The sequence below is a fragment of the Euleptes europaea genome, chromosome 13 (genome assembly GCF_029931775.1).
Source record: "Euleptes europaea isolate rEulEur1 chromosome 13, rEulEur1.hap1, whole genome shotgun sequence".
In the NCBI taxonomy this organism is placed as follows: Eukaryota; Metazoa; Chordata; class Lepidosauria; order Squamata; family Sphaerodactylidae; genus Euleptes; species Euleptes europaea.
This window is the reverse complement of record NC_079324.1, coordinates 64,152,946-64,423,548: the sequence shown is the minus strand read 5'-3', so window position 1 is coordinate 64,423,548 and position 270,603 is coordinate 64,152,946. Positions and strand designations below refer to the sequence as shown.

The following is a 270,603-nucleotide window of genomic DNA, read 5'->3' as shown; positions in this document are numbered from 1 at the left end:
CCTCTGCTTCTGCAGCTTCCAGGATAGCAATGCTAGACCTCAACTGGTGGGAGAAGAGAGCTTCTGGCCTCGTCTGCTGTATTATCCCCCTCCCCCCCAAAAAAATTATCTCTCCCTCACACACATATCACATCCCTTCTCCAACAGTCTTGCATTCCCCCATCCCATGACAGCTCTATCAGGTGCTGGGGGGGGGGGGACAACAGTCCCTGCATGCCCTCCCTGTGAACACCCCTGAGGCAACCACTTTCGGTTGTCAGGATGCTCACTGAATGGAAACACTCACCTACTTATGAGGGGTTCCTGTTTCTGGCACCTTTTCCCAATTGTCGGTGGCATGAGCCCTGAAGCAAATACCGACGCGCCCGCTTCAGTGTGCCACCTCTCAACCAGAGGTACCAGCTCCTTCTGCTCCTTTCTGCATGATGCCCCCTCATCTCCATGCCCAGGTGGACCCACCCAGCACACGTGTACCAGAGTAGCCCAAGGCAGCCGGCCTGCCCCTGATGCTGGAGCCACCCGGAAGCACCCATTCCACACAGACAGCCATGTGCCCTTCTTCATACGATCCCCTCGCTTCATTCTGAACGAGAAGCGGCTGTCAGTTCAGTTCCAGGACATTCTTTATGACATGACCTCTCCCAGAAAGCAACCGGGGCTCTCTTTCTGTGGACAGGTGACGTCAATGCAACAGGGCTACAAGGAAGCAATCATCAGCACACGGGGTTGCTGTGCTCCCCTTGACCGGGTTCAAGTCGAACCGAGGTTCTGCTTGGAACATGTTTTTACTCCTGGATGGTGGACTGTTTGCACTAGAGCAGAGTTTCCCAAACTTTTTGAGTCATGGAGCACTTTTCAGGAGAGAAATTTACCAGGGAGCACTAATTTTCACCTAGCACCTATATACTAAGCCAAATGACAGTAGTATTTTTCTTTCCGATCTCTTCATGAAGCACTAGATGTTTTGTGGAGCACCAAGTGCTCCTTGGAGCACAGTTTGGGAACCTCTGCACTAGAGGAATGCGGCTGTTTCTGTTCAATGGAAGCATTAACAGATGAAGCCACTCAGCCCATGGAATCTGGTATTGTCTACACTGAGACCCAAACCACGCAGGAACTTGAAAGTGCTTCAGTGCTCACTTAGGAATCTTTCCTTGTTTTGCATAAAGAGCATGGTGACAATTACTCAATTATACTGCTCTTGCTTTACTTGTCACCTCATCCCCTCCAGCTAGTGAGGGAGAAGACCCTCTCCGGGCACTTGCCTGTCTCAGCTCTTCTACAACAGGCCCTGGAAGCAGCCCTGCAGGCAGGTCTCTGTCCCACCCCACAGCCATTTCCTTCACTCTCTCCAGCGAAACTGACCGGGTTGGGATAAAAGCATTGTCTGCTAGGGAGGGGGAAGGGAGGAACTAAGCACTGGTGAAACTGACCAGGCTTTTCCCTCCCAACCAGGTCAGTTTCAGCAGAGAGCAGGGTGGTGGGGTGTTGGCAGGTGTTTTCTTACAGAGAGGAGAGTTGAAAATGAGAAAGGACTGCTCCCAAATGTGTACAGCTCTATGGGGAAAACTGATGGGCGGATACCTGGAAATGCCCTGCAGATCAACAACATTTATTCACAAAGATACAGAAAGGTTGGGAGAGGATTGCAAAGCCTCCGCCCTGCATTTCTGCTAAAAGTGATTCAAGGTAGCTGACAATTATTATGAAAAACCACAAAAAGAAAACCACTAAAATAATATACACCAAACCAACACTAAAATTGGGAGTTAAGGTAATAACATTAAAACCCAAAAAGGTCAACCATCCACCCAGTCCAAAAAAATAAAATGGCCTCTGCCAGGTGCCTAAATGCCAACAAGGGCTGCAGCATTTGAGTAGCTCTGCGGAGGTATTCTACAACCAGCAACAGCACCAAGAAGGCCCTGGCCGCAGTCGCCACTCCTGGAGGTGGGGGGTGGCCCCCACCCAGATCTGGGCCTCAGCTTCACATTGCAAAAATAGGGCTACCGATCAGTTCAAAAATCTAGTGAAAGCATTTTTAAAAGAGCATTCTTGCCTTTTGCACATGGACACCAACAGCAGGAGAAGGTTGGAGTCAGAAGCGCTTCCCATTCACCAAGGTCTTTCCTTTCCCAGCCCTCCGCCCTTTGGGGAGACCAAGCTGGAAGGGGTGGGGAATTCCGCATGCAAAGCACAAGCTCTACTACTTCGGGATTGGTGCCCCATCCCAAATAAGGAAAATAAAATATAACCTAGAGGTAGGGTTACCAACCTCCAGGTGGTGGTATGAACTACTCACTCAAACTGTACAGTTAAGAAATATTGTCGAAGGCTTTCACGGTCAGAGTTCATTGGTTCTTGTAGGTTATCCGGGCTGTGTGACCGTGTTCTTGATATTTTCTTTCCTGACGTTTCGCCAGCAGCTGTGGCAGGCATCTTCAGAGGAGTAACATCTTCAGAGGAGAGACACTGTCCTTCAGTGTTACTCCTCTGAAGATGCCTGCCACAGCTGCTGGCGAAACGTCAGGAAAGAAAATACCAAGAACACGGTCACACAGCCCGGATAACCTACAGGAACCAATGTATAGTTAAGCTACAAAAATAAACAGTAGTTGGCTCTGCAAACTGTGATATGTTGTAATAAAACATCAAACAATCATTTAAACGATGTAACAGAACACAGTGAAAGTGAAAAAGTGACAATGACAATGTTGTATACAAAAATGGGCCAAAACAAGCAACAAGTAGAAGACAAGTGAAGATGGCGCAAGCAAACAAATGCAACAGCGAAGAGTCACAATAATTTCAAAATGCTCACGATAAGGAACAATGTCCAATAAAGTCAGCTTGGCTCTTGGCGAAGTCACTTTTTCACTCTTTCACTGTGTTCTGTTACATCGTTTAAATGATTGTTTGATGTTTTATTACAATGTATCACAGTTTGCAGAGCCAAATACTGTTTATTTTTGCAACCTCCAGGTGGTGGCAGGAGATCTCCTGCTATCACAACTGATCTCCAGCTGATAGAGATCAGTTCACGTGGAGAAAATGGCTGCTTTGGCAATTGGGCTCTATGGCATCAAAGTCCCTCCCCTCCCCAAACCCCGTCCTCCTTCGGCTCCGCCCCAAAAACCTCTCGCCGGTTGTGAGGAGGGACCTGGCAACCCTACCTAGAGGTCTGGTGGGTTAATCCTCACTAGGCACACTGGTTTCTGCTGCACAGGAGCAGGCAAGCAGGCAGTGGCTGAAATCAAGCTGCAGGGTGCGTAGGCCTCTGCCCCGAGAAAACCAGACCAAACCCCAAGCACACAGAAATGCTCTGCCCGTAATCCAGGGCACCACCCTTCCACCCCTGCTGCCAGTCTTCCTGGCAGAGTTTCGGAGCATTTCCTCCATCACTGCATCTCCCTGGCAGGATGAACTCTGCTTTTGAGGAGGTTAAGACACAGGTAGGTGAGGAACGAGGGGGCACCCACATTTCCAGGCTCTCTGTTAAAAAATAAGGACTAGAAACATGACTTTAAAATCAAATATTCAGATTCTCAGTATGCCGGATCACACATTTTGTGCATTCCAGAGAATGCTCATGGCCACACCAATTCATAAGAAAAAGGGATATATTATGCTCAGGGTGGGTCTCAGGGTATAAACAGGACCAGTAGTTCAAAGGATTCTCAGCCGCTCTGACCCTGTACACCAAAATCTGGCACTCATCTAACCCCAGGGGTTTTACAAAGCTCTTTCACTGGTGGGGTCAGACTAAAGGATCTCAAGTGAACTCTTCTGATCTTATGAGTGGCATGCAAGGTTGCTGAAAAAAATCCAGCTGGCACAAGGAGGACTTTGTTTTCTTTTTGCCTCTGTGGCCTGGTGACAAAAGCATGGGAATTTACAGGGGGGAGGGGTGCCTCTCAAACACCAAGGGGCAAAACTGAACAAGACATTGGAACACAAAAATTGCACAGCTCTGAATAACTACTTGCCCTAATAGATTAGTTCTCCAGAAATATTTCTCCAGAATAAAGTTCTCCAGAATAGATTAGTTCTCCAGAAAGTTGATACAAATTATGAGTTCAAAGGATCTGTTTGCATTGATTTTTTCATTTCTGAAACTATGTTATGTCCCGCTTTCCACACAAAACGCTCAAGGCAGCAATCGCCAATCGTACCTGACATCAAGTGAATGCTAAACAGAATTCCCTTCTGCCCTCCCCCCACACACCAAGTTTTTAAATAAATGTAGTTAAAGGAAACCCACCTCCCCTTTGGGGAGCCGTCCTGCTGCTTTCCATCTCTCTCCCCTCCCCCGGCCCTGGCCCTGCTCTGTGTGAATTCCCTGGAAGAGGCCAAAGGCAACCCACCCCCCACCCCACCAAGGAGTCAGGAAAGACACGCTCATGTTCCCTTCCAGGAGTCTGGCCCCATCTTCTTTCCATGCCAGAAGGGGCCAAAGACACTTCTGGGGAGCGGAGACCCAGGGAGCCAGTCTGGGAAGCTCCCTGCTGGCCCCCGTGGGGTTCTTCAGCAGCCCCCCCAGACACAGAGGGCAAAGGAGCCACTCCCGGCCCTGGAGCCCTCGTGCCTAAAAATAGCCCCGCCTGCCAGCAACCAGCACACCCAAAGCAGGGCATTTAGGATCCCAGAGAAGCCCCCTCCCCAATTCCCCTCCAAATCACTCCCCAGGAAGCCCCCAGACCCCCCCCCCCCCAAGCCCCAGGCTTCTCTACCTTCTCTATGAGTGGTGCTGCAGCAACAAGATGGGGGCCTTTCTCCACTGACACCCCCGCTCCAGGAGCAGCTGCGGGTTCCTAGCAGGGAAAGCCAGGAGAGGACGAGGAGGCAGCCCGGAGGCCCTCTCCCCCCCCCCCCGCCCCCAGGAGGGCAGCAGCTGAGCCCAGAAGGCGTCAGAGCTAAAAATACCTGCCTGCCTCAGGGCTGGAATGGAGCTGCCAGCAGGGAGGGCAGCTGGGCCAGGGGAGGGAGGGCAGGAGGAGGGGGAGCCCAGCAGCCCCCTTCGGGCACAGCACGCACCGCACATCCCTAGCCGTGTGCTCACACAGGCCGGACACCTCCCTTGCAGGAGCAACAGGTGCACGGAGCAGTTTCGAAGAACTCCCGGCAGAGTCAGCTGTCTGGCTCAGCAGCCGCTTGGCCCGAGAATGTCACCCTCCAAACCAGGGATGGCTGATCCAGGGAGGAGCGCATTTCCTCCCAGGGAAAGCTGGGCCAAGGTTTTGCTCATCTTTTTCCCAATGCCTCAGATCACCTCTCTCGCTTTACCTCCACCTTAGCCCCTGTTCATAGAATCATAGAGTTGGAAGGGACCTCCAGTGTCATCTAGTCCAACCCCCTGCTCAATGCAGGAAATTCACAACTGCCTCCCCCCCCCTCCACACACACACACACACACAGGGACCTCTACTCCATGCCCAGAAGATGGGGGGGGGGGAACCCCTCCAGGATCCCTGGCCAATCTAGCCTGGAGGAAAATTGCTTCCTGACCCCAAAGTGGCCATCAGCATTACCCAGGGCATTAAAGAAAGGGCCAGGAGAGCCCAGCACCGACTCAACCCTCTCTGCCCTCCCTCTCATGACCTGCCCAAGTTCACAGAATCAGACTTGCTGTCAGATGGCTTCTCTCAAGAAGGAGAGCCCAACGAAGAGGAGTTCTGGTGCAGCCATCCTGCCCCCACCCCAGCCCTTTCACTCCTGAAAGGTGGGGAACCAGTTCAGTGGCAAGAAAACTCAGTGGAAGGCGGAGTTGAGCTCAGAAGCACCTTAGAGATCAACAAGGTTTTTGGGGTCAAAGAGCCTCCCAGAGTCACAGCTCCTCTTTGTCAGAAACAAGTCGTTTCCTCCTTTGCCACCCTCTGAAACCGCCAGTGAACGACACGCACAGTTAAAGGCACCCATTGCTGAGCCTTAAGAAACTCAAGTCAAGGAGATAGAAGGTTGGTGGGTGAGCCCCTTCCCAGAGCCTCATCCCACATCCAAGCCTGACACGGATGGCAACTGGGTGCTCGCTTGTCTGGTGTCCCCCCCATTCATTACACACTTTCTTTCTCAGTCTCCCTCTCTTACCTTACCCCAAATAGGAAGGTAAGAGAATATTGCGTTCCACTCAAAGGTGGCGTTTAAAGAAATAAAACACCACTTGGCACGTCACCATCACTCAGCCTACAAGTTCAATGCAGTTATCATACATGACTTCAGAAATCCTCCCAACACCCCTGGAAGGTAGGCCCACATTACAACTGTATCGATTAAATTTCCCCCCCTGCTAAGGACACAAACTGGTTCACAATAAGAAACCCAAAAATAAAATGTGTTGGTCTAAAGAAAAAAAATCCAGCTCCTGGGCAGGTGGGCTCACCCAGGAGGACCAGGGGCTTCCAACTCAGGGCCCACGGCCAAGAATCCTTTGGCACTGGACCTCTGCACCCAATGAATGGACTCTTGATCAGCTGGCAGATATGGGCTCCCAAGGGTTCCTCCCCCCTGCTATTTAGAGGGTGGGGTTGAGATTTAGGGCCTTGCCCACGACCACCACATGTCATCATGGCTGGCATTACATGAGGATCCCAGACCTCCACGCTCATGCCTGTTATGACACCCCTGTGGATATTTTGTCCAGACATTGCCTGTGTGTGTGTGTGTGTAAAGTGCCGTCAAGTCGCAGCCGACTTATGGCGACCCCCTTTTTGGGGTTTTCATGGCAAGAGACTAACAGAGGTGGTTTGCCAGTGCCTTCCTCTGCACAGCAACCCTGGACTTCCTTGGTGGTCTCCCATCCAAATACTAACCAGGGCTGACCCTGCTTAGCTTCTGAGATCTGACGAGATCAGGCTAGCCTGGGCCATCCAGGTCAGGGCCCAGGCTAGCCTAATGTCACAAATGGCTCCATGGTCTATTGGGACAACCCATGCGGAAAAGTTTGTTTTTTGAAGAAGGTAGCTGCCCCCCCAGGCCCTTGATGCACCCACACACACACACACACACACACACACACACACACACCCAGTCCCGCTCTTCTCTCCCTCTTCTGCTTTTCTGCCTGAGCAGCAGAACCACCAAGAGCCTGAGGTGGGGGGGGGGGGAACAGAGCACAGCTGCTCCTGCCAGTCCCTCCTCGCTGGTGGCTTTTGCAACCCGGCCGGTCACACTCAGCCAGCGCTTCTCGTTGAACAAACCTGGCCAGGCTGCCGAAGCTCTGCCCCGCCCCGTTCCTGTGCCTTCAATGGCAGTTTGACCCACATGTGGGCGAAACTACTGTGTATAGCTTGCTGAAACTGGGATCCTACTGTAGAATTTTGCATCATTTAATGTGTCGTGTTAATACTTATGCTTTGCTTCAGTTCTTATTTTAGACTTCTGTGTGGCTCTACAACCCTAATCCTACCACAAAGTTCATTGACTGTCCCATCCTGGTGATGGCATCACCTGCCTCTGCCCACTGTGAGTCACCTTCACCTGCTGCGGCCTGTGCGTCAGGATACTGTTCAGTGCCCGAGAAGAGGGGGGCATGCCTGGGGCTTCCACTGGGCAGCTGGCAACCCTCAAAGCCATGCGATACACACACACACAAGCGTCCAATCCCTGATGGCTAGTTTGGGCTGGAGACCTGGACCCCTGGAGGGCAAGGGGCCTAAGCCAGCGGGCCATTCCTACTGGGCCCCCATATTACATCCCAGCCCGAACTTCCAGTTCTCTAGCAAGTGTAAAATGCTCAGTGCAAAAAGAGAGTCCTGAAGCTCCCAGGACCTCCAGGCAATTTGAATCAGGGCTCTGAAAGGAGGGTGTGTATATTAATCCTTTCCTTACAGATTGTTTTCCAGACTTCAAAAGCCCCCAGATGCCAATGGTACCAAAAGCAGCTGGAGAAGGGGGGCTTGAAGTTGGGAAAATAGTGTGTGGGGACAGTGCCGCAGCCTCATTATAATTCCTTCCCTCCACCCCAAGCAAGCCCTCATGACCAGTGAAAAATGCTCAGGCTGCCCATTCCTGCATCTTCCATCTCATATGACTTGGTCTTTAGGGAGCCAAACATGTGGGTAAAAGCGCGACAGAACATGAAGCACAGACCAAATACACTAGGAGTGCATGGAAAATCACTGCAGGCAAATCTGATGAAAACCATCCCTGGCACTCCCCACATCAGAGTGTTTTATCTAGTGGAGCCCAAGTGGGTATTGTGTTTTACACCTGGGGCTGCCAGGGCCCATTAGGATCAGGCCCCGGCAATAAAAGGGTTACATTGGGGGTCTGTGATGGATCTCCTGGACACCTCTTTTAAAGGTCAAAAGCAGTGGTGGGGGAGGGGGAGAAGGGAGCCTGGCACGGGGTCCCTGCACTCTTCAGTTGTGTTAGAAGATGATGCCAGAACATTGTGTTGGCAGCCATGGAGGGCAACCATGGCCACTCGCCCTTTGCTGGGACCACCTTTTCCCAAAACGGCCTTCCTGAGGGCGCTTGTGGGACCCACGGAAACGGGACCATCCCCCCCTGCGGCCAGCCGCAGCTCCGACCCCCTACCTGTGACTCCTCCACCCCTCCTTCCACCACAGAAGTCTCTGACGCAGCACTACTGGCGCCAGGTTCGGAGTTCTGTGTGGTCTGTCGTTTTTACCGCAGCTTCTTGGAACACAAAGGCGGCGGCTTCCCAACTGGCGCTTTCGAGGCAGCGTCACTTGAACAATGTAAGGCTGGAAAAAGAGAAACCGTGTGGGAAACCCGAGAGAGGCTTAGGCAGTTGCCCAGGAACCCGTCTGCCCATTGCCACCATCACAGCAGTCAGGATTTGGGGGGGGGGGGCATCACAGAAACCCACCTCTTGGGCTTTTTGAGAATGTGACGGGGAGGCTGCTGGTCTCCACACAGCCCCAGGGCGCCACTTCGCCGCGTGGTTGTCTCTCACCCATTCAGCCATGGCCAGCCATCCTGCCCAGCTCTGCCATTCATATCTTGAGATCATCACCTCAGATAGGCAAATGACCCCACGGCCTTAAAAATAGCACAGCATCATCATCTCTCTACAGAGGGCAGGAAGCTCCCACAACCCAGAAGCGCCAGAGCATCCCGCTAGAATGAGGTCCCTACCAGAACATGGAAAAACCGGGGGTCCAAACCCTCCTGCCTTCCTCATGGCAAGACGAAGCTTTCAATATTCTGGGGTCTCTCCTCCCCCCCACCGTGCAGTTCCTTTTTCCTAATTTTCCACGGAAGGATCTTTCCAGGATGCCGCTACTCAACATTCGCAGTTACTGGATAGCCTGAAAAACTGAGACGTTGTTTGCTTCGGGAGGAGTGACTGTCAAGGAAAACTTGCTGGAGACCATCTGAACTGGCAGTTGTCCACCCCTGCAGCATGCCTCAAGACCAAAAAAAAACCGCTTTGGAATTTCAGGCTCTATCTTGGCTTGCATTTGGGGGCCCAGTATGATGCCCCCACATTACCCTCTTCTGCCAGCAGCATTTGGGCTTCAGGGACTGAACCCCTGAGGCTGCCTCGTCCTGAGGTGGAACACTGGTCTTGTAAGGGGGCTTTAGACCACTCTGGCTGGCATTGGCTCTCCAGGGCCTCGAATGGTGGAGGGTTTCCCACAGCTCCTCCTCCCTGATCCTTTCAATTGGAGATGCCAGGGGCTGCGCCTTGGACTCTGAAAAGGCCGCGGAGAAATATGCTGAACAAACAAGAAGAGTTGATAGATTTTCTCTACCACTTAAGGAGGAGGAGGAGGAAGAAGAGTTGGTTTTTATATGCCGACTTTTCTCTACCACTTAAGTGAGACTCAAACCGGCTTACAATCACCTTCCCCTTCCCCTCCCCACAACAGACACCCTGTGAGGTAGGTGGGGCTGAGAGAGAGTGACTAGCCCAAGGTCACCCAGCTGGCTTCATGTGGAGGAGTGAGGAAACAAACCCAGTTCACCAGACTAGCCTCCGCTGCTCATGTGGAGGAGTGGGGAATCCAACCCGGTTCTCCAGATTAAAGTCCCCCACTCCAAACCACGGCTCTTAACCACCACACCACTCTGGCTCTCTCAAGCCAGCTGGTGGCCGTCTGCAGACCAGGCTGGCGCTCTGCCACTCAGCCATAGGGGACCCCCTCCCTGCTCAAAAAGCACCGTGCTTAATGCAAGCTGAGCAGAGTTTTGGACTAACCCCCCCCCCCCCAGAAGTCCCCAGCTATCTCTCACGGAGTTCTCCGAGTCCACTGATGAGGCCCCTTCTCCGCCAGCTGCCTCCCTTCATACTGGGTATCATTGTAAGGATGTTGTCCCAGGAAGGCCACTTGGGGTACTGACAGAAGCAAAGAGGTACGGGGGGATGCTGCTAGGGCAGGGGACCGGGAAGGAACAAGGGCAGTCAAGCCCTGGCCTCCCAAAGCCAACACTGGAACCCTCCCTTCTGGGTGGGGTGGGAGTTGTAGAATCTTGAATGGTGGCCCATTAAGGGCCACCATTCAAGATTATACAACCCCCACCCCCACCTAGAAAAGCCTTGTCTATAGGTAAGCTTTAGAAACCCAAACTCATCTTAACCAGGGAGGGAGAAGATACAGTAAAGACATTTGCCGTTTTGCTAGCTGAGAGCCTTCTCTCGGCAGACAGCAGAGTCTCCGGCGGGAGATGTTCCTTCGCTTTCTCCGAGGTCCCCAGAAGATGGCACCAGAAGCTGCCTCCTGATTTCAATGCAAAGCGGTGCTTCTGGAGTCACTGAAAAGGAGGGCAACGGCTCCTACTGGCCAGTTTGCGGTTCCTTCCCCTCACGCCCTCTGCAACGCAGGCAAGGGCCGAGAACCAAAACACCAAGAACACAATCCACACAATACCTTCTTCTATTAGGACCAACCCAAAGGCATACGACTGTGTGCCGGCTTTCGAGTTCTCCAGCATCCTTCATCAGGCCATATTTTACAAAGTAAAAAAGAGGGTGGGGGGGAAGCTGGATTTTAAGTCATTGTGGTCGTAACAGTTTCAGAGGGCAGCTGTGTTGGTCTGCAGTAGAACAGCTAGATTCTAAGTCCAGGAGCACCTCAGACAGCAAGATTTCCGAGGTAGAAGCTTTCAAGAGTCAACGCTCCCTTCATCAGGTATCTGACAAAGGCAGCTTTGCCTCTCAGAAGCTCATACCCTGAAACTCTGGTTGGTTTCTATGATCTCGACACCCTCTCGTGCCAGGATATGGTGGGACTTTCATCAGACACAGAAGATTAAGGTCTCAGGATGCTGCTGGCGAGGGTCCGTAAAGCCAGAGGCAATAAAACAATTCTACTCCGTAGCAACAATTCCTTCCAATTTTCCCAGAGGGCCAGAAAGGAAAGACAGGCCAGCAGGGTCAGATGCAGATTGATGGCATTTATTTTGATGGTGCTTTTCAGCCAAAGGTTCATGCCCTCGGGAGCGCTCACGTAAGTGAAAGTCTAATACAAAAGATTTGTAAAGCTCCATTCAGGGGATTCTCAGCTGAGCTGCTGCCTGGCATGAGGGCACGCCCCCAGGAAAGCCGTCACGCCGGGCCCCATTTCTTGTGATGGAGGGGGCCTGGCTGACCCTTCCCCTCCCGCTCTGATCCCCCACCCACTCACAGCGATGGCAGCCGGAGAGCAAGGGATATCGCCTGCCCCGTTCTCGCCTATGAGCACCAGGCAGACCCTCTGGCTGATCCCCCTCGGCCAGAAATGGGAGGTGGGCTGGAGTCCCAAGAGCAAATCTCCAGCACACAACGGACTCCTTCCTGACAGTGCAAATTAGTGCTGGAAAAGAAGTCTGGTCATGCTGCTGGGGAAAGTGCCCCCGCAGCAAGGAAACTGTCCTTTGTGGTCGGTGTTCTCATTTTCATAGCATCTTCTTGGCACACACAGCAGGTCCCCTTTAAACACCCCTCCATTCCTTAACAAGGCAAAGAAGAACAAGAGAGACTCTCTCAGTTTCTTTTATTAGAGACAGGACAGTAAGCTCGTTACTGGAATTAATTTATGAAAACCAGAATAAAGCTCTTGGTTCCAACCTGAAAAGGACTTGTTGTCACTTAAATAACACAGATGCAAGAAAAGGAGTCATATGGGACATTAAATAAATGGAAAAAATGCATGGATTTAAAATAAATAACATAAATCTCTTTTCTGTTAAAATAGAATTCTTGGGGCTCTGGACTTCTGTAGATTAAAGTAACCTGACGCAATGACAAAAATAAAGCTGTGATTATTACTTTAAAACAGTTTTTAAAAAATTCAACGTAACAAATGTATTAACACACCCAAATATTCAGTAGTGCCTAACTATATAATATTTACATCATGGAATATCAGCAGGCAACCAACCATAGAAAGAAAACCCTTATGAATTGCAGCAGACATTTTGGATATATATTTCTCAATATATTTAGATATATTTTCCCCATCTTTGTACAATACTAAAAATTTAGTAATGAATACACTTCAAGATTTTTAAAAATGTATCTGACCGTCAACTTCTTCCTCTTATCGACATCAAAAAGAATTCCATACTGTCTACAGCACAGTTCAAAATATTTTCTCTCTTAAGAATAAGAAGTATGCCATAGCTCCCAATGGTTGCTATTCCGAATGTTGCTCCGTCTAGATTGGGTTGTGTGAAGGAAATATAATTTCCAGACTGCAGTTCACACACCTATAGATTCGGGAGACACATTCATCCCCAGGTGCTAAAGGGCAGCTTTGGAAAAGCTAAAGCTCTCACAGCTTCACTTTTTCCTAAACTGGTTTGTTAACACAGGGCCCCACCCCTAATTTAAGTGCTGAAGACTTTACAGGCTGTGGACCAAACCACAATTTCCCTGTTTCTAGCACCAGATTAAAAACTAAAAACAATATGCTCACAGACGGGACGCTGCACATGTAGCCAATTTGAAATCTGATGCTGCCAATTTTAAACCAAAAACCTTGGCAGCTGCAGGGCCGGAGACGGGCAAAGATAGGCAGAACTTTTCTCTGAAATGGCTTTGCACATGCATGGCATGGTGCTTTTGTGACACTCGTCTTAAATTTATGAAAGCTTTGCGCATGCACAGTAGAAGTTAAAAGATAGAGGAAACGGGCCTGTCCACATGCACAGCTGCCGGGGTGGGTGGGGCCAGAGGCCGGGCTTGTGGGCACTTTTTCGGTTTCCCCCCCCCCCCATCATCACCTTTGTGTCAGTGTGGGAAGGGGCACCTGCCATCCTTTTTTCATCAGTGCACAGACAGGGGTTCTTGGGCAGAGGGGAGAATGCCAGGCACGCAATCCATGCTGCCCCCCTCGCCCTTCACACCAGGCCAAGGCCCCCGTCTCACGAGTGGCAGCTTCCCATTTTGTGCCATTCAGCCCTGCTGGAAGGATCCTTCACAGGCCAACCAGCAACAACCGCGACAGTTCCTTCCTCCAGTGATAAGCCACCGCAGGCAGTGAACGCATTAACAAAACAGATAAAAATATTAAAACACTCTTCATTATTATTGCAACATACTTTCAAAACCACCCGAAGATCTTGCAATGTTGTGCTTTTAGGTACATGAAGGAAACGGTATGCGCTCTCTGTTGGTTTCAGACTCCTGACTTAGAAATATTGCAGGTTAGTAATCTTCCTGAATAAGAAACTTATTTCACCCGGTGGTTGGTGCCATTTTTGGGTCTCTTCTTAAAATGCTGCTGCACAACGAGGCAGTTGGACAGCACCTTAGAGGGCATTGCAGTGTGGACAAAACTACCCGGCATGGCCTTCTCTCGCTTCTGCCCAGGCCATCCCTATCTGTATAATTCCCTGCCCCCCTCCTCCACAATTTTCTGTGGCCCCAAGGAGATTTTAAACAACCCAGAACCCACTGCAGCAACACTACTAAAATATTTCTGTGTGTCTTCCTTTGTTTGCACAAGTTATCTTTTTCTCATCTTTTAACAATCATTCCTCTTCCTCCCTGACATTTACACACAACCTGCTCTAGAGAAAAGTTAGCAGCACTCAAACCCCATTGAAATCAACAGAGTCCACATTCAAGCACAGGTCACAGGGATTTACAGATTGCAAAGGGACAAACATCCTTCGCATCGGAGCAGGAGAAGATTATTTTTCTTCGATAAACACACAGCACTTGAACCAAGACACAGATAAAAGATTCAGCACAAGCCCCAGATAAATTGTGATCGCATCCTAGAGGGTTAGCAAATTTGAAATTAAATATAATAAACATTCATATTAATTTTTATTCCTATTGACAATTCACCCAAAGTGGAAACAAGAAACATTTCTATACTGCCATGTATTTTAGCTGCCTCTGAAACAAAACATAAATCTAAATCCAGGCTATTTTAAATAATAGCTTACTCCAATGTTTACAAAAAATGAGGTCGCTGCGGACAGAAAGCGCCGTCCGTTCAAGTGTCATCCCAGTCTCTTTTTCAAATGAACACATTCTTCATAAAAGTTCACCCACTAAAGAAAGCCACGCTTGGCTTCTTCTAACTGCAGATGAAACTCCCTCTTCAGTAGAACAGAAGCCAACATTACCAAAAAGTCAGGATTTTCAGACTTTCAGAAATGTGGCTGTTAAACCAGGATGCTTATAAAACAACGCTAAGCTAAAATCAACACAAACTTTGGGGAAACACACAGAAAAGATACACAACCACAACTCTCAGGTGCCAGGGACAAGGGCACACCAGAAGGGCAGCTCCCCTTGTGCCAAGAGGGGGTGAAGAGAGCAGCCCAAGGCCAGAATGTGTTGCCTTGAGGGACTCCTGTACTGGTGGCAGGAAACCAGCCCCTGCCCACGCGGACGAGGCCGTTTTCAGTGAGGATGCGAGGACGAGAAAAGGCCCGGCACAGGCTGGAGGGTTTTGGGTACCCTCGCCCATCGGATCCTCCTAGAAGAGGCTCCAGGAAGAGGGGCTGGATCTCGAGGGGAGTTAGAGTGTTTTTAAAGGGCCATCTTAGGGTTTTGTTATTAATCATATATCAGATCCAAGCAGTTCAGCCGGCACCCCAATCCGAGGGCAGCAGGCAGAAAACCAGAGGCCTTTCCTCGTCCTGATGGATGCTTGTTGGACAGCGCTCAGGTGTGCCCGAATTCATTTCTACAGGCCCAGCAGCCCTGTGCAAGGACTGGAGAAGGCAGGGGGGGGGGATCTGGTCCTTGACACCAACATGCCAGGAGAACTCCATAAAAGCAGGGGAGCTTCACCCGTGCAAAGAACAAAGAGTTCTGCCCAACAGCAACCAAAAGTGGACTGTTCTTAAAAACATTACATTTTCACACAGACATCTCTAAGTGCCGTTTGCCAATCCTAGGCGATCAATACAAAATTAAAGTTTTGGCCTACGCAAAGGAGGGTTGGGACGGAAGTCCCCATGCCTACGCTGCTCCAGCTCCTCCCAGTCTGACCTATGAACAGCTACCCACCCTCTCCTGAGACCAGCCAAGCCAGAGAGAGACATTCTAATGGCACCCCTGGGCCTGGAGGGCTTCTGCTTGCTTAGCTTGGAAGGGCACCATTTTCAAACTCTCAGGGCCACAGAAGCAGGGATAGAAATGACTGGGAGGGAAATGAGCCACGCTCAGACTTCACAGATGCACAACATGTAATCCCCAGGCTCAGAGAGAGAGAGAGAGCTGACTCGGAATTACATCCTACAGAAAAGAGATCCCCTCTCAACATCCACTTGGTGAAAAGGGACTGAAAGATTTCTGCACAAAAGGGAAGGGGAGAGCCCAGGGCCGGGCTTTGCAACCCTTCTCGCCTGATCCCACAAACGGCTGGTGGCATTCTGCTTCCCTCTTCCAGTTGCCTCCACAGGAAGGCTCAATACAGATAACCGTGGGGGAGGGGGGAGAGACAGGGACCTAAAGGAGATGTCCTTTGAGGCTGCCAACTAGTTGAGCCAAGTCACCCAACACTGGCAGTTTTCAAAGGGGTGCAAGACCAGAAAGGAGAAAAGCTTGCTAGGAATTCACCGTCAGCCTCTCCAGCACGGGCCACGTCTTTTACAAAAAGGGGAAACTCACACAAACACAGACAGGCCTGAATGCAAAGACCAAGCCCCAGCCTTTCCAGTCCTTCCTCTGTTGTGTCAGGGACAGCTCCGCACGTGTGGGAGAGAAGCAAACACAAGGGCCGAGAACAGCAGCAAAGTGCGACAAACTACTTGAAATTCAACATTTTCTCCATGAAGCAGCAGCAGCAGCGATGATTTCAAACCAGAGACGCCGAGAGTTCATCAGAAGAGTGGGGCAGCATGAAGAGGCGAGGGGAGGGCACGCTGCCGAGGGCCAGCAGGATGGGACAAGGGTTGAGAGAAGACCCCCGAGTTCGGTGGACACAGCATCCTCGAACAGCTCCTGTCCCTCCACAGGTGCAAGGGCCCACCTGCCTTCTAGACACAGCGACGCAATCTGAGAATGGGTGCTCATTGTTTCCACAGGCAGGTCAGAAAGCACGCACCTCGACAGGTTTACTACGAAGAAACAACCCCACCAGACAGGAGTTTTAGCCCACTGAGTAACACGGCCGGGTAGCACACAAAATTCCCCTCACCCATCCTCCTTCTGGCTGCCGCATCAGTCTCCCCTGACTCCAGGGAGTGGGGGTTCCCAGCAATGCCCAACGCACTACAGCACCAACACTTCTGCCTGCTGTAAGGCCCCCTCCGTCGGAGACTGCAGAGGGAACTGGGAGAGACGCGTGACATCCGGACCGACACCCCCTGGGCTGTCTTCCTGTCTGCCTGGATCCTAAATCCCATTGCTATTCCTGTGGCTCAGGGGCGGCTTAGAGAGCTCCACCACCGTGGAACGAGATTTGTTCAGGAACTTTGGCGCTCGCCGCAGCAGCCTCTGGGCTTCCGTGAAGGCGTCGGTCAGCTCTTTCTTCCACTGTACAAGCTCAGGGTCGCTCTAGAAGAAAGCACACAGGAAGACGACTCTGCACGGATGAAGACCCCGGGGTTGGCCTTATTGCTTACTGATCTCACAAGAGCAGAGAATGGAGCTACCCCAAGAATCTTATCTATCAACCACCTTTCCAAAACTTTTTGTTGGGCAGAGTACAATAACATGTCTTTTTAAAAACTTGGTGCTGGGAGACTTGGAAATACCCCAGGAGACAGACGCCCGGGTTGAATCTGGGCCTCAATGAAAGGGAAGGGGGCTACAGGCTGACCACATTTTCCAAAGGCTGGAGGAATCTCTGCAAGAGTGGCAGCTACCCCCAAACAGACAAGGCAGCACCCAGGCCTTGCCTGATTGACAGCAAGCCTGCAACTGACGGCACCCAGGTTCAGACTCTCTGGCCTTAAGAAGTCACCCAGGCAGGATGATGCCCGGCTGAGGTGGGAGGAAATGACCTCTTGGAAGGGACCCCTCCCTTAGATGACAAGCTGACACCCCCTGGTACCAAGGATCCCCCTCTGGGGTTTGGAAAGGTGGGTTTTTGGCAGTGGGAAATTCAATCGTTAGGAATATAGAGAGCAGGGACTGTGATGGGTATTTTATTTATGAAGAAATAAATAATGGTGTATGTTGGCATCAGTGACTGGGAAACGTAGATGACCCTGGTGGTCCCTTCCTCTCCCCACCTGTGAGACTCCTGCCCCCCACCAGCGCCGGTTACCTCACACTGGAGCACAAACTGCTTCCCTCCTTTAATCCTGAGCAAGATGCACTTCTTGTCCTTGACGTGGGCCTCCTCCACCGAGACAATCTGCTCCATTGTCAGCAGGTTTTGCTACGGGAGGGAAGCAGACCCAGCCTGAGTCCTGGCTCCAGGCAAGCACAGCCCACCAGTGGGGCTGGCCATGGCCTCATCCTGGCTCAGCTGAGAGAGGGGGAAGAAGAGGCGCAAGGAGACGCTGTAGAACGCCACTCTTAATGTCACGCCACAGCACCACGGGATACCCACTGCTACAGGAAAAGAGCATGTTTTGCAAACTGGAATGCTGCAGCAGGCTCCGCTCAACAGATGCTGTGTGTGGGAGGCACACCCATTCTTGCTTTTACAATTTTCTAGAATTTGTTCATGCACACTAAGTCCGTCTCCCCCCCCCCCCCATCACCATTATGGGTGGAGCATAAGCAAGAAGAGGAGAAGCAGAGCTTAAGGCTCGGGAGGGAGGAGGCTGGAAGAGAAGGTAGAGGGAGCCCCATGTCTGCTGGGGAGCCTGAAGGCTGGGCATTTCCCCCCCCCCACACACACACACACACTCTACGATTTCCCCTTGAGCTGCTCATAGTCCAGTTTGCTGCTTGGTGGTCTGCTTCTGGTCCTAAAAGCAATGATCGCCAAACACCTACTGCTCATTTCTTTCCTAGGATGGACTGGGGGATTTCTTTGCTACACACAACAGAATCACAAAGGCTGCATAATATTAAGGGATTGGGGAGGTAAGGGGGGTAAGAGGGGTGTTTCTTATGAGGTAACCTGTGTGAAGGTGAGCCGCACAGAACAAAAGGGAAAGAGCAGCTCCTTCCCAAACTGCCACGAGGAACACCACCCTGAGCGGCGGAGCTGGGATCTCTCACAAGCAACCACGTGGCCCTGATCCACAGCTGCTGTTTGGCAGTCTCAGAGGGTTACCTTAGAGAGCACCATGTCCCCAAGTCCTGGCGAAAGCAAAAACGGAGCCCCCCCCCCTTTGCTCTTCTAGACAGAGATGTGTTTTGTGGGAAGGAGAAAGAATAAGAATGGTCTGTCTGGCAAAGGAGCTCTCACCCGCTGGTTCCCTGCGCCAATCAGGCTGTGACTTTGACTACAGCGGCTCATGAGGAGACACCAAGGGCAGCTACTTTTGAGGGCTGTAACTACCGTATTGGGAGCAAAGGAATTATTCTGTCGCACCCCCCGTGTCGAGTGGGGGCAGCAGGATTCCCCCCAGCTCCCTGGACAGCAGCACTGTTGGTCTGCAGCAGAAGAGTGAGGGTCAAGTCCAGGAGCACGTGAGAGACCAGCGAGACCTTTGGGGTATCTGACCAAAGGGGGCTTCGATTCCCAAAAGCTAATTCCCTGAACAGCTTGTGGGTCTCTAGAGTGCTACTGGACTAAAATTGAGCTCTTCTGCTCCCAAGAGAGGCTGCCAGAGACACAACAGGCAGACTCCTCTGTTAATGGAGTCTCGGGGGCCTCTGTTCTTTTATTCTTTGTGGCAAATCGACCCTTCTCGTGTGGCACGCAGTTTGGGAACGACTGTGAGAGACCTTCTGCCGCCTTACCCGTCTGTGCTTTTTTGCATAAGGGCGCCAGGAATGCTAAACGGGGAAAACGAAACCGTTACAGAACCCCCAACGCTCCGCCGTGGCCTCAGGCCTTCTGCCCCTACTCCAAAAGCGAACTTCCTCATTCGCAGGGCCCAGCGGAGGCAGGGAGAGGGGGCCAGGACCCTACCCCCCCAAAATCCCGAGCGAGGATCCGCTCCCAAGGTAAGCCCCTCCCCCTGCGCGGGCATGCGGCGCCACTTACCCGCGACTCTCCTTCTCCTCGCCACTCCAGCCGGTTTGGGAAGAGGTAAAAATAGCGCCGTTGCCACTGCGTCAAGAAGGGGTTCCCCAGCTTCAGCATGTAGCCGTGCATGATGCAGTCCTTCCCCAGGGCGTAATCTGTGGCAACGTTGGGGTGTGGGTGTGGGAGGGGGGATTAAAAAGAGTGGCGGTGAGCTAAACAGCTCGGCAGACTTCACAGCAGAACCCAAGCAAAAGAAGGGCCCCACAAGGGGATCGCGCCCCACCTCTCGACAGCTGGGCACGACAGAGGGGCAAGGGAAGATTAACAAGAGGGGAGGGGAACAAGGTAGCAAGGGAGCCAAGGCCTGCATGGGGATCAAAGGTGGGGGCGGGGTTAAAGGTGGAAGGAGGAGGAGGAGTTATATCCCACCTTTCTCTACTGAAAGGAGTCTCAAAGCCTTCCCTCTCCCTCCCCACAACAGGCACCTCGTGAGGCAGGAGGGACTGAAACAGGTCAGAGAGAACTGTGACTGGCCCAAGATCACCCAGCAGGCTTCATGTGGAGGAGTGAAGAATCGAACGTGGTTCTCCAGATTAGATTCCACCACTCTTAACCACTACGCCATGCTCCACACAAGCGAGCAATGCCCGGACAAGGGACCATGTGAACAACTGTCTGGGAACCCCAGCAAACTTTCACACATCTGGAGCCAGGCAAGGAATGCTCCCAGGCAGCTCACTTCTGAGGAATGAAGCAGCAGCAACGCGAAGGCTTAAAGCGACAACCACCAACACTCAAAAGGGTACCTCCCGCTGGGACCTTCCTCTCTTTCCCCAGAGCACACCCTCCCCCCAGGTGGACCTCCCAATCCGCCCCAAAACGCAGCCGTGGAAAGGGGCCTGATCCTGTCCGCTACCTTCCTCGTGCCCCAGCTGCTTGTTCTTGGCTCGCTTCCGGGCTTCGATCTTGTCCATGTCGGCGTTCACGGCGTCGAAAACCGTCTCCGCCACTTCCTGCTGCCAGCGCTCCGAGATGACCAGGGGGAAGTTCTTGTACAGTTCTTGGTCACTATCCAGCAACTGGCAAGGGGAAGGGGGGGAAGGAGTCACGGGCTGGCTGGGCGGAGGAGGAACCAGGCCCTGGCACATCGGCTTCAGGAGCATCGGCCTACTCAGTGGTGGCAGCACACCGGGCGAGCAAGCAAGGAAAGGCCTCCTGCGCTGGATGGTGTTAGGCCCAGCCTCAGCTGAAGGCTCGCCCAGTCCTGCCCGACTGCCCGCACGAGCATGGCAGGCTTCAAGGGCTCCCAGTGGGGTGGCCGGCAGGGTCTCAGCAACCTCGGCAGCACCCCTGCATGGTGGGCCACTGCTGCTGCTGGCTTGGAGGGCCTTGGAGGGGAGCAAGAGCACACAGCTGGCCAAAGGCCATGCAGGAAGTCCAGGACAGATCCCAGCTGGGGCCTTTCCAGGCCTCCCCTTGCACTCTTGGCTCTCCCCTCCAAGAGGCCAGTCTCACCACAGCAGCTCCCGTCCACCCCCCTCTCCTCCCCGACAAGCCCTTCTGGGCTGTGGATCCAGCATGGCCAGGCAGCCTAGTAGGGAGGGGGCCAGCTGAGCTTTGCCCCCTCTATCAAAGAGCCGAGCCCGTGGGATGTTGCTTCTGGCTAAGGCAAGGCTGAAGGAAAACATCCCCCACCCACCTTGATGCCTTTCGTGTCTTCTTCGTCGAAGGAGCCAATGTCAAAAGCGTCGGCAGCGTTCACTTCTCCTCGGGGAGGAATCAAGGGCGGCGTGTACTGTCAAATGAAGGGGCAGAGAGAGTCACTCGCTGGCAGGCCACGGAGACAGCTGCCACGCGCACCCAGTTTCTCCAGCAATCAAGCCATTAATTGGCCATGACCAATCCCAGGAAATGACCAACCACCTTCGAACACACCTGCTTTCTCTGGAGGCCCTCTGAATCATATCTCAGGGGTTGGCCAGAAACAGCACCGTTTTCCTCCCAGAGACAAATTTTTTCCCATGCAGGGCCATGGAAGAAGGCGGAGGAGATGCTGCCCACTAGGTGGGAAGGGAGGCTGAGCAGCTCTGAAGAGGTGAAGTGCCCTTTTGCTGAATCGGCGCCAAAATCGCCCTCTCTGACCAGCACAGGAAGGGCCTTTCCCAGCACCTACAACCTGAGACCCGTTAGCCGAGACCTTCTGCATCCAAATATTGGTCTCTGCCCCTGGATTACAGACCACCCTTTTGGGCAGGTCACACACACCCCAGCCACATAGCCCAGGACTGCCTGCTCTCTGGTGGTGGCTCTCCTAGTTCCCAGGTCTCCCCCACAGTTGCCACCTGGAGGTGCCAGGGACAGACCCCACACCTCCTACATGCACACTCAGAGATGGCCCCTTTGAGCTGGGACAGGGGAAACCTGCACCCTGAGTCAGGCTGAAGCAGAGAGGATGGATACGGGAGCTGTGGGCCCACAGACTAAAGAGGCAATGCAAAGCAACCAGACGTCACATGTATGTGTGAACGCAGGGCTCTCAGGTCTACAGAAGCCTCATTCTAAAAGGCGACCCAGGATGCATCAGGCCCGCCCACCCCACACTTTCAGGCCCCTCAACGGACCAAGGAGCTGATTAGCTACTGCGGCTGCCACGTCTCACCTTTTGCAGGTAGACATGCTGCCAGTCAATCCCTTTGTAGAAAAGGTGCTGCTTCACTTCTTGTGCACTAAGGTAGAAATAAGAATTGAAGTTGGGTTAGATTACGTCATAAAACTGTAATTAAACACTACCTGGACTCAGTTCATAGCGAGAGAGAGAAAAATAGAAACACAATGTTAATAAACCTCTCCAAAGGCTTCCTCTGCAAAAGTGCCCACTCCTTCCGGAGCAGGAGGTTGAAGAGAAGGGACATATCCAAGAAAAGCCCCCCTCCTCCCACTGCGGGACTCACCTGCCCCCCTGGCAGCCCAGCCTCTTGCCGACGTCTCGCTGCAGGAGTCCTTCCAGAAGGGATTTCAGCTCAGGGGAAAACGAGTCCGGCAGTTCCACATTCTGGGGGGGGGGGGGAACCAGGACCAAAAGGCGGCACACAGTTAAGGAAAATTCTGCCAATTCCTCTTTACCCAGTTTCATCCTGATAGCCAACAAAACAATTCTCTTCCTGTTTGGGGAAATTTGGAGTCTGTTTCAAATAGGTAGGTGAGGCTGATAGTGTGTGACTGACCCAAGGACACCCAGCAAAGCTCCCATGGCAGGGTAGGGATTCGAACACAGGCCTCCCAGATTCTAGTCCAACACTCTAACCACTACAGCACATGGTCTCTTCTGTGTGAGGCCAAATTCCCACTCAGCAGCCCCCACCCCAGCAGTTCTTCTGCCATCCAGGTTGATGCAAGGACTGGTACAATCCTACCTCATATAGCACTCGTAGGAATTCAGTGAGACAAAGTGTTTTTACACACTGAACATGGAGGAGAGACAAGGAATCCCCCCACGTTCCATGCATAATTTGCCAAAAAGCACCAACAGGGAAGGAAGGGGACTCTGAAGAGGCACCCAAGGGAGAGACAAACCGGGGTGGGGGGGTCCACAGCCTTACCACGGTCAGCGTCATGCGGTCGATCTCATGCTTGTCTTTGGTTTTGTGCTGTCTGAAAGGGCTGTGCCTGAAGAGAAGGCAAGGAAACGTTCACGCAACTGGTGGGGGCTGAGGGTGTTTCTGATCCTGTTCATACAGGAGCTAGATTTGAGTCCCGTACCACTTTAGGGACCAGCAAGAGCTTCAGGGTATCAGCTTTTCAGAGTCAGAGGGGCTGTGACTCAGTGGCAGAGCATCTGCTTGGCATGTAGAAGGTCCCAGGTTCAATCCCCGGCATCTCCAGTTAAAGGGACTAGGAAAGAAGGTGATGTGAAAGACTTCTGCCTGAGACCCTGGAGAGCCGCTGCCGGTCTAAGTAGACAATACTGACTTCGGTGGACCAAAGGTCTGGTTCAGTACAAGGCAGCTTCATGTGTTTATGTGTGTTCTTCGTCAGATGTTTTGAGGACTTTGACTCTTAACAGCCGATAGCCTGAAAATCTTGTTGGCCTCTAAGGTGCTCCTGGACTTGAAGCTGCCTCTTCTGCTGCAAACCATCAGCATGGCTACCCTCAGAAACAGTTAGTATAGGATGTCTCAAAGAGAGAAAGAACGGGGAGAAAGACATCGGCCGCATCATGGGGAATGAAGTGACTCAGGCCCTCCCTGATGCCCAGCAAAATGGCCTGCTCCAGGAGGAAGCTGCCTGTGAGGTTTCTTCCCGAGTCGCTGGGTCTGTGCTAGCATCCCTCCCATCTAGAGGCACGTCTAACATGTCGACCCCTGTGAAACACGGGGCTGAGCTCCCCTCAGGGCAGGCTTACTCATTCTAAAAATAAAGCTTTGGGGGTGCAAGAAGAAGAGGAAGAGGAGGAGGAGGAGTTGGTTTTTATATGCCAACTTTCTCTACCACTTAAGGCATAAAACCATAGAGTTGGAAGGGACCACCAGGGTCATCTAGTCCAACCCCCCGCACAATGCAGGAAATTCACAACTATCTCCCCCCCACCCCCAGTTACCCCTACTCCATGCCCAGAAGATGGCCAAGGTGCCCTCCCTCTCATCATCTGCTTAAGGCAGAATCAAACCGGCTTACAATCACCTTCCTTTCCCCTCTCCACAACAGACACCCTGTGAGGGAAGTGGGGCTGAGAGAGCTGTAAGAGAGCTGTGACTAGCCCAAGGTCACCCAGCTGGCTTCGTGTGTAGGAGTGGGGAAACAAATCCAGTTCACCAGATTAGCCTTCGCCGCTCATGTGGAAGACTGGGGAATCAAACCCGGTTCTCCAGATCAGAGTCCACCGTTCAAAACTACCGCTCTTAGCCACTACACCACACAGAATGAAGTGTGTCTCCAATTTTCATCTGGGGTAAGGGGAGGTGCCCTCATTATCTGGAGTCTGTGAAATGTAGAAAATGCACAGCCGGAAAGAGCCCCTTGCTCGTCCTCCCCTGGCGACCCACTCCCTGGCGGGACTCACCCTCGGAGGAGCTTGAACAGCATGCAGCCCAAGGAGAACCAGTCGGCACTGCTGTCGTACGCCGTCCCCTTCTGTAGCACCTCGGGGGCCATGTACCCGTGGGTACCCCTAAGCAAAGGGAGACACAGCAAGGCGCACGTGAGCGCCCGCAAGCACCAGGGGCCAAGGCCAGATCCCAGAGCACCACATCGACCCCCAGGAAGGGCGTGCGGACGTACCGGGGGTGGAGGTTAGCACAGGACCCTGGAGGTCAACACTCTGTACAAGAAGCTGTACACAGGAGTCAATTACCAAAGCAACAATTCCAGACTTTGGGCTCAGCCCAAACCCAAATCCTCAAACATAGAACACAGTGTTTAAGTAGTAGGGAGAAGGTTGCTTTGATGAGAAAGCTTCCACAGTTTTTTAGTGCCATATCTAAAAAGAGCTGAGAATCTGGAAAAATCCCAAGAGGAGGCAGTTTCCTAGAAAGGAGCTGTCACATGCCTGGGCACCCTAACCTGAGGGGAGAAAGGGCGGAGCAGGTCGAGTCCCTAAACCTGAAGATGAAAGGGAGGAGAAGGAGGAGGAGGAGGAGAAGAAGAATAAGAATTGGTTTTTATATACTGACTTTCTCTACCACTTAAGGAAGAATCAAAGCGGCTTACAATCGCCTTCCCTTCTCCTCCCCACAACAGACACCCTGTGATGCAGGTGGGGCTGAGAGAGCTCTGAGAGAACTGTGACTAGCCCAAGGTCACCCAGCTGGCTTCATGCAGAGGACTGAGGAAACCAACCCGGTTCTCCCGATTAGAGTCCTCCGCTCTTAACCACTACACCACGCTGGAGGAAAGAGAACCAGCATAATGCAGTCAAGGTCTCCTCCTCAGGTGTAAAGGCGCAATACTCACACACTGGCATGAGGCTTTTTCTTGGAGAAATCACAAGCCAGGCCCAGGTCCGATATCCTTACATGGCCATGTTCATCCAGGAGGATATTTGCTGGCTAGAAGCACACCAAGAAGCACCGGTTACTTTGCAACTGAAACAAAGAAACGTTTGACCAACAGGGTAAGTCTGTGACCCGCATCTCGCCTACGGCTGCCCTCGATACTCCGGAGGCAGCCTGCTCAGGTGGGCCCCCAGCAGTACCTTCAAGTCTCTGTAGACCACAAAGCGGTTGTGCATGTGCTCCAGGCCCAGGATGATCTCAGCGGCATAAAAGCGCATCTCCTGCTCCGAAAACACCCCATGCTGGGAGAGGTGGTAGTGCAGATCCCCACCTTGGAGCAAAGAGGAAGAGGCTGAAACTCAGCAGCGGAGCACACGCCCTTTGCACGCGGGAAGGCCCCGGGCCCAATCCCCAGCAAAGAAGCACAACGGCAGCAACAGGAAAGAGCCCTTGTAGAGCGACTCCTGGGTCAGGCAACACTGTGCCACATGGGCCACATGGGTTTGACTCTTCACATGCTCAAGAGCCAAAAAAGGAGAGCAACCCTTCTGCAACACACAGATCAACTTCCCTCCTGCCTGGGTCCTTGTTCCCAGAGCCCCACTGGATCCTTCAAGCACACGACTTGCTGCATGCACACTGCACACCTCCAGACAACAACAACCACCACAGTCAGCTCAAGAGGCTTTCCCTTCATCATCGCAGCCCTGAAAGGTAGGGCAGTACAATAATTTCTCTGTTGCTGAGACAGAGTGCGAGGCTAGCCCACGGCCACCAAGGTCATTTGGGGTCAGCCTCCCGGTCAGCACAGCTCATGTCCTGAGCCACTGAGCACTAGAGCAGCTACCTCTGCTGCTTCCAAGATGTTTCGCTCAGCAAAAACTGGCCAGCTACTCAAAACTGTGACCCAGCCAGGTTTGTCGCTTCCAGCCCTTGGAACTCCTGGTCACCAGAAGCTCCTTTGGCCCCTTCCTTCCTGTCCTTCCATGCCTACTTGTTTGGGAGGGGGGGCTTTTGATGTGGAGGTGAATTGCTCTTTTGCATTTGCCGCTATTTTGATTTTTGCTCTATGGCCTTTTGACATTTAATTTACAGGATGGTTTGCTGTCAATGTGGGCAGCCCAGCAGGATCCATCCAGCCGCTTCTCGGTCAGGGAGCTGTTCTGGGTGCTGAGCCCCTGCACCCCCCCTCTAAAAAAAATCACACTGAGCCTTCCCCCCGCCCCCCGTCTTGCTTCTCAGGGGCCCCCCAGACGCTGCAGAGCCAGAAGTCTATTCTGTGTTGCTTCAATTAGTTAAAAAAAGAAAACAACACCATCTAATTGTTCCTCAACGCTAGAATGAGCAATTAGATCACAGCTGCTGAATAACCACAGGCAGGCAGCTCAGATCCAGAGGCCCCGCCTGCCAACGTTCACCAGCCACCAGGCATTTCCTGCTGCCTGGCTGCAGACCCCAGGTTTTGGATCAGGAACCTCATGGCCCGAGGTCAGGATCCTGCCTGGCAGTGAGCACGCTCAGGCTCCACGGCCTCTTCAGGCAACATCAGCTCCTGTCGTTGGCCAAGCCTGGGGCCAATGATCAGAGCCTGGCCTCTTGCCTGCTGGGCCGGAGGAGGCCTCCCTCTGGCCTGCCAGCTCCAGCAATTAAACTCCAACATGGAGAATTGGCTACGATCCGCCCACTGTCATCCTGGCTCACTCCCATCATTTGCATCCTAATGCTTTCTCTCAGAGCATGGGTGGTAGTGGTGGTGGATTGTGAAGCAAATCACATTAACACATTAACACATGAAGCTGCTTTCTACTGAATCAGACCCTTGGTCCATCAAAGTCAGTATTGCCTACTCAGACCGGCAGCGGCTCTCCAGGGTCTCAGGCAGAAAAGGGTCAATCACAGCACCTACTTGCCTGGTTCCTTTAACTGGAGATGCCACTGGGGACTGAACCTGGGACCTTCTGCATGTCAAGCAGGTGCTCTGCCACTGAGCCACGGCCCCTCCCCAATCAATCAAGCCATGCTTTTGGAAGCTCCACAACCCAGGGCAGTTTCCTGTCCACCTTGTGCCCCTTCCTTCTTTCCCTGCTCTCCCCTCCACCCCGGTAAACAACTCCTGCCTCTGCAACAGATCCCACAGCTTCCAAGGGGGGTCCCACTGGGGCAATGTCAACTCCAGCCTGTGCCTTTCCCAGCATAACCTGTCTGGAGCACCAAAGGGCGGGGGGGGGGGTGTATGTCACTGCCTCAGCAAGAGGTCACCCAGCAGTCACCAGCTGCTCTTTACAACCCCGCCCTCTCCTTCCCAAGCCCTCTCTCACCATTCATCAAGTCCAGAATGAAGCACAGCTTGTCGGGGGTGTGGAAAGCGTAAGTCATGCACACGATGAAAGGACAGTCCTGGGGGGGGGGGAAAGACAAAGGCAAGTAGTTCTCTTGACACAAGAGCCAGAGAAGGCCGACCCAGCCCCACCTGCACTCCCACCCCCTCCTCCATGCCAAGGCCCTTGCTGGGACTCGCCACTTGTCGGGCAGAAAATGGATGCAGCGGGCAAGTTTGCTCACGAGACCAAAAACACCAGACAGTCCCACTTGGGAGAACAACTGAGTCATGGAGCAGGTCAGGACTCTGTGCTTTGCCTGTGGGGGTCTTGTGCAGTTCAGCTGCTGCCCCCCACCCAACGCGGCCAGCTCTGAACAGGATGGCCCAGGCCAGCCCCATCTTGTCAGATCTCGGAAACTAAGCAGGGAAACTAAGCCCTGATTAGTATTTGGATGGGAGGCCACTGAGCAAGTCGAGGGTCTCAGCCTGGAGGCAGGCAATGGCAAACCCCCTTGGCTCACCTCCTGCCTTGAAATCTCTACAGGTGCGCCAGAAGTTGACTGTGACTTGATGGCAAAAAGAAAAGGCCCAGCCACCACATCCCCTGACCCCCCTCCCATGCACACCTAGAATAATAGAATCATAGAGTTGGAAGGGACCAGCAGGGTCATCTAGTCCAACCCCCTGCACAATGCAGGATATTCACAACTACCTCCCCCACACACCGTCAGTGACCCCTACTCCATGCCCAGAAGATGGCCAAGATGCCCTCCCTCTCTTCATCTGCCTAAGGTCATAGAATCAGCATTGCTGACTAATGGCCATCTAGCCTCTGCTTCAGGGAAGGAGAGCTCACCACCTCCCGAGGAAGCCTGTTGCACTGAGGAACCGCTCTGTTAGAAAATTCTTCCCAGTGTCTAGACGGAAACTCTTTTGATTTAATTTCAAACAGTTGGTTCTGGTCCAACTTTTTGGGGCAACAGAAAACAACTTGGCACCCTCCTCCATGTGACAGCCCTTCAAGTACTTCAACATGGTTATCATATCCCCTCTCAGTTTTCTCCTTTCCAGGCTAAACATACCCAGCTCCTTCAACCTCTCCTCACCATCTTTGTTACCCTCCTCTGGACCCGTTCCAACTTGTCTACATCTTTCTTAAATTGTGGTGCCCAAAACTGAACACAATACTCTACGTGAGGTCTAACCAGAGCAGAGTAAAGCGATACCATCACTTCACCTGATCTGGACACTATACTTCTGTTGATACAGCCCAAGATCACATTTGCCTTTTTAGCTGCTGCATCACGCTGCTGACTCATGTTCAGTGTTTGGTCTACTAAGACCCCAAGATCCTTTTCGCACACACTACTGCAGAGACAAGTCTCCCCCATCCTGTAATTATGCATTAGTTGGCAATAGTGATCACAATGGCATCAAATTTAATTTAGATGTAAGTGGGAAAGTGACTGGGAAATCTCATACAATTACCTTTGACTTTAAAAGAGGAAACTTCTCTAAAATGAGAAAACTGGTAAAGAGGCAGTTGAAAGGAACAGTTAAGAGGGTTAAATCTCTTGAAAAGGCTTGGGGGTTACTCAAGTCCACATTACTAGAGGCTCAGCTAGCTTGTATACCGCAGGTCAGGAAAGGTAGTAATAAGTCCAAGAGGTCACCACCATGGCTAACGGGTAAGGTGAAGGAAGCAATTAGAGAGAAAAAGTCTTCCTTCAGAGACTGGAAGGTTTGCCCAAACGAGGCGAACAGAAGCAAACACAAACTTGCACAAATGAAATGCAAGCAGATAATTAGAGATGCAAAAAAAGATTCTGAGGGGCTTATTGCTAAACACATCAAAACAAACAATAAGAAATTCTTTAAGTCTATTAGGAGTAGGAAACCAGCTAGGGAAGCGGTTGGACCATTGGATGACAATGGGAGTAAAGGAATTCTAAGGGAGGATAAAGCGATTGCTGAAAAACTAAATGAATTCTTCTCATCCATCTTCACTGTTGAAGATACAGGGCAGATTCCTTCTCCTGAACAGAGATTTTGGAGAGGGGAAAATGAGGAACTGAGGCAAATAGTGGTAACAAGGCAGGAAGTCCTAGAATGTCTAGACAAACTGCAAACTAACAAGTCACAGGGACCAGACGGTATTCATCCTAGAGTTCTTCAAGAACTCAAATGGGAAATTGCTGAACTTCTAACAAAAATATGTAATATGTCCCTTCGATCAGCCTCTGTACCAGAGGACTGGAGAATGGCCAATGTAACACCCATTTATAAAAAAGGTTCCGGGGGGATCCAGGAAATTACAGGCCAGTTAGCTTAACGTCTGTTCCGGGTAAATTAGTGGAAAGAATTATTAAAGATAGAATTGTCAAGCATATAGAAGGGCAAGGTCTGTTGGGAAAAACCCAACATGGCTTCTGTAAGGGTAGGTCCTGTCTCACTAACCTATTAGAGTTTTTTGAAAGCTATCCGGGCTGTGTAACCGTGGTCTTGGAGTTACACAGCCCGGATAACCTACAAGAACCAATGAACTCTGACCGTGAAAGCCTTCGACAATATTTTTTGAAAGCATCAATAAGCATGTGGACAGGAGTGAGTCTGTGGATATTGTGTATTTGGATTTCCAAAAAGCTTTTGACAAAGTCCCCCACCAAAGACTGCTAAGAAACTTCATAGTCACGGGATAAGACAACAAGTCCTCTTATGGATTGAGAGCTGGCTGAAAAATAGGAAGCAGAGAGTAGGAATCAATGGTCAGTTCTCACAATGGCGGGATGTGAGCAGTGGGGTGCCTCAGGGATCTGTGTTGGGACCGGTGCTTTTCAACCTGTTCATCAATGACCTGGAGTTGGGGTTAAACAGTGAAGTAGCCAAGTTTGCAGAAGACACCAAATTATTTAGGGTGGTTAAAACAAAATAACACTGTGAAGAGCTCCAGAAGGATCTCTGCGTACTGGAAGAATGGGCATTAAAATGGCAAATGAGATTCAATGTGAGCAAGTGTAAAGTGATGCATATTGGGGCAAAAAATCCCAACTTCACATATACACTGATGAGATCTGTGAAGGCAGTGACAGACCAAGAAAGGGATCTTGGGGTGGTAGTGGATAGCTCAATGAAGATGTCAACCCAATGTGCGGCTGCTGTAAAAAAGGCAAATTCCATGCTGGCCATAATTAGACGAGGAATAGAGAATAAAACTGCTGATATCATACTGCCCTTGTACAAATCTATGGTGAGACCACACTTGGAATACTGTGTACAGTTCTGGTCACCACACCTAAAAAAGGATATTACAGAGCTTGAGAAGGTGCAGAAAAGAGCAACCAAAATGATTAGGGGACTAGAGCAACTGTCTTATGGGGAGCTGTTAAGACGCTTAGGGCTGTTTAGCTTGGAAAGAAGGCAGCTGAGGGGAGACATGATAGAGGTCTATAAAATTATGCATGGTTTGGAGAGAGTGGACAGGAAGAAGTTTTTCTCCCTCTCCCAAACTAGAACACGGTTTTATCTGCTAAAGCTGGAGAGCAAGAGATTGAAAACAGATAAAAGGAAGTATTTTTTCACACAACGCATAGTTACATTGTGGAACTCCCTGCCCCAGGATGTGGTGATGGCTGCCGGCTTGGAGGGCTTTAAGAGGGGAGTGGACATATTCATGGACGAGAGGGGTATTCATGGCTATTAGTTTGAATGGATACTAGTCATGCTGCATACCTATTCTCTCTAGTATCGGAGGAGCATGCCTATTATTTTGGGTGCGGTGGAACACAGGCAGGATGGTGCTGCTGCAGTCGTCTTACTTGTGGGCTTCCTAGAGGCCCCTGGTCGGCCACTGTGTGAACAGACTGCTGGACTTGATGGGCCTTGGTCTGATCCAGCAGGGCCTTTCTTATATTCTTATTTGATTTTTCCTACCTAAATGCAGAACTTTACATTTATCTTTGTTGAAGTGTGTTTTATTAGTTTTAGCCCACTACTCCAGCCCCTATTCAACACCTAATTCCAGGAAGAGGAGGGGGAGGCCCGGGTGCCGGCACCCTGCAGGCAAGCAGCATCCCCCACCAGGCACTCCCTCCTTGGCCTCTCAGTTGCCACCAGGGAGGATCCATGACAGCCTTCTGGGAGCCAGACCCACAGAGGCGCCTTCCGCGGGCCTGACTGGGCCGGCTCAGGAAAGAACAAGCACCGGGGAGAACAGAACTCACATCCCAGCTGGCATTAGGATGGATGAGACGCTGGCTCTTTCCCAGCCCATCGGAGGGGAGTTGGGCAGGCTCAAGCCCCCTGCCCTGCCCCATTCATTTATTCGCCAGGAAGGTCGGGAGAGGTGGGGCACATTGAGATACCACTTCCCACCCTAAATGACACCACCCCCCCGAGCAGCAAGGTTATTGTGAACACAAAGTCAGGTGCAGAGAGAGACGGCCTGCCCAATCTGAACCCTGGCGATAGGATGGAAACCGAAGGTAAAGACACCACCCCATGTTTCTCCTCATACTCACAGGCAGCTGCAGACATGGAAGTGGGCTGGCTGGGTTGGCACCCCGGAGGCACAGAGCATCTTGTGGGGAGGGGCAGAGGGGACTTGGATGTGTTGCTAATAACATGGTTTCATCTCCCTCCCAAGCATGTATAACGTTTGCAGCATCAAAGTCTCTCTTGTGGATTTACAGTCCTCTTGCTCCCAAGTCTGACACGGGGCTCAGCTCCCGGCTAAGGCAACCTCTTGATTTCCTCAAAGAATGCACCCCATTTGGCAGTGACCCCTTGATACCCTCGTGCTGAGCAGTTGTGAGACTTGTCCCCTGTGTAGCCCTGAGACCCCTGAGCACAAGGAGCCCCCCCCCATATAATCTCATCCTCTACTCTGGTATGCCCCTTCTATCATAGAGGGGGCTTGGAAATCCTGATTTTGTGGGGTGCCCATAAAGGCCAGCTGGGAAATCCAGGGCTGAAATGGCCTGTGAAGTCTGCCTTGGCTGGAGAGACCCAAACAGGGCAAGCCTGCTTCTCGGGCTGCTGGCTGGAGCCACCCGCACTGGACTCGGTTCCCTTTGCCCCCTCAGGAGCCAAAAACCCCTTCCAGTCCCCTCTGGATTCCAACAGGACCCAAGTGTCTGCAGAACAGGGACTGAGAATCGCCTTCAGGAGCACAAACACCCCTTCGTGCCCCAGCATCCTACGTCTCCATGGCAATAACAGCGGCTTTTGGATTTACGTAACAAGGCTGTTCTAGTGATTCTGCCACTTCAATGTCTCTTCCCTAATCTGCCCAGGTAGATGCGCTGGGCCAAAGAAGGGGGCAGGACTCTCAACATACATAACTCTTGCAGTTTGTCACATGTCAGCCTTCTGCAGGCTCCCGGTTGTGGAACAGGAAGAGGCTGGGGGCCCAGCACAGGCAGGAAAGCTTCCAGCAGCAACTGGAACAACTCTGGCCCTCAGCACCCATAATTTCCGGTGTGCTTTTCACCGAGGCTATTAGTAAAAGCTGCTATGGAGGCCTCAGCCAGCCAGCCAATTCTTATATGTAGAAATCGCACCTAGTTAATGCACTACACTGACTCTCAGGGGGAGCCCAGAGATTACATGCAAATATCAGCGGTGGGTTGGAAATGCTTTATCATGAGTGTTGACTGCAACACACAAACACACGCACACAGAAGGGCAAGGAGTTGAAATCCATTGCTAAAATGCTTGTAAAGCACAGCTGACTTCAATGGTATAACGAAATAATGAACTTAATAGAACATCATTCTCATATATAAATGTACAATACAATTCATGCATTGCTGCAGGTTTCATTTATTTATTTAAATTACTATCTTCTGCTTTTCTCCCCACTGGCGACCAATGCAGCTTATCGAAAAAACATAATGAGACAGAGAAAACACCCAGCAACATAAAAAGAGACATGCAAAGTTCTACATATTTCTCCATTTTTCTCCCCCCCCCCACTTCCTCCAGGGATGCAGGGTGGCAATACGAGGCCCCCCTACCTCCATTTTATTTTTACAACAGCATTCCAAGGTAGGTGAGGGTGGGGGGGGGGACCCACACTCCTCACTACATCACACTGCAAATTATTGGCTTTAGGGGCGTATGAACGTTTTGGGGTAATATTTTAAATGAATGCCTAATGGAGGATTTGCACAAAATGGGGCTTTCTACAGAAACCCAAAGTCAGCTGCCCTTTGCAAGTATTTTTGGTTCTGTTAACTGCCATCCCCACACAGGTGAGCATTCACACAACCACAGCAAAGCCAAGCGGATTTCTCACCTCGAGGTACGAGGCCCCTGCTTGTTCTAAAAAGCATCGGTTTACATGCCAGAAGCCAAACAGGAGAACCGTGTTCCCCAAAGGTGTGGGTGAGGCCACAGGACACTTACGCCAGTGCTGACGAGGGATAGCATGATTCTTTCGTTCAGGGCCAACGTTTCTCCTTGCTTCATCTTTATCCTCTTCTTGTCTAAACACTTCATCGCATACCTGGAAAAATGGGTTGACTGAGGAAGGTGCTTCAACAGAGATTCCCTGAAAACCTAGCCCAAGTTTGTATCGTTGCATCAGGGCTGCAGGCCAGAAAGGGGGCAAAGCGGGCAGCTCCCTTGGGGTCCAGGCAGGGCTTCCAGGCTCTGGAGCACTCTGGAGCAGCCTGCAATGGGCAATGCACAGCTCAGAAGTGAGTGCCAGACCTGGCCTCCCCTGGGCACTGAGGATGGTTACCAACTAGTACTGGCAGAGCACGCAGGTAAAAGGCAAGGGAGGGGCACGAGCATGGAAACGTGATGTGCGCCGAAAGGTGATCCCCTGATGGCCGTGGGCCTCAGGGCAGGTTTGTTTTCTCATTGTGCCAACAAGCAGGGCCCTTTCCGCCACTGAAGCGCACCCCCCTTGGAGGGAAGAGAAACACTGGGAGGTATAAGGTTGTGGAGTAGAGCCAGAACAGAGATGGTCAGGTTCTCGGGGGGGGGAGGGGAGGAGGCACGACTTCTGTTCCCTAGACAGGGGCTCTGGAGCTGCAGCACCTCCCACAACACAACCTCCAAGCAAGACAGGCTGTGCCCCCCCCCCAGCCCCAAGGGGGCTGGAGCCTGTGCTCAGGCACAGAAGGACACGAGCTGAGACATCCCAGTCCCCTCAGCAGGGAATGAGCCTGCCTTCTGGAAACAGGGTGCTTCTGCTTCGGACCACAAGCTGTGGGGGCAGCAACTGTGCCTTGATTTGAAGGTAAGGAGGTCCCTGGGGACCAGGGTCGCCCTGGCAATGCAGCCCCGCTCTGGGCTTCTCGCGACTGGCCAGAGGGCACCATGCAGAAAGGGGGTTCTCCTTCCCACTGGAGAGTCCCTTCCAACCCCTGGGGAACTGGGACTGTTGAACAGAGCACAACACTCTCCTCCTCCCCCTCCTCGGGCTGATTGCTCTGCTTCTCTGGGATTTGGCTCAGACACATTAAAGCCCCCTCTCGTTAAAAACGTAAACGAAGTACTTGCATTTTTCCCGTGTCTGCTTTTCGGCAGCCATAAACTTCCCCAAAGCCTCCCCGGCCGATGATCCGATGCACACTGAAGTCATTCATGGTCAGCTGCGACGGGAAAGAAAAGCGTGGAAACAGCATCAGCTGATGACCGACACCCCCTCCCCCCTTCAAATCCATCTCCCTGTTCACAGAATGCCGTCAACGGGCATTGCACTTCACGGCACACAGTGCTGTGTGTATGTGTGGGGAGAAGAGCAGCCCACCTGGTCCCAGGTGCTGAGCACAGTAATGGGGACGTGGGGCTGCGCCAATGTCGGTGGAATGCACCGGAACTAAAACTTGGTGTGAACTGATGGAAGAAGGGGGCTCTGACCCCTTGCAACTCAGAAAGGCATTCTGGAAATCAGCAGAAGCTGCTGGAAACAGAACAGCCATGTGCAAACCATGTCAGGAGAATTAGGACAAAGGCAGAACTCCTGTGGTGCAAATCCCTGTAACGTCTGGATGCATCCCCAGGGCCCAGAACAGGGCTTAATTCAAACTCGGCCCAGTCCCAGAATTTCCCATGACGGCCGCGGATCTCACCCTGGAAGACGTGAGGCAACCGAGTGCCCCTGAGCATATGCCCCTGCCCTCCCCACTGAGGAGAATCACAACCTTCGGTGGGTGGGGTAAGGCCCCTAGAAAAGAAGGTTCCGGCCCCAGCACCTCTGATGCTCAGAAAGTGCCCCTCCTTGACATGGGAGAGACCACGGGGAAAAGAACTCGCCCCTGTGAACAGGGGTGTGCCGACTACAGACTTGCATGGGTCCCCCCACTCCACCCCCACCCCAAGCACTGTGGTTCAGCGACTGGTCTCAAATTCACAAAGCGAAAGCACAGGTTCCAGATCTCTTAACAGCGACGGCACCACTGGTCTGGGACAAATGGCCCTGCGATGGCACTCTTGCTGAGGGACAGGAGGCCCCATCCCAGCCAGCCCCGGTAGACCCCAGGGTGCCCCCCCCCAGGGAAGACCCTGCAAAGTTCTTCTCTGCCCACCCCCACCCCGCTTTCAGGGTTGTGCACCACCCCCTGCTATTACTCACGTGAATATTCAGTTCTACGTTCTTCCACTGACAAAACCGAGTAAACTTATCACTGCAAAACAAGAGTAAGGGGGGGGGCACAGACTGTAGAGTGCATCGTGGTAATGAGAATAAAAACTGTGATTTATGAGACGGCAAAGCTCCATTTTTAATGCATAAAGCTCTGTTGAACAGCAAATCTTCAGCAAGCAGGTGTTAATTAAAGACCGTTCTTCAGCATGATTTCTGGATGGTGGCAATTAGAAAAGGCACCAGGAAACGTTCCCGTAAACATGACTTAATATTTCTTATTTCTGTAAGACTCTTGTGTGTAGCATATTGGAAAAAAAACTCCAAGTACTTCTGAGGAAAAATAATTAAACTCTACATTTCATGGAACTCTCTGAAATAATTAAGGAACAGAATCAGCGCTAATGTATGTAACAGGGGAACCGGCTTTTAGTGCAGCAGCTATGATTAACTGCTGCTCCCCAAGGGACGGGGAGGCGGCCCGGGAAGGAGCTCTTTTTTATTATGATCTCGGTTCTCCTGTGTAGCGACTCAAAGGTTCTCATGTTTTGTGCGGCATCAGGAAACAAGCAGGATCAGGATTCAACCCCAGGAGCACCTTAAGAGACCAATAAGATTTCTGAGTAGGAAAGAGCCAGAGTTCAGTAGCACCTTAAAGACTAACAACGTTCCTGGCAGGGCAGGAGCTTTCGTGAGCCACAGCTCACATCTTCAGATTTTTGAGGTGACTCTCGAAAGTTCATACCCTGAAAATCTTGTTCCGTCTCTAAGGTGCGACTGGACTCAGGTCGAGCTGTTCCGCTGCAGACCAACACAGCTGCCCTCTGGAAATAGCAGCAGCTCAGGTTCAGCAAAGGTACCTCCCGTGGGGAGCAAGGTGCTGTTCTGGAACAATGAGGGCCAAATAAAAAGTAGTTTTTGTGAATGGCCTCTGAGTTCTGCCCTGGGCCTGCACCCGATTCAGGTTCTCTGCAGCCAGACGGCAGCTGCAGCTTTTAAAAAGTAAAGGAGAGTGAATTTGAGCTCGGGATTCTGCCATAGGGAGTGGAAGGGCTCCTGCCTCCACCCCCAAGCCATTTTCCTGTGCCAAAACAGCACGGGGTGGGGGAGTTATTTCTCCATTTCTGCTGCTCCACGTGGACTATTCTGTGCACTCTTTGAAAACAAGCACGTCCGAGTTCGACCCTGGGCCTGCCCGGCTCTGGCGCTGCCTTCTGGAATCCTTTCTGGGGAGAGCTCTGCCAAGCTTCCTCTGCTGCTGTCCTTGTGCTTACTCAATCCAATCATATTTCAGCCAAAGCACTTTTAGATCCCTCTTAGCTGTATTAACTGTGCTGGTGGTTTTATCACTGTTCTGCATATTTCTTTTCCAAAAGAAGAGCGATTTCATGAGCTACACCGAATCAGCAGGGCTGCTTCTTCTGACCAGCAGATGCTCTCCCGGGTCTCCGGCACCAGGGAAAGTTCTTTGCCAGCACCCGAAAGCCTTTGGCAGGAGATCCTGCTGGGGGCTGAACCCGCGACTTCCTACCTGCAAAGCAGATGCTCTGCTGCCAGGAGGCCACAGGCCCTTCCCGGAACTCCAGCGCCAAAGGAAAAGAGAAGCCACGGAGGGGCTTCAAACACGCACAGACCTTTGCTGTGAGAAGCGCTCCGACCTGCTCCCAGGAAAGCCACAGCAAACCTGGGTGGAGGAGAAGCTCTTCAGGACAAAAGGAGATCGGCTCAGGAGGGGGAGGAGTCCAAGTCAGCTGCCCCCAAAACAGACAGGGAGAGCAGGCAGACCCAGGCACGCCGCTTGGACTCTTTCAGGACAGCTCCTGGAGTCACACCTCATGGCCAATCTGCAAGGACCAGCAGGTTCCAAGCCCCCTGGACACATCCTGATCCTGCCCAGCAATTCAGATCACAGAGAAAGGCCCTCCTGATTGTTTGACCAACCAAAGAAGCTTGTTTGGTGGGTACACAAGAGAGGGCCTTTTTGATGGTAGTTCCATGATTATGGAAGAACCTCCCCAAGGAGGCACACCTGGACCCCTCATTATCGATCTTTAGGAGGCAGCTGGTTTTTATTTAGGTCTGCATCTGGTTAAGTCTATTAGCAGTCCTGGATTGTGATTTTAAATCTTGTTTTTTAATGTATTTTATTTTATGTTTTTTCCCTATGCTGGAAGTCACTTTGAGCTCCATAAGGAAAAAAGGTGGCTAATAAATGTTCTTAAAAATTAAATAAAACTTGTGTGTGGGTCAGGCTGCTTCTGATCCCTCCTACCACCCATTCCAAGGAAGAATCTGCAGAAGCTGGCAAGCCCCCCTCCCCGCCCGCCCCCACACAACTGCCAGATATAAGGCCCCCCCTCCCCCCGTACCTCTCCAGAAATTCCTGGAAAGTTTTTCCTCGGAGGCTGTCACAGATTTCTTCTATGTAGGGCTGGGGAGGGGAGAATAGAAGGAAACAGACAGATCAGCACAGGCACCTCTGAACTAAGTCTGACTAAGGCTTATCATGAGACCCCTAGAATGCTACTTCCCATGTCTGAAGGGACACACTGGATTACTCCCCGCCCAGCCCCTCACAGTTACATCCTCTAAAACCCAGGCAAACTCCTCAGCTGCACTTGGAATTCTGCAAAGCGTCCTTTACCTAGAAAGGCACATCGATTTTCAGCTAGCTGGAAAGACACTTTGCACAAGTTATGACCTTAGGCAGCTCATGAGAGGGAGGGCACCTTGGCCAACTTCTGGGCATGGAGTAGGGGTCACTGGGGGTGTGGGGGGGTAGTTGTGAATTTCCTGCATTGAGCAGAGGGTTGGACTAGATGACCCTGGTGGTCCCTTCCAACTTTATGATTCTAAGTTCAGAAAAGTCTGATCCACATTCAGGCATTAATATTTTAAAATCACGATTTTAGCACAAGTAGCGGGGTTGACACAGCTGGTAAAACACGGAAGTGCCTAAAGGGAACAATCGTGCTACACACCAGTGGTGTGAATGGGGAATGCCAGAAGGCCCCCGACTGGCCCATGGCCCACTCCCAAATGGGGCAGCACCTGCTCGTCAAAGGCAGCGGACCCTGCCCCTCCAGAACACCCCACTACTCACGCAGAGCAGAGAGGGTCTGGGTGCTCGGAGGGATTTCCCTCCCCAAGCCAACCTCTCTGGTGACCCCTTTTCTCCCCTTCCCAGGAGAACCTCTTCCAGCTTCCCTTGCTGGATTTAACCCAGCCCTGGATCCACGCTGTTCTGTAAAAGCAGGCCTCTCCTAGCCATTCCACAGGGGAAGCCACTTTAAGCTACAGATAGACATTTTTCACATCCTCCCGCCTTTGATAGCAGACATGTCCAGCTCAACAGCAGCATGAATTCTGCTCCTTCTCCCTCCTCAATGCAAAAGACTTCTGACTTTTAATAAACATTTCTTTCTGGACACTTAAACGACACTTATTATTTTAACAGCTTATTTGGTGTCAGGCCTTTGCCTTTTAGCGGGAGCAAAGGCTCTTGACATGAGCTAGGCCAGGTTCTGGCTGCGAGACATGTCCTTGGTTCTCATGCCTCTGAACGTCTGTGTACAGTTTCGCTCATCCTGTTTTTTGCAGCTGAGATAATGTTTCATCTGCCTTTCTTGGGAACTGCTTATCTCGGGGTTGCTTAGCGATGTTTACTTTTCCAGTCCGTAGTGTCTTAAGCATGTAACCTGTCTGTGTTCCCCATTACTGGCCTCACCTGCGTGGTAGGCAGTCAGTTCTTTAATCTGTCTTTTTGCTCCTAATAAAGTATTACTGCTTCAGAGCTACCTGCCTGGATGACTTTGCTTTTGGGATGCTAGGGACAGACGCCTGATCCTGACATTTGGGATCTTTTTTTTTATAGCCAGTTCAGTTCTTCAGACTTTTTAAAAAAATAATGCTGTGCCCAAGGTGGGGAGGAGGCAGTTTCCGGCAACCACGGACAGCCAATCAGCACCCTGCACAGCCAGGTGAGGAGGTGACAAAGGGCTTTTGGATTGGCTGGCCTTTGTGACACTCTCCAGAGCCATCTTCTCCTGAAAACAGCCAGCCGTTCCCAACTCACTCAGAAAGCTGTCTGCACTCCTCTCTAGGAATGAGAGACTGTCAGCCCACTGCAGAGTTATCCCTGAAGGGTTTTGGTCTCTGAACTCTGACTCTCACCTGGAAAAGGTTTGGCGGGACTTGCTTCTTGGCAAGGTGGGACTGCACGTGATCAACGGTTTGCTTCGAGAAGGGCTGCAGGGAAAAAGGGCATTTTTCAACAATGGCTCGAAGACTCTTCCAGAGGGACAGGAGGAGCCATGGCTTGGTGGTAGAGCCTCTGTTTGGCATGCAGAAGAGCCTAGGTTCAGTCCCCGGCATCTCCTGCTAAAAGGATCCGGAAGCAGGTGATGTGAAAGACCTCTAGCTGAGACCCTGGAAAGCATCTGCCAGTCAGAGCAGACAATACTGACCTCAATGGACCAAGGGTCTGATTCCGTAGAAGGCAGCTCCATGCGCTTATAGGTTAGTTGTGGCTGCCTTGCCTTTGAAAGAGCTGGGAGGCTGCCAAGCTGGCATTTCCTGCCCAAGCTCCCTCCTCTGCAGGCCAAAAGCAAACATTTGTTTCCAGGGCTCCACGTGAGCACAAGGAGGTATTAATCTCCCGGACAAGAAACCCACAGTGAATCAACAGGATGTTTTTCTCTGGCGTTAAAGGCTATTTGAAACAGGGTTCCTCCAGGCCAGAGAATTTCCGGAGTAGGGGTAAAGCAGAACCAGGGGGGCTGTGGCACTGGCCCCCCATCAGCCCCCTGGCTTTGGAGCACAACTCTGGGGCTGGGGCGCAGCATCCCAGGCACGTACGTACGTACATGTGAGCAAGACAGCAGCTCCTTCATGACGAAGGTGTCGTAGATCTGCCGGCTCCGGCGGACACGATCCTCTTCGGAGTCCAGCTTCTCGTACTCTTTGATCTGCAAGGCACAAACGTCCTTTCTCACCGCTGCTCCCTCGTTACAGATTTCTGACCAAGTGGCCGGAGCAAGGGAATGCCGGCGACGGGGAGACACGGGGCACAGTGTGGCGCTGAATCCTGATCTGCGTTCTGCCCAGTCCAGAGGCCCAACGGCCCCCAGGTGTCCCAGTGAATATCACGCTCAGGTGAGCGGCACCTACTGCTGGAGAAAAAGACTTTTAGCAGGAGGTCTGGGGCTCAGAATTTGCCTGCGTGGGGGCCTGGAAAAAACTGGGAACAACCGCGCCCCATGTGCTCAGATTGTTAAGAGGCAGGAGAAGCTGAACAATTCCCCAGCATCCCCGGAGGCACAGCTTGGGTTCTGCCAGCAGACATTCCTGGCTGCCCTACAAATCCTCCCCCACCCGAGACTGTGAAAATGCAACAGAAGAATGGGGGGGGGGAGCAAACACACCTTGGTCTGCTATGTGCAAGGCTGACTTCTCCTCAGTGGCTAACATCTTGCCCTGAATGTCCCCTTGTCAGACTTTCCTAGAAATCAGTCTGTGTGGGGGGGGACCCCATCCTCTAGGCCAGAAGCCCCCAAATACCAACACAAACACACAGAATTCACACGTGCTGGTTCTCGGCCCCAGCACAGAAGCCGGATTTTGAGGCTGATCTTGGCAGCTACAAATGTCTGCAGACACCAGGCATCTGGCCAGACAATATGCCAGAGCATGTGTCTCTCTCTCTCTCTCTCTCTCTCTCACACACACACACACACACACACAGAGTCTTTGGCTTTCCTTAAGACAGCAGCCTGGCCAGGGGGTTCTGGGTGCTTCCCAGGCCTGCTGGCTGAATTTTCATTCTCACTGTTCCAAAGAACAGTCTGGTTCCACGTGCTCAACCTCTCCTGTGACAAAAGTCTGTACGAAATCTTGCATTTCAGAACTGACCAGCTGCACATTGAGACATGCTGTCCCACACATCTCCCCGCTTGCTACGGCACTCTCCCAGAGGCAAGGAGGCCAACCGGGATTTCTCCAAGTGACCACCCTCCAAGTCCTTCCTACCATCCAAGGCTGGCCCCTGGCCCCTTCACACCCCTGCCTAGCAGATTCTGGGCTACTATGGGAACAGCCTCAGATGGTGCTGCTGCAGTCGTCTTGTTTGTGGGCTTCCTGGAGGCACCTGGCTGGCTGCTGTGTGAACAGACTGCTGGACCTGATGGGCCTGGGTCTGATCCAGTAGGGCTTTTCTTATGCTCTTAAACCTTCCTTAATGCTGGAGAGTACAGTGGGTGGGGTGGGGCCACAACACGTCTTCTTCACTTGACCGACTCAGCTTCAACCACCAGTTCCTCTCACCGGTTACCCTGGGAAAGAGGCGCCTGCCTGTCCCCAGGTCCACAGCAGTGCTGACCCCAGAAAGGAAGAGGCTGCAGAGGAGAGGAGTCCTGCCACAGAGACACAGGCCAGCCCTGCTGATCATTGATGGCCGGAACCATCAGACTCCGCTGGCATCGACGCCCCCACTGCATCTCTTAACTCAGCAATACCACCAGAAATAAATAAGATCTGAAGCGTCTGCAAATCCAAAGCTCCTATGTTCGTGGAAGAGACTGCCCGCTGCATCTCTGCATGATTCACGAGTCTGGGCTTGACTCTTTCCAATCTGCCACCGCTGAGGGAAGATAATTCTGCCCGAATTGCCCTGCATCTGATGCAACTGGATTAGTCAGGCATCCTGGATCATTTGTTCACTCCCAGTGCAGAATCATCTCCTCCCCCTCGTCCCACCATAAGGAGGCTGCCTGTTGTATCTGTGCATAAGTTGCTGCTCCGGCCTCATCCCTTTCACTCTCACAGAAATGCTGGGGGTGGGCTCCTTAGAGAGTGAAACATTCTTACTCCAACACACTCTAAACATAAGCTGTTTGGGAGCCAAGAGTGACGTGCCCTCCAATTTTAATTTGGCTTATCAGAGGGTTTTTTGGGGGGGAATTAAGAGTTTCCATTTGCCCCTTCATGCCCCAGCGCTGCCATCAGGTTGCTCCCCGCACATTACTGCTTCCTTCTCTTGGGACTCTGGGCCAGCAAGAACTGTTTCAGGCCAGGGATATTCACCCCCATTACACACTTCCCTCTCAACATGTCATGCAGCATGCCTCTCTCTTTGGCACACAATGCACAGGGTGGCAGCTGCTGTTCCCTGGGAGGGCAAGAGGAGTCACGGGCTTGACACCAGTCCTCCAGTGAGCATGCGCCGCTCCAGAGCAGGGCTGCTGCAGCCACTGGGGCCACGTGGACCTGGCGAGCCTCAGAGTCCAAAGAGGCTCTTTGCTCTCTTTCCTACACAAGGCAAAGCATTTTCTTAAACGCCAAAATTAGAAAGTGCAAGTTACCTAAGAGCAAAAAACCACACATTTGACAGCTGCAGCTGAATCATTCCCAATAAGTGTTTGATCGTGACTCACGAAGCAACAAATGAGATTCCTCGAGTGTGGAGGCTTGCCACATCTGACAGTCTGTTAATCCGATCCCATTTCTTCACTGCTTTCACTCTGTGCTTATTTCCAGCAGGGAAACGCGCCAGGAAGTTTCAACAGGATTCTTGCATTTCTCAGCACAGACCACCCATTCTGCCCCTTCCAGCAATGCTCTCCCCCCACCCCATCCTCCGGTCACCCACCCCGCCCCCATAGCCTCACCTAGAGGTGCCTGCCTACCCTCCTGCACCTAACAATTTTTAAAAGATGACTAGAGGGGAGGAGGGAGCGGCAGCGTCACTCCTTCGTGGAACTGCGGCACGCTCGATTCCTTATTTATTGCAAGGCGGGCAGAAGAAACTGATCAGAGTTGCACAGAATTGCAACGGATTAGACTGGGGCAGGGAATGAGTGTTCTTTTTGTCATCCATATCACTTGATAAACCCAATTCCTTTGCCTGAGAGCCAGCGTGGTATAGTGGTTAAGAGCGGTGGTTTGGAGCGGTGGACTCTGATCTGGAGAACTGGGTTTGATTCCCCACTCCTCCTTCGCATGAGCGGCGGAGGCTAATCTGGTGAACCAGGTTGGTTTCCCCCCTCTTCCGCATGAAGCCAGCTGGGTGACCTTGGGCTAGTCACAGACCTTTCTCAGCCCCACCTACCTCCCAGGGTGTCTGTTGTGGGGAGGGCAAGGGATGGTGATTGTAAGCCGGTTTGAGTCTCCCTTAAGTGGTAGAGAAAGTCGGCACATAAAAACCAACTCCTCTTCTTCTTCTTTCCCCTCCTTGGATCTACTGCCATTTCCACAGCAGTCAGAACTAAGGATAATGTCCCTTCCCAGACATTTAAGAGGTTGATCTGCAAAGGGTGGAACAAGCGAACGCCAAATGCCTCCCCCCCCCATCGCCCCTTCAAACCACTGGACTCCCCGTACTGAACAAGGATCCGGCCATCACTAACCCACTAACCACTAACCCCTTACCTCTTCATAAAACTTCAGCTGTGGGACCCCTTCTTCCACGTCATTCAGGCAAAAGTCTTTGAACAGCAGAAAACCTGGAAAGTAAATTGGAAGCATACAGTCAACTGAAATGGCCCCAGCAAATGAACACTCAAGTAATAATGATCCATCCCAGATAAAAACCAGGGATGCTGTGGAATCTTGCTGGCATGAGTCAAAAATCCCTACTTCAATTTTTCCTTCTTCCTGGTGAAAACCAAATCTCTCGTCTTTTTGCTGAACCCTCTGTTGTTCCTCATGCTGAATCCTCCCCCCACCCCATGCAGATTTTTAAACACTGGGTTGCATTCCACGGATCTGTTCTGCTAACAGTGGCACATACACACACACACAGCATGGGCTGCCTTCCCCGGCCTCTTGCAACAAGGGGAAATGGCCACCAGTAGAGGAACAGATCCATAAGAGTCAGCGTGGTGTAGTGGTTTGGAGTGGTGGAGTCTGATCTGGAGAGCCGGGTTTGATTTCCCACTCCTCCACATGAGCGGCGGAGGCTAATCTGGTGAACTGGATTTGTTTCCCCACTCCTCTGCATGAAGCCAGCTGGGTGACCTTGGGCAAGTCACATTCTCTCAGCCCCACCTACCTCACAGGGTGTCTGTTGTGGGAAGGGGAAGGGAAGGCGATTGTAAGCCAGTTTGAGTCTCCCTTAAGTGGTAGAGAAAGTCAGCAGATACAAACCAACTCTTTTTCTTCTTCTTCATAAGATCCAGCACATTACTTCTAGGTCAATCGATTAGCATTATACATGACAGTTATAAATGATGAATGGTATTTAAGCATGTATAAAACAAACCATTAAAAGACTGATTTCAAATAGATGGATTTCACATCAAAATGGTCAATGAAATGAAAATCTGTGTGTCCGTCCCTAACAAAATCCCACAGTTTGAGCAAAGAAGGGGGGTTTTTTTGTCTGTCCTGAACCTGTTGCCCATCAAGTTCTGCGGGTGCCCTTCAGTTCCAGGTCCCTCCATCCTCTCATGAGTAATTTTATAAGCCTCTACCACATCTCCCCGTAGTTGTCTTTTTTCTAGACTGAGAAGTCCCGGCCTCTCCAGTCTCTCCTCACAAGGAAAGGGGCTCTAACCCCAAAATCTCCTTCAGTGCAACACTGCAAGGTAAGGCAGGGACCCTCTACCACAGACGCCATGCAAAAGTTGATGTGACCGGCTTTGCCATAATGAAAAAATAATGTGCAAATTAGACTTGAAGTTGAAGATGAGGAACATCCAGGGATCCAGTGCCTACTTTATCTCAGTTCCCACAATGCCTCGTTTTTTAATAAAAGCTTGACCACTGAGGATGGCTGGTTTTGCTCAGAGCCTTATGGCTATTTGTTGTGGCAGAATCGTTGGTGGACGAGGGATAAAATGGGTGAAAATCCAAAAACTGCCCAAGAGGCAGTAAGTCTGTTCATGTCTTTTTCATTTTGTTTTCCCCTGTATTGTAATAACATCACTACCCACCTGGAAGTCATAACTGAATCTGTGCTGTCCTGGATTCAAATCCTCACTTAAATCTTCTGTGGCTAGGAAACTTAGATGACAGCAATATAACATTCTACAATGTTTCTGGCAGGAAGTCTGAAGATGCACCCATGTGATTTTCTAGCATTTGTTCTGCAGCGAATGTTATTAACAAACCTAAGATGCTGAGTAAACAAAATGCACAGCAGATTTCTTGGTCTGCTAAAACGTTTGTGACAGAAAAAGTCCAGCACAGTGACAAGAAGCCATCAATCAATGAACGGCGTTAAAAAGGGCTAAAATGTGATGCTAATGAGTAAACGGGCTCTCATAATTAGGTCAAGGATGTGGAAAACTGTGAGACGCTTTGAGGGATTGAGGGAGAAAAACTATACGTTACTAACATCTAAATAAACCTCAGGAAAACACACTCTTGCCCCTGTCTCTGTTAAAGAGAACTTGTCCTTTTCAACGTCAACAGAAGGTTTTGAAGATACACACAACTCAACACACGAACAATATACTTGACTAGTACACAGTGCATTTCCAAACAGAGTTATGGCCTTCCAAGTCCACTGAAGCCAATACGCTTAGAAGAAATTATACTAGTAAATGTAAAAATTATACTAATAACAAAGTAAAACTATACACTGCACATTTTTAAATACTTTATACATGTCAGGAGCCCCATGGTGCAGAGTACTGCAGTCAAAAAGTTCTGCTCACGACCTGAGTTCGATCCCGACGGAAGTCAGTTTCAGGTAGCCGGCTCAAGGTCGGCTCAGCCTTCCATCCTTCCGAGGTCAGTAAAATGAGGACCCGGCTTGCTGGGGGTTAAGGGAAGATGACTGGGGAAGGCACTGGCAAACCACCCCGTAAACACAGTCTGCCTAATAAATGTCATAATGCGACGTCACCCCATGGGTAAGAACTGACCCGGTGCTTGCACAGGGGACTACCTTTACCTATTAAACAATAGGTAGCCCCCGACTACTTTTACCAATACACGTCTTTGTATATATTAACAAAATGTAGAATTTTTTTTAATTGCATGGTGAACATGTTGGCCAAACGAACCCCATTCCTCACTCCAAGTTCCATGTACCTCAAGTATTCATTTAAAAATAGATTTGCCACACAAGGCTGGTGTTGCAAAACCGATCTCCCCCCCCCCCGCAAATGTCCTGTAAACGGAGGGCGGGGGGGTGACAGGCAAGGCCCCACCCGCAGCAGCCGGACAGAGCACGGACGGGCCGTTATTCGCTGTTATTCACTATTCGACCTCCATGCCCAGCCGCTGGGAGAAACTGCTTGTGGTTTAGGAGTGGGATGTCATTAACATGCTGACGACACCCAGCCCTTTTTTTTCACCCTCCAAATTGCCAGATAATACGTTAAAAGCCTCGAGCCGCTGCCTGACTGCTGCGGTTAAACAAACTGAAACCGAACCCTGACAAGGTGGAGACAAGGCTGGTTGGGGAGTCTGGACGGACAGTACGCTTCTCACGTTCACTGGAGTTCAGCTGGCCCTTGCTTGACTCCTGGGAGTTATACTCGGGCCCCATGTTGTTGCTGAAGAAGCAAGTGAGTGCAGCTGGAAAAACCACTTTTGGGAGGGGCCGTGGCTCAGTGGTAGAGCCTCTGCTTGGCATGCCGAAGGTCCCAGGCTCAATCCCCGGCATCTCCAGTTAAAGGGACCAGGCAAGTGGGTGATGTGAACGACCCCTGATGGAGACTCTGGAGAGCTGCTGCCGGTCTGAGTAGACAATGCTGGCTTTGATGGGCCAAGGGTCTGGTTCAGTTTAAGGCAGCTTCATGTGTTCATGTGCTCTCCACCTTGACTAAGTATTGAATATATTTCTATTTTCCCCCAATATTTCCAATTTTTTCCCAGGGAAAAAAACAAGGAAAAAACAGGGTTGGGCTTCACAATTTCCAGAGATTTTACATTTCTAGTTATGAGGCAGGGGGTCTGATCACAACTAACCCACAAGGTGTGCATGAAGCCATCTCCTGATGCTGGGCCTAAGACAGCAGAAAATTAGGAAAGACTGCGCTAAGGTCTCCCCCAACATGGATTTGCTGTTCCTGGCCCCATTTCTCAGACTTCCTGGTGTGCAGTGAACGGCCCCACCAGGAGAGCAAAAACTCTCCTGCTGACAGAGGGCTCTTTCCCAGCAAGAGAGGCAGCCGGTCTGGATGTACCATGACACAGGCAGCAGTGCGGTAAATTTGTTTCTGCAGAATGCAGCTCCCCGCAAGGGCAGCTTCAAACCCAGTGGAGAGGAATGTGAACCTAAAGCAAACATGTACAATCACAGAGCTGGTTAACAAGGCTGAGAATGAGAACGCCACCAGCTAATCCCCTTGGGAAGCAGAGACAGACCGTTTACCCAAGAGAAGCTGAACTGCCGGCTGCGACCTCTGCCCTCAGCTGAGCCCCTCACGGGAAAGGGAAGGGTGGCCAGGCCTCCCAGCATATCTTTAGAATATCTTTAAAGATCTTTCAGGCGCTACTGGCCTCCAGTCTTGCTCTTCTACTGCAGGCCAACACAGCTACCCACCTGAAACGGGAGAATAACGAAGGCCCTCCGAGGGAGCACATTCCCCAGAGAGCAGGGCTCCCCAGTGAAGTCCGACCACCCACCGACTGAGAATGTGATGGAGGAAGCCCCATGCAACAGGTTGTCACTTGGGCACAGATTCCACCACAGGTTGAGTCCAGCACCAGATCTCAGATCTGGGCCTATCCCATGCAGAGGCTTCAAAACAGAGATGCGCGTCCAGCATTTCATGCCAGGCAGATGCCACTTCCATGGATGCTGAACAGCTTGTGTTGGAGGGTATGTTGAGAAAACAGCTGCCATCTCTGCAAATTCAACAAGACCTTCACGGAGACCCACCCACGGAGAGACACTTTTACTGGGTCATCAGGTGGTGGCAAACCAGCTCTGGGAGGGCATCTGTCATATCCACTGACCGCTGACCCAAAAGCCACATCACAGCGGCAACATCTTTAAAATCAGAGACCTGCTCTCACAGGTTGTCTACAAGGTGCGATCATCTCCCCGATGTTATTTAACAACCCTTGCCCAGATTGTCCAGAGTTTCGGGCTGGGATGTCATCAGTACATCATCTGTTAGGAAAGCAAGTGTCAACAAACTCTTGGGCAGGTATCTTACCCAACACAAGAGGATCTCCCCCCTTACCATGAGAGGCTGCTGGCTACCTTCCGGAGTACAGGGCTTGTGAGTCCATTATTCAGAATTACGAACCCGCTGGAGTTTTCAGCAGCTCCAACAAGGAACCGCGTACACTCGGCTGGATGTGATCCATCTCCCCCCCATTTCAGAAATCGCTTCTGAATCTTTTCGCCCCTGAAATCCAATGGCAGAACCCTCATTCCAGCATTTTTCTATTACACACTCTCCAAAGGCCTAGTTTCTAAGCCCCCAAGTCTCTCTTAATCAGTTACTCAGGTGAGACCACCTAATCAGTAACACACTGTTAGTACGTGTCAATTAAAAAGGCAGACACAAAACCTGAGAACACAAGAATTTAAGATTATTTTGGGAAGGCCCAGAAGGCTGTCAGCCTGACCTGAGGAAATGCTTGGCATTTGCTGACGGATTGACAGACAGCCCTTGTGGCTCTCACTGCACAAGAAAGACAAATATTTGCTAGAAGATTATTGTCATTTTCCATGCAGGTCTTATCAAGGCAGGCCCATATTGGTTCCCAGGGTATCATAATAGGAAACACGGACCTGGACTGTACAGATGGGGTGAGGTGCCTTCCCCCCATGCTACTCTGCACATTTATCATAAGCCAACACCACCTTCTCTTCGCATCGCAACAGCCAGCAGGGACCAGAACTCGGTCACACCCAGGCACCGATCCACACAAGAACCTTGACTACAGCACTGTGCCATGTCTCTCCTTCACCTCTCTATTTTCAAGCAGCATGGCCTAATGTACCTCTGCACCACCTAAGCTTTAACCCTCTCGACTGCCCCCCACTCCAAGAAACTCTGTGAGGGGCCGGGGTCCCACAGACCATTCCCAAGCCCCCCAGCAAGATGTAGATTCCCCAGGCCATGCAGTGTGCTGGAAGGAAGCCAAAGGAATCCAGCTGAAGTCTGAAGTTTGTAGGAGAGACATCCTAGACGATGCTTGGTTGAGAAAGGCATGGGGGCCCAATCCTCCACGGGTCACCCAGCTCCACTTGGCGCTTCCTTCCCCCCTGCGATCACCACCCTCCGTGGCTTTCTCTGGGTTTCACAGTGGTGGCCTCCTGCACCTTGGAACTCAACAATCTCTCGAAGGCACAGGTCAAATCAGAAACCAATTTCAACTTGCCCAGTATGTGCAATTAATGCAGGTAGATACGCTGCCTTTGCAAAAACAAAGCATGCAGCTCACAGAAAACTCCCGATAGCAGAGCACCTCATCCCATCTGCTGCCCTAATGAAGGCTAAGCCATTTCCAGGAAACCCCAAAGCCTTTGAAAGCGCCGCATGTGACATCTTGTTGACTCTCTCTAGCAACATGGGATGCGGAGATCCAGTAGTAAACTCCTTAAATCCCAGTATGACTGTACTGGAACAAAATCAAAAAGTTGCAGAGATTAATTGTCCTTTGTAAAAAGCACAAGAGGCTGGAGGATTAATGCAGACAACACACACACCGCACACAGCAATTGGGAAGGATTATTTTTCACAGGCCCCATTCATAGACAGGGCTTTGCAGACAAATGTCCATCCTTCAGCTTGCAAAGGCAACCCTTGACTCAGACTTCACACATGCCACCGCTGCACCCACGGGACAAATGCAACCAGACCCGGCAGGGGGAGGCTCTACCCTGCTGCTGTCCCCCACCAGTCTGAAGACAGCCCCCCTCCCTGCCCATCCATCAGGAGCTCCATAAACCTCCTCCTTTAACTCCCCTTCCTAGAAATACCAACCTGGGGAGGAGGGAGAGAGGCTGTGAAGGACTTGCCAGGCCCCAGGACACTGCTGGGGGGGGGGGGCTTTGTTTGGCATGGCCAAGCGCCAGCTGGGTAGACCAACTGTGTCCCAAGGGAGGCAGCAGCGACTACGCCAGCCCAGGAACCACCTGGTGCCAACCTTATTCGCAGCACACACAGATCCCACTCCAGAAAGCCTCCTTGTACACATGGGGAGTTCTGCCAGGGCTGGAGGGAAACGCCCCGGCTTCTCATGCACACCCCCAATTTGACGTTCAGCCCAAACAGTAATTTTGACTTCCTTTCCCAAAGAGCAAGTCAGGCCATGAAATGTCGCCCGCTGACCCTCGCTGCCTTGGACTGGGCTTTTCTTTTCTTTTTTAAAGCACAGAATATTTATTCTACATGGTCAGCCAGTTAAACACACAGTTTGTCCTGGGGGGACGGCAAGGGGGGGGAGGCCTTGGCCACGCTGCCATAGAGCTCAGTACAGTCTACTCTGACTGGCAGCTGAGCCCTCCAGGGTCTCAAGAGTGAGACCTTCTCTCTAATTGGAGATGGCAGGAGTTGAACTCAAGGCTTCCCCTGGTCAAAACACAGGCTCTCCCTAAACTTGACACTCGAGTACAAGGACCATCGGCCAGGTCCAGTACAGCTGCTCTTCTGTTCTGATGCCCCGGAAGTCATGGCAGTTTAAGGGAGGACGTTCCTTGTGCCCAACAAGCCCATCCTGCAGGTGGCATAACATTCTGCTGCCAGGGCCTCCCCCGCCCTTGCGAGATGGAGAGCTCTGATGCTCACGGGGCTCTCTTTGGTTCCTGAAGGACAATTTCGTGACTTCAAAGAGTCACGAGGGCACTGATCTCACATGGAGACTAAACCACGGCTTTAGCAAGGCTTGTAGGAAGCAGGGCTTGACCAGCGAGCACAGAGTACGGCTGACCAGGCCAGCCCTTCTTGGACGTGCGTCACCCCACCCGTGAGCTCAGCCCAGGGAGGTGGCCTTCGGAAGGGCCTCGGCTTGCGCAGCAGCCGGCAGCTCTCCCCTTCTGCTGTGTGCAGTCCCAAAGGCCCCCACCTCCATCTGCCCAGACTCTCCATTCACACAACTGGTTGTGCAAGAGCCCTGGTCCGAGGGCACCCTCAGCGGGCACAGGGGCTTGGCTGCAGCAGAAACCGGAGTTACTGCTGGGGGAGGCGGAGGAACAGTCCTCCCCCTTTACTGAAGGCCAGACAACACACGCTCCAATTCGTGGGGGTGGGATTCAGCCCCACACTGCAGAACCCCCCTGTAGCTTGGAAGCAGACTCTCCCATGGAGAAGCTTCAGCGCAGCAGGAGAAGTCTCTGTGCAAAAGACAAAAGAGCAAGAGAAGGCACCCACCAGAAAGACGACGACGACAACTTGGTTTTTATATGCTGACTTTCTCCACCACTTAAGGAAGACTCAAACTGGCTTGCAATCACCTTCCCTTCCCCTCCCCACAACAGACACCCTGTGGGGTAGGTGGGGCTGAGAGAGTGTGACTAGCCCAATATCACCCAGCTGACTTCATGTGGAGGAGAGGTGAAACAAGCCCTGTTTTCCAGATTAGAGCCCACCGCTCATGTGTAGGAGTGGGGAAACCAACCTAGTTCTCCAGATCAGAGTCCACCGTTCCAAACCACCGTTCTTAACCACTACGCCACCCTGGCCCGGGATCTACAGAACAAGTGCAAACCCACACAAGGCCAGATTAGGCATCCAGAACCCGAGTCCCTGGAAAGGTGCCAACATGATAAGGCTCTGCCAAAAGTGAGCCTGTAGGAGGTCTGTGCTGAATCAGCTGCTGGAGATGGGCCAGCTGGGGAAGGCACAGCCAGTGGGAAGGCCGACTTCCCCTTCCTTGCTTTGCATTTCTCCCTCAGGGCCCCTGGTGTCCATGAAGCCCCACACAAGCCCCAGAAACTTGGCAAACTCCTTGTCAAGCAGAAAAAACCCCACCTACCCCCCCACCCCGCCAACCTGCCCCAGTGACATTCTGGCTCTCAGAGCCTCCTTTGTTTTGGTGATGGCGACCGTGCCAACAGCAGCCTGGTATTTTCACTGTCTGCCAGGAAGACCGACATGGCCAAGCGGCTGCTATGGGGCATGGGGGGACCCAGAGACTCCGGACCTGCTGAGACAAATATCCAGAGTGTGGCATTATTTCTACCGCCGCTACAAGAGGCAGAGGCACCTCTGTTCGGATGGTGTAGCTGTGTAACTTGAGTATTTCTTTTTTACTTATGACTTCTTAAAGGTTTGAACAGTATTAAATTGTTTCAAGCCACCTTAAAAGACCTGTCTGAAATCCGAAAGTTGGCAAAGAAAATTTTTAATGCGATGTTTTTGGCTATGTGCTTTTTAAAAAAGGCCAACTTCTGTACTAAAATGAAGTCAGTTTCTTTGACTTTCTGAAACGGACACACTCGCTGTGCCTATACTCTGCATGATTTATTCAAGTGGAGGAGCCAAGAGCAAAGTGCCCCCCCCCCACGCTTGGGCAGGTGGACCAACCCGGGGGAGACCAACCCAGGAGGTCTCGTCTACTTTTTGTTGTTGTTGTGTTTTTTAATGCCATGTCTTATGTAAATTTGTTTAAAAGTGTGCTTTTTGTAAGCAGCTTTGAGGAGGAAAGCAGGATAAAAATACAATAAATAAGGGGTGGCCTTGCTTGGACAACATGAAGATTCAAGATGGGGGTGGGGGAGGGGGGAGCACACTCCACGCAGAGTCCTCCAGCGCCAGGCTCATTCAAATGCACACCAGCTGCACGTGAGCTCCCACGGCTCGGTTCAGTGAGGCATGTTCAGGAGAGCTCCCTGGCAGACCGGTGCCCCGTTTCCGTTCTCCTCCCCCACTCCTTTGGCCTTGAGGACAAGTCGAGGCCCCGGTGGGCCGGGCGTCCCCTTCCTCAGGCTCCAGGCAGCCCTCCCCTTTCCCTGCGGCGTGCACAAGGCATTCACAAGGCCGTCAGTCCTCCCAGCCGCACTCATGCCCAGATGGGGAACGGTGGCATCCCGCTCTCTCCTGGCAGGAGGCGTTGCCTTCAGAGCAAGAAATGCCGCGTGCCTTTTGGGCACCCCCAGGAGAGCGGCTTCAAGAGGCGACGCTTCAGCACAGGCAGTGAACGTCAACAGAGGACTGCAGCAACCTGGAACTACAGATCTGGGCTGCAGGAACTCGTGGGTCGTATTTCCTTTCCACAAAGCTGCTTCCGGGGCAAACGCTTTAATCGACTCTTTACTCCCGAATCCAAGCCAAGGCGCCGCCTCGCCTCCGGCCTCCGCTCTGGAATAAGATCCCGGCAGACAAAAGACTCTGAAGAGCTCAAGGTCGCCGGGGACAACCTGAGAGCAGCTTCCTTGACAGGCCAAGGACTCGGCAGCCGAAGCAGCTCTTTATTTGGTGTCAGGGCTGGACGCCGCACTGGTGTGTATTTGAGCAATGCTAGGCAACAGCGCATTGATTATGCAGGGGGTGCGTTGCAGCAGGGAGACCGTCGCACCAACGTGCATTCCACATCGACAGGACTCTTTCTCCAACACAATATGCCTGGCAAGCAGTTCAAGCAATCCATCAGAGAATGGGGGGGATGCTTTATTGGGGCGGGGAGACTAATTGCAACGTTCTGTGGGCAAGCGCAACCTGCTTTATTAATGCCGCCATTTGCTTTTTGGATATTCCAAATGACGCCACCAAAATATTTGCAAGCAGCAACCGTGACTCAAAGCTGGCATGCGACCCTTTCAGGGGACATGCAAGATGGGCCGGGTGGGCATCCCTGGACATGGCCCCCTCAGCTGCTGCTGCTTCGCTGCCCTGACACACGTTGGTGCTCAGCAACCCCCTCCCCTCCTGAGCACTCCCTTGCAAAGCACCCCTTTGCTACGTACAAACTGAATTGTGAGTGCTCTTTAAAGTTTATACAATTTTTCCACCCCAAAAGGTATTCCAGCCAACTTCCAAAATAGCAAAACAACATAAAGCCACACCAAAGAGCAGCAGCAAGAATAAAAGAAAAGCTGCTGCGTTAAAATATGAACAATAAAAACGAGAAAAAGATGGAGGGCGCCCCCCCACACAACCGCCCCCCCCATTACCCCCACAAGAGGTTGGGCTAAACAGCACAGGGTTTTTCCAGGTCCCTCAAGGTGGCAGAAGGTGGGAGAAACGCTGGTTTTTGACATGCGGTTCTGATCAGCAGTGAGGCAACTCACCAATCTTCTGATTGAAGATCTTGTCAAAAGTTAATTCTCCTCTTTCCTCCAGATATTTTTGCATTACGCTGCGGATACTGAAAGAGAAAAACACAGCAAAGGGCTTATACTTCTTGCTGCCCGTAGCTCAAGACGAAAAGACACGCGAGTCTGAGAGCTCCCGGTCAGAGCCTGGGCAATAGCCTGGGCCTCTTTGTGCCCACTTCAGAGGTGCAACAGCCACCCTCCTTCAGCCTGGCCTGCCTCTTAGGGCTGTTGTGAAGGCAGAATGGGAAAGGAGAGCCCTCTTCACTGCCTTGAGTTCCTTGCAGGATGAAAGTGAATGCATTAACAGAGTGTTGCAAAATTCCACCCCCCTTGCGAGCCTCTGTCCAAGGAACAGAATCCAGGCTGGGGTCACCAAGGACAGGAAGCGGCTAACACACACACACACACCCTTCAGGTTCCTCCCCAGGGTCAGAAGCCCCGGCAGTCACTCCTATGGGGAGATACAAAGCACTGCCGGGAGAGGGGCACGTAAAGAAGCCAATGAGTGTCAGGGGGCTGCCCCCCCACCCCTAACTGGCAGATTCAGACTGGGGGTGTCACCTCGCAATGCTCATACCCCACCTGCCACAGTAAAGGGCTTTCTTTCACTCGCCTGAAGTTCACCAACGGAGAGGGTTGGCTAGAGGGATGGCTCCATTCATAGCGTCAGAGTTGGAAGGTACCCATAGAGGCCATCTAGTCCAACCCCCTGCTCAATGCAGGATCAGACTAGAGCATCCCTGTCAAGTGTTTTTCCAGCCTCTGCTTAAAGACTGCCAGAGAGGGGAAGCTCACCCACCTCCCTATGTAGCCGATTCCACTGTGAACTACTTTCACTGTAAAAGAAAAGAAAAAATCCAAATACCCAGCCAGTAACTTTCTACCCGCAATTTAAACCCATAATGAATCACAAAGTGCTTGTTTGCTCAATTCAGAACACACAGGGCCCACAATTCCCCCTTCCTGCCATTAAAGGGGTCCCACTGTTTTTCAATTATAAGAAGCAAGCACCACTAAGCACCAGCTCACAAAGGATCCATCTTCGGCCTCCCAAAAGAAAGCAGGAGATCCAATGAGAATGGGAGCTGGGCTACCCATGCTTTTGCAACTGTGGCAGGCCCGGAAGAAAGAACAGGCTCTGAAGGGAGGCTACCAAGAGGGGCGTCTGGACGGACCCTTCCTCAGCCACAATGATTATAACCTGCTCTCCACTGTTGTGCCCAAGCCATGCGACTGCCTGACCAATTGTGCTAGCCACACGTGCAAAGAGTTGAAATCAGTGCTACGAATGCACAGCGCAGATGCAAAAAAAAAACATCTTTTCCAAAGATCAGCGTAGACCTGGAGAAAACCATAGGCTCAGCTGAGCACTCACAGGCAGGCTACTGGAAAACCCTGCATGCTTGTGAGACTCAGACACTGTGGGAATAACCCTCAAATCCTAAAGATGCCACAGGATTCATTTTATTTTCCACCAATGCCAAAGGATGATCTGCACCTTCCCCACGAAATGAGGGCTGCTGGAATAAACCAGGGTGGGGAAGATCAGGCAGACAGTGCAGAGACCCAGGGTGGTGCCGTGGTTGGGAGTGACAGACTAGTATCCAGGAAACCCAGGTTCAGATCCCCATTCATGCCATGGAAACTCGCTTGGTGACCTTGGGCCAGTCACACTTTCTCAGCCTAGCCTTCCACACAGGGTTGTTGTAAGGATAAAATGGAGGAGAGGAGAATGATGGAAGCCACTTTGGGTCCCCACAGGGGAGAAAGACGGGATATAAATGAAGCAAATTAAACAAAATAAATATTAAAGTAACAAGGCTATGTTCCTGCTCCATAGAGCATCCAGTCAGCCCAGATTGGCCAGCGACCCAGGAGGCGAAGCAAAGCAAGGGTGTGCACTCTTATTGCATTTTTAAGAAAATAAAATAGTTACATGACCCCTCCAGTAATAGTGTTACTGGAGCATTACTATTCAACGACATAAAAAAATATAAAAGCAACTGATTCCAGAATAAGAATCAACCAGCAACGGGAAAACAATAAAACAAAACGGCAGATGAAAAAAATCCAGGTAACCATAAGACCACAAAGCAAGGGGTGAAAGGCAACCAAACAGGGATGCAGACAAACGACAAGCCTTTTGAAACAGGAAAGTCTTCGCCTGGTGCCAAAACATATCCAGAGAAGGCCCCCAGGGAAAGGGGTGGTCATTCCGAAGGCCCTCTCCCTCGCCACTCAAGGGAGGGGCCCCCAGCAGGGCCCCTGTGGGAACAAGCGGCCCTTCTGGGGCCCTGACCCCAAGTAGCTTAGGGCTTTACAGCTTAAAATCAGCATCGTGAATTGCTGCTGAAACTGAAGAGACGGCCAAGGCAGATCTTGATGTACGACTGCAGCAAACAGCCTTCCAGCTCCGTTCAGAACTACCGTAACTGAAGTTTGTGAACTGTTTTCAAGGGCAGCCCCACAGACAGCTCATTGCAGTAATCTAACCTAGAGGTAACCACCAGAGCATGGATGACCATGGTTAGGTCATATTAATGTTCTTGCCTTAATGGTGAGAACAATGTGCAGGAAGTCCCATGGTTAGTCCCTGGAATCTCCAGTTATAGGACCTCAAGTAGCAGATAGTGGTCTGTTGAAGAGGTGCTGCCTCTAGAGAAGATGATCCTCAGCTGGAGGGCAGATCAGGGGGCTTCGTGTGCTATTTCAAAGGCTTTCCCTGCAGTGCGCGGCTCAGCCTGGCTATGCAAGAACGTTCCCACCCATCTGTCATCTGGGGCAGCAGCAGCTGCTTCAGCTGGTGAGTGCAAGAGTTGACCTGAGTTGTCCACAGGCATCCAGGCCCCTTGCCCAATGTGCACCAAACCCTCCCCTGCCCATCCAAAGGGCTTTAGTGCATGGCTGGGAAAGGCAAAGAGAAGATGGGAACACACGGAGGCCAGATCAGGAGACCGACAGCGACGCCTTCCAAGGGGCAGGATATTTATTGCAAAGAAGGCCCGTGCTCTTCCAGGTCACAGGTGCAGACTATGTCATTTGGCTTCCTGATTTGGAAGGTGTGGGATCAGGCTCCTACAGTGAGGGTCACTAAAGGGCACATGAGCCCAAATTAACAGTGATGCATAACGTGCACACAGCACAGGAGGCGAGGAGCCACACTGTGCATCCGCTGCAGTCCAAGCTGCATGAGGACAGAGGGAAGGGGCCCTTCCTGGACACCCCCCCCCTACCAGGCAGACAGGTCAGCTGCGGTTCCACTGAGACACTTTCTGTCATGCACAGCTCACCTCCGCCCCCAGGGGCCCATCGGAGACTCAGGCTTCTCCCACCATTTTCCTACCAGGGGAAACAGCAGCAGCAGCTCAGCCCCCAAAGAGGGGGAGATTCCCAAGGACTCCCCTGCCCTACAGACGCCCCTGCCCTCTGGCTCAGCTGAACCCAGCTCCTGCCAACAAGGCTACATGACGTGGCCCCACCTAGCCTTGCAAATAACCCTCCCCCCACACACACACTCAAATGTATTAGCCTTTAAACAGACTCTGCTACTGACCCACCTGCCCCAGCATTGGGCCATCCAGAGAACACTGATGCCCCTCACCCAACTAGCGCTCTTACACGTCACTGTGGTCCCACCCCTCGGCACTGCCTGCTGATGGAGGGCAGATGCATAAGAACACCCCCCCCCTGCAGAGAGATTGCACGGACGAGTTGGAGCCCCTGACCAAACACGGCCCCACCCAGGTCAACCAACATGTGACTCCGCAAAGTGCAACTGCTACCGTCCACACACACCCCATCAGCACAGCAAGGGCGTGATTTGAATGTGGCTCTCCCCCACTCAGACTCTGAGCTCAGCCATGGGGCCACACCGGCTGATGGAGCATCCCAGAAAGGAGCTGGTTTTTAAGGAACGGAAGGAGAAAGACGGGCAGAAGCCTTCAATTGTTCGCCTTCAATTAACACGTCCCGCGGGAAAGTCTTCCGACGCTCTCATTCCGGCTAATTAGTCCCATAAAGTCCACTCAATATTATGAGGGGGAGGGGAATAAACAGGGCTGGCAACGGCTTCCCAGCAATGCTGTTAAAAACAGAGGGAGGGGAATTAATGGCAATTTTGCCTCTGAGAATTCAATTCTAGACTCCTTTCCAACCTCACCATTTGCCTCCAGAGCAAAACCACCAGCGGTTCCCCACCCAATCTACAGCAAGCCTGCGAGGGAGGCAGCCCCGGCTTCAGAACCGCTCCGGCCCACAAAGCGCTGTTTTGGCCAGGTGTGCGTGCGGGGGGGGGGGTTGAAGTCAGACATGCATGAAAAGCTGGTGTGCACACAAGGTCAACAACTGATGCCTCCCCCCCCCCCATGAGTGAATTCAGCCTCTTAAGGGGGGCTGTCAAGACACTGAGCTCGAGGTGAAAAAGAGATGAGTCTGTAGTCTGACTTTCTCACTTCGAATTTTAGGTCAAAAAAAGAAAACTCACCACAGCCCCCCCTTTTCTTCTCTCAACATCAAAAGTGTCAGCCTCACATGTGTGTGTGGGGGGTACGCATAAACCTCAACAGCCAAACCCATAAGCCCAGGGGTTCGTTTACTCACATGAATGGTTTTCCCCATCCAATACCTGTGCAATTCTCTCAACAAAGCGGGTATTTATTTTATTTACTGTATTTACAGTCCACCTTTGTCACAGAGGCTCCGGCAAATTACGCCGTTTAACTGGGTGCAGTCATGAGGAGGAGACAGCTCACAAGCCAAGCCCTGGGACGAGGAACAGAACAGTCCGAAACAAGAGGATACCTGACCTGCAGAACCACAAGACAAACGCAAGCAAAGAATTCCTCCTGGGCCCCATCTGTTAGCTTCCAAGTTAAGCAAACCCTTTTCAATCACCTCTCCGTCTACAGAGGATTTCTTGCAATTCCCCCAAATGCCTGCATTTCTCATTCACCAGAAGGGATGCTTTGGATGCCAGCCTGATTGTTCTTCCGTGTGTGTGTGTGTAAAGTGCCGTCAAGTTGCAGCCGACTTATGGCGACCCCCTTTTGGGGGTTTTCATGGCAAGAGACTAACAGAGGTGGTTTGCCAGTGCCTTCCTCTGCACAGCAACCCTGGTCTTCCTTGGTGGTCTCCCATCCAAATACTAACCAGGGCTGACCCTGCTTAGCTTCTGAGATCTGACGAGATCAGGCTAGCCTGGGCCATCCAGGTCAGGGTTCAATTAATTATTTAACTCTGCATAGCCTTCTTAAGCTCTCGTCCATGGAAACCTCAGTGCTTCCTCTGGGCTCCAGTGGACGGGTGCCCTTTGGCTTTAATTCCCACTCCCTTGACAAAAGTTGCAGAAGTTCTTTCAGCCACTAAGAGCTCATCTCTTCCTGTCAAGATTCATGGGGGGAAATGACACAAATAAACTTCCTGCCTGACAGGGAATGGAATTAAAATATGATGCTCCAGCCCATTCCTTTCCTCCTCTTCAGTGCCCGGCCCCCTCTTCCTTTCGCTAGAAAGATTATCAAATCTTGCTTAGATGTCGCGGTGAGAGGGCAGTACTTCCCTCTTGTACATCCTTATGCCTCATGGGTATCAAGGGAAAGACTAGCAGGCTCCTCAGTGGAAACTGGGGCCTGCTCCCCAGAGAAAACATTGCCCAGTGATTCAGGATGAAGAGAACAGATGGCCCTTCAAGCACCTCTCTGGTTTTAGATATTCGTTCAACGGCAACAGGAGGGGGGATACACCAGTGTTGGCCTCCGAACCTGCCATGACCTCGGCCATAGGAGGACTTCCCAAGGCACTCTCCTGGCTTCCACACCTGCAACGTCTGATGCCTCCTTAGAACAAGGAGGATGCCCCGCATCTGAGCATTACACCTCCATGGTGGGGGCTTCGTTGAGGTATGGATAAACAGGTAGCAGTGGTGGCCAGGGGTTCCTTTCACCAGCTTTGTCGCCTGGTGAGCTAGCTGCAGCCCTCCCTGGGCAGACAGGATCTTGCCCCTGTGGTGCATGCCCTGGTAACGTCGAGATTAGATTACTGCAACACACTCTGTGTTGGGCTGCCCTTGAATACTGTCCAGAAGCTATAGTTGGTACAGAATGCTGCGGCCAGAGTGTTGACTGGAGTGGGCTGTAGAGGCCACATCCCTCCATCTACATGGGCTTCCAGTTTGCTTCTAGGCTCAATTCAAGGTGCTGGTACTGACCTTCAAAGCCCTATACTGCCTCGGACCAACATACCATAAGGACTGCCTTCTCCCATATGAACCTACCCATACGCTCCAGGCATCTTCTGGAGGCCCTGCTTCGGTTGCCCCCACCTTCCCAAGATAGACTGGCAGCAACCCAAGAAAGGGCATTCTCCATCGTGGCACCAAAACATTGGAACTCCCTCATAAGAACATAAGAAAACCCCTGCTGGATCAGACCCAGGCCCATCAAGCCCACCAGTCTGTTCACGCAGTGGCCAACCAGGTGCCTCTAGGAAGCCCCCAAACAAGACGGCTGCAGCAGCATTGACCTGCCTGTGTTCCACAGCACCCAAGATAATAGGCATGCTCCTCTGATCATGGAGAGAACAGATATGCATCATGACTAGTATCCATTTTGACTAGTAGCCCTTTTCCTCCAAGAACATGTCCATTCCCCTCTTAAAGCCTTCCAAGTTGGCAGCCATCACCACATTTTGGGGCAGGGAGTTCCATAATTTAACTATGTGTTGTGTGAATCTTCCTCCCCGGGGAGATTCACCCATCTTCCTCTAATGGTGTCTTTCACCAGTTTCATCTGGCAAACCCCCAATAACAGCTACTGGCCCTCCTTCTAGTGCTGTTTATGTGTTTTAAATTGAATTATTTTATAATTTTAATGGTGTTTTAAATTGCTTAATTTTTTTAAATGTTTGCCGCCTTCATGGACCCTGATTGGGTGGAAAGGTGGCATAAATATGGTCTAAATAAACAAGTCAGCCTTGGAGTGCTCGCTGCAATGTTTCTTTGCAAGAGAGAATGTCAGTGGAAGACATTGTGGTCACAAGGCCAGGGGTGGGGGGGAATGGCTCCAGACATCTTCACCACCCCTTCATTCTCACACACCCCAGACTGGCTGCTGCCCCTCACCAAACAGCCAGTGCAAGAGGTAATGATCCCAAGACAATGTCAAAGGCTCTTCTTTGTTATCTCCCCCCCCACACACACACACCATTTCTTAGACCGCCTCTGAAAGATTCAGAACACCTGAGCCCTCTGGGGGCATTTCCCAGGACAAGAGATAATTATCTGTAATCTGATTAGGAGAGCCTGGCCTCGTCTCAGGGCATCAGCAGCACCTACACACATGAAACCCACAGGGATTCTGTCTCCAAGCACCGACATAAAAGTCTCAGCGCACAAGTGTGTGTAGGGGGGAGAGATCCGGGGGGGGGGGGGCTGCAGTCTGCCCCTGCTGACTCAGTGCTTGCTTCCCTCTTGAGCATGCACAGTTTCCCGCTTCTCCCCATGCTTCCCTCCCTTGGCCCTATGGCTGACTGCAACGCCTGGCGCACCAATCCGTCCATGTGCGCCAACACGACTCCCTCACGACTTTTGCAGGCCGCAACAGAAATACTGATACCAGGGAGGTTGACAGGAAAAAATTATGCTCTTGGGAAATGAGTTTGGAGGAAGGGAGAGAGCGCCTGATCCCCTCTGCCTTTGACCATCTCCAAGAGAACTGTTCTACTGGAGGGGGAAGGGGAAGCTGCAGCCGCCACTACAGACAGAAGCTGTTTCGCCCTTTGCTTTTCACCCCTTTAAGCTAAAAGAGACGCATTGGGGGGTGGGGGGTGGCTGGGGACACAAAATCGAACGCGGGTCCCCAGGGAAGAAAAGAGGCAGGAAGCTCAAGGCCAGACAGCCTCCAAGGCAGTGACCCCCACGGCCCGGGGGGCTCTGGGAAAGAGGCCCAAAGACTGGCTGGGACCGCTCAGAGCCGCAAGTATCCCGGAGAACTCCCAGAAGAGGACAAGCATCCCATGGGGGCGGGGGGGGGGCAGTGTCCGGCTGTTGCAGCCCAAATGAGCAGGCGCTTCGTGGCACTTTAAAGACCAACTGCCTGGTTTTGAGAGCCAGGCAGAGTTCGCTTTGCCATACGGCCCACAGCTGCTTTTGCCCCCATCACTTATTAGGCCTGAGCCAGCCAGGCAAACCCACTTCCACAAGGGATTTTGGGCCCACACAACAGCCTGTTTAAACTGGGCTGCCACCGCCCCATGCACAACAACTACAAATGCGTTCAGTTAGCATACCAGTGTAACACCATCCCCGGGCTACAAAGTCCTGCCCTGCAAAGCACGCAGGGCTGGTTTGCACTGCCTTGGAAGTGTCATGCTTAAATCTGGCATCTTCAGACCCTTTTCTCTTCTTCCACAAGACCCCCCCTCCCTCCATGCAGAGTGCCTAGAAAAGGCGCCATCCCAACCTCCAAGTTTCTTTTTAGCCCCCCCCCCTTCCACCCCGGATAAGAACAACCAACAGAGAAAAGCCTTTGCACCCAAAGTTGCAGGGAACGGGGTGGCCCTAGAGACCCTTCCACCCAGATCTTCCTCTCTGTCTTTGCTTCGAAACTGGAGCGCAGTGCGGAGGCCTCCAAACCGTCCAGGTTTTCCCCGTCCACAGCACACCCTCTTCTCAGGCTTGGTCTGCTACAATCATTTCCCAGCCCAAGCCCATTCCTGAGTCATCTGGACGTAAAGGTGCGCATTTTCAAAAGTTCCCCCCGAAACCGGTGCCATGCTCTTTCCATACGCCTTTTGCAGCTGCTGTCGTCCCCCCCCCCCCCCCGCACTACCAGAGGGCTTCCTGTGGGCTTCTTAAAAAATAAACGTGGTAATTTCTCTAGCGTTTTAGCAACTCCCTGTGTGGTGGTTGTTTTCCAAAATCCCTCTGGTGGCTCAGAGGGAGAAAAATGCAGTGCAAATATTGCTAGTGGAGGAAAAGATGCAGAAAACTCCTGTGTGGACGTTCCATTGCCCATGTGGAGCAGCAACGAATGCAAAATGGAGAATCCTCCTTGTAGACTAACAGTAAACTCACACTCCCAGGGTGAACAATATGGTGTATTGGGGGGGGGGTGTCAGCTAATGCATGCAAGCTTCAAGGAATCATTTGATCCTTGGGTCTCCCCAGTCCAGAATGTGAGCCAGGCCGAGAGGGCCCAGATATGGGTAAACTGAGCTGTTGCTGTACCCCACCCCCAGAAGAAGAGTAGAAGGATATGCTGGTGACAGGCAAGCTTGGGGGGGGGTGTGCAGATAGAAATGAAAAAGATGCAGCAAGAGGGTTTTAGGAATGCCTCACAAAAGAGAAGCCAAGGAGAGGTGATGTGTTGCCTTGGGGACACAAGGCCCACTATGGGGAGGTGGGCGTGGGGAGGGGGGGGTCCAAATTTTGCCAGGTGACAGGAAGAGTTCAAGGACAGGGAGCAGCAGGTGCAGCCCAAACAGGGACACACAAACACACTCCCCAGCCCCCACCAAACAAATACTATCTCATTATTAAGTAAGGGGTGCAGGACACAGATGCCCCCCCCCCAAGGCAAGGAGACCCAGCAAAGACACATGAGCAATTGTGGGGGGGGGGCACTGTTTTGTACCCAGCTGGGATTGTGCTGCAAGTTGTGTAGCACAAGAGCAAAATGGGAGGGGGGCTGCCAAAACCAGGAGGGACGCTTTCTGTGTGTGTGTGCGGGGGGGGGGGGAAATACTCCAGCTGCGGACATCCTAACAGGGACCTTTTCTTAGTCACCACTCATCCCACCCCATCCTCTTGGGCTGCTGAAGGGATCCAATTTTGATTGGGGGGGGGGGAATGTCACCAGAAGACAGAAAGACTTACAGTTGGGGTGGTGGGTGCTAATATGAAAGCAGTGTGTGTGTGGGGGGGATCTTACACCCTCCTTCTATCTCCTCCTGCAGATCCTCAGCATAAAACAGCTGGCAGGGCTCCAACGGGGGGGGGGGTCTAGATAGAGTGAGGCCCTCCTGCCCAGAAGATGTGGAGAGGGGGGCTTCTTCTCAGGGGGAGGGGGCGGTGAGTCCTGACCCCTGCCTGCCTACCTAGCCAGGGGCCCCGCCTGGAGCTGGGGAGCCGCGCCAGGCCCCCTCCCCGCCTCTCCGCTCACCTGGGCTCGGGCAGGACGATCTTCTTGCTGGCGCGGGCGGCAGGTGAGCTCTTGCTCTTCTCCATGGCCATCAGGTAACTCACGTCGGCCAGAACCGCCTCCAGGTCGGCCATCTTGACCCCGCGGGGGCCCGCCCGCCCCCCCCCCGGACTCGCACCAAGGGGGCAGGGGCGGCAGGGACCCCCCCTCCCCCAGGCACCTGAGCGCGGACCTCCTCGACGCCCCCGGCAGCCTCTAGCCGCCCTCCGTGGAAGGATGCCCTAGAGGGGGGGCCCGCCTCAGCCCATCTCAGCGCCCCCCAGTGTAGAACCCCCCCCCCGAGGCTGGCCTTTAACGCGCCCCCCCCCCGGTCCTGGCTGCTGGAGAGCCCGGCGGGCTGCTAGTCCCGGGGGGCCATCCCCCCGGCCCGGGAGGATGAGGGGACCCCCCCCGCGGCCCCGGGCAGGCCGCCGCCCTAGAGGCGCCCCATGGCTGCCCCCCCCCCGCCGCAGCCCCCTCCCTCCCTGCCTCCCTCGAGCGTCAGCGGCGCGCAGGTAACGGGGGCTGCAGAGCGGCCGGCCGCGGGGGGGGGGGGCAGGATGGCGCAGGAGGGCCCCCGCGCGCAGGTAACGGCCGGGACCCCGCCGGGGGGGGCCGGGGGGGGCGGGCTGGCCGGCCGGCCGGCGCCTCTGCGCTCCTCGCCCGCCCCGCGCCCGCCTCCGACGCGCAGCAGCCAGGAGCCGCGGCGGAGCGGAACGGACGGAACGGCACGGAACGGGAGGCGGAACGGCCCGGGGGGCGGGGAGGGGGGACAGCTGGGCCCCGCCCCGCCCCATCGTCTTCGCCCCCCTCCAGGACCGAGCGCCTCTTCTGCCCCCCGGCCCCCCCCCCGAGGGGGAGAGACTGCTAGCTGATCTGGGAGCCTCAGGTGGGGAAGCCAGCGGGAGAAAGCGCCCGGTTAAAGCGCAGGCTGCTGACCGGCAGGGGGTGGGGGGGGGGTTGGTTTGCAGGCCACACCTAGGCTCTCGATTCGAAGCCTTTGGCACACACGATTTCCAAGTTGGGGGTGGGGGTACAGCGGGGGGGGGGCTGCAATTGGATTTACCAGCTACTCTGTCATAAAAGTTCAGTGTCAGGTAACAGTAAAACATGTGGAGTTTGCATCGTTCCCCAAATATTCTTTCCAACAGCAACAACAAAAGACCCCCCCACACACACACACACCCATTGCCATTGAGGCCATTGAGAAGCTGCCTTTTGTTTTCCATCAGGGCTGGTGAGGGCATCCCCCTCCCTTGGCCTGGGGGACTCTCACTGGTTCCCCATAAATGCACCCGCCAGGAGGAAGCAGCGGTCAACTCTGCAGCCAGTTCTGTGCTCCCCCCACTCTTTAACCATGGGCATTGTGAGTGGGGGGGAGAGGAAAGTCTCCCACAGCTGTTACCATTTGACAGTTGTCTTTGGGGGCAGAATTGTGTCCAGGTGTGGCAGCAAGGCCCAACCAGGTGGCTTCTAAGAGCCAGCAGCAGGTGCTTTTGGCCATGTGCTGATGTTTCAAAGTTCAGACTGCGGATTCACATGAAGCTGCCTGATACCGAATCAGACCACTGGCCCCTCAGACCGGCAGCTGCTCTCCAGGGCCTCAGGCAGAGGTCTGTCCCACCCCCTACTGCCTGGTCTTTTTAACTGGAGATGCCCAGGATTGAACCTGGGACCTTCTGCATGCCAAGCAGAGGCTCTACCACTGAGCCACAGCCCCTCCCTGTTTATGAAATTACCTTACACTAAATCAAACCCTTGGTCCATCAAGGTCAGTATTGTCTACTCAGACTGGCAGAGGCTTTCCAGGGTCTTTCTTATTACCTATTACCTGATCCTTTTAACTGGAGATGCCGGGTATTGAACCGGGGACCTTCTGCATGCCCAGCAGAGGCTCTGCCACTGAGCCACGGCCCCTCACTTCCCTATCAGGGAGCTTAAGCTTACCTGGCTAGAGTAGACTGAGACGGTCCTAACCGAGGTGGCAAGTATATGAAGCTGGCAGGAACCCAGGCCAAGTTGGGAGCCGGAGTGGACTCACCCCTGTTTTGGTAGGACACTTGCTGGGACTGTTTATTAGAAAATAAATAGAAATGTGTGTCCATGTCTAATTACTTTTTTTAAAAGACAGACAGAATGTTGATGAATCCACCTGCAAGGTGAGGTGGGCGGAGCTTCGAGTGTCTCCTTATGTCTCACCACATTGAGTGTTCTCTCCCCTCTGGGCAACAAGGGTCACAACCGTCCCTCGGATCGGCCCGGCCAGACTTCTCTCTGTGTCTCCTAGATGATAATGGAAAATACATTCTTTTTAAAGACAGGTGTGTGTGTGTGGGGGGGGGGGACGGGGACCTGGTTTATTTATTTCCTGCAGAGCATTGTGCTGGGAAGTGCTGAGCCCGCAACATCCTGGCATGCCACACAGCACCAACGGTCCAGCGGAATGCCTCCCAGCACCGAGGGAGCAGCACTGCCCCATGCCCCCCACCCCCGGGCTGTACAGCTGACAAGCAGCTGGCTAAGAAAACTCCTTTTTGGGAGCATCACCAGAATGAAGGCAAGAAGGAAACCCCGAGAGAGCACAGAGGCAGGTGGGGAGGGTTGTCTTTGTGCAGATTCGAGCCTAGCTGCTCCACCCTCTTAACAGCCAGCCCTCTCCCTCTAGAAATCCTTCCTGGGGGGGGGGGGGAGCACAAATGCCTTGCTTCACAGGGGTGACCCCTCCTCCTGGATAAGCATGAAGGATTGGCATGCATTCTCGGGAATTTGCGGCGTGGGAGCTGGGCAGGTGACGGGTGCAGCAGTGGCTCCCTTTTTTATACCCCCCCCTTCCCAGTCACATTTAAGATGCAAAAACAAAGGGCTCTTTTTGTTTTCTGACTGGAAACTCTTTCAAATGAGTTATTGCAAAGCACAAAAATAAACAGACACTCTGAAATGTGCTGCTGGGGTAAACACAGTGGGGTGGGAGCTTTTGGGAGGGGTCTGTCCCCTAGGGTTGCCAACCTCCAGGTGGAGCCTGGAATCTCCTGGAATTGCAACTGGTCTCCAGACAACAGAGATCAGTTCCCCTGGAGGAAACAGCTGCTTTGGAGGGTGAACTCTATGAAATTCTATCCGGCTGAGGTCCAGACCCCTCCCTCCTCAGGCTCCACCCCAAAATCTCCCAACCCAGAGCTGGCCACCCTCCTGCCCCCTCTTGGAAACAGGATACTGGATTGGGGCAATCTGGAGTCTGATCCAGGGGGCCCGTCTTCTATTCATGGATGTCCAATTGAGGATGAATTTCAATCGAGTCAGGAGTGAGCCTCGGGAACAGCCTCGGGACCCCCTCCCCTCCACCAAGTAGCCTGTTCGCCCTCCCTAAATGGCAGCGGGGGGGCTGCTCTAGCTAGGCAGGGACCAGAGCACAAGGGCTGACCCCGTTCAGACACCCCAACAAAGAGCAGGGCTTCTGGAACGTCGCTCTTCCTTCTTACCATTCTTTTGCAGTTGCACCAGTGAAGGAAGCGGGGCCTCCCTCAGCCAAAGAAAACATAAACAAAGAAGAAATTGAATTTGGAGCAAGCCGGCGCCCAAAGGATTTGCCTTCGCCCCCCCCCCCCCCCGGTAATTACAGAGCCAGCCAAGAAACATTTCTTTCCCTCATCCACAAGACCAAAAAAACCAAAATAAGGGTGCAAACCCTTCTGGCACAGAATCAAGACAAGCATCGTAACAGGGAGATGTTATCCCATTAACTTAATTCCAGGTGAATTAAGGACATGTCACTGCAGTAATGCCATGATCAGGGAAGGCATACGGGGTGCCCCAAATGACGCTCTGGGGGTGGCACAGGCTGGGAGCGCTGGAGCAGGGCCCGGATGGCCCAGAGGATTTCCTGCCCTTGCTGAAAAAAGAACCGCCTGTGCCCGCTGGCGAGAATGACGGTGGCTCTTCTCACTTCCTGCAACAGCCCCCCCCCAGCACCATTTACTGACCCTAACCAGATCTGCACACATTACCAGTGACTGTCAATGTTTTCATTTCAACACCTGTATCCCCTTTAGGGTCGCTATGAGTCGGAAGCGTCTTGACGGCACTTAACACACACACATCCCCTCTATGGCTCAGCTGAAGATTTCTAAGACAGCCTCCGCATCCCATTTACCATTATGACCATCCACTAAACAATCCCCAATAAAAACAACAGCAATCCAGAGAAGTCTATTCCTACAACCAGCATCCAGGAGGGAAGAACAAAATCTTTTATTTCAAAGCCTCCTACACACACTCAATCAAAACACACAACCAAGAGCCACTTGGCGCCTGAAAAGAAAGGTTTCGCTGGCTTTAAAAGAACATTTGACAAGTTCATCCATCAGAGGCTATCAACCCAGAACACTAAATGGAGCCTCCATGTTCAGAGGCAGTATTCCTGTGAATGCCAGTTCTGGTGAGAAGGCCTTGGCCTCTGTGCCTTGCCGAAAACCTCTGGTTGGCCGCTGAATGTGAGAGGCCGCAGGCCTCATCCAGCCCAGCTGCCTTTACATAAAAGGGCCCGACCAGAAGGTGTATGGAGGGAGGCACAAACCTTGTCACTGACACACACCCCTCCCTTCTGAACAGTGGGGCTCCCAGGGCAGAGCCCCTGCCTGCTGCTGCAGTCTGAACCCTCAAGCCGGCTTCCTGTGAGACCAGAGATTCCTCGTCTTGTTGGCTGAGGGTGGCCATTGTGGTGGTCAGGATGAGTCCGCTATGCCATGCAGGGGGGGCCAAGAGACCGAAAGGAACACGGTTATCTATTATTAACAGCAGGGATAGCAATAATCCCTGGCCTTGGAGCCTCGCTGCGAATCTCAGAGTCCTCGACATCTGTCGTCTCTGCAGACGCCTGCACGCCGGTCGGGATCTGCTCATCACCTGGATTCTGAGAGGTCTCAGCCAACATCGTGGTCTGCCGCACACTGCCATGCGCACCTTTTCAGGCTCCCTCCCTCCCAGAATTGTACCTCTGTCCAGCAGCCAGAGGAGGGAGCCGTGTGGAATTCAACCCCCACCTGCATAGGAGAGAGTTTTGGGTCTGACCACAAAACGTATTTGCAAGGAACAGACTGAAAGAGCTGACTTCCTGTGTGTGTGTGTGTAAAGTGCCGTCAAGTCGCAGCCGACCCATGGCAACCCCTTTTGGGGGTTTTCATGGCAAGAGACTAACAGAGGTGGTTTGCCAGTGCCTTCCTCTGCCCAGAAACCCTGGTATTCCTTGGTGGTCTCCCATCCAAATACTAACTAGGGCTGACCCTGCTTAGCTTCTGAGATCTGGCGAGATCCAGGTCAGGGCGAATGTAATTATTAGTCTGTAACAAAGTCTGCAGCCAAGAAATCAGAAGGAGACTGAGACTGGGAAGGGCAGCCATGAAGGAGCTAGAAAACCCAGTAGGATTTTCAAGGCAAGAGACTAAAAGAAGTGGTTTGCCATTGCCTGCCTCTGCATAGCGGCCCTGGACTTCTGGTGGTCTCCCATCTAAATACTAACCAGGTCCAGCCCTGCTTAGCTTCCAAAATCTAATGAGGTGGGGCAGGTCTGGGCCATCCAGGTCAGGGCAAAAGGCATACAGAGGTGGTTGGCCGTTGCCTGCCTCTGCATAGCAACCCTGGACTTCCTTGGTGGTCTCCCATCCAAATACTAACCAGGGCTGACTCTGCTTAGCTTCTGAGACCAGACGAGATCAGGCTTGCCTAGGACATCCAGGTCAGGGCGACTTCCTGTTTACTCACCAGATAAAGGGCTCTTGGGTCTGAACCCAACATCTCACCACAAGCCACGAGAAGGGGGAGGGCCAAAGAGTAAAGAGGGGGTGCCTGGTGGCCCTACAAGCCGCTGGCTGTGGGGAAGTCATCTCTGCCGGAGCTTGTACCACTGCCTGAGCTGGAGAAGAGCTTCCAGAGCAAATGTTTCAGATCTAATCAAGTCGGATTGCATCTGAGCTTTGCAAGCTGGACAGTTCTATAGTCAGAATCCGGGGCAACTGGTAACCAAGTATTATCCCCATATTGTAGACAGGGGAGGGCAGATGACAGTCTCGATTTTTCCTCACAACCACCCTGTGAGGTAGATAAGGTTGAGAGAAAGTGATTGGCTCATGGTTACTGGGAGAGCTTCAAAACTGAATAAGGATATGAATCCGGCTCGAGCCGCCACACCACACTGCTTCTCGGTCCCTGGCCTCTCCAGTTAAAAACCTCTGTGGTGTCATGACTGGGAAAGGGTTCTGTCTGCTATTGTGGGGCCACCTCTGAGAAGGCAGTGTCAATTCTTAGAGAAGGGCTGGCATCGGAGCCAGCCCCTTCCTGTGGCTTTCATCCCAGGATGCTCTTGTGACCCCCCCCCCTTCTGCTCTCCCGCCTTGCAGCGCAAGAAGCTCAGATAATGCTCTCTAATCCCATCACCTCTGGGCAGGATTATCACTCACCAGGCCTGTGATGTTCAGGCATTTCGGAGGGGGATACTCAAAGTCAGCTGGTTCAAGGGAATCTGAACACTTTTAATTCTTTGGGGCAGTCAAACAGTGATCTCTCGCCAGCTGCTCCTCTTGGGATTTTGTGGCGAGGATGGAGAAGCCTCTGTTGGGCAGGCCCCCTTTGCTTGGGTGACCAAAATGATCATCTCGCAGTGGCATTCGGTTGTCATGATTTTGGAAGCAAACAAAACTGCAGGGAGATCAAGGGTGGCCATTGGGGAGGTGTGCTCCATTTTCAGCCTCTGTCGAATGCTTTTTCAGTCTGCCCACCAGACTCCCTAGAACTGAACGGAGCAGCCGGCAGAGACTCTGGGCTGTGGCCTCTGCTCACCTCGGCTCAGGGAGCAGCTCTACTTCCTCACAAGAACACCTCTTGTCTTTTAATTTCCTGTGTCAGTAACTCAAATGCAATACCTTGTGTGGCTAGAATGCGGACAGGAGAGTGCTTTTCCAATCGTGTGCCAGGAATCCTGGAGTCCCTCCAAGAGAAGGCGGTCTGGGAGAGCTGACAAGCATCATGCAATGTGCTGCACATGTAGGCACAGCTTGCATGGAGGACCATGCTGACCATAAGGCCCAACGGGCTCAGCCAGCACCCACAGGAACCATGTGCACCCTCAGGCATGCCCCAGCGCAGGCTTCAGGCTTGAGGGTCACTTGGCAGAGGCCCCTGGAGATGCAACATTTGGAGGCAACTAAAGGGACAGTCCTCTCCATACGTGGCCCTGAAGCAGCCATCCCTGCCTGCAGCCCCTGCATGTTTTTGAAACAAATGGGCCATTCAGGCGAGGTCAGCCCCAAAAGGGGAGCCCAGAGCAACAGGGGCTTCCCCCAGCCTTGTACTCAGCAGAGCAGCTTGCCCTCGTCCAGGGGTTGTCCCTCTTCTGCCCTTCAGCAGGGTCGAAAGACTCCTTGGAATGGGGCGGGGATTAGGGGCTGGAGCTGCACATGCTGAAGGACTGGCCCCTCCGGCCTGCACTGCAGAGCTCCATCAGGCCTGGCTGGTCATGGGGCCCAAGAGGCCGCCTTTCTCCCGGAGAATGCCAGCAGCCATTTTTAACATGGAAACCAAAGGGGAATGAACTTTCCTCCGATGGAGAAGACAGATCATCTGGCGTCGGGGCAGGGTGGGGCAGAGTGGGAGCACTTTTTATTTTAAATAAACAACTTTGCACGAAGCGAGTCGGGTGGATTTTCATCCTTCTCTTGTCCGAAAAGAAGAGCTTTTCTTTTGAAATGTCTCTGGGCCCTTTTTTCAAAAGCAGCTTGGACTGGCTGCCCCTGCGAACTGCTCCTCTTGCTAATCCAAACGCTAAGCTTCTTCTACACGTTGCCCTCGTCCCTCTTGGGCTCTGCCTCATTCCCTTCTTTCCCCCAGAGCACCTTTCATGTGCCCTAGCTGGGCAGCAGCCAAGGAGGTTGCGGCTGGCTCCTCCTGGGGTGGGAAGGGGAGCTTCGGTTCCAAGATCTGCTTAGTACGTCTCAGGCTGCTTGGGGGTTTGCAGTGTGGGAGGGAGGTGTGTGTCTTCAAAACCTCGGGATATCTGGTGAAGGAGCCACGGCCTGGCACTTGCTTGCCCACTGCGCACTTGGATACCTGAGGCTGCTCCCTTTCACACCAAGGAAACACTAAGGCAGCTCTGGAAAAGGTGGCTGCTTTGGAAAGGGAAGGCCAGTCCGGGCAGCACTTCTGCCAACATGGAACCTCCCGGGTGGAGAAACAGCCGGAAGGGATTCTGCACCAGAAATTCTCACTGCTTGCCCCTCCTGCTGAAGGCAGGGCCCCCGCTCAGAGCTCAGACCGATGCCCTGTTTCTGGGCCTTTCCCTTAGCAGTGCTTGTTTATTTCTCGCGTAATCCCCTTGAGTCTCAGTGGGAAAGATGGATGATAAACCAAATAACATAACAATCAAACTATATGATTTTTCTGCTCTTGGAGCCTCAGATGAGCTCGGCAAGATTTGGGGAGCCACCCTGGAGCAGAGAACGGCAGCAAAGGAAGTGACGTGCGCCCAGGGAGAAGGACCTTGGAGAGCTCCCAGAAACAGCCAAAGTTGGCACAGCAAAGTCTATAGATCAGGGGTCCGCAATGTGGTGCCTGGGGGTGCTGTGGTGCCCGCCGACGCCTTTCCTGGTGCTCCCAAGGTTTTTTAGGAAGGGGGCCGGGCTGGGCAGGGCTTTTGCCCAGCAAGGCTTCTGATTGACTGTGCAGATTTTAAAAAAATGTGGCTCTGGCAGGAGCTGCCACCACAGCCCCAAAATCTGCACTGCATTACTGAAGTGAAGCTGTAGTGGCCATTTGGGGGCTGGCTCCGCCTCCTGCAGCAGCCCTTTTATGGTAGCCGTTTTGTTGCTGTGCCCATTGTGCCACGTCTGAATTCCGATTGTGCCCGCAGGCTCAAAAAGGTTGGGGGCCCTTGCTAGAGATCAACGGGAAGGGGACATCAGTCTACAGCTGACCATCACTGACCAGGCCTGTTTGTTACAACTGGGGTCTGTCCTAATCATACAGAAAGGTGGAGGAAGGCCTGGCCTCCACAGCAAAATATGTGCATGGAGGGAAACACACACACACACACACAATCTCCTGGGCGCTTCTCTCCCTCTGCTGTTTTTCCCCTATCTAGGCTGATCAATGAGGAGCCCCACCACACACACACACACACACACACACACACACACACAAACACACACACACAGGCACACTCCAGGCCTGCAGTCCTGGAAGATGGAGGGATCTCCCCAGCCAAGACACCTGCCCTGTTGTCAGGGGAGTTGTCAGCAGGCAGGCCTGTGAGTGACGCCAGTAGTCCCAAAATGCTCCCCTTCTTTTGGGAAGGGAGGGCCTGGAGGCAGCTGAGTTCTCTTTCTTCCAGAATAATCCCAGCTGCCGCCTGCTCCCCAATGCTCTCCTTTGCTTTTGAGAGGCCGCATGCATTTTTAATGGAGACGGGAGCACGGCCTCGTTGCACGCAGGCAGAAAGGGACTGAAATCTCTGACTCAGCCTTCCCAAGGAGGCAGGAGGGCTTGGCTCGGCTGCCTCCCTCTTCTGGGCCTCGGTTCCCAGCCCTGCAAAAATGGAGCCTGCTCCTGGCCATGCACTGCCAACAGCTCCCCGGCTCCTCCTGGGGTGGCACAGCGTTGTACAGTTTTGCCAGTCTTAACCCACAAAGCCAAAGTCACCCTCTGGAGTTCACCAGCTGGCAGCATTTAGCTAGAAGTGTTGTGCCTGAGTAATCATACCTGCATCACATTCAGACATACACGCAAGCTACACGCATAAGCTGCTTACAAGCAAAACCGCAGAAGCCGCTTCCCAGTGCCCCCCCTTTCCTTTAGCACCAAGCACATACGCACGTGCCCTGACCTGGATTTCCCAGGCTAGCCTGACCTCGTCAGATCTCAGAAGCTAAGCAAGGTCGGCCCTGGTTAGTATTTGGATGGGAGACCACCAAGGAACACCAGGGTTGCTGTGCAGAGGAAGGCATTGGCAAACCACCTCTGTTAGTCTCTTGCCATGAAAACCCCCCAAAAAGGGGTCGCCATAAGTCGGCTGTGACTTGAAGGCACTTTACACACACACACACACACACACACACACACACACACACACACGTATGCACACACACACATTCCAAAGGCTGGAAACTTTCCCCTCCCGTAAGGGATCACTCCGATAGCCTCCCTCCCACCTATTCCTCCTTTTTGATGCTTTCGCTTCACCCTGCAAGGGAACACTCTGAACTGCTCAATAAGACAGGCTCCATTCGTTAATGTAGCAAGGCGCGTACGCATGAGCTAATGACAAGCTACCACTGGATGTTAAGAAAATGTATTGTTGTTGTATTAGAATGTCAAACGTCTATAAAACCTCTTGCATTTGCCCTGCTTCGGTGTGACAGGATCGCAGAGCTGTTTTGTCTGGATCCTGGCTCACCCGGTTATGACTTCTTGGCCAATAAAGCAAGCTGTAGTTCAACCATCCTCCTTTCCCTCATTGCTCTCATTGGACTCTACGAGAATGGCGGGGGGAGCACAACAGAAGGAGGACCTGCTAGGCCATGAGGGGCTGGAGTCTTAGATAAATGACAGTGGGGGTGCCAAAGGAGCCCTTTTCTTGTCCTGCAAGAGAACAGAAACCCCCACACCACAGAAGAGACGGCCCCAGCCCAAGGACAACCTGCCCTCACCTTTTGCCCGCTCCCTCCACACCCTCTTAATCTGAGGGCTGATCCACCTTTGGGTGTGCCCACATTTAACCCTCTGGGCAACAGGAATCACAGGAAGGGGGAAATGGGAGCCCTCCGTCCTTTCACCTGCCAGGCCTGCCCCTTACCTTCCGGGCCCTGCCAAAAGGCATGGTGGTGCCATCTTCCCACGTTTGACGGCTCACAAGCTTCACTGCATCCACAAGCACCATTTGCCACTCATCAGAGGTCAGGTCATGCCTCTCGCATCCAAATCTTGCTGTACTTTTACCATGACCAGAGCACAGGAGATCCTTCTTGATCCTAAAACATCTTTCAAGAAACAGGAAGGCCCAGGGAATTAGTGTTGCCAGCTTCCAGGTGGGGCCTGGAGATCTCCTGGAATGACAGAGAGGAGTTCCCCTGGAGAAAATGGCTGCTTTGGAGGATGGATTCTATGGCATTATATACCAGTGAGGTCCTTTCCCTCCCCAAATCTCTCCCTCCTTAGGCTCTGCCCCCAATCCTCTTGGCCTGTCCCAGACAAGGAACTGGAACCACTTTTTAAGGCAGCAGCTCAGCAGAAAAACAATAAGAAAAGAGAGCCCTTCAGCACTTGCCAATTGCCCACCCCAGGGCACCCTCCACAGATCTGAGACTATGGTATGCACTTCCAGAGCAAATGGTCCTTTTGGGGGGGGGAGCATAAGGAAAGTTGTGGGATGAGCACAGGAGTGGCTGAGGGTCTCCCAGGAGTTCCATCTGCCCTCCTGACCCCACAAGAAGAAGAAGAAGAGTTGGGTTTTATATGCCGACTTTCCCTACCACTTAAAGGAGACTCAAACTGGCTTACAATCACCTTCCCCTCCCCTCCCTGCAACAGACACCCTGTGAGGTCGGTGGGGCTGAGAGAGTGTGACTAGCCCAAGATCACCCAGCTGGCTTCATGTGAAGGAGTAGGAAAACAAACCCCGTTCACCAGATTAGCCTCCGCCGCTCATGCGAAGGAGGAGTGGGGAATCAAACCCAGTTCTCCAGATCACCACTCCAGATCACCACCACCAGTCCACCACTCCAAACCACCGTTCTTAACCACTATACCACGCTGGCCCCAGGACAGGTGCACACATGTGCACCCATGCACACAGTCTTCAGGGCTGGGTCGGGGAAGAGCTGCCTAGCTGGGCCCTGCTAAGACTGGGGTTACCGACTCGTGACTCACCACCCCCTAAGGCTCTGTGCCACACGCCAGACCGCGAACGTACCACTCCTGGCCGGTCCCAGTGCCCCCCCCCCGGCCCCTCTCCTGGTTCTGAGGAGCGAGATGCTGGGGGGGAGGGGGGAGAGTTTGCCCAGATTTCAGCAGAACATCCAGAGCAGCTGATCTTCACTGCAGTAATATAATATCCTCCGCTAGACCTTAATCCCATTACGTCGCCATGTGGTTACTCGGAGCTCCCCTGCAGGCGGGAGGAACAGATGTTGCTTAATTGGCCTGTCTGCGGCTCCCGGCTCTGCCTCCGTCTGCTTCAGAAAGGAGACAAAAAGTCCAGGGCTGGTTTGGGTGTTTGTGCCATTTCTTGAGAGATTCCAACAGCTTGTTCTTACTGCTAGAAATCCTCTCGGCCAACTGATTTCCCGCCCTGGCCCTGCCAGACCTCTCCGGATTGACCTCTTGGTGCTCTTTCTTGCTTGCTCAGGTGGAGGCATTTCAGGACACCAGGTGGGCAGCTCCAGGCTGGGAAATACCTGGAGATTTTGGGGGTGGAGCCTGAGAAGGGCGGGGTCTGGGGAAGGGAGGGACGTCAGTGGGGTATATAATGCCACAGAGGCTGCCTTCTGAAGCAGCCACTTTCTCCAGGTGAACTGATCACTGTCATCTTGAGATCATTTGTATTTCTAGAAGATCTCCTGGCTCCACCTGGAAGTTGGCAACCCTACTCAATAAGCAGTGAAAGAGGGTTGATCCTGGACAGCTCACATGGGGCCGTTTAGCCAGTCCAGAGTATTGCAGAAGCTCTGGGGTTTCCTTACACAACCACAACCAACACACTTGGCTGTCCCCTGTGATGTGGGTACAGCCCCCCGCTTAGGCGGCTTCCAAGAGAGTGGCCCACATTTAGGCAGGGAAGGTGTATCACCAGCCTGGAGCTATATGGAGCCTCCATGTTCAGAGGCAGTGAGGTGGATCTTGCCCCTTTCCGACTACTCCACTGAGCAAAGTCCATTTATTGACCTGTTAAGATATGTAGATGCCACCTTTCCTTTTGGTTCATCTATGAAGCCTTCCTCCAGTCTAAGAAGTCATCCTCCAAAATAAGTGCTAGGCTGGTTCCCACTGCTGGAGCCCAGCTCTACCTACCCATTCAGTAGAAGAGCCAAGCCCCCCCTTGGAGCCCAGGGCTGCAGAGAAGGAGGAGGAGGAGGAGGAGAAGAAGAGTTGGTGTTTATATGTCGACTTTCTCTACCACTCAAGGAAGGCTTACAATCACCTTCCCCTCCCCACAACAGACACCCTGTGAAGTAGGTGGGGCTGAGAGAGCTCGAAGAGAGCTGTGACTAGCCCAAGGTCACCCAGCTGGCTTCATGTGGAGGAGTGGGGAAACAAATCCATTTCACCAAATTAGAGTCCACCACTCGTCTCAACTATTTAGAGTAGCTTTTTGCCATCTGGGGGGTGGGTGGGCAGGGGACAAAGACCCTGTGCTTCAAACAACTACCTACCTGACAGGCAGGTATTCAACTGGTAAAACTCTCTCCCTCACTGCATGTCTATCGGAGAGATTTTTTATCTACTGAATTTCTTCACATGTGTTCATGTCAGTGCAGCTTATGCAGGAGAAATTCCTCAGAGCAAAAATGGGGAAAGTGCTCTAGGGTTGCCAACCTCCAGGTGGGGCCAGGAGAGCTCCCAGGATTACAACTGATCTCCAGACAGCAGAGGTCAGTTCCCCTGGAGGAAATGGCTGCTTTGGAGGGTGGGGGGGGGCTCTATGGAATTATACCCCGCTGAGTTACCTTCCCAAACCCCACTCTCCCCAGCTTCCACCATCAAATTTCGAGGGATTTCCTAACCTGGAGTTGGCACCCCTAAACCTCACCCCAGTGTTTTTAGCTCAGGCATGAAAATGTTTTGGAGATACCCTGGTAACTCCATGAGGTGACGGGAAACATCTCTCACTCTCTACACACAGATCTCTGGCCAGCACAGTAGTAAGCATTTCCTTGGCTGGAAAGGGCCGCCCCATGTGCCACCGTGGGCTGAAATCAAGTGGCATCTCTGGCTGCCTTGGCAACAAGCCCAGAGGAAGTCAGAGTGCGACCGCGCCCGCATCAAAGGGGTTCGGTGCCCACAGGCTAGTCACGCTTCATTTCCTGCTCAGCTTTAATCTGTGGAATTGGCTGTCTGTGCTCAGACTGTGAAATGGAAAATTATTAGTGGGGGGGGGGGGACGCGTCACATTAAGGGGAAAAACAGGCTCAAAGCTATAAACAAAAGGGGATTACAAAAATAGCCCTTGGCTGGAATGCCAGGGCCCTAAAATGGCATGCCACGGTTTTGCGCAAGAGACAGCGCATATACAGGTACAATCCCAGCAGTGGCACTCCTCGAATGCCAGCCACGCAGGGGCACATGGTCTCCTTCACATGCATGAAAGCTGGGGGGGTGAGGGAAGGGTGCAACCCTTTCCTAAAGGCAGCTCGTGGTAAAAGAGAGCAGGGCACACTCCTCTCCAGCAAGCTCCACCCTGCACCTTCCTTCTCCAAGTGGTAGGAGCTTTTCCAGTCTCTCTTTTCTTGAGTGGAGAGTACCGGACATTTGTGGTGTTTTTGTAGAATCCGACTGGTAATATACATGTTGATGGGTGTGGGGGGGAGACACATGCGGTCAGACTGCGCTAATCTGTCAGACAGCCCCAGAGCATCCAAAATCCAGCCGCATGACCTTGGCACCTTGCCAGCCTGCTGCACAGATCCCCCCCCTCTCCTGCTCCGGTTGCATTCCAGCTCCCACAAGCAGCTTCTTTCTCTGGGCCACATCCAAAGAAACCGGAAGGCCCCCAGTAGCTAGAACCCACCCGCTATCAAAAGCCCATTTAACACCTCTGGAAAGTATCCCTTCCCCTCAGAGAGACATTGCGAGCTACTCACGCTGCAGAAAAGACTCAAGAAAAGCTCCTCTCCTGCCTCACAAAGGGCTGTGGAACTGGCACAGCCCATTGCTTCTGAGGGACATATGGGCTTCCACTTTTGAACCTACATGCGTGCTGGTTAAGGGTGAGGATTTCCTTCCTGCCAAAAGCATCCAGTCTCTCTGCAGCTCTCGGCTCATCTTCTGGAGTTCTTCCCAGACAAGAAGGCGGCTGTTCATGAGACCCTTTCTGCTAAACAGAGAGGGAGATCCTGCAGGCCGACATTTCTGTTAATTAAACTGCCCCCCCACAATCCAGAATTGAGAGAGGGTCTTTTGGCTAGCAAAACCTACCACAGTCCCAAGTATGTCCAGGGGCCGGCGGAAGCACTTGCAAACTTGGAAGAGACTTTAGTTCAGGGGCTTGCTTCATCCTGCCAGAATGGGGAGGAGGGGCTGAGAAGCTGGGCCACTCCCAGGCCCCCTCCCCCTCCTGCTGCATCCCGCTGCTCACCGCCCCCCCCCCAGAGCATCACAGGAGTGGCCCCCAGCCTCTCAAGAGCCAGGCCTGCCGATGCTGCCCAGCAGGAGATCTGGTTCCCTCTTTTCCAACACACATGCAAAGAAGTCCTGGAGTGGCTTGGGGGGGGGGGGAGTGTCAGAGTCTAAACCAAGGGCTTGTTGAGCAGAGATGCATAAGCCCATCTTGGACTGCCAAGATTCAAATATCTTTTTAGTGTGGGTGAGTCCCTCCACCCATATTTAAAATTGGTGCAGATTTTATTCTGCAAAGGCAATAAGTAACGTCTTGGGAGGAATATAAGCAGGGAGGGGGGCATGTAGAGTGCTGTCAAGGCATAGTTGACTTAGGGTGACCCGGAGAGTTTTCAAGGCAAGATGTTTGTCTCTGAGTAGGAACCTTGGACTCTGTTGGTCTCCCAGCCAAGTATTAACCAGGGCTGACCCTGCTTAGCAGCGCAGATTGGGCTCGCCTGGGCTATCCGGGTCAGAACAAGCAGGGACAGCAGTTGCTAAATATTGAACCGGCGACCCATGGTGACATTACAGCCCTGAGAAAATACCGCGTGTGCCGCTTCAGAGCAGGGCTAGAACTGGCGTGCCCCTCCCGCTGCTGCAGTTCTGCTGCTGCCTCTGTGCTGCCAAGGAGGTGTCAGGCTGGGCTCTGTGGCATTTGCCGGGTGCAGCTGCGGAGAGTCTGAGAGGCACCTTGAGAGACTTTCTGCCGAAGCTTCCTGGCGGGTCACTGGTGGCGGTGATGGATGACGGTCCACAATCATTTGCTATTTTCTGTTTCCAGACAGACACGACGGATCCTTCCTGCATACCAATGAAGGCCAGTCTGAGGAGGAGATGGCCAGGCCGGGCCAGGCTGTGGCTCCTCAGGGGCTGGCAATGCCACCCCGCCCAGGGTTTCCCAGCTGCCCACACAGCGCCTTCCTGCTGCCGGGTCACCTCCTGCCTCAGATGGAGGCAAGAAACACACACCGGGCTTTAAGGGAAGGGAAGGGCCGTGCTTAATTTGGCCTCTGACGCTGCAACCTGCTCTAGTTAGAGTTGTACGCCTGGGATTTTTATTTTATTTACTTCCTTTGTATGCCACTTTCCCAGCTCAGAGCCAAGATAGATGGCCGAATATATAGAAATGCAATCAGACTAAGGTTGCAATCTCTAGCTTGGGAAATTCCTGGAAAGGTGGGGGGGGGGCAGGGGAGTTGTGGTTTTTGTTGTTGAGCTGAAGAGATTTTCTCACTGAGGCCCTCACTGAGGCCACTTGCACAGTGGCTCTGAATCCTAACAGCTACATGGAGCCTCCATGTTCAGAGGCAGAGTCTAGAGACCAACTGTGAGAGGATGAACGCCAGGGAGTGGCTCCCCCCCCCCCCCACACACAACCCAACAGAGCTTCCAGGCACTGCAGAGAAGGTGCTGGGCGACACAGACATAGGTGTAGGGTTGCCAGGTCCCTCTTCGCCACCGGTGGGAGGTTTTTGGGGTGGAGCCTGAGGAGGGCAGGGTTTGGGGAGGGGAGGGACCTCAATGCCAAAGTGGCCATTTTCTCCAGGTGAACTGATCTCTATCGGCTGGAGATCAGTTCTAATAGCAGGAGATCTCCAGCTACTACCTGGAGGTTGGCAACCCTACCTGGGCAGCGCGAGCCACTGCAGCCATGTTCCAGAGTGGGCATTATTGCAGCAGAGAATTGGATCTCCCTGCCTGGGAACAGAACCGGGAGCCCCATCCGGGTTATTTCCCACCCGAACAGAAAGAACCACCAAGCGTCTTCGAATAGCAAAGCTTTATTCAGCCAGTTGGCAGCATTAGCAAAGACGAGACTCACACAGCCCTGTGCCAGGCAGCGTGCCCTGGTGGAGGGGGAAGGCAACGGGCCCGGGACGTCTGGTGACCCCCTGGGCCCCCTTCCACCCCCCTTCGATCTGAGGCAGACAGGTGGAGGAGGAGGGCTTAGCTGGAGGGGTGGAAAGCCCCCCGCTGGTGCCACTGCATGTCCCGGATTCGCCGCACAGACTGGATCTGGGGGTGCTGGGCCCCAAAATCGGCACTGTCCTTGTAGTCTCCTTTTTCCAGCAGGTACTGGTAGCCTCGATAGCCGGGATACTGGTACCCTACCCACCTGCAAACGGAGACAGCACAACAGCCTCACAAACCGGCCCCCAAAAGGGGAGCAGAGGCCCGATCTTGAGGCCGAATGGAATGGTGAAACGCAAAGGGAGCTGGGACTCTTGGAAGCTGGTGCTTCCTTTTGAAAGTACAAGGGAGCTTTGACTCTAAAGAGCTTCTACCCTGAAAATCTTGTTGGCCTCTAAGGGGCTCCTGGACTCGAATCGAGCTCTTCTGTTGCAGACCGACATGGCCCCTGCCCTCTGAAACTCCACTGCCCTTTGCTACCTTTTAAAAGGCAACCAACATCTCAACTGGTAAAAAAAAACAATCAAGGGGTAAGAAACTATATATTATGAACGTAAGGCTTCTAAATCCTTGTCTCTGGAGGTTGGCCTGCGATCAGGGCCTCTGAGACGCCGGCTGGCCCACCCAGCAGGTATCACAAAGCTCTTCTTCCAGCAAAAACAGAGTTGCTACCAAAAGCCCCATTCACACATTACATTATTTTTGAACATTTCAGCCCGCTGTCTGGGCGCGCCCTTTCTCCACGTATGGACTCCCACCTTGTGGAATGTCCTGCCCAGGGAGGTCTGGAGACCCCCAAGCTTTTATCTCTCTGCAGAATGTGCAAAACCAAACTATCAGGAGGGTATTTTTATAAAGGCAACAGGGCTGCAATAAAATGGAATTATTCAAGGGGCTGCTTTTGGAAAGGAACTGGCTTGTGACACTGATTATTACAACAGAGTTCTCTAATTTCTGTAACCCGGTCTTATTACACTGTTTATTATTTTTTTTAACACATTTATTATTTTATAATAATACACCTGTATTATTTTAAATTTTGTAAACCGCCTTGAGACAGTAAGAAAGGTGGACTGTAAATAAATAAAATATATTTTCCGTATTTGCACTGAATCAGCTTGTAAGACCTGTTAATGATGGGATATTTTGGAGACCATTAATTCATACGGTCGCCATAAGGCAGAAGCGGCTAGCCATGGTTTGCTTGGCTAGCAATTAAAATCAGGCAGAGTTTGCTTAAGAACCCACAATAGCCAAGGAAATAGAGAATGAATACTGTTTGATCCTACAGATTGAATGCATGTTTTAGCCTCTGTAATTTTAGGATATTATCAAGCATTCTAATTTTATGCACATTTAGTATTTGTTCGGATATTAATTAGTTATGCACCTTGATAATCTTACCATTTTAACCACTTAACCATTTTAACAGCAAATCTTTTTTGTATTTGTTTTTATCCTATACTATTTAACGATGTAAATTTGCTTTATTTGATGGTCTATGACTGCAAATAAATTATTGATTGATTGATTGACTTGACGGCACTTCACACACACTTGTACGGAAGGTGTTCCCAGTGCCACTGCAAGACACAGATGTCCAGAGACCTTCCTTGAGGGACCTCGGCTTGGCTTCTGCGGAATGTGTGAAGTGGCCCTGCGAAACCCAATGAAATGGGAGGTTGGAGTCCAGTGGCTGCAACTCCCAACCCCTCCCAACCTACAGGAGCGGGTTCTGCGGTTCGACAGAGACGCGCCACTCACCGAGACCAAAGAAGGCCAGGCCAAATGCCGGTGGATCGGCCCCCCTGATGAAGCCGTGTGTGAAATTCATGAGGGCTTTCTCAGTTTCCATTCAGTCAATATGGATTGGGGCCGTGTTGCTGTAAGAAGGGGTTTAACTCTCCCCTCGTACCCTTTCGCTAATCAGAAATGTCCCCCTCTAGTCCATCACATGGGAAAAAGTCGGCCCACGCACACACACGCGGCTTCTCTCCAGCTTCCTCTGGAGGCTTCCTCCTGGGCAAGGGGCCAGTTTGGAACTGAAAAACAGACCGTTTGAGGAGCCCCTCTGCCAGCACGGTGGTTCCAATCCAGATTGCTCCTCCTTCCCTAAGACTGCTTGTAGGGCCAAATTATATGCCTGGAGCGGAGTGCAGCACCAGAGGCAATTCGGCCCTCAGAGGACTTAATTCTGGACAGAGGTCTTCTGGGCCAAATGGGGCATTCATTGCACCCTCGTGCCTGTGTGGATGCAACGCACAGACTCACACACACACAGACCTTCTGGAGCGAATAGCAACCATCCCATGTGACTGGCACTGCCAAGCCAGTGCCACTCAGACTGGGAGGCAGCTGAGCCCCAGGCAGCAAAATGGCTCCGTACCCAGCCAGGCCCCGAGAGCACCCGCCCAGGCCCCCCACGGAAGACTCACGTGCCGCTCTGCACCCGCACAGAGGAGACCTTCTCCTGGTAGCCGTGAGCGTGGAAGCTGGGCACGTCATCATCGATTATCTCAATCTTCTTCCCGGTGAAGCTGGGGTTCTCGTAGAGGACGATCTTGTGCTCCTGGCTGTCCTGGGGGGAGCAAACCCAAACTGAGTCCAGCAGCAGCCCTGAGGCCCAATGCCGGGGGAAAACTGTCAGGCTGGAGAAGCCCTGGCCTCTGAAGCGTACTAGGTAGCCGCAGGCAAAGCCATCAGCCCAAGCTACCCCACAAGGCTGTCGTGAAGGCAAAGGAAGGAAGATACATCCCCGAGGTTCCTGAAAGGAAGGCTGAGGGACACAAATGAGAGCAGCAGGCAGGATGGGGGCCAAACCAGTGGAGAGGGAAACCCTATTTGAGGCTGTGCGTAAGATGTAGTCTGCTGGGACAAACCCAGAGTTACGCCCCTCCATCAAGGGAAAACAAACCCGTGCCTCTGATGCGCCAGGTTTGCACTCCGGGACTGTGTAAAAAAAAAAAAAAAAACACCAAACCCTCCACTGGAATGGCCCTAAAATTTTACCCTGGGCAGCAACACTAAAGTCTTGATTGTTTCTAGATCCTGAAGACTTTTGACCAGGAAGTGGTCGATTTTAGCTCCTGCGGAAACAAAGGGGCAACCCGAGAGGGAGATTCTCCATATTTTGCACTTGAGTAGCTGCCCACCTATCAAGACCCTCTTCTATCTACGGCGATAGAGAAAAAGCGTGCCGAGAGGCAGCAGAGAAAACGTGCAAGAGGTAAAATAAATCTCACACGACTGACCCCGTTTGCTCTTCCCTTTCATTCCTGAAAAGGTCCCTGGGTGGACGTTGTGCCGCTGAAGCCACCGGGGAGTCTGCCCTTGCCACCCTTTGCCAAAGCCTCAGCACCCGCTCCGGCCTCTCCCCGTCCCCGCCCTGCTGGCATCCGGCCCTCCTCACCACTTTGATGGGCCTCAGGGCAGAGATGTTGTCGCTCCTCCGGCTGTTGGTCCAGGAATCCCAGCGGGGATATTCCCCTTTCTCAAAGACAAACTGCTCCCCTTTCCAGTTGGGCTGCTCGTAGCCAACCCACCTGGAAAAGACACACGCAGAGAACAACACTGCGGCGGCTGCTTGTGGAAAGGGAGCATGGATTCCCACCCGCACCCCAGCAGGCAACCCTCACGGCTCCCCGGTTCTGCTCTCCGGCGACGTACGGGCCTGAGTGCACCAGGACGGAACCGACTTTCTCCAAACCGGCCTCCTTCAAATTGGTACAGGCAGCAGTCAGTTCATGGCAGCGGCCCTGGAAGTTTTCCTGCTCGAAGATGACAATCTGCAATGCGAAAGAGAGAGACGGCTGAAGAGCAGTGCTGCTTGGGTCTGGGGAGGGGGAGAGAGGAGAAGCCGTTGGTGCCCCCATCTGGCCCCACTGGCACTCCGCTGGGAAAGACAGGGGCTTCGGGACGGGCAGAGGAGCTCTCGCCCTGTCTGCGAGGACTACCCTCCTGAGCTAAGACAGTAGCTGGGCAGTCGTGGCTGTGGTGGATTCGGGCGCCATGGGCAGTGGGAATCTCCTGCCGCATCCTCTCCAAGCTGGCCCAGGGCCCAAAATTATCCCCAGACCAAAGGAGGACACTGGGAATGACCCGCCTTCCTCCAAAGGGATGGGCGTAGAAGCCGACAGGGTCACTCTAGCCCCCAAATTAGGGTTGCCAGCTCTGGGTGCAGAAATGCCAGGAGATTGGGGGTGGAGCCTGGGGAGGGACCTCAGGTCTGTCTTTCAAAGCACCCATTTTCTACATAGGGACTGATCTCGGTCATCTGAAGATCAGTTGTAATTCTGAAAAAAATCTCCAGGCCCCACCTGGAGGCTGGCAACCGGAGCAGTTTCCCCCTGAGCTGAGTGATAGTCACCGGGGAGTCCTCAGCAACAGAGCCCCCAAGTCCTCTTCCTCTGCACCCCTCACTGCTGCTCTCCCCCCACAGAAATGAAGGCCCCCCCCCAAAAAAAAATCAGAGCAATCCCAGCCATTCTGCCCCCCTCCAATCTTTTCCATTGGAAGGGACAGGGCAGGAAAGGTTGGGGGGGGGTCTTCCTTTCCTTCTTAGAGGGAGAAGGGAAGGTTTGGGCTCTTGGCTTTGGCGTGTTTTTGGTGGGACCTCCCCTTCATGACATTCTCAGGGTGGGTGTTTCTGACAGATGGAGACATGGATCCAGATCGCCTCCCGGCCTCCCAAACAAAGCTGGCCTCAGGACTGGCAGCCAGTCTCCTGCCCGGCTCAAGTGACTCCAGAGGAACCCCCTCCAAAGCACCCCCAACACCATTCTGACCCCCTCCACCAACCTTGGAGGCAGCCTGCTGCTGTTTCGAAGCTTGGTGGTCCGAAGCCATGATGGGGCCCCCCCAGCTGTTCCCTGGGGAGAGAAACTCAAATAATTTGATGACGTGCTATTGGGGGGAGGGGGGTGTCACACGCCGCCTTGCATTCAAGCCACCACATAGAGGTTTGGCATTTCTAGCCCCATGGGCAAACAGAGATGAATCAAGGAATGTGAGGCAATCAACCCCCCCCCCACCATGCCTCACGGCCAGCCCCACTCTCTTGGGGTCCCTGCTCTCCACCCTTCCCACTTGGTTATAAGGCACAAACCAACAGTAACTCCGTAGCATCCACCGCCCCAAACACTGATCCTGCATAGATAAAACAATTTCATTCCAGATTTGTGCGTGGATGTGTCAGTAGAACAAAGACCAGAATATCAGAGATGTGCATTTGTTAAAAGGCTGTGGTTTGGAGCAAAATACAAATATCCACACACAGAGAGAGAAAGAAAGGAAACCAAGCCAGCAATAGCTGACTGATCAATAGCACCCAGCCTGCACACCCAGCCCAGACAAATTGTTCAGAGTGGCTCGCATCTATGGGCGCACAAGAGGAATTCAGGCATAGCAGCCCCCCCCCCCGAAAAAAAGAGCCAAACTCCCCACCCAATGGGGGAACAGAAATCTGTGCAGCTCCTGGTCAAGTGCTTGCCAGGCCGGGGCTGCGGGGCTGTTGGCTACTGACCCTGGAGCAGGTGTCCCGCCACGTTTGCGTGGCTCCCTCCCGCCCACCGTCCTGGTTTTGCCTGATCCCCGGCTAGCCTTATTCGACACACCTGCGTTGGAAAGACGAGGGTGACACAAACGTTGTTAAAAGCCAGACAAAGAAAGGGAAGGGTCTTACCGGTTGCACCAAAGCCCTTATGCCACTGAAAAGCACTGTGGCCGAGCGTGAAAATTTATAGCTGGCAGCCGCCTCAATGTGCCGGCGGTGCATCTGGCTCGGGAATGTGTGATCCGTATGGAGAATGCTGGATTAACGCGCAATGAAAACCAAGACCAGCTGACCCCACACTGCCTTTTGTCCTGCTAAAGACCCCGAGGCCAAGCGATTTCATGAGCTGTCACATTTGGGCCGGGCCCCTTTGTCAGGGCCGGGAGATTGGGATTTGCCAGCCTCAGCAGGGTTCGTGCCAAGCCCCGTGGGCATCCTTCGGGAACAATGCTTGTGCCACACTCGCCTGGCTGGAGTCCATCCCTGTGGGACAAGGGGCCAATGTGCCTTGCTCAGCAGTTGTCGTGGGGGGGGGGGCGCACATCCACTCCAGTGCAGAAAGGGCAGGCCCTGCTGGGCAGCACATGATGGCGGCTTCCATGTCAGCGGGCAGATGGAGGGGGAGATGCTGTCTAGAGCCCTCAGGAAGACATGGGGGGGGGGCGGGAATAAGAACTCAGCTCCCCACGCTGGGCTTCAGATTGTGCCCCCCCCCCACAAACGCCATGCTGTTTGCAAGGCACCACCAGCTGGGCCCTTCAGCCCGAGCCTCTCCATGGCTCCTGTCCTGGCCCAGCCCTGCAGGGGTGGCATTCTTGGATCCCAAAGCAGCTATTAGCAGGCTCATCTTTTACAGTACTGATACCTCAATTCTTTATCTGTTGTTTTATTAAAACATGTATATCCTGCTTTTCTCTGGGTGGTTCCAGGAGCCCTCCCAGGGCACGGCCACACTGGACAACCCGGAGTAGGGCTTCACAAGGCTCCCTCAACATCTGGAAGAAGGGTGCCAGTTCCTTGAACTGGTCACACTCTTGGTCCAACTGATCTTGTAGGGCGAGAGGATAAAGTGGTGACTGGGAGAATTGATTGGAACCACCAGTACCCATGTATGAACCAAGAACGGGATAACACTGGGCTGTCACTCAAGAGGAGGGCAGGGAGCTGTTCCTGTTGCCTTTCCTCTTCCACTTTACCATCACAACAACCCTGTGAGGTAGGTTAGACTTAGAGTGTATGCCTGGCCCAAGGTCACCCAGTAGGCTTCCATGGCAGAGTGGAGCTTTGAATCTGAACCTCCGGGGTCCTGGCCCAACACTCTGACCACTAGACCACCTGGGGGAATAAACAAAAGAAGATGCAGCTTGGATTACAATCTGGCCCTTCCTTCACCTTCAGATCAAAATTCAAAAGTAGAGGTCATCAAAATATAGGAAGCCGAATCTCCAAAGAAAAACTGGGAGGCAGCCTTCAGGCTCCATGGAGAAGGACCTGGGGAGGGGGCAGAGACGCAGCCCAGGAAGAGGCTGCAGCTGCAGGACTCCCAACAGAAGAGGGCCAGTCACCAAGGGCAGCTGGTCCAGTCTTTGCAGCCCAAACCTCCCGGGGTCTTCAGCACCAAACAAACCAACAGAGTTCTTGCTTTCGTGAGCCACAGATCGCTCCAGCCGGAGCAAGCTGTCTCCAAACAAAGGGGAGACGTGCTCCAGGTCAAAACTCACTCAGCTGATGCCAAAACAGCCCCAGTTCTCCAACGACCTGCTTTAAGTAGTGGCACCTCAAGAAGACGGAAGATTCCTAAGTTAGCTTTACAAAATGAAGGCACTTTGGTTTTGCGCTCAGGTGGAACTCCAACTGCAGCTCCAAGCTCTGCAGGCCCGCCACTCACGTGTAAACACCCCCACTCACCCGCCCCCCACAACCCCCTACACACACACACACACACACACACACATATTCCATGGCAAGCTTGTAAAAGGGTGAAAGTAACTTGCATTTGTCACAAGAGCTCTCTCTCTCTCTCTTGGGAGGCCTGAAGCCAAAAATGGGAAGTCGCACTTTGGCCACTGGTATTTGGCCCACTTTCAGCCTGCTGGTAAATGCCCAGGAAGGTGCCAAATGACCAGCAGTGGGCAAAGACAGGCGGGCAGAAAGCAGAAACTGTACCAGTGAAAGAGAGGCCTCTGGAAAGGGCCCAGCTTTCTGGAGCTGGAGGTCAGCAATTGCCTCTGCTGTCAAAGAACGATCTGGGGGTGCCCCCCAAGTCTGCTTCCCTCTCATTCGGAGGAGGGCCAGGCAGACTTCAGCCACATCTGCTCTGGTTCCTTTTTATCAAGTCCCCACGGCACAGCAGTTTGTGTTAAATTTATAAAACAAGAATGCATTTGCAGGATCAAAAAGCACAATTAATGTGACTTGAATAATATTGGCCCTGACCTGGATGGCGCAGGCTGGCCTGATCTCCTCAGATATTGGAAGCTAAGCAAGAGTCGGCTCTGGTTAGTAGTTGGATGGGAGACCACCAAGGAAGTCCAGGGTTGCTACGCAGAGGCAGGCAGTGGCAAAACCACCTCTCTTGGTCTCTTGCCCTGAAAATCCTACCGGGATGCCATAAGTCTGCTGTGAATTGATAGCAAACAATAATAATAATAGATCACGATGGGTAGCCATGTTAGTCTGTCACCAGCAGTAGAAAAGAGCAAGAGTTCAGTGCCACCTTAAAGACTAACAAAATTTCTGGCAGGGTAGGAGCTTTCAGGGTATCTGAAGGAGTAAGTTGTGGCTCACGAAAGCTCATACCCTGCCAGAAATTTTGTTAGTCTTTAAGGCGCTCCTGGACTCTGGCTCTTTTCCACTACTAATAACAATAACGATCTTGAGACTATTTCTTGCTGTATGTAGGGATTTTTAGGAGCCTGAAGAGCCTTGACAAGCCCAATCTCATCACAGCTTGGAAGCTTAGCAGAGCTGGCCCTGGCTGGTAGTTGGGTGGGAGACCACCGAAGAAGTCCAGGTTTGCTACACAGAGGCAGGCGATGGCAAACCACCTCTGAATGTCTCTTGCCTTGCAAGCCCTACAGGGTCACCACAAGTCAGCTGCAACTTGGAAGCAAAAAGTAAAATAAAATAAAATACAAAGGTAATTTGAGTCTGCCTGCTGTCTTGGTATCACGACTGGCTGCCCTCTCCTGAGCCCCCAGCCGCGTTGCAAGGTAACTGAGTCAGGCCAGTTAGCTCACACCACCTTTTAAATGTAAAAGGTTTACTAAGAAATAAAAAGTCTAATTAATTAAAATGCAAGTTACAGAATTCTTATAGGCACGCTGGCAAGAAAATAACAAAAGTCTGTCTAATTATACTTACTACTCTATTACATAGCTAATGTTCTTGCTATCAAGCTAAGCTGGTTCAGGCCTTGGTTTCTTGAACATAGGAACATGAACACATGAAGCTGCCTTCTACTGAATCAGACCCTCGGTCTATCAAAGTCAGTATTGTCTACTCAGACCAGCAGCAGCTCCCCAGGATCTCTGGCAGAGGTCTTTCACATCGCCTACTTGCCTAGTCTCTTTAACTAAAGATGCCGGGGATTGAACTTGGGATCTTCTTCATGCCAAGCAGATGCTCTACCACTGAGCCACGGTGCCTCCCCTATTCTTGCACTGAGTCAAGTAGAATAACGTGCAGATCAGTACAGACAATAAGGAAGGTTAACATGCTATTGAGCATGGCTGAACTTATGGCAAAGGGGACCCTAGTCAGATGACCCATGAGTTCCAATCAGTGGTGATGCTACGGAGAAGTCTCCAGATGGTTCAGACCGGTTTAGGCCAGTCTGGGTTCCTAGGAGTGAAGGGTGAGATCATTCCCCCCCTCCCAACCTCCCACAGATGAAACGAGTTCTCCAATTAGGCTGGTATGTTGGCTGGTCCTTGAACAGGTCTTGTCTGCCTGGTAACAGGCTGCAGGTGCACCTTGTTATCCCTGAGCTCTGCTCGGCCTCCACAACCACAAAGCAAAATTCGAGACACCCAAAATGGAGAACAAGTGATGCTAAGCTAAAGCTAATACAAAATCGTTTCTCCGTCTTCACGCTCAGTTAAGAGCAGGCCTGGCAGGATCAAACCAAGGGGCAAAGCAACCCTTGCAAGAATCTCAGCCTGAAACCACTACGCTCCCGGTGGGCCTCAAGCCCCTTTCCATCTGCTCCTGATGTCGAGAGCTTCTGTACCTCATCCTAAAGCCTCCGATGTGCCTCAGCTCCCGTACACAGGATTGGATCCTGCGGCTCAGGCTGCTATTGGTAGCCCGTTTCATCAGCACAAGGAGCTTACCTTTGTCACAAGAGGATCCCGTAATGGAATTAATCCGCAGGATCCAGCCCACAGTCTAGGGCTGGCTATCATCCCAGGGCAGTGGCCCTAAGAAGGGATAGCCATGTGAATGCACGCATGAGCTCTGAGTGGCCCCCCATCCTTCCTCCCCCCTGTGTTTGTTTCTGGGCAATTGGCAAGTGTCCCTCTGGGGAACTGGGAACTCCACTCTTCAGAGATGACCGCATTAAGAAAATGACCGCCCTGGGCCACCTCCACAAGCTCAGCATGGCCCTTTCCCTTGGAGGCCTGGCTTGCAGAGCTAGGAAGGGGAGACAGCTGCTGGCCAGGAGGGCTGGGGGGCACCCTCCAACTGCCTGCCTGCCCCTGAGTGGCCAGAAAGTGGCCTTTGGTGTAGCCTGACTCAAGAGCTGGGGGCACAGATGGAGGACTTCTTTGGCACAGGTGGGGAGGGGGTGGCTCTCCCATGCCCCATGGGCCTGGTTTTATGAGGAGGGGCTGTGGCTCAGTGGTAGAGCATCTGTTAGGTATGCAGAAGGTCCCAGGTTCAACCCCCAGCATCACCAGTTAAAAGGACCATGGAGGAGGTGACGTGAAAGACCCCTACCAGAAACCTTGGAGAGCTGCTGCCAGTCTGAGTTGACAATATGGACTTGGATGGACCGAGGGCCTGAGTCACTGTAAGGCAGCTTCATGAGTGCGCAGACCGAGGCATGTTGATGTGTGTTTATCAGGTTGGCTAATGGGTCAAAACGGTGTTCCTTAACAGGACAGAGGGAAAGGAGGTTGTGACCAAACCACTCATCTTGACAAGACCTCCACCCCCTTTTCAGGCATTGGTAATGGGGCCTCCACCCCTAACATCCATGCCCCCATGGAGTCTCTCTCCACTGTTCTCACTCTTGCTGGGCATTAACAGTTTGTGTGTGGTGGTGGTGGTCCTTTGGCTTAGATGCCGGGTTGCCAGGTGCCCTCTGTGTCCGGAGTGCTGACCCCCGATACTCAGCCCCTCCCGCTGCAGACAGCACACCTGCTCTCCTCAGAGCTTGGACTCATCTCTGCTCCAGAGAGCCAGAAGTTGGTTGTTCTCTGACATACTGTGCAGGTTGGGGGCCCTCCCCCCTCCCCCCACAGCAAAGTACGCTACGACAAAGTCATTCTTCAGAGAGGCAATGGCAGAGCCAGAAACTCCTCTTCCTCCTTTTTTGGCTTTTCACTTTAAATACCAGCCTTGTGTGTGTGTGTGTGTGAATTCAGACCAAGGCCATGGCATTGGGGGGGGTCAGTCTCCCCCACATCCGTACATGCCCTTTTTGCACCCGGGCTGTCCCCAGGGTTCTGTCTGCACAGCCTTGAGGCAAATGTTCTTCCCCACAGGACAGGTAGGGTCAGTGGAGACTGTGAAAAGAGCACTGGGGACAGGTTGACCTCCCATCACCAACCCGGGGGCCCCATCTGAATCCTCTCCCCCGTCCGTGAGTCTGCTTAGAAGGGGGCCAACACCAGCAGGGCTGTGTCCATAGGCATCCCACCAGCAAGGCCTTTTGTCTCTTCCAGCGTCACTCTTCTACAAGGGTAGCATCGGGACGTTCCAACAGCCTCCGCCCTTTCAATCCCATCAGGTTTGGCCAGAGCAGCTCTCCACGGGGGAGTCCATTTTGCAGGAGGGCACAAGGCGAGCTGCGTTTGGAAAGGAGGTGCTGCTTGTGGGTTGGTGGGGCTGAGGCCAGCTTGCACGAGAAGCGTCTACATGCTCTCCTGAGGCCAGCAAGATCTGTGTCTACCTTTGGTGAGCAGCTGCATCCACAGCTCCAAGTGGGGTCTTGCAGGAGAGAAGTGAAGGACAGGGAGACAACTGACAGTGGGGTAGCTGAGATCTTTATTGAGGGTATCACATAACCATTTAGAGCTGGGCAGCGCCTCAGGCCAGGGTCTTCGCACAGCTGAGCTTCTGCCCCTCCATGGCCCAGGCCAAGCCCCGTCCATTTAGCTCCCCTCAAAGCAGCCCCGCTTGTGCCACTGCTGGTCCCGGATTCGCCGCATGGACTGGATCAGGGGCTGGCTGGCATCCCACTCGTTCCAGTGCCGGTACTCGCCCTTCTCGAAGACATACTGCCGGCCACGGTACCCGGGGTATTCATAGCCCACCCATCTGCGCAGCCAGAGAGACAAAGGCAAGATGGGCCCAGGTCAGTCGCAGAGGCCAGAAATCCCCCTGCCCGCCTGGCCAACAGCACGGGGTGGGAGATCCAGGACGTGGCCATCCTTTCCTGGTTCCCTCTGGACTCCACTAGCTACTGCTTGTGTGACATAAGCTGGGAAACCTGTCGTAGATTCTGAGCACTAAAATGTAACCCCCCCACACAAAAATCTTTCTCCATCAACATGCTTGTAGCCCCCGCCCCCCTACCAATTTTACAATTGAATCCTGTGCTGCAGAATCCAACCGCGGCTGCTTCCATCCTTGCTCTAAGCTACCCTGGGATCAGGCAGGTCGCAAACTCTCCTTGGGCCCTGCCCCGCCCCCTTGCCAGCCTCGGGGGAGGCATGGGATTTACGCAGGTGCCCCTGATTCAGAATGTTCCTGTCCTAACCCTCCTTCCACCCCCAACCCCACTTGCCATAGTGGGTTGGTTAAGGGAAAGCTGGGGGCGGGGGTTCAAATTTTGCAGCCCCTCTTGGCTTATGGCCAGCAGGGCAAGCAAGCTCAGGGCTTGGCACCCCAAAGGAAGTGGGGTAGGGGCTGTGGCTCAGTGGGAAAGCCTCTGCTTGGCATGCAGAAGGTCCCAGGTTCAATCCCCAGTATGTCCAGTTAAAAACACCAGGCAGTAGGTGATGTGAAAGACCTCTGCCTGAGACCCTGGAGAGCCGCTGCCAGTCTGAGTAGACAGTACTGACTTTGACAAGGGGAGGGGCCGTGGCTCAGTGGTAGAGCCTCTGCTTGGCATGCAGAAGGTCCCAGGTTCAATCCCTAGCATCTCCAGTTAAAGGGATAGGCAAGTAGGTGATGTCAAAGACTTTCTCTGCCTGAGACCCTGGAGAGCCGCTGCCTGTCTGAGTAGACAATACTGATTTTGATGGACCAAGAGTCTGATTCAGTATAAGGCAGCTTGATGTGATGTGTTCAAGTGGTCATGCCCAGGACCCCCCCTTAGGAAGCCCCCCCTCCTTACATTCCATTCAGGGCCTTGACGCTGGCCACGCGGTCCTGGAAGCCATGCGCCCACAAACTGGGGACGTCGTCCTCCACAATCTCCATCTTCCTCCCTCCATAACTGGAGTTTTCAAAGAGGTGGATCTTATGATCAGCACTATCCTGTGGGAGGGGGAGAGAAGCAGTACAAGGGGGGGGGCAGAGTTGTTTTGAAATGGCCCCACTTCTGCCACAGCACAGGAGATGCCCGTGTGGCAGGTCATGTCGTGCTGGAGAAGGGATCGTAAGGCAGCGATGTTCTGGGCTGGCTGCAGACAGTGTGCTGCTGCCTGTGAGGACGGGGAATAAATGGGGAAGCCGAGCCTTCGCCTCGAGGCAAAGGACTCTGACATTCACTTCACAAGCGCTCCGGCATTCCCCACAAAGGAGCATCTCCCAGATGGGAGCCTCAGGTGGTGAGCGCGCCACTCGCCCGAGGCCACCGAGAATGGTCTGCGCCACGGGCCTTCCTCCGCCTGGGGAGAAGAGGAGAGGGGAGAGCCCCGAGTGACTTACAATTGGCAGGGGCCGGATGGACATCAGGCAGTCGTTGCTGTGGCTGTTGGACCAGGAGTCCCAGCGGGGGTAGTCCCCCCTTTCCAGCACAAATTGCTCCCCGTTGAATGCCTGCCGCTCGAAGCCGAGCCACCTGCAAAAGAGAGGCCGGAGTGAACCAGGGGCAGCTGCGACATGACAGCCCCCCGTCAGCAGGGGCAGGACACCAATTTGGGTCCAGAATCCAGGGTCCTGAGAATCACACCTTTCCTTTAAAACAAAGCAAGACTCTTGCCCCAGCAGCTCCAGTGGAGTGCTTCAAAAGCTATAGGCAATACGCCTGCTGAAATGTGTGGTTGGGGGGCCGGCCTGCAGTGGCCCTGGTCATTTCCTGGATTGCTTTAAAGGGGGGGGGGGTGAGACAATTTCATGGGGGGGGGAGGTCCTAGCCATAGTGACTGAAGGGAATCTCCACATTCAGAAGCTGTCAACCTCTGCATCCCAGTGCCTGGATGCAGCATCCGGGGAAAACCTCAGCCTCTGTGCCTTGTTGCTGGCCCTCCAGGGCAACTGGTCGGCCCCTGAGACACGATGCTGGGCGGGTCTCACCCTGCAGGGCTCCTCTTATGTTCTTATCCTCTTGGGGGGAAAGACTTGCTCGGCCTCAGCCTCTTCAGCACACTGGCCCGCCCTCCCTTCACTCCACAGATCCAGGCTGCAGGTTCCACTCCGGAGTTGCCAGGGCACGGGATTTCCCGGATGCCTGAAGTGTGTACATCCCTGACTGCGGCCAACGTCACTTGGGGGCAAGAGGGGTTTTGTGACTGCATGCCCTTTCCTGGCACCTCCCGTGTCATCCACAGGGTCGTGGACCCATGCACCCCCACCCCCAGACAGAGCAGCCTTTAATAAACACGTTGTCATGAGCCTTGCAAACTCTACCAACCGCTAAACACCACCTGCAATCCTCTTTTCAAGAAGCCTCTCCTTGGGGCTAAAACTCCAGCCAGGGCACCTTTGGCTCACTCTGCTGGTGCTTTCTGCCAGGTGACCTGAGAAAGGTCAGACTGTAAAGGCAAGATTTCTAGTCCTGGGGACAGTAGAAGGCTGCACCCCATTGTCCTTTGCCCCCTCCCCACCAGCAGATCAATACTCACGGGCCAGACTCCACCTGGAGGGACCCCACTTTCTCCAGCTCCTCTGTCAAATTGGGACTCTCAGCTGTCAGTTCATACTTCTTGCCTTGGAAATTCTCCATCTCATAGAGGGTGACCTAGAAGGGCAAAGCAGTTGAAGAGTTTACAGCCACCAATGGGATGCGGAGCCTTGTGAGGAACACTGCCCCCAGACCAAGGGGAGCCACAGTTGCCCAGCTCCTCCATCCAGGGACACGCTGCCAGCCTGGCCAGACCGGGCCACCTTCGGGCCTCTACTGCATGGGGCAAGCTCCAGCAGAGGCCCACCTCCCACGTGCTGGGGCAATCTCCAGCCTCTGCCAGATAATAATCTGCGCTGGCCTCCCTACTCCCCACCCTCAGTTTATGACCTATTTGAGGGTGGATAGCCGAACCGATTATATACTATGGTTGGCCTTACCTGCTACAGTATGCACTTATATACGGCAACCATCTTTTAAATTAACCGGGTTGTTCTGTGGTTTTATGGTTTTATATATTTTATTGTTATTATTCTATTGGAAATTTTGGTGTTGTAACCCGCCCTGAGCCCGGCTTTGCCGGGGGAGGGCGGGCTACAAATACAAAAATAAATAAATAAAATAAATAATAAAGTGCCATAAAGTTGCAGTGGATTAATGGTAACCCCAAGAAGTTCCACTTGTTGGGGTTTTCAAGGCAAGGGACAAACAGAGGTGGTTTGCCATTGCCTGCCTCTGCGTAGCAACCCTGGACTTCCTTGGTGGTCTCTAGAGTTGCCAGCCTCCGGGTGGTGGCTGGAGATCTCCCACTATTACAACTGATCTCCAGGAGACAGAGATCAGTTCCCCTGGAGAAAATGGCCACTTTGGAAGGTGGACTCTAGGGCATTATACCCCACTGAAGTCCCTCCTCTCCCCCAAACTCTGCCTCCTCAGGCTCCACCCCCAAATCTCCAAAATCTTCCAATCTGGAGCTGGCAACTCTAGTGGTCTCCCATCTAAGTACTGACCGAGCCCAACCCTGCTTAGCTCAAAAACTCTCATCAGCTCAAGCTAGTCTGAGCTATTGAGGCTGCTGGACGGAGCTGCAGGCAAATTGTGAAAAGGAGCTTAGTCAGGGAGACCAAATGACAACTGTAGATCCTCAGAGGCTGGGGGCCACTGTTTATAACAGAATCTACATGAGTGGTGCAGCTTGGCTCTTGCAGAGGAGGTGAGCGCAAGCAGAAGCAGTAAATCAGAGATGGAGCACGAGGCCCAGTTTGAAAGCTGACTCAGTGCCAGGGGTCCCTCCTCCTCTTTGCCTCTGGAGCCAGAAATACTTAACACGGCAAAACGTGGCCCCATCAGAGCGGCAAAAGGCACCACACTTCAGCAGTGAGTGCCTTGTGCCAGTGGAGGGGGGAGAAGAGATGCTTTATTAACCAAATTAGTCATTAAGTGCCTTAATTGATTTCAAATGCTGTCCACCCACACACAGCCCTGAGGGGTTAGGTGGTGTTAAGAAGCTAAATGAAAAACCCAGGCATGTTTCACATTGCATCTCACACTGCAAAGGCTGCTGAACTGGAGCCATGGAGTCTTTTAATGGCTGAGATAAAAGAGAGAACAGAGCTCAACAGGAGCTGCCCGGGAGTTGGAGAGGGACCGTGGCTCAGTGGAAGAGCCTCGGCTTTGGTCCCAGGTTCCATCCATTTAAAAGGAGCTGGTAGTGGGTGATGAGAGCCAGCATGGTGAAGTGGGTTAAGAGCGGTGGACTCTAATCTGGAGAACAGGGTTCAATTCCCCACTCCTCCCCAGGAAGCCTGCTGGGTGACCTTGGGCCAGTCACAGTTCTCTTGGAACCCTCTCAGCCCGCGCAGAGGCAGGCAATGGCAAACCACTTCCCAGCCTCTCTTGCCTTGAAAACTCTACAGGGTTGCCATAAGTCAGCTGTGACTTGAAGACACACGCAGACACACTAGGTGATGGGAAAGATCTCTGCATCGAATGCTGGAGAGTTACTGTCAGTCTGAACAGGCAATACTGACCTTGAGGGACCAACAGCCTGATTCAGTGCCAGGCAGCTTCGTGTGCGTTCTCATGTGGGAGCTTCCCAACGTCGAGTGTGCACACAAAAGTAGTGGCCGCAATATGTCCTTAGTGGTGATGTCTGCGGCAATGAAAGTAGCACAGCGATGCCCTTGGAAGACATGGCTAAGACCAAAACTACGGGAAGAGGCGTGGGCACCAGCAGCCACCCCCTTCCTGCTGGCAAGTGTCCCTTCCCCACCTCCGGAGCAGAGGGTCAGCAGGCCATGGAAGGTCAGGGGCTTTTGCAGGAGGCTGCACGCCCGTTAAGGTGTGGCAGCTGGCCTCCATGGCAAGGTTTCCTCTCTGGAGAGGGAGCAAACAGCTGGCTTCACACATCTCCCAGCTCCACCGCCTCTTGGGGGGCTTGTGGCATGGTGCGTGGCACAAGGGTAAAGAAGGGAAGGGGCTGTGGCTCAGTGGTAGAGCATCTGCTTGGCATGCAGAAGGTCCCAGGTTCAATCCCCAGCATCTCCAGTGAAAGGGATTAGGCAGGTAGGTGATGGGAAAGACCTCTACCTGAGACCCGGGAGACCCGCTGCCAGTCTGAGTAGACAATACTGACTTTGATGGACCGAGGGTCTGATTCAGTATCAGGCAGCTTCATGTGTTCATGTGATCAAGAAAGAGAATCCAACCTTTGGTCGTGCCCTACCTTGAAGTTGTGCTCCGTTTCTTCCAGGTTTTCGGCAGCCGCCATCTCCCCTGGTGGGCTCTGCTGTTCTGCCATGGTGCCTGAAAACCCCACCCCCAAATTCCAGGTAGTTAGCGCTTTACCTCAAGGAGGAACACCTACTGTGCAGATTTCTGTACGATCTGCTTTCACCAGAAGGGTGGAGAGAGTAGCTGCCTTTGGCTGCATCCTGAGCCCTTGGATTGCAAGGGGGACCTACGAAGAACTGAGCTGATGGAGAGAAGAGCCGTCCTGGCCCCCGAGCAGCAGAACCCAAAGAGGAGGAGCACCTCTGGCTCACAGCCACTCTGTGACATGTAGGGGGTGGGCCAAGGACCGCAGGAGCTTCCTGGACCAGGAGAATTCAGCACAGCAGAAGCCCTGTTTACAGATGCCTCTTGCAGCGTGGGGAAGGCCTACAGGGGCACGCTCCGCATGCTGGCAGTCATTAATGTATGACTTGCATGTGAGCCTCAAGCCCCCCCCCCACTCTCCTGCAGCACGGCTTCTGGAATTTCTCGGTGTTCTCTCTGCACCCCACAACCTTCCCTCCCCCCACAACTCAGCATGAGGGCCAATCCAGTTTCAGCCGCCTCGGAGACCGTACTTCTGCCTCTCGGCCCCTCGGATGCCCCTTGCCCACCCCTGAAGTGCCAGGCCTCTCACCACTGGGGCAGTGATATGATAACGTAGTTATGGGGAGGGGGTTAGCCTCAACATCTCCCTTTTTATGCTTCGGTGGGGCAAGATGCCGAAAGATGCCACCACCCAGAAGTGCTCCATTCACCTAGCAGAATCATTGCAAAAGCTACTGGCTTGGGGGGAAGGGCTCTTGTTCAGCCCAGGCTGTGGGGGCTTTGGGGTGTGGGGGGCGCGGGGCCCTGCCTACCTCCTGCTCCCGGACAGCACTGAATGCTCCGACAGGCTGGCCAGGCAAACAGGCTGCGCTATTTATTGGGCCCCCTCTGGCTGCAGCAGGGCTTTGGGGGGGGGATGCTGAGGCAGCAGCGGCAGCCGGCCGATTCCACCCGCTGCATTTTGCTCCAATCCCGAGGGCTTGACACCACAATGCCAGCCCATTGTGCCCGGCTCTCCCGGCCGCCCTGGGTGCAGATTAGCAGCAAGCCAGGGGGCCCGTCCGCAGGCTGGCTCCGCTCCTTGCCAGAGCCCCGTGAAACTTCTGGGTCAGCAGCTCTCCCAAGTGTTTGGCCAAAGGCCCGACACCGGCATGCGCCTGCCACATTCTCAGGAGACGCCCAGGGCCTGGCTATGGGAGCAGAAAGCAGCCAGACTCCTGGTTCGGTCTGGTTTGAAGGCAAACTCCTCGGAATTGCCGTCCAGAAACCAATCATCTCCAGAAGTGGAAACTGATAGGAGCCAGAGAGGTCTGCGGATGGGGTGCACCTAGCTCGGTCACCTGTGTCAAGGAAGAATGCAGGTAAGCAAGTGGGAAGCTTTCTAAAGCTGCAACAGAGCTGGGCAGCTCCTCTGTGTCGGGCTGCTGACATGCCAGAGACAGCCGGTGTGGCTACGCACAGGCAAGGAGGCTCCTCAACGTTTCTGCGGCCTAGATCAGGAGCCCCCCAACCTCTTTGCACATGGGGACACTTTTGGCATCCTGACAGGGTTGTGGGAACAAAACGGCTGCTGCAGGAGGCAGAGCCCAGCACAAAATGGCTGCCACTGGGGGTGGAGCCAACTGCAAAATGGCGTGGAGCGAGGTGGTGTATAACTCTAATAGTAACGCTTCAGTATTTCACATATAAGCTCTGTTTAGCCGTACACCTTTTAATCTACACAGCTAACCAGAAGCCCTGTTGGGAAAAAGCCCCATCTAGTTTCGCCCACATTCTAAAAACAATTGGTGGGCAACAGGAAAGCTATTGGGGCAGCCATGTTGGGAACCTCTGGACTAGAAACCTCTCCAGGTTCCACTGGTTAGGCCACGGATACGGTTAGGCTATCCCACCCGTCCATTTCAGAGAAGAACCAGGTCAGATACTAGCAGCTCGTAGTTCACTTGGCCCTGGGAGGTCCCGGGGCCCACGGCTGCCACCCAAGATGCCAAAGAGGTCCCCTCCCACGGGGGGGCTCTGGTTTTTCTCCCTTTCCCCAAAGCCCCAGGCAGGCGTGGAAGGGTGGAGACTTGATGCGGAGGCCGCTGCCGGGTGCTCCTTGCTGCCTCCTCCTGGCAATCGGATGGCGAGAATGCCAGGCCGCAGCTACTCAGCACCCGCCCCTGCCAAGCACCTCCCCTCCTCCCGACAGGAGAGCAATGCTGAATGGGGAGACCCTGGGATGGGAAGGGGGGCTTGGATCCCATGGATCCCTTCTCCTCGCAGCTGTGATTGGTGCAGACAGCCTTCCCACGGCACGGGAGGGGGGAGGGAGGAAAGCCCCTGGTGCCAGGGCTAAAGGGCCACTGTTAGCAAAATGGATCTCAGCCCCGGTCGGTCGTGCGAAGGCGTGAAAATTAAAATGAAGACAGACTCTCCACAGAATCTTTCGGAAGGGTTTGTTTTTAATCATAGTTAAAGGTCAAACATTCCTTCGTAGTAAAACTATAGGATCTCAGTGCCCTGCCCAAGCACAAAGGAGGGGTGACCGGGGGGGGGTACAAACCCAGAGGGGCCTGCCCGAACCCCGCCTCAAGCCCATCAGCTCTCGAGGGAAGTCGAGGTTCAGCTTCCCACGCCCGGCAAATGTCCCATCCTCAGATGGTGAAGAGATGCTGCCAACCTGCCTGAGGCCCCCCGGCTGGGCCGCTGTGAAGGGTGAGGGGGGCTTTGCCTGGGGGGGGGCGGTAGGTGTGTGTGTGTGTGTGTGTGTGTGTACACAAGTGCTCAGTACTGTTGGAGGAGAAATTGCTAACGTGCACTTTACAGGCAAAAGGAAAATCACACAGGAGAATAAAACAAAATGCAATAAAGCAGACACTTAAAAAAACACACACACAACACACACATATACAGACTAATGAAATGCAAGAGGGCCAAACCCTTCAAAAACATCTTGGTGTACACATCAGGGCATACAGCACATGGATAAACATCACACACAAACACACACACGCAGACCCCCAGGGCAAAAGAACGCCAAACAGACCCTACTTATGCAAGCAGACGGCAGCAGGCGTCATGAAGGAAAGGCTGAAGGGGGTGGCCGACAACATCTCTTTTTGCGTCCAGAAGAGCAGCCCCCCCACACACACCAGTGCAGGGGGGGTGCTTAGCAGCAGAGAGGACCCAGCATCACGCAGACTGGGTGTGTGTGTGCGTGCAAGGGTCCCATGGGAAAAGGACAAAGCATTAACGCTTCGCAATACATTCTTGGTTCCAAGATCAAAATATACGAGTTTTGCTGGGGGAAAATACAATATAGGTGGCATCTTTGAGAAAGTTCTGGTACAGCTGAGGGAGCCGGGCGGGGGGGAATCTGTGCAGGATCAAGGAGGCTGCCGCTCTGCTCATGCATGAGCACCGTATGCACCTCAGAGCCCTGTCGAGCTCTGGCTCTGAGGTGCATGCGGTGCTTACACATGAGCAGAGCTGCAGCCTCCTCGATTAAGCCACCTCAAAGTGAGTGAGGAAGACGTTTCCTTGGTGTGAGATCATCCAGACCGGGGTGGGGGAAGGGGGTGTAGGAGCAGAAAGGGCTGAGTGAGAAAGAAGCGTCTTCCTCAACACGGATTGGCACAAGCTTCATGGCGGCTCAGAGCCGGAGGGTGGCAGACCAGTCTGCCCACGTGCCAACAGGCTGCCCTCCGGCACTCTGTGGGACAACTAAGTTCCCTTCCTAAGTTCTGGCGCTGACAAATTCTGCCTTCCCTGCCTCGCCATGAATTCTGGCGGTGCTTGACCAGGGGAGGAGGGCAGGCCAGGCTCAGGGAGGGACCGGGAGCTCCTCACCTTCCTCTGGGCAGAGGCGGGGTGGCGGTAGGGACATCTGTGCCACGGAAGCAACTGCTAACATCTAAACTCTGATATATGAAAATAGAAAATTTCTGAGAAGAGCACTTATGGGGGGGGGGGCAGGAAGGGGAATAAACAATGCAACATTCTGAATGCAGCCCTTCATTCCAGAAAAGGGGGGTGGGGTCTGATATGAGGAAAGGAAACAAAATCGGGGTTGGTTCTCTGGCGCAGGGCGGGAGAGAACCGCAGCAGCTCTTCCTTGGTTACTTGTTCGAATGAAGATGCTCCTGGGGGGGGGGGGAGCCGAGAGCCACAGAAAAAGGACAGGTAGACCTTTGTGCAGCTGCAGTTCACCTTTGCCACTGTGGGGCACAACCTTAAGAACAAGTACACCTGGATCTCTCAAAGAGACCATCACCATACAGAGAGCAGAAACTGTCCCCAGTGATGCCTGGAGGCCATGGAAAGCGGCATCAGCCAGCTGGGAGCTTCTCTGCGCATCCGCCACAAGGTTAGCGCCTGTGCAAACAAAACACGCTTCTGCTCTTGAACTTTTGAAACACAGGAATAAGAATTAAACAAACCACACACAAAAAAACCTGGTTATGTACAGAATAAAAGGCTCCCAGCTAGACAATCCACAGGTTCCTGTGCAGCCCTGACAACTGCTCCAGCACATTTCCTGCTCCTTCCTTTCTGTCGCTGGCCAAGCAGAAAAGAAAACGGATTATTTATAGCTCTCTGACATTATTGCTTTGCCCTCCTAGGCACGGAAACGCATCATCAGAAACAATTATCCCGAGTGCTGACACAATCCACGCCATCGGACAGAAAAGAGCACAAAATCTTCTTAGAGCTTAAAAAAAAGTACAACAAAAAGTACAACAGCAAAAAGAACAGGATCCTGGTCCGGGCAGCACACCCACCAATCACATTTATCCTGACCAAATCCAAAATATACTTAAGAACAGTCAACGGTTAAATTTCCTTTTCAATGTGGCAGTAATCATTACCTGGTTTTCTTCCCAGCCTACCCCCCACCTTTGCCTCCCTCCTGCACAGGGCAGCCCCAAGAAACCACCCGCTCATTCCAGCGCTCTGACACCGGCGCAGGGCCTTTGCGCCTGACCCCAGCCCTTGGAGGCGCACCCCTGGATGCTCCGGGCCCTGGGAGCCGCAGCGCAGCAGCACCCCCTGCAGGCACCCAGCAGTCTTTGGGGCTCCAAGAAGGGCTCCTCTCCGGCTCTTGCTTTCTTCCAGGTCTGGCTGTTGACTTGGGCAGCAGTGGAGGGGCTTCCTGCACCAGAGAGGGGAGGGTCCCCCGCGCAGAGCGGTGGAGGCAGGAAGGGGCAGGCCGAGGGGCTGCGGGCGATTTAAGGCTTCTGTTTCCAAATCAATGTCTTTCCCCCAAGGAAGGCCTCCCAGCTGTCAAGGTGGGAGAGGCAGGGAGGGTGGGGGCAAAGCAAAGTAGACCCTCTGCTGGAGGACACAGAAAACACCGCTGGGCTGCCCTCCCTGGGGTGCAGCCCCCCCCATCAGAAAAGCCCAAGAATCGGGAGAGCTGCGCTTGCGACTCAGCTCCCAGGATCTCCAGCCGACTCATCCCATGTTTCCCATCTGGAGAGGGGTCTCCCTTGGCCTTCCCTCCCGGTGTGGTCTGCTGGCTCATAGCAGAAGAGGGCGAGGACGGCCCCGCTGGATCGTGCGAAGGGCCTGCCGACACCAACGTCCTCCCAACGGAAGCAAGCCAGGGGCCTCCAAAACCCCCGCAAGTGGGACCTTCTTTTCTTCATCCCCTTGGGAGGTAGACTGCCTCCAAACGTGGAGGTTCCATTTAACCACCATGGCTGATCTGCCATGACGGACTCGTCTGGAGTTCTTTGCTCAGCTGCCCCACGTGCGCAGGCTCCCCGCCGCCTCCAGACCTCCTCCTCCTCACACCTGGTTCTCGTACTGGCTCTGCCTCTTCTTGGACTTCAGCTCCTTCAGCCACTGCGGGGAGGGAGGCGCCTCCTCCGGTCTAGAGACACAAAAAGGCTGGCTCAGCTAGGGGGAGGGGAGGGGAGGGAGGGGTTTTCTTCCATGCCCCTTGGCGGTCAGAATTTGCACAGGCCCTTGCAAAAGGGTGAGAAGAGGTATTTGGAAAAGGATTGGGGAGAGACACACACACACACACGCCTGGGTTATAGGGTTGCCAACCTCCTGGTGGGGCCTAGAGTTCTCCCAGAATTACAACTTACCTTCTGACTACACAGATCCGTTCCTCTGGAGAAAACGGCAACTCGAGAGGGCAAACTCTACCGTATACCACAGATTCTAGGTGAAATCCCTCCCTCCACAGGCACCACCTCCAGATCTCCAAGAACTTCCCAGGCCAGAAATGGCAACCCTAACCTAGGTCAGGGTGACTGGGCCAACATGCCCCCCCCCAAAAAAAATGCCATCTTACCCAGCTGGAGCAGAGGGAAGGTGGGAAAACAAACCAAGGCACGTGTCAAGTTGCACTGCAAGCAAATGCCAGAGAGCCGGCTCATCCCCACGGGCTTCTTCCCACAGGACGAGACCTTTCCCTCCAGGCCCAGCCCGCCCTGGGTAGGGGGGCATTTGCAGCACCACATGGGAAGGGAAGGCACTAAAGCCAGCAGCACAGCAAGATGGGGGGCCTCTGTGAACCTGCATTTATTTGCCCCCCCTTGATGTCATAACAAAGACAAATCTCATTGGCTACCTAGCTCCATGACATTATCATGTTTGTTAGGCTTCCCCTGATTGGCTGGGAACATACAGTAAAGCTCCCAAAAGGGACCAGAACAACCAACATACTGAGTCTGCAAAAAAAAAAAAAAAAAAAGGATTGGGGGGGAGCAGTTGCAATAGTGGGGGGGGGGCTCTTTGCACCTTTGAAGCTCACTTTTTGACTCAAAACATTCAAGTGTGAAGATTCTTGCACACAGAAACTTTCCTTCCTTGCAAGGGAACGCGGATCTGTTCTTTTCCCCTCGACTCAAGGAGTTGGGTGGGGGAGGCTCCCGCAACATCACAGAACAGGACCCTGGGGGGTCAGCAGGTTTCAGTTTTTATTTTTAAAAACGCACATCGTCTTAAAAGCGAGTGGGCAAAACCTGCTAGAATCACAGAAGGAGGGCAACAAAGATGGTGAGAGGTCTGGAGACCAAGTCCTATGAGGAAAGGTTGAAGGAGCTGGGTACGCTGAAGGAGCCTGGAGAGGAGAAGACTGAGAGGGGACAGGATAACCATCTTCAAGTTCTTGAAGGGCTGTGAGAGAGAGGAGGGTGCAGAGTTGTTTTCTGCTGCCCCAGGTCGGACCAGAACCAACGGGTTGAAATTAAATCAAAAGAGTTTCCGTCTAGACATTAGGAAGAATTTTCTAACAGAGCAGTTCCTCAGTGGAATAGGCTTCCTCGGGAGGTGGTGAGCGCTCCTTCCCTGGAGGTTTTTGAGAAGAGGCTAGATGGCCATCTATCAGCAATGCTGATTCTATGACCTTAAGCAGATGATTAGAGGGAGGGCATCTTGGCCATCTTCTGGGCGTGGAGTAGGGGTCACTGGGTGTGTGTGTGTGGGGGGGGGGTAGTTGTGAATTTCCTGCATTGTGCAGGGGGTTGGACAAGATGACCCTGGTGGTCCCTTCCAACTCTATGATTCTAAGCCAGAGAGGCACCTGGCCCAGTGGCTGGCTGTCTCGGAGGCACAAAAACAGAACGGAGTAACACTGCAAGGAACACAGATTTAGGCAGATTCGCTCAATTCCGCAGAATCCACCTTTCCTTGGCGCAGAATCTGAACCTCTTTCTGAGCAGCAGCCTCACCATCCTGGGCAAACCCCCCACTCACCTCTCTTCTTTCTCTGTGCCCGCGGGCAGCACTCTGACCCCAGGGCTTCCAGCCGGGAACATAGATTTCGGAGACCTAGACAACTGCACAGGGCTGACTTCCCCCATTCCCTCTGGTTCTTGTCTTCTCCTGAGCTGAGCCTGGAAGGGGGACAGAATGAATTAATCTTTTGGCTGGTCCTCCTGCCTCTGCTGTTTAGACACGACCAAGGGGCCCCCATCCTTAGGGACCAGCAGCCAGGCATTCTCCCCCAGCCCCTCTTCCTCCTGGTCCCCCACTCCAAGGCTTCTTTACCCCATCCTCACTGGCAGGGTTTCTGTTTGAGTCACCTCTGGAACACATGCCCCCACCCCGTCCCCTCAAAGCATGAATGGGCTCCCAGCCGACGAGAACACAAGACACCCCACTCTCTTGACACCAAGCACCACAATTTGCAAACTGATATGCAAACATCATTAACTTGCCCAAGAGTGTGTGCGTGAAAGAAGAGGCAGGTAGGGGAGCAGAGTGCTGCCCCCGGCTCAGCTGCAAAGGACAGGGGGGGGGGCGAATGGCAGTAGTCACCTTGAGGGCCGAGTGGTCCAGCCCAGGGAACACAGGCAGCCGCTGTGGCTGGGAGACAGGCGGCCGCTCCGACGGCGGGGGCAGCTTCCCCTCCGCATCAGAGTCTTCAGGTTTCGCTGACTTTTCTTCATAGCCAAGGAGTGGTGTTTCGGGTTGTTGTTAGAAAGAGAGATGAAGGCCAAAAAAACAGAAGTTGTCAATCAGGACCCGCACGCTAAGCAGCAGCCGCGCCATTTTGAATCAGGCCTCCCGGTGACCTGTGGAAGCTCCAGTCATCAAAACGCCAGCCCTTTATGGGGAAGGCAGTTTTGGCCAACGGGAAACTTTCCTGCTCTCCGCCAACTTTCCCTTCTCCCCAGGCCTCAGAGGCTGCAATCCTCACACCCCTTTCCCCGATTCTTAGACCGGCCCTTCTTCCCCAGTCTGTTGGCAGTGGGGACCTCAAAGCTCCCTGTACCCAACTCTAAATGGCTTAGAATCATAGAGTTGCAAGGGATCACCAGGGTCATCTAGTCCAACCCCCTGCACAACGCAGGAAATTCACAACTACCTTCCTCCCACACACACCCAGTGACCCCTACTCCATGGCCAGAAAATGGCCAAGATGCCCGCCCTCTCATGATCTGCTTAAGGTCATAGAATCAGCCATGTAGCCTCTGCTTAAAACCCTCCAGGGAAGGAGCACTTACCACCTCCCGAGGAAGCCTGTTCCACTGAGGAAACCGCTCTTAGAAAATTCTTCCTAATGTCTAGATGGAAACTCTTATGATTTAATTTCAACCCCTTGGTTCTGGTCCGACCTTCTGGGGCTTCCTCTGCCATGGGCCAATCACACCTTTGGGAATACCCAAATTCAAGTCTTGGAGCACCTTAGAGATCGACATGATGTTAGGGATGTAATATTTTCTTGCTGGTCTCTGAGGTGTTACTGGATTTGAATCTAGCTGTTCCACTGGAGAACAACACGGCTACCCTCTGAAACTCTTTGGAGATGGCTCTCGAGTCCGATTTCCCCACCTGCTCTGGACCTGCTGTTCCAGCAAACAGGCAGGTCCAACACTGCAGGGGAATTTTCACCTCTCTCTGTAGGATGCAGCTTGGCTTGCTTTCTTAGACCCGTTCATTTTGCTGACTAGGCTTTGGGAACCAGGGATAAACTGTCCCACTGCACATCTCACATTAGCTACCTGTGGAATCCTTGGACATCCAGCTGCCGCCCGCCTCCTCCATCCCGGAGAGCTGCTGTATAGCTTCTCCCCCGCTGCTCCTCCTGAGCACGTGGGAGATGGGAGTGCGGTGTTGGCGCCGCCTTTTGCTAAGCTGAACTCGAGTCTTCAGGATGCTGGAGTCCAGCACCGCCGTTTGCTTTGGGAGGAAACAACAACACACGTGATTCACCACGGGACTATGGCATGGCCTGCCAAGGGCCACGAGGAAGCTGCTTGTGAAAACTCACCTCCAGGAAGGAGAAGTCCGGGCAGGCTTCTGCCAGTGCTGGGCCCTCAGCGCCGTCAGCGGAGTCCACGTCCGTGCTGGAACGGTCCAGACTGGCGCTCCTTTGGTCCCTGGAGGAGTCGTTCGGGTCAGTCGTGGAAGCCGGGTCGGTTTGGGAGGAGAACGACGACAGCCGACTGCTGGGGGGTTGTTTCCGGGCGGAGGCCACGTTGCTCTCCGGGGAAGACGATTCCGGCACCAAGCTACAACGACAGCAGCCTTCGCATTGGCGCAAGATACAGACCAAGTGCCAGAGGGCTGTGTGACATGCAAGCACATCCCCTACCCCTGGAGATGGGCTACACAGCTTTACATCAGGCCAGACCTCCCACACTGGCTTGGAACAGTCATACTTATCTGTCCCAAATCCCTCCCATCCCTGGAGCCAAGACAATAATGCCAGCAACCCAGGCAGCTGCCCTGCGTAGCCTCTGCCTCAAGATGTCATGCATCATCCCCAGAGGATGTGGGAGTGCAGCTCTGGGGTTGCATGGCACAGCCAAAAGGGGTGGTGGGGTTTCTTAGGCTGGTCCTGCTCATCTCTGTGGGGCTCACGACAAATTTAACCCCTACCCTGCACATAGAAGAGCCCCAAGGAATTAAAGGAAACAAGGGGGGGGGAGAGAAACGTGCGTACTCCACGAGGCAGGAAGTGACACACATGACACATGAAGCTGCCTCCTACTGAATCAGACCCCCTTTGGTCCATCAAAGTCAGTATTGTCTACTCAGACCGGCAGCAGCTCTCAGGGTCTCAGGCAGAGGTCTTTCACATCACCTGCTGCCTAGTCCCTTTAACTGGAGATGCCGGGGATTGAACCGGAGACCTTCTGCAAGCCAAGCAGGTGCTCTACAAACTGAGCCATACCCCTGGCTCTGAAGCTGGGGACATTTGAAGAAAAGCCCGACTCCATCAGACCAGTATCCCCTGGGCCCAGCATCCAGCCTCCAGCTGTGCCAAATGCCTCCAGGAAGCCCCACGAGCTTCTCCAGACCACCTTCTGCCATGAAGACCAGAGAGCCCTTCTGAATCCACTGCTCTCATCACACCCCACACAAAGGCTCTTTGGGGAACTGCGAGCGAAGAAAGAAAGCCCCTGTTGGCCAGCAGGTGGCACCAGAGCCTCTCCTTCACATGGGGAGGCCTTTGCCGGGAGTTCTCTGGAGGGGCAGGGGGGCTACCCAGGGTAGGGCTTCCCCCAGAGCACCTCCCGTGGTGCTTGCTTGGCAGGCCAGGCCAGGCCCTGCCCTGCCAAGGTCTTCACCATGAGGCGGAAGGTCTCGCCTGGACTGGAGCCAACCACCCATGCGAGCAGAAGTCCCTTCTGGGGGCACTGCTCCAAAGGCCCCTCAGGGGCACGTTCCCTGAGAGAGGGAAGATGCCTGAAGAGAAAAACCTCTCCAGAGGACCGCTTCTCTACAGGACTGCTTCTTCTGCCAAGCGCTGGAGGAAGAATGAAACCGGCTTACAATCGCCTTCCCTTCCCCTCCCCACAACAGGCACCCTGTGAGGTGGGTGGGGCTGAGAGAGTGTGACTAGCCCAAGGTCACCCGGCTGGCTTCATGGATAGGAGTGGGGAATCAAACCCAGTTCTCCAGATCAGAGTCCACCGCTCCAAGCCATCGCTTTTAATTGCTACACCACGCTGGCTTCAGGGAGCAGTTGGGGTGGGCGTTGTCAATCCCACCTCTGGAATGGCGGATTCTGGATTTAAAGCTAGGATAGCCACCTGTCTGGGGGAGGGGGAAGTCAAAGGCTGGCCATGCGATGGGGAGGAATGGAGAGTCAGGGGAACACAGTGTGGGGGGGATAGAGCAGGGCTGGGAAGGCTGGACTTAAAGAAGAGGGAAGGAAGAGCACGGGGCGGCTGCTTCAGCAAGAGGCCACTCTGAGGGCAGCAAACCTCATGGACACTGGATTGGGGAGAGGCAGAGACAGGGGGGCCAGCAAGAGAGGAGCTCATGTGTGGTGGAGAAGAAAGCGAGGGGCAGGGCAGGCAGCTTTAACACAGAGGACTAGAAGCTTGGGGGTGCTGAGCATGAGCGGAAGGCCTGGTGCAGTCTCAGGCCAAGAGGTAATGCAAAGCAGGTGAGTTTTTAGCGGAAGCCCTTCAGCTGGGACACCAGCTTTTGGGTTCCATGCACCAGCCACACAGGCCTGTGATGGGGGGGGGGGGGCTTTGCTGCCTCTGCTTTGCACAAGGGAGACAGGAGCCAAGAGCACCCACGCACAGACTGGGAAAAACTCTGGCCCACCTCCCACTCTTTTCCACAGGCCATGAAGCAAGAGGGGCTGTGAAGAGAGCACGAGGGGAGAGCTCCAGCCACTGGCTGCCTGCCGGCTCCGCAAGGCCTCACCTGTCCCCACTGGGCCGCTGCTCACTCCAGGTGCCATACTGGCTGTCTGCCTCCCGCACCAGCGTATCCGTGTCCTTGGCCTCAGCAGCAGGCCTGCCGAAACACTGCTTCAGCTGATCCTGCAACACAGAGAGAGAAGGACGGCATCAGAGGCCTTTCCAAGCCGTGAAGCAGCCAGCAGAGACCAGAACGGGCACCAGCGACAGGTTCTCCAAAGGGAACGCCTGCTGCCTTCAGCTCCGAGTACCACGGTGGCAGCCTGAGGCCTCCCTTTTTGATTCAAACAATTGCACAGAGCCCCCAAAGCCCTCCCCCTCTCTGTGGCCAGCGCATGTAATGTACATCTCTCCCCCCACCCACCGCCATAGTCCTCTGAATTAATGTGGAAGCCAGTTCAGATGTATACGGCAACTAACTAGGAGGACTGTACAAACATATAATATTACTGAGCAAAAGGCTTTACTGCATGGCCGATTCACACATTACACAGAAGCAAACCCAAATAAGTCACTGAGCCTCCAGACTCTCCTCTCCTGGATCCCCCACCCCAGTCCTCTTCCTCCCTCCTGGCCCCATGAACCACCTCTGAAAGAGCTGTGACCCACTTTTGTGTCTCAAACTGCTGCGCCAGACAGCAAGGGAATAGCCTCGCTAATGTTTACAGGGAAGAGCCAGCATGAAATGAAAGATCTCTGTAACTGGAAGGAAGGTTTTAGCAAGGCAGAACCCATCCAGTGAAGGCACAGAAAAGACACCCCTCAAAGCACAGCTCCAAAGGGGGAATCAAACCAATTTAGTGCTCCTCTAAAGACATCAGGAGCCACAGCCATGTGCGGACGCAATGAAGGTCCTCGACAGAAAACCCCCTTGGCCAAGGGATCCATCCCCAGAGCCCCTGGCCTGGGAGAAGCCAAGGCAGCAGCGGGGAGTCTTGGTCACCCGAGGAGCAGGGCAGTCGGAGGAGAGTCTCCGGGGAGTTGGGCAATGTTTATAACAAGTCACAATCAAAGGAAAAACATCTCCCCCGCCTGAGATTTCCTGGGGGACGGGGCAGGCCAGGGTCATTCACAGCTTCCCTTCTCAAGCTTGGGCGCAACAGGAGGTATGGCGCTGTCTTGCTCCAGTCCCGCCTTGTAAACATGCTAAACATTTCTCTATTTGGCAAAGTCCGCCTCCCCCCCCCCCCGCAACTCCCTGATTTGCACAGAGGAGCCCCATCCCCTCCCCTCCCTGTCTTTTGGCAACTGAGCTACGATGAGGTCACTCTGAACAAGAGCAACTGGGGGGGGGAACGGGATGCGTTAATTGAGGGCAACAGGAAAGAGGCGCAGGGAGCTGGGTCAGCACAAGGAAAGGGCCCCTGTTGCCAGGCAAACTCTCCCCCCCCCGCCAACCCCGTCTCTCTATGGTTCTGTCCCCTTCATCTTGCTCTGTGTAGCAAAACACTTTTCATAAACCAGGACTCCATTTTCTTGATGGCACTCCTTTTAAACTCCAAAGATCCGTTTGATTTGCTAGCCTCCCGCCGGAAGGAGGGCAAAAATTCAGGAGCTGCTACTTCAAGCAGTTTCCGCTTCTCTCTGCCGGCAGGAAAAAACTACGATTTTTGTCCTTGTTCAAAATGGTGTTAAGCCTGCCTGCCAATCACACCATGCAAAGCTACAGAACAGCTGCCCACTGCTGGCATCCAGGGCCAGAGCTAATTACAGACCGGCACTGCAGGCCCAGCCCCACGAGAGACCTGCTGTCCACCCGCGAGAAGGAACCGCCTCAACAGGTCCACAATGAAATTACAAAAGGCAACACGTATTAATCAGGCGCGTTCCCAGAGAACGTGATCAGGGAACAACCAGCCCGGCTCCTGATCAGGCCACTAGATACAGAAGGAATTTTCATCACCACTAACGCCACCAAATGTTCCAGCCCTTATAAATACACTGAAAACAAGACTGGGGTGGGGGACGACGACCCACAGAAACAGAAAAAAGCAACCCACACATGAACACATGAAGCTGCCTTCTACTGAATCAGACCTCCCTCGGTCCATCAAAGTCAGTATTGTCTACTCAGACGGGCAGCAGCTCTCCAGGGTCTCAGGCAGGGGTCTTTCACATCACCTACTTGACTAGTCCCTTTAACTGGAGATGCTGGGGATTGCATCTGGGACCTTTCGCATGCCAAGCAGAGGCTCTACAAACTGAGTCACACCCCCTCCCCAAAGCCCCACATTTACTGGCTTTTCACCTTTTGAGATTTCTTAAGTGTACAGAGCAAGATTTTTCTTTCAAGTGGAAAGCATAATTTCTGCACACAGCAGTACCCATTTCACAGGGAGCATAATAACCGCCACTTGCTGTTTCTGGAAGCTAAGCATAGCCCTCAGCACTGAGCATCATGGCCACCCACAACCAGAGGTGAGGATGCTGCCTCCTCCACAGTCCAAGAAGAAAGGGGAAAAGGCAGGAGCTCTATGGAAACCTCCTTAGAAGAACTGCCTATGAAAGCATGCTCAGGACAGGTCGTCCAAAGCCTCTATGGAGACGGAGAAGGAGAAGAAACGCAGACTGTGACTCTTGGACTCTGACCCCAGAAGAAGGCCCTGCTCCACTGTCAGATGGACCCTGCGGTCACTGGGACTTGCCTCCCACCTGGTGGCCAAAGCAGGGGGGGCCACTCAGCCAAATATGAATTCAGATGTCCCAACAAACCACAACAACTATGAAGTGTGGTTAAGAAACCAGCTTCAAACCTTGGCTTGAAATCCCAGCTTGGTGCCAACCAGGTTTCAGTTTGTTGGGCCATCTGCATTTAGATATTTTAACAGGGGTACATCTTATACTTGCATGTAGTTTGTGATGTCTGGACACAACCTGACCAGAAAAACTCCTTCCTTCCTTACCACGAAATTCCTCAAGGTTTCCAGAGGATATTTGCCTCAAACTGTGGCACGGGCCCTAGATTTATCCAGTAGGTGGCACAATATTACCGCAACACCTTTAAATGTCTGCTTGCAGGTTTCTTCTGCTTGCAAGTAGGAACGATAGAAAAAGCCTCGAAACAGGAAAACCCAACTTGCCCGAAAGGCTAAAACTAGGGGATGGGATGGGAGCCCTGGGGATGGGAGATGGCGGCTTCCTGTCTGCTCAGGGACGGGCCCCTGCCTCTTCCTCTTCTGTGACTCTGGGCAACAGCGCACCTTGCGGAGTCAGCCTGTCACTGCAAACTTCCCGGGGGCTCAATTAGGAAGCTTCCCCCCCCCCCGCACAAGACGCACCAAAATGACGGCATCAGCTTTTGTACAGTTCCCCTTTGTTTCCACGGGGCATGCGACAAAGGACTTTCCAACTGCTGAGCCTTCGGTCTGTCCCAGGTTGGATTACACAGAGACACTGTTTATCGACAGCCTCTGCCAGTGAGGGGGAGCTCACCGCCTCCCTAGGTAGCTGACTCTACTGCTGAACAACTCTTACTGTTAAAAACTTTGTCCTAATATCCAGCCTTTCTGCCTGCAATTTAAACCCGTTATTGTGAGTCCTATGATCCTCTGCTGCCAACAGGAACAGCTCCCTGCCCTCCAAGTGACAGACAGCCTTTCAGATACTTCAAGAGAGCAATCCTGTCCCCCCTCGACCTCCTCTTCTCCAGACTGACCATTCCCAACTCCCTCAGCCTTTCCTCGCAGGGCTCTGTCTCCAGGCCCCTGATCATCCTCGTCGCTCTCCTCTGCACCCACTCGGTTGTGTCCACATCCTTTTTGAAGTGGGGCCTCCCAGTTTCCACTTGAGAAGAGCAGTGTTTGGCTGCAGTGAAGCTTCGAAGGGGGCTACTGCAGGTGTGGTGGTCTGTGAAAAATGGTGGGTTAAGTCTACAGGAGACAGATGCGCCAGCTGGCCTCTGAAAGTGGTCCTTCGCAGGCTTGGCCTGAAAGGGAGGCTTTGCTTGATGTGCAGTTGGCTTTTCCAGGGTGACCCACTCGCAGCTAAAAGCCACCTCAAAGCCATCCATCTCCCTTTGCCTGGCAACACTTTAAGGAATTTGTCTGTGCTTTTTTTTGGTTACTGCAACAGAGCCATCCAGTAGCACCTACAGACCGACGGGCGATGACAATCCCGGCTGCAGCTGGCAAACCGTGGTGTGCGTGTGTGCTGCTGTGGAGACTAGGGTTTTCGCCACCCTTGTGCTGAAAACCCACGCATGGCCAAGAAGCACCTCCAATAAAGAGCTCCTCTGTGGTGCCCCTGAAACAGGATCATGCTCGAGTGAGTCTTCAGCAACAGGAAGTTCCGCGAGATCGGGGCACAAGCCCTCCAGGATGCCCCTCTTCATGCCCTTGAGGTTCCACTGCCAGGGCTGCTGGTAGATGGACATTTGAGACACCACAACTGAACACAAAGAGGGAGGCAGCCTCTAAGACCCGGCAGCAACAGACTTCCAAACAAACCCACCAGAAAGGTCTTGCTCACTGGGACCCAGAAGCAGACAAGAGCAGGCCTGTGGGCAGCATCCCCTCTTGGCGCGTGCCCACCAGGCCCCCTTTCCCCACCCAGAGAATGCCTGCCACTACTCTTTTTATCCACTTAGGGGAGGATCACCAGGGGACAAGCAACACAGAACTGCCCCACCTTTTCTCAAGAAGGTAACTAATCCAAGACTATTTTCTCGGCATGATGTGGCGTAAAGAGAAAAATCCCCACCTGAGATACATGTGCGACCACACAACAGAATGCGCACAGCCTGAAGCAAGAGTTCCCAAATACTCACTATCCGAGAGATCAGCTTTGTGTACAAGGAACGGAGCATCCTGCCTGTCCTGTCCTTCGCAGCCTGGCAAAGACTCCCAGCCCGCTGCCAATAACTCCTCTGGAGCCCCAGGGGCCCCCTCCTCTCTGTACCCCTGCTGCCAGGGCAGATAAACAGTTCCTAGAACCGGGCAGGATCCTGTCCCCAATGACCTCACCAACGACAGTGATGATCTGGAAGGATTCCCGCAGCAAGACGGCACAGCCTTTTCTTGGGCATGATGACTGCCTTCCAGAAGCACAAGTGGAAAGGAGCCAGCTGGTCCTCTGAAACCAAGCCGCACCTCGGCACAATGGGATTCAGATGCAGCCCTGGCTGAACCACCAATTGCTCAGCACTGCAGAAAGGGGTTAGAGGCATCAGCGCAGTGTGCGACGATTCAAAAGTCCTGCCCCGGAGATCCCAAATGTCACCGGCCGTAAGTAAGATATCCTACACCTGTTGCAGTGGGTTTTTTTTAACCATACTCTTCCCCCCACAAAGTGAAGGGCAGCGTGCATGGCTCTCCTCCTTCCTCCATCTTATTCCTGCCAAGGACACAATGAGGCAGGTCAGGCAGAGAGAGCACAAAGTAGCCACGAAGTGGCTCAGTGAGCATCATGCTCAAACAGGGATCTGAACCAGTCCTCATCCAACACTTTAGCTCCTCTACCACACTGCCCTACGTTAGAACATCCCAATTAATTGGTTCTTGTAGGTTATCCGGGCTGTGTAACCATGGTCTTGGTATTTTCTTTCCTGACGTTTCGCCAGCAGCTGTGGCAGGCATCTTCAGAGGAGTAACACTGAAAGACACTGTCCTATACAAACGAAGCACAAAATCCTGTTCCTGGGTTTCATCGCCACCAAGGGCAGGTGGGGGCTGCCCATGCCAAGCACACCCACCCCCTTTCCCAGCAGGCAGGAAATAAACAGATCATGACAGTTACCATAACCTTTTCCAGTTTGGAGAGGATGAAGCTTTCAGACTTGACACTACTCCCCCACCCACCCCCTACCCCCCACTTGGGTTGGTTCGATCCAGGAAGGACTTTGCCCCCCCCCCCCCCGTATCTGCTTTTTATGCAGAGTGGGAGTGTTAGGCCAGAGGGAAGCAGCAGAGACACCAAAGCACCTCTCACAGCAGGAAAATCTAGGAGACCTTTCCCAACCATCTTTCAAACCACCTGGGAGGTGAAAATGGGGGACTCCAAGGGGGACAAACCAGTGGATTTCAGGCACACACTCAGGCAGTCGCTTGGAAAACCTGCTGTCTTCCCAGGAGCTGGGAAGATTGGGGAATGCGCACCGCCAGGCATGCGCTCTCTTTCTCTCGGCCTCCTGCGATATTTGAGCCACACAAGCGTGGCAAGGGCCGCTCGCTTTCTCCGCACGTAACCCCACACCCCGCCCACTCCCTCGGCTGTGCCGTTTGACGCTCTCGCCGCCAAGGATACCGAGCAGCTACAGCTTCACCGTTGCCAGGCAACCCAAGGCCGCCTGATCGGTCCACCTTGCGTCTTCTCTCCCACGCTCCATCCTGGAGGGAGGAGCGCTCGGTGGAAAGGCAAAAGGGCTCTGCAAACACCCCGGAGGGATGCAGAGCGGTCCGTTTTGCAGATTCGCGGCCTGACCTCAGGATGGGACTGGGAACCACTGACATAAAAGAGGCACCAGGGATAAATCGCAAAGTCCACGCTTGCCACCCCCCAACTGAAAACCTCGAAGGGCACAGAGAAGGGACGGGCATCATGATGGCAAAACTGCACTGTGCCGGAGGCAAAGGGAGAAACGTGGAGGTTAAAGGGGCACTGACATAGACGCGGCAGGGAGCAGGAGAGGAAAGAGGCACGGGGGAGGCAGTGCCCAGCGGGCCCAAACCAGGAGCCACAACCGTTCTGACAGACAGTGGAATGGCACTGCAGAATGGCAGTGCAGAGGCACTGCAGAGGCCCAGATGGACAGACCTCACAGTAAGAGGAGAACACCCGCTGCGCAGAAGGGCCAAGGAAGCCATATGGAGGCAGCAAGAAAACCACCTGGTGGGACCTCAGGGAAGGAAGGGACGTCCCTCCCAGGCCCAGCCTCCCAAAGCTCAAGCAGCAGAAGCAGCGAATCATCAGGCTGAATCCCCAGCCACAAGTCATAGAATCATAGAGTTGGAAGGGACCGCCAGGGTCATCTAGTGCAACCCCCTGCACAATGCAGGAAATCCACAACTACCTCCCACACACCCAGTGACCCCCACTCCATGCCCAGAAGATGGCCAAGGTGCCCTCCCTCTCATGAACTGCCTACGGTCATAGAGTCAGAACTGCTGACAGATGGCCATCTAGCTTCTGCTTAAAAACCTCCAGGGAAGGAGAACTTGCCACCTCCTGAGGAAGCCTGTTCCACTGAGGAACCGCTCTAACTGTTAGAAAATTCTTCCTAATGTCTAGACGGAAACTCTTTAACTTCAACCCGTTGGTTCTGGTCCGACCTTCTGGGTCAGGAGTCTCTTTCTGCAGCTTCAACCCCCCCCCTCATTGGAATCCAAAGCATAACATTTATTTACTTCATTTAGACTCCCCTTCTCCTCGGTGGGGATCCTAAGCCGCTCATTTCATTCTCCTCTCCTCCATTTTATCCTTACAACTGCCCTGTGAGGTAGACTAGGTGGAGAATGTGTGACTGGCCCAAGGTCACCCAGCGAGCTTCCATGGCAGAGCGGGGGTTCGAACCTGGGTCTCCTGGATCCCAGTCCAACACTCTAACCACTACACCGCATTGGCTCTCTGTACTCTAACATGCAAACGTGTTAGCAAAGTGGCTTTTGCAGAGCGAGGCTGCCAGCCTCAGGCAGTTCCAGCTACACCACCAAGTAACTGTGCTAAAAACACACACACACACAGCCATCAATAGAACAACACCCCTGCAGAGAGATACTGCTTGCTGTGCAGATCCAGGGTGAGGTGGGATGCAGACAGATGGGGTAGCTGAATTAAGAAAACCCAGCCCACCTCATTCACTCGGTCTTGGAACATATACAGTAGCTGGTGGCTCTGGGGCCAGAGATGCGCTCAGTTATGTTTCTAGAATAGCCTGAGTTGATGCCAAATTTATGGTTAGAAGAAGAAGCCATCGGACTACTTAAGGAGGTGTCCAAGATGCAGCTTATCCGTGATCTCACACGGGTACACCTGAACACAAAGGCCTTGCACAGTGCTTCCAGAGTGGTGTAGTGGATAAGAGTGGTGGTTTGGAGTGGTGGACTCTGATCTGGAGAACCAGGTTTGGTTCCCCACTTCTACACATGAGCGGTGGAGGCTAATCTGGTGAATCAGGTTAGTTTCCCAACTTCTACACATGAAGCCAGCTGGGTGACCTTAGAGGGGCCATGGCTCAGTGGCAGAGAATCTGCTTGGCATGCAGAAGATCCCAGGTTCAATCCCTGGCATCTCCAGTTAAAGGAACTAGGCTAGGCAGGTAGGTGATGTGAAAGACCTCAGCCTGGAAAGCCGCTGCCGGTCTGAGTAGACAATAGTTACTTTGATGGACCAAGGGTCTGGTTCAGTATAAGGCAGCTTCATGTGTTGATGTGCTCATGTGACTAGTCACAGCTCTCTTAGAGCTCTCTCAGCCCCACCTACCTCACAGGGTGTCTGTTGTGGGGAGGGGAAAGGGAAGGTGATTCTAAGCCGGTTTGATTCTTCCTTAAGCGGCAGAGAAAGCAGGCATATAAAAACCAACTCTTCTTCTTCTTCCACTGTGGGTGACTGCTGGTGTCTGGCGTGACTTTGCAAGAAGCAGCTGGTGCCAGAGATAAGGGTGCTGCTGACACATGAGTAAAGCTGGGCTGAACAGATCTCACGGGCTGATGGACAAGGTATTTTTCTCCACTGGTATGAAGAAGACTGCCCCAAGGAGAGCTGTGCCTTCTCAGTGAACTAGGCCAAAGGCTCGGTGGAACGGGAAGAGACGGGCAAGTGGGCAGTCTGGACTCGCAGTCAGCGGTGTTGTAAACCCCTCCAGGAAAGGGCAGAAAAGCCTCAAACCCCCACCCCTCCCCTAGCAGCCCCTCTTGAAACACAAACACATTTCTCCCTGCGTGCCTTATCGAGCTCCCAAATCCCCCTCTTCGAGTCAATACTCTCCACTTATGGCTTGGCATGAAGCAGCTCCCAGGCTCCAGAATGTATATTATAGTGCAAATCATTAATGAACATCTCCCCCCCACACACACACACACAGCATGCAGGGTAGAACTCTTGCGTCTTAAGCAAACTGCGGGGGTGGGGGAAGAGAGAGAGACAGGCACCAATGCCACCAACCTGAGCCATATCAACCAGAAAAGATAGGCTCCTTATCACGTTCCCGGTTCAAGGCCCATCACGTTCCCAAGTTCAAACCTGCCTCCTTTATTCTAGTGGCTAGTAGAACTCCGGAGCAGCAGATGGCATGTTAGAGACTGTGTCCTGAGTTCAAATGCTATTTCTGCAGAGGCCCTCAAGTCAGTTTTCCACCGGTAAAATGAGAATGCGATCACCAAAATGCGACCCACCGCCCCCTGGACAAATAGAAGGAAAAGGAAAGAGCACTGCGCACATGAAGAAGCGCTAAGGCTGAACCAAGATGCCGTCTCAAGCATTCCTCACTAGTGCCAGCAGGGAACTGATGACCAATCATAGCAATATCAAGGCTATGAGCATCACATCTGGTAACCCTATTTCCCACCGTGACATGGACAGTCATGTTTAGTTGCATTGAAAAGCCTGCAGGCTTGTAGGAAATGCTTTTTAACATTAACATTATCATTCATCACCTTAAATGTTCTTCTATAGAATCTAAAAAAAATTCTAATGAGAGTAATTAATCCCACATTTCCTGGCAGAACATCTCTTAAAAGAACTAGAAAAGTTTTCTAATAGTGGGAGAAGTCCTGACAATGATGAAAACCTATTTTAAACATTTTTTTCAACACAACAAAAATCTTGCATTGCTTGAAATTAGCAGCCACACTAAACTAATCAGAAAACCAGCTGCTACTGCTCAGGTCTAAAACAGGTTTGATTTGCAAAACGCTGCATTCCCCACAGGCTTTCCCCCCGTCTCACCTAAACCAATAGACATTCCAAGTGGCTCACAACTGAAATATATGCAATATCCACAGCAAAATGAAAAAAAGAACAGAACATGAGAACAACTGCCCCCAAAGTCGCCCTATTAAAAGCTAGACCAAACAAGGTGTTTGCTAGCATCCTGGAGATTAGGAAGGCACGGGGACCAAGCAGACCCCACTCTAGAAAGGGATGGGCGCCATCACAGAGGAAACCCCAGCGCTTCATGTGCAAATCACAACCACCACCTGCCAGACTAAGGTCACAGAATTCATCTGTGGCCAGGATGGGACCGCCCTCTGGCACATCTGGTTTCAAAGCCCAACTCTCCACTCATCACACCAGACCAGCTCACTTCATGTTACCCAGCAATGCGCACATGTGCAACCATTCAGCATCCCCCCCCCCCCAAGAATTCTTAACACTGCCTAAAGATCATTTTCTCTTTGCAAGGACTTTGGAATCACTTCCAATATGTACAGTATCTATTTCATTTCTTTGTTGCCAGCCGCCCTCAGTCTGGCTTCGGCTGGGTATTTAGGATGGGATAAAAATCCAAATAAATAAAAACCACTTCTCCTGGATAAGTTCTCGGAAGCCTTCGATTCTATTAGCCAGCCCACAGAATGACAAATGCTGTGTGCGTGCTTATAAATATATAAATCGCACACACAAATCAATACTCCCAGGAACTGGCCTGATGGAACATTCCTCACCCATAATATAAATGCTCCACGGGCTCTCAGTTTGTTTCTGGGCACAATTCAAAGTGCTGGGCTGACGAAAAGAAAAGAAAAGGCCCTGGATGGCTTGGGACGAGCAATGCTGATTCTATGACCTTAGGCAGATCATGAGAGGGGGGGCATCTTGGCCATGGAGTAGGGGGTCACTGGGGGTGTGGGGGGGAGGTAGTTGTGAATTTCCTGCATTGTACAGGGGGTTGGACTAGATGACCCTGCTGGTCCCTTCCAACCCTACGATTCTATGAGGGCACCAGAAGGACTACCCTGCTCACATCTGAATTCTTTAAGATGTCTCTTAGAGGCCCCTTTCAGGGTACCCCCCCCCCACACACACACACAGGTGGCAGCTGGAGAGGAGGCCTTCTGGATGGTGCCACCCCCGGCCCCATCTGCAGAAAGTGAGGCCTTCTTTGGTTAGGTGTCCTGTGCCAGCTTTCCAGAACCAGATGAAAACCATTTCATTTGCCTGAGCCGTTAAAGGACTTTAGGAATTTTCCAGATTTTTTTGGTTTTTAGGGGAGATGCAGATTTCGCTGTCTTACGAGGGCTTTTCTACTGGGGCTGTAAAACGAGACAGAATCCCCAGGGGCCACCTGGGAGACGTATATTGCAGCAGGAGCTTTTGTGACCTTCCACAGACCTCTATCCCCCACCAAGGCAGACCACCAGTCATCAGGATAACAGCTGACAATACCACAACAAGCTGGGCTGACAAACTTTGTTGATATATTGTTAACCCACAACTACCTCCAACTTGACGACGTGGGACAAATGGGTCGGCCCCTATGGGAGAGAACCAATGAACACAAATCAGACATAAGAAATCACAACATCCAGAAATCAGCGGATGGGGGGACATCTTAACCTTCCTGGACATACTATTACAGACCTGAAAGATGCTGTTTTACATACACACATAGACAGCAAAGGGAATATACAACATGACAGTGCTGAATTAGAATGCATCGAGATATTACACGCTGTCTCTCATCCTGGCCTAAACAGAGACTTGGATTTCCTTACCAACTGCAATCTCTGATGGCTCCACAGCGCCCACTTTTTAAAGACATTAACTGGCTTTTCTTTACATCCTGCATCATCCTGTAACCCTTTACTGATGTCAGTAAATTCTCCTACGTTTCAGACTGCTTCTTCCTTGATTAGTTGTGCTGAACCTACATCATTCCACTGTGTTTATCTGCAGAGAGAGGCTGGAGCCTATGACCCCTCTCAGCATCCATTATGAACATAAGAACATAAGAAAAGCCCTGCTGTATCAGACTCAGGCCCATCAAGTCCAGCAGTCTGTTCACACAGTGGCCAACCAGATGCCTCTTGGAAGCCCACAAACAAGACGACTGCAGCAGCACCATCCTGCCTGCATTCCACAGCACCTAAGATAATAGGCCTGCTCCTCTGATACTGGAGAGAATAGAGATGCATCATGACTAGTAGCCATTTTGACTAGTAGCCATGGATAGCTCTATCCTCCATGAACATGTCCACTCCCCTCTTAAAGCTTCTCCCTGTCCACTCTCTCCAAACCATGCATAATTTTATAGACCTCTATCATGTCTCCCCTATGTGCAACAACCAAATCCACTCCAGCCCCTCAGGCAGGTAATCACATAAGCGTCTGAAGAAGTGAGCCTCTGACTCATGGAAGCTCCTACTGGAACAGTTGGTTGTCACACTTTCAGGTGCTGCTGGACTTCACTTTTATTTTGCACGGCTGCCCCTCTGGAGTTATGCATTCTGCAGTTATTGACGTTTTTAAATTCTTCTTTCACTTCTGCTAGCTGCCATGGGAGCTTAAGCAGAAAGGCGGGATGGAAATTCTAAAACGAAGATTCCTTTTAACTGCTTTTCTGCAACATTATACTGTATGCAATTTCTAAGATATAACTAAAGATCCAAAATGCAACTAATGTGCTGGAGTAAAGCAAGCGGTGAAATACTGAAAGCCGAGGGGTGCGTGTGTCGTAACTATGAACTTTAGCTACTATTTCAAAAAAACAAACAACCTATGTATAAGCTAACTATATTAACTACTTCTGGCCAAGCAACCGGAGGCTTTTGATTCAGGTCAGCAATTTGGCCTTCTGCACAGACCAGCCCGTTTGTTCAAACCACAGTAACTCCACTTAACACTGAGTGAGCAGAAAGAAACTTGGTTCCCCTGTGTTGGGCACCATTCCGTGCTTCAGCTCTCAACTCGTGCTCAACCGAGGCGAAGAAAAATGCCTTGTAAGACCCCCCAAGAGGGCAGGAAGGCAGCGTGCGGCCTCAGGACTCCAGTGGGCATTTCGTGCTTAGCCCCAGCTCCACTCCACAGCCATCCCAAAGAGTGTGCGAGGCTCCTGTCCAATGGGCACGACTGGCCTGCATGAAGCGCATTTGGCTCTCTCGCAAAGCAGAGCCCAAAAGATGCCGGTCAACACAAAAGGTTTCCCCTTTTTCTTGGAGGCCCGGCCTCCGGTGCCAGCAAATTCCATGGCATGATTATAACGCCATTAACAATGGAAAACCACAAGGTGCTTCTGTGCTGGAGTGAGGGCCCTTATTAATCAAACTCTGCTGGTTTGTGTTGTCGCTGCTCATTTATGCCTGGAGAACAGACAAACCACCAGCCCGCTTCCCTGCCCTGCTGGGTCGGTGACCGTCTGCTGCACGACTCTTCTCAGCACTTCCACAAAATTAGAAGCGTAAAAGATGTTCTGAGCCAGGCCAGCCCCTCTAGTTAATCCCAGCTCTTATTCGGGACTGCATCCCTCCAGATTAAATATTGTAGCATTTGCAGGAGGCTGAGGTCCGCGCCCCCCACCCCCCCGGCAAAATGAGAATGCTGCTCTGCACAGAAGGCTCCAAAATGATGGAAGGCCAGCCAGGAAGAATCCTCAAAGCAAGGGCATTTCTATCAAGTTAGCTACACCAACAACCCTCGTGCCTCTCTGGGAAACTTAGGAAGAATTTTCTAACAGTTAGAGCGGTTCCTCAGTGGAACAGGCTTCCTTGGGAAGTGGTGGGCTTCCCTGGAGGTTTTTAAGCAGAGGCTAGATGGCCATCTGTCAGCAAGGCTGATTCTATGACTTTAAGCAGATGATGAGAGGGAGCGCACCTTGCCCATCTTCTGGGCATGGAGTAGGGGTCACTGGGGGTGTGTGGGGGGGGAGGCAGTTGTGAATTTCCTGCATTGTGCTGGGGGTTGGACTAGATGACCCTGGTGGTCCCTCCCAATTCTATGATTCTATGAAACTTGCAGGGTTCACACAGCAGTGTTGGCACAAGGCTGGAGTACCTCAAAAGGGAGGCACCGGGAGCCCCCTCCCCCTTAAACTTCAGAACGCAGGCATCCTTCCAAGGAATCAGCAGGAAGCACTGGTCCCAGTGGGTGGTGAGACGCAGCAAAGCACCAGGGCCCCACTTATGCCAGAAAGCAAGTCCAGCCAAATGCTGAAGAGGAGTTGGAGGACAATGATGGGAGAGGAATAGGCCATCGAGGCCAGACAGGCTAGAAAAGGAGACCCCACCAAGACCCTCCTGAAGAAGATGTGAGCACCCCTTCCTGCTGGATAAGAAGAACCCACCAGTACTGCTACAGGAAATGCTTTATGGGGAGGCTTTTGCCAAAATATGGCATCTTGCTAGGGAGAGTCTGCACTGAAACTCCAAACGGGAAGTCAGTTCAAGTCAGGAACCAAAAGTCAAGATGAGAGAGATCTTGGGGCCATAAAGGAGGAAGCCGAGGACAAGAAAGCGGGTGTGAATCCTGTTGAGAACAGCTGACAAGGCCAACAATATGATTAAAAGCTAAACCATTAAAAAGTTTTCTGAATACATATAAGTTTAATACAAGTTAAAATCCAAATGATGCTAATAACTCCTATATGACCTTGCAATAAGCCTTACAAACACATATACTATAATAACACTATAGGCATAATATACAAGACATACATACACAGACCATAAACAAATAATCACATATAGACCATACATGTTTCAGCGTATTTGCCTATGGTCTATATGTGATTGTTTGTTTATGGTTCTAGGGCTTCGGGGGGGGGGGTGCTATCTCCAAAACCAATCAATCTCTTCTGAAGTTCCTATTCATTTCAACAGCGCTTGCACACAGGAACTTTTCACAGGACAAGTTAAAAACTTTGTCCACGTCAGTAAGCTGGAGCAGACTCAATTTCAAGATCACGAGGTGGCCCATGCCTTCCAGCATGAGTTCTGAGCATGAACAAATATTTGTAGGACAGAACGCCAAACTCTGTTGTGCCAGCAACTGATGCTCCGCCAACCACCACCCTATTAACCACGTATGTTTTCTGCAGGGCTGGAAAAGAAAGTCACTTTTAGCTAGGCAGAAAGATGGGTTAGAAACATTTACATCAAGAACTAAAACAGAGCCTCCTGCTGCTGAACCCCCCCCCTCCCCCAGGCAAAGGCTGCAGAGGCCTCTAGCCGGGCACTCCAAGAGCAATTCCTGGGGCCAGTCTTTACGCATGGCTCTGGGACTCAGGAAGGAATATTCTGAAACCCTGCTGGAGTATGCCTTATGCAACTCTTTCCTCACACATATAGAACCTACTTCAAACACTGCCCTTCAAAACTGAAAACTGGGAGGCCCCACTTCAAAAAAAGATGTGGACAGAATTGAGGAGGTGCAGAGGAGAGCGACGAGGATGATCAGGGGCCTGGAGGCCGAGCCCTACAAGGAAAGGCTGAGGGACTTGGGAATGTTCAGTCTGGAGAAGAGGAGGCTGGGGGGGGGGGACATGATTGCTCTCTAAGTATTTGAAGGGCTGTCATTTAGAGGAGGGCAGGGAGCTGTTCCTGTTGGCAGCACAGGATAGGACTCGTAATAATGGGTTTAAATTGAGGGCGGAAAGGTACTGGCTGGATATTAGGAAAACAATTTTTACAGTGAGAGTTGTTCTACTGTGGAATCAGCTACCTAGGGAGGTGGTGAGCTCCCCCTCCCTGGCAGTCTTCAAGCAGAGGCTGGACAAGCACTTGTCAGGGATGCTCTAGGCTGGTCCTCCATTGAGCAGGGGGTTGGACTAGATGGCCTGTATGGCTCCTACTCTATGATTCTCATAAAGTCCATGCCGAGTCTTACCTACTATACTAGGCTTTTTGCATTCATGCTGTTGCACAGAGAGGCGAGAGGTTCCCACAGTGGCGCTCACGGGCATTCTGCTTTTTAACTTTTGGAAGATATTTTCAAAAAGAAATGCAACTGAAGTGTAACAGCCTCACACTTGTAAATATGGATAAGGTGCATTAAGAGCGAGGTTTTTTGTGTGTGTAAAACAGCTTTTGAAAGAGGAGTGGCAACACGGGGCACCAGACCACCTCAGGATGCAGTTCGCTCAGCTGGATTAGTCATCACTGTGGAACGGCCTCCTTGCTTGCTTACGACGGCAGGAGTTACCCTCCCCATCCTCTGGCTTGTGTCAGCAAGCTTGCAAACCAAGCCCAGCGATACAGAGTATGTTCGTGCTGCTTTTACAGGGCCCTGGTCATGGAGAGCCGGGTAAGGCCCTCGTGGCAACAGTAAAGCTACACACTCAAACAGATACTAGCCATCTGCAAACCACACGCCAGTGGGCACTCTAACCAAGGATCTTTACTCAGTGACCCACATTCTGCACCTAGAAAAGATCCGGCAAGATTATTAAGCCATGCCACTAAATCAAGTGTGAACATCTTTGCACATTTTTGTATAATTGATTTGGCTTCCAAGAGGCCTGGGGAGCTATGAGGAAGTCACCACTGGATCACTAGAACGTCCTGCACGACGGACTCGAGCTCATTTCTGCATCAGAATTAGAAACTTGTTTTAAAAAATAAAAAAAATACAGACAGCCACCTGAGATTCTGGAGGTAGTAGGTTCCATATCCAAAGCCAAATTCTACAGGTGCACCAGCACAGCGCATACACAGCCCCAATCTTAACCAGACCTTCCTGCAACTTGTCAGGAATACCCCTTGGAACAGTAACAGCACAAGGCACTCTCGCTGGAGACACCTCACCATTTAGGGGTAGGCTCAGCCCAACATTGGTAGTGGTAACTCCCCCCCCCCCGGGGGGGGGCAGCAGCTAGCCTGGTTTTCATCTGTGGTTTTTTTTTTTGTTCCGAAACCCTTTTAGCAAGCTCGCGTGAACGCCATTGCCCTGTGTTGTTCAATGAACTAAGACTGTGGATTTTTTTTTAGTTTGGTGACGTGCCCCTCCCTCAGAGACAGCCAGTGGAAGGGTGCGGAACCTCAGTTTAAATCTAAGCTCAGTCTGGGACACTGGGCTGAATGGTCAGGACTCGCCAGGGCTTAGACCCTGACGCTATTTCATAAGCCAGGATACTCAACCCTGGATCACGGTGCGAGAACGCACGGGCATTTGCGGAATTCCCTGCTGCTTTATTTGGCAATCGGGGAGAAAGGAGAGAAAGATGAAACTTCTGTGTGGACCAGAACTCCTTTTTTAAATAACCCACAGGCAACCATCTCCTTAGCCTCATAACCCCACCTTGAATACTGACGCTCTTTGTCAGCTGGGCTACTGCTAAGACAAGGGCCATCCCTGAAGAACCTTGCGGGGTGGGGGGGAGACAGAGCTCGAAATGTTATTGGCATCAGAGAAGGGGATAACACTACCCAAGCTCTAAAGGGCTGTTTTCCTCCTGGCAATTGGCTGAGCCCAGGCACACACAAACACAGCGACACCGGCCTCTCCACACGCACAGAGTGCCACAGGGAGACCAATCCCGTCTCACTCCACATCGGTCCTCCCCAGCCCTCGGGCAGGTAGAAAGGCGCTTACGAGGTCAGGCTGCTCCTGCTCCGAGCTGGCTTGCCTCTTCCGCAGCGAAGAAAGCCTCTGCTGACTCCGCACTGAAAACCTCCGGAAGGACTCTCTGCTCCGGGACGCGAACTGCCTGAACGAGGAGGTGCGCTTGAAGGGGGCTCTGCTCGCCCCCTCCCCAGTGGTCCGTTCGTGGGCAACTGCCGTGGTGACCAAATTCAGGGCCTCCTGCAGGGATCTCCGCACCGAGCCCACCCAGTGGTTCATGTGCGTCTGGGCCACCGTCAGCTTGTCTCCGAGGTAATCCATGCCCCCCCCCCCAGACACAAAAAGGGTGCAGAAAAGACCAAGACCTTCACGGCCACCCACCTGGGACCACAGAACTTCTAAAACATTCTTCAGATCTAGTGATGCTGAGATGAAAGGGGGGGAGGGAGAGAGTGGGAGGCTGGTATTTTTTTACAAGTAAACAAAAATAAGCAGCCTGGTATTCTCTTGCTCAGTTGCAGACTTATGAATTGGCCAAATTTGCCCAATAAAAATACATCTGGCACCAAAAATAGAGCCCTACAGGCTTGTTTTTGAGGCAGGGGAGCATTCTGCCTCTCGCTTGCTCCCAGACGGCCTCAGCAAGGAAGTCTGAACTTTGCAGCGCGGGAACTCTCCGTCTTCCTCTCCCGCTGGCCTGGCAGCGGCACAGAGAGCCCCCTTCCAAAGCTCTCCAATGGGCGGTTTGCTCGACGTGCCACCAAGACCTCCTAAGAGATGCAATCCTGCGATGCCAGGTGTCGCCAGCCGGTCATTGCAGGTGGCGCTTAATCCTCAGCTGCACCACCACGTCGCTTCATTTCCAGAGCCACATAAATCCAGAGAGAGAGAGAGCACGAAGGTGAAACCGGCCGCCTTCAAGGCCGGGCGAGCCGTTGACTTGCAGCCAAAAGTTTTTCTGAATGGCCTGGGGGAGGGGGCTTTTCAGGAGAGGAAGGATTTCCTCGCAGCGCTGGACCGTCAGCTCCTCTCCGCCTGTGTGCCTTTATCGGGAGGCCCCCCCAGGGGGTATCAGGGGGCAGCGGAGGGGCCAAGGAGACTCGGCAGGCAGCTCAGAAGGCACTGAGCTGCTCCTGCCCCCCTCCTGCTCTCCTACAGGAAGGAAAACAATGAGCTAGGTGAAGCCGCCCGGGCGCAGAGGTCTTTCCAAGGAAGAGGATGGGCTGGGCTTGGTTATAGTACAGGCGAGGTCGTCATGGCAACCGAGGGAACAGCATCTGCCTGGTGACTGGGCAGGCAGAGTTGAGCAGATCCATTGGAATGATTCACAGTTTGCATATCTGTCACGTGGAGCGGGTAATTTTTTAACCCTTGCCTGCAAGCTCCTGGTTCACTCTCTGCGCGCCTCCTCTGCCAGGGCAACAACCGCCCGTGGCTCTGGAAAACTGTCCGTCAGCATGGCTCTGTGCAAAGCGTCTCCCTTAAACCTGGCACATCCTGTCCTCCTTGCCCACACCGAGCGTGGCTGGTGCTCTCACTCACACCTCCCCCCCCCACATACACACACACTCACACACACAACTGGTAGAGCACTCCCTCTCCTAGAAATTTCACCCAGAAAGCATAAGCCAACTCAGGGACGAAATGCAAGCTGACCAAGGTCAGTCAAGGTCACAGAGTTACACCATTCATGGCCAGAAACAACCAAGGCTACTGGAAGTCTATCACAGACTGTGGATAGGAATGAATCAACCCAGTATGAATAAGAGGTGGTGTTGCAAAGGACTCTGGGGAATAGGAGGGGCGGTGTGGAGAGCTGCAATCAGATGTGCTGCGCCCCCTTGAAAGGTGAAGCCGGCTGTCCTCGAGCGAACCCCGGTGTTGTCTGCCATTACTGCCCTCCTCCTTCAGGAAGCCCCAGTCAGCTCCTCACAAAGCAGCTCTGGATACAGTTGAGAAGCTGCCAAGAGATGACACCAGACTTGCCTGGGCTTTGTAAGAAGGATGCACAATCCTCGCTCCCTGGCCTCCTGGAAAGGGACCACAAGGGATGCTGAGCTGTTGTCAGGTTACGTCCGGGCAGCACAGACCGTCGAAGGAGAACAATCTTGCCGTGAGCAGCTCTGGCTTCCGAAAAGAACAGGGCCCACGGGGTGCAAATTTCAGCAGTTTCCATCAAGTCAAGGATGGCCATTACCAATGGCTGATGCAGAAAGATGGAGGGTGGAGAGAGCGAACCACACAAGAGTTCAGGTTTCCACCTCTCAGTTAAAAGGCCGATCCCACCCACAGCCCTGTGGGTGTCTTCAATTAGTTACTATCTGCTGGTTACTTGGTGCCTAGCAAGACACCCCTGCGCCAGTGTTTTGCTGGTTTCCTTCACAGATGCCCTACTACAGACATTTCCTTGAGCAACCATTCACTCTCTGCATAAAGCTCTTGTGTTGGACATTCCCTCTGGAAGACCTTCTCTCCCTTAGGATGGGTGAGTCCAGCTGAATCCGGGGTGGTGTGTGTGTGAAGGGGATGGGATGAGGGGGCAGCCCGTCCGTCTGCTTCAGCCCAGCTTTGGAGATCAAGAGAGGCAGCACAGAGTCCAGCATTTTTGGTTCTGCGCTCTCCTTGTTTAAACAATCCCATCAAAATATTTCTGTGACATTGAGAAACATCCAAAGCTCGCAAACAAGCTTACTCAAACTGTAAACGTGTCGCGTTCACTATCCATTTGCAATCTCTTCAACTGACATTCCTAAAAGCATTCTTGGAAGGATCCCTGTTTTCCTCAAGAGGAGAGGTGGTGACCGGGTAGACACTTCGCTCAAAGGCGTAACTTAGCAACCACTGGGAAAGAAACAGACTTTTCAATGCAGGCTTCTTTGGGCAAACGTCACTGCCTTGACTTTATTCCTGGGGTAATAATCTGGAAATGACTGCATCCCAAAATGGGAAACCCTAAGGAACTACTTGGGTTTAGCTTGTTTCCACAGCTAGCTAGAACATCTATCAGTTTGAAAACTATCAGATATTTTATATGAGAACACCTTGGAAGCTACACAAGATGCCGTAGCTCAGATGCAGAAGAGGAAACATGTCAACACCGCATAGAAACAGACAGCAGAAAATTCATTTTTATCAATACGTGGATCATGTACAATAATGAAATGGGAACATTAAAAAACTATTCAAGAGGAAATAGGTGCTTGCAGAAAGAGAACAAAAACAGCAGTTTGATTCTGCAAAATAATGAGTTATACTGTCCTCATCACAGGTGAGCAGAAAATTCCCTCCAGAAGTATGTTTATATTTAAATTCCAGGCTTGCACATACTGACTGTTCTCACTTCATTGTTGACTAACCATGGGAACATATGAAGCAAATATGATATATTCAAGAGGGTTTTAAATAATTTGAGTCTCACAAGTGTGAAGATGAACTACTTAAAGGTTCTGTAAAAGGGGAGGAAAAGGGATGGGGGGCTCTTAATTATCTGCGAGAGAAGTGGGGATAAGGGGAACAATTTCAGGAGCCAAAAGAAGGGATTCCCTGCATGATGGCCAGACACAGCCCAGACCAAGCAGAGGACTGCGATGAAAGGCACAGCCTGCTGGGTGACCTTGGGCCAGTCACACACACTCAGCCTAACCTACCTCACAGGGTTGTTGTGAGGATAAAATGAAGGATAACATGAAGGAGAAGAGAATGTTGTAAGGTGCTTTGGGTTCCCCCATTGGGGAGAAAGGCGAAGTATAATTGAATTAAATGAATTATTAAATAATTAAAACATTATGCACCTGATTAAGACCACTTAGTTAAACAGACCATCTGAAAATATTACCAGGAGATCAAATCCTGTTCTACCTTAACAGCAAGCCATTCCCAGTAGCTTCCACAATCCTTCTCAGCAGACCGGAAGAGAAGTCACCCAGCCTGCTTCCCAAATTCTATGCCATTTGGAAATAGGAAGGGATGCTAGCTTTGCCTAAGCAAAAGGCAGGAGTCCAGAGGAGTCCGCTGCACCACCTGCAAGAGCTCAGCAGGAAGGGACAGGAACCACCTTTTCCGGAGTTCTTTGTGATTCACACAGGACTTGTGGGAGGAGCCTCTGTCCAGCGTGGTACAGTGGTTAAGAGTGGTGGTTTGGAGTGGTAGACTCTAACCTGGAGAACTGGGTTTGATTCCCCACTCCTCCACATGAGCAGCGGAGGCTAATCTGACGAACCGGGCTGGTTTCCCCGCTCCTACACACGATGCTAGCTGGGTGACCTTGGGCCAGTCACAGTTCTCTTAGAGCTCTCTCAGCCCCACCTACCTCACAGGGTGTCTGTCATGAGGAGGAGAAGGAGATTGTAAGCCGGTTTGAGTCTCCCTTAAGTGGTAAAGAAAGTCGGCATATAAAAACCAACTCTTCTTCTTCTTCTATAAAATGTAGCTAACAAAGCCCCAGAAATGGGAGGCTACACACCTGATATGTTTTGTCTCTAACTTCGGAAAGCATTAATCATTTCTCCCAAATATCCTCCTCCAGAGATGTCTGCCAAGGGGGCGCCATTGGGGAACAAAATCAGGTGCCACCCTGGAAACAGTTACACTCCACTACTTCGGTACCAAGGCTCCATCCACCTGCATGAGCATCAGAGACATCTGCATCAACGCCAGGGAACACCCAACATGCGCTGCTGCGCCACTGGCAGAGAGCGAATTATCCCATTCCGGATCTGCCTACCACTAATTCCACCACCACCCAGTGGTGCCCAGCCAGGCCGAGGCATTCCAGACCCGAGTCTTCAATCCCACAGACAACCCGATCACGTCCATTATCGGGCAGGCTGTGCCCAGGACTCTGACCTCCTCCAGCTCTGCTCACTGTACAACGTTTATTCCTCGTACAGCTCACACAATGCCCACCTTTGCTAGTGGAACCAGGAACTTGTACTTTTCTGCCTTTTGGGAAAAACCAGTCCATGGATTTTTAGTGTTCCAAAAGCTACCCTGCATTGTCTTCCCTTTTACAAGGAGCCCGTTTTGTGACAGCTCAGTGGGTAGGTCAGAGGAGAACAGACCGGTGCCGAGCACAGCACGTGAAACCCTCCTGGAAAAAGGAGGGCTGGTGATGATCAGGTTTCTTGTACTGCTGCGGCACAAGTTCTGAACAAACTGGTTTTTCTTGCTATCCGCTCTCAGACTCAGGTCATTTCCACACAAGATACTCCAAGACTACCCCTGGACCTCTCTTGTGCTGCGACTCACAAGAACTTTGCTAATCGAGAGAAGAGAGAGATCCTGATCCTGAAGATAATAGGCATGCATCATAACTAGTATCCATTTTTACTAGCAGCCATGGATAGCCCTCTCCTCCATGAACATGTCCACTCCCCTCTATAAAGCCTTCCAAGTTGGCAGCCATCATCACATCCTGGGGCAGGGAGTTCCTCAATTTAACTATGCATTGTGTGAAGATATACTTCCTTCAATCTGTTTTGAATCTCTCACCTCCAGCTTCAGCAGATGACCCCGCGTTCTAGTATTATGAGAGAGGGAGAAAAGCTTCTCCCTGGGGAGATATATTTCAGCAGCAAAGTGATTTGGGGCTGGAATCCTGGCCTAGAAGAAGGCAGGGGCTCCACCAAAGGCCTGAGTCTGGGCCATTTACCTGGCTCTGGTACTCCAAACCTCACAGAAGTCTGAGGCCTCCGCAGCTTTTCCTTGTAAGGCTGGGGAAACCACACATTCCATAGCGATCATGGGTCATGTTTATTAGAAAGATTACTTCATTCCAGCCAGTTGGTTTGGCCACAGGCAGTTTAAATATAGCTCACCAGCCTGTGCTGAGCTCCATCCCGGCAGAACAGGTGCTTGGGAGCCCCCCATCTCCTCCTGCACGCGTCAGCAGCACACGGTGCCACCCATGTCTCCCCCCGCCCCCCAAGCAGATTGAAGGCATCACTGACAATTACTTCAGCAATCTGAAATCCAGTTACAACACTGAGCCTCTGAGGGCATTTGGAAGCCCACTCCCTGTGAAGGCCTTTCCATCGCTGCAGGCCACCCCCCTCTCCCCCAGCAGAAACCAGGGAAGCCAAATGAAATGAGTCTGTTTTTGCTGAACAGCTAGATTCCAGGCTGGTATCTGGGGAAGGGAGCTCTGACTCTTGAAAACTTACACCTCGAAAATCTCGTTGGTCTCTGAGGTGCTCCTGGACTCAAATCGAGCTGTTCTACTGCAGACCAGAACAGCTACGCCCTGAAACCACTCTTACTGCCAATACTCAGATCCCACCCTTCCTTCCATCACGGGCCTCCCGGCAGCATCCACGGGATTCCCACAAGGGCACCCACCCAGGCACTGACCAAAGCCAGGCCTGCCCAGCTCCAGGAGGGCCGCCGGCTCCCCCACCTTCCAAGCATCGCTCCCAGCGACCGCGAAGTGGCCGGCCCCTGTTATGACCACACCAGCAGCAACAAGGCAGGGGACAGACAGCCTGATGAGGACTGAGCATGGCTGAGAGCCCACGGACGAGAGTAAAAGGAGGGGGCAGCTGGGAAGGGAGCCTGTTCAAGCCCTCAAGAGCTTATAAAGGACTCGAAGGGGAGACTGACAGGGCGGAGGGGAAATTCCAAATCGTTCCACGATCTCTGGGGGCTCCCTGCCTGTCAAAGCGGCGGGAATCAAGCCCACCCTGAACTGCCTCTGCTGCTCCCACCTTCTAAGTAACCCGTCCCTCTCCCTTGCACAGGGCTCAGCCAGCCACTGTCCAGGATCTTGGCACCGGGTGCACCCGAGGCCACCCAGCAGAACGGCAAGGGTGCGGGACCAGCCGTAGGGTGAAAGGACTTTGTACCGCAGCTAGCCTGAAATCTCTTTGGTAAACTAAAACAGAGAATATCCCAGTTAATAGTTAAGCCAACACCAAAAAGGAGCTGAGTATGGTTAGCCTGAAGAGGAGAAGACTGAGAGGGGATATGATAACCATCTTCAAGTACTTGAAGGGCTGTCATATGGAGGAGGGTGCCGAGTTGTTTTCTGTTGCCCCAGAAGGTCGGACCAGAACCAACTGGTTGAAATTAAATCACAAGAGTTTCCTTCTAGGCATCAGGAAGAATTTTTCTAACAGTCAGAGAGTGGTTCCTCAGTGGAACAGGCTTCCTCGGGAGGTGGCGAGCTCTCTTTCCCTGCAGATTTTTAAGCAGAGGCTAGATGGCCATCTGTCAGCAATGCTGATTCTATGACCTTAGGCAGATCATGAGAGGGAGGGCATCTTGGGTATCTTCTGGGCATGGAGTAGGGGTCACTGGGGTGTGTGTGGGAGAGGTAGTTTGGAATTTCCTGCATTGTGCAGGGGGTTGGAATAGATGACCCTGGTGGTCCCTTCCAACTCTATGATTCTATGAGATGCAAAGAATGCCTGATGCTCTGAATGGGAATCTGGCACCTTTGTCCAACCAGGGAACACGCATCTTATAAGGTCAAACTCAGGGATACATTTTGGCACGCGTTGGGTCAGGGTTCCCCAACCAGACTCTGATCTCCTCATGGTCAGACAGGAGCTGCTGAGAACTGAGTTTCCAAGTCAGCTGGGGCCCAATTCAGATCCCGGCTGCACCAGGAGGGCCGTCAGCCTCCTTTTCCTGATCCTCAGCTTCTCCCAGTGATCCTGCAGTAGTCAATGGATCCTATCTGAGTTCCAGTATTGAAGGAGAAATGCAGTTCTACAGGACTGCTGCATTCAAAAAGAACAGTTGAAGAACTGTAGAACTGTTATACCACCACACTATACAAAGCAACTGCACAAAGACCAGCCTCATCATGAACAAATAGCTAGCACCTTCAAAACCAAGGCCTCCTTGAAGAACCTGTAACACTACCCATTAAAACACAAGCAATTAACAGATCTCTTAATGAAGGAACCAAAGCAGAACCGTGCCACTGAGAGATACTCAGAGAAAGAGTAAAAAAACACTATTTTTAAATGCTGCAAACCACCTTGAGGATCTTCTGGTTGAAAAGCAGGAAACGGATACAACAGGGAGACACTTGGGGCCTTTGGGGCAAAGGCGAGATAGAAATAAGTAAATAAAATGGCAGCCAAGCATTATTCCAAAGAAGCTGCTGCAATCAGCACTCCATTCCCAGGAACACCCCAAATTTGTGAGCCAGGAAATGCCTGCTGGCTCCATTTCCTGATTACTCTCAGGGAACAATTCAGGGGGCCTTAAAAGCCAAGTATGCACTGTGTACAATTAGTCAAGGGTGTGATGGGAACCACACAATGGAACTGTTCTCCACACACACACCCAACATGGTGATTTAATGCCACACTCAGTTTCCTATTGGGAAGGAGCCCCCAAGGAAGCCCAGAGCCTCAGTGCCTGCTAGATAAGACAAGGCCTGCTCTGGTTCCCCGGCAGACAGGCTCCTTCCACCCACTTCTACATAAAAGCCCCCCCCCCCACCAGAGAAGATAGTTTTATCAGAAGCCTCCCTGATAGAAGGGCACCTAAACACTCTGCCTGCAATTTCAACTGACCGAGTGTGAACATGCAGGAAAGATCTGCTTACAAAAGTGCTTGCTAGCCTGCAGGAAGTGGGACCGGGACGGAGGCTCTTCTTCAAAACGTACTTTTGTTTTGTGTCTACCTTGGCTCTTCCCCCTTAAGAGCTCTGCGGGAACTACATTGTGGTTCCCCAGCAGCCTCTTACCCAGGCAGCTTACAGGGCTTCTTAGCTGCATTATGCACCTTAAAACCATGTTTCCAAGGTGCACTCTGCAAAAAGGTACATCAGGAAGCCTCATGTGCAGCCCGAGCCTCTGAGCTGATGTTCCATAAAACAAGGGTAACTTCGCTGCCTGAGGGCCTCTGATGGTGTCCCAAAGGCCAGAGGGGTCCTCCAGTGCAGCAGCAGCAGAAGACGACAAGGGGTCACCATGAGAGCAGGTTGCCGCAAACACTTGGGCATTTTAAGGGTCACGGAATGACTGAAGCAGAAGCCTCTGTGAGCTACCTGTGGATGTTTATGCCACAATAAACCTGGGGAAGAGGGGAGGTGGAACTTCTCTGACCCAGCATCTTGCAACCCAGGGGGCCAGGATGCAAGCTGCTGAGAAGTCCTTCGATCCAGCTAGATTCAAGTCCAGCAGCACCTTAGGGACCAACAAGGTTTTGGGGGCATGAGCTTTTGAGAGTCAGGGCTCCCTTTGTCAATCCAGCTGCTGCAAATGAAGGAAGTGGGCAGATACAAGACAGCTATGTGAGTGAGGTGGGGCCTGGCTGAAGAAGAGCAGCCCACTTCTCACGCTGTCAGGTCACTAGTTGCATGGAAGCCAAACTGACACATCTAAGAAGGTTGGTTCAAAGGACTGAGCACGTGACACACAGAGGTGGGTCCGGGTCTCTGTCCTTCTCTAGGGGGGCCCGGAAGGTCTGCCAGCACAGTCCCTGTCCAGCTATACACAGGGTCAGGGTACCAGTGAGTCACACCTGTGCCCGCCTGAGCAGTTTTCATATTTATTGTCGAAGGCTTTCACGGTCAGAGTTCATTGGTTCTTGTAGGTTATCCGGGCTGTGTAACCGTGGTCTTGGAATTTTCTTTCCTGACGTTTCGCCAGCAACTGTGGCAGGCATCTTCAGAGTAGTAACACTGAAGAGACACTGTCCTTCAGTGTTACTACTCTGAAGATGCCTGCCACAGTTGCTGGCGAAACGTCAGGAAAGAAAATTCCAAGACCACGGTTACACAGCCTGGATAACCTACAAGAACCAGTTTTCATATTTATTTATAAACATATGAACAGAGAGCAGGTGACTCACTGAAGTCAACAACAACATGGGGATACCAGTCTTGAAATTATAAATATCTCTCATGCAAAGATGTCTCATCATACCGGGGTGGGGGAGACATCCCACACCAAGTTGAGCAGGCGAACAAAAATGGGACAGAGTTATTTGCACAACAGAAATCAACAGGTGCCCCAGGAAACTGGAGCAGAGGAAGGCAGAAGCTTTGGCCCGGCCACCCTGGGGAGGATTCCCCCCCCCCCATGCCAGAGTCCAAAAACCAGTCGCACCTTTAGCAAAACGCCTTCCTCATCTTTCCATCACTAGCCAGGAAAGGATGCAGCAAAGTAAGAACCAGACCCTTCAGCTGGGACCAAAACCAGACCCCCAGGCACGACCTAGCAAGTGCTTTGCAGCCTTGATCGGCCTCCTCCTCACGACCACATCGTGAATCAGGTCTCAATTGTCTCAGGACAACAGTGGGGAGGTTGAGAAATGAGGAAGCTTTGCCATGGCGGACTGATTTTGATCAGGGCCACATAAACGACAGGTTCCAACAGCAAGAACAGATTCAAACCACCGATTTCAATCCAGTTTCCAATTTGCAAATTCTTACACTTTCTGAGCTGGCGTACAAAGTAACTGAGTGCTGTAAAAAAACAACAACCACATGCCTCTACCTGGAACTAAACCGAGCCTTTCTGCTCCTCAGGAGCACAATGCAAACCCGCCATCTGTGCTACAGGATCTCTCTCTGCTCAAGGAAGCCCCCTTGGGAACCGCGGGGCTCTGTCTGGCCAGGAAACCTGGTCCCTCGCCCCGGGAGGCCAGAGGCTCCAAAGGAAGACTGAGCAGAACTGGGGGGAAGAGTGGCAGGGCCAAATGCCCCATCACGGCATGATGCCCAAACATGACCTGTTGGGTCTCACTGATAATAAGCCTTGCTCTCAAAAACCACGTATTTTTCAGTCTTTTAAATACAAAGATATTAGAGAGTCACAGACTAAGTTTTAAGAGATCACAAATGTAGATTTTACCATGTTCATTTGTATGATGTTCAGGTATCATTTTAAGCCAGGTAATTTTAAAAGATTCAGCCATAACGAGGTTTTAAAAAAAATCCAATTCAAATTTTCAAACAATTTTTTAAATTAGCCATCCATTTATTTTAACCCCTGGGACTTTCCGAAAGCCACAGGATGAGTCCATGGGAGAGGGGGGACAAGGGCTTTTGGTCCCCAAACGTGAGCCCACCAGCCAGCCCCCCCCCCCCAGTCAGATCTGGCCCAGCTGAGAACAACGGAGGCAGGGTCCTCCCCCTCCTCCAGGGGCTGCTTTCGGCTAGCAGGTGGTTGGCGATCCTGATAATACAAGGCCAGAAAGCTGCTGAAGCCAGGCAGGAGTAAACTCCACCTGCGAGGTTGGAGCCTCTGACCTCTCAGCTCTGCTTTTAACAGGCAAATGAAGGGCTGCAGCCTCAACTGGATTGAATCCACAAAGAAGCACAGTGCCCAGTGAATGACTCCCGTTTATCTTTTAAAAATCATATCCAACTTCAAGGAAGTACTGAATCATAAAATATAAAAGGGCATTTTAGAACCCCAAACCACAACTTGCTCTAAACATCCAAGAAACAGCATCTGATATTAAACCCACAGCCCCCAAACTGCCTATATTGGCAGAATCAGAAGCTCAAGCAGAAAAGCCCCTTTGGAATGATTCAGGTGTACCCAGTCTACAGACCCAGACGGGAGAAGCCTGCTCTTCGCCCGCCCTGGAAGGCCTCCCAACACAGGGCTAGCAGCGACCTCAGCTGTGAGGCTCTCAGCTGGGCCCGGTGCAATTCCGCAGGGCCCGCAAGACCAAGCCCGTCCCACCAGGCCTGCGGTTTAGGGCAACGACGGTTTCCATCTTAGCTGGCCTCCCTCTCTTCTTCCCTTGCCCTCTTACCTATTACCTCTTACTTATTTATTTGGCTTATTTTATATATTATATTGGGGCATTTCTTTATTGAGATTACCCTGCTGCTTCCCTTCCCTTATGCTCCCCCACTGTTTAGTCCCCCGCTATCGTGTCTTATGATTTTAAGGGGGCGCCATTAGAATTTTTAACAGATACTGATGAGGTTTTTTAATCCTACTTGAAATGTTGTTGGAATCTGTTGTATGCCGCCCGGAGCCTGACTTGGTCAGGAAAAGGCAGGTTAGAAATTGAATTGATAAATAAAAATGAGGCTCTACCGAGGGCCAAATGGATTTTCCAGAAGGAAGGCATCCTTGCAATGACAAGCTGGATCAACCCACACCGGCAGACCTTCAAATATGTGGGCCCCAGCATCCTGAACTGTGCCCCAGTAACAAACCAGCAACGGATGCTGCGAGTATGCTTTCAGGTAAATGCAGCGCTATGGTGCCCTCTGGTGGGGCAATCCTGAAGTCCCTTTGCAAAGGAACTCTAGGGATTCTGTGAAAAAACATACTTCTCGTCCAGATTTCACTCATAGTTCACCACACACACTCATAGAATCAGAGTTGTAAGGGACCACCAGGGTCATCTAGTCCAACCCCCTGCACAATGCAGGAAATTCACAACTACCTCCCCACACACACCCCCAGCGACCCCTACTCCATGCCCAGAAGATGGCCAAGACGCCCTCCCTCTCATCATCTGCCTAAGGTCATAGAATCAGCATTGCTGACAGATGGCCATCTAGCCTCTGCTTCAAAACCTCCAGGGAAGGAGAGCTCGCCACCTCCCGAGGAAGCCTGTTCCACTGAGGAACCACTCCGACTGTTAGAAAATTCTAACAGTCATAACAGTATGAGTAGATATTACTCATACACTTCGTTTAGAGAAAAGGAATACACATGACTAAAACGGACCCTTGCTCAACACTGATTGCCAAGAGGCAGCACAGACGTTTTCGAGCTGCAGTCGACAGCAGAAGCTCTCAAAATTCTCACTGTGCTCACGAAGCTAATGCGACCTTGGGGTGTGTCAACAGAGGCATAGCATCCAAATCGCAAGATGTCATAGTTCCACCATACACTGCATTGGTCAGGCTGCACCTGGAGTACTGTGTGCAGTTCTGGAGGCCTCACTTCAAAAAGGATGTGGACAGAATCGAGCAGGTGCAGAGGAGAGCGACGAGGATGATCAGGGGCCTGGAGACAGAGCTCTGCGAGGAAAGGCTGAGGGAGTTGGGAATGTTTTGTCTGGAGAAGAGGAGGCTGAGGGGGGACAGGATTGCTCTCTAAGTATTTGAAGGGCTGTCACTTAGAGGAGGGCAGGGAGCTGTTCCTGTTGGCAGCAGAGGATCATAAGACTCACAATAAGGGCGAAAAAATTACAGTAAAAGTTGTTCAACTATGGAATCAGCTACCTAGGGAGGTGGTGAGCTCCCCCTCCCAGGCAGTCTTTAAGCAGAGACTAGACCAGCACTTGTTAGGGATGCTCTAGGCTGATCTTGCATTAAGCAAGGGGTTGGACTAAATGGCCTGCATGGCCCCTTCCGATTCTACGATTCCATGAAGCCCCAGACAAACATTTAGACAGCAGAAAAACAGCCATTTGGAAAGGGAACGGCAACACACAGGTGTGGAGTGCTTTTTGTGGTGGCAGACCCCAACAGGGCCTCAATGGGACACCTGAGCCTAATACAGGGAGTCCCGTCCCCCCCGGAAACGGCAGTGGCGGGCGATGACCGGCCCCCAGCTGGATCCTTCCGTGCTTCCCTCTCCAGCCTCCAGCAACAACCAAAGGGCTTTGGAGGATTCCTCGATTTATTGCAGAGGCTGATTGTTTGGTCAGTCTCATGTTGCAATTTTATGTGCTGTTTTACATTAAGGTCACTTTCAATGGTGTTATGTAAGCAGATTGGAAAAAGCAGGAAACAAACTATGTGAAATATCTTTGAAAGAAAGGAGGGAAGGAAGGGCGCTACCTTTGGATCACAGCCACTGCCTTTCCACATCTTCAGCACATGCCAAAAAATTTGCAGGCTACCTACAGTTACAAGCAGCCTGTCGCTGCATCCGAGCATGACCCCCACTGAGTTGCCTCTGGATTCCAACCCAGAACTCCTGGAGGAGGCGCCTGGGGAGCCAGAGACATGGCTTGGGGGGAGAGCAGGAGACTCAGGGGGACCCCGGCACGGTAGATGACTCTGCTCCATCTTTTCCAGAGGCTTTCTCCAAGGAGCCTGCAGTTGACTGCCCTCTCTTCTCCCAGACACTGGGGAAATTAAAGGCCAGCCCAGGGGCCAGGAAACCCAGGGCCAGGTTTTAACTTACTGCCAAGCCTGCCATGGGGCAAAGAAGCTTGCCTGCTTCCTTCCCCATTTGCCAAGCACTCCTCTCTCCAGGGGTAGCGATGGCCTCTGGAGGCACTACAGCTGCACCATGTGAGCCGCCAAGCAGGTCTCTGGAGAGGCAGCACACTAATCAATTAATGGTCGTAACTGTGGTTTGGCAGTTCAGTTGCAACACGAAACCATTGCAAAGTAACCTCAAAATGTGGCTCCTGAGTTTGATAGACAGCATACTGTAAGCCATTATCTGACCACTTGGAAGTCATGCCAAATCATAGTTCAGGAAGGGGCCAGGGCTCGATGGCAGAGCATCTGCCTGGATTGCAGAAGGTCCCAAGTTCAATCCCCAGCAGCTCCTGTTGAAAGGATCGGGCGGTAGGTAATGTGAAAGGCCTCCACCTGCCTGAGACCCTGGAGAGCTGCTGCCCATCCGAGTAGGCAAGAATGACCTTGATGGACCTAGGGCCTGATTCGGCAGAACCCAGCAGCCTCCTCCCCGCCTCATCTTTATCAGTTCAAGGGTGTCACGTCCCACAGGCCTCAGCTCAGGAGAGGGAAGCAAAGGCTCTTCCCTTCATTTGGGCCGTGGGGGAGAAGAGGAACCACTGCAGGAAGTGAAGAGGCAGCGACCACGGTGGTCTCTTCTGGAGATTAGGCCCATCTGGCTGCTCCAGCCCCACCCCAGGGGACACCAGGCACCAAAGTCAGGCGCGCTACCACAACAGCCAGCCAACAGAGCTCAGATGGGGAGGCAAGTGGCAGAACCAGCGCCTCACACTTCTGCCCAAGCCATGTGCCCACTGTACAAGAGACCTTGTGTGCCCAGTGCCCAAGACACAGGCAGGAAAGGCGGTGTACTGTTGGCAGGAGGGAGGCAGAAAAGCAAGAAGGCAGGGGACGGGAAGGGGGACAAGGCAGTGAGAAATGCCCTTCTGGAAGATGCCTCTGGCTCCGTGGCCCTGCCCCCCCACGACATATAACACACCCCACAGAAACTTGCACACTTGCTGCTGCCCGGTCCCTCCAAAAGGCAGAGTGATGTTAAGCTGCCCAGACCGATGCGAAACCGAAAGCGCACTCCTGGAGAGTCCATTTGAGAGCATACTTCCGGAACAAGGGATGAGGCACAACTGCAGGAAAGCAGCCAGCGGAAAGTTAACACGGGGCAATGCAGGAGCCTACAAATGACCTGGGGAAAGGGGCACTAAGAGGGATGGAGAGTTGACCAGCAGCCGGTGCTTTCCCACAGCAAACCATGGAACTGGTCAAGAGCACCAAGCCATTTTGCCCAGCTGGCAGAACCCCATGACATTCCAGGCCAGTGCTGCAGGCAGCCAACGCCATGGGGGGAGGGGAAAGGCTCTGCAACTGCAGGTCAACAAAACCCAGGGTGACCAGGAGAGCAGGTGCGAGACTGGGCAGCCCCCGCCAGAATTGCTTGCATGTACCCCAAGACACGGTTCAAGTTGTGGTGGGGGAGGGGGACGGTAACGTATTCCTGATCCTTAAAGCCCCCCCCGAGGTGCTCTCATTGGAGACCCCCAGCAGTGCTACAAGATGCCCCCCCCCCACTCAAGAGGTACCACCTAGCTTTTTAAAGAGCAGCCGGCATTCAGAGCTGCTGTTTTTATCATTCCATCACAGTTAAGCTGCTTCCAGATGTACCTTTCCCCTCGCCCCCTTGAGACATTAAACAGAAACGGTTGCACTCCCTGCCTTCCAGCAGACTTACTTCCAGGAAAGCGATCAAAACTCATTGGCAAATCCACAAGCGGCAAGGGAGAAGAGGAGACCGAGAAGGCGTGTTCTACTCACCCACAACCACCGTAGAGGCTTCAGCAAGTTGGGGCAATAATAGTAGTCCATTTGCACAACGGGAGGGACAGTCACGGCCCCCTTCCCAGCCTCCGCTGGTTTTAGTCTTTAGTGAAAAGTTAGAAGCAGACCACCACAACTAAAGGCGGCATGAATAATTCAGAGAAAGGCCAGGCAGGATGCAAAACGCCACACGCCGCCTGTCTCTTTAACAGGTGGGGATGCTTCCATCTGAGCGGCGCGGAGGTCATATGACTCCCCAATTGCTCCGAGCCCAAACCGGTGCTCATTTCCACTAACTGACACTGCTGAGGGGTGGCCAGGAAACCAGCGGTCCTCTTAAGTTACCAAAACCTGTTCAAAAAAGCCCGCTGCCGAGGGGATGCGGGCAGCAACTCTTGCAGCCGCTTGACCTCATTTCCCCTGCAGCTGCACACCACAACGAGGTCAACAGGCTTAGTATCAAAAAGGATGGTGTGAATTCAAGGGGGGGGTCAGCAATACCACAGCACGGACTCTTTCTCCCCCCCTCGAGAGCGAGCAGCATTTGTGAAGCAGGAACCGGCAGCGAATCCTGAAAATTATTTATCAGCAGCTCTGTGATCCCTGGCAGACTCCCTTCTGAACAACGGGGTGGGGAGAGGGGAGGATAGGACAGGGCTGCCTTGTCTGCTCTCAAGTAACCTGAACCGCCATCCAAGCAGAGTCCGGGCGGTGCTGCCGGGGCTCTTAGCTTAACCAGAGGGTTTGTAAACAGACATTGCTCACATCCTGCGGCCAGAAGCTTCAGCAGCTGAAGACCGCGACATCTGGGGTTGAGAGAGGGGTGAAAGGAACACAGGAAGCGGCTTCCTCCTGAGCCAGACCCCCCTTTGGTCTCTGTCTACTCAGACTGGCAGCACCTCTCCAGGGTCCCAGGAAGTTGGAGGTCTGTGGCTCAGTGGCAGAGCATCTGCTTGGCATGAGGAAGGTCGCAGATTCATTGGTTCTTGTAGGTTATCCGGGCTGTGTGACCGTGGTCTTGGTATTTTCTTTCCTGACGTTTCGCCAGCAGCTGTGGCAGGCATCTTCAGAGGAGTCACACTGAAGGACAGTGTCTTCAGAGGAGTGACACTGAAGGAGAGACACTGTCCTTCAGTGTGACTCCTCTGAAGATGCCTGCCACAGCTGCTGGCGAAACGTCAGGAAAGAAAATACCAAGACCACGGTCACACAGCCCGGATAACCTACAAGAACCAATGAACTCTGACCGTGAAAGCCTTCGACAATATTTTGGTCGCAGGTTCAATCCCTGGCATCTCCAGTTAAAAAGAAGCAAGCTGTCGGTGATGTGAAAGAGAGCCTGGAGAGAGCTGCTGCCAGGCGGAGTAGACAATACTGACTTTGATGGACCAACTCAGCCTAAGGCAGCCTCCCCTGCTCATGTGTACCAAAGACCTTAAGGTTTTTTTCCCCTGGAGATGCTGCCAGTGATTGAAACTGGGCCCTTCTGCCTGCCAAGCAGGGCTTCTACCCCCAGGGGCCCCCCTCTCCCCCATGACACACCCGAAGAGCCCAACTGCCCTGGCTCCCACTTTGTTTCTGGGCACAATTCAAAAATGCCATTTGGGCTCTTAAAGCCCTGGACAGATTGGGTCCGAGGTAGCCGCAGGGCTGCCTGCACCCGCATGAACCCGCCTACTTCTAATGTCAGGCAAGGTCTTGCTGCAATGGGGCTGCGGAGGAGGCTCACGATTAGCTACAGGATGGGAGACGGCATCACCTGTCCCATTGTTTTCAGACTTAACCAGCTGACACAGATTAGCGCTTGCAAGGAGTGGCATGAGCATACTGGCCATGAGGAAATCTCCCACAAAGATTAAATCCTGCTGTGATTAAATTTACCTTCCCAGAATGCAGGGCTCGACTCACAGTGAAAATGGCCAAGGTGAGGGAACCCGGCACAAGGCACACAAAGTCCAGGAAGGAAAAAGCTCTGGCCCACCCTGCATTCCTCCAGGAGAAGACCAGGTGATCACCAGCGTCCCCAGAATGCCCATGCATGCATGCACACATGCTGCCTATAAACAGTGCTTGGAGCGCATGAATGACACCCCAGGGCCCACGCGGATGGCAACAGGCTCCGACATCTCACACACGTTAACTGTTTGTGCTTCAAATATGGCTGAGCTCCCGCCTCTTAGGAGCCCAGGGAAGTATTCTTGGCTTGCCCTCCCCCCACCCCCGTTTAACCTTACAACCTCCCTGTGAGGTACAATAGGTAGAGAGATAGCGACAGACCCATTGTCTCCTAATAAGCATCACAGCAGGGCGAAGGGAAACGTCAAACCTGGTCTCCCCGGTTCTTGTTCAGCACTGTAACCATGGCGCCATATTGCCTCAATAGCTCTTTGGAATATAAAAGTCCTTATTTCCTTTTTCAGCATCTCCAAAATGTATCCAACACATTGTTATAATCCATACTATTATTATTTTAGCATAATACTCTTTTGACAGGGTTTCATTTTCATCGGTACATGACAATGTATGGTCACATACATGGGAAAACCAACAACAACAACATACCCTCTTGCTTCCCTCCAACAGCTGAATATAAGACTTCCTGCATCTGACAAACGGGGCTCTGGGCCTCAAAGCATCTTCTGCAATAAATTCACTAGTCTTTAGGGTACCACAAGACGCCGTTCTACTCAAAACAGCACCCCTAGGTCATGAGCCATCAACCTTTAAGGTGCCGAAATTTTATACCGTGAGTGTTTCACGGGCTTAACCGCTGACTGGCATGGCAAGGCTTTGGCTCGATCCATTGTGGCAAAAGGTGGTCTCTTCGTAAGTATGTAAATACATCCAACAAGCACTTGAGATATAAGGTTTTAAAGGAAACTTAGCTAAAATTGTGCACACACTGAACTGAAAATATGTGGAATAGCCGAGGAAGTGGGAAGCTGGACCGACACACAGGGCAGCCCCCTGCATCCGATGAGAGGCAGAAATCTCCAAGAAGGATTTCTCCCTGGCGCTCACCACTGATGGCCTCATGCTTCCATGCCAGAAACCGGCTCCCTCGACAGGCAACTGACCAGGCCGAACTTCTTAAAGCTGATCAGGGCTCTGCAGCAACCTACTGGAGGGAAGCTCCTTCCTCAAAGGCAGCATCTTCCCCAGAATGGGATCACCTCGACTCAAGCGAGCTCACTAGCATCACCCTAAGCCACAAATGCACCAGGAAAAAACCCGGTGCCGTAACAGGCACCCAACGGTCACAGAAGGCTGAACTTCCCACACTCTTGTTCCACACTGCTACCAGTGCTAAAGCAGCAGTGCTCCCAGTCACCACACGGTGGGGTTAAACACCCAAAAGGTCTTGGACTCCTTCAAATGGGGATTCACTAGCTATAGCCCCTGCTCCGAAAATCTGAAATATACCAGTTTGGGCTTTTGCAAAAGACGTGTTTCTATCACAGGCACCAGTGGCCTGAAAGAAACCCAAATGGCCATCGAGACCAATAAACGGCAGGACGCAAGAATGCCAGCGACCACCTCGGAGGGTGGTCCGTCTCCAGTCTACACAGTGCGAGGCCCGACTGCCAAGCAATTCCAATATGTTTCTAATTACTGTATCCTAATCCCCACCGAAGATCAAGTTACCCTCAGCAAATGTAAGAAATTTACTGGTCAGATCTTGATTAAACACACGTTGGTTCATATCAGGAGCATAATGAGGGTCATTAGTGAATTGTTGGTTGTCAAAGAAGTCTTATTTATATAAAGAAATATCTAAGTATCTTCCTTCACTATCAGATGAGACCTCTTTAATCATGTAATGTATTGGTTCTTGTAGGTTATCCGGGTCTTGGACCACGGTTACACAGCCCGGATAACCTACAAGAACCAATGAACTCTGACCGTGAAAGCCTTCAACAATATCATGTAATGTATGTTTTTAATGTAAATAGCAACTCCTCTTGATTTGTGACTGAAGGATGCAGAAGATAACAAGCCTAATTTAGGACACTGCAACCTATGCCTTTGAGAATCACTAACGTGTTTCCTGCAATAAAAATGATATTAACATTTCCCTCCTTAAACGATGGGAAATTAGCTTCCTTTTGCAAGGTTCATTACGCTATTAACATTCCATGACAATTGCAGTAAACTGTTAAGATGTGTGTGTGTTAAGTGCCGTCAAGTCACTTCCGACTCATGGCGACCCTATGAATGAAAGTCCTCCAAAATGTCCTATCTTTGACAGCCTTGCTCAGATCTTGCAAATTGAAGGCTGTGGCTTCCTTTATTGAGTCAATCCATCTCTTGTTGGGTCTTCCTCTTTTCCTGCTGCCTTCAATTTTTCCTAGCATGACTGTCTTTTACAGTGACTCTTGTCGTCTCATGACATGATCAAAATACGACAGCCTCAGTTTAGTCATTTTAGCTTCTAGGGTCAGTTCAGGCTTGATTTGGTCTATAACCCACTGATTTGTTTTTTTGGCAGTCCACGGAATCCGTAACACTCTCCTCCAACACCACATTTCAAAGGAATCTATTTTCTTCCTATCAGCTTTCTTCACTGTCCAGCTTTCACACCCACACATAGTAATAGGGAATACGATTGCATGAATTAATCTAGTCTTGGTGGCCAGTGACACATCCTTACACTTCAAAATAAGATATCAAATCTGTATTCATTTATCCCTTGACACTTTTCCTATTTTTTTTTAAACTCTGTTGCAAATTCTTTAGCTTTCTCTGGAACCTTAATACAAAATCTTCCCTTAAACTTAATTGTTAACTTAGGGAGTACCCCACTTATAGTCTGTTTTTTTATTTCTCAGTTGCTCAATTAAAATTTTTAGTTTTCTTCTTTTGGGGAGATATTTCCAACTGATCATCATTAATCTTTGTGAGGTTACTCCAGGTGGTATGTTGAATTAAATCTCTACCACATGAACTTTCCAATACTACTAGCACATCTTTTCAGACCTTTGTACCACAAACTATTTCTGAATTGATGTGTCCTCTCAATTGCTACAGTATCATTAAAAGCCAATCCAAGGGTACCAATGAACAGATTGTCCGTGTATTGAATCAAATTATCCCCCATTTTAAATTTTAAACTTCTTGTTTAAATCCTGCACCTATTATTTTTATTGTCTACGTCTTCCACTTAAAAATCTTGTGATTTCTCCGCATTCTGGATTTTTTACCTTTGTTAATCTTACCTTTAAAAATCAAATGCTTCTGCCCCCTGATCTAAAGAGGTTACTGATATTTTCAAACCTCTTGTAAAGATCTTATCTCCACCTCTGATCTTTTCCAGTATTTTGTAGCCTAATATGGCAAACGTGGTTTTGATTTTGGCTCTCAACTCTTCTTCTTCTTTTTTTTATAACTTCTCTTCAAATGCTCTTAATTCATTTATAAACATTAACTCAATGGTTTCAAACTATGTCAAGGAGGGATCTATCACTACCTGTTTCTGGAACAGAGGGGATTATTTGATACGTGACATTTCTGTTTCTCTATATATTTCCTCTCCACCCCATTATTAATTTTATAAACCTCCATCATATCTCCCCCTTTTCAGATGTCTTTTTTCTGAACCAAACAGCCCCAAACTCTTTAGCTTTTCCTTACAGGAAAAGTGATCCAATCCCTTAATTTACAGTTGGTTGCCATCTTCCACACTTCCTCCAGCACTGCAGTGTCTTTTTGGAGAGCCTACGGTGGGTGACCAGAACTGAACTCCAAATGACCCAACCACATCTGCCTAGAGGATGCCTCTAAATGAAAAATGTGCTTTTTCCAGCAAAGCAAAGCACACAGGGCTTCCCTGTGCCTTCTAGTCTGAAGCTGTACCCTTGGAATTCAGAGACTGGGCTTCTGAACTTATTCGAACTTCAGCCCTTTCCTCAGCCAGCCATCTGCTCCATGGGTGAGCATGCAAATCTCCCTGCACGCAGCCAACTGCTAGAGAACATCTAGTGCCCCAGAAGGTAGGACCAGAACCAACAGGTTGAAATTAAATCAAAAGAGTTTCCGTCTAGAGACATTAGGAAGAATTTTCTAATAGTTAAAGCGGTTCCTCAGTGGAACAGGCTTTCTTGAGAGGTGGTGGGCTCTCCTTCCCAGGAGGATTTTAAGCAGAGGCTAGATGGCCATCTGTCAGCAATGCTGATTCTATGACCTTAGGCAGATTGTGAGAGGGAGGGCATCTTGGCCATCTTCTGTGCATGGAGTATGGGTCACTGGGGGTGTGGGGGGGAGGTAGTTGTGAATTTCCTGCATTGTGCAGGGGGTTGGACTAGATGACCCTGGTGGTCCCTCCAACTCTGTGATTCTATGATCTATGACCCCTCAGTAAAGCTGCACAAAGTGAAGCATGTCTAACACAAAAGCACTTCCCATCCAGCTGCGGAAGAGGGGTGAACAGCCTGGATCAATGAAGATCCTCTGTTCCAGGCAGCTACCTCATTAGTGTCTTGTCTGGTCATGGGAGACAAGCCCCGCCTGCTTCAGGATCCAAAGGCAACCTGGAACCGTGCCACCAGAGTTCGAAACCCCCCATGCTGAGGGCCACTGTTCTGCAGGTAGGCAACTCACTGGCACACCAACCTCAAGAGGTCCTAGCTATCCTCCGAGAAGCTCAGAGAGGAGTGAGGGATCCTCCCCTCCTCCACCCGTGTGATAGGAGAGGGTGGCAGCAAGTGGCCCCAGGCCCCCCAAGCAAGCTTCACAGCTGAGTGAGAATCAGAAGCCTTTCATCTGGCACTCCCAGCACAACAGCCGAGGCACTCTAAAGCCAGCCCCACAGAAACAAAACGAACTCAGACCCAAGCGTTCTGATCATTCCTCTGCCACCCGTGCCAACCCTCCTCCCTGTGGGATTCTGAGGTTGCCATCATGAGGCACGGAATGGACGGGCGGCAGTAGATGAAAGCAAGTGCCTACCGTTGCCCAGCGATCCTCCCTCCGGTCCCTGTAGAAGCTGCGACTCCTCCTCTGCAAAGCCAGACGTGGAGAACATCTGGCTCCAGGGCTCTCGGGGTCCGGCCTGCTCCGTTCTTTTTCCAGGTCCTAGGGGAAAGGTGTGCTTAGAACAAGAGAGAATATGTGCAGAAACCAAACACATGCTGGCAACGCCCCAGCCCATGGGACACTTATGAGGGGCAGCAGATGCTGGGGGTCTCTCAGCCAAATCCAAGCAGCGCATGCACCAAATTGCAGCTGCACCCACGAAGGCGCCCTGGGGTGGGTGCATCATGACTTGGACCGGGGGGTGGGGAGGGATTGAAATGAGGCTCTATCAAAGGTTCCTAAGTCCACCCACCTTTCCCCACTGGCTCCTTTCCGCCCAAGACCCCAAGCTCTTTCTCTGAACGCACCTTTCTTTCCTCGTGAAATAGGGAGCGCTGCTGAGAGGCGCTCCGTCTGCTTTGCCGGACGTTGTCTGTCTGTTCAGGTGGGAAACTCTGGCGGCCTTTGTGCTGGTCCCACCTCTCCCTTGCTTCCGGCCCAACAGGGAGGCTGCCCCTCGCTTTGGCCTGGTGAGTATTTTCGGAGAAGGAGCTTTTTAAATCTGGCGAGGTGCTTGCCAAAGCAGACACGTTCCACTCAGTGTGGTTCTGTGCTGCGGAAGCGCTACTCTTGCGAGGACTTCCAGCCACACTGCTTTTCCTCTTGCTTAGCCTGCTCGTGTCGTGCCAGTCACCCTCCGGAGGCACGTTTGTCACCTGCTGTTTTGGGCATGTTCCTTTCCGTAAGACACTGTCTGCAAGCACCGAGGAGGGATGAGGAGCCAAGCCTGCCTCTGCTTTCAAGTCCAAAGAGAGAGGACCGGGAATCTGCATCTGGTACTCTCCGTATTTTGCACCTTGGGACCATAGCAGAAGGCTCGCGCCCGGCTCCTCGTCGAGAATGAACGTTTTCTTCTTGGCGCTGGCTACATCCGCAGGCAAACTCCGTGCAGGAGGCCTTCCCCAGGGAGGGGGGGTGAACTCCCCCTCCTGGAGCTTGAAAGAACTCAGCTCCTGGCTGCTGCTGTCCGGTCTCTCTCTATCACTTACACACATGTTCTCGGACCTGGGGACTTCCCTACTGTAGACATCCTGCCTTTGGCTGCCAGGGAAATCGTCCAGTGCTTGTGGATCTTTCCGGTTGTAACTGAAAGATGTTTTATCTGAGCAGCTTCTTTTATACTTCTCCCGAGGAAACAAGTTGCTGTCGTCACCCTCTCTCAGGACCTGAATCACTGAGGGCTTCAGAGAATCTTCTTTATACTCTGCCATCAAAGCATCAATGTCGAGAACCCTCGACCTGTAACTATCGGCAGCCCTCTCTTTAGGTACACTGCAGCTTTGGTCGCTGTGCTTCTTTTGATCTAAATGCTCTCCACCTTGGTAAAAATGCCTGAAATAAGCAGGGGACTTCCACTCGCATGGTGAGGAGGCCGCTACGGAGTGAAGGGAATCAACGCTGGGAATTCTCTCTTTTGCGTCCTCTGCCTGCCTCCCAAGAGATCTCCAGCTCTCCTCTCTTCCCTCGCTTACTGGATATTTAAGTGCCCCTTTCTTCCAAAAAGCCGATCCGTCTTCTCCCCCTGCTTCCTCCCGGGCCTTGTCAAGATGCCCGTCCAAAGAGCCTTGCGTATCTGAAATGGCGGCACAGAACTGGTGATCAGACGAAGGAAGGGATCTTCTGGCAGTACCTGCATTAAAAGCAAACAATGTGTTTTCCACCAGCGACGAAATCCGTTTGCTTCTGTGAGCAAATTCTTTTCCAGAGCTACCATTGGCTTCATTCGGAATCTGGCACGTAACAGCAAAATAGGTTACCTTTGGTTTCGAAGGCAAGTGCGGATCCTTAAAACGGTCCTCTGGGCTGCCGGGGGAGGCCGAAGCCCCCTCCTTCGGCTCCACTGTGCTCCGGGGCTTCCTGCTTTTCTTTGACATGGAGCCCTCGTGACACTGCAAGGAGTCCCTTCTGACCAGCACGGTCGCCCCCTCTTCAGCCGGGGTCCCAGCGCCCTCAAACCTCATGTCGTGGGGCAACGTCTTCCGCCGCCACCTCTCTGACCCCTTCCCGGCAGAAACACGACGACCGCTCCTCTTCACCTGTGCTTCTGACTCTGACTGCTGCATCGAGAGTCCTTCCGGTCTGTGTCCTGCAGCATCGAATGTTTCTTGCGCGTGGCGTGCAGGCGGGTCTTTCCTTAATCCAAACCCTTTGGATTCCTCCTGCTCACAGGTTCTCAGCTCTGCATTAGGGCGCGGAGCCTTGCTGCTGACCGTCTGCCACTGGCTACCCCCACTTCCAGAACGTTGCCTTTCTGGCTCGCTGGGATAACCTGAAGCTGTTCTCTGACGGACGTGGGCTCCCGCTTCACCGCTGTCTACCCTGCCAGGTCCCGCTCCAGAATTCTCAGGCAAGCGTTTCGTCACTTTGGAACCTTCCACCTCAGCTTTGCTCTGTTCTTTTTCCAGTTCTGAAGATCCCATAGAGGCTCTGTCTTCTGTTGTGCCCAAATCTTTGCTTCTGTTCATGAAGTATGACGCTTTCCCAGTGACGTGCTTCTGTCCAATCTGATTTTTGTCCAGCTCCGTCCCTTGCTCACAGAAAGCACGCTGGCCACGGGAGATGCGGAATGCTTGCAAAACGTCTGCCTTTGCAGGAACTTCTCCCGCGTCCTTCGTTTTGGAACCGAAGCCATCCTCTTTCCAGCAGTCGCCCTTCAGGTCAAGACTACGGGACCAGGAAGCATCCATGAAACTCTCGCCAGGTTTTCTCCTCTCTTTCAGGGACCTTCGGCTTCGCAGCGTTACAGCTTTATCCTCGCAAATTTTGGCAACAGCCTCACTTTGAGCCCTTTTGCCAACTGTCTGCAGAATTTCATATCTTGGCTCTATCCTTTGGCATGCTAAGGAGTCTTCCACATGCTTTGGAGTGGGGTTTTCACATTTTTCCATGGCAGTGTATTTTTTCCATGAGGCGTCCTGCAGGACTCTATCTTCACTTAAAGAGTTTGCTTTTTCAGGTTTTTCAGCACCTACCAATATATCAAGCGGCCTACAGGGTGCTTCCTTGGAGAAAACCTTTGACTCTGCTGCTTTCCCCAGGCACAATTCCCTATGATTCCCAGAAAGCTCATTCATCAGCTGTGATGGAGGCTCAGCTCCAAGGTGATCAGCAGCTACTTTGTGCCTTTGCACATGATGCTCAAACATTGTTGCTCTGACAGTTTTAATACATGCTTTTCCCTCAGGTGGTGTGGATTTAGTACGCGCATCGTGATCTGCAACTGAAGCAGGGCGGCCACCCTGGAGAGTGCTGTGGTGCCTCTCTCTGGCAAAGCTGCCATCTGTCTGCACATGCAGTATTTTTACGGGCTGTTGCGGCCTCCACATCATTCCTCCGGCGTGGGTTTCTCCAGCATCTGTCCCATGCAGGGGGCTTATCTTAACCTGAAACAAAGAAAAAAAACAGGCCAACTGTTTACAAAGAGTTTTTGAGACAGCCCCTCTAAATCACAGAGTTGGAAGGGACCACCAGGGTTATCTAGTCCAACCCCCTGACAATACAAGAAATTCAAAACTGCCTCACCCACCACACACCTCCAGTGACTCCTACTCCATGCCCAGAAGATTGGGGGGGAACCCTCCAGGATCCCTGGCCAATCTGGCCTGGGGGGAAATTGCTTCCTGACCCCAAAGTGGCTACAGGCATTACCCTGGATATGTAAGAAAAGGCCACGAGAGCCAAGCACTGACCCTGTCTGCCCTCCCTCTCATGAACTGCCTAAGTTCACAGAATCAGCACTGCTGACAGATGGCCATCTAGACTCTGCTTAAAAACCTCCAGGGAAGGAGAGCCCACCACCTCCCAAGGAAGCCTGTTCCTGCCACTGCAGCAGGAGTAGCAAAACTCTACCAAGAAGCCAACACAGCTTTGCAAACAGAAAACGCATGGCACGGTTTAACACACCGTGCAACCTCAGTCTACACTTCATGACTCCTACTGGGAGGATTAGATCTACTGGTTTATTATCTTGGAGGGCTTCAAGCTCGTGCTGATCCCCTGTGACTCCTGCAGGTGTGTAGGGGCGGGGGCTGTCATGCTGTGCCGGGGGCAACCATCTCCCCCAACTCCAGATGATTTGCTCTGAGACTTGTGGCAGAGCCCCTGCCTCAGCCTTTTTGCAACTTCCTTTTAAATCTGAGGTTGCCCAAAGGCACAAGCTGAAGGACTCTTGTGCTCTGGATCTCAGCCTGTGACCCTGCTGGCCAAGCGACAGTCTCCCAGGACAGGATCAGAAGCAGCTTCAGCCAACCCAGAACATCTCTTCCTTAAGAAGATATTCTGTATACGGTTTTTCTATTGTTTTCATTTGAACCGTACTGTGGCGCTTTTGGTAGGCCGCCTTGGGTCCCCACTGGAGAGAAAAGCAGGGCAAAAGGGCTCAAATAATTAAGACAATAACGCATTATTGAAAAGGTTGGTATTTTCAATGCTGTTAAGATTAGCTCCATATCCAAACCTGCTGACAGTCTCCCTAACACCGTGACTGTATGATCACTGCTTCCAATTCAAAATTATAAACCTTTGGTTTATTAGAGAGCCAGCGTGGTGTAGTGGTTAAGAGCAGTGGTTTGGAGCGGTGGATTCTAATCTGGAGAACTGGGTTTGATTCCCCACTCCTCCACATGAGCGGCAGATGCTAATCTGGTGAACCGGGTTGGTTTCCCCACTCCTACACATGAAGCCAGCTGGGTGACCTTGGGCTAGTCACACCTCTCTTAGAGCTCTCTCAGCCTGACTACCTCACAAGGTGCCTGTTGTGGGGAAGGGAAGGTGATTGTAAGCCAGTTTAATTCTTCCTTAAGTGGTAGAGAAAGTCGGCATATAAAAACCAATTATTATTATTATTATTACAAAACGTATAGCTTCTGTTTCTAGCTTCTATTCTTCCCACTTCCCAGAGGACAAAAACTGAGTTATGTTTGCAGTTTTGTTAGGGCATTTATGCTTTTAAATTTCATTCACATGCCAAATATAACAAAGCTGCAAATTACGTGTTAGGTTAGAGCAGTAAAATACATTTGTTTTATAAGAAAGTAAATATTGAGAATATTTCTATTGTTTTCCCCATAAATAACCTGTTTTTTTAATAGCTTAAACGTTTCCAAATATTTACTTCTCCGCCCAGAACTCTTGTGATTTTTCTTCACAGAGTGACTGAACTGATCAGGACACTGCAAGGTTCTGCGTCAATACACCTGAGTGCATGAAACAGACTTCCACTGAGTCAGACCCCTGATCTGCCCAGGTTACTCTTGCCTCCTCTGGCAGGCAGTAGCTTTCCACAATTTCAGGCAGAGAAAGGGAGGGGGCTGTGGCTCAGTGGCAGAGCATCTGCTTGGCATGCAGAAGGTCCCAGGTTCAATCCCCGGCATCTCCAGTTAAAAGAAATGGGTTGTAGGTGATGTGAAAGACCTGTGACCCTGGACAGCAGCTGCTAGTCAGAGTAGGCAAAACTGACCTTGATGAACCAACAGTCTGATTCTGTATAGGGCAGGTTCATGTGAGTGTGAGCAAACCAGGTGCTCCACCACACAGCCACAGTCCCTTCTAAAATCCCTGAACCCAGGATTTTAGGGAAATATCCTAAGCCATACCAACCCTCCATGAAGTTTAGCAAACTACTGTGTTTGAGTCCAGTAGTACCTTAGAGACCAACAAGTTTTGGGGGTTATGAGCTTTTGAGAGTCAAGCTACTGTCTGTCTTAAAGCATATATGCATTTGTGTACCCACCCCTCTGCCAGGTCAAAGAGCCCTCCTTATTTACATATCAAGACTTCCTTACGAATAAAGTGTTCCTGCAAATTGAACAAAGCCAGGTTTTTGGGACTCCCACCAGTGTTATGTGATGGTGAAAAGTGCCGTCAAGTCACAGCTGACTTATGGTGACCCTGTGGGGTTTTCAAGGCAAGAGAAACTGGTAGGTGGTTTGCCATTGCCTGCCTCCACGTGGGCTGAGATGGTACCGAGAGAACTGTGACTGGCCCAAGGTCACCCAGCAGGAGTGCAGAATCGAACCCGGTTCTCCAGTTTCGAATCCTTAACCACTATACCACACTAGCTCTCCACTGTGCTGTATCTGGGGAGAATTAATTAAGGGCATAATGGCTAGAACACACAAAAGTAAACCATGATGTGTGTGTGTGTGTGGGAGACATACATTCATAGGACACTATTTAGCTAACTGAAGGATTTTATTATTTTATGATTAAAACACGTGTACAAAGTAACCACAGACCCTGCCTACAATTTGCTCTGCACAATCTCTGCTTCAGCAAAGGAATTAGCCAGCTAAGCTTATTAGGATTAGTTTGTTCTTAAAATGCACCAGGCCCATTTCTTATACAGCCACATGGATAAGCAGAGCCCTACATGACACCTAAATAGGATTGTATTGGTAAAAAGGCCCAAACTCCACAACACTCTCTCACCTCTTGGATTTCTTGCATGTGGTTCGCTGGTTTCCTGTTCAACTCAGCCGGTTTCTCAGACTTCAGTTCGCTGGCAGTCACGGGGCTGGCAAACCTGTTGAGCAAAGATTCATACAATTCCTTTGCAACTCTACGGAGAGATTCACTGCCTTCCACTTGCTAGCTCAACCCTGTACACCAAAGGTTCCTGGCATTTTATTGTACACGCTACCAAAATCTTAGCCTTCTCATACAATTCACTGGAAAAGCTGCAATGGGTTGGATCCCACAAATCCAGTCTGCCAACAGTTTCCTGCAGCTCCAAGAGCCCTTCCCCTATCCTTTGTATCTAAGCAGGGTCAGCCCTGGTTAGTACTTGGATGGGTGACCACCACAGAAGTCCAGGGTTGCTGAGCAGAGGGAGGCAATGACAAACCACCTCTGAACTTCTCTTGCCTTGAAAGCCCTACAAGGTTGCCATAAGTCTGTTGAGACTTGACAGCAATTTTTTTTAAAAAACTCCTCTTATAGGACAAAAATAATCTACATAAATAAGAAGAGAAATACCACCAGCAATCACCCCCTAACCCTCTGACGCAAAATGCAGTTGTTTGTGTGTTCACTGTCTAGATTTGTGCAAAGGCACAGAAAGCTAAGGTGGCAACTGACGTGTTAAAAAATAACATTCTACAAGAAAAACTTAATTAGACCACAGTGTGTGTTAAGTGCCGTCAAGTCACTTCCAACTCATGGTGGTGCTATGAAGTCATGACCTCCAAATAGACCACAGAGGGCCCAATAAGAAAACTGTTGGGAACACACGGCGTAAGGTTTTATGTCAGACTTTCCCACAACTCACAGTTTAGTCAAGTCTGCAGAAAGCGGCCGGGAACGGAACGACCGGCGTAGATTTCCTGGCTTAGTTTCTGTATTTTCTGCAGTCAGTTCTTTGATTCTCTGCTGAATGTTCATAATTCTATTTTCTTCCCCAGGGCTTTCCGGCTGAGATTCAACAGTCACTGAAGGTGCATCATGTACTGATCTATCTGGCACATTAATGGGTTTTTCAACATCTCTCAAACGCTGGTTTTCAGTGTCTGATCCATAGGTACCGTTCTTTCTAGTTGCGCATGGTTCCTTTTGACTTAATGCAGCCCTATCTTTAATTGACTGGCCTTTGGCATTGGATGGCTCTGTGACTTTTTCTGGCGTGGCCTCGGTCTCCATTTTGCTTGCGCTTTGTTCGTTGTGCTTTTTGAGCCTTGACTCCCACAGGCATTTTCGGTCCCTGGCAGAGATTTGGGGAAAGTCTTCTTGCGTGCTCTGACCTGAAGAGGCATCCTCCCTTGAAAAGGGCTTTGGATTCAGAACACTGGCAAAGTCAGCAAATGGGCCAGGACTTTTCAAACTGGATTTTGAAGAATCAGCTCTACCCAAAGCCACAGCTTCGTTCTTTGTCCACCTTTCAGATGGCCTGACAGACCCCTGGTTGGTGGGCTCGGGGCTCAGATTCTTCTCCTTGCTCTCAGCTGGACAAGATTTCCTTTGTAAAGAAAGGTCTCTGCTCTCAAATTTTGCCGTCAGGTCCATGGACAGTGGCCTAGGTTTTCTAGCCCAAGTCTTCTCGGGAAGAGGCTGTTCATCTGAAACCTCGGAGCAGCCCTGCTTTTGATCCTTTAATGTTTCCAGAAAGATGGCAGATACTGGTCTCTGTTTGGGCCTTGACTGCACCTCATAAGCCGGGCTAATGCCAGCCCTGTCCTGCCTTTCAATAACATTATCCTTCTCTTCAGAAGCACTGGTAAAGTGGTCTTTCCTTTCCAGAGATATACAAGGATTCCAGGAGACAGAGACAGGTCTGGATTCAGAGGAAAGAGACAGCTGTCTGTGAATGCCAGCTGTCCTGCAGAACTTTGAAGGGGGCAGATGCCCCTCCGGCGCCTGTAGAGTGCTACCTATTTGAGTTGAACCAAGATGGTGCTTCTCTGGGGTGAACTTCACCCTACCCTTCTCAGACTTTCCAGTTTCAAAAAGGATGACTGTATTTGCCTGGGGGCTGGAATCAAAGGGCATATTTGCTACTAGCTCACCCGGGCTTTTGTCCTCAATTAATTTTTGATCTACCAGTGGTGGAACATTTCCAGTCATCCCCTTAGCAACTGTCACATCTTCAAAGGTTTTGGCAAATGCAGATGGGTTGGGGGTGATGTTGCTAGGTTTGAACACGGGGACAGGAGGTTTGACCACGGCAAAAGTATCAGAAGACGTCTCCCGGGAAAACGGTTTGGGAGTCAGACGTGGTCTTGAAGCAACTGGCGGCATGGTGGCTGGTCTCAAAGGGTTTCCAAATTTGCTTCTCTCTTCCAGAATCAGCGGTGACAAAGAACTGGGAAGTCCACCGGGCTTGTTACTTGCATCAGAGAGAGAGCCGGCAAAGGCATGTTGCAGCTTGGCTTCGTTCATGAGCTCGCTTCGGGTGGTCAAGGAAGGGAGGGAGGAGCTGACTTCGACTTGCGTTGCCATTTCTCTCATTAAACATCCAGTGGAATTAAGACAATCCCATGAAGAAGAACATGCTATCAAAACAGCAAAATTAAGCATTAGTTCAGGATGGGGCAGGCTACTGATTGATTAAACAAATGAAAGTAAGACAAGACAGAGTGTGTGTGTGGGGGGGACACACACTAAATTAGTGATTAAGGGATTGGAATCATCTTTGCTGAGAACGTTTTATGGGTGCCTCTTTGCTGGCCGGTGGTTTCCATGTGGAAACTGCAGGCTTCTCAAGGCACAGTCAGACAACCAGCATTCTCTTGTACAACCAGACCTCTAGACTCACTGCCAAGTTGTTTTCCAGCACCTTTTTTATTTACAACTTTCTTCAGCTGGATTCCCAGCATACAGTTCACTGCAAAATGTGGCTGTTTACATACAAACAGTTATTTCTTTATTTATGTACAGTCTGCCTTTCTCACAGGGACTCAAGGCCATGGGGAGGGGCCATGGCTCAGTGGTAGAGCATCTGCTTGGCATGCAGAAGGTCCCAGGTTCTATCCCCAGCAGCATCTCCAGTTAAAGGGACTAGGCAGGTAGGTGGTGTGAAAGACATCTCTGCCTGAGACCCTGGAGAACTGCTGCTGGTCTGAGTAGACAATGCTGACTTTGATGGATCAAGGGTCTGATTCAGGATAAGGCAGCTTCATGTGTTCAGATTACACAGAGGGAGTCAATACAACCAGGCTCCTCAAACACTGGGCATGTGGTGAGTGGGTAACATGCAAACAAATCCTGGACATCAAGAATGCCTTTTGCGCACAGTGCCCATTACCTGGGTCTCCATGGTCCCTTCATTACACGGCCGCTGGGAAAAGAGGCAGGCCAAATCCAGAGTCATTCTAAGAGTGTCCTCCCCACGCACCGCACAAAGGATGGCTCAGGAGGAAACAGCAGCTCTCCAATCCACCAGGGTGCTGCTCCTGCGAATAAAACAAAACACCCTTCAGAGACCAAGGAGGGCGATGAACCCATGCAAAGCTCGCCTTCTCACCCTCTGACCTGCCTTCTCTCACCGCAGGACTCTGTGGGATTCTGCCTGCCTGCATAAGGGCACAAGGAAAGAGGGCAGGCGGAGCCAGGGGGCAGCAGCAAGTGCAGAGAGCACAGCATGGTGAGGAGGGAGGAAGCAGCAGGAGCCGCCACCCAGAGTGGAACTTGGGCAGCCCCCAAGAAACACCAGTTGAGAGGAGAGCAGGAAAGGTGGGCATCTCTCACCTCAATGCAGAAAAGAGGCTCATTCTTTTAACTGTTACCCCGGTGCATGAGTGCATATATAAAGGGGTAACGCACTGAGAGAACAGAGCATGCTAGAGTGTACACAGGCCCCATGCAGAAGCACAGGGGGGAGGGGATGACAGCCAGCATGCTTGGCCAGGACTGAGCCGGTGCATTTGCTCTCCCGACATGTGCGACTGAAGGCCCGCTTCTCCTTGGGAATGCCAGCTGATGTGACCACAACAGTTAACTCTGAAAATTAACCTCACACTGATCTTTAATACATGACCTGTCCAAGAATGATGCCGGGTTAGCTGGATAACCCCAAAACTTTGTTCCGAAGTCTGCTGACGGCTTTGAATGTTCTCAATCCCCACTTATGAACTGGGCTTTGTGCTGCCCTAATCTCAAATCACTGTAGCTTGCTTTCTGCTGCAAATCTCATTTTCTGGCGGAAATGCCAGTGCTTTAACAGGGCTTCCATTCAGGGTCACAGGCCAGAACCACTCCACAAAGGACTACTGGTCAAAGGAGGGCCTCCACTCCCCCAGGCAGGCCCTCCGACAAGTCTGCTCTAGACCCCGCCCAAAGAAGCATGCAGAGGGAAACCGAGGAAGGGCTGTGGGGGCAAAGGCAGGTGGTTCATGCCCACTCCACAGTGAACTTGTGCCGTCCACCAGCAGGCACAAATGTCTCATGCAGCCCAGGAGCTGCAGTGCCAGTAGCTAAACATAACGTGGATGTTTTCAGTTTAGCAAAATTAAAATGCTGCCAGAGCATCCAGTAGCTCAGATCCAAGGCAGGTGAGAACTATTTTGCTCCCTCGTTGAATTTGCCTGTTCTCTACCACATGCAGAGTCATGCCAGGGGTTGCCAGAGGCCTCCTACTAGCACAGCCTCCAGGACTCCCTTCTGCACACTCTGCCACTAGGGGCTCTACAGGCGCATTTCCCACATGCGACATTATGCCCCACACAGCCTGCCATGGCACTAGCAGGACAAAGCCGAAGAGTGAAAAGGCTGCAGTGTGAATCCTCTGAACCACCCAATGGTCCAGAGCCCCTGCAAATCAGGTGCACATCAGCCCTCAAGCAGATCGCTTTAGTATCATGGACAAGTTCTTTCCACGCGTACTTGGCCTTCCTGCACACGCACCCTTTCCCGCTTAGGTCTGGAATCAGCACAGGAAACAACAGCCTCCTCCCCTCCACACACTCAGAGTGCGAAGAGAAGCTGGGGGAGGTCTTCAAGCCATTGGGGAGGGCCTCCCTGTGTCTTGGGAGCCCCCCCCCCCATGTAGCTTGTCAGCCTCACCCACTGGCTCCAAAGCCTCCCACTTTTGTGTGGCTTAAAAAAAAAGAAAAGCAAGCAGCACAACCTGCATCCAACCGTTGTTTCCATTACCAGACCTTTGCTCTCCACAACATGTTTTCCTGTCCAATGCAGAAACGCCCACTCCAAAAGGATGGCCAAGAAGGACGCTGTTCTGGCAACATTCTTTCCCCTTTTTTTCTCTTTCATAATCAAAGAGCTCTCGGTGTGTTTTCCATTTGTCTTTTCGCCCACACTATGCCTTTTAGTTTAGATGCTTTTTCTTAACCGTCTTTCCGAGCACGGAGCACAATGGGACATGTGCAGGAAGGTCGGGCACTCCTTGTGAACTCTGCCCTTTGTCCCGAGCGAGGCGGCCGGGCCCTGGGGATCAGCAGGAAACTATTCAGAACGCTCCACCCAGGATCACCGTACAGGAGTGGTTCCCAGGCAACGGCTGCGTGCCGCTGATTCCCTGCCCTGATTATTTCTGCTCCTTGCCTTACGGCCCAGTGCCTGGAGTTTACGGCCCAGTGCCTGGAGTTTATGGGTTTATAAACAGGGGGGGTCACCTTCTGCAGCACAACTCGCTCCACCAAATCTACTCACAAGTCAGACTGGTCCAGGGGCACAACTGCCGTACGGTGGACCCTTGCCTGGTGCGACAGCCTGCTTGGATGCATAAACAGCACTTATGCTCATGCGCCTCACAGCACAGAGTGAGAGGCCAGCAAGCCTTGCTGCTGTGTGTGAAGGACAGAATAACCCCAGAAACGTTTTACGCTCACTTCCTCTGACTGCTCTGTGCAGACTGCATTCACTGCCCGGAAAATGAGTTTTCAAAAAACACGACCACCGGGGTAACAGAGGACACGCCCACAAGCACCTTCAGGGGCAAGGCTAAAAGAGCCGTGCGGTAGAAGTTTTTAATTGCCGGCACACAAGATTCCAAGGGAATAAAGCCAGAGAAAGAAGAACACCATGGTCAACAAAGACAGGAAAGTCCCAGATGCCCGATCACCCAGGCCCCTGGAAGAATATTCATTCAGCTCCACCTGCTGCTCCAAGGTCCGCAATTTGATGCTAAGCCCCACAGATCTGAAGTCAGTTTACACATGGAGGTATTCCACCCTCTCCGGAGAGCAAGATCCCTGCTTCGTAATGCAGCTCAGCCAGTCCATCAACAGCCATTTCGAGTGCCAGGGACTCCAGCGTCAGGTCTCTAGGCCTCTTCCCAAGCCGCCCGTCAGAAGTTCAGGCCTGGACCACTCCATTCAACTCACCTGCTCCAACAGAACTCTCTCATCAAAGGAGAGGCATCCGCCTTATCTTGGAACTTTAACAGGCATGTATTTTAACCCTCAGAGGAACTCCAAACACTTCACAGGCCTGCACAGAGTGCCATGTGGCTCATTCCAAGACAAAGTCCCAGTCCACACCAAAGCAGCAGCCCCCGCAAGCGCAAACACGGGACTCGGGTAAAGAGACTTCTTGGGTTAAACATTATAGAGCCATTAAAAAGCCTGCTCCCTTACCAGGAAACGTATGAACACCAGGCAGTGGAAAATGCTGGAAACCGTGTGAAGACCATCAGCACTGAGGCAGATGCGATGGAGGGAACAGGCTAATTCCCAGGGCGACCTCATGGGCCAGCCTTCTGCTTCCGTTCTACTCAGGCTTGACTCTCCGCAGTTGCATGCCCAAGACATACAATGAGCCACCTGGGCCCAAGAAAAGGATGCTGCACTCAAACCCAAGGGGCTTGTCCCCTTCCCGTGGCACTTTGTGAACACCTGGATAGACCTCATGAAAAAGGAAGAGCTGGCTGCTTCGTGAAGGTCATAGAATCATAGTTGGAAGGGATCACCAGGGTCATCTAGTCCAACCCCTTGCACACTGCAGGAAATTCACAACTACCTCCCCCCCACACCCCCAGTGACCCCTACTCCATGCCCAGAAAATGGCCAAGATGCCCTCCCTCTCATCATCTGCTTAAGGTGCCAGGTGACTTGCACTGGCGAAAGACAACAGCCAGCTCGCTAGGAGGGGAGCGGGCGTCCTAGAACAGCCCATAGTTTGATTTGAAAGGTGACTACTCAAAACCTCAGGAAAGCAAAGCAAAAACCTCAGACCTGAAGGAGACAGGCTGTCCCCCAGAGAGAAGAGCGGTCCCCCCCCCCCCCCATGAACTGACTCTGCTGCTGTTTCAAAAGGGTTACGCTTGGTACCATTCTGGCTCCCAGTGCTTCTTTAATGGAAGAATCAGTGAGAATGAAAGGATGCCGCAGCCTTTGGCTTCCCGTACTTGAAGCTGGTAACATTATACGTGTCACTTTTGCCCTTTAATTAAGCAAGAGAGAAGGAAAACTGATTCCTCTTATATGTTGTAATCCAGACGGAAGGTTGGGTATTCTCCCCGCTGAAAAGGAGACATCTCCAAACAACCAAGAAGACAGTTTACATGTGCATTGAATCCAAACCCCCTTTCCCTAGTTCTTCTCCCAAAGTTGCCGGTTTTGTGGCATCCCAGTGGTGATTAAATCCTTTGGTAAAAAACCCAATTACTGTTACTGTGACCACGAAGTGAAAAGCAACAGCAGAGATTAAAGAACCCAAATGTTCAACCCCAACCAAGGATCCTGGGATTTGTCCGATATTGGCTGTCTGCTCAGAGTGCCAGACTGACACCCAGATGCCAGAAGTCTCCTACTGTTCTTTCAGCCAGTCCTCCCCAGTCAATGGCAAAAAAAATAGGCTTCAGACACCCAGTGTGTATTTCTACACAGGCAGGGAAACACTCCTGGGGAAAGTTTGAGAAGGGCAGGTCATGTTGGTCTCAAGTAGAACAGCCAGATTCGAGTCCAAGAGCACCTGAGAGACCTACAAGATTTTCGGGGTATAAACTTCCACAAGTCAATGTTCGGAATAGCTTATGTCTGAAGAAGGGAGCATTGACGCTCGAAAGCTTATACCCCCAAAATCTTGTTGATCTCTAAGGTGCTACTGAACTCCCGTGGAAGTCAGCCCAATCAGCAGCCGCAGTGCTTTGGGGAGGGGGCAACTCTGGAAGGGGTAACCATGTTAGCAAAAACAAAACAGGCACCCAGAGGCACCCTGAAGACTGACAAAATCTGTTCCCACTTTTGTGAGTTACAGCTCGCTTCATCAGATGTACTGAAGTGCACATTAATTAGACCCATGCTTCTATATTCTAAACAGAAAAAGGGGGTTAAAAAGAGAAGCCAGTTTAAAGCAAGATGTAATAATAAGATCGATAAGATCCATCGATGTGGGTGAGGGCCACCCGCAATTGTTGTTAGATATGCAAAGTAAGATTAACATAAATTCTAATGCAGGATGAGCAGATACAATAGGAAGTTACAAGAGGAGATGCAAGATATTCTAATTCAGAAATTAATCCAACATTTCCCTTTGAAGTTACCTTGTCTGAGAAGCAGTAACTTTTAGCTCAGCAGCAGAATGCCCTTGGAAGATTAAAATATTCAACCACCAGTTCCTGAATATTGTTGTTTTTAATATCAGATTTGTGTCAATTATTTTCCATCGAGGTGAACCTGCTGAATTAGAATTCATTAACAAGTTTGAGGCTATTCCCAGGTCTGAAACAGGAACCTGGGATTCCTACAATACCTTGTGTGTCCTTCTGTAACTTCCTATTGCCCAGCATTCTTTAAGGACCACCTGCTCCCTTAGGAACCTTCCCAACCCCTGTGGTCATCTTCTGAGGCTCTGCTTTGGGTGGCCACACCTTCTGAGATTAAGTGGGTGGCAACCCAGGAGAGGGCCTTCTCAGTCATGGCTCCAAAGCTCCAGAACTCCCTCCCCAGAGAGACTAACCCGCCCCCTTCTGTTGCTGCTGTCCACCAGCAGGTGAAGACTTTTTTGTTTCGCCTGGAGTTCCCTCCATTTTAATTGTTTGAAACTGTTATTTTTCATTCTGCTATGTTTTAATTGTTGTTTTTATATGTATATTTCAGCTTTGTTTAAGTTATTTTAATGATATGTTTTTGTTTGGGTTTTAATGTGTGTTTTTATTATGCATGTTTTTAATCTGTTAGCCACCTTGGTGGTCCTGATGAAGGCAGAAAAGTAGGGTATATAAATATATCATAAATAAACTATATATTGTATTTAATATCCTGCGCCTGGTTTTATGTTAATCCTACTTTGTATATCTAACAATGGTTGTGGGTGGCCCTCGCCCACTTTGAGTAGACTCGTTATCCTTTTTATTAGATCTGGTTTTAAATTGGCCTCCCTTTTTAAGCCCCCCATGCCTTCTGTTGTGAATGAACCTATTAGAAATACACTCCAGTTCATCTGATGAAGCGAGTTGTGACTAACAAAAGCTTACTCTGGGACAAGCTGTTAGTCTTTACAGGGTCATTGAAATCTCATTTTACTTTGCACTCGAGGCAAGAAGTAATGATGGGAGATTGGTCTACACCCTCTAGATTCTAGATTAACTGCTGCTATCTACCAAGGGACATGCACATGCACACCCTCTTACTCTAGAACACCTCTGCGGCACTGCTTAGCTGAGAAAGCAAAACAGGTCTACTGCTGATATACACATTATCTCCTTCAGAAGGGTAGCTGTGTTGGTCTGCAATAAGAGAGCCAGATTCAAGTCCAGGGGCACCTTAGAGGCCAACAAGATTTTGGGGGGTAGGAGCTTTCGAGAGTCAAAGCTCCCTTCGTCAGATATGAGTCGGAATGGAGATCCCTGAGTCCTTATATACATTATCTGCTATGAGTTTTTTATTATTATTCCAAACATTTTTATGCCACCTTTCCACCCAACATAGGGTCCCTGAGGCGACAGCCAAAACCATTCAAACAACTCTAAGAATATATATAAACAATTAAACAAAACACATAAGTGGAATGGAGGACCAGTGAGAGAAAGCCAAACAAAACATAAAAGCTTTTGCCCACTGATGGAAGACAGCGATAGAGGGGGATGGGCAAATCTCCCCAGAGTTTGTGCCACAGCTGAGAAGGCCCTTTCCCAAACTGCCATCTGCCTGATCTCAGAAGGCAAGGGTACTCAAAGCAGGGCCCCTGAAGATGAACGCGGTGGTCAGGCAGGTTCATATGGGAGCAGTTAAGGTACGTTGACCCCAAGCCATATAGGGCTTTTAAGGTCCATATCAGCACCCTGAATTGGGCCCAGAAGCAAACTGGGAGCCAGTGCAGGTGGAAGAAGACTGGAGTGACGTGGTCACTGTGACCCACTCCAGTTAGCAATGAACTCTCTGGGGTCCAGCCAACATTTATGATTTTTAAACTGGGAGAGATCAGATGAAGTTTTAGGAGTCCCAGCAGAGCAGAACAGCTTTGATTCAGTTGTAGGTTCTCCAACGCACATGAGCTGTGCTCTGCCTTTTCTGCATGTGCAACTGGACTCTGCAATCAACACAATACCACAATTTGCATCCCACATCACCTTTATCTGGAGCCTGAAATAATTATAGACTTCAGAGCATGGAAAATCTAAAAAAAGAAAGAAAAACCCAAAGTAAACATACCAGACAGGGCATATCCACCAAGCACAGGCCTGTGGCAAGCTAAAGGAAAAACCGAAGAGCTGGGTTACCAGCTGAACCCAACCGCTTCCAGGTCCCTGTGCAGCTTCATTGGCATTACGAAGCACAAAGATGATCTGCCTGACCCACATGGTCTGCCCCACAGCCACCAATGAAGTATTTGCAAAAGGAAAACCAGACAGGGCTGAGGCAGGGCAATCTGCTCCAGAGTTAAATAATGTTAGTGAAAGAAGGCAAACGCGCCACGTACGAGCCTGAGACAATGGACAAGCACTGGGGGGGGGGGGTGTCAGTGCTGCATATCCTACATTTAGCCTGTCTGACATGATTGATTTGCACCACAACAGCTGCAAACTGTAGATACACAGACAATATTTACATATCAGGGCAGAAAGTTTTCTGTGGAAAAACACAACATTGGAAAATTTTCATAGAATCATAGAGTTGGAAGGGACCACCAGGGTCATCTAGTCCAACCCCCTGCACAATGCAGGAAATTCACAACTACCTCCCCTCCACACACACCCAGTGACCACTACTCCATGCCCAGAGGATGGCCAAGATGCCCTCCCTCTCATCATCTGCTTAAGGTCATAGAATCAGCATTGCTGACAGATGGCCATCTAGCCTCTGCTTAAAAACCTCCAGGGAAGCTCACCACCTCTCGAGGAAGCCTGTTCCACTGAGGAACCGCTCTAACGGTTAGAAAATTCTTCCTAATGTCTAGATGGAAACTCTTTTAATTTCAATTGAGAGCTGGTGTGAGATGCGAACATTGCGCTGATGGTGAACAGTGACCACAGTGGTATTTAAGTGCAGCATTCATGTCAATGGACACTCTTCACCATCAGCGCAACGTTCGCATCTCACACCAGCTCTCAAGCCCTGTTCAGAACCACGTCCAGGGACACCAACCCTCTAGTCCAGTGGTTCCCAACCGGTGGTCCGCGGACCCCTGGGGGTCCGCGAGAACTAAACTAGGGGTCCGCGAAACAAAGTTATACCACCAGGGCTCCGGCACGCAGCTCTCTCCCTCTCTCTCAGTTGAGCCGCGGCCGCGGCTCAGGGGCCGTGTGTGAGGTAAAGTGCCCTCCTCCTCCCCCCTTTCCCTCTCCTCACAGAGGGGCCGGGTTTTGCACGTGGCGCTCGAGGGCGGGCGGCACCAAGGCGGGCGGCGGCAGCAGCCAATTAGCAAGCAGGATTTTCCCGCTGGTTTTGGCTGGCGGAGGCGGCCGAGGCGCTGAGGACGGGCGGATGGCAGGCCCCTGGGGAGGGAAGATAGGAAGGAGCCCAGGCGGCGGCAGTGAGGAGGTGGTGGTGGTCTTGGATTTGCCTTCCTGTGGCGATCCTCCTCGGCCTCCACCCCATTCCCTCTTTATAGGGCCTCCCCCTCGCTCGTCCTCCTATCTCCCAGCCGTTTGTGGGGAGGTCCCTCGCTGTGCTCCTCTCTCGTGACGGCTTCCTAGAGGAGAGGGGACGTATTGGCAAGGGACCGGCTGGGCCTCAGTTCCCCCCGGCCCCCAGGCCGCTCACGCGGCCACCATCTTCCCTCGCCGGCGACGCGACCAAGGGGCGCTTGTTGGCACGAGTGCTGCCCTCCCGGCTCCCTCCGTCGGGGACGGAAGAGGCCCCCCCGGGCTAGCCTCCAGGCATGGGTTGCCCCCCTGTGCGGTAAGTGTGCGGTGTTGTAGAGGGCCCGCGACGGAAGGGCTAACAGCCGTCGCGGGACGGGGTTATTGGCCATTTGTGAATGGGAGGTTTTGCCTTGGATTTGCCATTCAGATGCACGTTTTCCCCATCCAGATTCTCAAAAAACTGCATGGGGGGTTATTGGCCATCTGTGAATGGGAGGTTTTGCCTTGGATTTGCCTTTCAATAAAAAGTTGTTTGTATCATTGAAAACTCTGCTATTGTGTTTTTCTTTTAAGGCAAAAGATGTTAACATATGAGTTGTTTTTTCTAAACTAAAACCTCAGTATTTAGGTTAAATTGCCGCATTGGCACTCGGAATTTTTATTTTGAACCTTGGGGTCCCTGCACCGAACAAAAAAGTTCTAGTGGTCCCTGGTCAAAAAAAGGTTGGGAACCACTGCTCTAGTCAGACCCACCGTCAGCTGCTCCAATGCACAGTAATTTAGGATCTCTGGAAACCTTGTTTTTATGGCATGACTCAAACACATATTTGCCCAGTCCACGTGAGGGTAGTTGAGGTCACACAGTATAACAAGATTTTCCACTTTACTCACCTCCCTCCTTTCCCTATCCATCCACTTTCAAGTAACACATGGCGCCCGGGATCTGCCCCATAGTGATTCCATGCGTTGGTAGTTTGTATCGCTTGCAAACTGATAACATGCAAGAAAAGTCATTGTTACAAATGCCTTTTAATCTACCCACTGAGTTTTAGAACTGGCAACACAAACTACCGGATTGCAGGCAGAGACCTTCTTCTTCACTGGGGCACTGTGCATGAAAAGCAGAAGCTCTGCCCACTGAGCAAGGATGAAGCAGGTTTGCCAGTTTCACCAGACCAAACTTCCTTGAAGACTCCGTTGCATCGGAAGATTCCCACCTTCTTTGTGCCTTAGCACAGAACAAAAAGTGTGGAGGGGAAATGCGAGGGGACACATCACTTGCTGCTCACACCTCACTTCTGCTTGCAGGCAGACAGAACAGCTTGCGCACAGCCCACGATCCCTGGTATCTACTAAATGGGGATGATCGGGACAAGTCATATGCAAGAGATGCTCTTAGGAGCTACAAGCCTCCATTGGTCAAGGAAAGTGTCCAAAACTTCCCAAGTAGAATGGCAAGCCAGGCAGCCTCCGCTTGTCTGGAGAAAGGCTCCAGGACACAAGGAGAAATCATCTGTGAAGGAACAGGGCAAGTCCACGGACTGAACTGCAGCTCTGCCGAGTCCCTTTCTTCTCTTCTTGGGTCTGCCAATCATGGCTCAGCCAGAACATGTGCTAGGCGGCTGGCAGGGCAAAACATCAGCTCACTGCTCCTGTGGCTACCAGTTTCCAGTGATGCTATGTGGGGAAGCAGGTTTTCGCTCCTGCAAAGGGAGCATGCCGTGCAGAGCCTGCGCATTCCCACCACAGTCTATGTGCTCTAGTTCTGCAAGGCCATGAATGCGAGCATTTAGCAAAAGCCCACGACTGCACATGTCAAGGGTATTTCTCCTATTCCACAGCACCCCAGTAGCCGCAGCCACTCTGAAACAGACTCGTTCCCAATGCAAGAACACTCATTACACAATACAGCGCATTTGTCCCCCTCGGCAAGCACAGCTCCTTCGTGAAGCGTAAAGCCTTCTGTACGCTGAAATGCGGTCATTTCAAAATGACACAATTGACTAACGACATTTATTTCAATGTGAGCTTTTGTGAATCACAGCATTCTCTAGGCTGCTAGAGATGGCAGGCAGAAGGCTCCCCACACTGCAAAGATGTTCTTTGGCAAGGAGAGGACAGAAATGCCATTTGCATGTAAATGGCTGTTACTTATCTAGTGCCATTAAGCACACAGTGCTTGGCAAAGACACCAGCTGTGCGGCTGCTTTCATCAGGGCCAAGCACAACGCCACAAATTAGTGAACAAGCGTGTCTTTTTCCAGACCTATGGCTGGACATTAAGCGAAACCAGTCATGCCCTGAAGAACTCAACACCTCCTTGAACGCAGACCCTGAGGAGGGGAGGGAGACATAGAGAGCAAGGGATGAAGATGAGTTAATGCAGGCAACAATGGATCGGGTGGAGAGGACAGGATGTTCTGGTAAGACACACACACAGATCCCCGCAGGACTGTGCCGGATTCTCAACTGCTGTCATGGAAGAGACAGTTGGATCAGCCAGCAAAATATTCTCACGGGTCTTCAGGAATGGAGCCCCGAAGTCCACGATCCACGGCCACCTTGCGGCTGCAAGCCCAGACACGCAGCCTGACCTCCCACACGAAAGGACGGCCTTTGGCTAGACCCACCAAGCATGTGTACCCCTCCGCAGCAGTTCACTGGCTGCAAAGCAGGGCTTTGTTCTCCAGACAGAGGCCTCATTATTTCACAATTATTCCGTGGGCCAAAAGCACTCGTCGCCACCCGAGGGAACCAACCGAGGGGCAGGAACCACAGAACCGGGCAGGGCTCAGGGCAGAGACTCATCCCCATTCATTCATAACAAGGGGGCACTTGGTGGAGGGTAGAGTGTTTTTAGCCGTATCTGCTTATTTTTTAAAAAAAATAATTGGTTGCTTACAAGGTTTGTGTCCTTAGCGGTTTTGCTTCTTTGGTAGCTACCATGAGGCGAAGGGCATAAGGTAGGGCAAAAATATTTTAGACAAATGAACATGGATATTATAGGTGCCCACAACTGGCACTCTACTGCTGGCACTCCACCCGCCAATGCTACTGGCTGCTGTATCTCTGTCAGGATGGCATTATTCCTTTCCCAGAATATTACTCAACAAGAGAAATCCAAATTTCTCTCTCTCACACAAACACAACCACCAGCATCCTCCACCCACCCTAGCAAAGGCAGTGGCTAAAGCCAAAAGTCTTGTTATGATATTCTCTACAAGCCTTCCAGGTAGACCAAAGAATACATAATAAAGCAATACCAATTTGCAGCACAGCTTTCTTCAGAGGTTACTGGCATAAACACACGCAGCCACTGTCTCTACCCAGTCAGACCACACAGGACTATCAAGGTCAGTATCATCTGACCTTATCAAGGTGGTGAGCACTCCTTCCCTGGAGGTTTTTAAGCAGAGGCTAGATGGCCATCTGTCAGCAATGCTGATTCTATGACCTTAGGCAGATCATGAGAGGGAGGGCACCTTGGCCATCTGGGCAGGGAGTATGGGTCACTGGGGGTGTGGGGGGGAGGTAGTTGTGAGTTTCCTGCGCTGTGCAGGGGATTGGATTAGATGACCCTGGTGGTCCCTTCCAACTCTATGATTCTGTGATCTGCAGTGACTGGCAGAGGTTCTTGGGAGAAGGACTTTACCATCATCTGCTTTCTAAGCTTTTTATCGGGAGGTGCTGCTGGGGGCTGAGACACCACCCCTCTCCTGAAACCCCTCTTCTGTCGGAGTCAACAACTGGATAGTCTTTATGTCACAACCCCACAGCACACTTGGAGACCCACAGCTAAGGTCTTGCACAGTGTTGGGGTGGGTGGAAGGACTTCTGCCTCCAGAGGGCAACGGTCTCACCTGCCCCTTCACAGTGTGACCCATAAGACCCCCTAGGGGACCACCAGGAGTGGCAGTTTGGGCTGTATTGGGGGTGGGGGAGTGTCACACTTTGCAAGCCGAAACCCTTCCACCCATGGAAATGCTGCACTGGATCCCAGTAGGTAAAAACACATTTTGCATAAAGACCTAAGGATGAGTTTTAAAACAGACAATAAACCTAAAACAGTAACAAAAACAGCTGAGGAGAAAAATCATTTAAAAATGATGTCAGAATTGTAATTCATGCTTTCCAGTTGATAGCCCCTAGGAATTGTGTGCATGATTTTACTTATCTGTAAATTGGCCAGGGAGGAAGATTAAACCACAAATACTATAATACAAAAAAAATGAATTCACCCAATCGGCTGCGCAGGTTCAATCAAAACCAAAGCTACAATTCTTATTTATATACCTCCTCTCACCTGGTGAAAGGGATACCGCAATCACCAATTTGCTACGGAACCAACAACTGAGGGGCTGTGGTTGTGGCTCAGTGGTGGAGCACCTGCTTGGCATGCAGAAGGTCCCAGGTTCAATCCCCGACATCTCCAGTTAAAGGGACTAGGCTTTATGTGACCCCTTTTGGAAGCTGTGCTTATTCAGAGTTGTAAAGGCTTCAAGTGGGGACACCCTCTGTTCAGCAGTTAAGAAATTGTGGGGCTAGAGAAGCGTTCCTGACTCACCCCTTTTGTCCTGGCATGGACGGGACACACGGTTGCCCAATGCAGACATGCGATCCCAGGGCAGCTGTGCTTTCTCCTCCACCTTTGTCTTGTCCTGGTGGGGGTTGGCTTGGGCACATTAATGCATTTCCTCTCCCTCCCCGCAGTCTTCCCAGAGTGGCAGTACTGGCCGACAGAATCTGGCCCGCCTGCAGAGTGACTCCAGCGGCAGCACGCAGGTCAGCCACCGTCTGGGCTACAGAGGGGGGAACGGGGCACATGCCGAGTCCCAAGCTTGGCTCTGAGTGGAGTCCTCCGCTTCCTTCAAGAGTTTATTTACTGTATTTATAGCCCACTTTTCTCTCTAAGACTCAAGGTGGGTTACCCCCCTCCTCACTGGGGAGGGACTGTGGCTCAGTGGTAGAGCCTCTGCTTTGTTTGCAGAAGTTCCCAGGTTCAATCCCTGGCATCTCCAGGTAAAGGGGCTAGGCAGGTAGGTGATGTGAAAGACCTCTGCCTGAGACCCTGGAGAACTGCTGCTGGTCTGAGTAGACAATGCTGACTTTGATGGATCAAGGGTCTGATTCAGTATAAGGCACCTTCATGTGTTCATGATGCTACAAAGAGCGACAGCAAAACTGAGATGCCCCAGCGACCTCCGTGGGAAAAGAGTTAAATTCTAATGAAACAACTGAGCGGACAGCCAAGTCCATGGCATATCAGGCACCGTTCTTTGGGTGTGCTCAAATTAGTGTGTCAAGTTTTCAATGCCTTTGGTTTTCCCCTTAAATTTAAACAATGAAAGGAAGCATGTGTTATACTGCTTTTAAAATTTGCCAGTAGTATTCCAATAAAAATAATTTCTGCATAAAGCTTTGAGTTTGCTTGAATATAACATTCAAAGTACCCTTGATCTCCCACTCCTCAATCAAATATTTTGATTCAGGTATTTGTTGTTCTTGGGGCATAAAATTAACACGGGGTACTTTTAAAAATTTGTTTACTAAATACAAGTCAAAATAAACATACAAAATCAGATCATGCTCTATTTAGGGCACTGGAAAGATTTCCAATTCAAATTTTCCTGGGAAACCTGTGTGCTGCACAAAGCCATACCGGCCCCGGCCTTGCAGCCAGCCCACAAATTGCAAAGCAGCCCAAGGTGCAGGTCAGAGCGCTGTGCGTTGCTTTCTCTTCTGCAGCGGCACATTTGGAAGCAAACATTTGGTGTCTGTCACAAGCTCGGACATTTAATCAAGACTGAAATGTGTCCCTGTATTGTACAGCATCTATTGCCAAACTTCCAAGGACAGAGACCTGCCCCTTTTGCAGGCTTATGTTGCTAAGCACCAAAGTGATGCTCGGTTGCACTTGGAAACGTCACCTGTGGCTCCTCTGAGCACAATTTCCCAGCAGAGAACTCACCCTACTTTTAGGAAAGTAGGCAAGGCTTGTGGTTTGCAGGTGGTTCCCACACAGAGAGAGGTCTGACGACCACCCGCCCCCCCCCATCTCTTGCAACACTAGAGTTAAACTGGAAGGGTACTCTTAACATTTATTGTTTAACATTATTCAGCTCAATGAAGAGTTCTGGAGAACCTGAAGGCCTGCACGCTGCTCCACGTCATAAGTCTGACTTTCAAGCCCATAAGAAAGGCAGACTATACATAACAAATAAATGAATAACTATCCAAGGGCTGGCTAAGGTCCAACAGAAGTATGGAGAGAAAAGCCTACATGCTTTAGAGGTACTCTGGTCGTGCCCTGACCTGGATGGCCCAGGCTACCCTGATCTCGTCAGATCTCAGAAGCTAAGCAGGGTCAGCCCTGGTTAGTATTTGGATGGGAGACCACCAAGGAATACCAGGGTTGCGGTGCAGAGGAAGGCACTGGCAAACCACCTCTGTTAGTCTCTTGCCATGAAAACCCCAAAAGGGGTCGCCATAAGTCAGCTGCGACTTGACGGCACTTTACACAACACATACTCTGGTAATATAAAATGTTATAATTATATGTTTAATATTAAATGTATATCTTATTGAATGTATTTCCCCCCCCCCCATTAGTACTGTAAACTGCAATGGTAAACTTTTACCTCCAAAACCCAATGATGAGAGTACGTAGCTCAGTCCACTGTGGTTTACCAAGTGACTCTAGGAAGCAGAACACAGGAGAGATTCACCCCCTTTGCCTCTGGCCAAATCCCCTGCAAATCAGAGTCAAAATCTCCTGCAAATCAGAGTCAAAAGCTCTAGAACATATTCCAGTGCCCAAAAAGATGCCCACTATCACAGCACACACCCTGGCTGGCTACCAACAGAGTGCTCCAAGCAAGGGACTCGGCTAGCAGAAACTCTCTCACCCCCTTTCTGGCCAAGGCCAGCAGCGCCACCCCCCTTGTCACAGGCAGCATGCGTGGTGCTGCCTGCAGGGCAGCAGAGCTGAGGTGGCGCGCCAGTGTGCATCTGGCGTGAGATGCTTTCTAAAATTACTAACACCTGCAGTATTGTGAACTTCCCGACTGGTTTGACCAGAAAAACGGGCATATCTATCCCTGTGCCTCTACTTGTGGCCCTGTTTGTGGGCCATTCAGGTTAATGGGTGATTCAGCACCGGCTCTTGTGAGCCAATTACTGTTTATAAAGCACTCTCAGTGCGCACAGCGCTTTACTGGAAAACAGAAACAGGCAGGAAGGCGGAAAGTCCTGCCTTCAAGGCATTTGGGACCACGAGAACAGGAGTGGTGGGTCTGAAGGACAAGGATCTGGGAGCCCAGGTTCAAATCCCCACTCCACCATAAAGCTTACGGGGGGGATCTTTGACCAGCCTCTGTCTCTCTTAACCTAGCCTACCTCACAGGGTTACTGTGAAGATAAAAGGAAAAGGGGAGATTAATGTATGCTGCTCTGAACTCCTTGAAGGAAAGGCAGGATAAAAATGTACTACAGTAAATAAGTGACAATAGTCACTGGAAAAGAAAATCATGCTAGGAAACTGTTGAAGGTAGCAGGAAAAGAGGAAGATCCAACAAGAAATAGACTGACTATAAAGGAAGCCACAGCCCTCAATGTGCAAGACCTGAGCAAGGCTGTTAAAGACAGGACGTTTTGGAGGACGTTGATTCACAGGGTCGCCATAAGTCGGAAGCGACTTGATGGCATTTAACACCCACACACATAAGATCTATCCAAATGGGCAAAAGCAACCCGGGTGGTTTAAAGGGTTGGGGGGGGGGGGAACTGTGTGCCTGCATCCATTCAGAAACTGCAATGACAGATCTTAGAAGCTTTTTTTGTCAAGCCAGCTGCCCAGGACAAGTAACATTTAAGTGAAATATTTTTTAACCAATACATGCAGGACTGCAGTTTTGTACTAACGGTAGTGAATATTCTGAAATTATTAAACAGGGTCCTTATAAAGGAAGCATGACTCATGTTTCATGGCCAGTGAACTTTAGCAATAGCACAGGACGACAGCCAGTCAGGTACGGGAGAATCCTCCTCGCCACGGTTGGCCCCTTGTTGTCTGTTAAGGTTGGGCGCTAGACCAGTCAATGCACAACTCAGCAGAGGTCACAAGGGTGTACCTTGGAGATTCTGCACATGGTGCTGAAAGAGGCCCTGGGGCACACCTGTTGACCTCAGTTTCTGGGTACACAAAAAGTCCTGGGGCAGCCCAGTTTGCATATTGGGGGGGGGGTTGAAAGAAGAGGGAGAGAGAAAGCATAGAGCGGCTGACAGAATTTCACAGTTGCCCTGGAAACATCGGCCACCTTTTTTCTTGCCATGAAATCTTCTCATAATTGCCACTGACAGATCAATTCCCATATGTTGCAATCCCCGAATGGCGATGCCAACTTGTGTTAATTGTTGCAATTAACACATTATCTTTAACGCATTCATGTCATTCAAAGTAAGATGCTTGAAAGCATCCACATTAGCATTCCTCTGACTGAAGATGTGTGTGGGAGGGGGAGATCAAACCTGAAAGTATACAAACTGAACGCCACACAGTGCAGCGATTCCGTTTGCACCCGGCCATCTGCTAAAGACCTTTCCTCATGCTACTGCAAACACAGACGCAAACACAGACAATGTAAAAACTCTCTGCGAGCCAGATGTGAAGACGGCACCTGCCTGCCTTCCAGATTAAACAGTTCAGTTCATTACACAACAGGCAAGGAATCGTCGTCCAACAGAACCGATGGAAGCTGTCTGAGGCGCACCAGTAAAGGAATCAAGAAGCAGCCTTGCAAACTTGAGGGAGACGTTTCATTTGCCAGTTCAGAACGCTTGCCGCACACCCCCAAAACACACAAGGGGTGTCCTACTGGGACATGTGATGTTTTGGCTAATGATACCCCAAACCAGAACATCAGCCACATGGCTTAGCGCACGACTTGTCCGATGCCTCTGACTAAACACACAAGGGCAACGGAGCCTTGTATCTACAGCTGTCGCTCCTCCACTGTCCAAAGAGACAAGCCAGTGAACTGAAAGCGGTCCTTGTAAAATGAGGCAACAGGGTCCCAAGGGTGGGGCTGAGGGACCACCCTAAACCCTGTGTTCCTGCAGAGACCCAACCCTGGTCTTTGCACTGCTAACACAACACACACACATCATGTGCCTGCTGGTTCAAGGAAGATATAGCCACAGTAAGCAAAGCAGAGCTGGAGAAGACTGAACCAAGACTGAGGTTTTCGTAGTCACAAAGGGAACCACAGTCTGTACAGCTGTGCTTATTTACTCCATTGACACCCCACCTTTCGCCTCAACAGGGGCCCAAAGCAGCAAATCGTTCTCCTCTCCTCCATTTTATCCTCACAACAACTGCCCTGTGAGGTAGGCTAGGCCAAGAGCATGCAACTGGCCCAAGGTCGTCCAGCAAGTTTCCATAGCAGATCAGGGATTTGAACTGGGGTCTCCCACATCCTAGACTGAAACACATTAGTGGGCAGAGAGGCACTACAGAGGAAAACAGTAAAACTGTTCCTGGACTGGACCACTTCAGAGTGGAGTTGGAAGGACTGCATGACTGAACACTCCCCACTTTAAAAAACACAACACACCCTGAATCATGGAGAGCTAGCCCATCAAGGGATAGGCTACACAAGAACACGGCATCCCAACATGCCTCTTTTCTATGTGCAAACAGTTGCTGGGATGAGGGGAGGGGGTTATTCACACATGAAGCTGTCTTATACTGAATCAGACCCTCGGTCCATAGAAGTCAGTATTGTCTACTCAAACTGGCAACAGCTCTCCAGGGTCTCAGGCAGAAAAGGGTCTTTCGCATCACCAACTTGCCTAGTCCCTTTAACTGGAGAGGACGGGGACTGAACCTGGGACCTTCTACATGCCAAGCTGATGCTCTACCACTGAGCCACAACTCAAGCAACCCATTGGTAGCCTGAAGCACTCTGGTCCAAGAAAAGTGGAATACAGACACACAGCTGCCTCTTGCTGAACCAGACCATCAGTCTCTCAAGCTCAGAGCCAGCAAGGTGTAGTGGTTAAGAACAGTGGCTTGGAGTGGTGGACTCTGATCTGGAGAACCAGGTTTGATTCCCCACTCCTCCGCATGAGCGGCAGAGGCTAATCTGGTGAACTGGATTTGTTTCCCCACTCCTACACACAAAGCCAGCTGGGTGACCCTGTGCTAGTCACAGCTCTGTTAGAGCTCTCTCAGCCCCACCCACCTCACAGGGGGTCTGTTGTGGGGAGGGGAAGGTGATTGTAAGCTGGTTTGAGTCTGCCTTAAGTGGTAGAGAAAGTCGGCATATAAAAACCAACTCTTCTTCTTCTTCTTCAGTGCTGTCTACTCAGACTGGCAGCCACTCTCCTCCTGGGTCACAGGCTGAGGCCTGTCACTTCACCTGCTACCAAATCCCTTTAACTCGAGATGCTGAACCTGAGACCTTCTGCATGCAAAGCAGAGGCTCTTCTGCTGAACCACGGCCCTTCCCTGACTCTACCTCATAATAAGGTGTTCAGCATCTATGACCTTAAAAAAGCCCAGAGAATCCATGGCTGAGGAGGGTCCTGAAAGCAGATAACTGATGACCAAGTCTGGCGCGTCACTGTCAGGTGCTCAACCGGCTCCTGCACTGGCTGTCTGGTTAACTCTGTCTTTAAAACTGACATCCTAGGATCAAACAAATTAACACCTCAATATCCATCGGTGTAAGCCCTATGAAGACGAACAACAGGTAGACTTCCAGTACAAGCCTATGCGGATGTACTTCACTTCCACTCCATTAGCTTCAATGGGATTGGGCTGGAGTTAACTTTACATAGGATTGCACTGATTACGCCGGTCCTAACTGCAGCCTTGAAGGCAACACACACACACCCCGAAGTAGAGGGGACCTGACTTGCTCTCAAAAGACAGCTGTGTCAATGCACAAAAGCCCATGCGCTTTCAAGCCTTGCATGAGGCGGGCAGAGGTCCCTTATCCAATGCTATCGGAGCCTCCCATGCAGAACAATAACGCGGGAACATCACAAGGCTAAAATGCTATTATGCCATTCACTGACAGAGGTTTCATTAATCCCATCAAAGTTTTCACGAATCCTGCCAACTGTCTTGCTTTTGAAGGACTGAGCGATAAACAAATTCAGACAACTGCGCCATCCCAGAAGACACAGCGACAGCACCAGGACTCTGGTGAGCAGAAAGCAGCTAAATCCTCATTTTAAACGCTTTGCCCACATCAACAGATTTCCCCTGATGCTTCCACCCTACCTCGGGTAACAACAACACTATCTGGACAGCGCACATCTTCACGGAGGGATGCTGAACACAGCAACAGACCTGCACCACATCAGGGATTTATCCACGAACACTTCCAACTCCCAATTCTTGTTTCTGAGACATTTCCCTGGAGGCCCCCATGACCTCACGGATCCTTGCGCGAACCCTGTGACACGCACAACACACAAACGGACAGTTTTAAATAAAGCAGGACTGGGGAGGGAGGAATCTGCCATCAGCACTAAGGGTTCAGGAGCTCCCATGAAGGGGGGCTGCTGCTGCTTCTGTGCCCCATTTCCCACCCCCATGTTTCTCCCCTTCCCTCCGTTTACTGTACAAAGGAAATAAATGATTAATATTCTCCAAGGGAAGGAGAGGGCAAACCCTGACGGCAGCAACCCAGCCCCACCGAGTCAAACCGCCAGAAATATAGTAAGACAGTTCATAGTTCTGTTGGGATCATTTAATGACCCCCCATAAAGCCTTAATGAGCGGCAGGTAGCAGCGCAGAAGGAAGAAACTCTAGAAACAGCCTGCTGTGATTTCCCCAAGGGCGGGAAGGGGCCGCCTCCTCTTGCCTCTCTCCTTCTCTCTTGATCATTCCCAGTGGGTCGCCGTGTTAGTCTGTCTGCAGTAGTAGAAATGGGCCAGAGTCCAGCAGCACCTTAAAGACTAACAAGAATATTTTCTGGCAGGGTGTGAGCTTTTTTTGTATCTGAAGAAGTGAGCTGTGGCTCACGAAAGCTCATACCCTAACCAGAAAATATTCTTGTTAGTCTTGAAGGAGCTGCTGGACTCTGGCCCTTTTCTACTCCTTCTCTCTTGAAAGTCTGGCAAATGCGGAAGGACCCCAGCCCAGCCCAGCCCGGCCCCCTCCCCACCCCTTTCTCAGGCCGGTGGCTGGCTTGCCACTCCCAAAAGCTCACCCACAGCGACCCTCTGAAATGAAGAAGGGGGGGGCTCTGCAGGGAGCTCGGTTCCAGCGGGGGGGGGGGCTCCTGGCCTCCCCCCCGCCCGCTGCTCGGTTTGCTAATCCCGTCCAAAAGGTCTGGCTGATCCTGCTCAAAGGGGTCGGAGCAGCACAAACAGCAATGGGGAAGGGGTGTGTGTGTGTGTGGGGGGGCTTTCCGGGGCCGAGAGCCCCCTCCCCCCTTTCCCAGGCGGTTGCAAAGTGGGGAAAAGCCCAGCCCGGGCGGGGGGGGGGGTTGCCAGGCAGGGAAGAGCTGGCCCGGGGGGAGGGGGGAGGGACCACCCCCCTGAATGAAACGGGGCGCCTCTTCCCTCCCTCCCTCCCTCCGCCCGCCCAGGTGCGGCAGCTTTGGGGGGAGGGTCTGTGGGGGGCCTGCTCAGGGAATTGGGGAGGGGGGCTGCACGGCTGCAAGGAAAAAGGGAGACAAGGGGGGGCGTTTCCTTGGGGGGGGGCTGAGCGTTAAGAGGAGACAGCCCCCCCCCGCAAGGTGATGCAAGTGAGGGGAAGGGGGGAGCGGGGGGGCAGAGGAGGAGGCCTCGGGGGAGGGAGGGAGATTTTTTGGGGGGGCAAAACAGATGAAGGGCAGCGACGGAGGGGGCGGGGCGGACCCTGGAGGGGGGGAGGGAGAGACCCTCCTTCCTCGGAGGCTCCGGGGGAGTGGGTGTGTGGTGGGGGGGGTCCCCGGGAGGGGGCGGGGCGGCCCGCCGCGGTCCTCACCTGCGTCCGCCGCCGTCCTCCTCCTCGCCTCTCTCCTCTCCTCTCCCGCGGCGCAGCCGAGCCTGGCGAGGGCCGGGGGGCGGGGCGGGGGGCGTGGCCTGGGCCGCAGCGGCCGCGGGAGGGAAGGCGGAGGGGGCGGGGCCGGCGCAACCTAACCCTGCTGGCGGCCGGCCGGGAGTGGAGGGAAGCGCCTCCGTTGCCACGGCGACCGCGCGAGGGGCGGGGCGGGGGAGCGGAGTCTCCGCCCGTCAGGAGAGAGAAGGGGCGTGGCCGGGGGCGTGGCCGCGGCGGAGGGGCGGTCCTCCTGCCTTCCTTCCCCGCCGGGAGGTGACTGCGGGTGGGGGGTCGGGGTGGGGGGTCGCGGGGGTCGGGGGTCGGCCTCGGGGCCCTTCCGGAGCCAGAGCCATCGGCACGAGAGCAGCCCAACCTCGAAAGCCGTTCATGACTATGAGAACAGTACCAGGAGCACCTCTGAGCACGTGCAGACTGCCTTTCCTCACCCCAGTCCAGGTAGTAGCTGGAGATCTCCCGCTATTACAACTGATCTCCAGCCAATAGAGATCGGTTCACCTGGAGAAAACAGCCGCCTTGGCAATTGGACTCTAGGGCATTGAAGCCCCTCCCCAAACCCCGCCCTCCTCAAGCTCCACCCCCCAAAATCTCCAGGTATTTCTACGGTTGCCAACCGCCAGGTAGCAGCTGGAGATCTCCTGCTATTAGAGATCCCTTCCCCTGGAGAAAATGGCCCCTTTGGCAATTGGACTCTATGGCACTGAAGTCCCTCCCCTCCTCAAACCCCTCCCTCCTCAGGCTCCGCCCCTAAAACCTTCCGCCAGTTTCCAAGAGGGACCTGGCAACCCTAGTCCGTCTTGGCCCCCCGTGTGGCCCACCTTTCTCCTCCTTCCCTTTTTTAGATTTTAACCTACCTTTTCTTCGTGACTGTTCAGCTGCCCAAACTGGGGCCGTGTGCAGGAAACTGGACCTTTCCCTTCTCCCCTTGTGACTGTACAACAGGGGTGGGGAACGTCAGGCCCGGGGGCCGCATAAGGCCCGCAAAATCATTTGGTCTGGCCCTCCGTGGGTCCTGGCAGATTTCTAGCTCAGAAGGATCTAAGACTGGCGTTTCGCTCAAAAGCGAGTCGCTCAACGTGGCAGACACTCGGAGCCGTCTCCGGCCCTGCCTCTTGGCTAAATGTTTGACCAAATATAGCAGGCTAATTTTTAAGTGGATAATTTTGTATGGTCCGCGAATGATGTTCTAAATATCCAAATGGCCCTTGGCAGAAACAAGGTTCCCCACCCCTGCTGTACAACCTCGAGGAGCCGTCGCTCATTCCCCAAAAGGGAGGGGGGAAAGCATCTGAAATTGGGGGTGAGGGGCTCACTGAATGAAGACCCGAGCAGTCTGAGGCACCAGGAGTTCCATTTCTTCTACGGACTTTGCACGTGTACAAACCTCCACCGAAGCCGTCTGAAGCCGTTTCCTCCCCGTACCAAGAAATAGCCAAGATGTCACAGCAAGGGTATGACACACAACCTGTTTTTGGCTGCCAAACCTATTCAGGAGGAGGAGGAGGCTGCTGGAAGATGACATGACAACATCCCTCAAGAACAAAGGAGCAGGGCCAGTGCGTGCCTGGAGCTTCCTTCGTTATTCAGAGGCTTTAGGCACCTTCTCATGTTCTCCGGCTGCAGTCCCCCACCCCCGGGATCCGGTGTGAAATGGAAGGGCTGGGGCAGCAGTGGTATAAATAAAGGATAGATACCGCCTCCAGCTACAGAACAGAGATAAACAGGACATCTAAAGTAAAGGAAGGAATGCACAGATTACCATCCGTTTACCTCCTGACTTGTGTGTGTGTGTGTCTTGAGAAGACGTCAACACTTGTGAATTTATTTATATTATTTATTACTTCACATTTATAGCTCGCCCTCATTCCCAGCAAGCCGGAATTTCCTACATTGTGCAGGGGGGTTGGACTAGATGACCCTGGTGGTTCCTTCCAGCTCTATGATTCTAACACCTTGAGGGTAAAGAAAGGAGGTCATTGCCTGACTCTGTGCAGGGTATCACTACAGGCAGCCTCCGGTTAGCTTGAGAGGCCTTCAGAGTCGTTGCAGAGTGTCCCTGAGGACACTTGTAATGACGGAGGGGTTCACTCAGCACACTGTGGATTTGTAACATGCAAGGATTTGACCTGGGCCAGTCAGACCACAGGGCTCCTTCCTCCAAGCCTTTCTTTCCAGTATCTAGTCAGTGCAAGGCACACTTTGCATGTGGGATTTTCAGAAAGCCTGAAGCATTTCCAGGCCACAACAGGCTGAAGGATTCCTTGCTGCAACTGCTCCCTCCGCCTTTATTCTCGGGGCGTACTTTTCTTCGTTCTCTTTGTTTTCATTTCACAGTTCCTTTGAAGGTGCCAGGAGAGATTGGGCTACAAGAAGTCTTCCGGATGCTCCAACCAGATTTGGATCTGTGTTTGAAATCCTACATCAGTTATGCAAATGTGGCCACAAGCAAAGGGTAAGATGTCGTGTCAGCAGGAAGCACAAAGTAACAACTGAGGCGGAGGCAGGCAGACACCCAAATGCCAGTGAGTCAGCCAAGGAATGTGTGGAGAGAGGCAGAGAGGTTCGACTGTGGGTACAGGTGGCATGTAAAGGGCAGGCCTTTGCTGACCCACGTGTACATCTGTAGTAGCCGGGTGTGCCCAGGGACATCAGGAGGGAGGGAAATTCGTCTGCAGTTTCCCCTAGGAAATTATATGTTTAAAGCAGTGCGGGGGGGGCAGGGTGAACGGTAAGCCAGTGGGGTGGTATATAGAACTCTGCACGGTGACAATCCACATTCTGTACCAACAGCAGCAAAGTTATGCAACCCATATAAATTATGCAGAGACAATTTGCATTTTTTTTTTGCAATTTTCATATTTTCTTTTAGTTTGCTAATTTATTTTGACTCAGACTGTCGCTGGGAAATGGCTGTGTGGGCAACGTATTCCTTAAACCGTACTGCTTCCGCAGGCATATGTTCCCTGCCTTGAGGGCTAGAAACGTGCTTTATTTTAATGGAAGCAAAGCTGTGTGGGAAACTGAATTCTGTACCCAACTGTCACCAGTGGTGGTGAGGGGACAGGGGAGGATGGTAGCATCCCCTCGACTGCGCTGTCCTCTCCCCCTCCTCCCTGCCATGGATTCCTCTTGGTTCAACATTAAGGTAAAGGTGGTGCCCCTTGCCACCACTGTCATCTACATGAGGGCTGAGAAGGCTGCCATTCCATCTCTGGCAGTCTGCACATGCTCCCCAGCCTGGGAGCATGCACAGGATTTCATCAGAACCTTGGCAAACCAAGCAGCAGATGAATTTCAGGGTGTCACGGTCATGTACCGACTGCTTTCCAGGACTAACACAGCTATTTGTTGGTTTAGAAAAGGTACGCCCTCCCTTTGCACGGCCCACAGCAGATGCAGGGGTGGCAGACAGCAGAGCTTCTTGGAATCTGTCACTACCAGAGAGTAGATTGTAAAACAGGCCTGGCCTGAGCATGGCTGCTTGTTGTGGGCTGCCCTCGCCCCCATCTTTCCTGCTGTTTCCCCAGTCCCAGCTCCTCAGAGCCAAGGAACTGAATGGGCTTTCGCTTGCAGAGGGGGGAGTTCCCTCATTCTAGACATCAATCAAGCGCTTCAACAGAATGGCCCACCTTGTCATGAGGGAACTCCTCAAGAGCCACCAAGAAGCCTGTTGGATGCATCATTCTCTGAGGACAGACCATTTTATCCAGAATGGGAGCTTTGGCTTTGCACTAACTAACTTTGCTCTAATGTCCATCTAGACATTAGAAAGTATTTTCTAACAGTTAGAGCGGTTCCTCAGTGGAACAAGGCTTCCTCGGGAGGTGGTGAGTTCTCCTTCCCTGGAGGTTTTTAAGCAGAGGAGAGATGGCCATCTGTCAGCAATGCTGATTCTGTGACCTTAGGCAGATCATGAGGGGGAGGGCATCTTGGCCATTTTCTGTGCATGTAGGGGTCCACTGGGGGTGTGTGGGGAGGTAGTTGTGAATTTCCTACATTGTGCAGGAAGTTGGACTAGATGACCCTGGTGGTCCCTTCCAACTCTATGATTCTAACAATTAAACATGTCATCTGGTGAGCACATGCAGTATACTGTATACCTCTCAGTGCGTCCCTGGACTGAATTATTTTACCCTAGCTCAGTTGGTAGAGCATCTGCTTGGCATGCAGAAGGTCCCAGGTTCAACCCCTGGCCTCTCCAGTGGGAAAGAGCAAGCAGCAGGTGATGTGAAAGACCTTTGCCTGAGATCTTGGAGCGCCACTGCCAATCAGAGTAGAAAATATTGACCTGGATGGACCAAGAGTCTGGTTCAGTATAAAGCAGCTTCATGTGTACTGAGGAATTTGCAGAGTCCCTCGCATGAGATTCGCGCACACAAGGTTCAAGATCACACACAGAAGGAAGTGCTTCAACACTGTTTCTCCCTCCGACCACCCAAGCTCTGGTGATTGACAAGGGGTAGCCACGTTGGTCTCTTGTAGCAAAATAAAGCAGAAGTTGAACGGCACCGAAAGGACCTTCTCTTCAAGACCTGTAAGCCTTTAGGTGCTGCTGGACTTTAATTTTATTCTCCCCCCAGCTAGAAGCATCTTTGCACTGTGAAGCAAGCTGAGAGCAACGAGAGGTGGCGGATTACAGCAGGCATTTCCTTTGCACTTCCTCATGAACAAGAACTGGGCTCTTGTCACTTGCAGCTGCTTCCTCACAACACTCGAGGGTTCTTTACTAGACTGCGGATGAGGACTCCAGGACCAGATCCCAACCCAAACTGCTGCAGCCCCAGATTTTGTGATGGGTGGTTTCCTGCTAGCTCAAGAGAAACGTGCTCCCTATAAAATACTTTAACCTCCTGTGGCAGCTTCTGAAATTCGACAGCCGTTTGCGCTGTCAACTGTTTTTATTGTACCACAGTTCATCTGATTTGACAAAATTTAAATTAGAAGGCAAGCAATTATTTTCTTCCCATGTATCTGCCTATTAACCACACTTTTATTGGGAGCATTTTATTTGCATTTTATAATGCTCTGTTATAATGTTCCACGCTGCAGTGCCCTAGGGCTATAGCATTGTCTGCCCATGAACCTCTTTTCCTACCCAGGGAAACACTGGCGCGGAAGGCAGATTATTCATGGCCTTTTCAGCAAAGCCCCCGTCAGAGTTTGAGGGAGGTTTGCCTTTTCACAAGGGGAAATGAGAGCAGAGGCAAGCCTGGCGTCTCCACTGTGGTCAGACTCAAAGGTGGCAACCTGTGTGTGGGCTGCGTTGGCACCAGCCTTGACCAGACCTGCGCTGCTGGACAGAGACAGTATCCTGTGGAGGGCGCTCAGACCCCCGTGATGGGGAACAGTTCTGTGTTCTGAAAACTTTCTTAACTCATTCTCACCATGAAGAATACATCTCTTCACTTGGGCCTGCTTGTTGAAGGCTGAAGAAAGGGTGAGACCTGGAAAACTCCGTAAGCAGGATGCAGTCAAGCAGCCTTGCAGGCCAAACATTCACGTGAACTGCACAGCATATATGATTAATACCACATTTCATCCCAATCCAGTATCACTCCTCGAAGAGTCTTGCCTATGGGTTAAAGATCTAGTTGGCTTCAGTCCTGAGGAAGCTGTTGGCACCAAAGAGCTGCTCTGGATCAGGAGAGCTCTTGCTTCTGACAAAAGCTCTCTCTCACAAAGTCGCTTGGAGCCTCAACAACCAGGTACCACCATCTTGCTTTGGGCGAAAACGCATGGTTGCTTTAGCCTCCTTTATTCCCTGTTTCAGCCAGGATTCAGCCAGGATCGAACGCACGTTCGGTGAAACACGTGTTCGATCCTGGCTGAATCCTGGCTTAAACAGGGAATAAAGGAGGCTAAAGCGACCGTGCATTTTCGTCCTTTTTGTAAACCTCAGGGAGTGTTGACAGGAATGGACTTCCCTGTCCTTTTCCAATCAGAACAGAAGAAAGCACGGCTCTCTGAAGTGGGCAGCTTCTACCCACCAGAGCAGCACATTTTAAATGCTGCCCATCAGCTGCCTTCTATATCCAGTGGTGCCAAAGAAGGAGGAAAGAGATGAGGGGAGGAACAATAATAAAGCCTATAATGTTTTGTTTTTAAAAATCTACATATTGATAAAAGTGATAATGGTAGGCGGGAGCCCTAGCTTACTGATCCTGTGGGGAGAGGTTTTTCCTGCTGTCTCCGTTGCGGTGGTTGAAGAACTGAGTGGGAAGGCACGACTCTGCCCGCATGGGACATGTGCTGTGGAGACCATTGTCTCAGGACAGGCAGAGTGAGTGCAAAAAATGCTGGCCACTGTGGTGCAGTGGTTAAGAGCGGTGGTTTGGAGCAGCAGACTCTAATCTGGAGAACTGGATTTGATTCCCCTCTCCTACATATGAAGCCTTGGGCTAGTCACAGTTCTCTGAGAGCTCTCAGCCCTGCCTACCTCACAGGGTGTCTGTTGTGGGGAGGGGAAGGGAAGGGGATTGCAAGCCTGTTTGATTCTCCCTTAAGTGGTAGAGAAAGTCTGCATATAAAAACCAACTCTTCTTCTTTGCTTAGCTGTAGAAGTTTCTGATGTATCCTTGGTGCAGCTTCAAGTGCCTGTTAGCATGATGCACAGAGAAGAACAAACTCTCAAAGATGCCAGAATCAAAGTGGAACGTAAGGCAAGGCTGAGCAGGAAGTTGTGAGCCCAGCCTGCCCGGACTGATCTGGAAGAGTGTTGGCATAATGGCAGCACTAGGTTTCAGACCCAAACAAATGCCCAATTCTTCCCAAATTCATTTCCAAGCCACTCCTATAACCAACAATCATTTTCTTTATTTATTTAAAAATACATAGAACCATAGAGAATATATAGCTTTCTTTTATTCTTTCTAGACCCACAATAAGTTACAATGAACATTAAAAAATCTCAAAGAACAATTAAAGTTATTTAAAAAATAAAACAGATTCTGCCACTCGGCAGAAATCAAACCAGTTAAAGACTTGAGCAGCACTTTTACTGACAAATGGCAACCATTAAAGCGACACAGGCTGATCATTCCACAGGGAGAGCCAAGACAGCCCCCCCTCAGACAAAAGCAGCAGGAGTTTGCAAGGAGGGGGCCAGGCACGGCTCTTCTGTTGTGCTGCATTCAGTCTCCAAAAAGGCACCCAAAGAACTTTCTTCAATCGGGGAGGGGGTTACCCAGTAGGTCCTTCCATTAGTACTGAATAAACCAAAGTGTCTCTCCTCCCATCCCCCCAGCATGGAGATATGGCTTCCTGTCAGGATTGACCCCTGGCCCCTCTCTGTCCCTCAAAAACCCTGCCTCCCACCCAGCAAATGACAATGGGCTGAGGAAACGGAGCCACAAGGCCTTTCCCTACAAAAGGCCGAACTAGATGAGACTTTTCTCCTGAGCTGGGTCTGGGTTGCCCTGACTTGATTCTCTCATTTCCCTCAGTCGGACTTCAGCTGCAGGGAACTCCATTTCTAAGTGCTGCAGGAGCCCAATTCAGATCAGAACCGCAGCAAATTGGGGGGGGGGAGAAGGTTTCAGTCTTCGCCCCCCACCATTGCCATTATCCTGAGCCGAAATGGCCCCATAGGCCTTATTTGCCCTGCAACCCAGTCCCAACTCAGGAACAGAGTCACATCTCGTTTGGACCTAAGAGGAGCCCATCCCCAGGTGCAGACTTCTGGTTATGGGGGCTGACCCCATAGAAATGAACTGGGACTGACCTACAGGTGCAGGAGGCCCAGGCAAACCTCTACACGGAGGCAGGAGTTGATGAGTGTGGCACCTGATAAAAGGAACCACGGCTAAATTAAATTTACTACTGCGTATTCCCTGCTTCAAACATATGTTCCTTGCTCAGAAATGAACAGGATGCTAATTTTTACATCCTTTGCAGAAGTAGAAACAGCAGTGGCTAGCACAGAGCATTTCAAGTGTCCAATCTGCACATCTGTCCCATGACAAACCTATTTCAACTGTGTATTTTTCTAGCTCTGGGCCAGCAGTTGAGGAACTCCCTATTCTGTAGTGAAGTGGGGGGAAAGATCAGCTGCACCATTAAAAAGTATGGAAGTGAGTTTGGATTGGAGGAAGAGAAGGAAGGGAGGGTTGCCATGGGAAGTGTGTGTGCTTTTTTCCAGACAGGCAAGGAGCACCTCACCTGCGTGGGAATGTTCAAAGGCAGCCACAGCAAGCATCACCAGACGTCCCTGGCCCAAGGCATCCCCGGCCCTCATGTCTGAAGGGAGTTGTGCAAAGCCGCAAGAACAGAAAACTAGTATTGTGTACATGCCCAATTGTGCTCTTCCCATGCCTGCTCCAAGAAGATTGGCATCAGGCAACCCATCACCCAAAGGGCACCAGTTTATCTTTCAAAGCAATCCACTCAGCAATGAAAATGCCACGCTGGCAGAGCCACAACAACAACCCCTTGATCCGTTTTCCAAGTTGGGCTGTTAAAATCAAGACTCACAAAAGGGAAACAAACCTTTTTAACTAGCTCTATTCCGGTAGGTAGTTAGGAGTGGAGCCCCTGCCCAGCTGACCACTTTTTTTCAGAGAGTGGAAGGATGCTGGAAATAAGTGGTTCCTGCTGGCGACTGAGGAAAGGTGAGCTCCCTCCCCCCACGCATCATAGCCCTGATCAGAATCAGGCCCCGGTGTGCCTGTTTTTGGGAGGGAAACAAATCCTCAGGCAGCTCTGCTCACGCAGTTCCCAGCAAGATAGTTCCTGAGGGAAGCTGGGCTGGTCTCTGCAGTAGGACAGCTAGATTCGAGTCCAGGAGCACCTGAGAGACAAATAAGATTTTAGGGGTATGAGCTTTCAAGAGTCAAAGCTATCTGACAATAAGGGAACTCTGACTCGCAAAAGCTCATACCCCAAAAATCTTGTTGGTCTCTCAGGTGCTCCTGGACTCGAAAGTTCCCAGCATCACATCTGGTGAGTCCTGAGCCAACATCTGCCTGTCTGGCCAAGGAGTTTTTTTTGGATTTTGTAGTGGCCCAAAATCTTTTGGTCAGCAGCAATAACAGAAGGCAACAAGGGGGGAGGAAGATGAATTTTAAGCCAGGGAAAGTGATGCTTCTCTTTTCAACTCTCTCTCAAAAAAAAAAAACAAAAAAAACAAAAAAAAAACCTGCCTCCAGCCTCAGAAAGATAAAGAACAATGACTGATTCCCCAGCCCCAAAGACAGTTTTGGGCATCTAAGGGGCAAGGGGTCGCTCCCAAGACAAGCCTGTAGTTCTAAATTCAGTGCTTTCTTAGTGCCCTGCATGATTCACATACATATAAATTCTATACTGTATATATAATAATATTTGATCTATATCATCCATAAGTATATCGACACAGACACAATTTTCTGATAAACATTTACAAGTTATGTTTTCTGACTTTGAGAAAGAGATGCCTGTTTGCATAATGCTTCACACAGAGAGAGAATTAGGACACACACAGAATAAATACACGTAAATAAATAACATTTTCTTTGTATTAAATCCTTCCCCCACCCCCAATAACAACAACATTGTTATCAAACGGCCAAAATATGGTCTCTGATAGCACAGGCAGCAGATACTGGGCAGGATTCTTCAGCTAGCTTTTTTAATTTTTAAAAAAGGGAGGATTCTGGAAAACTGAAGGGTCACCCAAAGACGGAATGGTTTTGTCCACTTTCCACCACAATGGAAATTCAAGGACAGTCCTTGGAAAACAGGGTGCAAAGTAGGAAGAGGGAAGCCATGCGCCAACCTAGCACGGGGCGTTGCTTTGTAGGGGTGGCCGGCGGTGCTCTGGGTTGGCTGCGGTCTCATCTGGTGTGCAGATGGGGGGGGGCACCAGTTTGGACCGACGTCTCTCTGCAGGGACCACTCCTGTTGCACGAGCCCCGCTCACTCCGCCAGCTGCCTCTCTCTTACTTTTACAGCTGCCCCCCCCCCTTCCCCAAGGCCATCAATAAAATCCAAAGGCAGACACCCCCTCACACTACATGGATTGATCCAAGAACTCTACGATACTGGAATCACAGAATCATATAGTTGGAAGGGACCACTAAAGTCATCTAGTCCAACCCCCTGCACAATGCAGAGATTTCACAACTACTAATTGGTATCCTCCCTGCAATCACTTCATGGGTGTTGCTCCTTATCTGCAGTTTGGCAAGCAGGGGCCCTGCCCCATCAGACAACGCTGTCTGGTTTCCATGTTCCAACGTCTTGAAAGCTACAAGGTCTACATTTTCGGAAGAGGTTGCTAGCTAAGGCTTGTGCTTTTAAGAAAGAAGGGCAGATTTGTTAGCATCGCAGGTTAGAAAGCCCAGAGTGACCGAAATGTAAACACATATGCAAGCACGCACACACACACACATGCTCCCTGCTTCACACACACTCCATCCTTAAAATTCTGTTTTGCCCGCCAAACCTCAGCGAAACCCTTCTGGAGAACTTTAAGGAGGCAGGATTGCTCCAAAGCAGGCGGCAGGTGGGGTTTGGGTAGGAGACCCTCTTTCAGGACATCACCAGGGTTAAAGCCCTACAGGACAGTCCAGTCTAGCAAGAGGCTTTTCTTGTGCTTTCGCCTCCGGCTGAGCCCCGTGAGTCCATCTGCCCTGGAGAGCGGATCCGCGTCCGTGTGGCTCATTGTCCTGCCGAGTGAGGTTTAGGGAGCTTGTGGCCACTTGAAGCTTGAGATGGCAAAAGCATGGAGCCGCTCCGGCCTGGCCCCTCGGCTCTCTCAGGAAGAGGCTACCATGGCTAGCTGACTGGTCATGGCTTTGCCCAAAGAACCCCGGGAAATATCCTTTGGGCCACTGTGAGCATCCACTGGTGTGGAAAAGTGCAGTATACGTTTGCTGAAATATATAAAATAAGTGAAGCTTTGCCTAGAGGAGACTTGTAGCCCCTCTCACGGAACAAAAGTTCCTACCATTTTGTGGAAGGAAGCCATACAGCACCCTGTGGGGCTGCTGAGAGTTCACCATTTTGCAAAGCAGACGGGTGGCGTCATCTGAAGGGCCTGGTTGTTTACCTAGCGAAGCCCAGCCAGGAAGCCCCCACCCCAAGTACACAAGCAGTGCAAATCTCAGAGAAGAAGGTAACCCACAGAGGGTCCTTCACCGTGTAAGTGGGCAGCCCTTGACTGTGGCCTCCCCAGAGAAGATGGGGAAGATGTGGAGTGGAGCTGGCACACTCAGCCAGCATGGCGGGAGCTCAAAGATTTTGGAGCACAGGATTAAAAAAAAAAAAAAGCATGTGGGAAACCAGAGAGCCACGGCCAGACACTTTCTGGCTACCTGGAAATGGTTCCTGTGGCTCAACCAGGCTCCAGCTTGGCTACGATGGGCATCTGTCAGGATTTGTATCACTTCTTTCTCACACTCTTTAGGGGAAAAACACCTGAGTTTTAAAAACAATTAAATGCAAACCTTTGCCCTCCATAACATTGCTGAGGGCCTCTAATATGACAGAGCAGCAAGCTTACTGATTAGCGTGAGGCAGGTTGAAAACAAGAGGGTGGCAGGCTATGGGAGGAAGCCCCTAACATTCCCCATGGGGCAGTGGGAGGACTGTGATGCCAACCACAAGGGCACTGGGGGCAAAGGCAGGCACAGGGGGGCGGCTCCAAGAAGCCCTTTCGCCCAGGAGAACAGAGCAGGCTGCTCACGGCCATGGTCTGTTCTCCAGCCGAGCCCCCAAGATGGCCGCCTTGGGGGACGCCATGTGGTCAGAAGCCCCACAGAGGCTCAGCTCACTCCCAGTCTCCAGTGGTTCAGGAGTGGGCCAGCATCACACACACACCCCGGGCCAAGTGCAAGCCCAGCCTTGCAGTGCTGCCCTGAGGAACTGTCTTGGATCCAGCCAGCACCCGCGGGGCCTAGGAGGGGATGCGTGTGACTGCCGCGCTCGAGGAGAAGGAGCGCCTGGAAGGAGTCCAGCTTGCCCTTCTGAATGCCGAGGAGAAGCCCAGGCCAGAAGAGCCAGAACAGGGAAGGCCAGAGGCGCAAGGGTCTCCTTGAGAGGCCTCCCCGTGGCTTCTGAATCTTCCAGCCAAGGCAGCTGGCCTCTGGCCTCTGAATCTGGGCCCGAGCTCCCAAAAGGAGGGTGGGGAGGGGGCATCAAAGCAGCCCCACAGAACGGTGCTGGGTGGGCTGCCTGCCTGCAGGTGAGGGGGCGGGGGTGGCCCATGCAGGGAGGCCATGGGGGGGGCAGAGCTCCGTGCCAAATTGAGCAGGGGTGTCGAACACAATTGTTACGAGGGCTGGATATGACACAGATGTCACTTGGTTGGGCCGGGCATGCCTCACCAGCCCAGATGGGGACTGGAGGGGATGGCTGCCTCAGGGACAGGATGAGAGCTCTCAAGGGGCCGGATCCAGCCCTCGGGCCGGATGTTTAACACCCCTGCCCTAGAGTTTGGTCCTGCTCCCAGGGGAGGCAAGACCCGGAGCTCCCTGGAGGCAGGACCGGGGCATGCGGGATTCTGTGAAGATCACACGGAGGGTGGGAGAAGAAGGGACACGGGCTTTGTCCATCCACTCATTGCTCCGGCACGTGAGAAGCAGCAGTTTCATCCAACCAGGCAGCCACACTGTGCGGGGGGGGTGTGTGTGTTTCAGCCCTGACCTAAAAGCAAGACTTGTGCCACGTCAGGCTCCACCTCACTTGGAAAAGAAAGGAGATGGAGGGTGCGAGTTCTTTGGTTAATTGCCACAACGGATGCAGAACCAGTGAGTGGTGGCCAGAAACACAAGAATTGGCACCTGGTCTGGCGCCCACCTCCTCTGGGGCTCACGTGAGGCAAACTGCAACTGTGTGCATGTGTGTTTGTGTGTGCAGGGGGTCTCTGTGTCTTACACACACTCCACTGTGGCTGCGTTTTGCCTCCGAAGATGACATGTGGTGGTCTCCGTCCTTGCCCCGCCGGGACAGGCATCCTGCTGGCTCACTTGTTCTCGATCAGGGTCTGGACTTTGTACACGAGGTCCCGTGCCAGTTTCAGGATCTGCTTGGTGTTGTGATGCTCGGCCATTTCTGCAGGAGGGAAGGGGGAGGAAGAGGAGGAATTAAGCCAACCCAATGGAGGAAAAGGGGGATTCCAAATGACACCGTCCCTGCCTTTCCCCTCCTTGCACTCAGCTACATTCTTCAATTGAGGGAGAACAAAAGAGAGAGACAGAGACAGAGAAAGGCGGACTTCTAGGACATAACATGTTTACAGAACATCCAGGGGAGGCTGGGGTCCCAGAGGCCAGCAGGGGGCTCAGAAGATGGCCCAGCAGCCTGTAACTGGCAAGTGAGCTGCCCAGACTCAGACAGATGTCTGTACAGAAGAGAGGTTCCGGACAGCGGCTTTCTCCAGATTCCTGCTGAGACAGCGGCTGCAGAACTACCCTCCGGTCACCCGCAGTGGTGGCACTGCAGTGCCGCAGAGATCAAACCAAGAGTTCCCTCTGCCCGGAAAGGACCGTGTGAGTGGCACAGAGAGTTGGGCACCTGGCCCCAGTGCTTGACGTCCCCAGTGCTTGATCCAAAAGGGGGTCACCAAACGCTGCACAACACGGGGGCCTCCTTTTAAGTGGGGGTTTGCCTCTTCTGTGGCCCACAGGACTAGTGCAGTAGCAGCAGGCAATGTTGGTTTGGACCCTGCCAAATTAATTTTTGGAGCAATATTATGATTCAATCACATAATCACTGCATAGAGTAGCTCATTTCTAATTAACAGCTCAGCTTTTGTACACGTAACAAGCCGACAAAAAAGATGTTTAGAATGTCTGGATATCTTAGTGCTCCAGTCAACAGTCTCGAAAGACGGACCAGTCTGACTGTGCCCGTTTCGCAGATGGTGGGACTGAGGCAGAGGGAGAAAGAGGCTTGCCTGGGGAAACGTGCACCAGCGCTGGCTGGAGAGGAGCGTCTCACCACTGGCCCCGAGGCTCTGGAATCCCGAGTGAAACTTGCTTCGCGCCCTCTCTGTTGGCCTCCCAGCACCAACTAAAGGAGCACCCGTGTTAGCGGGAAAGTTTCCTGTCTGCCTTTGTTGTTTTAAGGGGATGCCCCAAAGCTCAGTGTTTTTAGCATTTGCTTTGCTCGCAGTTTCAATCCTCAGCATCCCCAGGAAAAAAGAGCGGAGGGCTGGGAAAGACTCTCTCCCTGCCCTGGAGAGACACCAGCAGCCAGAGAAGACAAGACTAGGAGGATCTGACTTGGTTTGGGTGCAATCTCATGATTCTTCTTGAGAGGTGCTCAGTTTTCTGTTGCTATCGATTGTTTTCTACCACCTTGGGGATTTTGTTAAACAGAAGGGCAGAATGTAAATATTTCAAATAAATTGTATGGAGCCACCCACAAGCAATCTCTTGGGATGCCAAAAGAGGAACTGCTCAGTTCATGCCACAAGAGGTCCTGGGCCACAACTCCCAGACTGCACAGTGAAACAACTAGGAGGCAGTCAAACATCTCGGGACCCGCCTAGCCAGCCACGATCCATACCGTTGAAGAACTTGATGATATCCGTGAAATCCATGTTGTTCTCAAGGATGATGTCCCGGTAGACTTCCACCAAGGCGAGCGCGATGAAGAGGACATAGTGCGAAGAGGAGATGCGACCAGCTGCCCAGATGGTCTCCCAGACGGAAAAGACGTCATCGTAAATGAGTTCTGTTGAGAAGAAACAACTAAAGAGCAGCCACAGGAACAGGCCGAAAGCAGCAGGTACTGACGTGGCCCATCCCTGCCGGAGCCCTGAAACCCTACAGAGCAAACAGCTCCTTCTTTCCACCATGGAAGCCCTGGGGGCGAACCGAGGCCGGGGCCAATGCCTGAGAAGAAGGGAACGGGGACAGCCTGTGGGAGGCACCCAGCCACAAGGGCACACTTAGGCCAAGGCGAGGCCGCCAGAAACCACGCGTCTTACAAAGGGGGACCCAGAGACAAGCGCAGAGACGCAGCTCCTCTAAGCAAGGACCCATGACTAAGGCTCCTGTGCTAAATCAGCACTGGGGCAAGGAACGTAAGAGTAGGAGACATGAGCTTTCTTGGCACAGGATTCTACGTAGTTTCAGGTCAGGACCCTTTCTTACACCTTAACACCATTAAACAACCAAAGTGGCCATGGAGTGAGACTGCCAGCAGGGAGACAGGGGTGAGCCAGCGTTTTGCAAAGAGGACCCCATGTACGATTATCTGCCCACTGGACAGAAATTGTGGGTGGCCGATGAATGGAGTTCTTGGCTCTCAGGTATATGTTTGGAGTCTTGATGCCCCTCCCACCGCCCACACACACCTCGCTTAAAATCCAGGAGGAACCAGCGGTAGCAGAAGTAGAAATGCGTGTAGTCCCCGTTTTGGTGCATCAGCTCAAACAGCTCCGAGTCCAGAATCTGCTTGGGGGAGGGAAGCCTTCAGGATATTGTGCCTGCAAGGAAAGCATATCCCCCCCACCTCCCGAGTGCCCCCCACTTTCACACTTGTGATGGCGTGAGGCAATTCTCCAGGGGAGGTTCTCATCTTCTCTACCAGGGCTAGTGTGCTTTTAAGAGCTGCGCGGCAGAGGGACGTTCAGCCCACAATGCTCCCACACACACACACCCAGAGCGCCTGTCCTGGGAAAGACTTGCACATGTTGGATTTCTGCCTCTCTAAGGCACAGGCTTTGTCCCACCCTTCTGGGCAAATGCCGTACCTGAATGAGGGACCTCATGTTTGCAAAGTGCGTGTCCATGGCTCCTCCATGGGGAAAGTTCTGGTTCATCCGCTTCATGAGCTCCGAGAAGCAGCTGAAGGCCAGTGCCTCTGGGCAGAAGAGATTGAGGAGAGCATCAGGGGAGGGGCCGTGGCTCAGTGGTAGAGCATCTCCTTGGTATGCAGAAGGTCCTAGGTTAAACCCCCGGCATCTCCAGTTAAAGGGACTAGGCAGGTAGGTGATGTGAAAGACCTCACTGCCTGAGACCCTGGAGAGACGCTGCCAGTCTGAGTAGACAGTACTGACTTTGATGGACCAAGGGTCTGGTTCAGTATAAGGTAGCTTCTCATGTTGGGGAGGGGCCATGGCTCAGTGGTAGAGCATCTGCTTGGCATGCAGAAGGTCCTAGGTTCAATCCCCAACATCTCCAGTTAAAGGGACTAAGCAAGTAGGTGATGTGAAAGACCTCTGCCTGAGACCCTGGAGAGCCGCTGCCGGTCTGAGCAGACAATACTGACTTTGATGGATCAAGGGTCTGATTCAGGATAAGGCAGATTCATGTGTTCATGTGAACAGAGAGGGCCTGCAGTGGGGCTTCAGTGGGGCCCACAGTCCCTGGCTCCAGAGGGGACTGGTTCACGCTACAGGCTTGGGCACTGGAGCGGAAGCATCCATCCGCTCCCAACATCTTCCTGTGCTCCTCGTGGGTTGGCAAGCACAGGCCTTTGTGGGGCCACATCCATCCTTTGTTTCAGTGGCAGCCGAGGACCACCGCTGCCCCTCTGGACCTTCTCCTCAACTGCACTGCTCACACCAGTGCCTGACAGTCATCGGGACCGGCACAGACTGGTGGGAATCAAAGAGTGGGAGAGCTGAAATAAGATACCCAAGGCCTGAGACTCAGCTTGCCAGGAGGGAGCCTGATGAAGGGGGCTGGCAATTGGGGGGGGGGGGCAAACACAACACACTCACCGTCATCTAAAATGACCAGCAAAGGAGCCAGCAGGTCACACATCCCCTGGACGTAGCCGATGTCCAGGTGGTGCCAGATGTAGCTGTGGAGAGAAATTGGGGTGAGCTAGGACAGATGTCACCCCCCCCCCCCGCAGCAGGCCAGGGTAACAGGCTGGGGGCAAGACTTCAGCTTCAACCACAGACCCAAACTCTGCCCGTGCATGCACATGCCCAGTTCCCTTACACAGATTATGCCTCTTCGCACACCTGTGCATCACCAGCCAAGTCACGTCATGTTCGGACAGGAGCGCCGTCGGGTTCCCCCCGCCCCCCAAGCCTGCTCAGCCCTGCTCCTAGTGCCAAGAAGCCCAAGCAGCTCCAAACCCAAAACCACAACAGACTCCCCGGGCCATTGCAGGTCACCCTGCCCCGATCCCAGGCAGCGGCTACCTGCACATGATGTTGCGCAGTTTCTCCAGGTTGGCTGGCGTGAAGTACCAGTAGTTACGGTCACACCTCTGCACATCCTTCTCAATTCGGTGCAGATTCACGGTGTACAGGTCTAGGAGCGCCGGCTGTAGACCCAAGGTGGGGGAGGGGAGAGCCAACATTGAAATCCTGGCCTAAAGTTCCTCCCCTGCCGAAAAAGGCCCAGGACTCCAGGGACTCCTTTGCGAGGGCACACTCACCGAATACGTGACCCCTGACGAGGAGACCGGAGAAACTTCAGCAGCAGTCAAGTCCGTGACGGTCAGCGAATGTGGATCCAGCTGCGGGTACAAGCTTTCCATTTCCGGCTCTTCCGAGAGGTCATCTTCACTTCCCGTAGAGTTCTGCTGCCCAACGCTGCGGTCGGCCCAGCCCTCCGCCCTGTCTGCCGTGGACAGAGCGGCCTCCCCTTCCTTGCCCGTTGGGTCAAGCTCCTCTAAACTCCTGTTGGCGGAGGAGTCCCCGTCCAGGCTGTCTTGACACGGCAGGCCTTCCCCCATCAGGCTCCCATCCAAGAGGCCCTCATTTCTGGCAGAGGCTTCCTGGACCCCCCCTCCGCTCACTCCCGCCAGATGGGACCCAGCGGGCCTGCCAGCCTCCATCGCACTGTCCTCGGGGCTGAAGCTGCGCTCCGAATATGCTGAGGTGAGGGAAAAGTTCTGCAAGGAAGGGTGGCCGGAGTCTGGGGAGCTGGTCCCGTTGGGGATGGCCCCATTGGAGAGCTTGGCTCGCTTGCCCTCTTCAAGCCGGGCCTCCGCTTCAGGCTGCTCCACCTCATCGACCGACTCGAACACCTGGGCAAAGAAGCGGCCGCAGCTGAAAAGAAGGGGCTCGGCGCTCCCAGGGCCACCCCGGCAGAAAAGCAGCCACATCCCAAGAAATGAAGAGCCGGAGGACGGCTGCAGTGGAGCCCAAGAGGCTGTCTTTGTTCCTGGGCAAAGCCCAGGTGCCACAGGAACATTGAGAGCCCACTGGGCAGGAAGGGCCCGAGGGGGCTTTCAGGGAATAGTTTTAAACACGCCCATGGACTGTGGGTGCAAAAGAGCTTGAAACAAAGGCTGTCTTGGCCACCAAAGGCCTTTTCGCCCATTACAAAGTCCACAAGGTGGACATGGGGTTGTCAAAAGGACTTTATGTACACCTCGGCTTTTGTGCTGGGAACTTAAGTTAGCAGGTACATGGGATCCCGATTCAGATTGAGACCATGGAGCGCGAGGAGGAAGGGATTTGGCCTCCCCCACACCAAATGGCACCAGGCAGCCCAGCATGGAAAATTTACAGGTGGCTCCCAGGGGTCATTTAAGGGTAAAAAAGCAGTTGGCCGGGTGGGGGGTGGGGTGACACCTCTTCTCTCCACAAGCCACAATCCTGATCTGAGTCAGGCTCTCAGGTGCCTTCTGGGAACTCCCCAAACATGTCTGTGCCAAGTCCACATGTGGGATACGTGGGCTTTTGTGATGTGTGAATCAGCCCTAAGTGATGAACTGATCCTGCCCCTGAAATTTGGGATATATTACTTGGTGAGAATTTGGCCTAAAGATGGGACTCTGGATAGTGCATGCTGGAGGAATTCTTGAGAGTTTGGTTCTACCCTGCAGATTAGTTAGATGGATAGCGGAGTTCCCCATGGGGGCCCCCCTCCTTGCCCGGGCGAGGTGCCTGGAGGCTCCCACACTTCTTTCATTCCCCAGACGACGTCAAACAGAACAGGTCAAGAGGCCAAAGGTCCAGGATGGCACATTTATAAAGGGAACGGGCTACTGCAATCTTGTTCTTCATGCATTTTCTACTTTTTTTATAATCCATTTTCTGTATTACTTATGGTGTGATTTCTTGGACTGTTTTTTGTTCACATGGTCTTCTAATTTTGCAATTCTAGTCCTATTGCACTATTTATTGGATATCGTATGCTGTTTGATTGCATTTTATACACCCGAACACATGAAGCTGCCTTCTGCTAAATCAGACCCTTGGTCCATCAAAGTCAGTATTGTTTACTCAGACTGACGAGGCTCTCCAGGGTCTCAGGCAGAGGTCTTTCACATCACCTACTTCCCTAGTCCCTTTACCTGGAGATGCCAGGGATTGAACCTGGGACCTTCTGCACACAAAGCAGAGGCTCTACCACTAAGCCACAGTCCCTCCCCAGTGAGGAGGGGGGGTAACCCACCTTGAGTCTTAGTGAGAAAAGTGGGCTATAAATACAGTAAATAAACTCTTGTAGGAAGCGGAGGACCACTCAGAGCCAAGCTTGGGACTCGGCATGTGCCCCGTTCCCCCCTCTGTAGCCCAGTGGCTACAGACGGTGTCTGACCTGCGTGCTGCCGCTGGAGTCACTCTGCAGGCGAGCCAGATTCTGTCGGCCAGAACTGCCACTCTGGGAAGACTGCGGGGAGGGAGAGGAAATGCATTAATGTGCCCAAGCCAACCCCCACCAGGACAAGACAAAGGTGGAGGACAAAGCACAGCTGCCCTGGGATCGCATGTCTGCACTGGGCAGCTGTGTGTCCCGTCCATGCCGGGACAAAAGGGGTGAGTCAGGAACGCTTCTCTAGCTCCACAGTTTCTTAACTGCTGAACAGACAGGGTGTCCCCACTTGAAGCCTTTACAACTCTGAATAAGCACAGCTTCCAAAGGGGATCACATAAAGCAGGGGTTGTTTTACATGCAATAATGCAACTCAGAAAGTTTGTTACAGAACATTTTTTGGTATTCCAGTTGACTGTAGACAACTGAACAGCCCAACAGCAGAAGATCACTGATACCGTTGCAACAGAGGATGCAAGCACGCTTGAGCAAACCTGGAGAAAGTGAGAGCATCGACTTGATATCCTCCAGGCAAAAAGAAGGGCTCACATCCAAGTTGAATTTGGATAACTGCATGTAAAAATAAACTTTTGGATGTGTTCTATTCACTAAAGCAACCTTCATTACTATACAGGTTTTCATTCAATATTTATCGTGATTCAAAGTTGCAAAGGTTTCATGTGGATGCGGTATTTTGTAAGAAAGCAGATGCTTCCTCTGTGATGCGCATGCAATGCATTATGGGGGTTCTCGATAATGACTCTTACAGTGCATTTAGGGTAGTTGGGGAGGGGCACAAAATGTCTCCAAATGCCTCATGCTCATAATTCTGGCTTGAAAGCAGAGACGTCCCATCACAAATGAAACTTTAGAAAGGTTCCTTTGGCCATTTATGCTTGGTAACTAGCAGCACGTTCCAGGCTGAAGTGCCCCGGATATTTTTTGAGTTTTTCACGCTGAACCATCATTCAGGAACTGACTGCGAAGCCAGTGCATACCTGTTTCGCATTTCTTCAGAGCTCCTTTAATGCGACCTTTTGTGTTTGCTCTGCCCCGCCAAAGAATCCCCTCGAGGAAGCATGCAAAATTACAGCTGCGTGTTAGCTATGCACACAGCAAACAAAGGAACGAAGGAGCAGGCGAACGGGGGTGGTGATGGAATTTCTCCTTTTGCATCGGGACTGTGAATAGGAATTTTAAAGGTCGCATTAAAAAAAAGAGCTTTGAGCGAGCATCAAAATTGACCCTGCATAAATGGCCTTTATTTTAAAAGGCCACACTTTAGAAGAATTCTGCCAGGACCGCCCCTGGCTGCCCTCACGGTCTTATCCATGGCAAGCAGCATGGCCAATAGAAAGGAAAAGACCAGAGGGCGGGGAGGAGAAGGGCCAAGAGGACTGGGCACCCTGTGAAAGCTTTGCTGCCCCAGAGGAGTGTAAGAGATGGCCACAGCCCTTCTGCCTCCCCGGCAGGCACACTCACGTCGTTGCTGATGGTGGAGTCGCGGTGCATCAGGCGCTCCAGGTGGGAGTCGAGGCTGGCCCCCGAGTTGCACTTGGCGAGGGCGGCCGCGTGCGACTCCTTCTCCCGCTGCCTGACGATGGCCTCGCAGCCCAGCCACTCCGCCATGGTCTGCACGTAGCAGGCGTGGGTCTGGTGGTCAATCTGCCAGCCAACACAGAGCAGGGGTCAAGCTGCCCTCCTCGCTGTCCCAAGAGAACCGCCCCCGTCCGCGGAGCCTGGGAGCAGCAGAAGTGGAAAGTCCTCCACGGCTCTCACCTCTCTCCTCTCGGCTTCCGACATTCCGATCTGGTAATGTCCCAGGAGGAACGGCCAGACGGCTTTCCGGATCTCAGGCTGGACTCCTCCAAAGTAGACCAGGCGTAGCAGCTCCTTCTCCTCGTAGCTCTGAGGAGGCGTTGCAAAGACAAGCACTGCTGGTTACCCAAACCCCGAGGCCTCTGTGCTTTCCTCCAATGAGAAAAGCACCCGTCAGCTTGCCTGGCATCAGGGAAGGAAATGGGGAGAAGGGGGCACTTGCGGAGGACCCGAGGGAGAAGGTTGCCATACCGAGCTGTCCTGCATGAACGTCTCCCAGATCTCCGCCGTCAGACCCAGACTGGCATCGCAAGGTACACTGGGAGACACAATGTCGTGGTTCACCAGCGCTGACAGGTGAGTGCGCACCGTGGAGAGATGGCGGCAGTAGGCCAGCCCTGTGCCAGGGAAGCAAGAAGCAGGAAGAGAGAGATTGCAGAGACCCAGAATGCCTCATTTGCAGCCAGCAGATGCAGAAGGCGGGCAGCTCCTTCCAGGCGAGAGCCACACGACAGAGGGGTGGGAAGGGGCCACATCCGCTGCCCTTTGAGGTGCTTGAAAAAGGAATTGGTGCTACTCACAGCCATAGAAAGCCCGGGAGAGGATCTGGTACTTCATGTTGTCACACAGGAGCTTGAGCGGAGCTCTGGAAAGACAGAAGAGAAGCCGCCGCCGGAGTCAGCAAGGAAGCCTCCAGTCCAGACAGACACCTCGTTGGGAGGCAGCACCAGAAAGCGCTCTGAGAGAGGCATCACTTCCCCTGGTGTGAACACTTACACTTTTTTGTTCCACTGATACCCACTAGTCAAACAGGTTTGCTAGGTTTTTGCAATAATACCCAAGACCACCACACCTGTTTTCCAGTGGGCCGAAACCAGGACCAACCTATATACAACTCCTCTTTCGACTTTCTCTCTCCAAAAAGAAATCAGACAGTGGGGCAAAGTTTTTTGTTTGTTTGTTTATATCTCAGCAGCCAAACTGCCAGTTGAGTGTGATGACTGAACGGGGCTCGCAGGGGTGGGGCCCTGATGCTCTAGACCACCAGATCTCCACTCTCCCACCTTTGGGGCTCCCTTTCCACACCAAGTCACCTGCACCGGAGCCTGACATGTGGCAGAGGATTCTGGGAGATAGTCCAAACAGCGCGCACACGCACAGTCCGTGTGGCATTAAGGCCAGGCCTGCAGGCCTTCGCTCTCGCTCCACATGAGCAGATGTGCCTTGGAGAACACCCACAACATTTCTTGGAGGCTCCGTACTGCAGGGGGAGATCCACAGTGGTGGGCATGCTCTTTTGGGGAAGCTGATCCAGCCACCGATAAACTCCCAAGAAAGGGGTTCTCCAAACACCTGCTCCTACACTGGGTCTCTGCTTCTGCTCACTAGAGGAGGAACAATTCTGCCAGGCGTTTGGATCCACACAGTATTGAGTCCTCTGCATGATTTAGTCTGGTAGCTCACCTGGCATCTGTGTCCAGAGGCTACCGGGACGCCCAGCGTGGCCGGGATGACCCACGACCAGCCTCCATTTCACCGCCACTCACCTGGGCCTTGGCACAAACGGGATGCCTTGGCTTGCCCAGAGCACCGGGGGCCCTGCTGGGAAGCCAAGGCACCTTTCTGAGGCAGGGGGCCAGTGGAACCTCCTGGTCCCTTCCAGTGATAAGCCAGCCTCTTCATTAGTCTGGGGCTACAGTGGCGGTGGCAAGAGCCCCAAGCCCGGCCCTCTCGGACTCTGCAGTCGGTTCAGCCTCTTCCCAAGCCTCAAAGCAGCCATGCACATACACCCCACCCCCACCAGACAGCCGTCCCTCCAGAAGAGGGGTTTTGTCCCTTCACCTTTCGTGGTTGCAGCCGTTGGAGGGGCCACTCTCTGTCGAGCCGCTCTGGGAGCAAGAGGAGCAGGAGGACTTGCGGGTGCTCGGCTGCCAGATGGAGGGAAGGCCACTCCCGGGCCCGTCCATCAGGTCGTAGGGGGCTGAAAGAGGCAGAACGAGACAGCGTGGCACTGAACTCGGCACCGGGAGAAAGGAGCAGCTTATGCTAAGAGTACAGAAAAGAGAGTGCAGGAAGGCCGGCTGGAGAGATCCACACGTCCAGAGTATTGCACCAAGCCAATCACATTATCAGCACCCAATCATGGTTATATCTCTGAGGAAAGAGAAGCGAGGGAAGGCCGTCCAGAGAAGGATCCTGCGACTGGGGGTGGGCAGACACTCTCGAGGGCACTGTGTTAGGAACGTTATCAAAGGGTAACCTTTGTCTCCTAGGCAAACCTAGGAATTGGGGGTGGGGGATGTACCCTCCCTTCTTAGCTGAATTTGTCAGGGTCCTTCACAAGTCACTCTGCTCCGAGTCTAGGGGAACCTAGAGTATGCTGTCCTCAAGGCCACTTACCTAGGGAAGAAGGGGAGCCCCTAATCATAACAGAACCCGCATTTGCAAGGCAGAAGGGGGGGAGCAGCAAAGCGACTCTGAGCAGTAAAGAAGGCGGCTTTGGAGATGGTGGCATTTGTATAAACCCAACAGCAGCCAACCAGTTATATGTACAATGCAGAGTTACACTTTTCTAAGCCCGTTTCCTTCAGTGGACTAAGAAGGGGGTAACTCTGCTTAGGACTGTGCTATTCATAGACTAACAGTTTATTTTTTACCCCAGAAGTGAGGACAGGTCCTGCCCCGAAGAAGCAAGATGGAAACTGCACGGGAAGTGGCAAACTAAATCCTGTAGCAGCATCTAGCAGACCAAGTTCTGTCATTACTGGTGCTGCTACCCACAGCGAGTGTTTACGTAACGCTTCAGAGAGGACTCAAAGCACTTTGCACAGAGCATATCTGCAGTTCTTGCGACAGCCTTACAAGGTAGGCTGGGGTTCTTATTCCCCTGTTGCCACTGTAGGAGCTCAGGATACGAGCAGAGGGGATTCCCTCGTTCTTGGCCAAGGGGCAAGCCCCCTGGGCCAGGGGAGAAGTCAGCCCTCCCCCACCCCCAGTAAAGGGGGCTTCATCATTTGAAGGACTGGAGGGAGGGGTAAGTGGCTTTGGAGGTCTCACTTCCTCCAACGGCCCAGGGATATTTTCATCATTCCCGGTTCATGACAGAGATGGGAATGGGGGCTTTGCTGGAAGCCGGGGGGGGGGAGTGGTTCTGCCCAAAGAACACATCTGGGCCTCCACCCTCTTTTAAAGCCTCCGAGTGGGATGCGGCTCTTCCCCTTTCCCAACGCCTCCCCCTCTCTGACACTCTCAAAGGCCCTCACTGCCCATTTAACAATATTTGGGAATTTTGGCCCACTAGTAATGTGGTCATCTAGTAGACTGATGCTCCCAAAAATTGCAGTGCAAACTGAGGGCTGGACGACAGGCTTCTATGGGTCAGATATCGACGGGGGCCCAGACCGTAACTTGCTCCGCTCTATTGTAGCCCCTCCAAAGTCTCCTCCCCCTTTTTCTGCCTCCAAGAAACCCCAGGAAATCTCCAGAGAATAAGTTGCTGTGGGGAAATTCCTGGGTCCTTGACCAGATCCACGGATGCCAACATGAGCCAAGCCACCCAGCCAGAAAAACACCCCAATGCCCTGGCAGTGGCGGCGGCAGCAGCAGCATTACAGAGGTGGCGGCTGGGCCCAGATGTGGCGAGGAGAGACGGGGCCCCTTCAGGGAAGCTCAGAGACCGTTTGGGCATCACCAGAACTTTGCCAGCAGTCTTAGTCGTCCCGGCCGTCTTGTCCCCGGAAGCGGCGGTGGTGGCAGAAGGGAGGGGGAGGCACAAAGGGCCCTTCACCACCACTACACATGTGGGAAAGAGAGAAGCCGTGGTGACGCCGGGCCTGCCCCGCCAGAGAGCCTCGCTGAAGCTCACGGCCCCTCTTGGACAGGGCTCAGCCAGCGAGGGAGGACACATCAAGCGGGCCCAAGAGGAAAGGACCCCAAAGACACAGGCAGCCCCGCCGGTTAGAATCCAGGGACTCAGACAAGAAATTGTTCCTCATCGTCCACTATTACCTGAACCTCTTCCTTCCCTTCCACCATCAAAATGAAGACTGGCAGCTTGTTGGGTGGAGACCCACCCTTTGCCTATGTTCTGCAATAAAGCACCTTGCCGCTGGATGGCACGTAGCAAAAAAATGAGCCCACCTGGAAGCTCCACTCAAAACGGTGCCCACCGTTTCCACTGCCTCACAGCACGTTCACAGCATGCTCTGGTTTGCACCTCTGCTTGCGTTGCCTCCCTTTCTTGCATGTGTGTGAAACAGAGAGATCCAGAATGGGCTTTTCCCCCCAGTCAGCTCCCTGGCGACACAGGCCTTCCTGCCTGTTTCTCCAACCTGTGTGCCATTTCTGGCATAAACAGGTGTCAACACAACCAGCACACACAGAGTGCCAAATACCCAAGAACCAGAGGAGCCTCACCCCAAACTGAATGCTGCATGGAGGGCAGCTCCAGCAAGGCCCCTGCATGTTGTGACCTGGCAGGAACACAGAGCCAGGCCTTTCAGTGGCTCGACTGTCATCCATAAAATAAGTTTCTAGTCCTCGTGGCTGCAAGGATATACATGGGAGTGCCTTGGCTTTGCCCAGATTGAGGGCTGCAGGCTGGATAAGATGACCTGAACCTAGAGATGGAACTTCCGTGCCCCGCAAACCTTCCCTGGTTAGAAAAACCAAAATAAAACATGCATAGTAGTTAACTGTGCAAAATGCACAATGTGAATTTAACACTTCAACATCACTAGGACAAGGCAAAGGATTCCACTTTCTGTGGTGTGGAATTTTAGGTTTTTCACTCGCGTTGCCCGCAGCCCGGAACATCCACCTGCAATCTCCAGGGTGTGGAAGGAGTCGGAAGCGCCCTGGCTTATTTCTGTAGCTGAAACCAGCCTAAGGAGAACTAAGTCAGCCAGCAAACTCACCGAACTCTGACTGCGTTCCAGGGTAGAGGATTCGGAAAACGTAGTCTGTGGCTTCATCCTCCTCCTTGTCTGACATGGACTCTGCTGATCCTTGGGGGCTGCGCTTTTTCAACTTTGGAAAGACTTTCCCCTTTAGGAACAAAAACACTAGGAGGTGAGGGGGGTTTTCTGCCTGGAGAGCCAGCTGGGGGGATTCTGGTGGGCTTCGGCCAGGGGCTAAAGGCCGGGCAACAGCCCCATCCCACTCAGGCAGGGGCTCTGAAAGGGCCCCGCTGATCAGGACTGGGGTCTGGCATCTGCCCTTTCCTTGGACTCCTTCATGTATGTCAATAAGACCTATTCTGAGTGACACGAGATGCTGCTGCAATTAGGCTCAGGAGGGTTTCCTCCCCCTTAATATATTGATGTTCAGCTTGGGCTAAATGACACTCTGTGATCTGTCAACAGCAGTCACGTGGTCCCCAAAAAACAAATGAGTTTTCATTCTTGCAGATGCTTTTGCTAGCCCAAGAACAAAATCTTTTTAGCTTCCCGCAAGACTCCACCTTTGTAGCCACAGACTCATCCTCTCAAGGGGTCCCTCTCTGGGTGTCTTTTCTACAGATGCATTTGATTTCTCATGCAGATATATACCTCGAGGAAGGGCATTTTTGAATCATTAGGATCAGTACTTACTAGCATACTGTGTGGGTGTGTGTAAAGTGCCTTGAAGTGGCAGCTGACTTACGGTGGTGACCTCTCATAGGGTTTTCAAAGCAAGAGACGTGCAGAGGCGGTGTGCCGTGGCCCTGCCTCTGCATAGCCTCCTTGGTGGTCTCCCATCCAACTACTAACCTGGGCTGACCCTGCTTAGCTTCTGAGATCTGACAAGATCAGGCTAGCCTGGGCCGAACCATTTAGGAACCATTTACTGCTAGCTTCTCAGCAAAGATTCCTGGCTTACAAAAAGGGAGGAGAAGAATCACAGAGCTGGAAAGGGCCGTGGAGGCCGACTAGACCAATCCCCCCTGCTCAATGCACGATCAGCCTGAAGGCATTCCTGACAGAGCAGCATAGTGGCTACAGTGAATCTGGAAAAAAGCAGATCGTACACGGATCTGGAAAAAAGCAGGTTCAAATCCCCACTTTGTCATGGAAGCTTGCTGGGTGACCTTGGGCCAGTCACACTCTCGGCCTAACCTTCCTCACAGGGTTGTTGTGAGGATAAATTGGAGGAGAGGAGAATAATGTAAGCTGCTTTGGGTCCCCGCTGCGGAAACACACAGCTGAAGCAGAAGTCACAAAATAAACAAAGAGCCCGGGCCTCTCCCACCCCCGGCTGGCAATGCCACGGACTGGAGAGAGGGCTCCTGTGGTGCACAGCTGGGGCCTTGCCGCAGATCCACACAGGGTTTTGCAACGTGACCAACCCCACCCCCCACCAAATCTGCTGAGCAGAAAGGACAGTGAGCGTGAAGGTCCTTGGGAGCAGGCCTGGGAAAGACCGTTCCCCACCTGAGACCCTGGAGAGCCGCTGCCCATCAGAACCAACAGCGCTGAGCTCGGTGTAGCTAAGGGAGGAAAGGGCCACCACAGGCAATGAGACAACATCAGGGACAAAGGTGCCACCCCAAATGCCTCACCTTCCCCCTCTGCGACCAGAGCGGTGGGTCCAGCTGGCCGTGGGGCAGGAGTCCGTTTTCAAGGCAAGAGAGGAACTGCAGGAGGTGACCCCCTCTGGGGAAGCGCAGCGGAGGACGCTGGATCCCGTCTTGACTCACCAGAACGACTGTCCCACCGCTGTCTACTATTAGCAATGGAAAGGAGAAAGCCAGAAAAGGGGTAGCAGAGGGGAGAAGCAGGAACACAGTGAACCTAGGGAGAACACTGCCCCAAGGGGAGGTCCGGCCCCCCCAGGAGCCCTGGCAGTGGGACTGAGCAGCAACACATTTGGCCTCATGGAGACAAGGACCGTGGACCTCAAAGCAAGAACCTTGTGGCTGGAGGGAGAGACCTAGCCTAGTTCTGGGTCAACCTAGCCCTCTTAGAATCACAGAGTTGGAAGGGGCCATAGAGGCCATCTAGTCCAACCACTTGCTTAGTGCAGGATCAGCCTAGAGCATCCCTGACAAATGCTTGTTTAGCCTCTGCTTAAAGTCTGCCAGGGAGGGGGGGCTCATTCCACTCCCTGGATAGCTGGTTCCACTGCTGAACTACTCTTACTGTAAAGTATTTTTTTCCTAATATCCAGCCGAGACCTTTTATCCCGCAATTTAAACCCATTATTGCAAGTCCTGCCCTCTGCTGCCAACAGGAACAGCTCCCTGCCCTCCTCTTCCTGCCAGCAGTGTGTGCAAACCCAACCCCCACCATTGCCAGGCTCTACAGACTGGCCAGACTGGGAGACTTTGTCCAGGTGGAAGGACGAGACCTTCGGCCTGCCACCCATGAGGCTCTGGCAGCTGACTGCTTGAGCTGGAGATCTTCTCCTCCTAGAGTCAGGTCTGGCTCCAGCCTGGGAATCTCATACTCACACACAATACACCCTTTCTGCTTTACAGCTGCCTCAGAAAATATCAGCACCCGAGTGGCGGCTGGGGCTGCTTCTTTCCTAAGAACATAAGAAAGGCCCTGCTGGATCAGACCAAGAAGGCCCATCAAGTCCAGCAGTCTGTTCACACAGTGGCCAACCTGGTGCCTCCAAACAAGACGAGTGCAGCAGCACCATCCTGCCTGTGTTCCACAGCACCTAAGATAATGGGCATGCTCCTCTGATCCTGGAGAGAATAGGGATGCATCACGACTAGCATCCATTTTTACTAGTAGCCATGGATAGCCCTCTCCTCCATGAACATGCCCACTTCCCTCTTAAAGCCTTCCAAGTTTTCTCTGGCTGGGGGCACGGCACAGCCAGGCATGTTTGCTGCGGCAGAGTTCCCTCTAAGGCCTTTTCTCCACCTGGAATGAGAAGGGGGCGGGTGGGGGGGGAGAGGTCTGGCTGCCTTTCCGGAAGGCTCATTCCCGTGGGATCCCTGCGAAGCTTCTGGGGAGCCTCCGAGCGAGTGCCGTTGGGAGTTTGCAGGTAGCCTGACGGTGAGACGGGCGCCGCAGGGCCTGGCCGCCCTCTTACCCTGTTGGTGGCAGTGCAGGTAGACGATCTCCTCCAGGCGGATGGTCATGGCGTAGTCCCAGTACACGCTACAAGGGGGGAAGAGAGAAGTGGCTCAGTGCCACCCCACGGACCCACCAGGGCCAGCCCATCCCCCTCCTGTGGGTAGATCTAAAAGGGGCAAAAAGAGACGCCCTCCAAGCACTCAACTTGTCCTTTTTAGGAAGCCGCTCGGGCTCGTCGCCGTCACAAATCCAGTGTCGAATGAGTTCCACAGGTTCTCGGTACGTGAAAATGGAGGCCACGTTTTCGGCAACTGCGGCTAGCGGCCACCGATGAGATCTGTCTTCCCTGTATTTGAGCACTCCGGTTACCCCCATGGAGAATGACAGGTTGAGGTGACCCTTCCCCGGGACGCCCTTCACTAATGTTATTTTATTCCGCTGTCTCATTTCCTCCTACACGAGATTTGATGCATCTTACATCCACTCCGGCTGAACTGGCTTTTATTGTGATTGTTTTATACCAGCCACGCTCTGTAGCCCTGCCCTCCCCACCATCCTGCTGGGTATTTAACCAGGGTTAACGGATCCCCCCACCCCACATCCACAGTTACATCAAAGTCTTCCTATTGGTCCACTTCAGGGTCCACCTGAGGATCACAGGATCCTTTGGACAGCTGCTGAGTTTGGAGCCCTTTTTTTAAAAAAAGTTAAAAGCCCTTTTTACAGACGATCGTTTCCTTTTGTTTACTACCGCCTGCTTGGGCTCCGATGTCGAACGGGTGCGTCAGAGGCTGCAAGTGTGTCAACAGAGCCCTGCCTGACCTTTCGGGGAATCTGGCTCCGGCAATGTTCTCCTCGGGTGAGAAAGGGACAGTCAGCCACACCCGTCCAGACAGCGCCCTTTTAAAACAACAGTGGGAAAGGCAGCCTAAGAGAGCTTCCCCGGCCCAGGCCCTCTTCTCCCTGCCAGGCTCTGAAAAAAGGGACTTCTTTTGTGCCATTTGCTGCCCAGCCAGTATTTGCCACATGCGGAATGATGGCTTGGTTTATTAAGCCCTCTACATCACCATGATCCCAGGAGAAGAGACGCCCCTTGCAGCAACTCTTCATGTGATTAAAAGCCATGCCAGCTCTCACCAAAGGCTGGCATATACACGGCTCTCTTCGACGTTTATTTCAGACTTTGATATACTGCTTTCCTGTCATACACACAAGGAATCCTGGCCCACTGGAATGTCTGAGCTGGGAATATACAAGCACACGAAGCTACCTCATACTGAGTCAAACTCTCAATCCATCAAGGTCAGTATTGTCTACTCAGACCGGCAGCGGCTCTCCAGGGTCTCAGGCAGGGGTCTTTCACATCACCTACTCGCCTAGTCCCTTTAACTGGAGACGCCAGGGACGGAACCTGGGACTTTCTGCAAGCAAAGCAGGGGCTCTGCCACTGAAGCATGGCCTCCTCTCCCTAAAGAATATTCACCACTAAGTGAAGCTGCCTTATACTGAGTCAGCCTTTTACTGAGACTGGTCCATCACAGTCTTTAGTGTCTACTCAGACTGTCACGGGCTCTCCGGGATCTCAGGCAGAGGTCTTTCACATCACTTACTACTTGGTCCCTTTAACTGGAGATGCCAGGGATTGAACCTGGGACCTTCTGCATGCCAAGCAAACGCTCTACCACTGAGCCACGGCCCTTCCCTAAATCCCAGCTGCCAAAAGTGTCATGGGGGAGGCAGTCCCCATGACTGAGAAAGTGACCACCGCCTAAATTCTTCTCCTGCAGGTGGGCCCCACGCACCCCTCCGGTCAGGGGAAGCCAAGAGAGAAGGAAAACCCTGTGATCCTCCCTTGAGAGAGGAGCCAAAGGCGGAAGGATGCAAACTCCTCTTGGGAAGAGTTTGCTGACGGCTGCACGGGACCCAGGTTTGCCTGCTCCCAGGAGCCTCTGGCCACTCTGGGAAGGAGGGACTCTGGGATGCCTCACATGACTTAGCTGAACAGGGCCTCCCTTGTGGGGAAACCGAGGGACGCACTCATGTAACTAAAGTGATGCACAAACCACACCAGGCCACCCCCTCCCCACCAGAATTCCTCACACTGTTTGCTTAGTCTCAGGAGGGTCTCTGGGCAGCCCCCTGTTCAAGCCCACTCCTTATCCACAACAGGTGCGTCACCTTTTCTCGTAGTCCAAGTCTCCCACGGAGCCGTTCATCAGCTGGTTCGGAGTCCACTTCAGCGTCATGATGTCAGCAGTCTGGTGAAGGGACAGGTATCCCGGAATGGCCTCCATGTCATCTCGCTGGGAAGAGAGAGAGAGCACCGAGGCAGCTGCTAGATGGCCGCTCTGCCAGAGGCAGGTGCACCCCACACGCCCACCGATCGCAAAAGAGGATTTCAGGTGTGGAAGTCAGCACCCTGCTCATTTCTTTAAAAAGGTAAAGGTCCCCTGTGCAAGCACCGGGTCATTCCTGACCCATGGGGTGACGTCACATCCCGACGTTTACTAGGCAAACTTTGTTTTTACAGGGTGGTTTGCCAGTGCCTTCCCCAGTCGTCTACACTTTACCCCCAGCGAGCTGGGGACTCATTTTACCAACCTTGGAAGGATGGAAGGCTGAGTCACCCTTGAGCTGGCTACCCAAACCTTCCGTCGGATTCGAACTCAGGTCATGAGCAGAGCTTTTGACTGCATTTATTTACCTTACAGATTTTATTTTTCTCCTTCTCCCATAGTACTAGAACTTGGAGTCACCCAACGAAGGCTTTAAAAGGGGATCAGCCAGATTCACGGAGGAGCCGTCCATCAATGGCTATGAGCCATGGTGACTAAAGGGAAACCCAATGCCAGGAGGCAACAGCAGCAGCAGCAGGGGAAGGCCTGGCCTTTTTGCCCAGTTGGTTGGCTGAGGAAGGGTATCTGGTTGGCCTCTGTGTCAGGCAGGATGCTGGATCAGATGGACCCCCCCCCCCCCGCCACTGCTCTGATCCAGCTGCATCCGTCTTATGTTCAATTGTCCAGGTGGCCTGGATATCTGACATTTCAGGGTTGCCAAACATGGCTTTTAAGAACCAGGAGGAAAAGGGAAGAGCCTTTTGTGCTCTGCCAATCTCCTTGAGCGTCCTCATGGTTATCTGAAGAATCAATTACACATAACTTCAACAAAAAAATGGCAGATTTCCAGGATTTGCATCAAGTACCAGAAGCATTAAGCATGGCTTGGTAGCGGGGGACTCGTTCACTGAGCTTAGATTCCACCGGTCTCCTCCCGTGCTGGAGGCCACCCGCCACCCCCACTCACTGGTCACTTACCGGCTGCACCAGGACGTTGTTCTTGCCGTACAAAAGGGTGGCCCTGGAGTTCTGGTGCAGGGACTCCACGTAGTCTCTGGCTGAGAGGGACAGCCGGTCATCCATGCTGCCGCTAGAATGCCTTTTCTGGATCTAGGAGAGTCCAGCAAGAGGGAAAAGGAGAAGAATTGCTGACCCTGCAGCCATCGCAGCATCAAGGGAGAATTTTGCCAGCTGCAGCTTCTCCCGTCAGAGGGTTTCAGCAGAGGGAAAAGCTGACCCAGAAATCCTCCCTTACAAGGCTGTGACATTACTCTGTTCGTGGTGGATCGTGAGATGCAATGGGATCCATCAGCTTCCCAATAAGTGGGGAGACCTCAGGGTATTTTCCCCTGCCCACCTCTCTCCCCATCCAAGTGTCACAATTTGTTGAATTTATTCATTTTGATTTCATCTGCCAATACCACAAAAGGGAGCAGCCCTCCCTCCCCAAAGGGGATGTGTTAAGTTACAAGAAGAATTCAATTCCAAGAGCTGGGTGGATGAACAGATAACACGGCCATGCCTGTAGATTCAGCACATGGTGGGAGTATCCAGATAGGCAAGCAGTAGCCCCCCTTTATATTTACAACAACCTTGTGAAGTAGGTTAGACTGCAAGGAAACCACCGATGTGTGAATCAGGGTCTCCAAATCCAAGCTCTCAAGCAACACCCTAGAGCAGGTGTCCCCAAACTTTTCCAGCCTGCAGGCACCTTTGGAATCCCGATACAGTGCGGTGGCCGCAGATGCAAAATGGCCGCCACAAAATGGCTGCCGCAGCTGACCTTCAGTCATACAGTGAAGATCTCTGTGTTCTGGTGGCAGCTGCTGCCAAAGCAAAGTTTTTGAAAATCTGCACAGCCATCAAATCTCCTGTGGCCAAAAGCCCCACCTGGCCCTGCCCACCTCCTAAAAATACTTGACGGGCTCCAGGGATGCTAGCGGGCGCCATGATGCCCATGGGCGCTATGTTGGGAAACCCTGCCCTAGAAAAGAATCCTGTCTCCGCCTGTCCCCTCTGCCCGGATCGTCACGCAGAGTCTTACTATATCTCTTCTACCCATTGGACTAGCCCACAGCGCTCCCCATAACACTCACGGGAGGGTGTGTTTTTGGACAGTGTAATCCGCCCTGAGCCTGGCTTGGCTGGGAATTGAGGGCGGGCTATAAATATGGATAAAGAAACAAACAAACAGGACTGCCTCAAAATAGAAATTAATTAGGAGGACACAGGTGAGGACCACCAGCCTGATCTCAGAGCGCCCCCTCCCCCAGTTACAAGACCAGTTAAGCTGAAGGCCATCAAAGACACGGACCTTGCAGAGCTGACCCAGCTGGCCCAGAACACCCGCAACCCCTCCCTCCCCCAGCCTCTTCCTCGGTTTCCCCACCCGCCACCTACGCAGAGGGCGGGGCGCTTGGTCGGCGAGTCCTGGCGACAGTGGGAGCCGTGGATCCGGTGCCGCTGGACCAGCTCGTCCGCCGAAGGGTCGGTCCAGAAGTGATCGGCCGTTTTCATCTTGGTGTACTCGAGGGCACAGGGCCCCACTGCACGGGGTGGAGGAAGACGGGTCAGGAAAGGGCGGGCGGGCAGGACCGGCTTCTGCTCCGAACACATACATGCACACTCCCATCTCCGGGCCAAGCCCAGCCCAACGGTCAGCGCCCAGGGGCTCCAGAATTCAAGAAGTGCCAAATGCCCAGGGGGATCCTAGAGGGTGGGGGCACAATCATGCACCTCTCCCCTCAAGCTGGACCCCTCAAAGAGCACGCTCTGGCCTGAGGGAGTGGGCCACACCCTGGCAGGCTTTCTCAACTGCAGCCCTCTGAGGGAAAGAGGACACTGTCAATAAAGATACTGAGCAGGGAAGGCACTTACCCCCACACACCCTCTTAAAAAGGTAATTGGGCATAAAATTGATTCTCTCCAAGGACAACAAAAATGGCTTGAGAGCTGCTTCCGCTCCCCCAGGGGCCAGCAAGAGCCACGGGGCTGCCTCCAGACACTCCCCCCCCCAGGTGTTCCCTTGGAAAAGGATTATTTCCAGAGGAAACGAGTCCCACAACAACCCTCCAAAAATGATGTCAGTCTGGCTCCATCTGGCACATGAACACATGAAGCTGCCTTCTACTGAATCAGACCCTCAGTCCATCAAAGTCAGTCTTGTCTACTCAGACCAGCAGCGGCTCTCCAGGGTCTCAGGCAGAAAAGAGTCTTTCACATCACCTACTTGCCTGGACCCTTTAACAGGAGATGCCGGGGATTGAACCTGGGACCTTTTGCATGCCGAGCAGATGCTCTACCACTGAGCTACAGCCCCTCGGCAGGTTGTCCACCCTCTTACCCTTGCCTCGCCTTTTCCTCCTCGCTCTCCTTCCCTTGCAGCTGTAGACACCTCCAGTCAAAGCAGATTCCTGCATAACCCAAAGACCTGCTTCCTGCCCTGGGCCCATTCGTTCCTGGTAAGGCCAGTCAACTGTGGGGCTTTGAAATGGAAAGGCACAGAAGGGTCCTGGCTCAGCCCTCAGCATCTTTACTTAAGAAGGGATTTGGGCTACCAGGCTGTCGAAAGCCCTTCTCTGCTGCCCAAGACCCTGGAAAGCTCTGGCCTGTGAGATCGGACAAGACCAGGCTCAAGAGGCCTGGGAGGGGGGGCTGACGTGGCAGAAGGCAGGTAGAAAGGAGCGCCCTTCCAGCTACAAGATGCACCAAAGTCTAGAAAGGCTCCACAAACCCAGCAGAGAGGCGAGAATCGGCCCATCGACAGGATCCATTAGCAGGGCTTCTTTTTCATAGTATTTGCTGGGAACAGAAAGGGAGAGAGACAGAGGGCTTAGAAGGCAGGGAGCTGGCCAGAAAACAAAGCATCCAAAAAGGATTTTCATGATATTAACCAGAGGTACTCATGTTAATCAAACGTTGTTTTCGTAGGTTAATCAGCATCTGAAATTACCGATCACATTCTTGCCTAATAAAAGGAGTTACAGTTTATTTTAAGTCAAACCATTAACTCAAAGAAGTTGTCGGTTTGTTCTACTGGCTAACGATCAGACCCCTAGACCCCTAACATTCATTGTGCTATAAGACAGAAGTGTCTGGGGACACCACTGGCCAACTTCCAGCCTCTGGAGCCACTCCTGAGGGAAAAGTGACCAACAGGGGCTGTGAGAGTGGCCACCCCAGACTCACCAGGCTAGCCTGATCTCATCAGGTCTCAGAAGCTAAGCAGGGTGGGCCCTGGTTAGTACTTGGATGGGAGACTGCCAAGGAATACCTGGGTTGCTACGCAGAGGAAGGCAATGGCAAACCTCCTCTGAACATCTCTTGCCTTGAAAACCCGATGGGGTCGCCATAAGTCGCCTGTGACTTGATGGCACTTGACACACACACACACACACACACAATGTTTTAAAACTGCCTACCTCCCATCCATTCTTGAGGAAGGATGGAGCAGCATTGAGTAAATACAAGATCAGTAAAGGAAAGCTTAAGCAGGCCCAATCGTTGCACTCTGCAGGCTCCCCAGACCTACAGTTTCAACACACCAACCTAGTTGTGCTGGTCAGCTGTCCCAACAGAGAGAAGAAAGGAGCCGTCCTACAAACGCTGCAGCCTTACCTGCTGTTTTCCACCAAGTGGTGCACAATTTTGTCCAGGACTTTCTCAAAAAGCGCCGTGCGGATCCAGAGGTGCCTGATGGCCTGAGGAGACAAGCTGGGGACTTTCTGGACCTTGCGCGTATTCTCCTGTGACCCCGGGCCCTGGTTGCGTCTAAGAGGAAACAAGTGAGAAAGAAGCCCGCCCCTTCATTAGTGTCTCTAGATAAATGCATGAAGAACCCACACACACACACACACACACACACTCCATCTCTGACCCCATTTTATATATATTTCTTTACAGAACAAAATGATATCTATTTATACAAATTTTCCCCCTGAAATTTGCAAAGACAACCAGTGCAAGATGCTGCAGACTCTGCATTTGCTTAAACAAATTAGAGAAATCAGCTCGATTCGAGTTCAGTAGCAACTTAGAAACCAACAAGATTTTCAGAGAAGGAGCTTTTTGAGAGTCAGAGCTCCCTTTGTCCGAAAGGCTGAAGAAGCCCAGTACCCTGAAAATCCTGTTGGTCTCTCCGGTGCTCCTGGACTCGAATCGAGCGGTTCTACTGCAGACCAACATGGCCCTGCCCTTGGAAACTATCTTGGAGAAATCAGCTACTCTTGCCACGGCATCTGGGTTGCCTTGATCCAGAATTTTCACTTTTTAAGGCAGATGTTACCTTGTCATTCCTATCCAGCAACCATGCCTGAGGCAGAAGTAGAAAAAGAAGAAGAGTTGGTTTTTATATGCTGACTTTCTCTACTTTTTAAGGAGAATCAAACTGGCTTACAATCACCTTTCCTTCCTCTCCCCACAAGTAAAGTAAGTTTAAGCTTGATAAGGAAATAAGTACTGCATATATTTCAGTTTTCCCCAAAATGCGCCCCCCAAGTTTTCCCCCTCCACAGCTTCCAAATTTTCAGAAATGTTATATTTCTGCACACAAACCTCCCGCGTTCTCACTTGACCAATGGTCTGGATCCCCAGCAAAGCTCCTGCCTAACTGGGGCACAGTCCCGTCACCATTGCCCCTGCCCATTCCCCATCGACTCACGCATTCTCGATGAGCTGCTCCAGATCCTGCACCTTTCGAGAAAGCTCTTCAGCTGGAGGGAAGGTCTTTCCCACTTTCATGAACAGAGCAGCAATCTTGTTGCTGCGCAGGAAACCAGCTGCTCGACGCTTCAGACCGTGCAGGACGCAGGCCTCAACCGCAGCTGCGGGCAGAGGGAGAGGAAAGAGTGTCCTGTGCCGAAGCGGTTGCTTCCTGAACACCAGGCAATGCCAAGAACCCCACAGTAAACACGGATCCCGGGGACAGCGCTGCAAGAAACCTGAGTCTGGAACGCCTCCTCACCATGGCCACAATCTATTCCTTGTCTTTCCCTGGCACCACAGTTGCTACGTAGGGGTGTGCATCCAGAGATACAAGAGCCAAAAACATATCTGAAATTAGCCATTTCAGCCCAGCTTTGGTATCCCTAAATAAAAACAAGCACTGCTGGAATTATGAGAGTAATGAAAAGTCTCAAAAAGCCCAGCAGGCCGCAATTTGCAGCCAGCAGCCCGGCAGCCATTCTCCAGCTGTTTGGGTCCAGGCGGGCTCTTCCTCCCACAGAAGGAAGGGCCAGAGGCTGTGATGCAGCCCCAAAGAGCTGGTCAGCCATGCCTTCCTTCCCTTCCCGGGGGGTGGTATTGGTGCTTCATTTTAAATTTCAAGTTACTGTTTTTCTACAGGTGATGCTTTTCAGGAGCTGACATTTCCAAAGCCAAAAACTGTGCCGGGAAATAATTGTTAAAACAAGCTCCCCCTCCCCGAAATTCCAGCACAATGAAAAGTACACCCTGGAAAAACCAGACCTGAAATCCAAACAGAAATGGTTCCATTAGAAGATTTTAAGATGAAATGGCTACCAGTATATGATAAATATTTACCTGGGTCGGAAATTTCTGTTAGAGGCAGGATATAGAGAAATGTTATTTACTGATATTATGTACCAGGAAACGATAGTTTCAGTTTACGGTTAGATTTAAGAATATCAAATTATATCGAGGCACCACTGAGTATCTGATTATTTGTTATCTATAAAGTGATCTCATATATCTTGTAAAACTTAGTATTTTATAAAGAATAGAAAACTCTGTAAAGGGCATCATAAAGAACTAGTTTTAGCTTTTAAGGGGTGAGAATTAAGTTGATATATTAATGTTTTAATCTGTAAAGCTTGAACACAGGCATGTGTCTGTTTGTTGCAGCGCACGCCCTAATGCTGAGCAGCCTGACACTTCTGGTGTTCCCCCAGGCAGAGAGTCCAGCCACCCTGCCTGCCTCTAGCTCACCGACGGCGCATTCCGAGTTTGCTCATCATGGACTCGGACCTGGTTAATGGTTGGGCTCAGAGGCTCTGCCTTCCCTCCTCCCCTTGTGTGAAATGCCAAGACTGAGGACAGAGGTGTGTGGTGCGCTCTAACCGCGTGTGACATCCAAACACGGGCACATTAACCAGAAGAGGTTGGCTTGTTTCCTAGTCACCAGGATTCTTAGCTAGGACTGAACCCTGGGGAAAAAGCTCCAAGTGCAGAGAAGAAACAAATTTCAATGAGTTGACGGGCACCTGGTTTCGCAAACTGCTCTCCAATGCCCAGGCTACATTCAGCTGTCTAAAGCAAATCTCCACTGTCCACAGCTGACACACATTTGGGCTGGCACCCACCCTCCTCTCTCCCTTCATACCAAGATGGAAGTCCTCGGCCAACTCTGGTCATTAGTCATGATGCTGGAACAGCCTGGGGTTCGTCTCCTTCCCGACAACTGAGGTTTAGATGGGGGCAGGCAGCCCTACACCCCCTGGGGTGGTGTCATGAGCTGAAGGAGCAGGGCTTGACAGCCTTGAAAACCCAAAACTCAGAGGAGCTTCAGACCTGCAGGAGATCCTTGTTCAAGGAGAGCCGAAGGAAAAAAGAAGCCCCAGGGCCTGCAGACTCACCGCAGAAAGAGATAATGTGGCTGCTGTCTTCATGCACAAATTTCCTGGTGACGGCTTCCTCCATGATTTGCTTCACCTGCCAAAACAAGACCCGGAGGTAACACTTCAGACACACTGGACAGCCCTGGAGGGCCAAACTCCACATGTGGCTCAGTACCCAAGGGTTGCCGGGCTGGCCTGCAGTAGAACGGCTACTTTTGAGTCCGGTAGCACCCTGGAGATCAGCAAGATTTGGAGGGTATGCGTTTTCAAGAATCAAGGAGCTTGGAATCTCAAAAGCCTGGAAATTTCAAAATACCCCAGATATTTTGTTGGTGTTAACACATGAAGCTGCCTTATACTGAATCAGTCCATCAAGGTCCATCAAAGTCAGTATTGTCTACTCAGACCGGCAGCAGCTCTCCAGGGTCTCAGGCAGAGGTCTTTCACATCACCTACTTGCCTAGTCCCTTTAACTGGAGATGCCAGGGATTGAAGCTGGGACCTTCTGCATGCCAAGCAGAGGCTCTACCACTGAGCCATGGTCCCTCTCCTATGTCTTCTACACGGTGCTCCTGCACTCGAATCCAGTGGGTCTGTACCCGTGGCTGGATTCCCCAATGTGGAAATCAGCTACAAATAGCAATATGGAGGAGGGCCATGGCACAGAGGGAAAGGAAGGTTAACTCCTCCCCCTCCCCCCGTCATTTCCTTAGTGGAAATGCCCCCCTCAGCTGCTTGTACAGCTGGTAAGGGGGGGGAGGAGTCTCCATACCATGCAAGTCTTCTCCCTAGTAGGACTTAAAGCAGTGGGGGGGGGGTATCCCAGAGGCAGCATTTCCAGTGCATCAAGCAGACAAAGCAGGGATGAGAGTGAATCCCTCCCGCTCCGCAGTGCTTTGGTCCCAATCCACAGCAGCCTCTCAGCAGTTTGATCCTGCTTCACTGATTATAGATCCCCAGCACTCTGTGGATCATTCAGTGCTGAATTAGCCACAATGGCCACAGAACAGTTTATGCTTTACAGGCAACACAAAATTGATAGAATCACAGAGTCGGAAGGGGCCACACAGGCCATCTAGTCCAACCCCCTGCTCAATGCAGGACCAGCCTAGAGCATCCCTGACAAGTGATTATCCAGCCTCTGCTTGAAGACCGCCAGTGAGGGGGAGCTCATTCCACTGCTGAACTACTCTCCATAAAGAATTTTTTCCTAGTGTCCAGTTGGTACCTTTCTGCCTGTAATTTAGACCCATTAGTGCAATTCCTATCCTCTGCTGCCAACAGGAACAGCTCCCGTTTCCTTTTTCTACACAACAAGTGAATAGTGCCGCCTTCTTTTTTTCTAAATGATCCTACTAAAAGACGCACTTTACTAAAGAGGCGTATCATCTAAGAACCTTTCAGTTTATTTAGAACATTTTTAATCCCACACTTCCTTCTTCCAAGGCGCTCTGGGCAGCGCACCTCCCTCTCCCCCCTCCTCCATCTTATCCTCTCAGCAACCCTGTGAGGTAGGCAAGGCTGAGAATGTGTGGTTGGATGAAGATCACCAAGCAAGCTTCCATGGCAGAGCAGGGATTTGAACCTGAGCTTCCCAGATTCTAGTCTAACAATGGAACCACCACACCACACCGGTCAACCCAATCACTTTACCACCAGATCATAAATCAGCTAAAAGATGAATCCCTTGCCAAGCATCTTGAGTTCCAGTCCTACCAGTTGCAACCAGCCACTCAGCCGTTCCTAGGGGAAGGGGCCGTGGCTCAGTGGTAGAATCTCTGCTTGGCATGCAGAAGGTCCCAGGTTCAATCCCCAGCATCTCCAGTTAAAGGGATTAGGCAAGTAGGTGATGTGATAGACCCTTTTCCGCCTGAGACCCTGGAGAGCTGCTGCCGGTCTGAGTAGACAATACTGACTTTGATGGACTGAGGGTCTGATTCAGTATAAGGCAGCTTCATGTGTTCATATCTTTCTGGTCTTTGAAGCACCAGTGACCAAACTGAAAGGTCTTGAAAGCCCCCCCTTCCACACACACACACACAAAATACACACTCATTCGCAAATCCAGGAAAGAGACTTTGTATTTTCATCATGTGCAGAAATAGACAGGGGGTGAGGAAGAGGTAATTGAAGGCTGAAGATTAAGAGCGGGAGAGAGAGAGCTGCCTTCGGACATCCATTCATGGCCATTCTGCCCATTCATCCCGCTGGGTCTCACTAGCACCACCAGGAGACCACATATCCATGCAAACGGGGGAGGGCAATAATGCTTTGCTCACATCAGTTGCTTCCAGCCTGCGCATCGTTTCGGAGAATGGTTAAATGGCTACGTGTGGTCACCAGAGGAAAGGGAGCAGATGGCCAGCTGCCTGTGGGGGCAGCAGGCAACTCTACGCTGGGATGGGCACGGCTGGAGCCCAGGCGAGGCCCCATCTGCTCCTCTGCCACTCTCTACAAAATGCAAGAATGTTAGAACGGTTTCCTGGGTCAGACCAAGGGGCCACCCCAAGCTGGCCTCCTGCCCTGCACCCCTGGCACTCGGCTCAGCTAAGCCTTCCTGAAGTGCCACTGTGGCTGGGGGAGAAGGAGGAGGAGGAAGAGGTGGTTTTTATATACCGACTTTCTCTACCTTTAAGGAGAACCAAACCAAATCTCCTTCCCTTCCTCTCCCCACAACAGACACCCTGTGAGGGAGGTGGGGCTGAGAGAGCTCTAAGAGAGCTGGCTTCATGTGGAGGAGTGGGGAAACCAACCTGGGTCACCAGATTAATATCCGCCGCTCCTGTGGAGGAGTGGGGGAATCAAACCCGGTTCTCCAGATCAGAGTCCACCGTTCCAAACCACTGCTCTTAACCACTACACCACAAAGGCTTCAACTTGGCTGGGTGGAGTGGCAGCATGAAGCCACACACACACACACACACACACACACACACACACACACACACACACACACAGCCTCCCACTTCTATCAGCAACAGGCATGCAGATGTGAGGGCAAGCAGAGCCGCTTTGGGAGGGGGGGCTGCCTTCTGGAAGGCCCCGCTGCCAGTGAGCATGCACAGAGAGCATGGGTGCCAGGCCTCTTCCCTTGCTTTGAGGCAGCACCCTGACGTGGGTGGTAGAGATGATCCCACCAGGTCTCTCTCTGCCCCTTAGAGCTTGTTCCTTACTGTGGTTCACCTCTGGGGACTTGGCTTATGTTTCCTGTACTGTTCTTTTGATGGGATACCCCAGGGTCCTGGTAAGACCATCACTCTCATGGGCTCCCACTCTTACCATGCAACTTCCTGTCACATGCCTGCATCTCAAAGAATCCCCCACTCAGGGGGACCCAACCAAAGCTAGTTTAGAAGATTCATAGGCATGGCCACCAAAAGACCCCAGAAGCGCCCAGCAGCTGCCCTGAATTAGCATTTCCAACTCCTTGGAGCCAAACCCTGTAGAAAGAGCCAAGGAAACATTCATATGTCTCTTTAAGATTCAGTATCAATTTTAGGAGCCAGAAAGAATCGCTGCCCAAGATTTTCCCATCTCTGTTGTCCCTCTCCATTTCCCAGGAATAGGGAGGGCTACATGACCACAGAGAGGCCGTCATTCCCTGGGGAGGGGGGGTGTCTCAGGCCACACTGTGATCCTGTTGAATGATGTTTGTGCTGGGCAGAGTGGGTACAAGACTCTCTCCCAAGATTTTTGCCCACAATTACGGCATCCTTTGCTCTCTTACAAGGAAAAGTAAACCCGATCATAAGCTGCCTCTGATGAGACAACAAAGAAATCTCTTAAATACATAAATAAACTTAAAAGATGAGCGCTGCTATACACGTAAGGACATCGTGTAACTGGAGCAGTGGGGGGGGGGGTCATAAATGCTGCCCACTCAGCATTTCCCTCCCACTCAGAGAAGTCCCAGCAGAGAGTTTAAAACAAGACGTGTCTGAAACATTAGTTGTATCCTGACACGTAAGCAGATGCATGGGACTGTCACAATCAAAATTCTGAAATCTGTTTAAATTACACAAAAAGTTGAAACTGCGCAGGAGTCTGAGGAGCTTTTCCCTTGCTTGTAAATTATAATTTTAGAATTCTTGCAAAAAGAGACAGAGAAGCAACCACATTGTAAAGCCCTGAAGGGCTAGGCCGGGGGTCTCTTAAGGACCCACTCCTCTGGTATGAGCCTGTCTATTTGCAGAGATAAAAGTGCTGAAACCCTATTCTGGCTATCCTTGCCTTCAGGGGCTAAGCGGGCAGCCCCTGGGGCAGAGTCTTTTTCTGTGGTGGCACCCCAATTGTTGAGGACTTCCTTAAACACATTCACCCCAAGCCTTCCAGGCACCCCTTCAGAACCAAGCTAAACCTCTCTCATTTTCCCACACTTTTGAGCCCAGGTCTTTGTTCTGCTTTTTAAATTTGATGTAAAAAAAGGTAAAGGACCCCTGTGCAAGCACCGGGTCACATCCTGATGTTTTCTAGGCAGACTTTGTTTACGGGGTGGTTTGCCAGTGCCTTCCCCAGTCATCTTCCCTTTACCCCCAGCAAGCTGGGTCCTCATTTTACCAACCTCAGAACGATGGAAGGCTGAGTCAACCTTGAGCCGGCTACCTGAAACCAATTTCCGTTGGGATCAAACTCAGGTTGTGAGCAGAGCTTGGACTGCAGTACTGCAGCTTACCACTTTGCGCCACGGGGCTCTTAAATTTGATGTACTTTATTCTTTATCCTCATTTGTATGGAACCACCTTGGGTGCCAATAGTGAGAAAGCAAGATAGAACCATTGTAATTTTAAAAACGTATTAATGCTTAAGAGGAAGATTTGCATGGAGTGCTGATGGAGCAACTGAGCTCTTGCAAAGCTCATTTCTCAATAGGCAAGGATGCTTCCTTATCAAAGACTTCATAAGAGGGGAGGGGATTTGGCTCAGTGCTAAAGCACCTGCTTGGAAGGCAGAAGGTCCCAGGTTCACTCCCCGGCATCTCCAGTTAAAAGGATCAGGTAGTAAGTGACATGAAAGACTTCCACCCGAGACGCTGCCAGACAGAGTAGACAATATTGGCCTTGATGGATCAAGGGTCTGATCCAGAATAAGGCAGCTTCATGTGTTCATGCGTGTGAGAGTAAAGTACGGGGCTGGCTGGCCTCCTCCTCTCCCTGCTTTGTATCATAGAGGCCCAAGACCTTCTGTTTCTATCATCCATCTGTCAACGCCGGCACTCTCAGGGTTAGGCCCTGTTGCCAAAGCCGGCACATGCAGCTGTCTCCGTTTTTCACGGAAAACTCAGCATTGCCGCTGCTTCACCCACAGCTGAGGCACCTGAATCAGTGCCAATGACTCATCCTTTTCAGCCTCGAATTTTACCACTGTGCCCGCAGGCTGCTCCTCCTCCCCCCACCCCAAGATGACCCTCTTGGTAGAAAGGGCCTGTGCTCCTCATGAGCCAATTCAGGTCACAGCAGCCAGGCCCTGCGGGAGGAATTCAACCCCAGCAGCTCTCCAAGCTGTTTGCAATGCTAGAGCTCAGTTTTGGAAGCAAGAATAAAGCAGTTCTTCCGAACATGTGAGGGATGTCTCTCTGGCACTGCATGTACACCCGGTGCTGGAGCAGAGCGAGGGCTTCCAGGATCGGGGAGCTGCTTCTCAGGCTGCAACACCACCACCCCTTGGCCAAGCTCTCACAAACAACTAGTGTGCCTCTTTCTGGATTGGCCCACTTCACACTGCAGGTGAATCAATCAGTCATTGTGGACAGGTTCATGGAGGAGAGGGGCTATCCATGGCTACTAGTAAAAATGGATACTAGTCATGATGCATCCCTAGCAGAAGGAAAAAGAGGAGAATAAAACCCAACCTAGAAAGCAGAAGCTGGGTACCCAAGGTTGGGTGGGATGAAAATATATATAAATAATGAAGATATAATTTATTAGAAGTGCTATGTCAAGATTAAAATTATTTTAAAAGGTTGAAACAGCACAATGGCATTTCCTAAGGTTGTTATCTATAACCACATGCCAGACGCGTTTCAGCCTATATGGCCTTCCTCAGTGGTCTGTTTGAAACCCATGTAAAATATGCACACATTCATAGATATATATATTCATATACAGACATATACATATGTATATGAAAAATGGTTGGGAGGAGAAGGATTCTAACCTAGCCTCTTGGCTCCTAGTTTTCTATGTGCAAGGAAATTGTTTTTGTATGAAGGATAATTACTTGTATGAACCTGCCCCCCCCACAACCCTGCTGTGCGGAGCAGCCCCACTGACAAAGAGGTTTACTACCCATTCCCTAGATGGAAACTTTGCCTTTTCTGGGTTCCCAAAGCTCTGGCAACCTTCCCACCCCCCACCCCCCAGCACCAACCCATGCAGAGGAAATGTGCACGGAGCAATTCTGAAGACAAGAGTAGCAGAAACCCATTTTGCAAGCACCCTTCCCCTGGGCAAGGAGGAAATTCTGACCATCCAGAATGCGACAAACAACTCTACCTTGAGTCAAGGATGGCTCTGGACTTGTGCCCCACACGGAATTATGGCAGCCAGACCCCATGTGCAAGAGTTTCGGGAGCACTGACTCTCAGAAGCTGATACCCCCCCCCCAAAAAAAAATCTCTGTCTCTCAGGTGCTACTGGACTCGGTTCTAGCTGTTCTACTGCAGACCAACACAGCTACCCTCTGAAACCAGTGTTGGTTTCAGTATTGGACATGATATGTCAACAAAAACGCAAAAAATATGAAATCACAGAAGTAGAAAACAATGCAGTAAGAGCCAGCAATGCGGGGCAGAAATTTCTCCCCCCCCCCCCAAATTCTGATGCTATATTTTTCCATGGAAAATTTTCCGCCTAGCATAAGTAAATATAGTCTGTTTATTTATAGTCACAGCTATTGTGCTGCAAATCAATCATGTTAGACGGGCTCAGTGTGGGATACGAAGCACAAATGAACCCCGCTGCTTGTACAGGGTGTATTTGCCTTAGAATCATAGAAGCATAGAGTTGGAAAGGGTCACCAGGGTCATCTAGTCCAACCCCCTGCACAGTGCAGGAAATTCACAACTACCTCCCCCCCACACACAGTGACAGTGACCCCCTACTCCATGCCCAGAAGATGGCCAAGATGGGCCTCCCTCTCATGAACTGCCTAAGTTCATAGCATCCGCATTGCTGACAGACGGCCTTCTTTTGCTAACTTTATTTACATATTCCAATTCACATCTTCCTGGAAAACCTACATCACTGGTAAGAGCAAGATAACATGAAATAAACAACCCCTGCCCCCTCTACCACCTCGCACAGGGACCTGTCTCTCCACAAAGTCAGCAAATGCACAAAATAAGCACATGTTGTTACATTCATGACTTATGGGGCAGAGTTTAGACTTCTTTTCAGTGCACAATGCCCTGCCCACAAGATGTGGGTCTCCTAACTGGGGGTCTTCCAACCTATTCCAAGACAGCAGAAATTTGGAGATCACAGGGAGGGGAAACCAGGGGCAATCTGGCCATCATCCATGCTCCGCGCATGCCTGAGTACTCCAGCTGATCCATTCCTGGGCACACCTCTGCTCTCGTCATCTCTTGCTGGGTTTCCCTGGGAAATATTACAGGGTTTCCAAAACTGTGGGGCCAGGCGCACAAGAAGGGGGACCAGTTAGGGGAAGAAGTACATCGAGCTTTTAAAAATTACATCAAACAGTTTACAAAGTGACAGGAGAGACCTCCTCTGCCCAAGACCCTGGAAAGCGAGGGGGGCCCAGGGCAGCTTCCCATGTTCACGTGCTTTTCGGTGAGGGGCTGTGGCTCAGTGGCAGAGTGCCTGCTCCGCATGCAGGACGCCCCCAGTTCAAGGGCAGCCATCCTCAGGCAGCCAGACCTGGGAAAGGCGATTCTCTGCCCAGGACGCTGGAGAGCTGCTCCCGGTCAGAGGAGACGACATGGGAGGACTTGGCAGAGAGCAGCTTCATCTCAAAGGATCCACAGGCCCAAATTCGATTGTTTATTCATTAACTTAATTTATACCCTACTTTCCCCTGCCCCCAATGGGGACCCAAAGTGGCTTGTAACATTACCCCCCTCTCCATTTTATCCTTACAACAACCCTGAAAGGTAGGCTAGGCTGAGCACATGTGACTGGCCCAAGGTCACCCAGTAAGCTTCCATGGCAGAGTGGGGATTCGAACCTGGACCTCCCAAGTCCTAGTTCAGCCATAAGAACATAAAAAAGGCCCTGCTGGATCAGACCCAGGCCCACCAAGTCCAGCAGTCTGTCCACACAGTGGCCAACCAGGGGCCTCTGGGAAGCCACAAACAGGACGACTGCAGCAGCACCATCCTGCCTGTGTTCCACAGCTCCTAACAGGATCGCTAAAATCCAAGCAGCCCATGAAGCACAGAAAATTTTTTGCCAGCGAAGTTTCCGAAGTGTTTGACTGAAGAAGCCACATATTTGTGGTGAAAACGTGAGAATCAATCCGGAGACTGTTTTCAAGTACTCATATGCTACGACATACACTTTTCAATCCTGAGAGGATATAATTAGTCATCTGTCTTCAAGTCTAATTGACATCTACAACTGCAAGAAAATGACTGTTCCATTCTCAAACTAAGCTTTCTAAGCTTTTTGGATTTGAATAGCTGTTGAATAACGTCCTACTGAAATTGTTTGGACATATCTATTGAAGAACGTTATATTGTTTTTCCTCAGGGATTATATTCAGTTAGCATTAGGTTTTTGTATATAAACTGTATATAGTCTTGTATATTTGATTGTGAGTATTTGTGATGCACATTGTCTTTGTCATTATCACTATTTTGAAAATATATTGAGATTTTCTAATTGGAATTTGGGTATGAATTATTGAGCCTTATACTGGTTTTTTGCCTAACCTTCAGGTACTAGCTGGAGATCTCCTGCTATTACCACTGATCTCCAGCCGATAGAGATCAGTTCCCCTGGAGAAAATGGCCGCTTTGGCCATTGGACTCTATGGCATTGAAGCCCCTCCCCTCCCCCAAACCCCGCCCTCCTCAGCCTCTGCCCCCAAAACCTCCCGCCGGTGGCAAAGAGGGACCTGGCTACCCTACTGATAGGCCAAGGGTCTGACTCAGTGGAAGGCAGCTGTGTGTGATCTCCCCACCCCCTCAAAAAGATGAGGGGAGAAACCAAAAACATCTACAAATAAAAGCACATCTGCTTTAAGATTAGCTACCAATGGCCAATCTTCAAGACAGCAGCCAGGGCTCTTCAGAAGCAGCTGCCCGGTGCCCCCACTGGACTGGTTCCCAAGGCTGACCCGAACTCACAGGTCAAGGCGGGGATTTCTCAAAGCCGACAGCCAGCCCTTTTCCAGATAAACTCTGGCAGAGCAGCCCAGGCAGTCCTGAAAAACCTGTTCTCTGCGTTTTACGTTTGCATGTGTGCAAGTCAAGATCAGATCTTTCAGCTTGCAGATTTATCATCCTATGAACAAAACACGCTTGGTATGCTGTCACCAGCAGGCAATTCCAATATCCTGTGGGGAGAAGCTGAAAAACTCCGCTGCAGATAAAAGAACAAGCAACACCCGATTACTAATTAAAAAAGGAACACGGCCGCCAGTGTTGCTGGCCTTCGGTCTCTGTTTGCTCTGGGTGACCACCCCCGCAGGACCCTGATAAGGGCTGAACCACCTCACTTGCCCCCTGCCCCACTTGTTTTTTAAGGAGACAGTGAACTATATTTTCTCCTTGCTTTCCTTGCCTCTTAAATGCCATCAACGGGCTCAGCCATTTATTTTTAATGCCCAGGCCATTGACGTCAAACTTTTAGAAGAAGGGGTCATATTTTTCAGCAATTGCCCACACACATTTCTGGGGTGGGGGGGTCCACCTCCTAAAAGTCAACATTCCAAGCACCTGCTCACCCAGGTGTGGCCCTTCCCCCAGCTGTGCTGCCTGCCACACGCACACACACCCTCTTGGAGCCGTAGGAAGTTCCAAGGCCAGGACCTGTGCTGTTTTCGTGAGATCTGTTGGCTTGCAGGCCCGGGGGAGGCACCCAAACAGACCGCTTTCATCTTTCAAGCAGGGCCAGGTGACTCTGGTGGCCAAACCCCCTCCATGCCAGGTGCTGCGGCTGCCCCCCTGCCCACCCTGCTGTTTCGGGGGAGCCTCAACCGGTTTGTGACATCGTCACCCAGCTGGCCAAGGCAACTGGGAAACTATCAGGCAGCCTGAGGAACCAATGACGCTCTCCAGTGGGCTGGAGGAGCCCCCCATCGTAATCCCCTCCCACTACATCAAAGCATCAAAAGTTTCCCTGGAGCAAGCAGTGGCCCTGGAGACCCACAAGGCTCCCCCCACCCCCGCTGCCAGCTGTCTGACAAGCATCTCTGCGTCCATCCCCAGCTCCATCCCAGTCGCTTCCCTGGAGTGGGGGGGGGGAATCCCCCCATGAGCATCCACCCGCAGGCCCACCCCGAGTCACTCTGCGGCCTCCATCTACGCAGCAATAGAAGAAAAAAGAGAGGAATGAAACCCAACCAGGTTGATAATTGCACACATCTTATAAGGGAGACATGTACAGCCCAGTATAACAATTTGAGACAATCTTACCAGATGTTTGTATAATTGGTAATATACTATAAAACCTATCTACATGCCTGGTCTGATATTGTCAGTATATGTGTATATATATCTGTAAATGTGTGTAAGTTTTACATGGGTTTCAATTGACCACTGAGGAAGGCCAAATAGGCAGAAACATGTCTGGCACATGGTTACGGTATATCAACCTTAGGAAATGCCATTGTGCTGTTTTAATGTTTTTAAAATAATTTTTATCTTGACATAGCACTTTTAAATAAATTATATTTTCATTATCTATTTATTTTATTTATCCCACCCAGCCCAGGGTACCCAGCTTCATCCACGCAGCCCATTTTTATTCCCACCGACTCAACGGCCTCCCTGATCACTGGAAGCGCCACACACTAAATTATGAGCCACGAGGCCAACAGAAGAGACCCACGTGACTCACATGAGCCTCGCCAGGTAGCAGCTTTGCACCCCGCGGAGACTTTTCCCTCCTGACTTCTGCTCTGGCCAACCGCTCGCACAAGCTGGACGTATCTCAAAAGGAATTCCAGGGGGAAATAATACTGGATCCACGCCAAAAGGTGGGGGAACCGAGAAGGGGAGAGAGAGAGAGCCTTATGACCACAGTAGATTTGGCTGGCAGAGGCAGCGCTCCTGCACAAGTACCAAAGGCCATATCCTGACCCCAGGAGCCGTGGGAGCTGCTCCTGCCCAGCCCAGCTGTGTCCACAGGAGGTCTCTTGGCCTCCTTGATTCCTGAGCTGGGGCAGAGGGAGAGAGCCATACTTTTGGAGGCTGGAAAAGGAATTGTGCAGCAAAAGAGATGCAGCCTGGATGGGGGACCCCGGAGCCCCCGCAACGAGCACAGGAGTGATCACTTGGAAACGGCACACCTTCCCACCCACAACAGAGATGCTGGGGTGATGCGGCTGTAGTGTTCCAGCTTCCGTCCTCTGCCTCCACCACACTCCTAACCCTTCCCATCGTTGAAATGACGATGCTGGGCTCAGGAGAAGGCTGTGGTTTCCTTGGAGACGAGCTGATGCTATCATCGCCAGAGGATGAGCTCTCACTACTGGACCAGGAGGGGAAGAGATGGAGTAAGGACCTCTTCCTGAACGGCTATCAAAGAAGCATGACTCAGAACGGGGAGAGAACACCAGGTCCTCCCTTGCAGGCACTAGAGAGCAGTCAGCTGCAAGCCACGGCCTCCGTCCTCGAACAGAAATAAAACACCTACCCACCCCCCACCATTTTTTAGAAAATGCCGCCCACAGCACAGAGCCGATGAAACGGCCCTTCTGTTTACCTCCAAAATGTTTTCTGGGGTGGCTGGGAGCTTGAGATGTTCTTATGTTCTTAAATCATGGAATCTCTTACCACTGGCTCTTCATCATCATCTACCTTACAGCCAGGTGTATTTATAGGACAGACAAGAATGATCAGCTGGGGAATTTCATCCCCACTACATTCCAAGCCCCGGGTTCATTCCATACAGGAGTTGCCGTAACTTCTACCCTTTGCCAGCCTTCAGGCACTGGCAGAGAAAGTCAGTGCTTCCCACAGCAAGCACAGGTAGAATAACAGCATCACAGAGTTGGAAGGGACCACCAGGGTCATCTAGTCCAATTCTTAGCACTCGAGGCAAACTACAGTTCCCAGGATTCAGGGTGGGGGGCTGGGGGGGGGGGAATCATGACCATTGTATTTCATGAATTGTTATCACTGCATAAAGCTTGTCTGTTAAAACCCCCAGCAATTCATCTCAGGTTCATGGACAACTGTACATTAAAAACACCATGCAACAGATAACAAGGTTCACAAATCTAATTTAAAAAATGTGTGAGAGAGGCAAAAAAAGCGATCTAATCCTCCCAGTCTGTGCCAGTGTTAAACCTACTCAATGCACAGTTCAGTCCATCAATGGAGGCGTGCCCACATCCCCTATCAGCAAGCGCAGACCGTCTTCCACGCGGCCCGTGTCCAACAGGCCTCGGCGTGGTCGAGGCAGACCTGGGGAATAAAAACGCTTCAAGCTCGCTGCTGGCAGATCAGACAATTAAAAGGCATTTACCGCCCACTGCAGACGGCCCCCGGCCTCCGTTTCAATGAAAGGAGGGCTGCCCGGCTGCCAGAGGAGGCCCGCCGGGCATCCAGAGTGACGAGTGCCTGCCTTCCAGACTCGAGGCCAGTTGCCCAGGCAACCAAAAGAACTTCTTCCTGTTCTGCCATCACAAATTTGGAGCTGCTCAAAATGGTGGCCCTGAACCCCCTCCACCAAGCACGTCAGTTCTGCCAAGATGTTTGGGAGGGCCCTGGGGGCCCTCAGGCTGCCCTCCCCACCAGAAGGGCCGCTCGAGCTCCCCAGGAGACCCAGAACATTTCCCAGCGAGAAAGAGGCCGATTCACACCTGCCTGGATCAGCACCTGGTTCATCCCTCTCCTTGTACAAGGGTTCCTTCGCTTTAGCTGACCCCTTCGGTCCCTAGACAAGGTCACTGGGAGTGTGGGGGGGAGGTAGTTGTGAATTTCCTGCATTGTGCAGGGGGATGGACTAGATGACCCTGGTGGTCCCAATTCTATGATTCTAAGGTTTTTCAGGGGGCTTCTCTTGCTACGCGCCTGCCGTGTCAGGGAACCAGCGGGAGTCGCAGACTGGCGATGCCCGACCCCCCCTGGCTGTAACACCAGGCCGTAAAACCAGCCTTCTCCCCCCACCTTCTGCTCCTTACGCGGTGTGGGCCCAGGCAACTTAGAGAGGCCCATGGCCACAGGCCCCCTGGTCACTGCCCTCCCTGCTCTGCCCATCTAGAGGCCCAAAAAGTACAGGCGCCATTTGGACACCACCAGCCACGTGCCCAGGGAGCAGCACGTGGGCAAGAGCCCCCTCCGGCTTGCAAGAGCAAACAGAACCAGGGGGGCCCTAAGTGCCCGCGGCTCCTTGGGCTGCCCAGGGTGGCCTTCAACCACGCGGCAGCTGATCCACCCCACACAGTTCCCTTGGATGCACAGCCGTCCAGGTGCTCGCAGCACGTTTGGAAGCGGCACAAATCCCAGAAGGCGCCGCTGGCCTCGAAGGGGCGACGGAATTTCTCTCGCGTTCTGGTCCCCAAAGCGGGAGGGGAGCCTGAACAAAACTCATCCGTGGCCTTTACATAACCGCCAGCAGATGCAGTGCGAAGCCACAGCCCGGTGCAGCAGCCCTGCCCCTCGCCACGGGAGCTGCAGCAAGGGAGGGGGCCAGAGGGACGGAGAGAGAAGCCCCCAAGCCCCCATGGCCAAGCAGGCTGCTCTGCCCACCCCACCCCCAGGCATCATCCACAGTCAGAGGTTGGTTGGCTTCAAATGGAGGGTTCCCAGAGGAACCGGCAGCCCAGCCCCCACCCAAGGGCCACCTGGATGGAGGCACACGCCCCTTCTGAGCCCCCCCCCCCTTGAGAATTGCAGCCCCTTGCTGAGACCCAGTGGGGAAAGCCTCGCAGGCACAACCAGCTGCTGACTCCGAAGGGCCTCCAAACCCCGTTTTATGGTCCTGAGGGCACAACTGGGGCAGAGGCGGGTGCCAAGCAGCCCAGGCGTCGGGGCTGGATTTTGACCCGTGTGCCCTTCCTCTGGGCAGGCGCCTCGGAGGTCCAGCTAGGAGACGGCCAGAGACCTCGGGGGTCAGATAATACAGGAGGCAAATGGCTGGGGGGCAGGGGGGCTGCATGCAGCCCTCTGCCCATTCAGTGCTCATAAGAAAGGATTGCGGATCTCTCGGCGGTCCTCTGGAGGGGGAAAGGCACTCTGCCCATACTCAGAGGCACTCTTCTTTCTTAATTCTCCACCTGCTCCGCAGCTGAGCACCTTTCTGGGCCAGACTTTAGACACAGCCACCCCCAACTGCTCTGAATACCGGGGGGGGGGCTAGTTGTGGAATACAGAAGGTCACGCCCCACAAAGCCACTGAGCATACAAAGAGTGCAATCCCCATCACCAGCAGTTATCCAGGACTGGTGAAAAAGTGGCAGCAGAGGGGGGTGGGGGTCGAACCCCATCACCAAGCAGGGTCGAACCCCATCACCCACCTCAAAGCCCCCCCCCCCCCGCATACACTTCCTCCTGGCTTGTCAGAAGCCCCAGAATCAGCTGGTCTTCCAGGGAACTCCTGGGCCCCCCCGCCCCCTCCCCAGCCACCCCCTCCCCCAAGGCGCAGAGGCCCACGGCCCCCAACGCCCCTCCCTTCTCAGCAGCCCCCTAACAGCACTCAGAGCAAACGGAGGGGGGGGCTGCGAAATGCCCCCCCCCCGCCACCCCCCAAGGCTTGGCGCGGATGAGTCCGAGGCTCGTGCCCTGATCCCGCCCCCTCCGGACTCCGGCCCCGGTGACGCGGGGAGGCGACCCCCCGCCCCCCCCCCCAGCCCCGCGGCCCCCCACCTCCTTCTTGGCGGTGCGCAGCAGGCGCTGGCGCGTCTCGGCCTCGGCGGGCAGCAGCAGCAGCGAGGAGGGCGTCAGGGCGCGCAGGGCCGCCGACCCCGACGCCCCCCCGACGCCCCGACGACCCCCCGAAGACGCCCCCGGCGCCGCAGCCATCCCGCTCCCTGCCGCCGCTGCCCGCAGCCCACCGCGCAGAGGAGGAGCAGGCGCCGCCCCCGACGGGCCGCCCACGGCCGCTAAGCGGCGCGCAACGCCCGCTCGCCTTCGCCTTCCCCGGCGGCGCTGCGCTGCGCTGCGTTGCGCTCCGGAGGGACCCGGTGGGGAAATCGAGGCAGAGCGCGAAAGCGCACGCGCGCCGGAGCCTCCTGTCTTCCCGGTCCCAGCCAGGATCCAGCCAGGATCGAACGCACGGCCGTGCGTTCGATCCTGGCTGGATCCTGGCTGGGACCGGGAAGACAGGAGGCTCCGGCGCCCGTGCGCTTTCGCGCTGTAGCAGGAGTGCGGGACCTTTTTCCTCTGCCCAGGGCCATTTGGAGATCTAGAGCATCCTTCGCGGGCCACGCAAAGTTATCCACTTAAACATTGGCCTGCTCTACTTGGTCAGACAGTTAGCCCAGAGGCAGGGCCGGAGACGGCGCCGAGTGTCCGCCGCATGCAGCGACTCGCTCTGGAGCTCCGCCGTCCCCAGCTGGGCCCAAGAGATTCAGGCAGGGCAGCATCCTTCTGAGCTAGAGATCGGCCAGGACCCACGAAGGGCCAGGCCAAATGATTCCGCGGGCCTTATGCGGCCCCCGGGCCGGACGTTCCCCACCCCTGCCCTATCATGACAGGGAGAATTCATGGGAAGCGCCAGGTCAAGGTTAAAACGGCTTTAAAAACGTTGAAACAGGACAGCGGCATGGCCTACGGCTGATCAGGAAGACCCTCCTAACGGTCAGGGCGGTCCCTCAGTGGAGCAGGCTTCCTCGGGAGGCGGTGAGCGCTCCTTCCCTGGAGGTTTTGAAGCGGGATGGCCATCTGTCAGCCATGCTGATGATGAGAGGGAGGGCATCTTGGCCGTCTTCTGGGCATGGAGTAGGGGTCGCTGGGGGCGTAGGGGGAAGGTAGTTGTGAAGTTCCTGCATTGTGCAGGGGGTTGGACTAGATGATCCAGGAGGTCCCTTCCAACTTGATCATTCTATGATTCTAAACACATTCCAGATGCATTTCAGCCTGCATGGCCTTCCTCAGTGGTCTGTTAGAAACCCATGTAAAACATGCACACATTCACAGATATATATACATATACAGATTGTTTCACCAGGTTGATAATTGCACACGTCTTACATGGGAGACATATACAGCCCAGCATAACAACTTGAGACAATCTTACCAGATGTTTGTGTAATTGGTTATATAATATACAACCTATATACACACCTGGTCTGATATATATTGTCTGTATATATATGTGTGTGTGTGTGTGTGTGTGTGTGTGTGTGAGAATGTGTGCATGTTTTACATGGGTTTCAAATAAACCACGGAGGAAGGCCAAACAGGCCGAAACACATCTGGCATGTGGTTATAGAGGTTCTTAGGAAATGCCATTGTGCTGTTTTAACATTTTTAAATAATTTTAATCTTGACATAGCACCTTAAATAAATTATATTTTCATTATATGTTTTTTTCATCCCACCCAACCTTGGGTACCCAGCTTCTGTTTTCTAGGTTGGGTTTTATTCCCCTCTTTTTTCTTCTATTCCGGGGCTGCGCTCCAGAAGTCTCCACCCCTACCCCAAGTCCTGGTGGCAACGACCCCAACAGCGCCTCAAGGGGAGCAAGGCGGAGACCGAGGGCGCCACCACTCTGGAGCCCAAACAGAGCCTGGGGGGGGGGCACCGGAAAGACACCCGCCCACCCCACCGCCATCCTGTGATGGGCCTCTGGTCTTCCAGGCGGGGCTGGAGCAGGCGGGCCTGTCCGAGGGGCCTCTGGTGCTTAAAACTGGGGGTGGGGGTGTCATCCACTCAAGCTGGAGGGTGGAAGATTCAGTAGGGTTACAGGCAAGGGCGTCTTCAGGCAGCGCAGAGTTAATCTGTGGAACTCGTCGCCACTGGGTGAGGTCATGGCTGCCAACGTGGAAGGCTATAAAGGGGGAGTCGAAGGCAGGGCGATTGATGGCTACTAGTCATGGGAGATACCTACTCCCTCCAGTACCAGCGACAGTATGCTGGGGAGGACTGGCAGGAGGATGCTGTTGCAGTCTCCCCGCTCATGGCAGCTGGTCGGCTACTGTGGGGGTGGAATTTTGGAGTAGCAGGGCCTTGGGGCTGATCTCTTCTGGTGTTCTTATTGCACTCTTGGCCAGTGGGAGGGGAGGCCACCACCTCCGGGCCCTGGAGGTGGCCAGGCCAGGCTGGAAGACCCAAAGGCCATCTGGAGCTGGGGGCAAAAGGGCACATGAACACATGAAGCTGCGTTATCCTGAAGCAGACCCTTGGTCCATCAAGTCAGTATTGTCTACTCAGACTGGCAGCAGCTCTCCAGGGTCTCAGGCAGAGGTCTTTCACATCACCTGCTTGCCTAGTCCCTTTAACTGGAGATGCCGGGGATTGAACCTCGGACCTTCTGCATGCCAAGGAGAGGCTCTGCCACTGAGCCAACGCCCCTCCCACAGCGGTTTTCTGCACTCAACTAGTACTGAAAATGTGGGGTTTGGTGCCCCTGGGCCTGGTTACCAGCACTGATGCCCCTGCCCACACTGTCACTCCAGGGCAGCTGGTTGGCCACTGCATGAGAAGGCATATGATCCAGCCAGACACCTCCTGTGTTGGGATGCCAGGTGATGCCAGTCACATGACATGAACCCCACCCCCACCCCCGCAGCCAATCTCTCAGCCCTCACTGTCTTTCAGAGGGTCGTTTCCATAGAAGACAAATATTGTTTACAGCCAATCTGGTGCAGAATCAGAAATCCAAAACCAATCTGCAACCCACATGATACCTTTGATGAGGACCAGGGACCAAGGGGCCGGGCCTCTGCCAGAACGCTTCATCAGGCTTAACATTACAAAATGCAAAATAAAGGTGGGGAGAGACACCTTTTCCCCCTTAGTCAGAGGAACTATTTATTTATTATTGATTTTAATAATTTCATTTATTGTCAATCTTTCTTACTGGGACTAGAGATGTAAAATTTTCAGAAATTTTGTAGCCATGAGAAAAAAACTGTCCCCCCCCCGCTGTTTTTTCCTGAAAAAAATTGAAATTTTGGAAAAATTGAAAAAAAGTTCAGTGTGGAGTAGTTTTACAAATTGCGTGAAACGCAGTGTATATAAAAGTATTATGCTTGCAATAAAACAGGTAACCACCCCCCCTTTCCCTCAAAAGCAACAAAAAAGCAAGAAACCATCAACATAACAAATAATCAGATTTGCCCCTTAGCACCAACAGCAAATAAAGTTAAGGTCCCACCTCAATATTGAAGCTCCATAGAAATATTCTTTTCCAAATGCTACAAGGATGACAAAACACATTCTTGCATGCCAGAGGTGCCCTAAAGACATTAAAAAATACTTTATGGGATGAAATGATGAGGACCAGAATGAAAGTGCAAGTAGCTTTTCCTTCCAGAGTTCTAATTCCAGAAACACTATTGCTGCTGCTTCTGGATCATTACAAAGTATTTCTTCACCAGGAGCATCTTCAAGTAAAAAAGTGTTGCAAACCACTGCCTCACAAAAATGCACCATACCTTCATTTATAGATAAAATGATACCTGAAAATCAGGAGGGAATTGATCATGCCCTTGCAAGAGCAATATATGCTTCTGGATCAGCATTGTCAGCTGAGAGAACTTGCAATAATTTAAGTCTCAGAAATCTTACATTAAGGTCTTCATGTTATATAGTTTGAATACCATGTCATAGATATATTATTTATCATTGGAAAAGAACATATTCCACACACTTTTTTCTTCTTCAATTTTTCCGGAAAAAAACGGCTTTGGAAAAAAACGGAAAAAAACTGTTTTTTCCCAAAATTTTCCGGCTTTTTTCCAGGCTTTCCCATCTCTAACTGGACTCAGGTGGATTACACAGGTGCAATGAATGCAATCAGTAGGATGGGACATTCAGTAAGTGATGGAACAAAATGAGGATTGCAGACATCTGAAACAATGCAAAAGTATTAACATGACATGTTAAACAATGCAGAAATTACATAACAAGATAATACAGCAACAGATAGTATGTACTATGCACAGTGCTTTAGTCCAGAATGGTATAGTCTTCCCCTTGATTTAAGCATCTTCCTGAACCATTCCATTATAATAAAGCCATTATTACCATTGTAAAAGTGCCCTGCTGAATAATGCCAGGAGGGTGGGAATTTTCCAGCCAGGGTTCCACCTGACACCAAGGCACCAACCTATATCTACCTACCTGCTGGCATTAAGCACAGGGACACTGGCAGGAAAGGGCCTTTAAGATCACGGCCTGGCACATCTTTTTCCACCTCTTGTTTTATTCTGTAACATCCAGGCTGAGGAGGAATTCTGGAGAACTGCAGGGCCTGCAGGCTGCTTTGTGTCATTGTACTTGGTCTAATAAAAGGTATTTCATGGTTTGTGGCTCCTTTGCAAGGAAGTGTCAGCTCTAGTCCCGTGATAATCCCATAAACAGACATCAGCAGACAATCAGTCTAAAGAAGGATGATTTATTGGGAAATCCACAGGTTAACAGAAGCCAAGAGTCAAATGGACACTAGTGAAAACTATGGGAACAGTACAGGGCATATATGGCAGAGCAAAGGGCAAATCGGGGTAGATCTGGATACCATGGCAACCTCCCTCCCAGGAGCTGTCAGGGTGACTTCCCACAAAGAGCAGTCTAAACACACTGTTTACCGGACACAGAGCTGGCCGAGGCCAGCGCCTGGAGAAACCACAACATTCCTTTCTCAGACCATGTCTGACAGGAAGCAAGATGCTGCTCCTCAGTGGTGCAGCCTCTCCCCGGCCGTGAAGCATGGCCCAGTCAAGGCTGCGGTCAGTCTGCCCTGTCCACGAAAGGTGCCCTTTCTGGCAAACCGGGGCGCTGGGCATAACTGGGGTGGATTCAGAGGACCCCAGGCAGTAAGAAACAATAGTACATTGCCCAAAAAGTAAAGGGCTGGTGGCAGGGGGTGGGCTTTCAAGGCCTGAACTCTCCTTGTGTCGCCCCCTTCAGCTTCCTCTCTGGATGAATGTGGGCAAGGCCAATATGCATCCTGCTTTTTTTCCAAGAACGCTTTGTGATGCCTCAGACAATGCTAGGGATGCAACCAGCCGCACCATCTTCCAGAAGCCTCTCCCCAATCTGGCCCTGATCCTGTGTCTTTAGCAGAGGCCTGAGATGATGAAATCAGGAGGTGATGCACCTCTTGCTCTTAGCTGCCATGCGGAGCGACCGGAGGGACAGCGCAGATCCAGATGCCAGGCGATGCCAGGCCAGCTGGGTTCCTTTCCTGCATATAATGGGCAGGCAGTCCTTCTTTGATAGATTTATTATGAAGTGCTCATGCAGATATTAAAAGCAAGCCTATAAGGTAACAACTACAAGGTTGATAGTCTGAAACCATGACGTGCCAAATGTGTCTCGGCCCTCTGTTTGGTTGATACTCTTATGCACTCCTTGTACGTAACATCAGCCCAGTCCAGAAACAAATATTCAGACTTCATTCCACGTTTGGGTGCCTTTACGATTTTAAACATATTTTAATTACAATCTGACCTAGGCACATAGTTCATTTGGAAGACATCCTTAAATACATACCTGGGCTGTTACAAAATTGTTGTATCTGTTGATTAGTTTTGGCTTGTTTTTAATATCTGCATGAGCGCTTTGTGATCACTATAAACCTCTGGGTACCCAGCTTTGTCTTTAGGTTGGGTCTTCCCCCCACTCCCTCTGTTTTGTCCAGTCCTCTGATAGAAGCATCACCAGAGTGCTGGGGAGAGGGAGCACGCAGCAGGTCAATCAAGCCAGAGAGGAGCAAGGTCCATGGGATTTCTGCAGCCTGGCCAGCACCCCAGCCCGCTCGCTGGCAGAAGAGCCCTTGTGCCTGCTCCACACTTGCCACGTCGTGTGCCAGCGGGCAACCCTAGCCACTTTGCCAATGACTAGGGAAATCATTGCAGAGGCAACCAGGTGGCACCAGAGGGCGCTGTGGGGCTTTTGAATGACTTGAAATGAGGGTTGCTCGACTGGACTTGTACCAAATTTCGTTTTGCCTTATGAAGTTTTTACATCACGTGTTAAAGTGACTGGTTGGTGTAGAGAAATATGGATGTGGCCCGAAGCAATGCTTTCTTTATTGTTGCTACCCATGTTCCAGGCCTGGCCTCTGGAACTGCTTATTTATTGGTTGCATTTCTATCTCAGTTTTCCACCCAGACAGCCGGGGTGTGTGTGTGTGTGTGTGTGTGTGTGTGTGTGTGTGTGTGTGTGCACAAGGTCTCCTGTTCACACACTGAGCTCCAACAAGGGCTGCTTCACATGATGCCTCCAGACCAACGGATTCTGGGCCTTGACCCAAATGAAGCCCCAGTACATGCCGTGAAGCACTGCAGTCCAGAAGGCACAGGTGGGCATTTCCTAAGGGCCCAAGGAACAGGCTTTTGTCAACTGGGGACTGGCAAAAATTCAGCAGTTGCAGCTGACCCCAGCTTGAAGAAGCAGCGGTGTGAGAAGTTTTCCCTGGTGAATTTCAGCCTGTTAGCTGGCTGGGAAAGGCTGGGAAACCAGCCACGGAGGAGGCGTCAATCATTCCCTTATCACGGTGCCCCCAGGAATGAGACAATCCCGGCTAGGCGGAGGGAGGAAACAAACTTTCTGGCATCCAGAAATGTCATTAGTAATTGACAAGATCCTGTCCATATGTTGCAATACTGATCACAGGCAAGGATCACAATGCTTCAGCAACACAAGGATCTTCGCAAAAACCTTATCAAAATCACCCTTTGTGATGCCAGCTTCCCCCCTCTGCAAATAGATCCACTCTAGCCAGATTGCAAAGCCTGAAACGGAAAATGAGACGGGTTTCCAGTGTGTATTGCTTGTGCTTCTGCGTAATCAAGAGAGTGAGTGAGGCATAGTGGTTAACAGTGTAGGACTAGTATCTGGAAGACCTGGGTTCGAATCCCCACTTGTACCATGGAAGCTTGCTGGGTGATCTTGGACCAGTCACTCTTGGGCCAGCCAACCTCGCCAGTTTGTTGTGAGGATAAAATGGAGGAGAGGAGAATGATGTAAACTGGTTTGGGTTCTCATGGGGGAGAAAGGCAGGGTATAAATGAATTAAATCATTAAATAAATGAATGTCTGGTCATCATTGCACTAGACTGCCCTCTGGTAGCCACCTGGCGTGTGTTCAGAACTACCCTGGTGGTTGATAAGCTCACGTACCCCCCCCCCCCCAAAAAAAAGTCAGGGGCAGGGAACCCTGGTTTAGAAGTGTGGCTGTAAAAAAAGCAAATGGGCTTGGTGGTGGGGAAAGCTGTTTTAGTTTTTATAAAGAACCTGAACAACATCCACCAACAACTGAAAATGTTCCCAGATATAAACAGAAAGTTGTGCAGTTTCCTGGGCGACGTAGTGCCTCCCTCCATGCAATTCTCGCAATTTCCAAGAGGCAGTGTAAGAGTAAAATGGCACAAAGTATTTGTAATCCTATTTAGGAATCCCAGCAAAAAGCAAGCACTTTTCCAGGTACTTGAGGGTTCTGCTCGTAATTTGCAATCATGTGACCATATGAGCAGAGTCTAACGCTGGTGAATTATTAATACTTACAACTGTCTCTGCATGCTCACAGCACACATTTCCTCAGTTTCCCTTACAACTCCTCTGTGAAGTAGGCGAGTCCTATTATCCCTCAGAGCCTCAAATGGGCTGAGAGGAGCTGTGCGCCTCATGCTTTGTACAGAAAACTTTGGGATTCGCAGCTCATCGCTCGGGCTCTCTGAGTGTTTCCTAAGCCCAACCCTCCCACCAAAGGGATCAGGGCCTCCCATCATTCTGGGCCTCGGTAACACACCAGGGACAGGAGAAGCCCTGCAGGAGCAAGGAAGCGCGGCTTCCTTGCCCTTTGCCAGCTCAGGCTTGGGGGTCTTCTGAAATCTCCACTCCTGCCAATCTTCCTGCACTCCTACAGGCCAATGAACATTGGATCAGCAAAGGCCTGTCGCTTCCCATCACTCTGCCGTTCAGGGCTGGCGGCACAGAGCAACTTCTAGACTTAGGAGCAGGAATGACAATGGGGCCACGCTCCCTTCCTGGGCCTGTGGTCCCTTCCTGGGAGCCAGCGTGGTGTAGTGGTTAAGAGCGGTGGTTTGGAGTGATGGACTCTGATTTGGAGAACCGGGTTTGATTCCTCACTCCTCCACATGAGCCGCGGAGGCTCATCTGGTGAACTGGATTTGCTTCCCCACTTCTACACATGAAGCCAGCTAGGTGACCTTGGGCCAATCACAGCTCTCTCAGCCCCGCCTACCTCACAGGGTGTCTGTTGTGGGGAGGGGAAGGGAAGGTGATTGTAAGCCGGTTTGAGTTTCCTTTAAGTGGCAGAAAAAGTCGGCATATAAAAACCAACTCTTCTTCTTCTGCTCCCCAGGTGGCCAACCTGTCACCCAATAGCGCTACTCCCTCCCCATACCCTGTTTCTCCTCCTGTTCTCTCAGGCCTGGTTGAAGCAGGACTGTGGCTGAGGCCTTGGCATTTCCCCATGAGGTTTTGCACTGGCACAGTGTTCCCTTTGAACTGGGCTGCCAGCTGCAAAAAGCAGCTTTGTGTGCTGGGCAAGGTTAGGGTCCAGGGTGAAATGGCACTTTTGGCATCTTTTCTGAGGAAAGAAGGGCACTGGCGTAGTTTGAGAGGTTATGCTTAGCCAAGCACCACAACTGTAGTGGGGTTGCCAATCTTTGTGTCATTGGCAGCACCTCGATCTGTGCCTACAAGTGAATGAACTGACATTTACACTGGGAAAAGCTTCACCTGCTGCTTACTGCAGCTGTTGCTCAAGGCCCAGGAGCATTTGGCTGCGCCTGTTTGTTTCATAGTTTGGTTCAAGGGGCCACGCGTGACATTTCCAGCTCTTCTGGACTGGACACACCGACCCAAAGGACCGTCTCACTCAGGACGAGCCCCCTGCTGTCCCAGCAGTTCTGCTTCTTTCAAACAAACCTTGTCACAGCCTGGTCCCAGGGCCTTTTCTGTTCTGGCCCCCCTGGGCCTGTGAGGAACGCACCCTGCCCTCCTGACTGTTAGGAAGCCGAGCTTCAAGGATGAATGGGAGGTAGATGTTCTGCTGACCAGTTTCGGGGTTTGTTCAGCTTGAGTTAGGGGTTCTGTCATGCACTGCACACAGCTTGGGGTCTGTTCGGGAGACAAATGTGTGGAAAGTGTTTGGGATGTCAAAGCCCCTCTCTCCCCTACCCCTGTTTTGCATTCCTTAGTTCGTTCCCATGCCCTTCCTTGTGGTTTCCAGGTCTCAGAGCTCACCCTCCCCTGACCCAACAGAAGGATGCTTGAAGGCAGAAGGCTGGCAGTGGAGCCTGGCCAAGCAGAGCAGACCTGCCCGTCGTGCGTGAGGGATCCGGTGCTCACAGGATCAGGGATTCTAGCCTGTGGTGCATCTCCTCCAACGTCTGCCCTCCACTGCTCCTTTGACTGACAGCCCTGGGAGACGGGTCTGCTGAGGAGGACAAGAGCTCTGAACATCAACCTGAAGGAGCACAGTAGGGGAGCAAAGAGGCTGAAGAAGAGAAAGTTGGTCGTCTTCAAGGAACCCCTGGATGTTGGTTTTATTTTGTCCAGGCTTGGTGCAGGGTTTCAGGACATCCTGAGATGATGTGGATCCATAAAGTGTGTGTGAGAGGGGGGGATATGTGTGTATGTTTTGGGGGAGGTAGACTTTCTTCCCAAGATTTGGAGTTGCCACAGCATCCAAATTCAGGTATTGCAGCTTGGACTATCAGGATGGCACAGCCAGGAAGCAAACCGAGGAGTCCTCGTGCCACATCTCAGAGGGGTTGGCCGGGGCACAGTGAGGTTTGAACTCTGGTCTGCAAATAGGGGTCCCAGGAATCCTTCTTCCTGAAATCTAAGCCAGGTGAGGGAAATGCAAGAAGGACATCAGAAGAATCCTGCAGGATGTAACAAAAGTCCAAATAGCCTGGCATCCTGTTTCCAGTCAGGAGATCCCCACAAAGTTGGGTGACCTTGGGCTAGTCACTGGTCTCTCAGCCCCACTTCCCTCACAAGGTGTCTGTTGTGGAGAGGGGAAGGGAAGGTGATTGTAAGTCGGTTTGATTCTTCCTTAAGGGGTAGAGAAAGTCGGCATATAAAAACCAAGTCTTCTTCTTCCTCCTCCTCTTCTTCCTCCTCCTCTTCTTCTTCTTCCACTCTGTGAATAATTTTCTAAACCTCTATGTTTGCCCCCATCCCTTATTCCAAACTAAAAAAAACCCAAAGGCTTTCAAGCCTTCCTGCATGCAGAAGATGCTCCAACCCTTGGGACTTCTGGCCCCAAAATGCCCTAAGCCCCCCAACAATCACACCACACCACATGCAGCCACTCTGCAGCCCCCCACTGGCTTCTTCACACATTCTATCTTGCTTCACACATGCCCTCTTTCTTGCCTACAGCACATAAGACATCCCTGTCCCCAGGCGCTGAGTGAGAATCTTCCCACCCCTATCCAAACTGGCAGGTAACTTCTGTTACTAAATGGGACTGGTCTGCAAACCTGGCGCACAACACCCCAGCTGCTGCCCCATGGAACAGCCCAGACAGAACAGGCTGCCTCCTCTGGCTGGTGGACTGGGGTCTCCCACTCCTGTCAAGCTGCCACCAAGCACATCTGGCTGCCTCCTGAGCTTTGCGCCCCTGTGCCTGAAGAGCAATCCCCTGGGCAGGCCGTTGTGGTCTCTGGAGTCCTGGCCGGCCTCACAACAGCTCTATAAGTTTTGTGGCGGAGAGGAAAGCTCTGCAGGCTCACCGACCAAGCTGTGGTGTGGCCAGGCGCCTTCCCCTCCCCTGGGATCCAAAGGCCCGTCTTCCCAGTGGCTGCTTGGGGGTGGGGGGCACCGGTCGAGGCCCGGCTCCCTGCTTCCCTCCCGCCTCCTCCCGGCAGGCCCTCCCCCTCTGGGGTCTACCTCCTCTCCCCCAGCTCCTCCCGCTGAGATCCTGCAGGGACTCGCTGGGGAGGCTGATGGCGGCTCCAGCTGCGCCCCTGGCCGCTCAGACCCCCGCCCGGGACAGGTGGAGGAGGAAGATGGATTTCCTTCTGTCGGTGGTGGGGTTCGCCGTGGACCTGGGCAACGTCTGGAGGTTCCCCTACATCTGCTACCAGAACGGAGGCGGTAAGGAACCCCGGGGGCGTTGTTGGCTATTCCCACACACGCGCGCACACACACACACACACACTCCACAGCAACTAGCGAGAGATTCCCACGGTTATCTCTGCAGATCTTGTTTTTCCTGTCGGAGATTCAACATGCTGTTGGTTAGCAACACTTTCTTGGGTTTCTTTTTATTTTGCAATTTCACCACCGCAACCAGAATAAGAAGTCCGGATTGATGAACGTGGGTCCCCGGGGTGGGGGGTCAATGCCAAATAGAAACCGGAAAGGCAGTCGCAGCCCCCTCGTCTCTTCTTGCGCACGTCGTGGCTTTTCGCTGTTCGAGGTTCAGCTCCAGGCGTCTGGAAGCCGCCGCCCCCCCCAAACCTGTTGACGCTCGAGTTTTTGAAAAGTTTGGAAAGTTTGGCGCAACTTGCCGGCCGGAGGGCTCTTCCTCCCTTGTCCTCGAGAGCTGTCCATGGTAGTCGGCGGCCGGGTGTCTGCGGCTCCTCGCAGACGCAGACGAACCAGGGCTTCTTCTAGCAGAAGCCTTTGTGGAGGAGAAACCTGAAGCTAGAAAGGTTCCGCTAGTATTTGTTTTTTTAAACACCCCCAAATCGTTAGTCTTTAAGATGCCAAAGGAAGAAGTGGTCCGACGTGCGCTGCAGGAAAGCCAGAGAATTCGCCCTGGCGACACACGCCGGAGTCTGGGGGCACCTGAAAGATTGGCAGAGTGGCTGGAAGCAGCCCAGATATTATCGGCCGAATCCGAGGGAGCCCCCCCCCCCCCAGCAAGTGCCAGCGAGAATCTTCCTTCTTTTAGCAAGTGAGCAAAAAGCCCCTCTGCACAGAGTGAAAAGGCAAAGCTGCCTCTGCCCAGTGGAGAGGTCAGGGAAGGACCACAGCTGTCCCAGGGAGCCTCCTGTCCCCAAATGTTCATCTTGTTACCAAATAGGGCAGACAAGAGTTAACACTCCCTCTTACTTGAAGGTTGTAATTATGGGTCAGACGATTAATTCATTGTGCTCCCATAATAATGTCCCACATCACAGAATTGACCATCATAACCGTCCCTCTAGCATCTCGAAACATTCTTCTTGTGTAAGGCTCCAGCCCACACGGGACAGGGGGAAAAGGCATCTTCAGTGGAAGAACTCCCGGGGTACTTTGTCTGGCTTCAGGATGCAACCGTGTTGCTTTTTGGTCTGGCCACATTCTGCACATCATCATGCACTTTCTGGCTTTGTGGGTGCATTGAATCCTTGGCAGAGATGTGCAGTGGTCGGCCACTTCGATCCCAGCCACGCACAGGACTTGTGCTTCATAGCCACAGCTAACTGTTCTTCCCCAAATAGGGTGTGTGTGTGTAGGTTCCTCACACTTCAAACAGTTAGTACAAAAAACCAGTGTGCCCTCAGCACAACACAGGATGTGCCCTCAAGCCTCTGGAACAGAAATGATTCACAGAAGACAAATGGCTCTTCCTCATTCTCTGCATTTCCCAAAGCCATCCTACTTTCCATACTCATCTAAAGCCATCAACACAGAGCAGTGGGGGTGGGGTGGGGGATGAGGGGCAGCCTGACCATATGCATGTTTACTCCCCCCCAACACAGATCGTCTCATTAGGGCTTACTTCTGTGTAAGTGTGCATTGGGTTACAGCTTTAACCTCCTTTTAACGGGAGATGCAGCTGGGGATTGAACCTGCAAACTTCCAAACCATAGCCCCACCCCAGCTCCATTGGGATGCTTTGATAAAGTAGGGGAGGGAATTGGGATGAGATGCAATTGCCCCCTCGTTATATGCCATGCTAATTAGATTATTAACCATGCACACCGTTGCACTGGCCAGATGCATATTCATGCTGCTTTCCCTTCTCAGCTGCCAGATTTCTGACTAAAAGGCCCTCACCTTCTCGCATCCACTCAGTAGATCAGAATCTCACTCACCTTTCCTGTTTGTTTGGGGAAGGGGTAGTCAGGCCCCTCCTTCTGTCTCAGACTGCAGACCTCCCAGCCCCAACAGCCCAGGAAGGAGAAGCCAGAACCCCTTCAGCTCCCGCAGAAATCAAGAGAACCGGGAGGTGTGGCTGGGAATGTGGAGGAAACCTTTCTCACTAGGTAGAGCCAGCATGCACGCACACACACGCACACACAAAAATGGTCTAAAAACACAGAAATGCTGGGGGGGGGGGGACAAAGCTAAAACTAAAGGCACAAAAACTGCACATGGAAATCAGGGGATAAAATGAAGCAGTCTGGGGCCAGAACGGATGACAAACACCTCTCTGCAGAAAAGGCCAAGCTTTGCCTTCCTGGATACCAAGCTGCTGCCAGAGATGTCAGGAGAGGCCAGCTTGCCAGTCGGGAGGGTCCCATTGGGGGCTGCGGAGTAACTCTCGGGTCTTGGCATCCTCTCTCTGCAGGAGCTTTCCTCATCCCCTACACCCTGATGGCCATTTTCGGAGGCGTGCCCCTCTTTTACATGGAGCTGGCTCTGGGGCAATTCCACCGGGTCGGGGCCATTCCCATCTGGAAGCACATCTGCCCCATCTTTAAAGGTAAAGAGGCAAGGAGGGGCTCTGGGCCAGATTTAGGTACCAGCTACACAAGCTATGGCTCAGAGGCTTGGATTAATGGGGGTCCCTAAATACAACCCCCTAAAATCACTATATGACCCCATTTTGGTAATGCTACTGGTCTTCCTGAACTTGACGTAGGCTAGGGCCTAAGCATGTCTTAGTCCAGTCCTGAGGCAGAGAGTTAGAAGACAAGTTAAATAAGGAACCTAGGAACAAGGCCAAGGGAAGTAGCGAGGGCTGTGGGGTTTTGCAGGCTTTTAAAATGTAGTTTCCAGCTTCGGGACACATTGAACAAACTTGGGTTTCAGCATTCAGAGACATATTTTACTCAACCCGTCCCAAGGTTAATTTATTTAAATAGCTGAAGCTGAAGCTGCAGAGACTTCCCAGGTGCCAGATCACACGGGCCCCGATTCCTGCTCCTCTCTGCTCCCCACCTGCTGTTGGAAGTGGTATGGGCTCACAGAAGTGGGGCCCACCGGGGCTGTACCGCGTATGACTTCTGAACAGCACCCAGAGCTCTGAAAGGGCACCATGAGGTCCGTGACTGGCACCTGCACCCCAGGCCAGCTTCATAACTCCAACCAGCCTCTGAGACAAAACACAGCAGCACAGGAACAGGCTGGCATCAGCCAAACTAGCAGGCAAAGCAAAACTTGCGGCAGGCAGCCTTTAACGGAGGCTTCGCCTCCCCACCCCTTGGCCTGATAGCAGCTGAAAATGGCCCTGTCTGAAGATGGGGACACATCAGCATCTGGAGGGAGGCAGTCCCCAAACCATATGTCTCCATGCCATGCAAAGCTTTCCCCTTGGGTTACTTCAGACCTGCTGTTGTTGCTGCAGGCCGAACAGCTTGGGCAGTGGCAGCAACCCCTGCCATTCCTGGAGGGATGACCCTTTTCTTGCCCCCTGCAGGGTCTTCATCCTCTCAGTTGAACTCCTAGCCCCTCCAGTAGAGTCCTGATCTGGATGCCATCAGCTCCAATGGTTCTGGGTCCCAGGGCAGCTGGGGGGGGGTGAGGGGAGGTGACCCGTGGCCCTGCCCTAACAGTGCCCTTTGGTTCTCCCCGCAGGCATCGGCTTTGCCATCTGCATCATCGGCCTCTACGTCTCCTTCTACTACAATACCATAATTGCCTGGGCACTCTACTATTTCTACTCCTCCTTCACCACCACGCTGCCCTGGACCAGTTGCGCCAACCCCTGGAACACCCCCAACTGCACCAGCTACTTTGGGGGCAGCAACGTCACCTGGACTAAGGACTCCAGCTCACCAGCCGAGGAGTTTTACATGTAAGGGGCAGCGAGGGGCCGGAGGCAGCCGCGCCTGGGCTGGGAGGGGGCCAGAGCCTCTAAAAGTGCCAGGTGGTGGCTGGAAATCTCCTGCTATTGCAACTGATCTCTAGGTGACAGAGATCAGTTCCCCTGGAGAAAATGACTGCTTTGGCAATTGGCAATTGGACTGTATCCAACATGGCAATTGGACTGTATGGCATTGACGTCCCTCCCCTCTCCAAACCCTGCCCTCCTCAGGCTCCACTCGCAAAAGTGAGCCAGCGTGGTGTAGTGGTTAAGAGCGGTGGTTTGGAGCGGTGGAGTCTGATCTGGAGAACCAGGTTTGATTCCCCACTCCTCCACATGAGAGGCGGCAGAGATTCATCTGGTGAACTGGATTGGTTTCCCCCACTCCTATACATGGAGCCAACTGGGTGACCTTGGGCTAATCACAGCTCTCTCAGCTTCACCTACCTCACAGGGTGTCTGTTGTGGGGAGGGGAAGGGGAGGTGACTGTAGGCCGGTTTGAGTCTCCCTTAAGTGGTAGAGAAAGTCGGCACATAAAAACTAACCTTCAAAATCTGCAGGTGTTTCCCAACCTGGAGATGGTAATCCTAGTGCCAGCCCATCTTAGACTTCGTTCCCTTGCCTTGAAGAGCTCTTTAGGGTTGCCAGGTCCCTCTTTGCCACCAGTGGGAGGTTTTTGGGGTGGGGCCTGAGGAGAGCAGGGTTTGGGGAGGGGAGGGACTTCAATGCCACAGAATCCAATTACCAAAGCGGCCATTTTCTCCAGGTGATCTGATCTATATCGACTGGAGATCAGTTCTAATAGCAGGAGATCTCCAGCTACCATCTGGAGGTTGGCAACCCTAGAGATCTTGATGTGCACCAAGGGAACCAGTTGTTGCACCTTCGTAGGATTTAGCAATAGTACGTTAACTGATACATTTTCAAATGTTTAGAAGTTGGACCAAGGCCCAATAATCCATCATCTCCATTCCTGGTCTTTCTCCCATAGGGAGATTCCTCCCCTCCCCCAAATCCGGCTTGCTTCCCTCTGTGCATATGCCCTGTGCACTCTGAGCGTCAATGTTGGCCCACCTCCTGCCTTCCCTAGCTAGGCGCCATTCTCCTGGATCTCAGGCAGAGGAAGGGCCTTTCTTAGCCCCTGAGAGCTGAAGGGGGCTCCTACATGCCAAGCAGTTGCGCTTCCCTTGAGTTGAGATATGCGGTGCCGTTGTTCTGTCTGTCTTCCTCAATAAGTGCATTTGTGTCCTCCAAGTTGTTCAGGATGGTGCCTCTTCCTCATTTTATTCTCAGAACAATCCTATAAGGTAGGCTAGGCGAAGAGAGTGTGATTGGCCCAAGGTCACCCAGCAAGTTTCCTGGCAGAGTGGGGACAAGAACACTTCCCTCCCCAGTCCTAGTCTGGCACCGTGACCCCTGCAGACACTGTTTCTGGCCCAGCTCTGCCACCTCTGCTGGACCCCAAGGGCTGGGGCAGAGACCAGGTCCCTGAGATCCCTTTGCTGGAGATAGCCGAGGCTGACCGTGGGCAGGAGCTGGGCTGCAGCCGCTCCCTGCTCCATCTCCGGTGCCCCAGGAGCCTGTGAGAGAAGTGAGGAGGACAGGGTGCCTGACAGGGCTCACCCAGCTCCAAAAGCAGTATGTTGGCCAAGCCTGGGTGTTGTGACTTGTTTCCATCTCTCTTTGCCGCAGGAGGAGAGTTCTGGCACTCCAGAACTCGCAAGGCCTGGACGAGGTGGGTGGGATCCGCTGGCACCTGCTCCTCTGCCTCTTCCTCATCTTTGCCATTGTCTACTTCAGCCTCTGGAAGGGGGTCAAGACCTCTGGAAAGGTAACCCCAGCCAGGCCCAGTTAGGGGGAGGGAGTCAAGACCCTTGGCACAAGTTCCTGGCTGGCCCCCGCCTCCTCCTCTGGACTTCATCCCTACAGCCCTCTGCACTGCCCAGCATTGTATTGCTGGCATGTTCCATTTCTGCCCTGTTTCCCTGGCATCTGCAGCACCCAGATGTGCAAGTCAGACAAGAGCAATTGTCAACCTAGAAGGACAATTCCCTGGGTGGGCAGCCCAGGTACCTGTTGGGGCTGCAGCACAAAATTGGGGCATGCTGCCTCCATGCCAAGGGCAGGTGCCTTTCCCTGCAGCCATCTGCCAGGGACGGCTCCTGTTGAAGTGCCAACTTCTTCCGAAATGGGAAGCCTTCTCAACCAGCCTCTGGCAGAGTAGTTGGGACTTCTTCTGGGATGCAAGATCCTTCCTTTTCAGAAACTGGCATGGGCTGCAGAGCTCTCCATCCTGAGAAGCTCTTTTCCTTTATGAAACAAACAAGTAGGCAATCCTTGAAAAAATAAGGGGAGGCCAGAGCCAAGCAAAGCTGTGAAGGATTTCCTCTGGAAAAGCTGCTCACTTTGATTGGCAGGAGCACCTTAAATGGTGCAATTAATAATGCAAGTAAGCCAATATATGCATATCTGCCCAACATGAATAATGTGCACAGGCCCAGAGGTTTAGCTGGATTCTGCAGTCTATACACATTCTTCTTTTTAACACTCAGAGCAAAGGGTCACAAGATTCATCTGCTCAGAGGATATGGAGGAACCACTCAAGAGGGGAATAATTAATGGGCACATTTCCGTGGGCTGGTGTATTAGCCATGAACAAGTCAAGTGGGAAGAGTTGCAGTGGGGGGAGGGGAGAAATTGCCAAGAAAATCTATCTACTTGAACAATTGCAGACGTTTGCCATGTTTGTTAATTTACTTAATTTATACTCCCCCTTTCTGCCCAATGGCGACCCAAAGCAGTTTAAATAATTCTCCTCTCCTCCATTTTATCCTCACAACAGCCCTGTGAGGTAGGCTAGGCTGAGAGAGTGTGACTGGCCCAAGGTCACCCAGCAAGCTTCTATGGCAGAGTGGGGATTCGAACCTGGTCTCTCAGACCCAAGTATGATGACACTTTAACCACTACACCACACTGGGAGGGGGGATGAACTTGGGGGGCAGTGCGCCATTGTGGTTCTTTCCCTTGCAGGTGGTGTGGGTGACGGCCACTCTCCCCTACGTTGTTCTGCTCATCCTGCTGATTCGCGGGACGACTCTGCCCGGGGCCTGGAGAGGAATCGTCTTCTACCTGCAGCCCAACTGGAAGAAGCTCATGAGCACAGCTGTAAGACAGCCAGATGCATGCAGATGTGGCCAGTTGCTCCTTTGTACACTGCACAGTTGGGCCTGCCAACTCCCCCTCCCCCCTCCGGGAGCTGCCTCTGTGTTTATCAGCTGTGTGGCAGGCTGAGATTCAGGACAGCCTTGCCAGGAGTAGGAGGCCGAAGTGGTACCCCGGCAGGCTCTCACCCGGACCTGAGGCTGGAGCACACGAGGAACGGTCCCACCACTTGCTGGCCTGAGCCTGCACAGCGTTCAGTGGACCTCTGTCCATTGGTGTGCTGTTGAAATCCCAAGGGCTCGCATCTCAGATACTGCTCTTGTGTGCAGCTGCGGACCACTGCTGCCCTGAGTCTTTCATTTCCCTCCCCACTTTGGCAGTGTTCAGTGTCTGAACATGCTTTTCCATCAGGGCCCCCGAGAGTGTGCCTGGCCAGTGGTCCTCACAGAGTTTTCCATCTACCATCTAGCAGGTATCCCTGCTGAAAAGAAAACAGACCACCAGGTCACCTCACCTCAACCACTGCCAGTATATTCCAGGGCTTTGGATGCCCAGCCCCCACTGCACCTATCCTCCCTAGGGGTGCCAACCTCCAGGTGCAGCCTGGAGATCCCCTGGAATTACAACTACATAGATCAGTTCTCCGGGATAAAATGGCTGCTTTGGAGGGTGGACTCTATGGCATTATACCCTGCTGAGGCCCCTCCCCTCCCCAAACCCCACCCTTCCCAGGCTCCATCCCCAAATCTCTAGGAATTTCCCAACCCAGAGCTGGTAACCCTTCCCCTCCCCTTTCAGGGACACTGGTATCAAAAGGGTAGCCAAAGGCTCTCCAGAAGGGGGCTCAGGCCCAGTGGCGGCTCCACTGGCTCACAGCCACCACCAGCAGCAGAGGAGGGGCCGGGGGGGGGGGCAAAACAGCTCGACCCTGCCCTGGTTTTGGAGAGCAGAGCAGACCCCTCGTGGCCAAATAGCTGAGGCAGTGGGAGTGGCAGCTCACTGCAACGTGTCGTTCATTGCACCTGTTGATTCCATGACCCCCCAAATCCCTTTTTATACATGCATGAGAGCCCCCCCTTCCATCTGCCAGCCACCCCACAGAAGATCAGAGGACCAAAAGAGGTTCATTATTCCCTTGGAAGTCAGAGGCCCTTGGAAATGCAAATCTCTAATTGAATCACCCATCTCATTTGTTGGCTGGGGAGAGGTCCTCTGGGGGCTGCTCCCTTTCAGCCTCCTCTTTGCAAAGCCGGCCCAACAATGGATTTCCTGCCTGCCAAGACCTCTGAGCCCCCCTCACACACAGATGAATTTTCACTAAAGGTAATTGGGTAAGGTAAAGGGAGGGGAACACTATGCAGCAAAGGAACCCTTCTGAAGGGTTCAAGTACTATTGCATGGGGGGGCATGCACATCTATGCACACACACATCCATACCCTTCTCATGCTACTCAGGCAAGCAGGCTGGGGGTGGGTGGGTGTCCAGAACTTTCCTGCTTTTTCCTAGCCCCTGAAGACTACAGCCACCCTTGCTTGGGGGGCTAGAGTTGAGGGCAGAAGTGCCTTCGACAACACCCAGATCTTCAGGGAATGAACTTCCGAGAGCCAAAGCTCCCTCTGTCAGAGTTTAGCTGTCCTATCACAGACCAACACGGCTGCCTTCCAAGACTTCACTTGCTGGCTGTGTTTGTGCATAGAATCATAGGATCATAGAGTTGGAAGGGACCACCAGGGTTATCTAGTCCAACCCCCTGCACAATGCGGAAAATTCCAAACTACCTCCCCCCCACACCCCCAGTGACCCATACTTCATACCCAGAAGATGGTCAATGTGCCCTCCCTGTCAAGGTGCCCTCTGCCTAAGGTCAGCCTTGCTGACAGATGGCCATCTAGCCTCTGCTTAAAAACCTCCAGGGAAGGAGCAATTACCTCCTCCCGAGGAAGCCGGTTCCACCGAGGAACCGCTCTAACTGTTAGAAAATTCTTCCTAATGTCTAGACGGAAACTCTTTTGATTTAATTTCAACCTGTTGGTTCTGGTCCAACCTTCTAGGGCAACAGAAAACAATTTCAGGGTTGCTAGTGGCACGGGAAGCCAAGAAATCAGAAGGAGATTGAGACAGGGAAGGGCAGCCATGAAGGAGCTAGAAAAGATTCTGAAGTGTAAGGATGTGTCACTGGCGACAAAGATCAAAATAATTCATGCCATTGTATTCCCTATTACTATGTATGGGTGTGAAAGCTGGACACTGAAGAAAGCTGATATGAAGAAAGTAGATTCCTTTGAAATGTGGTGTTGAAATGTAGTTTTATGGATACCATAGACCATCAAAAAGACAAATAACTGGGTTCTAGATCATATCAAGCCTGAACTCTTCCTATAAGCTAAAATGATTAAACTGAGGCTATTGTACTTTGTTCACATTATAAGAAGAGTCACTGGAAAAGACAATAATGCTAGGAAAAGTCGAAGAGAGCAGGAAAAGAGAAAGACCCAACATAAGGTGAATTGACTCAATCAAGGAAGCCACGGCCCTCAGTTTGCAATATCTGAGCAAGGCTGTCAAAGATAGGACATTTTGGAGGACATTGATTCATAGGGTAGCCATGAGCCGGAAGCGACTTGACAACACTTAACACACCCACAGTGGCACGGGAGGGGGGTGCCTCAGGATTGTTGGCAATATGGCAGAAGATGCTGCAGGTGAATCATCAGAAATAATTGTGTGTGGTGGTGCAAAAGGATCCTGGGGTTGTAAAGTCAGGACCATTTTGACCGGTGGGGGGGGGGGAGGATTGTGCCAGGGCTGGTACACAACAGGGACCACCATAACACTCTCAAATAGTGCTAAGTTTTAATGCCCAAAATGATATGATCTGATCTTTTTCCTTCTAAGGTAGCAACACAGCTCTGCAGAACGCATGACTTTGGGACCAGGGTTTGATTGGTATTTATTTTAAACAGTGTGTGGATATCTAATTCTTTCCAGCTGAGAAAAACACAAAGCGATCCAAGGTGCAGTGAGACTGAAGGGGAGCCTTGAATGAGCAATGAGCCGCTGGGCCCCTCCCAGTCTCGAAAGGGCCTGTGTGGGGTGCAGCCCCATGAGGTCTGGGGGCAGCTCTGTGTCCCTCTGCCAGACTGCTCTTAATGGGAGTCTTTCTGTCTCTGGGTTTGTCGAGGTGTGGGTCGACGCGGCTGCCCAGATCTTCTTCTCGCTGGGGCCAGGCTTTGGGGTGCTTCTTGCTCTCGCCAGCTACAACCCATTCCACAACAACTGCTACAGGTAAGTGCTCAGGACCCTGCTTCTCCTGGGGTTGCCAGCCCCAGGTTCGGAAATACCTGGAGATTGGAGGGTGGAGCCAGGAAGCATGGGATTTAGGGAGGGGAGGGACCTTGGTAGGTTATAATACCATGCAGTCCACCTTCCAAAGCAGCCATTTGCTCCAGAAGAAGTGGAATGAATGTTTTAAACAAACAAACAAACAAGTGATTTATCTAGTCTGGAGATCAGATGTAATTCTAGGAGATCTCCAGCCCCCACCTGGCGGTTGGCGAGCCTAGCTCCTTCTTCAAGTACCCCAAATTCTTCCTCCTTGGAAGGTTGCCAAGGCAGACTCCTGGCTAGTTAGGCTTCTCAGCAGTTCTCCAGGGTTCAACCCTAACCCTCTCTCCACAGCCCTAAATAGGTTCACAACTCAAGCAGAGGCTCTCCTGTATAATTTTGCCTGGATTGGCCAGGTTTAGAGAACCAGTTGATTTCCCTCCCCAGGAAATAGCAGGCTCTGTTCCTCCTGAGGGAAGCAGTAAGCCTGGAGCTGCAGAAACAGGATCATTTAGCAGGCCTGCCCTTCCTGGCTACGGCTGCCAGCCTCCAGATGGGGCCTGGAGATCTCCAGAATTACGACTGATCCCCAGGCAAAAGAGACCAGTTCCCTGCTGCTTCGCGGGGTGGACTCTGTGGTGCTACAACCTGCTGAGGCCCCTCCCCTCCCCAAATGCTACCCTCCCCAGGCTCCACCCCCAGAATCTCCAGGAATTTCCCAACCTGGACTTGGCAACATACTCCTATCCCTGATGCTTCCTTGAAGTGCAAACCAGGGAGCATCTTGTTTTGTGAGTGTGTGTGTGTGTGTGGGGGGGGTGACACGGAGCCCACTGGGTGTCAAGAATGCCCTGGTCAGGAGCCGGAAGCAGCCCTGGGCCCGCTGGGGCCTCTCTGCTCTCCCTCCCTCTCTGCCCACCTTGCAGGGACGCCGTGGTCACCAGCATCATCAACTGCCTCACCAGCTTCCTCTCTGGCTTTGTCATTTTCACCGTCTTGGGCTACATGGCAGAAATGAGGGGCGTGGAAGTGGAGGACGTGGCCAAAGACAAAGGTGGGTGCCGCACACATCCGGCATATAGAAACCGACTCTTCTTCTTCTGAGGGTGGCCCCGCACAGTCCTGAGTCCTGAGCACCATGAATGTTCCAGCCATGGAAAGCACAGGGGCTTGGGCTGCTGCTCCTGAGAGGTCCAGGCCTAATCCTTGATATTAGAACTTAAGAACATAAGAAAGGCCCTGCTGGGTCAGACCAAGGTCCATCAAGTCCAGCAGTCTGTTCACACAGTGGCCAACCAGGTGCCTCCAAGAAGCCCACAAGCAAGAAGACTGCAGCAGCACCATCCTGCCTGTGCTCCACAGCACCTAAGATAGCAGGCATGCTCCTCTGATACTGGAGAGAATAGGTATGCATCATGACTAGTATCCACTTTGACCAGTAGCCATGGATAGCCCTCTCCTCCATGAACATGCCCACTCCCCTCTTAAAGCCAGGTGCTTCTGGGCATCCCATCCCAGGGTAGCAGGAGAGGTGAGAATCATTTTTCAAGCACAGTGCCCTGGTTGCAGCTCATAATCTAAACATGAAGGAGGCATGAGGAGAAAAATAAAATGAAGGGAAGGTCCATCTTCTGTCAGAACAGCCGCCCTGGATCAGAAAGTAGTCCATCTCGCCCCCATCCTGTTTCCCACAGTGAGCAAGTTGATGCCAATGAGAAGCAAACAAGCAGGGCACAGAAGGGCCTCACCCTGTTGCTGCCCCCAGCACTGATGTTCAGAGATATACTGTCTCTAAACATGGAGGTTCTTTGAAATCATTGAAAGAACCCCTCCTCTTTTCAAAGCCAGTTAAACTAGTCTATCCATCTAGGGCATTTTCTTCTTTTCTACATTTTACCTTCACAACAGCCCTGTGAGGCAGGTGATACTAAGAGAGAGTGACTGGTCCAACATCTCCCAATGAGCTCCATGACAGGAAGGTGGGGTCTTTGATCCTGGGGATCCCAGAACAGAGTCTGACCCTCTAGCTGCTGCGCAACACCCTCTCTTTAAGCAACTGCCATCACGGCATCCTGCAGCAATGAATCCCACAAGTTAAATACTCACTGAGCAAAGTAGTACTTCCTTTTGCCAATCACCTTCATTGGGTGCCCCCCCCCCCAAGATCTTCTATGATGGGGGAGAGAAGGTTCTCTCTCTCCAGCCCCTGCCACACGTGAGGGCTCCATTTCCTCAATGTCTTTGTCAAATGGAAGGTGGCACAACGCAGCTCCTCTCCGCAGGGCCCAGCCTCCTCTTCATCACATACCCCGAGGCCATCGGCAACATGGTCGGCTCCACCTTCTTTGCCATCCTCTTCTTCCTCATGATGGTAATGCTGGGGCTGGACAGCACGGTAAGGGGGGGCTGGGGGGCTCCCTTGCCCCACCAGTTGTTTATTTATTTTACATATTTATGAGCTGCCTTTCTTCCTATGGAGCTCAAGGCAGCTTGCAGGATGAATAAAATACATAAAACCAACATTTAAACTCACACTTTATAACTACTTTAATTAAATACATCCCTAATTAAAACAGTCCTAAATAAAGCAAATTCACAGTGGGTAGCCGTGTTAGTCTGTTTGCAGTAGTCAAAAAGGGCAAGAGTCCAGTAGCACCTTAAAGACTTACAAAAATATTTTCTGGTAGGGTATGAGCTTTCGTTTATCTAAATAAAGCAGTCTTCTAAAGATCAACCTGAGGGCTCCTGGTACATCTCCCTGGGGTGGTTGTTCCATAATTGTGGGGCTGCCAACAAAAAGGCCTTCTCTCATGTACCCACCAAACAGGCATCCTTGATTGATGGGACAGTCAGGAGGGACTCTCTCTCCCTGTGATGATAATCCCTGGGCTGGAACAGTTGGGAGAAGGTGGTCTTTCAGATATTCTGGTCCCAACCCATGTAGGGCTTTAACGGTCAAAAACAATACCTTGAAGTGGGCCCACGAGCAGATGTAATTGCTGCACTAGCTGCAGCCTCTGAACACTCTTCAAGAGTAGCCCCAAACAGAGTACACTGCAATAGTCCAGTCCAGATGTAAGCAAGGCATGGATCACTGTGGCTGAAAAGTGATTTTTTTTTGGGGGGGATTTGCAGTTTGGGGGCCTGGAAGCTGTGATCACAGCAATCATGGATGAATATCCACACCTCCTGGCCAAGCGACGAGAGCTGTTTGTCTTGGGGCTGATCACCGTGTGCTTTCTTGGTTCCCTGGCCACACTGACCAATGTGAGTAGCTGGGGGGGGGGAATCTTGATTCTCTTGCTGCTACCTGTTCCGGGGGGGGGAAGGCAAACTCAACACACCACCTCCAAGGGCCCCACCCCCAGATCTGTGTTGTATTTCATTAAGCATGTTGTCGTCTAGCTACACAGAGCCAGCGTGGTGTCTCTAGCTAGAGGGCCAGCGTGGTGCAGTGGTTAAGAGTGGTGGTTTTGAGTGGTGGACTCTGATATGGAGAACTGGGTTCGATTCCCCACTCCTCCACATGAAGCCAGCTGGGTGACCTTGGGCTAGTCACAGCTCTCTTAGAGCTCTCTCCACCCCACCTGCCTCATGGGGTTTGTGATGTGGGGAGGGGAAGGGGATTGTAAACTGGTTTGATTCTTCCTTAAGTGGTAAAGAAAGTCAGCATATAAAAACCAACTCTTCATCATCATCTTGGCTAGCTCCTCCCTCTGCACATGGCCAGGCTAACAGCCTGGGTTAAAGTGAAAAAATCAATCAATCAAAATTGCCCTGTTGAATCAGACCAAAGGTCTGTTCTCCCGAGCCCAGGGCTCCTGTTCCCAGCAGTGGCTGCAGCCAGATACCCCAGGAGAGCTGGCTGTTTCCTATTGCTTGTCTTATCCTCAGTGTTTGATATGCAGATGTCATGCCTCTGAACCCGGAGGTGCCAGTAAGCTTCCATAGCTAAAAGCCATCATGAAGCCCAGGTTGCCTTCCCACCCACCTTGATTCCTGATCTCCTTTAGGATATTGACCCAAACTTTAGAGCCAGCGTGGTGTCGGGGTTAAGAGCAGCGGGACCCTAATCTGGAGAATCAGGTTGGTTTCCCCCCTCCTCCACATGAAACCTGCTGGGTGACCTTGGGGCAGTCACAGTTCTCTCCGAATTCTCCCAGCCCCACCTACCTCACAAGGTATCTGTTGTGGGGAGAGGAAGGGGGCAATTGTAAGCTGCTTTGAGACTCCTTAAAGGTAGAAAAAAAGCAAGACATAAAAACTCTTCTTCTTCTATGCCTCCTTTCCTCCCAAATAGGGTTCCAAGGCAGCGACCCCAAATCCACCCCAAACTACAGACTTTACACTGAGACCACTAAAATCAGGGCTGCTCCTTGCTACTGCCTTTGGTCCCACCCTGGCCCCAGCCCCATGCAGAGGGCACCACCCCAAAGCCCCACCAGAACTCTTTATTTCAAGAACTGACCATACAGTCTGCAGCCTATTGCCAATTTCTCTGTGTCAGGGGAACGCTTGGGGAATGCTCAGAAAACTCCATTCTTGAATATTATGTGAATACCATGACTGAGGAATCTGCAGCCAGCAGAATCACAAAAAAAAGGCAGTGTGGCCATAGCCCAGCTAAGATCTCAGTTCTGCCTCTGGTGTTGTTCTAGGGTGGGTCCTACATTGTGAAGCTCTTGGAAGAGTTTGGCGCTGGCTGCTCCATTTTAGCCGTGGTGCTTCTAGAAGCCATTGCTGTCTCCTGGTTTTATGGTAAGAGGCACTGTTCTCGGGGCGGAGGGGGGATGCGCTGCCCTGCTGTCAAAATCAGCCCCCTCCTCGCAGGATTTGGCATCCTAGGAAAAGGACTGGGCAGGGAAGGGCAGCCAGGCAGCCTCCAAAACATCTGTTTTCTCCTGGGGAACTGATCACTGTGGTCTGGAGATCAGCTGCAGTTCCAGGAGCTCCCTAGGCCCCACCTAGAGGCTGGCAACCCTACCCTGCACACATCCCATAAACATCAAGTTGGGGACAGGGGCTGCCTCTCAAAGGTCTTATGGACCAAAGATTAATTCACACACGGCCCCCCTCCCCAGGAACAGGGAAAGGTTCGCGCTGGGCTTACACTTCCTCCTGCTTCTTAGGAATCCAGCAGTTCTGCAGTGATGTGAAGGCCATGCTGGGGTTTACGCCGGGAATCTACTGGCAGGTGTGCTGGGCGGCCATCAGCCCGGCCTTCTTGTCAGTGAGTACCAAGTGATGACGATGCCCTCGGTTGTGCTGTATCTTGCAGAGGGACTTAAGCAATACAGGCAGGCCCCTGCCCCCAAGGGACTTACAGTGTAATTTCACATGGGGTGGGCGGGGACCAAGAGGCCAGGCTACGAATGCAAGCAAACATGCCTGACCTCAGGACATTTAGAGAGTGCCTTGAATGCCCAGGAGCATCCACCAACCAGCCTTCCGTAGGCTGATTTTAACAGATCACACTACAAGTGTGAGAGCCAGCATGGTGCAGTGGTTAAGAGCGGTGGTTTGGAGCGGTGGACTCTGATCTGGAGAACCGGGGTTGATTCCCCACTCCTCCGCATGAGCGGAGGCTCATCTGGTGAACTGGATTTGTTTCCCCAATCCTACACACAAAGCCAGCTGGGTGACCTTGGGCCAGTCACGCTCTCTCAGCCCCATCTATTTCACAGGGTGTCTATTGTGGGGAGGGGAAGGTGATTGTAAGCTGGTTTGATTCTCCCTTAAGTGGTAGAGAAAGTCAGCATATAAAAACCAACTCTTCTTCTTCTAAACAGAGCAAGTTTCTAGCTCTCAACATTACAGGGAGGAAGTTCTAATGCTGAGCATGGAAAAGCACTCTGAGTTTGAGACTGTGGCCCGCCTCTGCCCCCACTCCTCTCCTTTGCACCCCCACTTCTTTTTGCACATGAAATACACATTCCTTTTGTTGCTTGCAACACACAAACACACACACATAGGAAAAGCAAAAGAACAAAAAATCAATTGGAAGCTCTTAAATTGGGCACCTGCTTGATCAAAGGCTGTGTGTCACCTATCTGCTGGGTTGCAAATGCCCTCTAAGTCTGGGCCTCTTGCAGGGTGCTGGCAGCTGTACAGCCTGTCCAAGGGAGAGGCTCCTGCCCAGGAGGGTGGCAACCTTGGTTGGCCCACCAAGTAGACATGGAAAAGAGGGAGGGTGAGGGGGTTGGCTCTGGGACCCTCCCTCCCCCAGGGCTTTGCAACCAGGCTTTTCTCTCTGCCTAGTTCATCATCATCAGCTCTCTGCTGAACCAGCCCCCCCTCACGTTGTTCGACTACCAGTACCCGGCCTGGAGCATCTCGGTGGGGTACCTGATCGGCGCCTCCTCTTTCCTCTGCATCCCTGTCTACATGGCCTACAAGCTTGTCTGGACCCCAGGATCTCTCAAGCAGGTCAGGGCAGGGGGATCCCCAGAGCTGGGGAGGGGGGGCACTTCCCTTCAGGAAACACCATAAGAATATATGAAAGGCCCTGCTGGATCAGACCCAGGCCCATCAAGCCAGCAATCTGTCCACACAGTGGCCAACCAGGTGCCTCTAGGAAGCCCACAAACAAGACCACTGCAGCAGCATTATCCTGCCTGTGTTCCTCAGCACCTAATATGATAGGCCTGCTCCTCTGATCCTGGAGAGAATAGGTATGCATCATGACTAGTCTCCATTTTAACTAGTAGCCACAGATAGCCCTCTCCACCATGAATATGTTCACGCCCCTCTTAAAGCCTTCCAGTTAGGCAGCCATCACCACATCCTGGGGCAGGGAGTTCCACAATTTAACTATTTACCCTCCTATAACAGAATCCTTTTTCTCCTTGTGCAAATGATCTCCCAGGTGGCTGGTTCAGCAACCCCATATTTGGCCTTCCCAATTCAGTTCTACACTGAGAATTTGCAGGGCCTTTGCGAGTGGAGGATGATTCTGGCCGGGGCCCCAGCCACCTCCTGGTTTTCCAGGCTCCCTGGGGAAGGTCCAGAAGCCAGCCTGCGGTCCCTAATCACCTGTCCCTCTTTTCTTGACCACCCAGCGCCTTGCAGTGTGCCTTCGACCCGAGAAGACAAAAGGGGAGCAGCCACTGGGATCTGTGGACATGGTGCCAGCCCCCCCTCAAGGGAAACATGGACTGCTTTTTGCCAATATGAAGACAACTGAGGAGCCACCAGGAGTGGGGCTCCCCCATTGACGGCCATAGCTGTCCCAGCCCTCTCTCCCTACGGATTGGACACCACGGCCAAAGTCCTCTTCTGCAAACCATGCCCAAAGAGGTCTCTGTGCCTGCTGGTGCCCAAGCCCCCACCCCCGGCAACCCTCGACCCAGGCTGCAGCAATGCCAGGCACGGGGCTTCAGCTAGGTTTGCTGCGGCTGGTGCTGCAGTTGCCCAGGCCCCCTCCTCTACCCTGTCCTCCCAGCTCCTGAGCATTTTGTTTGTCCCCTTTTGTCACATGATGGTTAATCTCAAGATTTACCCTCGGGATGCCTGACTGCTGCGTGCGATTTTGTGTGAGAACCGTTCTAGAAAAGAAATGCAGACATTTGGGAAGTGTGCGGACCTCCAGGGCCGCCTCACCTTTCAGGAGGCAAGACCCACAGGAGAGGAAGGCACCGCTGTGCTGAACTGGGGCAGTATGAGTGCATGATGCTGTGGCTCAGTGGTAGAGCCTCTGCTTGGCATGCAGAAGGCCCCAGGTTCAATCCCCGGCATCTCCAGTTAAAGGGACTAGGCGAGTAGGTGACGTGAAAGACCCCTGCCTGAGACCCTGGAGAGCCGCTGCCGGTCTGAGTAGACAATACTGACTTCGATGGACCAAGGCTGGGTCTGATTCAGTAGAAGGCAGCTTCATCTGTTCATGTGACGGCCCTCCCTCTCTTCTGCTGCACTGCCAGAGGGTTCTGCAGGGAGGGGTCATGGCTGCCTCCCCATCCCCCTGGGATCCTCCACAGTGCAGGGATAGCGCAGGGCTTTTTGTCACCCTAAGCCAGGGACTCGTGGTCATTTCCCTCCCAGGCCGGTGCCACCACCAGCCAGGCCGAGTCCAGGCCAGAGGCAGCACAAGCCCAGACGAGATGGTGCCACTGACCACTGGGGACTGGCCAAGCCCTTGCGGAGGAGCAAGAGTGCAGCTGCTCGGCTGGCTCTGACTTGCTGCCAAGGTGACTCTTCCAGCCCGATCCCATGCACGTTTGGTCGCATCTGATTGAAGGGGGCTCTTCTTTCTCATCAATGCTCTGAAGCTCCCGGCCTCATTGGGAGCTGAAGGGTCCACCCAGGGAGGCTCATCCAAATGCCAGCGACGTCCTCAGCCCGCCAGCCAGCCGTTTCTTTCAGCCTCAGCACAAGGGAAGAAAGAGAGGCAAGAAGAATTGGGTGGACCATGAAGGACGGTGCAGAGACATCTCTCCCTCCCTGTCTGCAGCCCTCCAGGTGCAAAGGGGGCCTTTCCTTGCGGGTAGCAGAAGAGGGCATTCGGGGCAGGGTGAGTTGGCATCCAAGGCTCAGGGAAATCAGTAACTGCCAAAGGGTTCACTCTTATATACATATGTATATTTACTTCATTTATAGCCCTACTTTTCTTCCTGATGGGGACCCACATAGGCTTCCAAAATCCTTCTGTCCTCCATTATACCTTCACAACAACAACCCTGTGAGGCAGGTTAGGCTGAGAGAGTGTGACTGGCCCAAGATCACCCGGCCAGCTTCCACAGCAGAGTGGGGATTCGAACCTGGGACTCCCAAATCCTAGTTCAGAACTCCATGCTCCACACTACACAGGCTGTTTGATTTTAAACCACCATTCTCGTCTCTGAACACTCACCCCCAGGTATCTCCTCAAGCGCTTTTCAGAATGCAGGTTTGAGTCCAAAGATGGTACAGATTGAGCTGCCCTAGCATGGCCGCCCGACCCAAGACAGCGACTCTGGCTTGTTCAGCTGCCTTTGAAAACCTGGTCTGCAGAGATCCTCAGGGGTTTTTCGGCACGAAGCCAAGCACCTGCAGATGAAGTCGCCATTCAGGGCACTGGAGCAGTGGGTCCAACCCTACTTCTGTCCTCTGAGAAATGTCCCAGAAGCGTGCGGTGCCCTTGATGCTCTGTTCACACAGTCCTATTTTCTCAAATCTCTTGGTAGTGACAAGCTAGGGTTGCCAACCTCCTGCTGGGGGGTGGAGATCTCCCAGTCTTACAGCTGTTCTCCAGACAACAGAGATCAGTCGCCCTGGAGAAAATGGCTCCAGTGTTAGGTGAGCTGCAAGGCATTATACCCCACTGAGGTCCGTCTCCTCCCCAAACCCCACCCTCCCTAGACTGCACACCCAGTTCTCCAGGAATTTCCCAACCCAGCGCTGGCAACCCTGTAAAAAGCACCGAGGATGTTATGACTCTGGATAGACAACCTCTTGTTATCTCCAATGCCCCATGAACCATTCTGGCTAAAGGGCCACCTCTGAATGAAGAAGGCATCATTCTTAAAATGTATTCTTGGCTGTCCTTCCCAGTCCAAAAGCAGAGTTTCATAGAATCATAGAGTTGGAAGGGACCACCAGGGCCATCAAGTCCAACCCCCTGCACAATGCAGGAAATTCACAACTACCTCCCCCCTCCACACCCCTAGTGACCAGAAGATGGCCAAGATGCCCTCCCTCTCATCATCTGCCCAAGGTCACAGAATCAGCATTGCTGACAGATGGCCATCTAACCTCTGCTTAAAAACCTCCAGGGAAGGAGAACTCACCACCTCCCGAAGAAGCCTGTTCCACTGAGGAACCGCTCTAACTGTTAGAAAATTCTTCCTAATGTCTAGACGGAAACTCTTTCGCTCTAATTTCAAACCGTTGGTTCTGGTCCGACCTTCTTGAGCAACAGAAAACAACTCGGCACCCTCCTCTATATGCCCTTCAAGTCCTTAAACATAGTTATCATATCCCCTCTCAGTCTTCTCCTCTTCAGGCTAAACATACCCAGCTCAAAATATTGTCGAAGGCTTTCACGGTCAGAGTTCATTGGTTCTTGTAGGTTATCCGGGCTGTGTAACCGTGGTCTTGGAATTTTCTTTCCTGACGTTTCGCCAGCAACTGTGGCAGGCATCTTCAGAGTAGTAACACTGAAGGACAGTGTCTCTCAGTGTCAAGGGTGTAGGAAGAGTAATATATAGTCAGAAAGGGGTTGGGTTTGAGCTGAGTATTGTCCTGCAAAAGTATTGTC

General features: G+C 52.2%; 6 protein-coding genes and 2 non-coding genes across 9 annotated transcripts; 2 read left to right on the top strand and 6 right to left on the bottom strand.

Moving 5' to 3' along the window:
• Positions 1 to 16,745: 16,745 nt before the first annotated feature.
• Positions 16,746 to 65,794, bottom strand: GRK3 (G protein-coupled receptor kinase 3). The gene is made up of 21 exons (XM_056859332.1): positions 65,674 to 65,794; positions 55,490 to 55,566; positions 44,776 to 44,849; positions 41,217 to 41,318; positions 40,525 to 40,599; positions 38,721 to 38,782; positions 36,343 to 36,394; positions 35,268 to 35,359; positions 34,164 to 34,263; positions 27,757 to 27,835; positions 25,639 to 25,769; positions 25,398 to 25,492; positions 24,508 to 24,615; positions 23,048 to 23,114; positions 22,400 to 22,500; positions 22,108 to 22,174; positions 21,148 to 21,243; positions 20,365 to 20,527; positions 19,467 to 19,603; positions 17,625 to 17,738; positions 16,746 to 16,909 (listed from the first exon to the last, which is right to left on the bottom strand). The coding sequence occupies exons 1-21, from the start codon at positions 65,784 to 65,786 to the stop codon at positions 16,748 to 16,750; spliced, it is 2,067 nt and encodes a 688-aa protein (XP_056715310.1). The 5' UTR covers positions 65,787 to 65,794; the 3' UTR covers positions 16,746 to 16,747.
• Positions 65,795 to 82,943: 17,149 nt separating this feature from the next.
• CRYBB2 (crystallin beta B2) lies at positions 82,944 to 217,054 on the bottom strand. 2 transcript variants are annotated; one of them, XM_056859137.1, is made up of 6 exons: positions 217,050 to 217,054; positions 87,757 to 87,827; positions 86,626 to 86,744; positions 86,369 to 86,501; positions 85,395 to 85,537; positions 82,944 to 83,164 (listed from the first exon to the last, which is right to left on the bottom strand). In XM_056859137.1, the coding sequence occupies exons 2-6, from the start codon at positions 87,802 to 87,804 to the stop codon at positions 82,996 to 82,998; spliced, it is 612 nt and encodes a 203-aa protein (XP_056715115.1). In that variant the 5' UTR covers positions 87,805 to 87,827; positions 217,050 to 217,054; the 3' UTR covers positions 82,944 to 82,995. The 2 variants fall into 2 exon arrangements, with proteins under 2 accessions (XP_056715115.1, XP_056715114.1); XM_056859136.1 differs by lacking the exon at positions 217,050 to 217,054 and adding an exon at positions 88,640 to 88,663.
• On the bottom strand, positions 94,831 to 100,488 carry CRYBB3 (crystallin beta B3). Its single transcript, XM_056859138.1, has 5 exons — positions 100,414 to 100,488; positions 97,690 to 97,805; positions 96,554 to 96,686; positions 96,018 to 96,160; positions 94,831 to 94,996 (listed from the first exon to the last, which is right to left on the bottom strand). The coding sequence occupies exons 1-5, from the start codon at positions 100,486 to 100,488 to the stop codon at positions 94,831 to 94,833; spliced, it is 633 nt and encodes a 210-aa protein (XP_056715116.1).
• Positions 106,281 to 130,360, bottom strand: KIAA1671 (KIAA1671 ortholog). The gene is made up of 8 exons (XM_056859139.1): positions 130,070 to 130,360; positions 112,617 to 112,735; positions 110,221 to 110,461; positions 109,952 to 110,129; positions 109,737 to 109,739; positions 108,765 to 108,889; positions 108,201 to 108,340; positions 106,281 to 106,365 (listed from the first exon to the last, which is right to left on the bottom strand). Exons 1-8 carry the CDS (start codon positions 130,358 to 130,360, stop codon positions 106,281 to 106,283), a joined length of 1,182 nt encoding a protein of 393 aa, XP_056715117.1.
• On the top strand, positions 176,370 to 176,444 carry TRNAT-UGU (transfer RNA threonine (anticodon UGU)). Its single transcript has one exon. It is a non-coding gene; the product is annotated as a tRNA-Thr (tRNA).
• On the bottom strand, positions 197,409 to 238,746 carry SGSM1 (small G protein signaling modulator 1). The gene is made up of 24 exons (XM_056859135.1): positions 238,641 to 238,746; positions 223,664 to 223,739; positions 221,731 to 221,893; positions 220,689 to 220,841; positions 219,805 to 219,872; positions 218,472 to 218,617; positions 217,050 to 217,181; positions 215,914 to 216,038; positions 213,752 to 213,819; positions 212,265 to 212,428; positions 210,643 to 210,772; positions 207,569 to 207,707; positions 206,308 to 206,372; positions 205,979 to 206,124; positions 205,688 to 205,816; positions 205,391 to 205,573; positions 203,915 to 203,986; positions 201,801 to 202,394; positions 201,562 to 201,686; positions 201,130 to 201,212; positions 200,158 to 200,267; positions 199,759 to 199,855; positions 198,966 to 199,133; positions 197,409 to 197,507 (listed from the first exon to the last, which is right to left on the bottom strand). The coding sequence occupies exons 2-24, from the start codon at positions 223,725 to 223,727 to the stop codon at positions 197,419 to 197,421; spliced, it is 3,213 nt and encodes a 1,070-aa protein (XP_056715113.1). The 5' UTR covers positions 223,728 to 223,739; positions 238,641 to 238,746; the 3' UTR covers positions 197,409 to 197,418.
• TRNAT-UGU (transfer RNA threonine (anticodon UGU)) lies at positions 203,671 to 203,745 on the bottom strand. Its single transcript has one exon. It is a non-coding gene; the product is annotated as a tRNA-Thr (tRNA).
• A 4,840-nt stretch (positions 238,747 to 243,586) lies between the features above and the next one.
• Positions 243,587 to 267,586, top strand: LOC130485978 (sodium-dependent serotonin transporter-like). Its single transcript, XM_056859119.1, has 16 exons — positions 243,587 to 243,667; positions 244,582 to 244,755; positions 248,332 to 248,451; positions 249,827 to 250,019; positions 252,427 to 252,561; positions 253,656 to 253,875; positions 255,578 to 255,716; positions 256,916 to 257,050; positions 260,230 to 260,333; positions 261,299 to 261,426; positions 262,655 to 262,767; positions 263,508 to 263,639; positions 265,031 to 265,130; positions 265,502 to 265,602; positions 266,631 to 266,798; positions 267,431 to 267,586. Exons 1-16 carry the CDS (start codon positions 243,587 to 243,589, stop codon positions 267,584 to 267,586), a joined length of 2,199 nt encoding a protein of 732 aa, XP_056715097.1.
• Positions 267,587 to 270,603: the final 3,017 nt, after the last annotated feature.

What these genes read in the sequence shown, in the direction of transcription:
- CRYBB3 (XM_056859138.1), bottom strand. Translation starts at nt 100,488, where the DNA reads ATGGCAGAACAGCAGAGCCCACCAGGGGAGATGGCGGCTGCCGAAAAC. An exon ending in AAACGGAGCACAACTTCAAG is followed by an intron (nt 97,806 to 100,413) that starts GTAGGGCACGAC and finishes TTGCCCTTCTAG; the next exon opens with GTCACCCTCTATGAGATGGA. An exon ending in CTCCAGGTGGAGTCTGGCCC is followed by an intron (nt 96,687 to 97,689) that starts GTGAGTATTGAT and finishes TCTCTTTTGCAG; the next exon opens with GTGGCTCGGCTTCGAGCGGC.
- LOC130485978 (XM_056859119.1), top strand. Translation starts at nt 243,587, where the DNA reads ATGTCTGACAGGAAGCAAGATGCTGCTCCTCAGTGGTGCAGCCTCTCC. An exon ending in GCCACGTCGTGTGCCAGCGG is followed by an intron (nt 244,756 to 248,331) that starts GCAACCCTAGCC and finishes TTTGACTGACAG; the next exon opens with CCCTGGGAGACGGGTCTGCT. An exon ending in CCAGCCGAGGAGTTTTACAT is followed by an intron (nt 253,876 to 255,577) that starts GTAAGGGGCAGC and finishes TCTTTGCCGCAG; the next exon opens with GAGGAGAGTTCTGGCACTCC.
- KIAA1671 (XM_056859139.1), bottom strand. Translation starts at nt 130,360, where the DNA reads ATGGATTACCTCGGAGACAAGCTGACGGTGGCCCAGACGCACATGAAC. An exon ending in CAGCGGCCCAGTGGGGACAG is followed by an intron (nt 110,462 to 112,616) that starts GTGAGGCCTTGC and finishes CTGTCGTTGTAG; the next exon opens with CTTGGTGCCGGAATCGTCTT. An exon ending in TGGACCACTCGGCCCTCAAG is followed by an intron (nt 108,341 to 108,764) that starts GTGACTACTGCC and finishes TCCCCCTTCCAG; the next exon opens with GCTCAGCTCAGGAGAAGACA.
- SGSM1 (XM_056859135.1), bottom strand. Translation starts at nt 223,727, where the DNA reads ATGGAGGAAGCCGTCACCAGGAAATTTGTGCATGAAGACAGCAGCCAC. An exon ending in TGGAACGCAGTCAGAGTTCG is followed by an intron (nt 207,708 to 210,642) that starts GTGAGTTTGCTG and finishes TGCCTCTTTCAG; the next exon opens with CCCCCTACGACCTGATGGAC. An exon ending in CGTCAGGGGTCACGTATTCG is followed by an intron (nt 201,687 to 201,800) that starts GTGAGTGTGCCC and finishes TTGGGTCTACAG; the next exon opens with CCGGCGCTCCTAGACCTGTA.
- CRYBB2 (XM_056859137.1), bottom strand. Translation starts at nt 87,804, where the DNA reads ATGGCTTCGGACCACCAAGCTTCGAAACAGCAGCAGGCTGCCTCCAAG. An exon ending in GTCCTGGTGCACTCAGGCCC is followed by an intron (nt 86,502 to 86,625) that starts GTACGTCGCCGG and finishes TGTCTTTTCCAG; the next exon opens with GTGGGTTGGCTACGAGCAGC. An exon ending in GTGCGGGTGCAGAGCGGCAC is followed by an intron (nt 83,165 to 85,394) that starts GTGAGTCTTCCG and finishes CTCCGTTTGCAG; the next exon opens with GTGGGTAGGGTACCAGTATC.
- GRK3 (XM_056859332.1), bottom strand. Translation starts at nt 65,786, where the DNA reads ATGGCCGACCTGGAGGCGGTTCTGGCCGACGTGAGTTACCTGATGGCC. An exon ending in GATCTTCAATCAGAAGATTG is followed by an intron (nt 44,850 to 55,489) that starts GTGAGTTGCCTC and finishes TTTACTTTCCAG; the next exon opens with GTTTTCTGCTGTTCAAAGAC. An exon ending in CATTCTGGACTTGATGAATG is followed by an intron (nt 25,770 to 27,756) that starts GTGAGAGAGGGC and finishes CTTTGCTCCAAG; the next exon opens with GTGGGGATCTGCACTACCAC.